The following is a 271,218-nucleotide window of genomic DNA, read 5'->3' as shown; positions in this document are numbered from 1 at the left end:
CCAAATCCTTTCCAAATCTAAACAAACACCTTAAACCAAGTTTGAACTACATCCAGAGCTGAACAAGTTTGCTTAAAGGAGTTTTGAAAGTTTAGTTGAAAAATCTGGAGAAGGGAGCTCCCAAAGCCGGTCAAGCTTGCTGCCCGAAGTGACCTCGACGCCCGCGCGCCGGGGCATGTTCGCACGAAGTAATTGTTAGTAGTACTATTTAATTAATGATATGTAATTAAAAAATATGCTCACCTGCCTTGACGTACTACAAGAGCTGGACACAGTAGCATGGTGCAGCTTTGCAAAAGCAGTCTGTATGGTCACATGCAAACGATTCTTGCGAGGATTGTTGCACTAGTGAAGCACTACAATATGATTGCACGGCAATGACAAGTATATGAACCAATGCCCTTGCTAGCTACAACTTGCCTGCCTCCATCTAGTGGCCAAGCACCATGGACAACTTCACTTCCTCGTGTTTTACCAACGCCATAGGCTACCCAGGCTCCTTCGCAAGGTACTGGATGATGGAGGAGGAAGACGATGATACTCATTTCTTGGTTGATGATGATGAAGCGGAGGCCGCGACATACAACCACCTAGTGCAAGCAGAGAGCTCTAGCATGCGTCGTCAGTTTGATGCGCCACGAAAGGTCATTCGGCTGAGGGACCTTCGTTCTGGTGACAAGAGGATCAAAGCCAACTACTTTGCTCCAAACCCTGTTTACAGTGATAAGCAGTTCCGTAGAAGGTAAAGTTGAGCATATTTCAAAGATCGATCAGCCCATGTCTCTAGTACCTCATATCAGAAGTGTTCTTGCAGGTTTCGGATGCGTCGGCATTTATTCAAGCACATTAAAGAGGCTGTTAAAAATCAAGATAACTACTTCAAAAAGAAGTATGATGCCACTGGCAAGGAAGGACTATCGGCTCTTCAGAAGTGCGTCGCCGCTATGCCCATTCTCGCTTATGGTGTCCCAGCGGATGCCATTGACGAGTACGTGCGTATTGATGAGTCAACTGCTCGAAAAGCTTTGCATCATTTCTGTCGGGCTATCATTGATGTTTTTGGTGAGTATTACCTACGGGCACCCAATGCTGCCGATGTAGCTAGGCTTCTTCAAGAGGGTGAGGATCGTGGGTTCCCGAGGATGCTAGGTAGCATTGACTGCATGCACTGGGAGTGGAGGAACTTCCCTACATCATGGAAGGGTCAGTTCACGGGCAGAGGGAAGCATCCCTCTATGATCTTAGAGGCGGTTGCATCGCATGATCTATGGATATGGCATTCTTACTTCGGCATGCCTGGAAGTAATAATGACATTAACGTGCCTCATAGATCCCCAATATTCTCTGCTTACCTCAGGGGTCATTCAACCCCCGTGTCATTTGCGGTCAATGGAAGGACCTATAACATGGGGTACTACCTCGCCGATGGGATTTACCCCGAGTGGGCAGCCTTTGTAAAGACTATTCATTACCCCATGGAGCAAAAGACCCAGCACTTTGCCACTGCACAGGAAAGTGCACGCAAGGATATAGAGCGTGCATTTGGTGTCCTGCAAACTCGGTTTGCGGTGATCCGAGGACCCGCGTATGGTTGGGACCGTAACCAGATTAATGATATAATGGTGACTTGCATTATTTTGCATAACATGATAGTGGAGGATGAACAAGACAATGCTCGTGATACTGATTTCTTGAACATTGGAGAACTAGCAGTTCGGTACCGCAACAATCCGGATAGGGAGGCATTTGTTGCCGCACACCATAGGCTTCATGATCAAAACACGCACTTTCAGCTACAATATGATCTCATCGAGCACCAGTGGATGAGGTTGGGATATCATCATCAGTAGATGAATTAGTGGTCATGTAATATTTTTTAAGACTTGTAATATTCGGTGATCATATAATATTTATTAAGACTTGTAGTATTCGGTGGTCATATAATATTTTTTAAGACTTGTAATATTCGGTGATCATGTAATATTTATTAAGACTTGTAGTATTCGGTGGTCATGTAATGTTTATTAAGACTTGTAATATTTAGTGATCATCACACACAACATCTAATTCAGCAAATATTCACTAAACATAGGGCAACACTAGATAAATAACAGTTCCAATTAATTCTGCATGAGCTCAACATCAGATAAAATTGTGTCATGATGATAGAACAAATAACAGTTACAATTAGTTCCCTGAAATGAAATCAAGAAAACATAAATAAGGTTGCCTCTCCCATCCATGGTTCAAGGCCCCTGTCTCTTCCCGCGCCTAGCTGCAATCTTCTCAAAAATTTCTTCCTGAAGAGCTTCATAATACATTCGCTGAGCTGGTGTGCAGGCATTAAGATCAATCCCAAGGATCCTTTCATCCTCTTGCTTCTCCTTCTCTTGCTTGTCCATGTCATGCTTCTCACGCATGATCCGAATCTTCTCTTGCTCAATGTCTAACAGTGATTGATTATGGCTTCGCATTTCCTCAAACCGCTTCTCATCTATGCAGGCAAGCTGCTGGAAACGATCAGTTTTACGCATGGATTCTTCTTGTAGGATAGAAATTTTTTGCAATGATAGATCTTGCATCCTTGAAGCATACTCCAAAGATGATGTTGAACCCGCAGAGGAATTTGCTTTCTTCTTGGCTGCTTTAGCTGAATCCCTGCCCATGGGCCTCCTCCTAGCTGATCCAGTAGGGCTAGAATTGTCATCTCCAAGGTCATTGGTGTCAGGTTCATGGCTACTGTCCTCTCCAAAACCATCACCTCCAGTTGATTTTCCAAATCCTCTAGGCTTTGGATCCTGCCATTTGGGCTCATCCTTCATAATCTCCCAACAATGCATGTAAGCAAAGTTGTGTTTGAGGATACCAGCAAAATTAGCTGCTCATGAGTGGTCTGCAAAAGGAAATAATTGTTGTTAAATTTACAACAAAATGCATAGAAAATAAAATGGGTCAACAAACCGCAAACCTTATCAGCATCCGACATCCCGCTAGGATTCTCTCGAATGGCATCAGCATAGAAGGATGAAAACTTCCCCACTTCAGCCTTGATTATGTCCCAACGGCTCTGTAAAGACCTCAAACTCCTTTCTGGGTAGGATCCCCTCCTCAAATTGTACCGCTGCATAATAATATCCCACATGCGATCTTTTTTTTTTGTGCAGTACTTGTAATTGGGTCACAGCTTATTTTAAGCCATGACTTCACAATGTTTACATCTTCGTCTGGGTTGAAGTTGCCTAACTTGGTCCTATTGACCATCTTTTTCCTCCTTCCTTTTCCTGTAGGATCTGGCGCTGGTGGGATAGGCACTTCCTCCACATCTACCTCATCATTTTGCACAGATGCATCTGCCATTTTAGCTGGATGAAACACTTGTGGATCATCAGTACTTGGATGCATCATTGGGATATTGGGTGGAAGCTGCTGGAATCCTTGGGGGAACCAGGATGGAGGACCTTGGAAGCCATACATGTATGGGTTCCGGGCAGCTTAGTAGGAAGAACTGTTGCCACTAGGAAAAACTCCCTGGGATCCATCATGAACTTTGGACTGGTTAGGATCCATCCTGAAATCACAGGCAAACAAGATATCGATGGTTATATCTAAGCATGATTTAAGCATGATATGTGAGTATGCAAAGTTCTCATGAGCCACCAAATTTAGATTAAATGTAGGGCACAATTTACTTTTTTCAAGTAACTGGTTATATCTAAAAAGATGCATTGTGAACATAATAATGATAGGTTACTTTTGAAACAGCAAGCTTTCAATCAGAACAAACTAGTTCCAGGAATTTTTTCAGATACTGCAGGTATGCTGAAATTGAGAACGATTAATAAAAACCCTTTGAATTTTTTTTCCAGGTCAAAGCTATGCTCAAATCCAGGCTTTGGAACAGCAAGCAAAACCTAAGCACTAACTGTGAAATGCATAAACTTAATTCAAGTCATAGCAAACAGTCAGAGCCAAGCTTGCACTTACTAAAATGTAATGAGAGAAAAGGTACCAGCTTTCTGCTAGTTATAAATCCACACTGCCAGCCTCGTTAGATTGCCATCAAAACTTCATGAAGACAGGTCACCATACTTCGCCATATTCTGAACGAATTTTCAGTTTCCCCTTAAAAAAGGAAGAGACAACCTAAGCTATTTTGTTTCCCCTTAAAACGATTTGCTAGGAACGCAGCCCCCAGGTTCGCCGGCGGGTGCTTCCTGGAGGAACCGTATTCGCGCGCGGCTGCGTGGGCATCTACATCTAGATCTTGGAAGGGTGCTTCCTGGAGGAACTGTAGTCGCGCGCTGCTGCTGTGGGCATCTGCAGCTAGATCTTGGACAAATGTAGGGGGTACCAATGGAGGACATACCTGAGTTGGGCAGGACGCCGGCTGGAGTGCTCGGTGGAGCTCTCCTCGGATGTGCCCGCCCGAATCGGTGAATCTCGCCGCCGCCGCTTGCGCGGACGTCCACCCTCTCGCCGAACCTCTCTGCGCCTGTTTCCACCTGCCACGCTACTCCGGCCGCCGGAACGGGCCTCCTCCTTTGCTCCCCCACCTCTGAGGCCCTCGGATCTAGGGGGAGAACCTCCCTTCTCCAGGATGGCGCCCTTCTCTCGCGCCGAACAAATCGGCCGGAGCAGCCGCACTCGGCCTCTTCACTGCGACGCCGCTCGTCAGCACCCTCCTTCGGCAAGCGACGACACAGCCTCTCGGTTCCGAGCACGGGCGCGAGGGTGGGGTGGTTGGGGCTGGCGGCGGCGGGAGGCCGAGATGGCGTATACTGGGAGTCCGCTGGAAATAGAGGGAGGGGACCGTTCCTCTTCTTTAGCGTGACCCTCCCAGTACCGTGGTGTGGTCCATTTTACGCTACCGCGGTACTGAAAGAACGCGTAGCGTTCACCGGTGCGGGCAGCCTAAGGACGACGGACGGGGTTGGGCTTATGTTCGATACTTGGTGGATTACCCCGTCTGTCTAAATGAAACTGATCTAAGGTCGAAATGTGTCGGCGTTCGTGATCAAGTGTCTGAAAGTACTAATCTCATACCTAGTATGGGATGGGGAAGCCTAGTACCTGATTGAACTGGGGCGTGGCATACTCCCCCAGCTGTCCTTGGAATGTCGTTCCCATGGTGCATCATGTGGGTGCAAGTGTGGTCATAGTACGGCAGAGGCCGGGATTATGGAGCATTGCAAGCCAAAGGCAGTTGGCCCTGGATCGATGGGGACGGCTGACAAATGAAGCGACCCTTCGTGGTGCGTGGATGTCGTGAGATTAGGTTCGCATGCATGGTTAATAAATTCGAATCAATTCGTCTGCCTCTCACAGTTTGGGACTACTTGATCGCTATTCTGCACTGAGTAACGATGGAACATGATGCTGATATTAATTTGATGCTTGTTCTTTAATTGCTTGGAAACTATGCTTGCTTAGTATAAGTTGCTAATCTAGACTCGATAAAGAACATAGAACTTGAGTAAAATATTGAAAGTAAGGACCTACTTTAGACGCTTTTGGCAAAGCAAACCCAGAGCCAGAAACGCCTTGCATGTCTAGGTCTTGGTAAAGATAGTTTACCCGACGGGTCAGTTTTGCTAAGTATTAGTTGCTCAGCCTTGTCGTGGCTTAATCTTTTCAGGTCATGTTAATAGTTTGGCTGCTGGCACCACTTGGCCTACCAAGCTCCCTCGGGCTGGACAATCGAGTGTGATCCCTCCTCGGACGGCGAGGGCAGGGATTTTTGATGTCATGATCGGCTTCGTCATGGTATCATGTATCGACATTTAGCTTCCGCTTGTTTTATTCGACTTTTCGAACCTTGCAAACTTGGTTCAATTTCAGAAACTCTGATGTAATAAATTGTGGAATTAAGCTATTATGATGGGAATGTTGTAATCTCTGTGCTACTCACCTTCGTGTGAGCGATGCTTCTCGATCCTGTATAAGTGGTTCATCGGATGAAATCCAACGGTCGACCAGGTTGACTTGCTTAAAGTGCATAATCACGTGTCATGCGACTTAAATGCATTTTAGTCAGGTTAATTTGGGCGGTTCCGCCACAGATATGGCTCGGTCCGATCATTCCGCTAAACGTGGGCAAACTGTGCCAACAGCTCCTCACGCCAGCTAACTCGCACGTCCACCATGCCAACGGCCCACCTGGCACAAGGAAGCCCAAGTAGGAGGGAGACGTCCTCGAGTGTCAGGGCCATCTCACCCACTGTGAGGTGGAAAGTGTGAACCTCGGGCCGTCAACGGTCTAGAAGAGCTGCTAGCAGTGACATGTCGAAGTGGAACCGTGTCGACTTCTCTGCCCCTCATGCGTCGACGTCTCCCTCAACCAACCTTGCTAGAGGGAGGAGGCCCGCAGTGCGTAACCTGTAGCATGCATACCATTTATTAGTTCAAACACCACAATATTAGAACTTTCCATTTATTTAACTAAGTACGACATACCTCAGAATCCAACGGGCGTCGATCGGCATCGTCGAAAGCGAGAGATGTGCCCGAATCGTGCCCAGCCTCGCAACCCATACGGCTAACATGAACGACCTGTGAAGGCCGTCCAAGGTAGGGTCGAGCAACTCAGGGTCTAATACCCCACTGGAACCTGCTGCGCCATACCTGGAACACAAAAAATATAAGTACGCGCCAAAAATATTAACAGAGGCAATACGTAAATGAAATGAAATGCACTAGACATGTGATATTGCAAAGGCAGCATAAATGAAATAGTACACGATATGCAAATATTACAATGTCTTACTACTAAAACTTAGGTTACATTCCACAATCTAAGAAATACAGGAGTCTCTCAACATACAACAAACGTCACGAATGATATTACATATGACAATGTTCGCCTAAGTTACGAGTTCAGAAACATACAACACAATGACTTCACAAACATAAAACACAACGAGTTCACAAACATCCAAGACATGAATCACAGAAGCCCGTCATTGTTGCTACATGCACGATGACCCCGACCATGCGCTGCAGCATTTGCATCACTGCTTGAAGGTCCAGCTTGGCTACTCCTGCCTCCATATGTCATTGCAGGGCAGTTCTTGTAGGTGTGACCGACTTCATGGCACTTGGAGCAGAGGCGGACATCAGGACCGGCTTCAGATTGATCCATGTTGTTCCGGATGCGTCTTTTGTTGCGTCGGCTGACCCCTTGGAACATTTCTGGATCAGGATCAGGAATGTTGCTTGCGGCATTACCAGGATTGTTGATGAAGTTTCCTAATAAACGAAATCCATAAATCTCGTTCCTCCAAGTGTGCCATATAGTTTCTTTCAGGAAGTAATGCGGCACGAACCGACGAGGCTGAAGTCCCCCTGCCTCAATGCATGCAGCAATGACATGGGTGCAAGGCCTGTGCAACAACCTTGGCTTCTGGCAAGAGCAAACACACCCTTCATTGTTGATGATGCACTCCTATGTGTGCTTCTCGTGCCTTCCCTCCAATCGACTTTTGTCCCTGCAAACAACCCCAAACCGTCGTTCCACAGCTCCCACTTCATTAACACGATGCTTCTGAGCCTTCTTAATCGTCTCCTTATGTACTCTGTCATCTTGTACCCATAAATTTTGTGATTGTCGCGCATTGAGTTATCAGCGATATGGTACCTTTCCTTGAAGTACTTCATGGTGCGGTACAGGAATAATTCTATGATACCAACAAGGGGCAGTCCCTGAACACCGTGCAGGACCCAGTTGTAAACCTCAGTTAGGTTTGTAGTCATTATTCCCCATCGAGCACCTCCCTCATCATAGAGTAATGCCCACTTTTCCTTCAGCTCATGCTCAATCCACTATGAGAAGCTCTTGATGGACCTTCCCCATCTTCGCCTGACATTCAGACTATTTCTTTATAAGCTCATCAAGTTTCTTCCACAGTAGGTTGAATTTCCTCTCCTGATTCTGGCTGCATAGCCGCTTGAACATTTTAATAAGGGACTTGTTCTTGAATTTACTATAGAAGTTTGCATCCATATGCCTCATGCACCACCTACTCTTCAAGCTCGGCCATATCGGCACCCTGAAACGCTGCACACTTCCATTCTATAGGTCTTCGATTGCTTGTACGGTGCCTTTGTTCCAATCATGAATTAAACAAACACCCTCCACGTCCTTCACAATCATCTGCTTCACACTCTCTAGGAACCAATACCAGCTACCTTCAGACTCCTTCTCCACAAAGGCGATCCCCAGCGGCAACACCTGATTAAAATCGTAGGACCCAATAGCTATCAAGATTGTGCATTTATACCTTCCAGTCAAAAATGTGCCATTAGTGCAAATGACTGGGCGACATCGCTGAAAAGCCTTAATGCAAGGACCCAAGGCAAGGAATGACCGCTGCAAGACCTATTTGCCTAGAAACTGAGCACATGGATAGGCTTTCAGGTCGTAGTAGCTTCCAGAGTTCCTCTAGCATATGGTGTGAAATAAGAGAGGGAGGTTGTCATACGATGCTTCATACGTAACCCACTTCATCTCCAGCGTCTTCTGCTTGGCTCGATAGGCTTTGTTGTAGTTAATCTTGTACTTGAACTTCTCCTCTATGACACAAATAATCAACTTGGGCTCGAAGCTGGGATTCTCCACTATCTGAGGATACATGTATTGAGCAACAAAATCAGCAGTGAGGTTGCAGTGTGTTCCTTCCAATTTATCCAGCAAGCATTGTTGCTCAACCACTCTAGTCACCTCCCATTAATCCTTCCACTTCCCCTTGTATGCGTGCACCCTAAACGGGCAATTGCTTCTCATACAACACACATCATACACCGTCGGGTTGCTCTTTACCACCCTGAACTGACGCTGCAAAGATAAAGTGGACCATCGCTTCACGGCTGCCTTCACCTCATCTCCACTGGGGTACATAGCACCTACGCAAACCTCATTCTCCCTGTACTCCCAAGGGAAATTTTCCTCTACATTGACTTGTAGGGCGAAATGGTCATAAGTTGACCAGTTCCGCGAGATAGGGTAAGTATCTTCCTCATCCGATGTGTCATCATCCATGACACCATTGGCCTCTTCTCCTTCCCTCTCCACCTGCTCAACTAATTCAGACATGTCTTCTCTCTCATCAGCCTCCCCATTTGGCTAACAGGTTGCAACATCATCCTCTGCATCTCCCTCTTCTGTCCCCTCTATATGAACTTCTTCATTTTGCCCATCAATACTCTATACACCTTCCTCTGCTTCAACTTCAGCACCTTCCACGTCTTCTTCCATCTGACTGACTGCTAGACCCAACCTTCGTGAACACTTGAACATACAATATGAGCGGTAAACCGCGCTTCGTGCAACCATTTGCATAAGTCCGGTAGTTCTAGGTTTCTTCAAGTGGGATCAGCTCCCAAAATTTTATATTAGGCCATCTCCTCACTACAGCCCTAATAGACACATCCACTTGATCTCTATCAAGATCGAAATCCTTACAAAGCCAGCTGCATATGCCTCCCCAAATCCTCTCTCTTGCTCTTGGTAAATAGTTGCAAAAAGACTGAAATCCACTCAAATCTACCCCTTCTGGACCATATCTAACCTCCCCCGGACCATAGAACACTTGGAATTATAATCTTTCCGACATGCCTGCCAATACACACGACACGAACAGTCCAAGTTACTCTCAGTAACTTAAATTAGTTAACTCGAACGACACCTATATTTCAATATACGGTCCAACCTTATGAACCAATTCATTTCATTTTACCAAGTCAATATACATGATATTATCATAGACCATTACAAAATATTTCTACATTAATATAAGGGTCAAATACGCGACAAGAACAAAAGTTCTAACTAAATCTAATAATTCCAACTATCCCTGAAACAACTACATCCTGAATACCTATACATAATATAACCCTAGCATTGCAAATAATATTCATCTAAAATTAATCTACATAAATCAACAAACTAATTTTACTGTCAACTAAATATCTAGCTAAATCCACTAATCTAACTAAGCTAACTACACTGTGAACGGGATTAGAAAAAATAACTAAACTACACTAACTAAACTAACTAGATCTGCTAACTACACTAACTATACCTATCTACTACACTAACTAAACTAGGGGATTAGAAAAAATACCTCTAAGAAAGCGACGAACGGACTCTCAAGCTCCCCTTCCCCTCCCTCCCTTCCTTCCTTTCCCTTCTTTCCCTTCTCCTCCCTCCCTTCCTTCTCCTCTCTCTCCCTCCCTCCCTCTTCTTTCGGTCTTGCTCTAGCTCTCGGTCTGGGAAAGAACTCAGCGAGAGCCTGGGGCGGCCTCGCGCCTCCTATAAGGGAAGACCCGTCGGCTCATTTGGCGAAATTGCCCCCTCTTCCGCCAATTCAAACGGCAACCTGCCAGTTCCGCCGAATCACACGGCGGAAGAGCCTCGACCCCCGTGCCACTACATCCCGTGGGTGGCCTACCGAGGGGGGGTGGTAAGCTGTGCCGGGAGGGGGGCGGTAAGCTGTATACGGGGACCTACCGCCATTTCACCCGACGGTAGGTCACCTTACCACCGTTTCAACCAGCGATGCTCCTTTACCGCCGTTTCGTATGGCGGCATAGATCTATTTCTGCAAATTTTTCATTCGAACTATTTATTTCTTCAAAATCGTAAAAAAGATATATAAAAATAAAAAACCTTCTCTTATTAAACAAAGCCGTGCGGCGTAGGCCCAAATGAAAGATGTGTGTGTTAAACAGAAAAGGGCCGGCAAAGTGGCAAATTCTATATAATAGAGCCCAAGAAGAGGTCCATCCACTCGTGGCCTATAACTGGACATAGCAGCCCACGGTGTTCTCCACATTCGGGCCGGCCGTTCCAGTCTTCCACTGACAACATGTTGAGCGAACGAACACACTTTTTTTTTCGAGTGAGAACGAGCACACTTTAAATGCATAAACTACCTAAAAAAGAAGCTGATTGAACCCTTTAAAAAAATCTTTTAGTAACACAATCTCGCCGACAAAATAGGATGATCGAAGTTTGTCTACAGCTCCGATCTCCGCGCTATAGATATAGATCCAAGCTGAACTCAGTGAGAGATCAAAACCGACAGTGTAACGCAACATCCATGCCTTTTCCGCGCGGGTTCCACGGCAAGCCGACGCGCACACATGCATCCCGATTCAAGGAGCGGCAGCAGGCCTAGTACGCAAAGGTGCATCCGTTGCCAGCCTCCCTTCAACCTGGCCCTTATGATTACGGCAAGCACGCCTCGTACGCAAAGCGGCAATGGGCCGGTGCACTTCGTGGAAGAAGCAGCTCTGCTTCTGTTGCGAACCCTTAGCTTCACCTGTTACCTCAATGCACGGTGAGCTTATCTCCGCCATGTATTTATAAGCTTAGCCTCGAGTGAATCTCTTGCCACACTGCACATTTGTGCATATACGTGTGTGCTCACACAGCCACATCTCAAATCGATGTCACCAAAAATGAGTCCTTGTAGTAGTGATGTCATTAGCCTCGTTCTGGCCTTGGGTTTCGCAGCGTTCGTAGCGGCCTCGGCGGCGGCCGCCTCCCACGGCGACGTGTTCTACGTCGGCGACAAGGACGGCTGGGTCGGCAAGCCGGCGGAGAGCTACGGCCGCTGGGCCGCCCGCCACCAATTCAAGGTCACTGACACCCTTGGTAAGCGTAAAGCCATAAACATGCTTACATGCTAATTAATCGAGTGCCAAGTATTTGATCGCAGGAATTGTTGATGTGTGTGTATTTTGTGATTCTTTCTAGTGTTCAGGTACAAGAAGGGCGTGGACTCCGTGCTGGTCGTGGACAAGCGCCACTACGACACGTGCGACGTGAAGGATCCCGTAGACGAGCTGCGCGACGGCGACTCAGCGTACGTGTTGGCCAGAACCGGGCCGTTCTACTTCATCAGCGGGGACGCAGGCCGATGCAAGCAGGGCCAGAAGCTGACGGTGGTCGTGACGGCTGAGACGGCGGAACCGCCGGCAGGATTACAGGCTCCCTCCCTGTCACCGGCCCCTACACCGTCCATTTCCATCGCGGCATCTCCAGACTATTACATAGCAAAGCCTCCTCTAGTAGCCTCACCTCTCAAGGGGTCATCGGTACCACCTTTGCTGTCGCCAGCGAATTCGTCCCAGCCACATTCACATGCGCCACCTCCGAATGCTCCTTCGTTAGCGCCGGTTCCATCAAACCATATATCTCTCACCCCATCACCGACTTATAAGTTATCAGAACCACCTTTACCATCACATTTGCCACATGAACATTCGTTGCCAGCACCAATATCTCCATCGTTGTCTCCAAAGCCACAACCTCGCACACCTTCACGTTCACCATTGCCAACTAGCACAATGCCTTCTTCCCCGACATCTAAATCTAGAACAGAAACTTCTTCCTTGTCTCCTTCTCCATCCCTATCTCCAAATCCTCAACCACGTGCTCCACCTCCAACTATTTCCCCATGGCAAAACTCTAGCACTAGTTCTTCTGTAGCACCATTCCCTAAAGTGCAACCTCCTAGTATAACACCTAACCATTCAGTGTCAAATCCTCCACAATCATCTCAAGAAAAAACTCCTAAAGTAGCACCAGCACATTTGCCACTCTACAACCACCCGCCATTACCATCTCCAAAGAAAACTCCTAAAGTAGCACCAACACATTCACCATCCGACTCCCACCCTCCATTAGCATCTTCGGATATAATTCTTAAATTAGCGCCAACACATTCGCCAAGCTACTCACATGCCCCATCACTATCTCTGGAACCACAAACCCCTTGGATAGCTCCACCACCTGACCTATCACATACCCATCCACCATTACTATCTCCAAAACAACCCTCTGCGGTATCACCAAAACTTTCAATGTCCCATTCACACCCACCATCACTACCCCCAAAACCACAGCGTCCTACAGCATCACCAACACAATTACCATCCTCCCATGACCGTCCATCACAAGCACTTGAGCCAAAAATCTCTGTTGTAGCTCCAGCACTTGCACCGTTACGTACCCACCCACCATTACCGCCTCAAGAACCACAACCCCCTATAGTAGCACCAACACCTTCATTGTCCTACTCCAACCCACTACCATCACATCCAAAGGTGCAACCTCCTAACATAGAACAAATAAATTCACCACTCTTTTCCCCCTCTCCATCAATAGCTCCAAAACAAAATTCCTCTATGGTAGCCCCACCACATCCATCTTCCTCCTCCATCCCTCCATCACCACCATCAAAAACAAAAGACCCTAGGGTAGCTCCAACACCAACACCAACAGTAGCAACATCACCAACACCAAGACCATCACACACACACACACCATCATCGACTCTAGAACCAAAGTCAGTTGTGGCAGCACCAACACCTTCACCATATTCATCCCTTCCTCCAACATCGTATACAAAACCTCTAATCCCAAGGGTAGCTTCAGCACCCGCACCATCGCGTACCCACCCACCATCAGTGGCTCCAAACTTGAAATCCCATGCGATGACACCAACACTTTCGCCATCCTCTTTCCTACGTCCATCGCCAACTCCAAACCGACAAACCCATAGGATTGCTCCAGCACCAGCATCATCACAAACCTACCCACCATCAATGTCTCGAAAACCAAAGTACACTATGATGGTGCCAACACATTCACCATCACCCTCCCCATCTCCATCACCACCTCCAAAATCACAAACACTTAGGGTAGCTCCCACACCATCACAATCGCACCTGCCATCACTGGCTCCAGGACCACACCCGCACATGGTAGCACCAACACGTTCATTGCACCCACCATCACCCTCTCCAAACCCACAACCTCCTAATGTTGCACTAGCACAATCACCCTCATCCTCCCTCGCTCCATCATTGGCTCCAAAACCACAAAATCCTAGGATTGCTCTACCACCTACACCATCACGCACCCACCCACCACCACCATCTCTAGAGATGCAACCAAAACCATCTCCTGCACCCTCTTCATCTTCGCATGCACCTTTGCCATCTCGCACAAACGCTAAAGTTGTGCCAATTTATAGCCCTACTTTTCCACCATCTTCATCTCACGTTTCACCTTTGTTGTCTCCTCATAGTTCCAAGAATTCACCACCATCTGTTCATGCCCATCCACCGTCTTTACCCCATATTTCCCCTTCTCCATCACCATTGATCACTAAGCCATCCCCTATGCATAGCCCTTCTCAAGCCCCAATACATCTTCTTCACCCACCTTCACCTTCTCCTTCCATGATACTTTCACACTCACCTTCTCCGCAACCATCTTTGGCACCATCCCCGACAAACACCCAGTATCCATCTATTCCTGGTCTAGTTGCCGATTCACCTACCTCGCTATCACCTGATCAAGAATTGCCTCCTTTCTTAGTGCCAGCCCTAGCACCAAGACCCTCACGTGATCATCCTGTCTCAGCATCATCTATGCATACTAGCATGTCAATAGTAGCACCCACTCTACTAGTTGTGATGCTGACTTGTCTAATTTTCTAGTAGCATGACCTGTTATGTTTTGTTTATTCGCAGTTAGGATACAGAATAAATGTCTCTATCTTTATTTTGTGATCCCTTAGTTCTTTGTTCATGAACGACTGCAACAATAAGATATAGTTCTTATATTTGAAGGTAGACATGGCACAATTGCATCTTATATGGTTGCAACGATAATGCACAATCCTTATATTTGAAGGTGGACATTGCAAAATTGTGTCATTATGGACATAACTAAGTATTTATTTCTTTGAATAGAAATGACTTAATCTTTGCTAGGGCTTATTAAGTACATAACCATTATCGTAACTACTGCCTTACCTATTGTGAAAATTGGTACATCCGAATTTGCACTTAGCATGTATAGTGAATTTTTAGAATCTCCATGGGATATAGCAGGAGTAAATATTGGCTAGTGGAGGAGGTTGTTACACAACTAACTGATGTTTGATTCTCACCTCCTTCTGCTACATATTGATGCTATATATGGGATACATTTTATTTGTTTCCGATCTAACACAGTTCTAGTCTACTTCCTTTTGCCAGTTGATCGTGTGCATTTGCCTCGCAAGATTACAATGTGCTCGTTTCGGTACTACACCTGGGATGGCAGGCTGAAACAACCAAAGAGTGGCTGTGCTTGGTCACGGTCCATCGTTACAGATCTTTTATTCGGCACAAACTCACAATGTTGCGGAGGTGTTTCATAAATCTTAGACAATGATGGTTGGATCTTACGGAGTAGGCCCAAATTGAACGCATAAACGTCCATAAAACGGTAGTCAATCTGCGCCCAGAACTCCAGCTATGAACGTGGAACTGGGGCACTGGGCCTGTTTTCAGTTGAAGACATCCTTGTGCGATAAAGAAGTGGATGCTACAGTGGTGCAGGCCATCAAATCGTCGGCTAAAGTTACATTGATCACTGATGACATTCAGGCTAAAATCCAAATCGGAAGCACTTGCGATAACGCATCTTCCCGTCCAGTGTACTGTCACGTGTGCAGTATGATGAATTGATGAACCGGCCTGCTGGTCCACTGCGACCGACACGTACAAGCGTTCGAATTCAAAAGAAAAGACGGAGAGAGTCCACAGTGTCATGCAGGCAAGGCAGTGCATACGTGGAGACTACTGTACGTACATGCTCCACACAATTATTCGGCGTTGCACGCACTGGCAGGACGCCATGTGCCTACAGCGCAGCGCACCACGAAGCTAAGCTAGTCCAAGTGCCCAGCGTTTATGGTCGATCGAGCGAGTAGTGATTGCTCGCTGCCTAGCCAGTAGCCACCATGAGGCCATGGCATGGCACCCATGACTCCATGAGGAGGTGGTCTGGCCAGTGGCCACCTCAAGACGCACGCAGGATAGACGATAGGTCGCGTCAGCTGCAGTCCTCGCGTCGCGTCAGTCACAGGAGCAGCGGCCGTCCGAGAGAGAGAACCAGTGCTCGCCTGCTCGGCTTGCCTTGCACTGCTGCTACTGCTGCGGCCCAGTGACCCCGAGGAGTCGTCTTTCTCTTCCCTGTACGCTTGCACTAGACCTAGGCGAGCAGTAGCGTGTACTAGCCGTGTAGCCTCTAGTAAAGCAGGCAGAGCCATCTGCCAGCCACACCGTGCTCATGCTGCTGCGAGGAGTAGCTCATAGCTGAGCTGCCGGCTGCGACCGCTGGCTGCCACTTGCCGTCCTCGGCCCCGTCCGACCCGAATCCTACAAAATCCCATGGAAAGACGGTCCCAGGTGTGCTTCAACACTCCCCGCCCACCCACCGGCCACGGGCGTTTTGCCGTTCCGGGATGGCGTTGCCGTTCTTGCCGCCGGCGGCCGGCCTGTCCTATTCGCGGCCTCACAGTCATGTGGAGCTGCCCGCGATAAACTTGTGCTCTAGCTCAAACGGGAAGCTGCTGGAGCCTGGAGACTTCCATGATTGACGAGCAGCTCAGTGGTTAGCACAAGATCGAGAGAGAACGGGCGGGAATGGAGGCGGCCAGGGAGGGAAGGACAGGACAAAAGGTAAAAGGTTGCCCTGCGGGCACACAGAGCTAACAGTATAGCAATAGCAACCGTGTACAATGGGGGTCGACCAACTGCAGCTCAAGCGGATCTCGGTCGGATCGGCGCGGGGATGGTCGTGGACTAATGGGGAAATCACTCCGTCAACAACAACACCGACTTTTTGTTCTGTCAGGTGATGATATGCAAGCTGGAAAAGAGAACATGCCGCGTGCATGCCTTCGAAAAAGCCTTTTCTATGGAGTGAAATATAGCGTCACAATTTTATATGGAGTGTTTGATTCGATTGCTGTAGAAATACAAATAAGTATATTGAAAATGATATATGTTGAGACGCAAATATAGAGGGGAGACGGAGTTTGATTTTTTTTTAGAGAAGATAAGGCAACCAATCGTATGGGTTCTAAGTCTAATCCCAGTGGACAGTATGAGACATCTAATAAGAATCCCGTAGATTTATTTTGACGTGGCATGGGATTTAAGAAAAGAAAACGAAGTCTCTTTGTTGATATATAGATTGAGCTCAATATCCAATATACAGAAACCACCTCATATTTTGTGTCCAATCTCATGGCACAAGCATGTTGGGCAATTTATTTTGCGAAGAAATAGTACAGATATTGTAGACGCTCTACAGATACCTCCCTGTCAATGAAAATATCACTTACCACTGGAAAAATGGAGTCGTTAATTCTTAAATAAATTTGTGATATTATTTTTTTAGAATTAATCTAGAAATATTTGTGTCTGAGACGAAGACGTGAACTCGAATGGTGATTGGCAAGCTCCACCATAACTAACCTAAACCAATTGAACTAAGATAACTCGCAAATGTATGGATTGTCTTGGTAGCCTAGGAAACAACAGTAGAACCCACATCTTTCTAGAAGTTCCTTTCACGCATCAAATAATGTTTTAAAAGTGGCATGATAATCTTAGGTAGAACAATTGTGTTGTGATACCAAGTATTGAAATTAGCCAAAGAATAAAAAGTAGTTACCATGAGTTCTATCCTAATTTTCCTTTACCAGAAAAGCAGCCAAGGCCAAACTTCCAAAGAAATGCTATCCACAAAACAATCTCTAATTCCAAAGAAATGCCAAGTACTGCATTGGCAGGTAGCCGCTGAAATTTCCTCCTAGGCATATGTAGGCGTACTCCCTATCCTGTTGGCAGTGCAAAATTTACAGCGCCACATGGCACATGCACGCATTGGGAGAAGGACCAAAGCAAAGCAAACACCGCAAAGAAAAGGCCAGAGGTCACGTCTACTGCTCGATCGTACGCGCTTACTTGTCGTCGTACCCAGAAGCCACTACTCTACGTCGCGCCGCAGTACTGGTACAACGTAGGATGCAGCAGCGGCAGCTGCTACGCTGATGGATCGACGGATGGATGGATCCACTGCCCCTGTCCTCGACACGTCTCCGTCGCTTCACGCACGTCGCCGTGCCAGTGCTCCACCAGCCGTGCTCCCTCCTCCCCCTGCATCCGGCAAGGCTGCAGCAGCTGCGACGCGAAGCGAGCGACCAACCAACCGCGGGCAGCCACGCACCGGCTGACACAAAGACGGAGCTACCTAGAGCGTAGAGGAGGTAGGCTATCATGTCTCGCTACTCCGAGCAGGCGAGCACTTGCCCTCTCCCTCTCGCCCCCACCCTCTTTAAAGCAAGCAAGGAAGCACGCACGGTCTCGCTCCCCTCGCCACACCTTCCCCTCCCAAACTGTTACATCCCGCGAGCTGCTCGCAGTAGTAGCGCCGGCCGGGCCGATCGAGGTAGCAGCTCGGCAGCACTAGCTCCCGCGGGGTTTCCATATTCTCGCAACGCCGCGGCGGCGGGAGTTTGGGAAGGAGTCAAGGCGGGAGCGAGAGAGGATGGGGAGGGGCCGCAGCGAGATCAAGCGGATCGAGAACCCCACGCAGCGGCAGTCCACCTTCTACAAGCGCAGGGACGGGCTGTTCAAGAAGGCCAGGGAGCTCTCCGTCCTCTGCGACGTCGACCTGCTGCTTCTCCTCTTCTCCACCTCCGGCAAGCTCTACCACTACCTCTCGCCCACCGTGCCCTCGTAAGCAACCCCCCTCTCTCTTCCTCGCCATGCTTACCATACCAGTACATGCATGTTTGCTCTATGCTTAGAAGCGTGTCTCTTTCTCGATCTCGCAGCGTTAAGGATCTGGTCGAGAGGTACGAGGCCGCGACGCACACCAAGGTTTGGACAGACATCCGCCAGGTGAGTACTTGTACACAAGTGGTACAGCTAGCTAATGCATGAGATGAGTTAGTTTATTGATTCTGCTCGATGGAGAGGAGGAGAGGTAAATGATGACGACGGATGGTTTGGCATGCAGGAGCGTCGCGCGGAGCTGGAGAAGGTGGAGCAGATGTGCGAGCTCATGGAGAAGGAGCTGCGGTTCATGACGGTGGACGACGGGGAGAAGTACACGGTGCCGTCGCTGGAGCTGCTGGAGCACAACCTCGAGGCTGCCATGCACAAGGTGCGCTCCGAGAAGGACCGCAAGATCGGGGGCGAGATCACCTACCTCGAGAACATCGTACGTGCACGCATGGCCTTGAGACCTTCAAGCGTTGCTCCTGCCGCAGCTCTGCGATTTTCTGATGATGACTGTTCCATTCTTCTTTCATGCAGATCAGGGGGCGGCAGGAGGAGCGCTACGGATTGTGCGACAAGGTAAACAACACGTAATCGTTTATGTGCCTCCTCTGTCGTCATTTTCTTGTTCAATTACTAGTACTTTCTAGTCCGGTAGGAGTAGTTTCCTAGTATTTCATTTTCACTGTGTTTCCTTAAATACAATACTTGCAAATGAAGAGTTCTCACTCGACGCAGGAGTTTCTCCGCACAGAATATACCTTACCGAATCTTTGAGTCAGACGCACTGATTCTCTTTCTCTGAACTACTCAGCACTGCACCAGTGCTGGATGGCTGGGCAGTCAGAAGTAACTTTGAATCACTGCTCGATAATGACCAACACCTGCTGTTTGCTGGTACTTGGGTTAATGTGCGGCTTCCTCCTAAGATCCAGGCTAACTTTTTCAAGCAGCAATGTTATTGATTAATTCCATGATGAGTACTGTTTTACCTACTCCTGCAAAACGACTGCCAGAACCAACAAATCAATTACGAAAAGGGTAAATCTGCCTACCCAAAGAGAGTTTAGCGTATAAGCAAACAAACCCTCACAGCTTGTTTGAGGACTTTATTCAACAACACTCTGAGTTCAGTCTCATCATTTTCAAGAGAGTAGCGCTGATGCTTCTCCCATTTCCTTTTGAGATGCAGTAGAGAGTAGGACTTCCTTAGGCCTCCTCCAATGGTATGGACTTGTAACTAGCTCTAAGTACTTAAAAACAAATAGCTCATAATATTAATATGAATGATCCTATATTATCCCTACGTAATCTTGAAGTGCGTGTACGAGAATATCTTTTTACGAAGAGATAACTCTTCTCTTCCCTATTAAAATATAAGAAAATATTTAGGAGCTATAATCTTTGGAGGAGGCTTTATGGTCTGATACAGTCTACAAAGGTACTATGTACTGTATACAAGCCGTAGCAAGAATAGGCATTTCTTCCATGCCTCTCCCCTCAGTATAATAGGATGATTCCCTACGAAAATAGACAGGGAAATAGCGGTCCATCCATTCAGAGGAACCGGGCATGCGCTACTCAATGCCTAGTGTCACGATGGCTGCTCCATTACAAGGCCGAAAGTGACGCAACGGCAGCCAGGCTACGACATGTAGACCCATCCATACAATCCCTTCAAGCTGAAGGTGGCATAGCTTTCGCTTTACTACAGTGTCACAAGCAGCTGCATCATGCTATGTACAGGGAGCTGACGGAGCCTCGATGAGATGAACTGGCTGCTAGCGTTCCCTTTGAGAGCACATCGCTTTTGCTTGCTTTGTGAGCTTTAATTTCGGCATTGTGTCCGCTTCCTTGTTTTCCAAGGAGTTCTTAATCTTCGTATGTGGTTGCAATTCAGAGCCTAATCTTCACATGTTATTGTAACAATTGTCTGCAGCTTGCTCATTCTCAGGCCCTGAACAACGAGGAAGGAGGGTCGACCTCGCTAAGCAACGGCCTGGAACTCAAGCTGGGTGCGTCCTGATTCATAGCTCGTCAGAAATTGCATTTTTCAGGCTGTGAGCTTCGATTCAGACTTAAACTATTTTCAGTACATAACCTGAAACTTTCTGCTAACACATGCAGGGTTCAACTAGCAATGGATGGAAGCTCGAGGGTGGAGTGGATGGATCCGAAGACTACGCTCTGTTTCTTAGTTCTGTTGAGTCCCAGAGTCATGTTAGGTTAACAGAGTCTGTTGTCTTTCGAGACTATGACTATGAGAATGCTAATATCAGAGTATCTGAAGGCTGTGGCAAGATAGTTGAATTCTTCTGTAGTTGTCCTAGATCTAGTCTCAGCATGTCATCATGTATTAATCAGACAATTGGGGAAATTATCTCTACTGCTGATATATTATCCCTCTTACCTGTTATTGGCGAAAAAGAAACAATTACTTTTAAAAAAAAATGGCGAAAGACAAACGACATCAGGGGGATAGATCGAACTGACGGCACAAGAAGTCTAGAAAAGATTTTGTCCCCTGTTTTCGAATACTCCAAGTAACACCAGATTAAGCCCTAAACCCTGAATCGGCGCTCAAGGCGCTAGGAGCTCAGCAAGAACGTAGCAATGTAGAGATTGATAATCACATCTCAAAGATCATACTCGCATGGTCTCATCACTGCTCCAAAGATTAAACAACGATAGGCAACAAAGAAGACAAATCACAACGAGAAAACAACTTGAACAAAGCAAGCTAACAAAAACGAGGAGGAATCGAGAACCAGGGGAGATAAGGGTATCAAGGAGTCCGCCGCAGAATGCCTCCGCCGGTTTTGCTTCATGTGCCAGGAAGCCGGGCCTTTTAACGGCGGCTATGCTATGAATGGAGAGAAAACCCTAGGATCTGTGAAACAGAACCGTCAGATCAAGAGGCGATGGTTCAGATCTTGTTTCGGGCGAGAACGCAATCAATGGGCCAAGCCCATGAGGTATTGGTCGGCCAGTTACAATTTTAGGCCTCTTCAGAATTTTAGCCCATCAATCACAGCCGAAAGTGGGCTGTATCGACAGCTTGTCTTTTTTAATTTGAAAACTAGATCCATATCTACAGCCCAGTCATCACAGAAAAATTGTCTCAAATATTGGAAACGATAAAAATTAATTAAAAAACATACCAACTGCTTTTCAAAAATTTGAAAACACTACAAAGATGTAGAAGCGTACATGTCACGCATACACCCAGAATATCATGTCTAAATTCGTTGGCATAAAAAAAGGTAAGAAAAAGGACGAATTTTTTACGTCGCGCTATTGCCATATGCAATTGACAAAACAAATTGACGCGTACTCCCTCCCGCAAGAAATACGATCCTAAAAATTTCTAGATCATATAAACGGTGAAGGAAAAGGAATTAGTTATCACTAATTATTAGAAAAGAGTTCCATGCACTTTTGGATGGCGTTTATATAAGGCTATTTTCAGTGGGAGTTTCATTCTCATTAATTAAACTGACACGTCAATATTTTTGATGATGTGGCAAAGAATTAATGAAAGAAGATGTGAAATGAGTTTCATAACCATGAAACCCGTATACATTATTTCCAAGATACCTTGGGTCTTGCATGTAGACTTAGAAACAATAACAATGAAACTTACATTGTATGGAGCTATTTCAACTATGAATTAAATACCAATTTACTTGTGTGGCATTCTTGGAAACATAAATATGAAATTTCCATTGAGATGGTCTAACTAATTTGGAATGTAAGATTTTGCATGTACGTAGAATATGGATGTATTACCATTTACGCAAAATTTCAAAATTGGAAACTTGTTTGGTATGTTTTTGAATGAATTTGCATAGTTTTCAATATTGGGGACATTTTCACCACAGATGGACTCATTTAATTATCACATCCCTTATTTTTCTAGTCTAGTGTAAACGTACTCACGAATCACAGTGCGTTTCAGTTCAAAAAGACAAAAAAAAAAAGGAATCAGAGTGTCTTTGTTTGTAGGGTACACACAAAATATAGCAAAACCTGCTTCTTGAGAAGTTGAGCTAGATATGCATTCACATTTTTGTGCGGAGACAAGTGTTCAATTTAGATTGCACACATGCGTGTTTTGACTTTTGACATGCCAGAGATAGTCATTCCGCGGCAGCCCTCTTTTATTTACTTTGTTTATTATCTGAATAATATGTTGTTCCACCGATCCGATCTCTGGGGAATTTGACTAGCTCTAAGCCACCGCCGATGTGTCATGTGTGGTGCAGGCATTCCAGCAGAACTACGAGATGCCCTGATCCGCAATTCTGCGGTGTGCAAGGGGCACCAAGTACTAACGGGATGGCGAGTTGATGCGTATTCATATTATGAACCTATTTGACAGAGTTGCTCGCGTCAAAATAGTTCTGGCTTTAGTTCGGAATGGGGAAGCAGGTTTTTTCGATTCTAGCTTATCGTGATGAAATTTCATAATACCCTTATAGAAAAATCTTTTTTCTTTTCTTTTTTCTCCTTCTCGTATTTCCATTCCACCTTATTTTTCTCCATCGCCACTTTTTTCCCTATGTAGTCCAAGCTACAGTCCGGTGCGCATACACCGGCACTCCCCTGTGCTTTGGTTTGTAGCCTTGCTCCACCTAGACCGCACGCCCTTCCTGGTGACTGAGATGGCACATTTCATCTCCATAGTCACCACCCATATTAGCTAAGCCACGGCCTGCAGGATGCCATCTCATCGTTGGTCCACTTTCCCGGTGCCTGCGATACATCTCCGATGACTGCGTCTGCATTCCTAGCATCCCATCCGTTTTTACTGGCTCTTTCTTGTTTGAGTGACCGTTGTTCTTCCTCACTGTCCATTTGGTGTTCGTAAGGCCTCCTTCAATAATGCCAACTCAGCTAGCTTATAGGAATGGACAAACGTGCATTGGCTTGGGACAGTTCTGAGCTTCTCGTAACCAGTGGTAATAGTTTTGTTTACTGAAATACAAGGGAGACACAATCAGGCGTGTCCACCACTAATAGTACCGACTGAAGCTTTTTTTTTTAAGTACTGGTAGTGATCACTGAGCACTGCAAGTGTGTTTGGATACCCCTGCTAAACTTTAGCACATGTCACATTGGATGTTTGGATACTAATTAGGGGTATTAAATATAGTCTAATTATAAAATTAATTGCACAGATAGAGTCTAATTCGCGAGACAAGTCTATTAAGCCTAATTAGTCTATGATTTGACAATATGATGCTACAGTAACCATTTGCTTATGATGGATTAATTAGCCTTAATAGATTTATCTCACGAATTAGACTCCATATGTGCAATTAGTTTTGTAATTAGCTCATGTTTAGTTCTTCTAATTAGCATCCGAATATCTGATATGATATGCTAAAGTTGAGTATCTCGTCACTGTTGCAGACTTGTAGTGCGCGGAACATCTCTGCTACGCAAGCAAGACCACCTCCTCTTCCTCGGCGTCAGAGCATAGCGCCACTTGTATTTCCACTGGTGAAAGTGAAACGGTCAGCGTCGCGATCGATGAGTTTACGTGTGGGATCGCCGTGCACCAGCTAGCACCTGACACCAGCATCTGACGGAGCAAATTGCACATAAAGTAGCGACCGCATTTATTGCCGCGCGGAGCTGCTGCCGGGACGACGAGGTGTGCCAACCATCATTAGGGTGGAGTCAAACCAGGTCTCGGCTCTGCGCGAACCCAGGCGAGCCTCGCGCATCCTCACGAACGGATCGATTTCTTTCGGTGCACACCGGAAAGCGCAGTCCATTCACGATCAGGGCAGTTCTCGATGCCTTCTACTATTTAACCCGAAACGAGCAACTCCGAGGGGAGGAACGAGGCGAGGAAGAACGTTGCGCTCATGGTTAAGGGTCTGTTTGGATACGTCCTCGTAAACTTTAGGACACTCATAAAGTTTAGGAGCTAGAAATTGATAGTCCTAAAATTTATGAGTGAGCTGTTTGGATGGAATCATAATCTTTAGGATGTTAGAGGGGAAATAACTTTTGTACCCCTAATTACTCCACCCTTGCTCTGTTTCTAGCGCCGTGGAGAGAGAAGGGGAGGGGCAACAGGGGTAAAGGATGGGTTGGGGACCACTTTTAGGAGAAAAATGACCCATTATGATGGTTTGGTCCTCCTAATGAAAATAGCACTCCTAAACATTATGAATGCACTTTTATGACATATGTTTGGATGCACAAGTCCTAAAAGTGAACTAAAAGTGAAGTCCTAAAGATTATGAGAGTGTATCCAAACAGGCCCTAAAGCTTGTTTGGTTCCGGCTCCTAAAAATTTTAGGAGCTAAAAAGTGACTAAAACCTACCTAAAGAACCAAACACATCTATTAAAAGCTCCAAAAAAAAAACCAAACACATCTATTAAAAGCTCCAAAAAAGTTTTAGGAGAGTCCAATTTCTTTAAAAACTCCACCCCCTCCTACATCCTGGATCCCAATACCCCCGTCCCAACCACACGCGTTCCTCCTCCCTACGCCTTACTTGTTCGCCCCTGCGCACCCTGTTTGCGTCCACCCCCGCCACCCCCATCCCCGTCGCCGTTAGATCCGCCCACCTCGCCGGCATCCGAGGCCAAGCAGCGCTGTCCGCGCCCTCCCCATCCGGTCCGCCGCCGGATCTGCCGTCGTCACCGTTTTCCGAGCCCAAAAACCGGCGGACGGGCGCAACATCGACGCCGGCTTTCGCCTCCTGCAACGTCGCCCGTGCTCATCCCCCCGCTGCCGCCACCCGCCGGGATCTCCTCATCCCACAAGCCCGCCACCACCGGGGGAGTCTGGCTGCTCCCTCACGCCATCCTGGGTCCGCGACGAACTCTCGGTCCTGCCGGGTAAGTTTCTTCCCTCTCCTTCTCCATGTAGTGTTATGAGGTTCCCCTTGCTGAACGATTTTTGTGCGCAGGTGGATTGTTAGCCATTTCTTCCTTCCTCGTGCCATCCCCCACCGTCGGCAGTGCCTTCCCCCAATCCGGCCGCGCGCGCGCCCAAGCACATCACTCTGCCCATTGACAAGTACAATTATAGGGACTTTCTATCCCAAGGATCTTCCTCCGGTGCAGGTAGTTTCCGCTCAGCTCCAGAAGATGTTGACGAAGATGACTTCAGCCCGTTCTTTTCGCAGACGACTCCCTCCCTATCCGCTCCCCGCCGTCACATGGAGCATTTGGATCTCAATTTTCAGGCGGACGTCTTCCCCAATATTGAGCTATACCAATACTTTCTACAGGGTAGTGAGCATCCACTACCTCCTCGGACCCCTGGAGGCAGGGTGCGAGCACCTGATGGCGGAGGTCGTGGTAGATGCAAAGGTTTGCTCGGAGGGAAAGTTGGTTTTGGACATGGACGAGGCAAAGGTTTGCTTTGAGGGAGTATTGACAGTCGTGGTGTAGAAATTTTGGGAGCAGGAAGTGCTGCAATTTCCTCTGCAGGCCATGGCTTTCACAATCCAGTGGATGTTGATGCCGGTGACGAAGAAGACGACGTGCCCTCTGAAACATAGTCTCAGGTAATTGCCTATACATCGTCAATGCTTGCCTTCTCATGTATGAAATGTATGGTTACCTTGTCATGTCTGAAATGTTGTCTCTGATTAGGTAGTGAAATGTATGCTAGGTACTTGTGATATGGCTAGTGAGTTGTGCTAATTTGTTAGTGTGATAATTTGTTTAGTGTGATATGTTGTCTCTGACATTGCAATGCTTAGTGTGATAATTTATTTTTTGCTATAGAATACTCATGGCAGGGCTGATTGGTCCAAGGAAAACACACATTATTACTTTGAACTTGCTGTTGAGGAAATAAGGTAGGGAACTGTGTTAGAGGAACAATGGCACGTAGAGGTTGGAATAACATTCAAAAATGATTTCAATTAAAGACTGGAATCAATCTTTCTATCAGGCAATTAAAGAACAGATGGCCACAGTGCAAGGCTTTGTACGCTTTTTGGAATAAGTTGCAAACTGATAGCAGTCTAGGGTGAAGATCTGATGGAACTATCATAGCATTAGCCACATGGTGGAAAAAGGAGTTAAAGGTAATTTCCTTGTAATGTTAGCACATCAAGCTATGTCTACATTCATCAGTAGTTGGTCCTGATAATTTGGTTGTTGTTTTGCAGGGAAAAACTGAATGTAAGAAATTTATGTATGGTGTGCCTACATATGTTGGATATCTTGAAAAGATGTTTAAAGTAACTTTAGTGGACGGTCAAGCTGCTGTCATACCAGGATCATCAACTCAAGACAAGAGAGATGAGGAGGGAGCTTGGGTGATCAGGAGGGTGATGAAGAAGAGGAAGAAGAGGTCCTAGCAAGTCCTTTGAGCAGTAGTAGTCGCAAGAGAACAAATACCACTACAAGGACAGACACAAGCCCAAGTAAGAAGAGTAAGAGCCCAATGGTCAAGGTGTTCCAGGGGTTGCTTGTTGAGTTGAAAGAATATAGAAGTAGGGAAGAAGCAGCACTAGCTGAAATGGTAAAGCAAAGGGAAGAGGAGTTGGAAAAGAGGCACCAATTTAGGTAGATGGAGTTAGAAAAGAGGCACCATTTGAGGGAGATGGAGAAAGAGATGTAGAAACAAAAGGAGTTGGAGAAGAAGCAGAAGGAAAAGGATGACATATAGAGGTATCTGTTATTGGTAAAGCAAGCTGGAGCTGAACCTACTTCTGATGAATTTGGCATAGCAACTAGATTATTTTAGCATGAGTAGTACAGGGATGTCTTCGACATGATCGATACTAATGAGGAGAAACTGATTTGGTTGAGGAAGACATGGAATGACATGGAACTTTAGTAATGATCTGATTGTCTTGTTATGCCAGGATCTTTTATTATGTTAAGAACTTTAATTGTCCTGTTATTTCAGGACCTTTCATTATGACATGAATTGTGTTATTTCATTTGAGGAAGACATTTATTGAGTTGTTTTATGAATTGATGCTGTGGGTAAAGACCTTTTATTGCTGATTTATCCCAGGTGTCTAAAAGACCTTTGATTACTGATTTATCTCATGCTTTATGCTTTATGATAGTCAAATGTACTGATATGTTTCTTTTGCTTATGACAGGATGAAAATGAGTCTCAGGATGAGTAATGGGATGAAGAGGATGATGTAATGGGATGAATTTGATGAAAGAGTACAATCCTATATAATGCAGCGTAGGAAGAAGAGGAGGAGAATCTTAAGTATTGTTGTTGCCATGATGGGTATGTATCACTTTGACATCTATATGAACAAAGTAGAATATAGATTACCAACGGAGAGTGGATATGAATGGGTCATGAAGACACTAGAAAATAGCACTTCTTGTTACAATATGTTTAGAATGAGTCAAGATTTGTTTCTGAGGCTGCATAGTTTGCTAGTTGAATTATATGGGCTAAAATCAACTAGGATGATGTCATCTATAGAGGCTTTAGGGTTGTTTCTGTGGATATGTGGTGCGCCACAATCTCTTAGACAAGTAGAAGATCGTTTCACAAGATCACTAGAAACAATGTGTAGAAAGTTTGATAAAGTTCTAAAGAGTGTGAACAAGCTAGTAGTCAACATCATTAAGCCAAAAGACCCTGAGTTTAAGAATGTGCATCCTAGGTTGTGAAGCCCTCGCTTCACACCATTCTTTGATAATTGCATTGGTGCTATAGACAGTACTCATATTCCTATAGTAGTGCCAAGTAACAGGGTAGTTCAACATATGGGAAGACATGGATATACAAGTCAGAATATCATGCCCATATGTGATTTCAATATGAGGTTTACTTTTGTGGTGGCTGGTTGGCTTGGGTCAGTTCATGATATGCGGGTGTTCAAAGATGCAATTGACAAGTTTGGAGACAAGTTTCAGCATCCACCTGAAGATAATGACAACTGTATGTATGCATATTCGCATTATTACAACACTTGTTGTATGACTTAAATAATCCATGGTTTTATAATTGTGCAGGCAAGTACTATCTTGTTGACTCGGGTTACCCGAATCGATCGGGATATCTTGCACCGTACAAAGGAATCAAGTACCATCTGCCGGAGTTTAGACAAGGAGTAATGCCAAGAGTTAAAAAAGAACTGTTTAATTACTCACATTCTTCACTTCGAAATGTCATTGAACGGTCGTTTGGAGTTTTAAAGATGAAGTGGAGGATTTTGCTTGACCTTCCTAGCTATCCAATGCAAAAGCAAAGTCATATAATTATTGCGTGCATGGCACTGCATAATTTTATTAGAGAAAGTTTTTTGAGAGATGTGGACTTTGATTTGGTTGATCATGATGAGAACTATGTTCCATTCGCCGAAGGATCCTCTTCTGACGGTAATGTGTCAAATGTACGTCATGGAGATGAAGATGTAAACATGAACGAATTCTGTGATTGGATAGCTGATGGGTTGTTTAGTAGATCGTAGATGTCAACTTGTAATGGTGATTTTATTGATGTATTGAATTGGTTGTATATATGATTTATGGACACTTCTTTCCAATTGTATGAATGTAAATATTTGTATGGACTTTTTTTATTGAATGGAATAAACATATTTTGCCGCCAGCAACAAAAAAAATCGGTGCCAGCAAGAAGAGGTGGCACACCAGCAATAGAAGGAAGAGGTGACCAGGGGCGCGCCATGCAGAGAAGTACCAGGTGCATGCAGAGGAGGAGGGGTAAGGAGGAGGGCTGCATGGTCTGTTTACCAGTGCATTTATTACTTTTAGTCAATTTTAAGAGGTGGAACCAAACACTCTTTTAGGAGGTTCTTGGAACCAAACTGGACCTAAACATCCCATGGAACGGAACTTTTTACTGTGCTCGCCTGTTCCGGAGAGCAGAGATGACAAGCGGCAAGCTAAGCTGCTTCTCGAGAGCACTGTGCTCCTCGTCCTGCATTAACCCACCCTGCTCTCGCAAGACAACAAAGTCATTAACTGTGAACGGAATCTGATTTGATTTGAACTTCCGCGCTGTCCCGTCTGGTCAAACGGCAGCGAGCCATGTGGAATGAGATCGATCGAGTTGCCCCCGAGATCGCCCTATAAATCACCCCGTGCCCGAGCACACCTCATCACTCACTTCCCACTGCACTGCAAGATCAGTTCAGCTAGTGCTTCACACAAGAGCTAGTGAGAACTGAGCTGCAAATCGCTAGTCAAACAGCGTGCCAAGCCAAGATGGCATCCTCGCTGAGTAGCCGGGCCTTGCTAGCCGGGGTGGTGCTCGTCGCCGCCGCGCTGCTGCTCCCAGCCCGCCACGCGATGGCCACCAACGACGACAAGGCCAGGGCACCCACGTCGGCCAACGATAAGGCCGCGCCGGCTCCGGGCTACGGCAGCGCCAAGCCGCCGACGCCGTCGCCCGCGGACAAGGGTGCGCCGGCACCGTCCTACGACAACGCCAAGCCGCCGCCGTCGTCGCCGCCGCCGGGCGACATGGCCGTGCCGCCTTCGGCCTACAACACCACCATCCCGCCGCTGCTGCCCCTCGTGCCGCCGCCGAAGCCGCTGCCCTTCGTCATCGTGGAGGGCGTCATCTACTGCAAGTCCTGCAAGGGCAAGGGCTACAACACCGGCATCGACGCGTCGCCTCTGCCAGGTTCGCATTTCTCAAGTATACATGCATTGTCTCTTGCGATGCGACAAACCATTGTTGCTGATCTCCGAGTCGTCGATCTATGCATGCAGGCGCGACGGCGATGATGGTGTGCTACGGGCGGAAGGTGGTGAACGCGACGGGGACGGTGACGGACGGCAACGGCTACTTCCTCATCATGTTCTACGACATGCAGAACTTCAACGCCAGGACGTGCAAGATGTACCTGGTCTCGTCGCCGACGCCGCAGTGCAACAAGCCCTACTACCCTCCCAACCAGTGGATCGGCCTCTCCCTCGTCAGGGAGACGAGGACCATCCCGCCGGCGGGGCTGCAGGGCATCTACACCCCAACCAGCGTTCTCTTCTACGCACCCGGAGCCAAAGGCCAGTGCCCCTACTGATCGACGATGGTGGCGACCTGTTAATTCGATCATCCCGTTGGACACGTTAAGATCGATCTTGGTCGATCATCAAGGCAGTAAGTAATAAGTAGCTAGGCATTGCGTTCTTAGCTTAATCAATTACTCCGTAGCTTCTACTACTACTATATATGTGAGTTCAGGTCTAGTTCGATCGGAGCATATGAGTAATGGCGATGCTTTGATGGTGGATTGGTGTCGATGTAAGATTATATTGCATTGTGTTGCCATTGGCTAGCTGATCAGTTCATTAATTTATCTTCATCAAACTTGTGACTGTCCATTCGTACTTCTTTTTTATCTATTGACATCTGAGACTCTGCGTTGCTCAGCTAGTCAGCTGCATGCTTGATCTGAACACACTAGATCAGGCATCTCAGTAGGAGCGAGTCTTAATTGGAACTCGGAAGCTGTCTGGGGATCTGTGCATGCATGATGGCGATGGTTAATCAGCAAGATGGACCATACTAGTTTAATCCACAGATCTTCTAGAAGAACGAACTGCTTCCAATAAACTATGTAAGGTCTCACGTGCAAGCGATCTCGTTAACCATGCCGAGCCGTGGCTCTTCATGCCACCAAAAGTCATTCAGATGTTACTATACCGTATCATTGGAAAATTTTATCATTCTGAGGTTCTTTGCGCTTTGGTCTTGGTCTCACAGTAAATCATTTCTCTCTTCCATTCACAAAGAATATATTTAGTTTGCAAACTGAAACTCCCGGTCTTTGCTTCTCTGCAAGCATCGCACCATTCACTTACCACAGAGGATTCACTCATTCACAGCAACACCGAGAACATAACACATCCACAATAAATAGGGAAAATAAACAAATCCTACATTGTTAATTACCACCGACATTGTTAACAACAAATTGATGCCATTTGTAAGACTTTCCTCAACGACCAAGGAAAAATCTACAATGAACATCCAACCAACCTTTCAGTTAGCAAAATAAATTATGTAAATAGAAACAATAGAAGCTAATTTGAAACTTCGACCAGGTAAACCGAAACAAATTTGCAAAAACGCTAGAAGCACAGTTGCTTCTGACAGAAGTCAAAGGCTCATAGCCTACCTTAAGTTAAGAAACAATTGCTTATCAAGCCTGGGCATGCACGTTTCACAAACGGATACCAAAAACTTAAAGTACCACTTTTAGTGACAGTTTTACAATTACCACAATATGTATTTCTTTTCTCTTGAAACATGCGCTCATGCAGGGGCAGATCTAGGACCCGGGCTGGGGGCTCTGCAGCCCGGGTCCAGCTCATGTCCTCCCTTGTATGTGTACAGTGGCGTTTGGTTCTCTTTGCTTATTTTTAGCACGTGTCACATTGAATGTTTAGATACTAATTAGGAGTATTAAACGTAGACTATTTACAAAACCCATTACATAAATGAAGGCTAAACGGCGAGACGAATCTATTAAGCCTAATTAATCCATCATTAGCAAATGTTTACTGTAGCAACACATTTCAAATCATGGATTAATTAGGCTTAATAGATTCGTCTCGCCGTTTAGCCTCCACTTATGTAATGGGTTTTGTAAATAGTCTAAGTTTAATACTTCTAATTAGTATCTAAACATTTGATGTGACGGGTGCTAAAAATAAGCACGTGGAACCAAACCAGGCCTATGTGATGTTCGATAGTCATATCAAAAGATATGACCTCAGCTCAAGCAGAAAAAGGGCCAGAGACCAGCGTTAGCTCATGCTTTAACGTCAAGTTGTTCCACAATTCATTGGCTTCACTGCCCTGTTCGATCATTTGAGTGTATAGGCTCATGTTCAGCCCGGGTCATACATTATTTCTGAGGAATGGATCTGGTGCAAACCAGATACACCGTGTAACCTTGGAAACTCTAAATCAAGACCACAATATACTAATTCAATAGATAGGGTTAGATATACCGGCCAGAAATGCAAAATTGTTTTTTTTTGCGAATCCCCCTACCCCTTCCATCCAAACCCCCCTTGGACCCATCCAGGGACGCCACCGTCGCCCCAAGAGGCGATTCGCTACTGCCCGTGGCCCTCCGCCGGCCTGGTGACGGCGTTGCCGCCCCTTTGCCGCCGCCCGTGGCCCTCCGCCGCCCGTAGAGGAGGTGAAGTTGGCCGGCGCGGCGGCGTAGAAGGTGACGCCGAGGGCAAGGTAGGCGAGCTGGAAGAGGAAGGCGTGCGGCACGATGGCCAGGCACTTGGGTGGCAATGGCGGCGGGGGTCTCAAGCGCTGCGGTGCTGAGTGGCGCAATGGCCGGCGCGGTGCGGGAGCGGTGGAGGTTTGTGCGGCTGCCGGTGGAGACGGTGATGAACTCGAAGAGCGAGGGCGCATTGCCGGCGGCGGCGGCGGGGTAATCCGGGTCTGGCAGCGGTGAGGGCGGGGACGAGGAGCATGATGGCAGGTCGAGGTCATGGCGGCCGTTGATGGAGCCGCGGCGGAGGTGGGTGACGTGCGGCGGCGGCGGCGGCGAAGGGGCCACAGGCGGTGGTGAAGGGGCAGCGACACGCTCACCAGGCCGGCGGAGGGCCACGGGCGGTGGAGGGTCATGGCAGGGGTTTGGATGGAAGGGGCAGGGAGGATTCAGAAAAAAACCAATTTTGCATTGCTGGCCGGCGGGCGGTTAAGTGCAAAATAATCCCATCTCTAACTCTATCCATTGGATTAGCATCTTGTGGTCTTGATTCAGAGTTTCCAAGGTTGCACGGGGTATCTGGTTTCCACCAGATACATTCCCTTATTTCTAGGTCCGCCACTGCGCTCATTGTCGTACATACATCTATAGGACCACCAGAAGGTTTGGACAGTCCTAGGTACAGGGCTGGACACCGAGACATGTCTGATATGGAGGCTACGGTGCAGGATGGAGTAGTCTATGTGGCAAGACAAGAACTAGTTGAGGATTAGCAAAACTACTTATAGCAATTAGAGTAGGACTCGCCTAGTCAAATCCGACTAGTATTCTTGTAAAACAACCGACTTGTAACCCTGCCTCCAGAAATATAAGGAAAGGCAAGGACCCCCTCCAAAGTAATTAAATCCAACCAACACATAGGATGTAGGGTATTAAGCAATCTAGCGGCCCGAACCTGTCTAAATTATGTGTCTGAGTTCACCTTCGAGTTCCTGATCTTGGTGAGCCCCACAAACCAAACACTACCTCGAGCACCCCCCTCGGTAGGGTGCCGAGTCTAAACACCAATAGCTGGTGCGCCAGGTAGGGGATCTTGCCGAGAATCCACTGGCGAACTCGATGGCACAAATCATCATCAAGCCAACTGTCGCGTTCGAAACGGGCGTGATGTTCATGTTTGGCTCTTGGATTTGCATTGCAAACGGCACTAGAAATTTCCACCGCCACATTGCGTCCGCCTTGGAGAAGAAGCAGCAACCCATCAAGCTCCAATGCCGAGCTCTGGAGGATCTCGTTTAGAAATTCGATGAATTTTCAATTTCTGACCTAGTCAGAGGCTAGGGGGACGAGTCCGAGTACAACTCGACTTCTTCCACCAGTCGGGCTGACTTTCACAAATCGGCATTTAAGCCATCGTGCGAGTTGGACTACTACTCGAGTCAATTCTCATTCGGACTCTGCAGCGCGACCACTACTTATCAAGCAGTCCTGTCCAGATCACAATCCAAAACGGATACGATCGAAGACCTTGACTACTACTCGGACCCGGATGAGTAGACTCCTTTATCAATTCTGCAGCAGGGCCTGGCAATCACATCAACTCCACAAGGCAGATTCGTCTATGGGCCTAATATGAAGCCACCTGCTCTTGCCAAGGACAATGATTCACGCCTCATCACGTACCTCGACACCCTCCCATACCAGGAAGGAGATCCTCTGTTGCCCATCTACGAAGAAGGTGGCTCTATGAAGGTCATCACGTCAAGCTCGAGAAGCTACTCTCCGAAATGAGAACTCTTCGCTCTCATTGTTGGGCAAGAGGGTGAAGAAGAAGAGCAACCAGAAAGAAATCCATGACACGAACGTCACCCAGATAATGTCTCATAGGATGAACTCACTGCCAACATTGCTGGAGAGGAGACTGAAGCTCAAAAAACTCGACAGCGGGCAAGGAACACCGCAAGAGCAAAGCGTCACCGCCGCCTTGCAACAAACCTGCCAATCATGAACCTGGATAACGTGTTTGAAGCAATTCAATCGCATCAACATCGCACTTCCCTTGCCACCACCATGTCCATTGATCTTATTACCCGCACAATGCCAAAGGACAAGTACACTAGATAATTGGCTGAACTCGAAGAGCGCGCGTATGAACAACTCGATCGTCAAAACCTGATACATTCAGTTCAACACACCCCATCCCAACATAGTCAACATGGCAAGCTAGAGAACAAATTTTTCGGTCTGGAGTTCCATCACATAGCTCGTGACAACAACGTTGCCACGAATATCCTATCCAAGCTTGGATCTACTCGTGCCCAAGTTTCAGCTGGGGTCTTTGCCCATGAGCTACACAAGCCATCCATAACAGAGACAGCACCGTCAACAACCACTGATCGAGGTCTCGACGCACCAGATCGGGAGGTTATGATGATTGACGTAGACTGGAGAAATCCTTTCATCGACGACATCAAAGAACACAAGTTACCTCTAGACAAGATAGAAGCAGAGCAAGTCTCATGACGCGGCAAGAACTACGTTCTAGTCGGAGACAAGCTTTACAGAAGAGGAGCATCATCGGGAGTACTCATGAAGTGCGTCTCAAGGCAAGACGGCAAGGACATACTAGAGGAAATTCACAAAGGCATTTGCGACAACCACACATCCTCACGAACAATGTATGGTAAAGCTTTCAGAGCAGAGTTCTATTGGCCTACAGCTCTCGCTGACGCCGAGGATCTAGTACACTGATGCTAAGGTTGTCAATTCTTTGCCAAACAACAACATGTTCCTGCCTACAAGCTGATCACCATACCACCCTCTTAGCCCTTCGCATGCTGGGGGCTATACCAGATTGGCCCACTGCCTACGGTGCCTGGAGGATTCAACTGAGTACTGGTGGTGATTGACAAGTTTACCAAGTGGATCGAGGTGAAGCCAGTAACTTGCCCCAAGGCAGACAGAGTACTCGACTTCCTCGACGAAATCATCCACCGCTACGACTTTCCCAATCGCATTATAATAGACCTGGGTTCTAACTTCAACAACCATGAGTTTTAGGAATATTACGAGAATAGCGGGATTGACGTCCGGTATGTCTCCGTCGCTCATCCGCAGGCCAACGGCCAGGTTGAGCGCGCCAACGGGATGCTACTAGAAGCTCTCAAGAAGAGGTTGCATGAATCAGAAACACTAAAGGGGGCAAGTGGCTCAAAGAACTACCCAATGTCCTCTGGGGGTTTCGTACCCAGCCGTGCAAGCCTATAGGGAAATCGCCCTACTTCCTGGTCTACGGATCAGAAGCTGTCTTCTACGCCGATGTCATGTTAAAATCTCTAGTAGTTGAGCAATACGACGAGGGCGCAGTAGAAGAAACAAGGCTTCTAGACTTAGACGGCCTCAAAGAAGCTCACTGTGCAGCACTTGTCGGGGATATATCCCCAGTACTCGCAAGGAGGAAAGAAGATAGACTCCCACTAAGATTCCCCTATAATCCAACTAGAACTCATACCATGTAATTCTACTAGGACTACTCCTTGTAGTCGACTAGTAATCCTGCCCCCTGCAGTATATAAAGGAGGGCAGGGGTACCTAGATCGGCAGAATCCTCAGAACCATCATCAATAGCCAACAATCAGGCTACGCAACACCCAAGCGCAAGGCGCAATATACAACTCCCCAAACAGGATGTAGGGTATTACGCTACTCTGACGGCCCGAACCTGTATAAATCCATGACTTGTGTCCTCGCTTTTACCTTCGAGTGCAGGTCCGGCGATTCCCCACCAACCAATCTACTACCTCCGGTACTCCCATGGTACGTTGCCGGTGTAAAATACCGACATTTGGCGCTCCAGGTAGGGGTGATTGTTGAGATCATCAGGCGAGCTTGAAGGACCGCATCTTCAAAATCAATTTACTCAACAAGAAGCAAGTCGCCGATTTCCAATTCGAAGCAGAGTCGAGAAGCTTGGGAAAACAATTGGATCAAAGGCGATTCCATCCATGGTAGGTTGGTGGTATAAAATACCGACAACACTCGTCCAGTCTGCAAGGTGTCTTGAAGGAATCCGCTGCTATCATGATCACAATGTCAAAGAACATTTGTTCAATATAGGTGATATGGTCCTCAAGCGTATCCAAGACACCAAAGGGTTGCACAAGCTAAATTCACCATGGGAAGGACCATTCATCATCTCCAAGGTCATCGGACCTGGGTCGTACAGGCTCCAACATCTCTCTGGTGAAGACGTCGACAACTCATGGAACATTGAGCAACTTTGTTGATTTTATCCTTAGTTTACATATTCATGTAATTTAGCCATCAACCTTCGTTGTAGAACTACAATTCAATAAAGCAAACTTATTTTTTTAATACGACTACTTATTTCTGCTTGATTATGGCTTGCACAAGTAAGTTCGTAGAGCTATTTAGCTCCCTAGGCAATATTGCCCAATTCGCAGCTTGTAATAACAAGTCTGCACAAAGCTATTCAGCTTCTGGGGTAAAATTGCCCACATGCCCCTCGTAAGAACAAGTCAGCAAAAATTTTCGAGTTATTCAATTCACTGGACGAAATTGTCCAAACACGGCTTGCAAAGACAAGTTTGTAGCAAAAATCATGAGTTATTCAACTCATTGGACAAGTCTATCCCCTGGCGATTTGCAGAGTTGTCAACACTATGGGAGTTGAGATACTTTCTACTGGATAAGTCTGTCTAGTCCTAGCTTGTACTAACAAGTTTGCAGTTTCTGATTTTCAAGAGCGCAACATCAATACAACCCAGAGAGGTTTTAAAGATAGGCTCTAGTCGAAGAAATCCTGAAGGGACTACTCGCCTAAGAGGTCTAACTACCCAGATGCTTTGAGTACTCGTACTCTGCAGAAAGGAGTCGCATCCTAAAGTACTCTACATCATGTATCTGAAGAGGCTCATCAGAGTAGCCTTGTGCGCAGACACTTACTTCTACTGTATGAGCAATTATCAGGGTAGTTCGTAAGATGCACTAAAACAACAAGTCGAAAGCAATAAAAATTGCAACAAGACTTAGAATTATTAACATTTCATAACATTCACATCATGTTTTACATTACAAAGAACTAATGTTCACTTTTTATAAGACTACTCAAGGTCTAAATGATTAGCTACTTACTCCACGATAGGGTCCATCTCCTCCAGGTACTGCTGGAAGAGATCATCTGAGCAGTCCTCCGCTATTCCTTTAGCGACAGGAGCAAGATCAGCCTGCAGATAGAAGGACTTCACGAAGCCCAGCAACTGCTTGGAGATAGACTTCGCTATCTTCTGGACGTAGCTAGTGAACTTCGCCAGCACTTCCTTGAGTATTTCAGAAAGAGGGCGGGGCTCCACACCTTCAACTGGGGACTCCAACATGTTCGCAATCAGCTGGGCTGCTTCGGACAATTCCTTTGGAGCAAGTTTCGCAGCCTCCAGCTCGGCCTCGCGCTCCCGAAGGGTCTTCATGGCGTTGACCAAGTCAACCTCCTTGTCCTAGTGCATCTTCTTCTTCTTCTGCAGATGATGGCCCAGGTTCTCATACAACGCAGTCAGGTTGTCATTTTGGTCCATATCCGGTAGTAGGAGTTCTTCCAGTTAACAACTTGGCCCTGGAGATCTTCTTTTGTTTTCTCGAGCACTGCAGGAATAATTCAACAGAAGTTCAGCATCGCAAAGTGGAATCAGTACTCGGAGATCAAGGAAGAAGATCAATTACCTCTCAGTTGCTGCTTCAGAGACTTGTTGCGCTTCCTGAGATGGTCCTTCTACTCCTCAAACTGCTGGACACTATTCCAGTACTTAGCGGCTTGTCCGTCGTACTTCATCAGCAGCTGGGAGGAGTGCTCCCTCTCCTTGGCAAGCTCCTCGGCCAGGGCTTGAGCACGGAGTACTGTGTCCCTGTAGCCTTGCAGCATCTGTGATTTCCACTGGGAGCATCCAATGACATCCTGTACCACAAAATACGTACTCATGTAAGGGTACGGCTACTAATTTCAAGTTATGAAAGAAGCAGGATGGGACATACCTCTACATATACACCAACACGGTGGTACATCTCCATCATCCCGACCACCATCTCCATGTCTAGCAGAGGGTCGTCGATCAACTGAATGTCTTCAAGGTTAATCCCTTCAGCTGCTAGTGGCTCCCCGTGCGCTTCAGCATCTACCGCGCCGAGCGGAAACATGGCACAACTTGTCGACGGACCTAGCTTAGAGGATGGGATGGCTTCCACGACTTCCAGCACTTCCATTGTTTCAGTTTATGCCTCTGGCTCAGGGGCTACGAGAGTAGCCACGATGCTAGAGGTAGTCGCCACTAGAGCTTCGGGTACTGGTTGCTTGGGGGCTGGCACTACAGCGTCAGTCAAGGAACCTATTGCATCCTGCATCAATACAGCTACAAGAGATATGGCACCTTGGTTGATTATTGGCGCAAGATTTTCTTCTAGTGGCGGACTTGTCAGCGTCGAGGCAACATCTTGGACCGAGTGGCTACTGCTATCTGTCACGGGCTTTAAGCTTGGCCCTCCAAGTTTCATGCTAGTGGATTTCCTACAAAAGACAAGTTGTCAGAGGCGTATAACAAGTCGATCAGAAACTGCAATTGATACTCAAAAGGAGTAGCAGGACCTACTTCGAAGAATGCCTCAGCTTCAGTGCAGGCTCCCTTGATAGGCGTGGTGGCTTGATGCTCAGGGACGGCTTCTTGGTCACGGCTTGTTGAGTCGTAGTCTGATCACGCCAGCCTCCGACGCTGCCTCTGTTTCTTGAGTAGTCCTCGCGCCAATAGGGTTCACTACAACAGCAGGGGGTTCTAGATCATAATCGACCTCAATTACCTCCTCGATTGCTGGCAGCTGGTATTTTGCGATTTCAGTAGTCGCCTTTTCCGCCTCGGACACCTCCTCGACTACATGAAAACCACCAATGCTATATTGAGTAGATATGGTGGTATTGAATTTACTTACTGAGAGAACTTGATTCTCAGGATCTTGCCCTTCCTCGTAAGTTATTACTGTTGGGGGTATGCCTTTTACGGTGAGAGGCTTCCTCACGGCATGCTTCCCAGCGACAATCCACTTCTTCCTTGGCGGTGGAGCCAGCACAGCCTCAAAATCATCTTCAGCTAAGCGTTTCGGTGAACCAGAGGATGACCTAGCCTTATTAGATGGCCGAGCCTTGAGCTTGAAGTCCTCCGCAGCTTCGAAATCAGAGCTGCTGAAGGATTCCACTTCTTCTTCCTCCTCCTCCTCGGCTTCACTCCCCACGCTTGCTACCTTATGGACACGAGGAACAGTTTCAATGTCTTCTGAACCGGGAGGAGGAGGAGCAGAGCAGTACATATGAACATCTTCCTGCACAAACAGACAAGTCAGTTCATCCAATTATCACCAATATGAGTACTTGGCGGCTGCGGCCACGGGTACTTACAGCTTTTGGCGGGTTGGCGGTGTAGAACTCTCACACAATTGTGGGGATTTCACCCACATTCTTGAACATCCACCGCAGCCGCGCCATGACCTCATCTATATTGAGTTCCTCTGGAGACAACCTGGATGGGTCGTTGACACCCGAGTAGTCGAAGCCCCAGCAGCATCAAAGTTGCAGAGGATGAACTCATCGCTTCATGAAGCTAAAAGCTACTCCGACTCCTATCAATCATTCTTGCTTGAGTTTGGCTATCCTGTCCAGGAGTTCGGGTAGCTGCAGGCAGTCCCCATGGCTTGGCTCGTCCAGCCATCATTGTTCCAGGTAGGGTGATGCCCTATCAACTTGGGGAGTTTGGAGTCATGGTTGCCGATGTAGCACCATCTCTCTTTTCCATCCATAATGTGAGTCCATCAGCTCATAATCCAAATACAGGCCCTTGAGTTTCTCCCTCATTTGAATTTTGGCACCCCCGACTACCTCAGTGTGCACCCTCTTGAGCTGTGGCTTCACTCGGAAGAACTTGCGGAAGAGTTGGAAGTAGGGCTGGATCCCCAAGGAGGCTTCGCACAAATGCACAAAAATTATGGTTTGCAGAATGCTATTGGGGTTCAAGTGAACTAACTCCAATTTGTAGTAGTCCAAGAGACCCCAGAAGAAGTCGACGGCAGGTAATGCAAGACCGCGCTCAATAAAATGTGAAAAGATTACCGTCTCCTCTGGGTACCCTTCCAGCGGCCATGGGTTGCCATAGGCAGATCTCCAATTGATGATATCTTTCTCTTGGAGGAGGTTGGCGGCTACCAGCGCCTTGATGTCTTCCTCCTGCAGTGACGATTGTTTCAAGGCACATGCAGGGGTCGACGACGCAGTTTGATTCGTCTTCCCATACTTGGGTGCCGGTAGTTGAACCACCTTCTTCTTCCTGCCTTCCACCGCCTTGGCTATAGCTGCTTTCTTCCCCATCCTTGTTGCCACGAGTGTCTTCCTTCGCATATGCTCGGTGGCTGAGTGGTGGGGGATGGCGGCGCTAGTGCTCGAGGATCGAGCAACGGCGACGCTAGGGCTACAGTGCGGAAGTTGAAAGAGCAGATGGCAAAGGTAAAATGGATGGAATGTTTTCCTCTGTTATTTATAACTGTAGTGCAGTAACAACAACAGGAATAAAGAAATATTCAGGTTTAATGGACCGGAAGATTACGCACCTAATTGGCAGTTATTTTCGGAAGAGATAAGGTTACTGTTCAGAGACGGTCACATTGACCAAAGGTTGACCCTTATACCCACCAAACTAGTCGTGTAACGGCTCGGGGGCTGTATGCCACGTGCCTATCAACAAAAAGTTTTTTCTCTAGGTTTTGATGGGAAAATGGTGCAAATTATAGATTGACTCTCAACCTGATTCTTCGATTCAACCTAAGGCTCAGGGGCTACTCCATATAGAGTGCGACTTTCGTGGCACTTCCATATAAAAATTTAATATTGAAGGATTCAAGACCAAGTTAAATGAGGCTTGAGTATATTCTAGCCGCATGCCAGTGTTCGTGTACGTTTGAAGACTCAACCTGATGAAGTACTCAAAGAGAACCAAAACTAGACGATGAGGTCTACAAAAGTACTCGGAACTACTACAATTTGACTAAAAAGTACTCGGAGGCTTTTCATACATACATCTATGGATCCACCAAAAAGTTTGGACAGTCCTAGGTACAGTGCTGGACATCGAGACGTGTCTGACATGGAGGCTACGGTGCAGGACAGCGTAGTCTATGTGGCAGGACAGTAACTAGTCAAGGATAAGAAAAACTACCCGTAGTAATTAGAGTAAGCCTCGCCTAGTCGAATCCGATTAGTATTTTTATAAATCAACCGACCTGTAACCCTACCCCCCGAAATATAAGGATAGGCAGAGACCCCTGCAAAGCAATTTAATCCAACCAACACACTGGACGTAGGGTATTGTGCAATCTAGCGGCCCGAACCTATCTAAATCGTGTGTCTAAGTTCACCTTCAAGTTCTTAATCTCGACAAACCCCACAAACCAATCTCTACTTCGGGCACCCCCGTCGGTAGGTTGCCAGGTCTAAACACCAACACTCATGCACGCACCCCCTATCTCTAGTCAACTATAAATCTGAATGCCCATGTCGAGTTGGTCAGAGCAACTTAAACCCAGAGAAACAGGTTTCTACATAACAAACCTAATTAGTTACACTCAATTCACTGCATCATGTTTTCCGACCTTATCTGTTAATCACTTCATGTTGGACATCACATCTATAAAATGTTGCTCATCATGGTCTCTTCTTAGAGACTCTCTAGCTGATGAGGCATGATAATTAAAGCAAATCAAGATAGGGCCCATAAGCTAGGCTTCATACTATTTGTAATAAAAAAAACTGGACCGGGTCACCGATTAGATCAGAAAAACCACGAACTACTAACCTTATCGGTTTGGTTTTAGCAAAAGATCGGTTTAGTAAAAAATCGGAACTAAAACGGCATATTCTAGGGCTTCCACAGGCTTCCACAAGCCAGATAGTTATACAACTTAGGTCCAGTAAAAGTCCATCAACCTCCTCTTCTTCTCCCTCCTAGAATTTCAACATTTTATAGAAATAGATTCAACATTTTTCAAACAATAGTTCAAAATTTTAAAATAGTGAATTCAATATTTTTTAAACAATACTACATTCAACATTTTTCAATGCTTATTTCAACATCTTAGCAAAATGAATTCAACATTTTTCAACATAAAGATCAACATTTCGAGAGAGAAATCTTCAACAACAACAATGGAGCTAGCGGCGCATGGGGGTAGGTCGCCAGCGTGCGGTGGCGATGGGAGAGGCTGCCAAGACGCACGTAGGGGCGGCGGCGGTGCCCAGGGGCAGTGGCGAGGCCGAGGCGTGTCGGCTAAGCCGCGCACAGGGGTGGCGGCGGTGCCCAGCGACGTGCCGGTCGAGCCACGGGGATGGCGACAGCGGCAAAGCCTTACAGTGCGGGGAGGCGGCGTGTGTGGTGGAGGCAGTGGTGGGGAAGAAAAATTAAGGTTAGAGTTAATGATTGTTGTACGAATCTCAAGTCACCAGAAGCCGTATAAGTAACTGGCTTCTGGAAGCCAGATAGGATTGTTGGGCTGAAAGTTGGCCCAATGAAACTGCTACGAGGCCCGCACTGAAAAACTCAACGAAAATGAGAAGCATCAGTTGGAGCAATCGGTCCAAAGACATTTCAACTTTTGAAAGAGTCAGGACGGTACCATTTTCTGAACTTTGAGCTCGCAACGATTGCTCTCAGAAGGAAAACTGTACAAGAAGAAACAGTGAAGCTGCGGCCAAGAGAATATTATGCGACGAGAAGCTGTGGCTGAGACCTGATTTTTTGGTTGACCTGCGCCTGCGTCGTGGGGCGGCGACTATGCGAATGAAGGGAACCGACTGATAAGCTAGGGACCATCCGTGTGAAGGATCTAAAATAGGACATCCCTTTGCATGCAAACCCAAGCATCGCCGCCTCCTTTGCTGGTGGCAAGAGCAACAGCTAACGAAATCCATGCGTGCATGCATTCAGCCAACGGCCGTCATGCATCACCACATTCCATGGGAGAGGCTGACTTTTGGGCACCTTTGATTTTGGAATAGCTAGCTAGATGCGCTAGCTCTTGGACCTACAGTCAAGGAACTGCAACATTATCCACATTCAGGTGTGCCGGCTTGCAATGCACACCCAATCCACATGCCTGCTGGGTGTGCAGCGTGTGAGCCCAGCTTCCCCAACCAAGCAAGCCGTGATGCATGCATCTTCCATGCAAGACCGAAATCATTTGTGCCAGGAACGGAATCTACCTGACAGCGATTTGCCCCTGCCCACCTATAAAATCGCGGCATCTTCTGATCCAGGCCTTACCATACTTTGTAAAGGTGCCCATGCTTACGATGGCTTGTCTGGCGAGAAGCCTTGCGGTCTGCCTGCCCCTCGTGGTCCTCGCCGCCGTGGTCTGCCTGCCATCACGCGGTGACGCCATGGGCCTGCCCCAGCCTCCGCCGGACCTCAACTTCACCATCGCCGTCGAGGGCGTCGTCTGGTGCAAGACCTGCCGGTACGCCGGCTACGTCCGCTCCATGGACGCGTCGCCCCTCCCGAGTACGTTGCTGTCATCATTCCTCGTGCGCTCAGATCATCTGCCTGCCAGCTGCCACTGCCACAGCTGACCGTTTTATGCATAAATCAATAATCTATAATGCAGATGCCACGGCGCTGCTGCGGTGCCGGCGCGACGGCGACCCGCGGGCGCTGTCCGTGTCGAACACCACGGACGCCGACGGCTGCTTCCTGATCCAGGCGGACTGGCAGTCGGCGCCCTTCAAGAGCAAGGACTGCAAGGTGTACGTGCAGCGGTCGCCGGCGGCAGGGTGCGCCGTGCCCGTCAAGCCCGCTGCCAAGAAGGGGGCGCCGCTCAAGTTCCGCAGGTTCGTGCCGCTCCCCGACGAGCTGCAGGCGCGCTACACGGCGGGCAACTTCACGTTCGCGCCGGAGGAACCCGCCAAGTGCTAGCTACTGCTACCTGATCGAGTAGCTGACTCTGGACGTCCAACTGTCGGAATAAATCAAATACTATGTGTTTGCAGGGAATGATTGACAATGTAACACCAATCCGGCCAAGCGAAAACTTTCATATGTATATTTTTGACAGCCCTATATGGGTCTCCTTTTTTCTAACAAAAAGGATGAACAGAACGAACGTTGGCCGCACAGGGTTTACAAGTTTTGCAAGCTCTAGCTCTTAAATTTTTTTTTCTTGCATCTAGGGTGCAAGCTGCTGATCCTAGCATTCTGGCTAGATCCATGGTGCAGCTGTAATATATGCGTCGTGCTGTGTTCTGTGTTCACTGGCTCTTTGTTTGAGTTGAGTGGTGTATTGGAGTTGTGCGAGAAATGTTGATATCATAGTTCAACTGGTCGGTATTTCCTTCTTATTGGTCGTATTGCCCAATCCAGACTTCATTTTTACAATAAATTCTCCTGCCTGATTTCTTAAGAGAAAAATGGACATCGGACAGACTGATGAGCAAGGTTATCAGGATTCTGATCCAAATCTTAGGATTTTACGATGCTACGATCCTGCCAAAGTAAAATGATCCTTTCCAACCTAATATCTTAATTGTACCCTGTAATTATCTTGGTAGCGATCCTACGATTCCATGGAATGCTATATTTAATTTCATAAATATGAACTATTAGCTCCAGAGTGTGGTTTTTTTACTTCTATCACTTCATGACATTATTATTGCACTATTTTTTTTACAGAATGACAACATATAATTGGCAAATATATTTTTATATAATATAAACTTTAAATGAAAAATTTTAAAAATCCACGATCCCATACAACGATCCGATCATATTTGGAGAAAAACAATCCTACCTGGTGAAAACCTTGGCGATGAGTCATACTCCCCCGCCATTCAAAAAGTACAATAATTTAATTTTGTTCTAAATCAAACTATATTAACTTTTACTAGAGAAAAATATCAACACTTATCATGATAAATCTACTAATACTTATCCGATCTCATAAGTTGCTGTACTTTTTTATATAAATTTAACCAAACTTTAAATAATTTAACTTAAGATAAAAGTAAAATAATATATTTTTTTATGACGAAGAGAGTAAATTCTAAGAAGGTATATATCCACACGCACTCGATTGTTTTGCATACCACATTAGGGTCACATGAGCCAGGTCATGGGCACACGAATTTACATAAAGAAGGGCTAAAAATACCAAACTATCATTTACCTGTACATCAAATCCACTTGGGCCATATGTTGCTGGGCTCATGGGCTGTTACGGTCCTTGAAATCATTTGACATGTCCTTGTATTTCAAGGATCATATCGCTTGGGACCGTAATCACTGGAAAATTTATGTTTCTCGCCTGTCTTAAAAAGTTGAGCTCCACCCTTCGCTGAAGGATCTGGATTTATCCAGGCTGTGCGATAGGAGCACTAAGCAAGATTGGCATGCAGGTGTTAACAACTAAGCTAACAAAGGTTCCAAGGGATTGAGTGCATCAGTATGCATATGTGTATGTGACGACTCCTCATCTTTTTTCTTTCCGGATGCGACGACTGAGTTGTGGCTGAAATTTGATTTCTGGGTTTGACTTGCGCGCCTGCGTCGTGGGGCGGCGATTGTGTGATCAAGGCAGCTAGGTCATCATGAGCTAGCGATCCTCAATGCAACAAGACATCCTTTTGCATGCAAATCGAAGGAAGCATCGCCGCCCCTTTGCTGCTAGCACGAGCAAGAGCTGAATCCATGCGTGCATCGCCGAGCGTACGGCCACAGGTAGAAGAGAGACCTTCCATCCAGCGTTTTAGTTCCGGTTGTTTATTTTTGACTTGGGACTAAAGGACCTTTAGTCCTGGATCAAATTCCCACCACCAACGGCCACCTCTGGCTGACTCTTTAATCCCGTTTGTAACGGCTAGTGGAACGAGAAAATCTGGTAGGGCATTTTGTCCTGGTTGGAAAACACCAACCGGGACTAAAAGCCCCCCCTTTAGTCCTGGTTGTTAATTCCAACTGGGACTAAAGGAGGGGATCTTTAGTCCCGGTTGGTGGCTCCAACTGAGGCTAAAATGCCCCTTTCCACGTGGCCCCCTCTCTCCCCACCTTATCTTCTCCTCTTCTCCCTTATCTCGCGCAGGCAGTGCTCTTCTCCTCATCTCCCTTTCTTCTAGGTGGGCGGGCGGGCTGTCGGATTTATTAGCCCAACATTCCAATAGGGGATTACCAAGTGGTTGATTTGTAGGCAGGAAGGATTGCGAAACTAAGAACTCGAAGGTAATCACAAGAACACGAGGGTTTAGATAGGTTTGGACCTCCGGAGAGTAATAACTTACATCTTGTATTCTGGTGGTTTGTATTGCTTTACAGATTGGATTGAGATGCCCTCAGGAGGCGCCCTAGGCCGCCTTATATAGGCTGACGACCTAGGGTGACAAGTCGGATTGAATCTGATCTACTTGGTTGTTGCATGGAAGGTAATCTGAATCGAATTACCATACGCATCCCATAATATCCGGGCTGATTTGAATTGCCTGACTTTCTTAACTTGTGCTCCAAGAAACTTCACGTCCTTGGCCCGCACGTTTTGGTCGGGTGAGCCCACCTATCAGGACCGGCCATTATCCTAGTCGGTGAGGACCCATGGTGTACCCATATCCCTCACAGGACTCTGGCTCGGGCGGCCGGGTGGCCGGCGCGGGGCTGGCGCGGGTGGTGCGGCACGAGCCAACGCGGGTGGCTGGCACTTTTTTTTATTTTTTTAATTGGTTTTACCAACCATGACTAAAAGGGGTCTCTAGTTCCGGTAAAGGACCCATGACTAAAGAGTTAGTCCCAAGTAGTTAGTCCCAGTTGGTTTTCGGGAGCTATAAGACTTGCCAACCAGAACTAAAGATCAGTTGGGCACGTTTCAGGCCAGATTGCCATTTTGGTTCTCAGGGAGCTAACAAAACTTGTAGAAGAATTCAAAGTCTCTTGCTGTGGATGCCTTTTTTTTTTATCAGCTAGAGTTAAGCAAGTACGGCATTACCGCATTATCCACTTGGTAGCTAGTATAAAGTGCACGAGGAGCAATCACGGATATGCATTTCGCTTGCAACGCACCCCCAAGCATCTGACTGACTGTATCTGAGTCCGAGCCAGCCGGAATCTGCTCTCTGACTCAAAGTGCTCCTAGGCTACAAATTGCGCGGCCTGATCTGGGGCTTGCTACGATCGCTACAATACCATAGCATTCTCTTAAGACATCAGTTATAGTAATGGCGCCTATAAGCCTCGTCCTAGGCTGCGGCCTCGCCCTTGTGATCTTCGCCGTGGGGTGCCTGCCGTCCCGCGTGTCGGCCATGGGCCTGCCCCGGCCGCAACCGAACCTCAACTTCACCATCGGCGTCGAGGGCGTCGTCTGGTGCAAGGGCTGCCGGTACCGCGGCTACATCCAGTCCAGGGACGCCTCGCCTCTCCGGAGTACGTCCCTTCCTTCCTTCCTTCTCCGATCGTCGCCCGCGCCGCGCTCATCAATTTCCAGCCATTTTCCGCGCTCTTACTGAGAACGAGTATAATGCATGCAGACGCGTCGGCGCTGCTGCGGTGCCGGCACGGCCGCCGCCGAGCGCTGTCGGTGTGGGGCGCCACGAACTCGCGCGGCTACTTCCTGATCGAGACGGGGGCGCAGGCGGCGCCCTTCACCAGCAAGGACTGCAGGGTGTACGTGCCGCGGTCACCGGCGCGCGGGTGCCGGGTGGACGTCAGCCCCGGCCGGAACAGGGGGTTGCCGCTCAGGTTCCGCCGGTTCGTGACGCGACCCGACGGGCTGCAGGGGCGCTACGTCGCCGGCAGCTTCACGTTCGCGCCGCAGGACCGGTCCAAGTGCTGACCCGGTCAACTGGACCCTCGCACACTACTTCGACTCGTGGGGCTGTAAATTAATAAGGCCGTGAAGCCGAACCCACCGTATCTGTGTGCTTCGTTCGTGTTGTTGCAATGTTGCTCCATGTTCGATCAGCTCGGCGCTGTTCAGGAAAGCACCGGACCGTACTGCATCAGTGCATCACACAACACACGTCTGCCGGGGGTGGAATACTACAACTCTATTGGTCAGCGTGGAAGCCCAGTTTTCAATGGGCCGCTTCTACCTCTTTGTGCGCCATCTCGGTCCAAACGGAGGCGCGGCCGAACGGGGTCAACTTGCCGCGGCGCCTATTCCGGGCGGGGGATGCCGCACACACCACAACAACTTTCTCTCCTCTCTGGGCCGCGTCGTACCGTACGCCACCCAGCCCACGGGCTGGCAAGCCGCGCAGCTCGGGCCCGCGTGTTCGTCCCTCACCTACCACACCCACACCACACCACCCACTCCTCGTGGGTCCAAGCCAGGAATTCCTATCCATCTCCGGGAAGAACTTTATTCAACACATCTTCTAATGTTTAAGATTCGTGCGAAGTACAATCAACTGACGACATTGAAGTGGGTGGGAGCATAAAAGCAGTTTGGATCTTTCGGATGCAGATGTGGACAAGTGTCAGCATGCATGGGTGGTTCTTGTGCGTAGTGGTGGATGTGTGAGAGTCCTTTTAGATTCAAAACTTTAATCTCATTTATCTCTCGACCGTAAATGAGTTTTAAATTTTGTTTGAACCATGATGCTATTTAGAATTTATGCAACAAAATAAGATCCAACATGAATATATTTTATTTTAAAAAAAATCAATATTTCAAATGCACTCTTCAACATTTGAATATAGATGCTCAACATTTTGAATATACAGTTTCAATATTTTTTTGCATAAAATGTTGAACTACTTTGTGAAAGGGCCTCTAGTCCATATTCTCCTTATGACGGTCCCACTCATCGTTGACTTGATTAATCACCACTAGTGAGTCGTCGTAGACCAGCAATCGCTTTATTCCTAGCAAGACTGCCAGGCGGAGCTCGTGTAGAAGCGCCTCGTATTCAGCTTCGTTGTTGGACACTTTCCAGAAGATTTGCAGGATGTACTTGAGTTGTTCGCCCTTGGGAGATATAAAGAGTACGCCTGCACCGGCACCCTCGAGCTTGAGTGATCCATCGAAATACATAACCCAGTGCTTTGGACGCTTTGCTGGCGTTGATAGTTGATTCTCCCACCACTCTGCCATGAAATCGACTAGGGCCTGGGACTTGATTGCAGTCCTTGATTTGAATTTCAGGGATAATGCTCTGAGTTCTACCACCCACTTAGATATTCTTCCTGTTGCATCCCGATTGTGGAGAATTTCTCCTAGGGGGAAGTCGGTGATAACAGAGATCTTGTTCTCCTGGAAGTAATGTTGTAACTTGCGCGAGGTGAGCAGTATCGCGTACAGCAGCTTTTGGACCGGTGGATATCTAGTCTTGTGAAAGCATCTTGGCCCCTAACTTGTGTTTTGATAATTAATGACGACCTTTGTAGACTAACAATTTCATTGAGAATATGAGTATATGTTAGTCCTAGAATTGAATTGCGCTTCAAAGGATGCTATAGTGATAGTTTGGATGGTTTGTACCTTGGAAAGCTCAAGGCAAAGGTATATGGTAGGGTTTTCTATTTTTACCGGTCAAGAGATGCTTAGCGGATGTAAATTGACCGGATTAATAGGCTAGATAGTCATACTATCAAGAGGGGTCAATTTCATTTGCTTGACGGTTCTATAGTGCCACTTTGCTCAAACAATTGCATTGCATGCATATGGACTAATATAGTTTGAGAAAGTGAAAAAGTTGAGAAGAAAAAGATGATCTAGAAGAGTGCTGACTGCATAAAGGCGGGCGGGCCGTGCCTTAGAGGCAGACGATCATGCTAACTTAGATAGAGACATATTTTCAGGCTTATGGGCATTTCTTTAGAGGCGGACTGTTCGCAGGTGTTTGAGTGGAGTGTCCGCAGTTTAAAAGCTCAAACTGACCGTGCTAAAATATATACCGCGGATGGTCCGACCCTATAAGGGCAGACGGTCCGTCACCTCTGTAACGGTACAGTCTGACACGCATTAAATGTTGTAGTAGCCGTTGGACTTGAACGGCGGACGGTCCGGCCCCTGTGAGGCAGACGGTCCGCCAGTCCCCAATTTTCACGAGTTTATAATCCAACATCTAGTTTTGGAAGAGGGGGCCATATATACTTCACCCCCGGGCATGGGTGAGGCCTCTTGGCACTTTGAAAAGCTTTGTTGACATTCTTGAGCCTTCTTCCACCTCTCACTCACTCAATTTGCTTAGAGATTGCATTCTTGTGAGATTGAAAGCATTCTAGTGCATTGCATTAAGAGTTTGAGCTTTGTGGCACTAGGGAGTATTTAAGCAAGCGTCATTGGCTTGTTACTCCTGGAGGTTGCCGCCTCCTAGACGGCTTGGAGGCTGTGGAGCCGTTGAGCCCTTCAAGGAAGATTGTGAAGGAGCCCCGGCTATTCTTGTGAGGGGTTTGTGCTCACCTCGCCAGAGCAGTGAAGAGCAACATTAGTGGAACTGAGGTTTGGAGAGGTTCTTTGATTCAAGCCGGCTCAAACATCAAGCGGTGTCTTGATAGAGGAGCGGTTGAAGCATTGAATCCACCTCAACATGGATTAGGAGTGACCGGCAAGTCATCAACACCACGGAAAAAATTTATCTCTTGTGTTCGGTTTTCTCTTTGCTCAATCTCTTTATTGCAATTTACTTTGAGCAAATACATTCATAGAGTTTGAATTGTACCTTGTCACCCTAGGTTGCAAACCCTCACCTAGTTATAGAGTAGCTAGAAATAGTTTTCCTCTTGTATTACTAATTAAATTCTTTAGTGTTGTGATTTTAGTTGAAACCGCCAATACACCCCCCTTTAGTCGGTATCCTAGATCCTACAAGTGGCATCAGAACCATGGTCTCCGTATTTTAAGGATTTAACCATCCTGGAGTAGGATAAATGGCTAATGACAACAATGTTCATGTGGGAAAATCACCATTCTTTGATGGGAACAACTATGATTATTGGAAGACAAGAATGATGGTTCATCTTAAGGCAATGGGCAAGAAGATATGGGAAGTTGTAAATGAGGGATTTGTCATTCTTGATGAGAAAAATAAGAGTGAAATCGATGAAGCAAATGAGCTGCTCGATGATCAAGCCATGAATGTGCTATATGGTGCTCTTGATATTAGTGAGTTCAATCGAGTCAAAAGTATCACAACCGCATTTGAGATTTGGAACAAGCTTATGAAGATTCACGAGGGAACATCTACCGTGAAGGAAACTAAACTATATGTATACAAAGGCAAGTTTAGTGAATTCTCAATGAAGAAGGATGAAGATGTCTCCTCTATGTTCAACTGGTTGAATGATATAGTGAACGAGCTCAAGAGTCTTGGCTTCAATGTTCCTGATGAAGATTTCTCTCACAAATTCCTTAGGTGTCTTCCGATAAAATATGATACTATTGTGACATTGCTAGTAAGATCAAACTTGAAGACTATGACACCTATACAAGTGTTAGGAGAAGTGCTCACTCATGATATCTTCAAGCAATCACAAGCACATGGTCTAGCAAATGAAGAAGAAAAGAAAACCATTGCTCTCAAGGCTCAATCTTCAAAAGAGAAGAATAATGATGAGAGTGACAATGATGATGATTCTGATGAAGAAATAGCTCTTTTTATAAAAAGTCTCAAAAGAATCATGAAGAACAAGAACTTCAAGAAGGACCCATCATCAAAGAAAAATCCTTTTGAAGACAAGAAATGCTTTGAGTATTGTGAGTTTGGACACATTGCAGTAAATTGCCCAAACAAGAAAAATAAGAGCAAGAAAAGTGATGATAAGAAGAAGAAGAATGGACAAGCCTACTACGTTGAGTGGGATTCCGATGCTAGCTCCGATTCGGTTGATGATGATGATGAGAAGTCCTCAAAGGGAATTGCCGGCATCGCCATCAAGGAAGTTCCACGGCTGGGTACCCTCGCTATTATACCGATGGGAGGTAACCTTAGCCGGTCCAAAAAATGGCGTGAAGGCCCACTCAGCCTCCCGCCTTCCCTCCATGTACGTGAAAAGGCACCCACACGAGCCTGCACCACGTGAAACGGCCGAAATTAACGTTCCACGCGGTGCAGTCCGACGGGCCTGGCCCGTGACCCCCTCCAGCCTACCAAACAAGGCCCCCCGCCGCGTGTTTTCGTGACCGGCGAGGTCCCGTGATCCTGCTAGGACTCACGTTCTACGTTCCGAACAGCCCCCATTGGTCCCCGGACGACACGAGTGCAGGGCAATCACGACGGGTCCTGTTCAAAGGCAAGCAACCACGGAGCGATCAAACTCACGACGCGGCTGAGACAAGTATGCCGCACAGGTCGCTCACTTGGGCGTGTTGCGTCTTCTCGCTCTGCACAGCGCCTCATGTGACTCAACAAACAATTGCAGAAGGGTTAAAAGAATCCACATGCGTAGCAAGTAGCAACAGTTACCTGATCGAACAGACACAGCATGCTTTGCACCCAAGCACTGTTATCAATCGATAACATACAAGGGAAAGGACAAGTAATCAGGCAAATGTTGATCTCTGGTTGAACAGATGTAATCCATTTTGTACTTTTGCATCTCAAGAGCAGAACCCTGATGCGGGTAGGTAAAAACTTGGATTGATTTGCCTGTACAAGTATACCTCGAACCAATGATGTACAAAACCTTTCTTTGTGGGACCACCCGGCACCTCAATTTCGTCTCCTATTTATGCTACTTTTGCTACCACGCTAATCTGTAATCCTATCAATCCGCTAAATCTGTGACCGCTACTCCTACCTCCAAACTTTGCAACTCGGTTTAAGTTACATTTTGCGAATTCGTTGGCTTCTCCGAATTCAAGTGCCGCAAACCTTGAAGCCAACCAGACACACACACCCTGGGTAAGAAGTCAGTACATTTCTAGATGCACAACCCAATCGTACAGAGTCAGTCCATTTCTAAGATCTTGATGTTGCCGCTGGAGTTAGCGGAAAGAAGAGTTGTAGACTGCCCTCTCCAACAGACACATGAAATGAACTGTGTCGGATCATCAATCTCCTGGCCTGATATAGGGTCTGTCACGCTAAACTTATATGCCAACACTGGCATGGGAAATTCTTTGTGGTAGACAAAAACCTGTGGTAAAGTAATACGGGGGGTAAGATGAACATTTCAGTTGATATGAACAGGCAAAGGAGAAGTATACCAATCTAATTAAAGAACACTAAGTTCCGGTGCGACATTTCTCTATGCAATGATCCATAAGCTACAACAGAAAATTCAATCGTGTTTGCATTGCATCTTAGTAATTTCATTTACTTCCTTCTATATGAAGTGAGAACTTGAAAAGTTCACTTACATACGTTGCCCTGACTTATAAACCAACATGCAAGGAGTTATAGTATGAAAGCTCCTCCTGCCTCACCGTAAGCATATACACATGGCATAGCAAATGTAGACTACTGACTTACTGAGCAACATGAACTACACTATATCCATCAACAAAAAAAAAATCAGCTTCCTTGCAACAAATACAATGTTTACTTGAGTACTCTGACTTTGCATAAAGGTTGATAAAACTACATTGGCCACCAGTCAGATATCCAGACAAATTTGTGGAAGCTTAGTGATTGGATGCATACCTCATTTGTTTCGGAGCCAGTAGCAATGTAGCCATCAGATATAGAAAGGCCAACAAAGTTCTGGTCAAAAGGTTTAACAGTTAAGTAAATTGGTCACTAAACAACAACATTGTTTTCTTCAGCGCAGAAAGCAACTCAGCATACAAAGGGCATGCTGGAATTAATGAAGGGTAACCTCTGTTTACACGAGAGAGAATTAATTATGATCTCAAGTCAGGTGCTAAATTATTTCGTGAAAACAATGGACTGATAGAGCCACAAACCACTCTAATATGCTACAGGGACAAACTGGTACAGGAAGCACATGAAGTGAGCAACATTTTAAGGTTGTTGAGCAATCTAAATATCCAAAAACAACTAGCGCAGTGGGATTTAAAGCACCTCCTTCACACAGTGATCCATAAAAAGGACAGGTCTTACAAATTCTCTCATTTTTCAAGAGAGACAGAAAAGAGCATATAAATCACTAATGTGGTGGGTGTAGTTTATACATAATGGATCAATCATATAACAGTTACAATAACGCACTATGTAATAGTTTGTATATAGCACAGCACAGATAATTGTTACAGTAGAGTACTCCACATATATTAGAGTTTCATAGCAAATAAACTTTCGAGATTTAACTAGTTATCCTTAGGGCCTGTTTGGTTACCCAGGAATAAAGTTTAGTCCACTCATTTTTGACACTTTTAGTCCCTAAAGTGCCAAACAAGTGGACTAAAATGTTTAGTCCTTTAGTCCATATGGGGTGAACTAAAGTGGACTAAAGGGTCTTGGGGACACCCTGCCCCTCATTTATTGCCCTTCCTCCCGCCCGGCTCCCTCCGCCGGCCTCCCTCCCGCCGGCCCCCGCCACCCTCCCACCCGCTGCTATTGCTGCCGGCCTCCTTCCCGCTACCCTCCTGCCTGGCACCGCAACGCGCCGTGCTCGCCGTCCCCGTCCTCCAGGACGTCCGCGGCGCGGCGCCCACGTCCCCCGCGCGGTCGAAGGCGGTGCCGAGGAGTTCTTGTGCCCGATCTCCGGCGCGCTTAAGGTGGACCCCGTGATACTGCGGGCCTGCCTCCATGCCTGCGCGGAGCTTGAGTTCCTGCCCCCCAACGTGGAGCCTGGGGGCGCGGAGACGGTGATTCCGAACTCGACGCTTAAGGCGCCCATCGGCACCTGGTGCGCATGCACCAACTGGGCGGTGCCGGCGCCGCCGTCGCGCCGGCCTAGGCGGCGCAGGAGCCGTGCTGCGCGCGATGCTTCCTAGGCGCGCCCCAGGCGCTCCTCGCCGTGGCCTTCGGCGCCCCCGAGCTGGGCCCTATCTGCCGGCTGGCGCTCATGGTGATCTGCAACGCGATCGCCTGCTCCGAGGGCCGCACCGCGCTGATGGACATCCTCGATGACACCGGCAGTGGTGGCAGCACCGCAGACCTGGAGGAGTGGTGCGTGTCGGCGATGTACGCCATGAGCCGCGGCAGCCTCCGGTATGTATGTGCAGGAGCATGAATCCAAAACCAGATCTGGCGCCAAAACAGGGGTACCAGGTGGTGGGTAGCAGGGGTGAAAGAATCTTTGTTCAACTGCATTAATGGACTTTAGTCCATGGAACCAAACAGGGTAGGGACTATAGTCCATGGACTAAACTTTAGTCCATGGAATAAAGGAACCAAACACCCACTTACAAAAGACAAAACTAGACACTACTAATCACTTGTAGAGCAATATTATGAAAAGAGAACAAGTACATGCAAATGTCTTCTAACCTTTGTATTTGTATGCCCTGTAAATGTTTGGATTGGACTGTCAATTACCCTTCCTGGGCTCATCGACAAGTCCCAGAGCCTCAATGAGTTGTCAGTAGACGCAGATACTATTGTTGATGCGTCTAGATACTTAACATAGCTTACTGTTTTTGTGTGCCCAACCAGTGTACAATAAGGAGCTCGTATGTTACGGAGATCATAGCAGTAAATTTTGTGATCTGCTGAGCCAATGGCAATGGAGCGAGCAGTATCAGGTTGGAATTGTACAGAGCACACATTTGCCCTTGTTCTAATAGTGCCAATACTCCCAGCCTGCAAAGTTCATCGAAATGTGTTATAACATTGTAGAGAAATAATTCCACATTCGCATATACAAGTTCGATAACCATGTTATCGGCAGTTCAAAAGCTGACATACAGTAGGTGCAAGAATAAAATTGCCTGATTCATATCCCACAGCTTCACAGATCCATCATCACTCCCACTGACCAATTTTGTTGGGTCCACAATTGAGAAGTCCACCGACCACACTCGCCTCTCATGCTCCCTCATGTCAACGAAAACTTGACTCCTAGTAACATCCCAAACCTGAAATACCGACATATTATGGTACTTGCATCAAATACAATTATTTTTAAAAAAGCATGCCATGAGGAGCTTACCTGCACTATACCCTCAAAATCACTAGATGCTATATGGCTCTTCATATAACTGTTCCAGCAAATACAACTTAATTTTGATCTATTGGACATCTCTACCACAGGATAGTGAATGTCCCGATGCTCATTTACAATCATATTATACTCAAACACTTTTATCTTCTTATTTACACCAGCTGTTGCAAAAAACTCTTTATCCCGGTCAAACCCTACGGAGCATACTAAGTTCGATGAGTTCAGCAGATCACACTGTTTCAGTTCTGCCTGTACTTTCAACTTACTGAATGACAAGTACTTGCACAATCCCTCAAGAAAAGAGTTCACCCAACATTGCCTACTGCCATATTGCCTTTCCAAAGGAAAATTATCTATTGAACTTCCCTCGGTCCCAACAGCTGAACCAGTAGCCCTCTTAACAACTTGATGACAGCTATTTATTTGGTTACCAACTTGCTTCACCAACTTGGACCTTGTAAGAAAGTAGGCTGTTTCAAGTTTTTTGAAGTTCTTCATCAACCTGGAGCTTTTGGACAAAACACTTTCCTGGATTAGCTCAGAGGACGGCACTGTTCTGGAACATTCTTCCACGCTATGATTCTGTTCCTCCATGTCAATACCTTGCAGCTCAGGTCTGAAACGCTTCCTGGATCCACAATCACTCTGATCTTCAACAGTTCCAGAGCACACCTCTTTATCCAAATCAGGTGAGAAGTTCACAAATTGCCCCCCTAGTGCAGATTGCTGGTGGAGGACCTCGTTGATGTCAGAAGAGAGAAAGGCAACAGTATCCTGCAAATTGTCTGCTATATCCTGCTTTCTTTTCTGCAACTGCTGAAGAAAATCCAGCAGTAATTCCTGTTCTTCTATCTCTTCACGTAACCTAAGTGCTGCTTCACGCTCTTCCAGGCTATTCCGAGACTGATTAAGGAACTCACTCTGTAGCACCTCACTGTCAAAAAAAGGAGAAAAAAGGTCAATGAGGTACAACTTCACTGAATACCACAAAGTTTATATGCAGATACATATCTTTAATTATTTAATTTTCTAAAAATTAATTATGTCAAGGGCAGGCATATGACCAACTAGCACATTGCAGTAGAGAGAAGACAATAAAGAAAAAAAAATGTTAACCTGAACTTAAATCCAGCAATGGTCTATTGTCCAAATAGAAGTCTTTATTGCCATACCTAAAGATCCACTGAGAAACTCCTAAAATGCAAGGAAGTGTGCTGGCACTTTCATCAGTTGCAATACAGCCACATTTTCTAATTGAAGCATTAACTACAGATACTATCAAATTGGAAATAGTATAGGACAATGATATGTCTGAGTTTTCGCAAATTGGCAGAATTCTCCTGCAAGTGCATGGTCTGATGGTTACTGGTTAGTTGTTATGCCTTTTCGATAGTTTGCTGCATTTTTTTTATTATAAATCGAGGCTTGAACAAGAATGTCAAATCTAGAATACATGGTGAATTGTTCATAAATTCCAATATTTTAAATTGTTGATAATAATTCCATGGTTGCTACTGCCTCATGAATATTAGTTTTTCTTTCTTGTTGCCTAATTTAGCCAACTTGATCTTCGAAAAACTCCATGTTCATGTTTAACAAACCCATGTTTTCTATCCTATAAAGTGTACCGCCACAGCACATGTACTAGGAAACAAATGCAGTTTGCAGCTTTGAGGAGAAGCACTACTACTATATAGTAGTAAATTACTTCCTGTTACCTAACGTGAAACAAGCAACCCTTAACACAACCCGTCTCCAGCCATAACATATTCAAAACATAGTACATGACACACAACGCACCTCATCTTCGGTCTGGTCTCAGGCACAGGGTGCATGAGCAACTGGCAGAAGGACGCCTCCTTGGGCCATCTGAGCAGAAGCTGCGGCGGCAACACCCGATGCCGCAGATTAGCCATTGCCCGCATCTTATCCTCCAAGGTTTCGAACGTACAGAACAGCTGCAATTCGAGTGGCCAACTAAGTGTCATAAGCTATGTGATGACGCGCCCGCAGAACAGAAGCATATTCATGTGATGAAGCAAAACTCACCTCGAACAAGAGCACGCCCAGTCTGTAGACGTCCGAGGAGAAGGTAGAGCCGCCTCCGCCGCTGTCTTCCGCCTCCTCGGGGCTGGTGTACCAGCTGAGCTCCATCGCCAGCACGCTCTTGAGCGGGAACGTCTTCCCGGTGCGCTCCTCGCCGCGGGCGGCGCCGTCGCGTCGCCGCGGAGGCGAGGCGTCCGGGTCGGCGTCCTCGGAGGCGTCGGAGCCCGAGCAGGAGCCCGAGGCGTCGGAGCCTGAGGCGGACTCGATGAAGGCGACGCGCGCGAAGGGCGGCGACACGACGAAGCACGAGGGGCGCGCGCTGCCCACGGCCACCCCCTGCGCGTGCGCGACGGCCACCGCCTCCGCGACCTGCCTGAACACGTGCACGCACTCCGCCGCCTCCACCGCGCGGCCCGGGCGGTCCAGCCACTCCCGCAGGCTCACCTCTCCCCCCTCCTCCGGCCGCCTCACTTCCTCCACCTCCGCCTCCGCGTCCCCCCACCGCCGCCCGCCGCCAACGGCGCCACGGGACGGCTCCATGCCACGCACACCCCCTCCACTCTACCCCATGGCCCGGGATCACCACCGATTCGCCGCGCCCCGCACCTCCACCCGCTGCTCCGCCAACCCCATCCAAGCTCCGCACGGCCTCGTCACGGCAGCGGGGATCAGGTAAGGATCTGAGCCCAGCGGCGAGGCGGCGGCCACCTGAGCACACCCGCGGCCGGCGAAGAAACGCGAGGTGGGAGGAGAAGTGACTAGGTGAGAGGAGTGGAACGGAGGCGAGCAGCGAGCCACACAAAGGCGCTTTAAATCGGGGCTCTCTCGTCTACTGCTTTATTTCCGTCGCCTCGGTAGCCGGCTCCCAGCCGCACAACGCCCGCGACCCTTACCCTCGAACACCTCGCCCCAGTTCGGGGCGGCAGCCAGCGGCCGCACAGCGACCAGCCCAGTCCATCTCCCTCCCAGCCTCACCTGCTACAGCAGCACAGTGCCACCGCACTAGACACCAAACCTGACCGCGGAGATGGAAACGCCGACGCGGCCTTGACTTGACGCCACAAAAAGCCCCCCACCACTGGCTCGCCACGCCGCCGCCGAGGAGGAAGAAAACGGAGCCGGAGAAGCCCACCACCAACTGGGCGCGCCCTAGGCCTCCCCTACCCTACTCCTCGAGCCCTCCCCTGGTCTTCCGATACTCCTACTTCCCAGGCGATTCCCAACGAGATTTGCCTTCCGAGCACGAGATCAAAATCAGAAGCAGCATTTAAAAATTCCCAAAAGCAGCCGCTCGTGACGTGGCGCTTCTAATAACGGAAACCGCCCGGACCACACGAGAGCCGGAAACCCGTCGCCCCACGTGGCCTGTCCAGTCGCCGTCCCATGACACCCGGGGCCGGTGACCCCGGCGTGGCCCAGCGGCCGGTGGCTCGCGGCCGGCGCGGCTGGCGTGAGGAACCCGCCGCCACGACGGAAGTGGATCAAAAGGGCGCTGGATTTCCAAAAGCGCGCACCTGGCTGGGGTTGATAATTAAAAAGCGTCACCCGAGCCGTACCTCCGGGCCCACCCGTCGGCCTGCTTCCCCGGGCAGCAGTGCATGGGCCGCCCGACCGGGGACTGACGCGCGGACGCAACCGGCTGACCCACTGGGTGGCCGGTCGCTGTCAGTGGGTCCAGATTTTTATACTCCGCTGCGGAGCCCAGCAGTCAGAGGGCGAGGGGGCCGGGGCCAGGTGCGGCCGCGCGCGGCAGCGGACGTGGCGCGACGGCGGCCGCACGCCCCCGCGGTGCGGGGGGGAGTTGAGAACTTGGCTCGAGGCGCCCCGTGCACGGGCCACGTCGCCGCGCCACCGGCTTCGCGATCTGGGGCGGGAGGGCCGGAGCGCGGAGGGGAACGGTGGCTCGGGGCTCGAAACGTTAGCGGGAGCACGTTTTGTTTCCGTTTTGATCCGTTCCCAGTCCCAGCTGATGAGCGGGCGGCACGGGTTCTGTTGTACTCTCTCACGCCGCCACGCCGGGGACGGGGAGGGAGGCGGAGGCCGGGCCTCGTGACTCGTGTGTTCGCGACAGGCCGGGCCGGCTCCCGACGTGAAGCGCACGGGGGTGACACCGCTCCGGCCGCGCAGGTCAAAGGAACGGATGACTCGCCCGCAAACTAGCGGTGGAGACGGTGCTCGCCCTGCTCCTCTGTTTGGATGGAGTATTTTGGATGCGCCATGCCCATGCGCCTTTTCGTGGAGCGGATTAGCTGAAGCGTAGCGTGGGGTGTTCCGGTCTGACCATCAGGACCTGATCCTCGTTTTGAAGCCAATCCACTTGTCTCACTGACTCATCCACCACAAACACATTTTTTTTGGGGTGAAAATCCAACGGAAACACATAAATAAAATAAATCAGGACCATTACGAGTTGGATGGCGTTGAAGGCTACTCGTTAGTCAATACCTCAGCCTTGTGCAATTGCAGCCGGGCAGGCTTGATCAGCGTCGTCCTGCCCCCTGGCCCGCAACGTCTACCGTACACAGCAGCCACTGCATACAAACATGCCATGTCTGTCTCACCTACCTGATGACGTGCTGCACCCATTTGGGCTGCGATCGCGCTCGCGATCGCGCCGCCTAAATGCCAGCACTTTCTGTGGCTCATCCACCGTCGAAGGCTGCCTACGCGTGCTCTGCTGCATCATCGCCACATCTCGCCATCGGCTGTCTGCCCCTTCCTTCTCCTAGCCGGAAACGCAAGAGCATCTACTTCTGCACTGCGGCCATGCCAGGGCCACCTGGGCTGCACTGGGAGCTCTTGCCCCATCCAAAGCATCCATGATCTTAAGCTGCTCTGGACAGCCAAATAATCAGCTCTTGCCATTTGGGACTCTTGGAGCTCTTGCCATCCTGAATATTGAACATAAAAATTGCAGATTCACAACTGCAAATTAGCTCTCCTGAATATTGAACATAAAAATTGCAGATCCACAATTGCAAATCTCAACACTTTAACCATATGATCTTGCTCGTCTACATCAATCCATAGCGAGACCCTTTACAGATGATTCAATTTATGCAGGATGCATTTATCATATAAAGGACATCATAAACAACATATGTGTAACGCGTTTACATGTCAATCAGCTGTTTTAGTCTAATGGTCGACCAGGTGATGATCTTGATGCCAGGATAGATTTAGTGCCTCGCTATATATACACGAAGAAACAGACGAAACAGTGGGTTAGTATAAACAGGGCTTATTGCAATTCTGATGACACCAAATGTGGTGATACTGTAGTAACTTGCAGTTTTGTAAGTATAGCCATACAATTCACTGATCTTGAGGGGTTTGCCTCCCTGCTGAGAGTGAGATAATGCATTGTTGGACCATCTCTTGGACTCTTCGCTTCAGAAGCTTGTCTTTCACGCCAGAAAGCATGCTGCGGTAGAAGATCTCCAAACGATTGAGTTCATCAGTGTCTGCTGCATCCAATATATTCTCAAATTCCTTTCTGATATCAAATACGGGAGATTCCTGAAGTGAACGCGGTAGCGTACGTTCATCAAGCGGCTTACGGAAGATTGAGATGTGGAGTATGTTGGCATATCTCTCCATGAGTGTCAGTTTTGACCTTAGGAACTGTAACTCCTCTGTGGCAGCAGATAGCTTCTGCTCCAACTCAGTGCTAGTGCGATCAGTCACTCTTGACGTTGATGCCTCTGTTCGGTCCTCATGAATCTCCTGGAAGTTCTCGCCAAGAGGAGGCCACATCACAACACATGGTATGTAGCTGTCAGCAGTCTGGCCTCTCCCAAGCACACCACTGCGGCCTCTGCCCCATGCCCACATCCTATACCCATCACCAGCAACAAGAACAGTGTGGGCAGCTCCACAGGCGATCTGCACTGGACCAAGAAAATTAAACCCATTTGTTTCAGGAGACTGAACTCTTATCGGAGATAGAGCATCCCCTGCATCAACCCCTGAGTAGCTAGCATCTGGGCACAGCCCAAGACCTCTCTCCATTCCCCAGCACCATACCTCTCCATCAGAGGAGACTACAGTTGTGTGGAACAATCCACAATCAAGAGATATAAGGAAGGATCCGGTTGGTAAGCCATCAACAGGTTGTGGCGAGCAAATGGTGGCTGTGGTTCCATGGCCAAGCTGCCCCTTGTCACCAAGGCCAAACGTCCAGCACCGAGATTCTATCTGGTCAAACGACTTCTTATTGGTGAGGACGGCAGTGTGGGAAGCTCCACATGCAATTTCATACACCTCCCAAGAAGATTCTTCACTAAATGCTGAGATAAGCACAGGACGAGATCTACTTTCCTTGTCACCTAGACCCAACTGACCATGGTTGTTATTTCCCCAAGCATAACAAACAAGGTCACCTCCTGTATAGGTCTCCCCAGCACTAACTGCAGCTACTACATGCTCATTACCACAGGCAACCTTAACAACGGTGTGTCCATGGAAATCCCACACAGGTAGTGGAATAGAGCTACTTGCGATACAAAACTCTCCAGCATCAGTCTGCTGTGGGCAATTTCCCCACATCCAAAGGCCCCCCAAACTGTCTATGGCAAAAGACATCATGCCACCAGCTTTGACAGAAGACAGCTGTAATAAAACATACATCAGGATTATCAAAAAAAGAAAGCCAAGCTTTCAGGAACAATCTTAAAACATATAATTTGGGCATTGTAGAAACTTGACACTGATGATATGCTCATACCTTCAAAGAAGTCGGATCATGTGTGCTCTGGGCTTCATCATCCAGTGTTTCAGGAGGATCCAGATCCTGAAATTGCTCAACCAAACATGGAAAAAGGGAATTCTGATCCCCGTAGCCAAGCTGACCATCTGTTCAATAGTCAAGGAAGTGACACGCCTGACAATGACAGGTATAGCAACTAAGAGATTTGCAGCTAACAAAGTTCAAAAATATGCCAAGAGGTGTAAAGGATACAGAGATTGTAGCCCCATGACCAGAGTGAACCTTCATCTGCCATACAAAACATTATTCAGTGATCAGTATCAATATTTGATGCCCATTGCATATGTATATTGATCGATCAGGCTTAATTGCTTTTGGCAACAAAAAAAGAAAATGCAGCAATGAACACTTTGCACTTACGGGAATTATAAATTTTACGGATATGCAACACATAAGTCACATGCATACAAAACGCTGCATAAACTACGAGCATTTTGTATAGTGACCATTTTACAACATCGTCAATTCAGTCACTAATGCTGAGCTAGGTCAGATTATGTCCTAAGTAAGCCTTAAACAGGTGCAGAAAAATTCAGGGTAAAGATATTAAATGTCATGTGCAGATTTTGCAGGAGGAGCCATGCTGGGCCTCACTTACAGGCTGTAGCACCCGAAAATCAAAGTGCCAGTCGGCAGTAGGCTAGTACAAGCAAACTCACGATTTGGGACACAGTAACAGAACCCCCATTTCTCTGCCGCTGGTCAATTACCCGATTCCACCACCCTCCACAAACCGCAGAGGCGTCAGAATGCTGAAACTACTCCAGTGATTCTAACTACAATCGCTTGATTCGCACGATAATCAGAGAACGGATGAGGTAACTGAGCACGAACCGTCCAGCGCGAGGCTGTGGTAGGCCCCGGCGGCGACGGCCACGAACCTGGGCCTCGGCCTCCCACCGCTGACGCAGACCGCCGGCGCCACGGCGGTGGGGACGAGCTCGTCGTCTTCGCGGCCGGTCCCGAGGCGGCCGAACGGGCCCCTGCCCCACGAGTACACCTCCCCGTCACCTGCAGTTACAAGCCACGGAACCTCCCATCAGACCCCCGAGGCGGCCCGGCGCGGGGAGCAGGAAAATTCGAGCGAGCATAGTCGAGAGAGTCCTCACCCGTGAGGGCGAGCGTGTGGACCTCGCCCGCGGCGATGGCGACCACCTTGGGCGGCATCTGCGGACGGCGGTGGGAGTGGACGATGCGGTAGATGAGGAGGAGGGGGAGGCAGAGGACGACGCGGGCAGCACATGTGGAGGCATCACCGCGAGCGGGGAGGCGGCGGGTTAAAAGGTTGCGGCGGCGGTTGAAGTGGAAGGAGAGGTGAAGACGACTCCACACAGTGAGTTGGATGGACAGCACGGCAACGGCCAGTCACCGGTGAGCGAGACACGATCACTCCATCACTTGAGTAATGCACCGATTTTTTCGAGGTCGCCGACGTTGCCTCTTCTCACCTTTCCTCCCTGACCGGGTTTGTGCGTGTCACGCGATGCGCCGCTGGGGCCGGCTAAACACGATTTAAGTAGCGGTAGGTGGTGTGATGATTGGGACAGTGGAGTGTTCGAACAGGACTCAAACTGAATCTTCAGACAGCAACACCGCGAGTCAACATCACGATCATTCTAAATAGTAGAAACGAGCATCGGGCAGCATTGAGTAGAGTATATTACATCGCCTAAAACAGTTGAGTTCATCCGACGACTATCTAACAGGTACACGTACATCACTCGATCACTCATCTCAGTCAACTTGGTAAACATGGATCGGTGGGCATCAAGTGACGCTGCACCTCACCATCCAGGTGAGCATGGAGACCGAGGAGGCGAGGACATTGACAGGCACAAGCACAGAACTTTGGATTTTCTACAACTAGTACCATCGTTCATCTCACGGGCTTGACAACCAGATAACGTCGATTACGGCGGAAGTCGCGAGGAAGACGCAGCTGAGGAAGGCGCAAGCGATGGAGGCCGCCGAGAGGTCGCAGAAACGTGGCAGCGGCTTGCAGAAGTTGGGCAGCGCCGTGTGCCGGATGCCGGTGCGGTTCAGATTGGACACCGCTGCCGCTGCTGATCCCGCGCTCATCATCGCAAGAGAAAACACCTGTCATGTTGGCAACACCGCAACAGATTAGCAGTTATTCTTTTACTCCATGGAAATGCCGAGCATTCATGGGGCTCCATATGTTCAGACTCTATTGGCCGAGCTAAAGAACGTTATCGTTTTGTTATGATATAAAAGTATACAACTAACGAGGTTAGATTATGCTACTAGCTTGGAAGATAAGTTAGCCTGGAGTCGCTTTGGTCAAAAAGGATAGGATGAGCCGATGAAGAACGCTTTGGACGCAAACGAAAGCTAAGGACAAACATCATAAGCAAAACTCAAATCAAGTCGATACGGATGATGATTGGCTACATGACTCTTTAAGTTTTTTTTTGCGAGTTATGTGGAGTACTCTCAGATATCCAAAACCACTTTAATGTGATTTTGGCAAATGGTCCAGCAATTATATGTCCGTGCTCTGTTCAAAGGGCTGTCCACAAATATGTAGCACGCTATTAAGGCCTTTTAGTCATTGGACATGGTCAAATGGAAGCATATTTTCATATCGTATTCTTTGTGTTGGAAAGGTCCTCCTGAGTCCTGATGAATCTTATAAGGTGTTCTTCGGCTCATCATACTATGGAAAGTACTGAAGTGCCAATAAAAGCGTAGCGATACAATCTAGCTACATTTGTTCGTGTAAATAATGTCAGTAATTCAGTATGACACAGAAAACATAAAGTACGTACAAGAAAAGAAAGTGCAAGTTATGCACCTAAGAGCAGGTGTTCTTACGAAGTTAGTAATATTTGCAGATATGCAAAACCAAGTTCACAGGACGCCTTGGGTTGAGCTATTCGCTGTCAGCCTCCCAGGCCCAAGTGTCAAACAGTATTCTTATGCATCGTAGTAGTGAGTAATGATTCCCTTATATGTACTGTATTGTTACACACATGAGGGGAATTTCCAATGATCCGCTCGATAAGAAATGAATAGAATGCTCTACAGCAGCTCGCAATCATATGTACAAGGATCGGAGTTTCTAATGATTCGCTGGATGACAATACAGGGGTTTTTAGGCCTTGCAGGATATAGTCATATCCTTGGTCACACTGAGAAATGGGCTATCGGATAGCACATCAACCATATGGAGTGCCATTTACTCAAATTTCCAGACAAAAAAAATATAACTTATGTGTGGTGACTACTATTTCTATGTAGCCAACATATGGTCAGGTAAAGTTGGCAGCAAGAATAACTTATGTAAATGAATTGTTCTTTCCACTTGGTATCAAGATCTTGGCCTGATCCAGTCCTAACATCGAAGTTGAACTAACTCAACCAATGCTACCTAAACTGGTATTGGCTGCTAACCTGTCCATCAATTATTTAGAGAAAGTTCAAAGTAGTACACTGATGCAGCCAACAAAATGAAAAGTAGTATAAAACAGCACACACTAGAATAATCACGACGCAAAAACAAAGATAATCATATTGACACCTCATAATCACATCAAAATGACCAAGAACCAGCAAACCTGATCACCAGCAAACAGCAGCCATGTTTGTCGCCGGGAAGGAACCATGGGAACCTTCTTCACGGCCTTGTGTGCAATCAAGAGGAGATGAGCCAACGAGTAGGCAGCTGAGGCTGCAGACATCCCAACCAAGAATCTGAAGATACGAACAGAACATACAAGCAAATCAGCATTTTCTCTGAGCATAACCGCACATTTCAAACTAAAATAGTTCAAAAACTTACTGCAGGGAATAAGAAAAGGACCAATTAGCATGGAGCGGGATCTCAATGCCAAATATGGTGAGAATGCCCCGCTGCTTGGAGGAGACCATTAGAGACACCGAAAGCAGCGCCATCACCAAGGCTGCAACTCGGGTTGCCAACATAATTACGCCCAGCCGTGGCCACCTTGGCACTGGAGATGTTGTCACTGGAAGTGATACTGGCTCCAGCACCGTCTTGCTACCCTCCGGTGGCATCTGGATGCCAACCGCTGAGACACTTCGACCATTACCAATGGAACCCATCAGTGTTGCTCCTTGTTGTGGTTTGGTGTTACTGGTAGACGGTTTTCTCTAGGCTATCCTTTTTCCTTTTAGCATGTTGTGGCAACAGAAAGGGAAGTTGGAATCTGATGAAGTTAAAGATGTATGGCTGAGGACCCATCCTAGCCGCATATGTGATGCACCCGTGACTGCTTTCTGCACTTGCTTTTTGACAGTATTGACTATGCAGAGACAAAAACAGCACAGCTTTCGAGCGCTATCTTGCAAAGGATTTTAGCAGATTGCTGCAGTAATCGCCAAGTGTCATGTGGATGAACGCACAAAGAAGACTACTAACTACGTACTGTCTACTAGGAGAATCTTATTAAAAAACCAATCATGTAGAACCCCGTGTACACTTGCTACTTACTACTAGTCACTAGTGTATTTTCATGACACATTGTTAGTACCAAAGTAAGATATCTAGGCTGAATTTCTGCAGTCATCTAACACTAATTCTCTGAGATGTCATGGCCGCCAATACCAACCTCATGACTAGGATGAACGACTCAACAAGCACAAACAATGTTCAAGATGGACCTGTCGTTAAAATTTAGCATATCTCCTGGAGTCATGCTCAACACGTGCACAAGTACTAGAATTTGATGGGAACTTATCTCTGAGCTGGATAAAATAGCAGATGCTAACCTAACTCCAGCAAATAAGTACTTGGAAGACATGAAAGTGTAACAATGGCATAGTATGGACAACGATCATTTGACGCTAGAAGACAAATGCTGTTGGATCAACTACTTTATATTTAACTCTCGATCTAAAAGAGAACATAGCACCGAATTGATGGATCTTACCATACCTCAAGATTATGCTGTCCAAATTCCGCTTAATTAGACATATATGATTAGAAGACAAAAAAGATGAATTTGCTTCTTTCTCAAAAAGATATCGATTTATAATGTATTGCAAAAGAATACAGAGAAAAGAACAACAGCGCAGAGAGTAAACCTTCAATGCTGATCACTTTGTGAACTACAGGCTGCAGCCAGGAGACTTCACGACATTCCTCTCCGACATAATCTTCCTCACCCTCTCGACCTCACCCCACATCCCAGCAGCAGCATAAATGTTGGACAACACCACATAAACCCCGTCGTTCCATGGTTCAGCCTCTACAAGCCTTTCTGCTGCCCACTCCCCAACACTCACATTCCCGTGCTTCTCGCATGCACCGAGCAATGTTCCCCATATCACCACATTTCCCTCCATGGGCATCCTCTGCTCCACCAAAGCACGTGCCTCATCCACACGGCCAACTCTACCAAGCATATCAACCACACACCCGTAGTGTTCAATAGTTGGCACTACCTTGATTTCCCCATCTTCCATTTGCTTCAGCAAACCCAGCCCTCTATCCACCAGCCCTCCATGAGCACAAGCAGAGAGCACTGCCAACATTGTCACCCTATTTGGTGGTACTGGTTCTCTCAGCATATTATCAAACATATCCAACGCACCCTGCTCCTCGCCATGCGTTGCAAGCCCTGTAATCATGGTTGTCCATGAGGACACATCCCTGACAGGCATTCTATCAAACACCCTTCTTGCAAGGTCCGTGCGACCACACTTGGCATACATGTCAACCAACGCATTGGACAGCGTCACATCAAGCCGGCCGGAGCGCTGGCATTGTAAGATGCACTTGTGCAGCTGCTCCGCCAAGCCAATATCGCCAAGCACACAGCACGCCGACGCAACACTCACCATGGTGAGATCATCCGGTACCATGCCACCCCTCCTCAGCTCATGAAACAATGCCAGTGCCTCCATGGGCTCGCCGGCTTGCGAGAGTCCGCTTATGATGGCGTTCCACGAGCCGAGTTCCCGGTTCGGGTTTTCGTCGAACACCCTGCGGGCGGCGCCCAGGTCGCCAGCCTTCGCGTAGCCGCTGATGAGCGCGCTCTCGGTGAACGGGTGGCGCGCGAGGCCGCGCTTGACGGCGGCGGCGTGAAGCTGCAGGCGCAGGCTGGACCCGGGGGGCTCGGCCTGGGCTGCGGTCTTGAGGGCGAGCGGGAACGTGTAGTGGTCGGGCGCGGCGCCGTGGGCCAGCATGCACGCGGCGGCGCGGAGAGCGGAGCGGGGCGAGCCGAGGTGGAGGTAGGCGCGGGTGAGGGCGTTCCAGTGGAAGGGCAGCAGGAGGAGGCCGCGGCGCAGGAGGCGCGCGTGGATCCGCGGCGGGAGGCGCCCGTCGGCGCAGGACTCGAGCCGGGCCGCGGCGAGGTCGGCGGCGTGGTGGTGAGGCGGGAGGGGATCGCGATACGCGGCGGGGGCGTGAGCGGCGGGCATACCGGTGAGTCGGTGAGACGGGATGGCAGTGGCACCATCAGCGTATTTGAATTCTGGCGGAAGGATCTCTGACTCTCTGTTTTGTTGCCTTGGCCTGATGCTCATTGCTGGTTTGCAGAGTAAGGGCGTGTTGAATGTAGAATTTCAAAGAAACATTGGCGTTCCATTTCACCAAGAATTCAGAATTTTTTTTTTTTGCCATGCTGTAAACTGAGGTAAAACGTACAGTGCTGTCTGCTGTCCTAGCATGGTAAAAGAAGCCGTGAGACAATCTGGTACCATGCTGATTCAGAGGTCACCATGCCAAACCTACAGAGAATGGCAATCCCATCACAAAACTCTCTGATTCTCTGAAAACATTAGAACGCACACGGCCACAAAAACCAATTAATCTGAACTACACGCCATCGCCCTCGACTACATTGATCTCCTCCTCGAGCCGCCGGGCGACGCCACGCGCGAGCTTGTCCAGGAACCCCAAGAACCCCTCCTGCGTCCACCCTTCTACTGGGTCGGCCTCGAACGACCACGCGACGGCGCACCCGGCCGGGTCGTGCTCCACCCGCAGGGTGGCGCGGTACCTACCGATCCCCTTGTTGCTCTCCACCACCTCGTAGCTGTACCACCGCCCGGCGTTGTCCGCCTCCAGCAGCCGCTCCTTGGACCACCCCACGGCGGCGGCCTCCCCCTCCCCCGCCGGCGCCGCCGCGGCCGCGGCCATGTTCACGGGGCCCTCGCAGTAGCGCACGCACCCGGGCAGCCCCTCCACGCGCCGGCACGTCCGCACGGTGGACACCCACCGGTCCAGCGAGAAGAAGTCGCGGAGCAGCGCCCACGCCGCGTCGGGCGAAGGCCCCGACGCCACGGCGCGCACCGAGCCGCGCCACACTGCCGGCGCCGCCGCCCCGTCCGTGCCGTGATCCATGGATTGATGGACGATGGAGCTTTGCGGTTCCGTGGGAGTTGTGCGTGTGATGGCGAGGGGTGGAGTACTGGAGTGAGCTGGTCCGGTTGTTAACCGGTTTTATAGATACGAGTTGGCGAGGGGTGGCGATGGTTGGTACAAAAGTTAGTTTATCGACTGTTCAGCACTGGTCAAGAAAGACAGAAAGGCCAGCGTTTCTGAGGTGTCTAATAAAGTGGCCCGTGTGTCCCATGGCAGAGCTGGCAGCGTCGTGGAGAACTGGAGAAGGTTGCGCTCGATGTTCTTGCGCGGGCTTGACGTGAACCATAAAAATTGTGTATACTGTCGAGATAGCATGTCCTTTCGTGCCGCGTTGATCTCCTTATCGCAGTCGCAGAGGACGCACCCTCTGCAGTTTGGAAGGCTCAAGCTTTGCTTGCTTTTTATGATGTGGCGTGAAGTGTAAATGTCTTGTTGCTTGGTGGGTGCATATGGCTACTGGCTATGGGTTATTCACGTGTTAAAAAGATTCTCCCTCGTTCTTCCAATCGCACTGTGCTTGTGCATACACATTTACAAAGCAATATCTTAAGAAGAACTACACGCTCGTTGGAGCTCGGCCTCGGAGTTTCAAGAAAGAGATACACAACCATACGCACGCATTCGAGGATGATTTTAGGCCTTTTGTGGGTTCACACTGTCATCCTTCTTCTGCAAAACAAAATGCACAGACCTCGAACGAAACACGTACAGCTACAGCCCTCTCAAAGAGAGAGCAAAGTACAACAAAATGAAAAAACAATGCGCCCACCGTGGGGCTCGAACCCACGACCACAAGGTTAAGAGCCTTGCGCTCTACCGACTGAGCTAGACGGGCTTCTGATAGTGACTGTTTTCAACTCTTTCTAATTGTTAGAATGTTGATTCACTGAAAGTCTAGAAACTGAAATGAACCAGTTACTGTTTGTTTCATACAAAAATCTTGGAAGGCTACATCCACACAACATAGTTCTAAGGCTTTGTGATCCAAATATAAGATATACAAAACTATTATGCCCAACATTCTTCATAAAGACGGCATGCAAGAACATGAAAGCAGGAATAGCAGTAAATTCAACAAATTAAAAAAAAACGCCCACCGTGGGGCTCGAACCCACGACCACAAGGTTAAGAGCCTTGCGCTCTACCGACTGAGCTAGACGGGCCTGTGACAGTGGTCGCTTCCTTGTATAAGTAGACCTTGCCAACTCATTCTGCACGGCCCTATGAACATCAAAATTTATGTAGTCTGTCTTGTGGTTCCTTGCATCAGCCTGCCATATAACTTGGCAGTGGTGCAGCCTGCCAGACCTAGCACTTACAAGTAAACGGTGATAAACATCTCTCAGTGTACACGTCAGACTGAGGCTTACAGTTCTATCTCTGTTGGAAATTAAATCTCTTTATGCAGTAAACATATGTAAAAGCGAAGAGAAGAGTAAAGCCAGCCAGCACTGCCGCTACTACACCAATGAAGTCTGGGTCATAGCCGAAGAAGTCCTTGATGAAAGCCTTGACTTGCTTATCGGGCTGGCCAGGCACCTTGATAAAATCCTCCACATCACCATATTGTGACACAATCAGACCATAAACCGTCCATGCCACTGGACAAATCCAATAGTACCAGATCCACCATTTCGGGATTTTCTGAACAAGACATTATTTAAGTTAATTTACATAGAGGGCAGTGCATGCGGTTTGGTGTCCTTGAAAGTGACTTTAAGAAAGGAAAACAGTGACTCACCGATCTTGGAATGATGAATCCTGAGAAGAGATTAAAGAGAGAGTAGAAGGCAGCAGCAAATATGGAAGCAACCTGAGGGTTCGGTGTTATGGCAACACTCATCATACCATAGTATGTGAAATAGAGGAAGGTAAGGAATGAAATGTAGAAGAACCAGAAGAATTTTGCTGGTGTCCACTGGAAAGACATCATTGAGTACACAATAAGAGTGTAGATGACAGTCTCGACGAACACATATGGTATCTCCACAACAACCTGAACAGAGAAAAGAAACTATCAGACTTGAACATCATTTCAAATTATTTTGTTTCTCCTTTATGCCACATTTTAACTATGTACATCATACTTGGCATGACCTTATATGCATTTATTGAGTTCAGTTCAATTGCTAGTTAATATAACTGACCTGTGAGAGAGCAAAGGGTATAGCTGAGTACATTCCGGCTGCACGCTCTCTGTAAAAGACAGTCCTTTCCACAGCAATAACAGATTGAGCAGTTATACAATTTTCAAAACCAACAAACGCAACAGCAAAATACATTGATCCGATGATGATCAGAAGATCTGTTGAACTCTTCCTGCACCAAATAAATAACAGTTAAGGATCCTGTAATACACATTCACGATAAGATAAAGATGACTGCAAAGCAAAAGTTAACAACTTAGGATGGTAAGAACATACATCTTACGACCAACCCTCCAAAATATAATCCCCAGCAATAAGGCAGTAAATAATGCAAAGACCATTCTGACAAGGTTGTAGTCAGGGCTTCTCCAGTAAGTCAACCATTGCTTCCAGAGGCAGAATTTGAACTGATCAAAGGCGTTCCGCGAGTATTGAGTGGGGAAGTAGAGGTCACTAGAACCAGGAGGCGGCTTGCTCAGCTCTTTGACTAACGCTTTGGTCCGCCTGAAAATAGTCAACCATACAACAAAGTGGACATCTAAAACACCTGGATACTCAAAACGACAGGAAGAGGCAGGTCCATTCAAGCATAAATTGCAGTATAGTTAAAGGCAGAGTGGTGTCCGAATCTCTAAGGATCACATGTTCATGATGCAATGCTGCCTGCACTACTGCAATACAGGACACCAATGAAGCTAGTGGACGCGCATAAGGTTTTGGTGGTTTTAAGTCACAGGTCAAGTCCCAATGTCCATAAAATCAATCATCTATAATTTGCCCTACATGTTCTTGTTTTTAACATTTAAGAGTGGGCCAAATATATTTACACTAAGAAGCTGAAGGGGTCCTGCACTTACTGATACACAACTGATGACTTGTAATGTTCCGCAAAATCAATCTTCAACTGAACCTCTGTAGCAGTTGAGCTTACATCCAGCATCCATGTAGCAGGGTTGCACCCCTCTTTGATCTTTGGGACTCCATGAATTGCCTGGTTTGGTACAAGGATAAACAGACTTTAAAGACTATACCAACGAAAGAGTTTTAATTAGAGAATGATCAAATATATCCACAATATTGCAAAACCTGTTGCAGGTAAGACAAGGTGACAGGAAACTAAAAGCTATGTGGTAATTGGAAGAAGTTTGAATATAAGATTACACACCTCAAAGTATTCAACAACTTTGTGTGAGTTCCTACCCAATGGCCCAGAGAATATGATCTGGCCTCCTCTTTTCATTAAAAGCAGCTGCATGATGACAAACAAATATTAAATCACAAGAAATATACATACATACACGAGAAGAATGTCTCCACAAGTCGCAATTGCACTACCTCGTCGAAAGCTTCAAAAATGTCAATACTTGGTTGATGGATAGTGCAGACAACGGTTCTTCCAGTATTTACAGTGTTCCGAACAGTTCTCATAACAATTGCAGCAGCCCTTGCATCAAGACCTGAAGTAGGTTCATCCATGAAAATAATTGAGGGGTTTGCCACAAGCTCTACGGCAATCGTCAATCTCTTTCTTTGTTCTGTTGAGAGCCCGTTCACACCAGGGAGACCCACAATAGCATCCTTGAGACCATTAAGCTCAACCAGTTCCATAACTTCATCCACGAATATCTACACATATGTAAACCCACTTTATTTGACATAATTCACCTAAAAAACCTATCAAGAACATAATCAGCAAACAGCCAAACACTGCAGTAGAACAAGAATGTACCTTCTTTTCTTGATTGGTGACCTCCTTAGGAAGACGCATGAAAGCAGAAAAGAGTAGGGACTCCCTTACAGTGATCTGTGGAGAGTGGATGTCATTTTGCTCACAGTAACCTGATATTCTTGCAAATGTTGCTTGGTTCTTAGGGTAACCAGATATATAGATTTCTCCTTCAATATATCCGCCAGTTTTCCTTCCAGACAGAACATCCATGAGAGTAGTCTTTCCAGACCCACTCACACCCATAAGGGCAGTAAGAACACCAGGCCGAAAAGCCCCAGATATCCCTGACAGTAGCTGAAGCTTATCAGCAGCTACTCCTTGACTCTTCATCTCCTGCCATATACACAGCTTGCAAATGAGATTACAGGTAATGGGATAGCCACCACAATGCACCCAAAAAATGCATCCTAACTCCTTACATATCATGTTTGGGATGATATGCATCAGCATAATCGAGAATCTAACGGAATACGTCCGTTGCAAGTTTTCGAAAAATAATCAAGAGCTTTTGTAGAAAATATGTTAACTCACATAGTCACAATACAAAGTCTCCACTCTCCACACACCAATGCAAAATGGTTATTCTTCAAAAACAACATCGATATTCATACTCCGATCATTTTTCCAGATTAAATGTGGTCTACCTAATTATCTAACACATATCCTAAAACGAGTTGCTTTTGCAATTGGAGGGGGTATTTGATTATATGGAAGACTATTGGTCAATGATGACATGGGAATGCAGCTTGGAAAAAAATATATATGGACAGGGAACATACTGCAGGCATGTCAACATAGTAATTTATGTCACTGAAGGACATGGAGAGGGGTTCGAATGGAAGAATCATCCCTCTTCCTGGAGCAGTTCTGACAGAAGCATTTATGTGTGATCTATCAGAAGTATTAGAGGATTGGCCACGTAATCGTTCAAGCACTTTATCCACTAGAAACAATGAAAAAACATCATTAGAATTGGGACTCAAAGTAAAGTAACATACCCTTTTCCCAAACACGAGGGTAGAATGCAAGTGAAACAAACAGAAACAAGCTTACATGTGATCATTGAGTTTGGGGATAAAGGTTCTGGTGTTGGGACTTTAGTTCTCTGTGTTATATCTGACATCTTCTTTCCTTCCTGAGTGCTCTCTAGACTTAAAGTTGTATCAGTTTCTTCAGGCAAGATTGCCTGTGGTTTTCCGACAGCTAATTAATTCAAGGAGCAAAACAATCGCTTAGTAAGATGTCAATATCAAAGAACCACTTTAGTACACAATGAATATATTTGTTTAGCATAGACAAGAAAATGCTGTATTAAGAAAATAAAGGAGTTGCCTGATGCATGTCATAACATATCTTTATGTAGTAGATACTTACGATTTAAGTACATAAGTGACAGTGTGAATAACACATTGAACAGAACAGTGAACCCTAGAAGTGCACCCGTTGCAATCCAGTACCATTCCTTATTGGTGAAGATACCTGCGTTTTCAAGAACTGCCACTCCCAATCTCCTACCATCAGGTGTCTATTGATTCACAAAAAGAAAGTCAAGAAAAATTATTCTTATAAGAACACAGCAAGGATATTTGAGATTTTTTGTTTGTATAAGTTTTTTTTAATATTGCCATGTTGGGATTTTTTTTTCTCAAATACGCAGGAGAACTACGTATCATTGTATTAATAGAAGAGAAATGAACTGTACAGAGACCCAAGCGCGCGCGCGCACACCCACTCACTGACTGAAACTAATCACCTATTACTGAGAGGAAAGACCTGACCAAAAACCCACTACCCAACACCTCAAGCTGTGAGCCAGGGCAGTCCCCTAGCTCCAGCCATAGACCATAAAAGAGCTTCCTCCCTAGCAAGATTCAAAGCCGTGGACAATCTAGGGGTGGCTCCATTAAAGACACAGTTATTACAATGCTTCCAGATGGTCCAGGCGCATTGCCATGTTGGGATTTGTTACTAGTTCCAAATTTGATACAATTTTTTTTGGGAACTTGTTGGAATGTATTTCTATTTATTACAGGCTTTTGGTTTACACGGCCAATTGCAGCGAGCGCTTGCCAAAAAAAAATTTATTACTAATCGTGTAGAGGAATTTTAGCTTTTGAATTGTTTTTTGTACATATTTCTAGATATATGTCCTATATGCAATTGGGACATAATTTTTTAATGATATCTAGAAATAGAAACAAACTAATATATAGATAATCAAAATTGAAGAGAACTGTCTTTTTCTGTATGCTTTCCCCGTTCTATTGCTACCACAATCAATCGGATCATATAGATATCCCTTCAAGACAACATAGGTCATCGAAAGGATCTCGGATGACTCATCAAAGCAGAAAATGGGTTCCTATTTGAAGAGTGCCTAAATGCATGGATAATCTTACATTAACCCGTCAATTTTGGATCCCATTCAGGATTTTTCTTGGGAAGTTTCAGGAAGAAATTGGAAAAATGGAATAATATCGATTCATACAGAGGAAATGATGACGAGTTAACTTACAAATTTGTCCATCCACCTTGGAGAATGCATCTCATTAGCGGCAAGAGCAATGTATCCATATGTTAGAGGTGAACAATAATAACCCCATATCAACCATTTTGAAATTACATCTATAACAATGAGCAGCAGTTATGTCAGCTTCCAAATAAGACTCAACACTGAAGTGTTGAACACAAAAGATTTATTTATGAAGAAATCAAGTCTTTGAGCCATATGGTACTTTGCTAACAGAAATAAAAACTCATTTACTGATTTTAGGACTACTCAGTTCCCATTGTTTATGCTGAATTTTTTTTTGAGCCCTTAACTGTGTATGTACTCCCTCCATCCCAAATTATAGGAGGTTTTGGCTTTTCTAGATTCATAGATATTATTATGCATCTAGACATAGGGTATATCTAAGTGCATAATAAAATCTATGAATCTTAAAAAGCCAAAACGACCTATAATTTGGGATGGAGGGAGTAGATAATAAAAAATTTCTCGAATCGTATGATCATGACACCAAGACAATCAAACAATGTCCAGTATACAGCCAGGGACAATGGAAACAAGAAATTATGGATGTTTACCTTTCGGTAGAATGAATCCTCCTAGTACAAACATGAAAAGGACTGCAAGTGATCCTACTGTATTAGTTATGACCACTGTTCTGCACATGCCAGAGACGAATCTGAAGAGTGCTGCAGACATCTGCTGGATAAAGAAGACGGCAATCAAATGTTTGAAGAACCTGCAGCAAGATGAATATGTAACTAGTATGGTCAGAGAAGCAAATGTAAAATTTTAAACTACATATAATTTTTATTGGAGAGAGTGTGCACCTGCTGGCTTCAGGGGCAAAACCGATGGTGTAATAAGTTATAGCTGCCCAAACTATCGACTCAAACAGGGAGGCAGGGACTCTCAATAGAACATTCGGAAGTGTAAAAGTCCATGGTCGATGGAACAAGAAGTCCCTGTGTTTGTAAAGAACAGCGAGCCTTGCCAAAATAAGAGATGACTCAGCAAAACCATTGAACATGTTAACTATCATGACATAAACAAGTGCTCCTATGTAAAGTTGTCCGTCTTCCTCATTTCTTGTATGCATTTGTGTTCGCAGGAAAACTGTTGATGCTACTAAGGCAATCAGGATTCCCTTCAAAAGAAAAGAAATAGGATCACATAAACAATTATAACTCTGTTAAGCACTCTACCATGGTTACACAAAGATGTTAAGATTGCATTGAAGGAGACGAGCAAGGTATGACCTGGCTATTTAGGTACCTGAACTATTTTAAAAACATAGACAAATGAGTTTCTCTTCATAAGAAGCCATTCCTTGGACCATGAGGTCTTGAGAAGCTCCAAAGTAGGAACAGACTGCTCAGAGAAGACCAAAGCGGATTTGTGTATTTTTCTCTTGTGGAAAGGAACTGAAAGTTGCTTTTTGAGGCTCTTCCCCATATGAAACTTCTTGAACTTAGCCACAAAGTCAGGCACTGATACATAGTGATATGGTTTTTCGTTCTGTATCCAGTACTGTTCCTGATCTTTCTTTGATGTAACCTGTTCGAAGAAAGCACCCATCAGAACAGTATGTTAAGTGCTTTGTGCCTACTGCACCCTCTATTAAGTAATATATATGGCATTTGGATAACGACACAGTCTCCAACTTTATATTTTTTTTATACAAAAATATGTTAATCAAAAGAATGAAAAAAAAAACTCATACCATGAAGTTATTTTTTTCAGTAAAACTAGCAATACCATTTTCACATGACCAATCCAGATGTTTCTTTTCTATTAGCAATTAAGTGGTCGAATTTTCTAGAAGTTTGACTACAGACTTTCCGAAACATGTTACATTTCTTAAGGGAGGGAGTGCCATTTATATTGGTTGGCCAAAAGGTAAAAAACTAGATGTATCAAGAAGCGTTACAAACTCTAAGAAGTTGTCTTCCTGCTAACTCTAAAGAGTAAACCAAATGTGTTAAACCTCCTGGCTAATAGCAAACAACACTAGAGGCCCATGACAGTTGTAGTTAATTCATAACAAAATCATGTCATGCTTGCCCAAGAATGTTCGGAAAAATCTAATAGGAATTGAAGTCTTATGCGCCGAAGTGACGAACCTCCTGCAAGAAATCAGCGACGCCTTTCCTCTCCGGGCAGCGGAACCCACACCGCTCGAAGAACTCGAGCACGTACTCCCGGGGCCCCTGGTAGACGATTTGACCCTCGGACAGCAGCATGACGTCGTCGAAGAGCTCGAAGACCTCCGGCGCGGGCTGGAGCAGCGACACCAGGACGGTGGCCTCGCCCAGGTGGACGATCTGCTGGATGCACTTGACGATCTGGAAGGTGGTGGAGCTGTCGAGGCCCGTGGAGATCTCGTCCATGAACAGCACCTTGGTCGGGCCGACCAGCATCTCCCCTGAAATCAAACACGCGCAGCGGAGGCGATCAGGCAACGCGATCAGAAGCGCAACGGAATTCAGGAGGATGACGGGAGGCAGGTACCTGTGGTGAGGCGCTTCTTCTGGCCGCCGGAGATGCCGCGCATCAGCTCGTTGCCGACGATGACGTCCGCGCACATGTCCAGCCCGAGGATCTGCACTCAACAGCGGCGGCATCACAACCGCGGACATCGCCGAATGCGTCGAAATTTTTGCGAGGGAAGCGAGGAACGCGATGCGATCCCCCGCCTTCTCGGTGTGGCACACAAGCGAACGCCTGGCCTGCGACTGCAACTGCAACTGGAACTAACCGCTCTTCCTAGTCTACTCGTTTGTCAACGGACGAGGAGCCGACGCTAATGCTGGGCTGGCGGCTTTGGCGGACGCTTGAGGAGGAAGGGCTTTCCGGGCCGAATAAAGTGCTGTTGCAAGGCCCAAATAAAGTCTACGGGCTTTTGGTTTTTCCCCTAGAATTTTTCTTGTTCCTTTTTATTTCCTCTACTCTACTAAAACAATATTGCTTATATTTTTAAAGCTAAGTTTTTTCATTATAATTTATTCCTCGCTGAATGGGCATCGATGCATTTGACCGTAAAAAAAGCTTACGCTAAGATTTGCTTTAGGGGCTTTACCCTGAGAATGTAGTCCGTCTGCAGAGTGGCTCCATGAACTGAAGTGGCCTGCAAATCATCATTGCAACACAACGTTAATGAGTACGCCACCTAAGCAACATGTTCATGTGGTAGATGGAGGAATGGAGTGAACGTGTCCACACCTTCATGAACAGGTCGACCTCCGGGTCGGGATATATCCCCTGCTGCCTCTCCTTCTTCGCGAGCTCCTTGAGCAGCTCTGCCCGCGGGAACGGCACGCGAATGTTAAAACGTTGACGATGGAGAGTGAAGCGGCAAGAAGAAAGCAGAGACAGCGTTGACTCTCACCGTATCTCTGGCCGACACCCTGGCACCTCGCGGAGAAGTCGAGGACCTCCTTGACGGTCATCTCGCCGTCGTGGACGTCGTTCTGGCTGATGTACGCCGCCGTCTTCTGCGGCACGAACTCGTCCAGCCCGTACCCGTTGTAGGTCATCTCCCCGCTCACCTTAAGACCGGGGTCCAGCTTGCCGGCCAGTGCCAGCAGGAGCGTCGTCTTGCCGGACGCCGGCGGGCCGAGCAGGAGCGTCATCCTGGACGGCCTGACGACGCCGGAGACGTCCTTGAGGATGCTGAGCGGCCTCCTCTTGCCGAGGTTGACCCCGGCGAGCCCCAGCAGCGAGTCGGCCGCGTCCAGCGCCGCGTTCGCCAGCGTCGGCAGCGCGCGGGTCCCGACGTGGCACTCCGCCTCCACGCTCAGGCCCCGGAACCGCACCTCGACGGTGGGGATCTGGATCCCGGCGCGGTCGATGCGCGCGCGGAGCTTCCTGAGGAAGCGCTCGTTGTCCTCATCGGCGACGCGGAACACGCGGTCCACGAACGCCTGGCGCTGCGCGAGCCCCATCGCGCGCACGTCCACCTCTTCGTGCGGGAAGCGCCGCCGGCTGTCGTCGTCCGCCGCCCGCACGAGGCCCGTGCGCAGGCGCTCGAAGGACGGGAGGCGCTCCATGGCGGCCCACTGCAGGGCCTCCTCGTCGTCCACCTCGTCGGCGCCGCTGCGGCGCCGCGACGACGCGCCCGAGAAGTAGGGCGTCGCGTCCGGGCTCGCCATGCCGTGCAGGCTGCGGCTCAGCATCTCCATGGTGGCGGCGGCGCCGTACCGTGCATGCACGTACACGGCGGCGCGCGCCTCGGTTGGTTTGCTTACGTTGTACGAGCTGGTTGATCCGGCGTGCAGTAGTCTGTCACGTTCCAGCGAGATGCTTTGGATGCGGTGCCATTTATACGCGAGGGAGTGACGCGACAAGGCTCGCGCTTAGAAGATGCCGGCTTCGATTGGCCGGAGCCGTTGTCAGCGTCGATGTTGAAGGGCCACTTGTCAGCTGGCTCAGAGCTCACAAAAGCATCTGCTGGCGTCTACTAGCTCATCTGCATGAAGAGTGTGCCTCTGAACAGATCGAACTGCCCACGGAAGCAGCAAAGGATGGGTGCAAGTTGTGAAGTGGCGTTGGCTCCTGGGCTCGTGGCCTAACATGCGAGTGCGCCAACGACGTCCCGCTCGAGCTCGGCGCAGCGGCTGACGCCCCAAAGCTCGGCCATGGCGCGCTCTGGTGAACCAAGAAAGCTCGACCGGAGCTCATGACAGTTACGCCAATCACCAAATAGATCGGACCAGGTAAATGCAGCACACACTAGCACCTAATAAAACTGAACTGATCAGTGATCATGGCAGCAACAAAAAGGACAGGCACGCACGAGTGCTGGACCGGAACTGCTCGCGGAAGCAGCAATAACGACACGCACGAGTGGCGTACGGGCTAGGCACGACGGCTACTGACGCTCCAAAGGTTGCTAAAGCACGAAGCCCAGGACTGTTGCACCAATGGCCAATTAGCCGCCAAGGAGATCAGGTGAACGCTGACAGCCTGAACACAGTGCATAGCTTTCCACGGAATCATTGGATTGTACGTCAACACTCGACAGTGGACAGGGCATGTTATTTTGCCTATCACACAACACTGTGAGTCTGTCTCGACGCAGCAGATTAATCATTGGATTGTACGTCGACACCTCTTCTAGATCTGCCGACTCGGACTTTATAAAATACGCCAAGAGATGCATTCAGGGCAGTTTTTTTAGACAGCGCCCAAGTACCCTTATGGCTATACATCCCTACGAAGTCAAGACTCAAGAAGAGCTCCAGAACTGTGGTGTGATCCTCCTGCGGGGGGTTACGCAGGAAAGCCAAATGGCCATCTGAGGCATCTCATGCGTCGAATATTCCAAGCTTGTCGTTTGTAGAAAAGAAAAATGTCCAGGCTACAAGCTCATTGGAGCATTCTTCTCTGACGGATTCAATGGGTCCGATAGGTTACGTTGGCTATCTATATATGCGCCTAACCACATAGCTAATTAAGCGACAAAAGAGCATCGGGTGGAGCAACCTGAGACGATATTCCCCGCGTGATGGAGATTGGAGGCTAAGTGGTGGTTGTGAGCTGTTTGCATACCTGCATTGGATACTGCATCACTGATGACGAGTGGTTAACGGTCGGCAGACGGGTGCATTTGGAAAGGGGAAATGGTGGATCGAAGCTGTGGCGATCAGACGTCAGTACAGATGATGCGGTCGTGCGGAGCTGGAGCGCTCGAGAGCGAGTGACGTCAAGGAATTCTTCTGCCCGAGCGGAAAAGACGAGAAAAGCGATGGTGCTCTTGCTATGCTAATCTGGCGACCCTGTCCTCTCAGTCTACTGCGACTTCGTTAACACGCTGGTGGCACGTTCCGACTTCTGGTTCCACGGCTCCGGCTCCGCACGAGGAGCCCCCTCGCGAGGGGCCCTGCCAAACTGGCCCTATAGCATCGAGCGGTGATGGTGTGCAATACATTACCATTTTGACAAATGTTGGAACCGTAATTGTTTCAGCAACAGAAGAAACACATTGCAACGCAAAATTGCAAAACAGAAACAATGCGGTGAGCGTGGATCGAACACGCGACCTTCAGATCTTCAGTCTGACGCTCTCCCAACTGAGCTATCCCCGCTTGTGTGGAAGGTCAGCGGAAGAAAATTAATAAATTCACATGACCTCTTGTTATCAGGCCCTCATATGAACTCAGGCCTTGGCCCAAGTGAACTCGGCCTCCAGTTTTCGGCCCACCCACACGCTAGGCCCGGTTTTGCTGCGAACTCCTCTTCCGTCCGTCCGCAGCAAGCAAACTCGCAAAGCGAAACGCAAACGCTCGCCCTTCCCTTCCCCGCCCGGCGGCCGCCCGACGCGAGACGACGCTCCGCCGACGAACGAGAGCGCGGCCGCCGCCCGCCCGCTGCTGGCCATGCCCTTGTTTCGTGCCGCCCTTGAAGACCCGTCCCAGTGCCCCTGACCCGTCCACATCGCGGTGAGCCATGTGGGGAGACGAATGCGGCCCGGCCTCTAGGCGACTAGGCTCCAGTCTGACCTCGCCGCTTTGCTTTTGCACGCTGAAGAGCGGCAGCCGCGCGCGCCCCGCCCAACAGCATGTCCGGCGGCCGGGGGTGAGACGGCCACGCGTGCAGCAGGCATCGACGGCGACTGCTCGGATTGTCAAGACGCGACCTCTAATTCTTCTCTACTTTTAATTCCACCTTTTACGGTCCGGCATACATCTTGCCGTGTACGTCTTCTATTCTACCTTTTACCTTTTATTACGGTCCCTTTAGCCCGTAAAATTTTCATAAAAGAAAAAAAAGACTACAATATATAAGGGAAGAATTTTAGATTAATGAGCAATGCGAAAGCGTGCTGGGGTCATTAGGTGGAGACTGCAGCCTGCAGGTTGTTTCGGCAATGGAACTCCTGATAAAACCAAGATAAAGCTGCCACACCGTACAGAAGGATCATACGGAGTTTGGTACAGGTGGTGAGAGCCCTTGCATAATATATCCATTGCCAGATCTCTCTGCTGCTGCTGCTGGAACTTTTCCAAAAAATTAAAAAAGATCTCTTTGCATGATCCTGTTCAATATAGGAATCCCAGGATATATAGGATCCAATATTTTTCCCTTCTAAATTCCAAGTTGTTGCCGGCAGGCAGTGTCTGGTGTGGCCATGCTAGCAAATAAGTACTCCAGAGTACCGCACATATGGGATCAGTCCAGGTACAAAGTGATGCAGCCAGCACCCAGCATGCTAACAAGATCCATTTGCTTGGATGATCCCTTTAATTTAAACAATCTTTGCTTTTGTTTGTACATAAATTATTCCTAGAGCACTAGTACAAGCCATGCGTGCATGCATGAACAAATTAAATTCAATCAGCATCTGTACATATTCATCGCCTCAAGAAATATTCAGATACCCATCGGCCTTGCTTGCCACTTTCAGCTGTTCTCTTAACCAATACAGGCCGTTCCCCGTCCTTGTTTTCGCCCCGATTTTGCTTAAGCAGACAATCAAGTTGTTGGCCAAGTGGCGTTTCGCTTTGTTGCGCCATAAAGCACAACCACTTGGATTGCAGATATGTGCAAAATAATTGTATAGATAACTAGATATCAACACAGTTTGTAATCGGATTTTCTCTCCAACTAGCTGCAATCATACACACGCACGGGCGACACAGTAGAACATCACTACAGCGCAACAGGGACTTTGGATGCCGATGTCTTCCCTGCTGCGTGTTTCCGGTGGCCTTCGTCGGATAAAGGAACTCGATTCATGCATGCATCATGCATTATACACACACAGTTCACAAATCCCATCTCACTCTTTTGCTTTCTCCGGAGCAAAAGACCGCTGCAGTCGGCTGGAATTGGACAGGGATTGCTTTTAATTTGCAGCAAAGGGAAAAAGCAGGAATCTTCGGGCTTTAGGACCATACCATACCAATCGCAGTGTACGAACTACGTAGAAACCAACGCATCATGCACGGAAATCATGTTTTCTTGGAGAGAAATGTCGTCCAGTTTTTGGAAGGGGATCGGAGGTGAGAGGGGAAAAGGACTGATGAAAGCATTACGTGCCCACCCACGATACTTCGTACCGAAAAAGAAAGCTGATATCTACACGAGAACTACACCCTTCTTTACAGCTTATACTTTGATGAACAACATTGTACCCCTTTTTCTCAAGAATTTTTATACACCATCCAGGTTCACCCAACCTAAACATTTCTCCAGTAACTTTTTTTTGGGAAAAAAAAACTAAACGGTTTTAACCACTGTTACACATTCGGAACTGCATTTTCTTTTGGTAAAATTGATTAAATCTGTCACAAGCAAGACATATATGTAGCAAAACCGTATCATCATCCAAACATTGGCAGATATATGAAGCATAGATGAAGTGCAGAATCAAAATGCTAGGGTAGTGAGGCAAGAGAGGTGCAAAAGCCTCCTAGCAGGTTCGATCCTGCTGAGGCCAAGGTGAAGAGACCATTTGTGTAAAAACCAATCTTTTTCTTAAAAAACTAGTTTTCCCAACTAACTTGTGTTGCCCCAAGTAGGTAATCTTATAGATTTATGATGATGTATATCAATCGTAATAAAAAGAAATCGATATACGAAAATCATATTTATTTGAGAAAAAATGAAATTGATTTTTTGGAAGACAGAAAGGAAAAGGACATCAAAGTGAGGAGATAGATCGAGATATTTGTGTGCCCACTCATGCACCAACGAACAGGTCGAGATAGTTCGTTCCGACGCGAAAGCTGATATTACACAGGAACGAACTAAGGCGTTTATTGACCCCTCATACTTTTAACATGTTTGTTTGGGAAAAAATGAATTGATTTTTCGAAGAAATGTGAAAGGAAAAGGCCTAATCAAAGCGAGAAGATGGGCTATCTCAAAGCGTGAGTGCCCACTCACGCACGTAGGAACAAGGTGACATACATCGTTTCAAAAAAAAAAAGGACGACATTGACACAACGTTGTACTGATTTTTCAAGAAATTTAATTTAAACAGTTCAACTTCACCCGATCCTAAACAGTGTTAACCTTTGCCACATGATTCTCAAGCTGCATTTCCTTTGGCAAAATATCATTAGTTTGGCACGATCAAATAAAGAAAAGAGACAAACAAATCCATTACCTTTACCATGAAGCGCAAGCAAATTAAGTGGAGAATAACATTTCCTAGGTTCGATTGTAAAAAACATAAAAATATCAATATTTCCCCTTACACTTCGATCCAAACACTACTGGGAAAGGACCTTTCGTCAAGGACCTTAGTATCGGTTGGAATTGAGCCCGGTACTAATGTGAGCATTAGTACCGGGCCTAACGGCTAGTTCCCCAAGGCTGCCTGGTGAGCCCTTTTAGTATCGGTTGGGGGAACCAATCGGTACTAAAGGGTGCACATTAAACTTTCAGAATTGGAAAAGCCCTAAAATAAGTGACCACATTGCTTCCACAAGCACGGTCCCCATAAGCGGTCCCTGAGCGAGAGAAGGAAATGATAAGCGTGGTCCCTGAGAGAAAGAAAACTTCACGTTCGAAGGTGTAGATGAAGCAAAAGTGAAAGATTGGAGCTTCAAGAAGGGTGCAATTGCTTTTCAGACGTACAAGAAGAAACTTAACAAAGACTACATAAAGAAGGGGCTTACACCTGATTTCACAAAGCACCCGAAGTTAAGAGATCACTGGGATTCGTTTGTACAGTTCAAGCAGTCAAAAAAGAGTGCTAAGGCAACTCAAACTAACACCGACAATGCTCAGAAGAAGAAATACTTTCATCATCTTGGGCCAGGAGGTTACAAGAAGGGGATCATGAAATGGCAGAGGATGGAAGATGACATAATTGCTAGGGGAATAATACCGCAAACTCTTGAATGGCCGGAGCGAGCAAAGAATTGGTATTATGCTCATGGCGGCACGCTCAATCCTGAACATGGATCATTTGTGTTCGGCCAAGAATTAAGAGAAGTGGTTACGAGACTTGTTGACTTAATAAAGGTAATGGTTGAAGGATCTTTCATGCCTGATCGAGAGAAGGACAAGCTGACAATGGCACTGGATAACCTAGAACACCCTGGACGTTGCCACGGTAAAGGAGTAATTCCATGGAAGTTTGTCTTTTGTGAGCACATTGATTCATACGGAAGTCGCCAAAGAAGTAAGGCCGAACACGCACAGCAGCTGCAAGAGTTGCAAGAACATGTACCTTTGATAGAGGCAAGAATGGAGAAAGCAATCGACCAGCATGTGGCTCTAGCTCTTAGCAAACAAACCAGTAAACAAGCAGGTGCAACATCAGGGTCTAATGTCGACGTAAGCCCCTATCGGCGTCGCTTCCACGCAAGCCCCAGCTGAAAGATCTTCTGACATATTTGAGGACAACCAACGTCATCCCGTGGACGACATCACTAGGAGAGCCCCTTGTGAGTTTGTTACTCCCATGAAAAATAAGCTCATCATGGTGGCTAAGCAACCGACACAAGGCCAAATACTTCATGGCCTGGAGATTTCAGCTTGTAGTTACGCCAAAGTTGGGGTGGACCGAGTGGACGACGGTTGGGATGACCTGGAACTGGAGATCCCTGGAGGTGGCAGGGAAAAGAATCTAGGAGAAGCCATCCATGGTTGGATTCTATAGCCCAAGCACTACATAGGATTACGCAGTTGAATCCCCCGACCTTGGGATGATCTCCTCAGGGCAAGATCACCTACGCCATTTGCCAGGGTACCCTCTCCACTACTAGACAGGGATCCTAGCATGATTCCACCTCCCCTGTTATGAGCATGGCTACACGGCGAAAGACGCATTCAGTTCTGCCTACTGCGGCTACGAAAAAGCAGAATGTGCTGAAGAGAAGCAACCAGAGCCCAAGAACCCATGTGATGCTGAGGTTAAACCTGACTTCGCAAAAAAGCCTCCCGCAAAGAAAGATCCACCACTTGATAAGGGTAAATTTCGAACTTTCATTAGAAGCATGGAGTTGGAGCACAAAAAAAAATAGCCATAGAAATCACCGCTATCTGACTACGACCAACAAATAACAAAGACTTTTCAGAAGAACAAGAAAAGTTGGTTAACTATTTCGCAGCTCGAAATCCAATCGAACCAATCGATTGCCCCGATCAAGGTGCTTTCGAAGTTTGATCAGAACCTGCTTCAATTCGCTAAAGATACAAATCTCACCCCAGCTCAACTTCGAGGTGAGGATCACGTCCCAAAGCACCCTAGGGCTGCTAAATGGAAATATGAGTATGGGAAATCACTTGTGTGGCCGCAGTTGGTGGACCGTGTTCCAATGAAGATGTACAAATTGCACCAATGGTACATGGAGGCTTCAACCAATGGTTTATTCGTGCTCGAAGTTCGGATTGGAGATCAACATTATTTCCGTGGGGAAGACATTATAAATGTGCCGTTGGAGGAACTCTATTACTTTTATAATCAAGATGCACTTGATAAGTCACTCATCAATTCCTGGGTTCCGTAAGTCTTTAATATGCTCTAACTTCAAAATCCCCGCTCTAGTCATTGTGCTATGTCTTAACTTCTATTCGATTGTCGGAGGAAAGGATACTATGACGTAGGCTTCATGGACCCCCGATGTTGTAAATGAGTCAATTCTAAGAGATAGACCAAATCAGACCTTGAAGAATATATATAAGTTTCTCGACAAGCAACATTACAAGAAGTACATACTTCTACCATACAACTTCAAGTGAGCGTGTTTCCCATCTCTTTTTTTAACTAGCAGTTAAACATAAGACTAACTTCCACTGGATACTCCTTGTTGTCGTGCCTGATCTAAGCATGATCTATGTCATGGACTCTTTGAGAAAACCAAGAGATGGATACAAAAACCTCATAAACATTCTAAACAACACATGGGCTCGATTCTGTCGACATCTAGCAGGTCAATTCAAGGAGGAACTTGATTTGAAGACTGAATTCCCGGTATGTGTTGAATTTTCACATCTCGTGGCACTTTCTTGAGCACAACAAATATTTCATAACTTTTTTTGCAATATATATAGTGTTTGAGATAGGAGTCAGGGAATAATTTATGCGGATACTACGTATGTGAGTTCATCCATGGCTTTGTAGGTCCGAAGCGTATGACTGACCACGATTTCAGTGTACGTATACAAAATTCTTAACAATAAATTAGTTCTAATTATGTCGACCCATTGATCTACTATATAATAACCTTTGTCGATGACACAGATGATGTACATGAAGGAAAGACTCCTCGACATAGAAAAAATCAAGGCAATTCAAAAACAACTCTCTGGATTTTTCTGGATGAGGTAGTAAATCCAGCAGGGGAGTTTCGTAATGATGGATCAAATCTACATCACTGTCAGGACTCAGGTTCAAAATAGTTGATCCGAAATGTTGAATTTGGAAAGTTGATGCAATGTAATATTATTCATATATGTGTATGCACAATAGGTGTGTGTATAATAGTATCTCAAATGCAATATTATAGATAAATACAACTTTATATATATTAGCATATTAGAAATTAGAAATGGTATACGTAAAGGAAACAAATATGAAATACTAATATAGAATAAAGAAACAGAAAAGAAAATAAGAAAAGAAATAGAAAAAAATTTAGTACCGGTTGGGGAGACCAACCGGTACCAAAGGGCCCCTTTTAGTACCGGTTGTTTCAATCGGTACTAAAGCTCCCTAGTACCGAACTAGCAATACTGATTGCGAAACTGGTACTAAAGGGGTTCCCAACCGGTATTGATGGAGTTTTTCCTAGCAGCGAAAGCAATGGTCCATAATATATCAATGATCATATCTTTAAAAGATAATGTTAGTAATCAGGTTACTGTATACTTTATGAGCGTCACATTGGCAATATTAGTAGGAACCACCTCTCTTATACGACTGATTAGACAGAAAGCCGATACCTTTTTTTTATTTATATGCATATTTTGATTTAGATCATTGGAGTTTACTCAATCCTAAATGGTTCTAATAACCACTGACACAAAAATTGGCACAATCAATAAAAAAAGAAAGCAAACCATAATATTATTATGTGAAGAATCACAATGCTTAGGTGGTGAGGCAATAGAGGCGTGCTGCAAATACCTTCGCTTAGGTCTGATCCTAGCAAGGCCCCATAGTGGAAAGGTCGCTGCAAAATGTAAAACATAAAAAAATTGTAATATTTTCTGCAACACTAAATTGTGTCAACTCAAGTAAGCAGTGATGGATAATGTACAATACCAGTGCACATATCTAAACAAGGCTAATCACTTTTATGCTGATTTGACCGCTAGTACGCTATTTTTTTTTGTTCATATGCACACCATGCGTTAATGGAACAAATGAGAGCGCCTAATCTCGCACACAAAATTGAAAGAACAACAAAATCGCCTCCCCTTTTCATTTTGTTTGCTCACGTACTAATAATTTTTAAATGTTTACAGCATTACCAGGAGCATAAGTAAGTGAAGTGATGCGCCAACCGCAAACAAAAATTTGAGACCCACAAAAATAAAATTGTAAATTAGGCCAAAAGATCCTTCCATAGTGGTCTTGCTTTTGTACCTTTTGGATCGTGCTGACCTTGCTATTGGCTATATCAAATAGTGAAAGCAAGCAAACACAAACTAATGGAGGACCCTGCCTGTAAAGACCAGAAACAAAGCACAGATTCTCTCCCTTGCCTGACTAAAACTGCGACCAAATCTAGCTGCAACTCCGCCTGAAACAACATTTATAGTGGCAAGATTTCACTGGGCCGGGCAAATCTTGCTGCTCCTGATATACTAATCATATTGTACTTTGACGGCGAGCAAGAGACTACCAAAGGACCAATTATCATTGACCCTGGTGGCCGGTGGGCAGGCTTTAGATTCTTACTTTTTTGCCTTTCATTTGCTACAGTTGCCTTATCATATAGCTTCGATTCTACAATGTAGCATAGTACCGGCCACCTCTTAGGAAGCATTTCGAAAGTTATAGATTGAAAGAGTGAAGATCATGTTTGTTGGTCTACAATATGGGCTAGCTATGGCACCGGATAACTTCGTTCGGATGTTCCTGGTCCCATGTTATGGATGGCTTCTTCTCGTACAATGATCAATGGTAATGATCAGATACATGGAAAAGAACTGTTCAAATGTCTGCCCCTAAGAAAAGAGATCAGCCGGTGCTCAATCACAATTGGAACCAAAGGGTGGTTCGCCAAGACCTTGATGGCGTATCATGCTCCCATCTTCCAAAAGCTCATCCGTTCTTGCTTTCCTGCACATCCTTCACGCCTTCTTTTCCTTTAGTTTGAGAAATATTTCCTGCTTCATCAACCTTTATGTAGTCCTATGGCGTTGTGGCAACACAGCATCGAATTCAGAAGTAGCTCGTTTGCTTTTCAAAACCATGAATACCGCCCAACCTTCAAAGCAAATCGAGAGCGATGTACAACTACCTGGCACTCTATTGCTGACCAACATCGCTTAACCAGAGGAGGATTTGTATGATCTAGTCATCTGAAAAGCATGGAGTTTGGCAGTTGACTCTTTGTGCTGTTCTGTGAATGTCTATGCAGTTTCTTCCTAGCCTCGAGTTACACGTCACCTACGTGGTTTTTGAATGCCTTACAGGTAACGGATTTGGTAATACACTAGTTTTTAGTTTTTTTTTCCAAGTTACTAAACTATTTTATTAATCCATGCATCTGCACAGACTAGCAGCAATTTTAGAGTATACAAAACTTCATAAAAGATTTGGATCACGAATTATAAATTTTAAGTACTACCTCCATATCAAAATATTTATCGTTGTTGACTTTTGATCACGACGTTTTACCATTCGTCTTATTCAAAAAATTATGTAAGTATTGCTTATTTTGTTTGTAAGTTACTTTATCATCAAAGGTATTTGAGACATGACTTATCTTTTCGTATATTTGCAACAAAATTTTAAATAAGATGAATGGCCAAATATTGCAAGAAAAAGTCAAGAATGACAGGTATTTCGATATGGAGGAAGTATATATAAGAGTTAAACTAATGAAGGTGAAAATAAGCGTGTGGAACGATGCAACGCATCGACACTTTGGCCGGGTTTATTTTGTAATGGCACATCGGATAATTTACAAGAAAGTATATGAGTTTTTGAATTTTTTTATAATGGTAGATGTTGGTAATTTATAAGTAGGTATATATATGCTGACCTTTTCATATGATTTAGGTGGGTGATTTTTGAAGTGGATTAGATCTGACGACTCTTGCTGTGAATGATGATGTTTTTTTTAAGAATTTTTTGGAGTTCTTGCTTTTTCTAGTACATTTAGCATGGGTATAATTAACGCTGAGTAAGATAGACAAACATCTAGAAACGTGAGCATGTGAAGCACGACCTTACTAGTTTTATTCCAGACAAGTGCTAGTAGTTAGTTGCGAATTAAATAAAATTTTAACCACATCCGGTCGGTCTGGTCATGATTGAATATTTGATTTTGACAGTCTCCCTTTTCTCGCTAACTTTTGAAGTGCCCTCCAAAGCAGCTAATGGTAAATACTAGGAGAGCTTTACTGTCCCTTTCAGGAAATCAAAATTAAACATGGAAAAAGGAGAAGCAAAAGCTAAAGCAACATTAATTGCGGAAAAAAGGATGTGGACATGTATCCGGAACGGTGGTCACACACTCACCGTGCCGTGCGTGACAGTGCCACTGACACTGTGACACAGCAGTTACGAAGATCTCTAATCAAGTCAAGCAAAAGTCTACTCTCTCACTGAATGGTTCCTCTGACTGCAGCAGGTGCTTAATTAAGTTCTTGTGTGATTTGACACACAAGGTCGTTTTTCCAACGTCTAACTGTGTTCAACATATTTCTCAACAAAGGTTATTATTTTCACAAAATTGCAGCCTGAACATTACTAAGGAACATACAAATGGTCATCGAGTTCTCCACTAGTTATGGAAGAAATAATAGCTTGCCCGTCAAACAGTTAGCCGCCTGGTTGATACACGGCCCACTAGGTTCTGGGCATGCATGGAAAATGTGAATGATTTTTCTAACAAAATAAAGCATCCACGAACGAGAGATTGTGTCAACTAGGACAGGCCATCATCCTACAGATGCAGCACTAATTATTGCTTAGCATACGAGAGCGCCACCTGCAGAAACATACTGATGAGTGGTGAGTAATTTGGTAAAGCAGATCCACTTTAATTAGCATAAGTGTTTCTACTATGTCCATTCGTAGAATTTGGTATTTTGGACATTGATATGGTCACCGAGACTCCGATATACAATTTTGAACACCATTACTTTTTTGTGTTAGAAATGCTAATAAAAATTTCTAATTACTACATTTTGAAGAAAAAAAAACTCTTCTCACGACAATCCGGTGTAGTACCGTGTGCACATGATCAATACAAACATTATTTGTCTCTTCTGCTGAAGCTGAGAAGTGAATCAACGTTCTAGCATGTGGAAATCGAAACCTGAGAAGCACCTGTTCCGTCGTCGATCAGTGGTAGCAAGTTTAGCAGTGCATGCTCATCGCCGAAATGAGAGCAACAAACCCCTGACCCGGTCTACACTCTACCCCTGAATATATTGTACTTACAGTACAATCCTAGGCCATAATAAGTGATTAAAAACATAATACGCGGTTACTGACTTGGTCATCGACCAAGAATAATGCATACACACCGTTTTTCACATTGTTGGAGCATCCATCCCAAGACCTGACCGTCCTAGAATATCCTTTAAAAAAATTTCAGCAAAGTGGTTCAGTAGACACTTAAAATGTGTTAGATCTTCACTAATAAAATCCTCAAAGCAACTAGGTACTACATCCGTACGTATTTTCCGGCGGGTCAATGCATGTGAGCAAGAACAGTGTAGTGCAATATTCTACTATATACAACACTGAATCCGAGCGTGCAAAACGGTAAAGAAAGGAGGTTTGTGATGGGTGAGTTTTAATATTACCGACTTGTCTACCACTTCACTCGATAATAATCTAACTTCTTTCAATCAAAAAAAAAATTCCAGCTCCGTCCAAAAAAGGCTAAACAAACACTAGCTGATGTCCTAGCAGAAGGGCAAAAGGGGCTAAGCTAGCGGTTGCTTTCGACGTATACATCATGTGTTGAAACTTGGAGCTATAGTACGAGCTGCTACCAGACAAGTGACCGGTCAGTGGGTTGGTTAAAGATGCAAATTATGGTTGTTTAAAGTAAATTTTGTCAGGTGAACGTAAAGCGCTTCCATTAGGATCGTCCTGCGGTAGCTTTTTTGCGTGCCAGGGCCAGGCTCTTGCGATTATCCTACTAGATCGGCAGCATCGATATGATCATTACGCTGCAATTTGCAAATGATGACAAGGCTAGGCTAGCTGCTCATCTATCACCTTTCAGTCTTTCATGCCTCCTGGATGCATGCGCAGCTTGCAAAGTCTTACAGCTGCCGTATGCATGCATTTTAGCCGTGTATATATATGCAGCTAGCCTCGTCCTTTTAATTCTTTCTTCTCTCTTTTTTGGAAACCATAGCAGAAACAGCTAGGCAATTTAGTCACGGTGTATTCAGAGAATGAGACACCAACATAATAGCAGTATGTAGAAAAACAATGCATGGACTCCTGGTTGTTGGATATGAGACCGTCACCGTACCACAAGGAAAGAGAGAGCTCTCAAGTTTGGCCAGAATTAATTGACTTGATGATGAACTGATGATGGACAAGCTCTCCTAACTGGTAATTCAAACCTAGGACGGTAATTATACGTAGCGCCAACAAGTGTTAAGTAGGGTTGAAAGGATGCCTTCTTCAACTGTCTTGTTAACTTTACCACCCAAATTAAAAATCATTTTTACTTGAGTAAGCTAAAAAAAGAAACTTCCTTGCTTTTGCGGCTTTAATTTATGGCCGGCTGGACTTATAAGCCGGCTGAAAAGCTGAAACGGCTGATTTGTTGTAAGAGAAAAATACTGTTTGGTGGTAGTACCGTAGTATAAATATATAGGTCCAATTGGCCTGAAAAAGGCTATTTGCATGATTTTAAGATAAGGGAAAAATAAAGCATAGCCGGCACGGTAAAATCAAACGGAAAGGAAAAACACTTGCAATAATATTAATATAAATCCGCACACAACCACCCCAGGGACCAATAGCATCTAGAATTTTTTATCATTTATTTTTTAAAAAAACGAAAAGATAATGAGGAAGAGGCGCCAATGTGCGTGTAAGTTGCCGCCAACTTTTCTCCTGCACACATGCTGAATTCCAACTCATTTTAATCTGATGTGCTATGTGACGTATGCATGCCTCCTCATCATGCAACCCCGAATAATAAAATGTGAGAATAAAATCACTAAAAAAACACACGCGTGTGTTGGTGTACACTAAGCTCACCACAGCTATATAAAGCCCCTTGGTGCCAACGCCATGCTAGAGCGCAATAAGACGGGCTGTGGCAGCAGCTACCTTGTGGGGGAGCAAGCTTCCTTTGATGGCGAAGAAGAAGGCGAGTGCCCCGGCGGGCACCGGCGGCGGCGGCGAGCGGCCGATGAGCATCCGCGGCATGTTCCGGTTCGCGGACCGGGTGGACGTCCTGCTCATGGTGCTGGGCACTCTGGGGGCCATCGGCGACGGGTGCTCCACCAACCTGCTGCTCATCTTCGCCAGCGACGTGATGAACGCTCTCGGGTACGGGCGCGGCGGCGGCGGCGGCGGCGGCGCGACCGTGGATTTCATGCACGAGGTGGAGAAGGTTCGTCGCGCCGTGCATTATTACCACCTGTGCTAGCGACAAGTGTCCATTCTTCCGCGCTCTTCGAGCTCACCATTTTGTTACCTCTTTGGCCGTCTTTTGCAGTCGTGCCTGAATTTCGTGTACCTGGCGTTCGCGGTCTTGGCGGTGGCGTTCATGGGTAACTTCAGCTCGCCCCACTCATTATTTGTCCACCGTACACAAGTTTTTTTAATTAATGATGAAATTTTAATGGCAATTTTGCGTCAAGAACTAGCCTCATGTATATCTGTGAGCACAGTTCCCTTTTCCATGTCTTAATCTATGTTAACTACTCGATCGGACATGTGTGTGAGAACCAAAAGAAGACACCTTTTTGTGCTAGTGCATATCATTACAGGAACTGCCCGGAGAGTTCCCTACTGGAAAGCAGGATTTCTGTTCCCTGAACCCCTGAACCTTACTGCTAGAATTGAACTGCCTCCTACGAATCAAACTTTTTTTTTTGGCAAATTTCTCGCAAAATTCTTACATTCCAAATGAGCCTGTCTGCTAATTGTTTTTTCACGTCTGTCTGGCGAATAATTCCTGGGTGCAGAAGGATACTGCTGGAGCCGGACGAGCGAGCGGCAGGTGCTGCGGATCCGGTACCTGTACCTGCAGGCCATCCTGCGGCAGGAGGTGGGCTTCTTCGACTCGCAGGAGGCCACAACCTCAGAGATCATCAACAGCATCTCCAAGGATGCGTCCCTCATCCAGGAGGTCCTCAGCGAGAAGGTACGGTGCCCATCAGTTCACCCGTCAGAATCCAGTATAAAAAAACTCTCAAAAAATCCGGTAAAAAACCTTCAGGCGTCAGAAACACAAGTAGAAAAGAATGACGACGAGATACGCTGCATCGTATTCACGATCAGGCTAGCACGCGGCGGTCAAACCAAACCATCCATCCCGTTTGTCAGTGACCGACCCGATCTCCAGTAAACATCTTGGAGGTTTCTTGCTCGCTGGCTGATGGAAGCCTAGCATTTGTTTAGGACGATTTAGGGCATGCATGCGACGACCCTGTTCTAGACCCAGGCCCGTACATTACGTGGTGCAAGTGGCGTGACCGTACCGAGCCACCAATTTTGAGGAGCCACCGTAAGCAACAATTAGCTCATTAAATCATGTTACAATCCAGTCTTTTTTACATCAAGCCCAATAGCTTATGAAAAAAGAGTCTGCGGTCATGATGTCTCACCTTCCATCGACAACTACAGCATGAGATTGACGTGGATGCAGATGCAATCGGCATTTAGCAAAATTACGACTTAGTGCAAGCCCGCGAGGTATTAATGGTTAGGGTAATTACGTTATAAAGTATAACTTTGCATCTTGAAAATATATAGGGTCACCCGTTTTTATTTGCACCAGGGCCTTGTAAACAAACTTAGGTAGGGGCCTGTCTAGACCGTCACCGAATCAATGGTGAATCAGATAGTCTGACCAGGAATCACCGGCCCGGCCATGATAATGACACCGACATCCAGAATCTAGGCTCCGGGCGTCGTATTTTAATCAGCCAGGCCGCATCATGAAGCAATGTGGCAAACCATGAAAACGCTAGGACTGACCATGTTCGTTTGATTTGATTTGGTTTGGTCATGGACCTGCTGCAAGGCAGGCAGGAGCAGGAATATGCTGATGTGTGCACATGAGGTGTTGCTCACATATGGCAGAAATCACACGATGCAACTGTGTCAAGGTAGCCTGAAAGTACTAAAGAATGCATTAACGATGCTAAGGGTTTGCAGTTTAAAAACGTGATCACATACCATAGTTCTGATGTGAGCTGGATGCATCAACAAACTGGCAGAGTATAATGGCTTGAAAAAAATTATAGAAATTGAAATTATTCAGGTTCCTTAAGAAAATAAATAAGCTACGGTAGAAAAAAGTGGGGCAAAACTCAGGAAGTTAGAATCCAACATTAGTTCATCATTCGGGAAATAACGGCACAGCTGGTTGCTTTTGTTTTCTTTCATTTGGAGCAGGTCCCTCTATTTCTGATGCACTCTACTGTCTTCGTCTCCGGACTGGCCTTCGCCACTTATTTCTGCTGGAGGCTGGCTCTGATCTCTTTTCCTCTGGTCCTGCTTCTCATAATCCCGGGGTTGATCTACGGCAAGTACCTTCTCTACCTCTCCCGCCAGTCGCGCCATGAGTATGCCAATGCCAATTCCCTGGTTGAGCAAGCGCTGGGCTCGATCAAGACTGTCTACTCATTCACAGCCGAGAAGAGGATCATCCAGAAGTACACGGCGATCCTTGACAAGACGATCGAGCTGGGGATAAAGCAGGGCATTGCGAAGGGTCTCGCTGTTGGATTCACCGGCCTTTCTTTCGCCATTTGGGCCTTCCTTGCATGGTATGGCGGCAGGTTGGTGATGCACCATCAGGCAAGTGGTGGGAGGATATATGCTGCTGGGATTTCCTTCGTCTTGGGTGGCCTGTACGTTTCCTCTACCTTTTGTACTGTACTGACTTCATGACTTCGTTTCATCGTGTAGAATAGAAGCTTAACTGAACAAACTTACTGTGAATGTTGCAGGTCCCTTGGAATGGCACTCCCTGAGCTGAAACATTTCACTGAGGCATCTGTTGCTGCCACGAGAATTCTCGATCGGATAAACCGTGTACCCCAGATCAACGCTGACGACCCGAAGGGCCTTGTTTTGGATCAAATCCGGGGAGAGCTTCAGTTTGAATCTGTCCGTTTTGTGTACCCGTCAAGGCCAAATATGCCAGTCCTCAAAGACTTCAACCTCCAGATTCCTGCTGGGCAAACCATCGCTCTGGTTGGGTCTAGTGGCAGCGGCAAGTCAACCGCAATAGCGCTAGTGCAGCGCTTTTATGATGCCAGTGAAGGAACTGTCAAGATTGATGGTTTCGACATTAAGGAACTCCAACTCAAGTGGATCAGGAGCAAAATGGGGCTTGTCAGCCAAGATCATGCATTGTTTGGTACTTCAATAAAAGAGAACATCCTGTTTGGCAAACCAGACGCGACCATGGATGAAGTGTATGCAGCAGCCATGACCGCAAATGCTCACAACTTCATAAGGGGGCTTCCCGAAGAATACGAGACTAAGGTATGTGCATCAAAGTAAAGAAACAGTCAACCACCTCAAAAGATCCTCTCATACTTTATGGTCTATCCTTGCAGATTGGCGAGCGTGGGGCATTGTTATCAGGTGGACAAAAGCAGCGTATTGCCATTGCAAGGGCAATTATCAAGAATCCTGCTATACTTTTGCTTGACGAAGCCACGAGTGCACTTGATTCAGAATCAGAGAAGTTGGTGCAGCATGCGCTTGATCAAGCATCTATGGGACGGACAACTCTGGTAAATTCTCGCTTCCTCCACTCTTAGTTCATAACCCTAAGATCAAATTTTCTAGAATTATTTGGCATTGTATTTTTCTAAAGCGAAAATTATTTGGCATTGTGGTGCTGATAATCCATTAACACTAACCAGGTAGTAGCTCATAAGCTTTCAACCGTGAAGAATGCTGATCAAATTGCTGTAGTTGATGGCGGTGCAATAGCTGAAATTGGTACACATGATGAATTGATCAACAAAGGGGGCACATACTCAAGACTTGTGAAGTTGCAGAAGATGGTGAGTTACATCGATCAAGAAAATGAACAATTTAGGGCTTCATCAGTGGCCAGGACCAGCACCAGCCGTCACAGCGTGTCCAGAGCAAGTCCAATGCCACTTACACCAGCTGTCTTAAAGGAAATTAGTTCTGATGTTTCCCCACCTGCACCATCTTTCTCCAGGCTTCTTGCAATGAATGCACCAGAGTGGAGGCAGGCAGTCATAGGCAGTCTGTCTGCATTGGTATATGGTTCCTTGCAGCCCATCTATGCCATAACCATCGGAGGAATGATTGCTGCATTCTTTGTTCAGGACCACAATGAGATGAATGCAATAATCAGACGGTATGCCTTGATCTTCTGTTCACTGTCCATGGTATCCATTGTCGTAAATCTATTGCAACACTACAATTTTGCATACATGGGGGAGCATCTTGTTAGGCGAATCCGAGTCCAAGTACTTGAAAAGATCTTAACCTTTGAGGCAGCATGGTTTGATGAAGAAACAAATTCAAGTGGTGCGTTGTGCTCTCGGCTAAGCAATGAAGCTTCTCTTGTCAAAACCCTTGTTGCAGACAGAATGTCCTTACTGCTTCAAACAGCTTCTGGAATTATAATTGCGGTGACAATGGGCCTGATAGTAGCTTGGAAGCTTGCTCTTGTCATGATAGCTGTACAACCAACTACAATGATATGCTACTATGCCAAAAAGATAGTACTCTCAAATGTTTCAAGGGACCTGGCAAAGGCTCAGTACCAAAGTACTCAGATTGCCATAGAAGCTGTTTACAACCACAGGATGGTAACCTCCTTTGGTTGCTCGTCAAAGGTTCTTCAGCTCTTCGAGCATGCACAAGAGGAACCATTGAAAAGAGCAAGGAAGAAGTCATGGGTAGCAGGGCTGACCACAGGATTGTCACCTTGCCTCTCATTCTTATCATGGGCACTGGACTTTTGGTATGGTGGGAAGCTGGCACAGTCCGGGGAGATCTCAGCGGGTGATGTTTTCAAAACTTTTTTCGTCCTGGTGAGCACAGGAAAGCTGATTGCTGATGCTGGTAGCATGACATCAGACCTGGCAAAGGGAGCAAATGCAGTTGCTTCTGTATTTGAGGTGCTAGATAGGAAATCTATCTCTCCACAAAATTCACAGGTAGCATACTCGTATAACTAGCTTCTTAAGCATCATACAAAATATTAATCAGCAGCTTTGTAAGCAAAATATGACTTTGTAATGCTACTTTGCAGGTGGAAAAGGAAGACCAGAAGAAGAAAATACAAGGAAGAATAGAGTTCAAAAAGGTAGACTTTTCGTATCCAACAAGACCAGAATGCCTTATCCTACAGGATTTTAGCTTGGATGTGAAAGCGGGAACAAGTGTTGGCCTGGTTGGGAGAAGTGGTTGTGGTAAATCTACTATCATAGGTTTGATCCAAAGATTCTATGATGTTGATAGAGGGGCCGTAAGGATTGATGGCATGGATGTGAGGGAGATGAATATTCTTTGGTTTCGAGGATTTACAGCTCTTGTTAGTCAGGAGCCAGCAATGTTTTCAGGTAGTGTCAGGGATAACATTGCTTTTGGTAAACCAGAAGCTGATGAAGATGAGATTGTGGAGGCCGCAAAAGCTGCAAATGCACATGAGTTCATATCGTAAGTCTTATACATGTTCTATTCCAAATACGTATTATATATATTGCATAACATGCCTTTGTTTTAACTCAAAGCCTATTATTTTTCAGATCATTGAAGGATGGATATGATACTGATTGTGGAGAGCACGGTATACAACTCTCAGGAGGACAGAAGCAAAGAATTGCAATTGCAAGGGCAATAATCCGGAATCCAGCAATACTACTGCTTGATGAAGCAACAAGTGCACTTGATGCACAGTCAGAGCAAGTGGTGCAGGAAGCTCTTGATCGAATAATGTCAGGGAGGACCACAATCGTGGTGGCACATCGACTAAACACAATCAAGAATGTAGACTCAATTGCTTTCCTGGGCGAGGGTAAGGTGGTGGAGCGTGGCTCTTACCCACAGCTCATGAACAAGAAAGGGGCTTTCTACAACCTCGCGACTCTTCAGAAGTAACTGACTATGCAATGAAACTACCACTCTAATGAAACTCCTGCAGTGAGTGATATGATAGCTAAGTTATTGTAGTACAGAATCAGCACCCCTTAGATAGTTTTCAAGCAACTCCTTCAATAATCAGTTAATATATATCTGACTTGCCTTTCAAACTTTCTGATGGTTTAAGATTGGCAAAAATATAAATAAATATATAACCTGCATCTGAATTAGCTAATACAGCCCAGACTTATGAAAAAAGTATTACAAGGAAAAGCAAGCATTACGATGCATGAATCACCACTCTTATCTCCTTCCTGATAACATATATGGGCTTTAGGAGAATGGAGATGAATTTTCCATGAGAGGAGTTACCGTGAATAGACCATAGGCAGAAAGTAAATAATTGTAAGCAGACGCTACACCTTCTTTACTCTTTCTCGAAGTTGATGTTTAGAAGAATTCCCTTGGAAAGCTGAATCTCCGTACTCATATTATCCATCTCTACCTTAACCAATGCATCTACATCAACGAACCCAGGTTCAGTGGAGGCGAGCTGCTCTTTTACATCACCAAGAGTCTTCTGATAGCTATTCAGAGCCGTCTTAACCCTTACCTTTTCCAATAAAGACTTCTGACATATAGTCTCATGCTCAGCGACTTTATGTGCCAACTTTTGAATTTCATCCTCCCTAATCATCAAAGCCTGCTGTGAGTCCTTCATACCATCCTTAATGGCATGCAACTTTTTCCTGTGTTCTTCCAATGTAGAGAAGGAAATGGTAGAATCAGTTGTTGCTTTCTTGTAATCTGATTCCAAGGAAGTGTATGTAGTTTCTAGCTCTTTAAGCTGCCACTTTAAGAGATCCTGTAGCTTTGCAGAGAACTCTTCCTTCCTCATTTCAATACTGAAATTATGTTTTTCCCTAACCTTTTTAGCATACTCCAACAATGCATTCACTATCTTTCGGGCATTCCTATCCTGAAGGCATAAATCACATTTCAGCAATCCTATCTGCACAACAGCTCCAATTACATCTGCACTCAGCACATTCGAAGGATCATCCTGGATGACTTTCTGGATATGTGTGATGGTGTTCACAAAGTTGCCCCTTTGAATGTCAAGTAAAATTTTCTCGATGGGATTGGCATGTTGTGAGTGCTTCCACGTAAATGATAGCTCATTTATTCTTGAATATGCTGTCAACCCAGAGTTATTTGGTGATGACTCTATGCAATCTGTACTCATGAACAACTCAGAAGTCCCCACGCCATTTATTTCCATTTGTTCTTCACTGTTCTTTCTATCATTGCTGTGATCCAAAAATTTTCTAGTTTCTCCTTGATCATGTTCATTCTCTTTACTTAAGCCAACCTCACACTGTGGGGGATCCAGTTTCCTGAGGTCCTGAGATAAGGAACCTGGAAAGGCAAAAGTTGATATAACCTAAGTTTGAGACGTTAGAAAGGAAGATCTAAGAGCAACCAAAGAATCACCTGTTGTTTCCTCACGAACTGCTTTCAAGGAATTATCTGGTTTCTCATGAAGCGAGTGTGCTTTATGTACCCTATCCTTGACCTGATCTTTTGCAGCTTGTGGTGGTTTGAGCCCTTCAGCTCTTTCTTTCAACACTTCATTTGTGTTGTTGCAAGTATTGTTCAGGTGTGCCAATCGTGGTGATCTTCTTGGTGTTTGAGGTTGGGGTGAGCCTCGCTGCAACTTAACTGTTTTCCTCTTATGTTGGTGAGACAAATCACAAGATTTATGTTCATCAACTAGCCTTCGCTTCACTGGTGCCACAGTCAGGTCACACTGTAGTGGTTGGTTAGACAAGTTAGGCCCCTCAAGATTGTTCTTCTTGATTCTCTCAGAATCAACATCTGGAGGGAAGAAGTGTCGTAGTTGACTCTTTACAAAGTCAACTGGAGACAAAAAGGATATTAGCTCTGTTGCTGATGCAAAAAATGAAAGAACATAAGATGATTAAAAAAACTTACACTGCAAAACAAGTTTCTGCTTTAGAGATTGCTCCAGAATTTGTGGTTTGCCCCTACAAATATTTATATCTTCTGCAGCCGCCTCAACTTTCCATTTATACAAACAGAGTGTAGCACAGAATAATTCAACTGTCAATTTGTCAACATGTAAAGTTCTCATTACTTCAACAATTGCTTTAGCTTTATCATCCTCCATTGGCTCCTTCTGTGACAAGGATGTCTCCAACTCATCTTTGGAACAGCCTACTTCATGTGGGTCAAGGAAACAAATTGTGTCCTGGGCTGAAATATGTTCATCCCCTTGAGTGCTTCTTTGTGTGGTAACTGTCTAGGAGTTATATACAAAACTATCAGTTAAGGAGACAACATTACAAGGTACTAATCAAAATTTTAAAATGCATGCTCCTTAGTGAACGAAAAAGGTACTCATTTTGTTTCATTCTATAAGGCATAATTGGCTATTTGATGAGATCATAAAACATGCAGGTAGATACCATACTTGTTTCTATGTTTTTCATAATTTATTCATTTCTCTTGCCTAAAAAGTTATGCATGCCCACATACAAAACCTGTCATATCTCTCTTTCCAAATCACTTAATGAAAGGTATTAGTCATCCTTTTTGTTAACTTTCTCAATCTTTTCTCGATACTTGTCAATGGTCGAATTATGCCTTACGAAAAACAAATATGGAGTATGATGAAAAATTGAAGCTAGGGGATTTTGAAGTGATGTGAAGAAATAATTCTTGTGGGCAATAATATTCTCTAGCAACAACAATTTCCTGTAGATCATACGTAATATGATTCTAAACTTAAAGTTAGACTTGTAAACTTGCAAAACAAAGTTATCTAAGACCATTACAATATCAAGCTGACTCCATGTGCACTAGAGAGTAGGCAAAATGCACACACCTAAATGACCAGTATGAATTGATCTAATTATTTCCTTAAGACTAGACTATTTTCATTCCTACATCAGACTGATCCAGTATATCAACCTGTGCGTGACTACGCATGAGACTCTTAACTGTCTCTGTTAATTCATCGCCACTATGTCTCCTCTTACTAGAAGGGGAGATATCACATGGTTGTTCTCCTCCTCCCAAATTCCCAGTAGGTGGGGCACCACTTGCTGAAGGCCAAACTGCTTTCTCAACAGCATTCGCACCAAAAACCGAGACCCTGAAATGTATGTTCCCATCGTATTCGAAGACAAGGAATTCGCCCTGCCCTAAACAGTTGCCCTCCACAAACTTTGACCACCCACTGGTCAGAAACACGCGGCCATCAATTTCCTCCAGCTCAACAAGCCAGGTCTTCCCTTCAGCATTCTTAAGTATGACTGTAGCAGATGACGCCACTGTAGCACCAGGTGCTCTGCGCCTCTCCTCTGGAACATGGCAGAGGAAGCCTCGAGGGATCTCCTACATTCAGAAGCAAGGTTAGGGACGAACTGTAAGCTATTTCCACTTTGAGTTACTTGACTGAAAATGGCACTCATGAAGTCATGATGTGAAAGAATGGTCATTGCTCATAGACTGAAATGCAGATCGTTTTGCCAGAGGATTTAGTATCTAATGAAGCATATATGTCTACATTGAGAATAGAGATGTCACTGAACAACATAAAAAATTGCACTGAAGTTTTTATTCCAGTTTTAGGACGGCATTCAATGCACGCAATAAACAACATTGAGATGTAGCCTTTTTTTTATTTGTTCATGGAAAATTTGCGTAGCAATCTTCCACCTGGACTGCATGCCTGGATGCTGAAATCCAATCTAGCAGAAGGAATATCACCTCTATTCATCCAAATGCCGCAGCTCTGCAAAAGCACAAGGCACGGACCTTCGCTGCCTGCCCTCACCGCACAATGCCCGGGACCAGGCCCGCGAATGCAGACAACGAGACCGAGGGTAACGCACGTACAGGATGACAGCAGCAGCAGCCAGCAGGAGGAAGACTACTCACCATGCGGCGCGTGAAGTCGCCGACGATGACCTTGAAGAAGCGAGGCCTCCTCTGGTCTTCCATGGGCAGGAGGCGAACACCGCCGCGACAGTTGTTGGAGAGGGGAGAGGAGAAGAGAGGAGGCGATAGCGATAGCGATAGCGATGGAACCGAGCCGAGCCGAGCAGAGCGGCTGGGTAGGTTTGGGCTGCTGCCTTGCTGGACGCTGCTGGTTTAACGCCGGAGACGGGGAGTGAATGAGCGAATTGATGGGAGCGGACGCGGCAACCTTGGCGCGTGCACCGAAGCGTAGCGGCAGGCGCAGAATCTTCGCTGGCTTGGCTTGGCTCCGCGCTTTTCTCGTCGGTAAGCTTCTTTATCGGCACGACTTGTCACTCGAATCGCACCTGTGGCTGTGGGTGGCGGACCACAGTACCACACCACACACGCGTCCGTCCCACGGTGTTCCAATTTTCAGGCGAGGAATTGAGAGGCTTTAATCTCGTTCAAACCTCAGTGCCAGGCTGCCAGCAGCAACACGCCAGATTTGCACTGGGGATAGGTAGACCTGCTACAGAGACAGGAGCAGGCACAACAGGCCACATCTGAACGGAACAAGCACACATACCATTACCATACAAAATGAGTAGAAAATGCAAGGAGGGAGCTCACTGGCACTTTATTTGAGAGTTTTTATTTATATAACATAGATAGACACCTGGCTTGCTCAGCCAAATTATTGAACAGACTACCCTACGAATGTCTCGATGAATGCACCCTGCTGTTGAGGGTCTACCATGCTGATGGTTTTCTCTAGTAAATACATTAGCAAAATGCCTTCTAGTTGGAGAAAGGAGAAACATAAAGATCCTAAAAAAAAAATGAAAAAGAAGAAGAATGAACTGAACAGAACACGCAACACCATCCCAAGGGACCAAGCAGACCAAACTTTGCTAGATCTGAAGAGCAGAAGCAATAGGTCCAGCCAGGCTTAGAATTTCAAATGGCCGCCTGTCCTTCACCGCCTTGACAGTTTGAGGGCATGAATCGGTAAGCCAAAAGTGGCTCAGGCCATGCTCTGGACCCTCTGGAAAGAATCACAGGAAGAATAAATGTTTGCATTATAAATCCAGAAGATAAATAGCAAAGTATTATTCAGCACAAAATAGGTTCTGTAGTACTGAAACATCCAAAAATGCCTTGGCACAAGCACAACTGTGTCCCCCCCCCCCCCCCCCCCCCCCCCCCGCGAAAAAAAACATTTTCACCTCTTATTTGAGAGTTATTAGTCAGTGGTCTCTCTTTGATATCTTAAAGGATTCCATTCCATGCAAGTCAGTAAAAGATGGAGAAGCTGTCTTAATAAGAAAGGTCAGCTATGGTTTGGCCCTTCTGTTTCTGTGGGGTAAAAAAAGTCAGTTGCCTAGTCAAAAAAAATTGTTAGGTGGGTGAACCATGAACAAATAAAACGTTACTCCCTGACCAAAAAAAAAAAGAAAAGAGGAAAAAAGAAACAGTGAAACAAAAGTGCAACCAGCCAGTCTACCACACATCCCTTTGTTGATTGTACAAAATTAAAAAGGTGCTAGCTGTGAGAAACTCAACTACTAAAGTGCTTGTTTAACTTCTTTTCTACTCAATATCGAAAATAATAGCAATGTGGGAAGTTTATTAGCATGCTAATAGCCTAATAATATCATAAAGGTAATGAAGCATATATACCTCCATTATCATGCTGAAATTTCTCCCATGAGTTATTGGGGAAAATGCCATGTGTCACATATGCACTGACCTTTGCTGCTCCATGAGCTGCCAGTACTTTCTGTACAGGAAAAACAAATGTTAGTTATATGGTAGAAATACATAATTCGATGCCATTAAAATTTGTTTCCAGAAAAAGTTTAAGGACATAACATAAATTTGCACACCCACAAAACCAGAAAATATTGAAGATCATTGATAGTCACTACCATAAATATAAACAAAATTAAGTCACAGTTTTTTTTTACCTGGCACTCAATCAGAGTACCACCAGACTGCACCAAGTCATCGACTATAACAACATGACGGCCACTAGGATCTCCCTCTTTTATCCGTACAATTCTCTGATCCCCTTCTCTAACTTTGTTACATACAACCTACAAGAAGGCAATTTATGAAAAAAATTTGTTAAGAAAAGAGGGCTAACTTTTTTGTTTGTAAATTGGAACCTGGAAGTACTCGACAAAAACATTTACCATGGGAAAATGTTGAAGTTGCTTATAGAAGCGCTTCCATGCACCATCATCTGGAAATGCTATGGTTATCTGACAAAGATATAAAGGGTCATATCAGATCAGACTAACATCAACAAAAATTAAACTTTCGGTTCACTTAGTCAGTTGTACTCACGTTATGGGAATCCGGCAGCTCCTGAAGCCTACTTTTTAGCAAGGGGATACCACTCTCAAAACATGGTAAGACTGAGTCTCCAAAGTAGAATCTCTCCTGATGTATTAAGCACAAGGTTATTTTCACACTGATATTGAATTTTTTAAAAAAGAACAGGACAGGGAGTTCAATGGGTTACATGTAATAATTTTACTTGCCTGCAAAGCATGGATATCAAAAATCACTAAACTCGAAGGTCCACCTCGTGATATTGGTATATGTGACAAAATTCTGGCAAGTGTGAACGCGGTTGCAACATCTCCTTCATCTTCCATTCTCTCAGAAGTCCCGGTTGGAAAAAACGGGAGTATAAGAGTAAACGAAGAAATAAACAGCTTTGGCAGAGCATATATGATAGATAGTTGCTCAAATATGACATTGGGCGAGCTAAATGATGCTAAAAAAGCAACATGCCGCCCACGAATGCTATGGGCATTCGAGATGAACAAATTTGGGAATCCATCAGCAAATGTCCTGAAAATGGTACCAAAGTTTGAATGTGAGGGAAGCTTGGTTTAATTTTCTAAAACAAAATATTGCTGTTGAGCCAGGACATTCAAAATCATCCAAAAGAACAAATCCAATTTTTACTCTACAAGTTCCTAAGCTATGAACATTTGAATGATTCACTTTAAAATATAAGAACAAATCCGATTTTTACTCTACAAGAATGATTCACTTTAAAATATAGGTCTGTTGATGAAACAATCATCTAAGTACAAGTAATCATAAATCGGACCTTATGGTAGTTTTCTGTTAGCTGTGAAAGACTTAAAGGTTCCACGCACATAGTCCACATCACTGGGTTTACTGTAGCGAGCTTTTGTTATCCCAATCTAACATAACATGCATCTTAGATCTGTGTACGGCTTCGCTTTCAATAGCCATCTTTTCTTGTTCCATTAACCTCAAAGGTACAGATTTGAGTACTGGCAAGCTAATTGTGAATCCTGCCAGGATTGACTCAGCACTGCCCACCAACTGGTGACGTATATATTTAAACTATTTTCCCACTGACTGCGAGAATTTCCTCCATGTTTCCCCCAAACATCATTCGTGAGTCTGGAGGGTAAAATGTCATATTGTGCTATTTTGTCTGTGTGTAATTCTAGTCTTGACAAACTTCCCATTCGGGCCCCAATTGTGAACCCAACGAAAAATTCCTATGCCAAAGCTATACTGAAGAAAAAACAACACTATGCTAGGAGAGAAGGGACGGGGAAGGCTGTTTGACCTCCAGGAGATGGAGCGCAGCTCGATGTCGTCGTTCCGCGCGACCACCTGCTTGGCGAGGTCCCGCATCTCCTCGCAGTAGAAGAGCAGGATGCTCTTGTGGGTCCCCCTGGCGCCGGTCATCTTGGGCAGGGCGAGCGGCGCGATCGCGGGGGGCGCGTGGAGGCCGCTGCCGTTGGCGGCGGAGGCGGCGGACGCGGCGCTGCTGCTGAGGGCCGCGCCGGCGCCGCCGAGGTGGAGGCTGGCGCGGAGCCTGCCGGAGGCGCGCCGGGAGGAGGAGGGCCTCGCGAATGGGCCCGGCTTGGTCGGGCTCGGCCCCCGCGCGGGGGTCTTGGCGCCCAGCGCGCCGGGGGAGGCGGAGGCGGCCGTTGCCATCCGCCGCGCGCGGCAGCGGAGGTTGCTGCCTTGTTGGGATGTGGCCGCAGTGGTGGTGGGCAGGTCAGTAACCGAGGTGGCTCGCCGAGTCGCGGGCGGGCGCACGAGCCGGGCCGGAGGGCGATGGGTTTTTTTTTTCGACGTGCGAGATCGCGTGGTTTTATAGCGGTCGGATCTGACGAAGCGCCAGCGCCAGCGGCGTAGTCGAGCCGGCGCCCGGTGGTGGACCGTGGTGGTGCAGCGCGCGCGCGGCGGGCGAGCGCGGGCGTCGCCATGTGGGGCAGGCAGCAGATACCGGATCGCCGGCACGTCGTGTTCGGGGCCGTGTCCACCATGTGATGTATAACGTGGTGTGTGTTTTGTATGTGTACAAAGCCAAGTATTTGGACTGGATTCCACGAGAGAATATTAACTCGGTAAGTTAGTTGCAGAGAATTCGAATAATAGCATAGCACTCCGTCTAAGCTTCCCGGGAACGAAAAGTTCGCCAGCTGCGGCGGTCTCACGGCGTTCGAATTGGGGTTGGTAGGGACTAGAACGGAGGAGGTAGGTAGAGACCGCACTGACGAGTCCACGTCGTCTTCAGTTCTCGTCCCGTGCTGGCTGCCGAGGCCCCACGTGCCGGCCAGTACCTATCGGCGTTTTCCACGCGGAGAATTATGCAAGAGGAGATTACGCAGAAGGCGAAGGTTGCATCGTTCGCAGTTCTGCGCTGCACGCTGAGAGAAACAGATCCGCCACGACATTAGCAGCAGAAAAACGAGGCAACCATCGAGACAGTTCTTGGAATTGCATCTTGACCCGCAGCCCTTGGAATTGATCGGGTCGATCGATGACGGTCCGATGCGCGCGTCATCGGTTGCAAACTAGACGTGCAGCGCCGCGGTGCTCCTCGTACCAGGCGTTGCGCTCAGGCGAGTCGCTCCCGGAGCCTGACCGCCGGCACGGGCGGCTCGGCGACGCGGAAGACGTGGACGCGGAACTCGGCGGCGCCGACGAGCTCGAAGACGCAGTAGTCCCCTTCCTCCAGGCAGTTGCCGCGCGCGAAGGCGCACCACCCGCGCGACAGCCGGTCCCTCGTGTTGGGGATGTAGAGCACCACCCACGCCTTGCCGCCCGGGTCCCGGAGCACCACGTCCGTGCGCTCCCGCGGCAGGTGCTGCCGCGAGAACCCCGTCGGGAACCTCTGCACGCGCACACGGATATGATCGTCATGTCACGGCACGTCTCACGCACACACGAACCACGTGCACCACCTGCTTGCATTGCTCACCATCATGAAGGAGTAGTAGACGTGCATGGTGCTCATGCGGACGACGCAGTACGGCAGCGACGACCGGAACGCGTACGCGAGCTCCATGGCGCGCTGCCGCTCGGCGCCCGTCACGGGGCGGCGCCGGGAGACGTACCCCTTGTAGCGCCGGACGGACGCCGGGATGTTCTCGGCGGCGGCCGCGAGCGCCGCCGCCGCCGCCTGCGGGTGCTCGTGGATGCTCCGCGTCTTCACCGCGCCGCCGTCTTCCTGTGGCTGGGGCCCCCGGCGGCGCGTCGGCGCGGGGTCGTCCTGCTGCGGCTGCGGCGGCGGAGTTGGCGCGGGGATCACCACGCACAGCGCCAGCTCGTCGGCGTCCTCTACCTCGGTCTTGACCGCGCCAGCTGCTGCAACCGCAACACGGTGGATGTAAGAACAGATTTGGCAACGTGAGAGACAGATGATTCAATCAATCATGAAAAGCAGCAGTGTGTATTAAGCTGCTTGAGCCATTGATTTGGCGATGCTCTGCTGTCACTCGCGACCACACGGGCCATGGCTGGGCTTGAACGAGAAAGGTTGGGTTAGGCCTTTGGTATAAGTTGGGCTTCTTTGTCCTCCTGTTGGCGGTTTCGACCATTTCAAAAACGAATTGGGCCCTCCCAAAATTCAAAACTGGGTCTCCCTCAAATTACGATCAGGCCGATTGCAGCTTACACGATTTTTTTTTTCCATTCAGGCAGGATTCGCTTACCCGGTTCCGGCGTCCAATTGGAGCATGCAACCTGCAGCTGTCGATCACCTGGCGTCGCACGGTATGGCACCATCTCCTTCCCAACAGAGGAATCCTTGCGCGTGCGCTTGGCATCACGCGAAGGGCCCTTCGCCGCGTGGCCCCGCTTCTTGCTCTCCCGGCGGCGGCGTGGGTCGCCGCCGAGCAGCAGGTCCTCCCGCTCGCAGGCCGTGGTGTCGAACACCATGGCGGTGAAGTGCGTGTCGCCGTCGTAGCGGAAGACGAGGAACTCGAGCTCCCGCAGCGCCTGGTCCCGCACGAACTTGGGCCAGCCCGAGGTGAAGAAGGTGCCCTCGGCGGACCGGCGGATGACCACCAGCCACGTCTGCCCGCTGGGCCCCTCCAGGGTCGCCGCCATGGACGCCTCCTTCAGGGTCCTCGCCTTCCTCGACGCCTCCCAGGGGATGTGCTTGCAGAAGTCCGGCGGGATCTTCTGCAGCGCATGCAAATCTCATTCTTCTAAATTAATCCATGCATGTGTGTACACACATGTAAATCGTTCAGTGCATGCACGATGCATGATGATGAGTGACATTTTCAGTGGTCTGATGATTATATTCATAGTCACAGTGGCAATGCAGATAAAAGAATATAGCTAGTGATCTCTGTGTAAAGTAGTATTGTGTTCGAGCAGATGCAAGGCACGAACTCCACAAATTAGTTACAGTGTCTCAGTCACTCACCAGGCGCTTCTTGAAGTCGCCCATGAGCACCTTGAAGAAGTGCGGCCGCCTCTCACCCGCCGCCAACGGCGACCGCCTCTCCGCGGCCGGCATCCTTAGCCCTCCTCCTCCTAACGTGAACACTCTCGACACGACAGCTACACGCGCCAGTAGGCGACGGATCGAACAGCAGGCAGCAGCAACAGCAGGTAGACGCCTGCTGCGGCGGAGCGAAGCCGGCAGCTCGGCGAAGGAAGCGACGTCGGCGAATTAACCGCCGCCCAACCCAACGGCAACGGGGGAAAGAAGACGCGAGAGCGCAGCTTTTGATGGGTGAGATGGGGCAAATTTAACTACGCCCAAAAGCCCCCGGGATATCAGGGCGCGAGCACCCTCTCGCCCGTCCACTACAACCCCCAAAATGCTTGCGCCACTCGCGTAGCCGACGAGCGCAAGGCCTTCACGTCACTGCCATGTGGGACTAACCTTGGGAGTTTGGGCCCGCACGGCAGTGAAACACTGGTTGTTTGCATCAGAGAACGACTCCACGCATCATTGCCAGATGAGGAGTACGGATATTGCTGGATACACACGAAAGCAAGCACCTGCTCATGCTTTGTATGCAGTTGTAGTAGAATGCATCCCAACCCTGCTCCTCTTCTACAAATTAAAATGGCTTGTAGATGGCTGCTTCACTACAGATATCTCGTTGCCGTGACTTTTTAGATTTTGTGTTAAGAATATTGTGTAATGCTGCTACGGAGAGCATATGAGTAACACAATAATGACAGAGGACTTGACATTTGAAAATATATATAAGTCACGCCGTACACTCCATCCACAGGAAGGCATGCATGAGATATCGTGGCATCACTGTTTAAGAGGCTCGCCTTTTATGATCGCTGAGTAGATTTCGAATTGTTGTCACATCAAGGAGCCACCCCTTATCATTGGTGGCAAAAAAAAAGAATTTGAGAAGATCCAATAATGGAGGTTACGAGGTGGTTTATGAGTAGTTGGCAGGGAGCATTTTCTGCTGTATGAGTGTGGGTTATTGGAGCATTTCTTGCCGCCAGCAGATTAACTGAATTTATATTTATGCCCCGAGAGGCGAGAGCTCAAATTTTTGTCCAACTGATTTCGTTTTAGTGCGTGCAAATTGGATTTCCAGATGTGGGTTATACACTTATGAGTGGCTTGGCACAACACGACAAATGGTTATCTGTTGAGGAATCGTTGCAGATGTCGCCGTACCAATATGTACCTACCTTTATTTCACCTTGGTTGGCAGTGGTACAATATTTGTAGGCCCAGCCGAAAGTGTAACAGTTTCACTTTGGCCGCTCTAGATTTGTAGCTATAGGCTGGTATATGTTCCCGTTCAATCAAATGAACACCGGCAACATCTTACCACATGATAATCGTCAGGAGCTTTAGGACTACACACATACATTGAAAAATTGGGAACAAGCTTGGACAGGCTGACTCGGACGGATGTAATTTAGCACCAGAAAAAAGAGAGCCTGGGCAGCCCCTATCACATTGGACCTCTGCTTTTGGAAACATGCAACAACCAGAGCCATTTCAAGCCATGCTACCCTCCTGTGACTGCCGCACAATTTCTGCCAATGGGTTCTGTCTGGGCAGCGTACTCTGCCCCCAGAAGAATCTGTCCTCGTCTCAAAAGACGAATCTTTCCTGGTGTTACCACCAAACAGGCATACGGCCAAGTACTTGCTGAAAACAATAGCAAATGTCAAGCAAGACTGCAAGAGCATCGAGGTGAAGGTAGACGCAGTACCGCGGGAGAAACTGTCGATCCAACTTTATTATTCCATGACTAGGATACACAAGCCTCACCGGAAGCATTTTACATTGCATCACAAAGAAAAACACTGCAGAACACATAGGGGGAGAACAGGACATAAACTGCTCTGGTAGAGAGAGCCTCATTACATCATGGAGGATTTTAATCAAGTACTGGTGTTCTTAGGAAATTTGGCGGTTGCTGCAACATGGCTAATGGTTGTACATAACTGGAATTGGTTTTAATTCAGCGGTAGTTGCGGTAAACGGGGCTGTACATGCAGCTCTCTGCATATTTCACCAGGTCCTTGGGCCGAGGGCGCCTACTTGCCAAACCTACACGTGAGAAGAATTGGGTGATGAACCGATCATTTTTAATAAGAACACACATATATTTGTTAAGAAACAGGCGAGTATGATGCTAACCAAGTTCATAAGCCTTAGCTGCAACGTTGGCTGCAATGTGGGCAGAGATCTTCCTGATGTTTGAGAAGGGAGGATAGATGAGCCCCTTTTCAAAGTTCTCTTCTGAGACCTGCTGAGCAAGAGCCTCCGCTGTTGCAGGATGTATGATAAAAGTAAATCAGTTGATCCGGCATATATTTCAAAGAAGGCCTAAAGTGTGCGTTGACCCGCAAAATTCTTAGTGCTTGCCCATTATTTCACATGCAAGTGACCTAGGGAATTCAAGTTGAAACCCAATTTGAGAGAACTCCACAATTTGAAATTGTAAAAGGGATCTTCAAGCTAGAGGGAGGAACATAGCACAAGGAAAAATGCTACACAGGAAGCTTCTCTATTTTATACCACATCTTCTTTGGCTGATTTGAGTTCAGAAAGATATACCCATGTAGAAATGAACACAATTATGGTAAATATAGTGGTGGCTGGCAGTTTTAGTGTCAGAAATACTTACAGGCTGCCAAAAGCATGTCATCGTGAACACGAATTGCCCCAGACATCACCACACCAAGGCCAAACCCTGGGAAGATATAGGCATTGTTTGCCTGCAGAAGCAATATTATACATATAGTTCAGGCCATTTAAAGCAGATAAAATCTCTGCAATAATCTGATCAGTGCTCATCATTCAAACCTGTCCGGGAACATGTATCTTGCCATCGTACTCCACTGGATCAAAAGGACTCCCAGTTGCAAACACTGCCCGACCCTGTGAAACCAGACTGTCAGTCCAGAACCATGGCTACAGACAACGTTACATAGCTCCATGCCTCCATCAATAATAATTTGGAGAAAAAGGTGATGTGACTGCTGAATGCTGATATTGATAATTACCTTACTCCATGTGTAAGCTTGTTCAGCAGTGCATTCAGACTGCGACGTTGGGTTGGACAGGGCAAGAATGATTGGTCTCTGCAGCGTTTTACAAAATGATGTAAGCTTCTACTTATGTCAGACCAATAGACTCAAAAGCAACAAGTTGCAATAGTGAAAATCACCTCATTAAATGAGGAGATGGCTTCAATAACGTCCTGTGTGAACGTTTGCCCCTTTCCAGATGTGCCAATAAGCACTGTTGGTTTGATAGCCTAGGACCATAGAAGACATATTTTGGTTAGAGGACAAGATTGTAAAGATTTAGGTGACTCAGAATATGAAAGTATATTATCTTTTTGAGGACACAGTCATACATTGACAGCATCTAAGAGGTTGCCAACTGTTTCATGCTCATGAGCCCATGGTTTCTTGAAGTGTTGAAGGGACTCCTTTCTTGAACTGACAATTAAGCCCTGTCAAATTCATCATCTAAAGTTAGCAAGAAGGAATAAATTGATGTCTAAAGATAATGAAAAAAAGGGGGAGGATGCCATTCATAAAATTTACCTTTGAATCAACAAGCCAGATTTTCTTGCGACATTCCTCCAGAGGAGCTTTTGTCTGCACAAGTAAAACTTGTTAGGCAGTCTAAACGTGTAATACAATCTACAAGTGGCAGAAAAACAACAGAAAATGATGGACCACCTGTCTCGATATCTCAAGGGCTATAAGTTCTGCAATACCTGTCCCAGCCTGCAAGAAACAGAGCACAAATATTGATTTTGGGAAGAAACACACCAAACAAAACACATTGGATCTGAGAAAAATGCAATCTTGAATAAATTGAGTTAAAGAAAATATTTACGAATATAAAATCGTAGGCATGGAAGTGCTGCTAATAAAATGAGGATAACACACTTTTTTTACTATGAAACTGCAAACAGTTGGTACTTGGTACAGATATAAAATGATGCATACGGAATAAAGAAGGGCACACTACAGTTCTCTACATCTAAGATTTATGGGTAGTAAAAGGCTTGTTTTATTTGATAGTGCCTTGTTAAAGACTACTACTTTTGACTTCCTTTTTCTTACTCTTATTTCATCCTCCTTACCAGAAACACTATAAAAAGGTCCAAATAAAGGCTATAGTAACTAAATGTTCAAACAAAGAAGCACAAAGAAAGTGACCTCTCCAGCACCCAGGAATAGGAAAGTATGATCTGCCAATGTTCCACCAAGCAACTTTTGTGCTGCAATAAGCCCAGCAAGAACCACAGAAGCGGTTCCCTGCAATAGAAAAAACAATATAAATTTAAGATGGCACTTCAGACTAAGACGGCTTACATTTTATCATATTTTGCCTATATTACACAGTAAATCACAATTTAAGCACCAAATTTACCTGGATATCATCATTGAATACAAGGTGAGTTGTGCCATATCTTGCAAGGAGCTCAAAAGCATTATGGTTGGCAAAATCCTCAAACTGCATGATAGAAAAAACATGTAATATGATATCAGATTTTTCAAATCAGAGATTAATCATTTACCATTTGCACAGATTTCTATTTACAAATTTAGTCCTGAAATACTGCTTTTCTCAGTATGTGTCTTGCCTGAATGAGTACTTTCTCCCCATAGTTTTGCTTCACAGCAGTCATAAATTCTTGAAGAAAATCAGCATACTCCTGAGTACAAAAACGATCAATTGAGCACTTCAGTTTGCAGGTTAGAACAAGAAAGGAAATCATGCAGAAATAAATGTTGATGTCCAACCTGACCCGTGGCCCTTCTTTGCCTCAGGCCAATGTAAAACTCGTCATTAAGCAGCTGCTCATTATTTGTGCCGACGTCCAGTGTGATAGGCAAGCACTTCAAGATTATCGATAACATGTTAATTTATGCTATCAGCAAAGGTACTCTGAACAACAATGTAAAGGTGGACATGAAAAGCTTACAGCGGATGGACGAACTCCTCCCAGGGCAGTGTAAAGGGCAAGCTTGCCAACAGGTATCCCCATTCCCTAAATAAATGCTATCACAATCAGTGGAAAGCATTGGATATGGCCTGTCATCTTCAATACACCTATAGTAGAAGGAGATACTACCTGACATCCAAGATCTCCAAGTCCCAAAATCCGTTCACCGTCAGTAACAACAATAACTTGAATGCTCCTCTCTGGCCAGTTCTTGAGAACCTCAAGGATCTTTCCCCTGCACGTATAAGTAAAACACCTCATGAGCATGAACAAGCAAGAGATCCTAGAGACCACACAAATCCATGAAGTGAAACTTACTTCTCCTTCAAGCTGATATAAAGACCCTGAGAACGACTAAATATGGAACCATACTTTTGGCAAGCTTCGCCAACAGTTGGCGTGTACACTACAGGAAGTAATTCCTCAACATTGTCAATGAGGAGCTTGTAGAAAAGCCTCTCATTCCTCTCCTGAAATACAGATTAAAAAGAAGAGAATAACCAAAGTGTACTACCATATCAGCCAGTGTGAACAAGGAAACTCAGTGATCAGTTACCTGGAGGTCCATCATAGCCATGTAACGCTGCAAAGGCACCTGGTATTGTCTGATATTATTCATGATCTTCCTCTCCTGATGATGTCATCAGATGGGAGTACGTTGGGGTCAGATAGGCGCACAAATTTAAGATGGTTCATAGCACACGAGTATTGAGGATTATCAAACCTGGAGCTCCTGGGATACGATTGCTGGTGGCAGAAGGCCACGGAGGTAGTGTGTCTCCCGCTCCCTCTCTGTGAAAGCAAGGCCCTTGTTGTAGCGGGGATCCCTCATCAAATTGTAACCACTGCAACGAACCATGAAGTCAAAATTTTCACATGCCAGATTATGCTCCCAAACAAACAAAGCTGTTTCTGACCAAGCATCTATAGTGACTAATTTCCCCCTTTCTACCGAAGATCACACGTTCTATGAGTAGATGACTCAATCCTACCATAACCCCTTATAAGTAAGCAAAGCATAAGCGGGATAAATTTTGTGAAACCCTGGAATAACAAAATTTAAAACGTTACATAGTTTGATATGATCCAAATCTTCATCGTCATAACAGTAAGTTCTACTTTCCACTTCCAGAGTAAACGAGGATGAATATTGATAGGCATCAAACACTGCCTACAACCGACCAGGTTCCACAAAAATCCAAACAAATTTGTGAACCAAAACCCCCGGGTCCCTAACACGACATAAAGGTTGGTTTCAACACACACACGAGAGCGCACGTTTGTCTCCAGCGGGAGAAACAATAGGGCCCAGAGCATCGCCGGTGGATCAGAACTCAGAAAAGGTTATCATCCATCCGTGCAAAGTCATATGAACGAATCAGGGGAACCAGGGTGATCTAGCATCGCACGCAGACCTGGCGACGGAGACGGTCCAGGGCGTGACGAGCTGGTCCTCGGTGGCGCAGTCCTCGCCGTAGGTGTCCCCGACGCCGCCGGCCACGGTGGCAGCGTCGTCCATGTCCAGCACGGAGGGCGCGTCGCAGCCCCGTATCCCCTTGAGCGTGCTCTCCATCTCCGCGGCCGAGAACCACCTCCTACCGCCGGCGCACCACCACCACCACCACAGCGACCTCGCCGCTGCCTCTACTACTCCTCGCTCCTCCGGCGCTCGACGTGGTCCTCCCTCCTCCCACTGCCACTGCCGCCGCGGTAGCCAACGCTAAGAGTATTTAAACAGGAAGGCAAAGGCGATGCGGGGTCAGTGCGGGAGCGGGGGCGAGATGTTATTTAACGGCGCGGAGGAGTGGGGAGGGGAGGGGAGGGGAGGGGGAGACTGCTGCAGCCAGTATGCTAAAACTTTCGTCGGTGTGGAGGTGGCGGCCATGGGGTGGGGGAGGTTGACCGCGAAGTTACCGGGAGGAAGCGGGCGCGAAGGGCGCGCATGGCCGCCTGACGAGCGGGGCCCTCGCCCCCTGCCCGCGGGCTGAGGGCGACGGGGAGCCGACGCGCGGCGGCTCGCCCGGCGGCGGGAGGGGAGTGGAGCAAGTGGAGGCTGCTGGAACGTGGTTGGTGGTGGCTCTTTGCCTCTTTGCGCTTCCCGATTGGTTCTATACGCTACCCTGTTCGTTGTCGTCTGGTGGTGGGGCAGGTCAAAGGCTCCCTGACTCGGTGTGATCAGTGGGACGGATTGGTTAAAGTGATTGCTGTTAATCTAATCCCTGCTTGTGCCGATCCCCGAGTTGTTTATCGTTGAGATGCCCTATCAACGGGGTAACAAAATGGGTAATCTCGAGGGCCTTTAGATGACACCGACAGAAACGTGCAAAATGATATGCAATCCTACTATATATATGTATCCTGTCACAAAAGTCTCAGATTACATTTATCTGAGCTAACCGAGATAACCCCTTGGCATTTTCCAAACCAGTTCCTGCAGTGGCATCCAATGATCACCCCTTCACCCGGAAGAGTTACTACATACTTAATAATTTGGAACGGAGGAAATTTCAGGGCACTCCCTACGGTTCCCATCAACGTTGTTACTAGCTCGAAAACGATGTTCAACCTTTGCGTGGGCCGCTCAGCCGCCACGGCCAGTGGATCATCATCTGAGCACGGACGTTAACGTGAAACTAACCTCTACACGGGATGATTCCACTTAGCAGAGGAATAATTCAGTTGCCTATCTTTCAGGGCTTCAAGGCTGGATCTGGACGGTTGCTCTGAAACGTCGAGCAGTTTATTATGCAGTGACGAGACTTTTCTTTGCTGACGCCTTGGAAGATTGGCGTTACCGCGATCAGTTCTACGTACCAGTCAAACTACCCGAAAAAACCTTGCTGGGCTGCTGGCTTTGAAAAGATCGGCAGCCTGAGACCTCGAAGCGTTCGCGACGGGAGCGGCGAACATCGCTGTCAGGTGTGTGTGAAGTATGAACTGACGTCTAAGAGAAAAGATGCGACTGTGGAGTTGGATAGACTTCCTCCGATCAGTCATTTTACGGAGTAATCATCCGCGAGAGAGTCCGAATCAATTGGACAAGTGTTGTACTACGAAGCTCGAGATATTAAGAAATTTGTTGAGGACTTGAGGTTGCATTCAGATGGCTGTCGACCCCTGCTCCGGTTAGTTGTGTCAGTTTGCTCGTTTTTTCCTCCCATCGGCCATCATCCTCAAGCCCCTGGATACTTTTGGTCTCATTGCCACCATTCTCTCAGAGCATTAGTGCACATTAACTAGAACATGTAGACTCGGCAAAAATGTAGACTGAGAGTCCAACCAAAGTCACTTAAATTTCCACTATAATTTGGAAATCCGTTTTTTTTTAAATATCATTATTGGTCCCGAAATAAAGAAAAAAAATTCAAATTCATGGCTCCACCCTGATGATGAACGGAACCATTAACCGCGTTGGTCTAATTACTAGTACTGTTCGTGGATTCAAGCTTAACATATGCTGGATTTTTAGTGCTAGGCAAAGCTAGAGATCTGTGCAGTCGCACATCCAGATTACGATAAGAAACTAGTAGAACGCACGCAAGCTTATCGCCAAGTGGTCCTCTCATGAAGTGGCGATTACGATGTCACAAGCTCATGCATGCATTTTCTTTTCTAAACACAGTCGTTCTTCTGTCGGTGAGAGAGGAATCACACTGCAGTACTACGCACTAGTGTAGTAGTGTATCGACGAGGGCCTCTTCGGGCGGGCCTAATTTCCGGCCCACTCAAACAAGGCCTGGGGCGCCTGTAAAAACTCCCGGTCAGTCCAACCGAGCGAGAGTAGAAACGAACCTGGCGACGGTGAGGGTCCACGGCGTGACGAGCTGCTCCTCGGTGGCGCGGTCCTCGCCGTAGGCATCCTCAATTCCGCCGCCGCCCACCGCGGCCGCGGCGTCCACGTCCGGTTTGCACGGCGGCCCGCCTACTGGTACCTCCTTCATCCCGGTTCCGGCATCCGGCGCCGCCGCCGGGGCCTCATCAGGCCCACTCCCACGGCCGCGGCGCCACCATAAACACCACGAGGACCTCGCCGCCAGCTTTGCTTTTCTCTCTCGAGCTAGCTGCTGCCAGTGCCAGCCTTTCCGCGCGCTACCGGCCTACCACTACGTGCGCCTCCCCTCTCACCGCGTTCGCCCGCCGCCGCTATTTAACCGACGCTGTTTGTGCCGGAGGCCCAGAGCCCTCGTGATCGATGGCCCAGGCTTCCTGACCTGGCGATGGATGGAATGGAGCGTTTGTTTAGGTTCGCGACGGTGTATTGTATCATTGTATGAGTTGTAAACTTGTAACCAAAAAGAAGTGAAAGAATCTCGGTGACGTGACACCGAAGCTGGTGTATTTCGCTTTCGCCGACGCCGACGTTAACGTGCGCTGCATGACAACTGTCGGATCTTTGAGCGACTTTGCAGTGTTACAGACGCTTTAGTAAAACTGCCATTTTGGGGAACTTTCTGATTGGTTTCAGGATCGACGGAGCCCGGCTCGTATGGTCGTATCAGGCATGCAGGTTGCCGGCAGCCAGACTCTCCCCATGCAACTGGTATCTTATTGGTTGAAGTTTCTATCGAGCCAGGCTAGCTAAAGAACTTGATTGCACTACTAGAGAACGGACCTTCCATCCAACTCGAACTTGATTGCACTACTAGAGAACTGACCTTCCATCCAACCCTTTTTATCCCGAATAGCTTTGGATCCGGGACTTAAAAAATGAGACACTGAAAGGACACCGGGAGGTACTTTAGTCCCGGTTGGAAAGATCTAGCAGCGATGCCCCCCCTTTTATCCCGGTTGAAAATTCCAACCAGGACGAAAGCCCCCCCCTTTTGTCCCGGCTGGAAATTTCAACCAGGACGAAAGCCCCCCTTTTTGTCCCGATTGGAAAGATTTAGTCCCAGCTGGTATTTCCAACCGGGACAAAAGCGCTTTTGTCCCGGTTGAAAATACCAACCGGGACAAAACATAGGGCGCGCACAGGTCTCCACGCGCAAGTCCTTATCTTCTCCACGCGCCTAAGTCTTTCTTTCACGTGCACAAGTCTGCTCCTCTCCCTGCTTTCTTCTAGCACGGGTGGCCACCCTCCTCCTCCTCTCCTTCCTCCTCTTTCTCTCCCTCCAGCGCAGGTGGCCGCCCCCTCTCCCTGCTGTCCCTCCCCTTCCCCCTGCACTGGGAGTGAGGAGCGGCAGCTGGGTGAGGACAGGGCTGGCGCGCAGGGGAGCCAAGTGGCGGGCGGCGGCGTGGGGCGGAGCATAGCGGCGCCGAGGCGGGCGGGCTTGGCGGGGCGGGGCGGAGCGAAGTCGGTGGTGCGGGGTCTGCAAGAAGGCAGTGGAAGTGGTTGTGGCCGTGTGGGAGGATTCACTTGAATTGAATCTCCAATCAAGGCAACCGAGAATTGAATGTCCACAACTTTGATCGATTTTTTCCTACAAGACCTTTGAATGAATTGAATGTCGAGCGGCGGTGGGCGCCGATGGCGCCACGGAGTGGAGCGAGGCGGAGCCGAGGCGGGCGGAGTGGGTGGGCGGCGGAGCGGGCGGGCGGGGTCGAGGCGGGCGTGGGCCGCTTTTTTTATTTCTTTTCAAAAAAATTTAGTCACGGTTGGTAACACAAACTGGGACTCAAGATAAAGAACCCCACCTTTTATTTCAAAAATTTATCCCGGATAGTTTTTAGAGAGATTTGAGGCCTACCAACCGGGACTAAACCCAAGATTTCCAGTACTGTTGGTTGATTGGTTAACTAGTGCCCAACTGCTTTTCTTGTGTCTATGCACACCTCCCAAGGACTCACCGCTGCATCGTCCAAGCCTGGCTCCGAGGAAACGAGAACTTTTATTGCATCTCGGGAGCTAGGCTTGAGGGGTCCTTTTGCATCCCGTGGGACACGCTCAATAGCTAGTGCAGGCAACCAATCAACGTAAAACTGCATCCCGAGAGCCTGGTTCGCCTGTCATGCGGGGAACCAATCACCCCCTTCCCCGCAGCCGACTGGCATCCCGAAAACGGCGATGCTCGATCGCGCTAGCACTACCATCCTTCGCATTAGAATTGCACACAGAGAAACACTGTCGAGAAACTCAAGCTGTTACACGCAACGACAAAAACTTTTCTGCTCCTTGAAGTGAAAGGTTGGAGATAGAAGAAACCACGCGATACTTGTTATCGCCAGCTAATTAATCATAGCTTATTAGTGCCTTCTTTTAGCAAATCGTAGCTTAGTGCTTAAGTAATAAACAGAGGTAGACATATCACATGTGTAGACAGGCAAACGAATGGGTCCAGTTTATGATTAGCAAAGTAGAAAACAGCGCACAAAAGCCCTTCCTTTAGGGTTAGTTCGTAAAATAGATATTCTTTGTGTGTTCCAACAGTAAGGCATCCGTATTTAAATGGTGTTCATTGCGTGACTAACAGGAACCAAAAGACATTCTTAGAGTGTTGTTAGAAAAAATCTATGAGCACGACTTGGCAAAAAAAAAAAGAGAGTTCCTGTGCTGTTCTCTCTGTATAAAAGCCAACATAAAGCGTAACCCTATTTCTTTAACATAGTATAAACGGAAACGCTCACATACAGAAATACGCATTTAGCACTACGAACTTATGCACACAACCTAACCCTACGTGCACTTTTGAGTGAAGAGCATGCCTCACTAAAGAGAATAGCATCACTAATTTTAGATTAGATTTAGAAAAATATGAGTACTTGTATTAACTACATGACTCGAACATGGGTGGACACGTTCCATAAGAAATGTAACCAATTGAGTTATATTGAGTTAACAGTTATGTAGCTTTTTTGTGATTAACTGGAAAAATGATGAGATTAAAGCAATGCAGATACTTTTTGTGATTAAAGTGGATCTATATTACATTTTTAATTAATGTATTTTGAATACACATATAAAAAATAGTGGGCCTGTTCGCTTCAGCTTATAAGCCGGCTGAAAAGCTGAAACGGCTGATTTGTTGTGAGAGGAAAACACTGTTTGATGGCTGATAAGCTGAAGCGAACAGGCCCAGTATCCGCTTTTGTTAAATCTCAAAAAATAGGAGCTTGTCAGTATTTATATTTTTTAAGCTTAATTAAAAAAATATTTGAGTGTCTTCAAATATACTATATTAAAAAACCTTTGTATTTTTTAGAGGGAAATGTTTCATCTGCTGAAGAGAGCACTGTGAAGAGAAGAGAGTGTTTAATCCGCTGAAGAGAGCACTGTGAAAAGAGGAAAATCGAGTGATCAACCCGTATATTGGGCTGTCAGCCAGAGAAACATACCCTGCTAGACCGCAAGTGTGGCCCATTTAAAAAATGGCCCATCTAGTTCGGACCAGCACCCGCACCTCTAAGCCCACCGTATAAATATCCACCGCTCCATCGCCTAGGGTTTTCCGTGCCGCCAGCCAGCCCTTAACCCTCGCTCCTCTCGCGCAACCAACTCCCCCTCTCTTCCCGGCGGCGGCGCGTCCACCTCCATCTCCCAACCATGGCGGACTCCAAGGCCAGCACGGCGGTCACCCTCCGCACCCGCAAGTTCATGACCAATCGCCTCCTCTCCCGCAAGCAATTCGTAAGCACCATACATCTCCCCGCCGCTCTCGGTATCCATCTGTTTATCTCCCTCCAGCATTAAATCGTCCCTTTTCTCACTCTACCTTGCAGGTGCTCGAGGTGATCCACCCCGGCCGGGCCAACGTCTCCAAGGTGAGATCTCGACACCCCATCCTGTACGCGCTGCTGTTGTATCGTGTGATTTTGTCCTGGATCTCAGGGTTTCTGTGTGCTCTCTCTGTGTAGGCTGAGCTGAAGGAGAGGCTAGCCAAGGTTTACGAGGTGAAGGACCCTAACACCATCTTCGTCTTCAAGTTCCGCACCCACTTCGGAGGAGGCAAGTCCACTGGCTTCGGCCTCATCTACGACAACCTCGAGGCCGCCAAGAAGTTCGAGCCCAAGTACCGCCTCATCAGGGTATGTTGCCATCCGGCCTCTGCTTCTATGGCACTGAGACAGGAACCTTATCTTAAGTGAAAGTGTGATTACTGATTATATCTCTGGCTTGTATGTGTCACCACTAATTTGTGTTGTTAGTACATTTTTAAGTATAAATCGTGCTGCAATGTTTCGATTTGTTTCTGTGGGAACATCCTGAAGAGAAGTACACATGTTAAAGTAGAGGCTAGTTGTGGCTATTTTTTTATTTTCTGTAAGTGGTGATTCACATTAATTTATGCAAGCTCTTTGTTTGCAAAAGCATATTGATTGAAAGATGCTGGTGCTTATGTGATTGAGTCCATAGTATTAGAAATTGAGGGCCAGCGCATTTTCTGTACACAGAAACTCCATTGTTTTATAGTGTGTTTTTTATCCTGCTCGCTACTTTTGAGCTGGGAAAATTTATTGTTGTGACAAAAAATTTTCATGGTAATATTTAATTTGCATGTAGTGTGATGCACGATTCATGTACTATTTATTTTGCATGTAGTGTGACGCAAGAATCACAAAAGATTCTCATGTGCTATGAATATGTTTCTTGATGCAAGCAACATTCAACATTGCTCAAGAATTCTAGATGCAAATGTATCATTTTCTCAGTCATTTTCATTGTTGATCTATGGTGTTAAGATTCATGCATGATCAAAGTGTATGTCAACTGAGTTTTGATTAACTTGAAATTGATGGATGCCTCAACAACCTGAGTTGTGTAGCTATGTAAATTTCAATTGCTGCACTCTGCTTAATCCATCTTTCTTTTGGCAGAATGGTCTTGCTACCAAGGTTGAGAAGTCCCGTAAGCAAATGAAAGAGCGGAAGAACAGGGCCAAGAAGATCCGTGGTGTCAAGAAGGTGAGTTAGCTACTTATCATGACACTTATGGCCTTCAATTCCTTATGCATTTGTTTTATCATGCCTCTTCTGCTTTACTGATTCAACCTCTGCTTACTGTTGGTGATACTTTTACAGACCAAGGCTGGTGATGCGAAGAAGAAGTAAACACTTATTTACATCTGTATTACTGTTCTGGACTCTGGGTGGTCTAGTTGCAATGTCATAATTATGGTCGTTAGGTTTTGTTCTACCCTAAGCACTGAAGTGAAGTTTTGTTATTCCTGGATGTGAACTTGGCCAGTTTGGCTATAGCATGTTATGAGAAGGCTATGTTAACTTGCAAGCCAATGCAGTTGTGTGATTTACTTATCTTTCTGATGCCTGTCAGCTACTCAGCTTTGTGTGTGATGCTTTTGGATACTTGCTTGTCCCTCAATCTGACCATGCGCCACTTTCAGTGTTGGGGCATGCTTGGTTCTGATCCACCAAAAGCCACGACACAGGCTGTGGCAGCTGTGGCTCTCAGAATCGGCGCTGCCACAGGTCGTGGTGTGTCGCAGCAAGGCCGGGAACCAAGCACGCCCCATCTTTCATGCTCATGTGAGCCATGTCAGGCTGAACTGGACATGGTACATGCATAGCATCTCATAATGTTAGTTATCCGTAACATAATTGCTCGGTCCCTGCTCGGCTGCTCCAGCCTTTTCATTTACGTGTTGATTGCAGATTGGTTACCCTTGTCAATAATTTGTTTTTGATGTGAGTATTCAGTTGCAGAACATGTCACTGGGATATCACGTTATTATTTCGAGGGCAGAAACATTTGTCATAGTTAATGTTTGTGACATTTCGTGGTACACCCTGATTTCGTGGTCACAGTTAAACGCGGAAGTTGCATTTCATCGTCAGGGCATGATCACCCAGAACAGCACTACACCGTGTTTCTGCAGCAGTGTGCTGCACTGCTGCTGGATGCTAATCCGTCGTCATCACTTCCTGTTCCTGACGGCGCTCTTGACCATGTTCCCGGGCAGCGAAGACGACGGCGTGACGGCCTTCCGTATCTTGAACAGGTTCCACGCCGTCCCGACGGCGTGTCCGGCCGTCGCGAACGCGTCTTCAGTTGCCTCGCCTGCGCTCTCGCCGTACCTGGGAAAGGCGGCCGTGTCTCAGGCTCGAAACGAAATTTCCTTTTTTAAGCGAGATTCGAGTGCGTTCTTACCTCCTGGACACTGCGCCGGCGACGACGTTGGAGGTCGCAGCAAGTGACCTCCTCTCAGCATCCTCTACCGCATCCATAACTTTATCTGTCACAGAAAGGTGAACACGATTAAAAGGTTTGAACATATCCTGTTTCGCTATCTAACTGTGAGCATCTGATGCGTTGGCAGCAAGAACACTCACTGATAGCATCGAGAGATGCCAGGACGACCTCGCCGGGAACGGTGGCGAGGAAGGCCCTCCCTTGCTTGGAGCGGAGCAGCGGCGCCGCCATGGACCCGGTCACCGAGATGACCGTGTCGAGCAAGGACTGGCTCATCTGCTCGGTCATCTCCGACAGCTTCCTGACCCTGAAGAACAACAGAGACCAGCACTATCATCAGGAAGCACTAGCAGTGGTTGTGATTCAGACCGGCAGGCAAGCATGGGCGCTAGTTCAGTAACCTCTTGAGGCTCTTGTTGACTGCTCCACGCTTCGTGCTCGCCTGGCTGCTGCTCCGGCCAGCTCCGCCGAATCGGCTGCTCGCGCCGCCGGCTGCCTGTGGACGGAACAGATCAGCTCCCCTCTGGACCTGCAAGAAGCCAAGAAACACAAGTGTCATCACCCACGCGTAGCGATTCTCCAGTCACTTCCGAGCTTGCCAGAATGGACTGGACGGGCACCTGGCTGGCGTAGGCCTCGCTGCACATGAAGATGCCCTTGACGAGCTGGCCGGTGCCGGCGGCGATCGCCTTGGCGAGCACGCCGTTGTACCCTTCCATCCTCGGCGCGAAGTCGTTCCAGTACGCGTCCGACGACGCAGCCGACTGCTGCTGCTGCTGCGTCGGCCTCGCCCTGGAGCTCTTGGACGGAACGACCGCCGCGGAGGAGGACGGCGCGGAGAAGCAGGCGTTGGACCGGAGGAAGCCGTCGAGCGACGCGAGCGCGGCGGCGTCGGCGTTGGCGGCGGCGTCGAAGGAGACGCCGTAGTTGAGGAACGTGCCGTCCCGGTCGGGCAGCGTGAAGAGGTAGTGCAGGCGGTCGAGCCTGACGACGGGCTCGTCCCGCGCCAGCGGCCAGCCCAGGTCGTGGCCGACGCGCACCGCGGTGGCCACGGCCACGCCGTCCTTGGCGATGCGGACGACGGAGAGATCCCCGCGCGCGAGCTCGACGGGGCCGTCGGAGCCGGCCATGAGGTGCACGGACGCGCCCGGGACGCGGAGCAGCGTCTCCTCCCGGACGCCCCGCGGCCTGGCGGACATGGCGCCGCCGCAGCAGGCCATGCTGCTAGTGCAGTGAGCGCAAGCCGTTCAGACGGTTGACGCTTTGACAGCTGAGGTTGTGATGAGCTGAAGAAGGACTGTTAATATAGGCAGACTGCGGATGATGTAACTGTCAGGAACACAGTATAATATCAGTCAGGCAGGGTAATTCGTTTCAGAGAATGATTCCATTGCAGGCAGGCCATGCTTTCTCATTCCTTTCCGGCGACGGCGAGCGCCTTTATTCCAACCTTCAGGGCTAATACATTCGCTTCACGCCCCAGCGGATGACGATGGAATAATAACAGCCGTCCAAACATTCGGCCATGTAATTTAGGCGGGGGTTCGTTCGCCGCCGCAGCGTTCCGCCGGCACATGGCGTAAGGGCCACAGTGTAGAGCTCCACCTAAAATGGCTCCAACTCCGACTTCTTTTATGGAATGATTTTTTAGTGAAGCTGAAGCCGTTTTGAAAAATATTTGGTAAAACGGCTTTTCAATGGCAGTATGGATAATTTTATGGTCAATTAATACTTGGGAAGGAGGAGAAGTCGGTGAAGCCAATTTTTTTTAGCTCCTCATCTTTAGTGTAAGTCGTTTTGTGGCTTCTCCCCAATTTCGACGGTGGAACCGTTTTGAATTTGCCCCTTTGATAGTACTTCACCAAAAACCGGTGGAGAATCCCTACCAAAGGAGCCCTAAAATTCATAGCGCATCACTAAACTAGTACCAAATTCTCACATGAATCGCTTAACTTGCAAATGCTACAGGATGCATCATCAAACTTGCATCTTTGTTCTACGGATGTCCTTTCTCAACATGTAAGCATTAATCCTTCTATATAAGCAGATTTAATCCATGGTGGCATGAGAATGCAATGTACAACAGTCACATGCATCACACAAATTTGCATGAATTATTTTTCACAAAACCCCTTGAAAGATTTAGCTAGTGTAGATTTATCTGTTTCTTCCTTCTTGTGCTGAAGATGCCAAGGAAAAACAAAGTACGACCCAGGTGGCGACAGGGTAGGACCAGCGGCATGCTACGGCTAGTAATCAAAATGTGACACTAGTTGAGGAATGTGTCATGCATGTTAAGGCCCCTCCCAAGGTGTATTGTGAAGTCATTTGTCTTTGCCAGAGCACCCATGTGGCTTCTGCCTCCTCGAGCACCAGCAACGAAGCAATCTATGCCGCTGCCTTCCAGAACAATGGGCTCCCCACACCATCCATGGCTAGGCGCAACACCTCATAGCACTGGTATATCTGTGCCCACTCACCTTGACCAATAAAAAGAACCGCGGAAGAGTGGGGAGAAGGGTCGACAAGCAAGAGCAAGTGGCAAGCCGACAATCAGATGCTGAGGATTTTGCCGCCAACCCTATTGATTTGGGGCATTAAGCTAATGTCTCGAGAAGAAGAGTAAGCAAGGGTTTTGTGCAAGTTGCTATGTAACTTTGGCGAAAACATCTAGTTCAGCATCGTTTGTCCTCGCTGTTAAATTATTCTACTACTCGTTCAATCCCTACAAAATACCTTTTCCTCGATCGGTTTTCAGATAGAAAGCACCTGTTACAAAACAAGAAGAATGGTCGTGGATGTCTGCGAGGTTGTTGCCACGCGTGGCGCACGGCTTGCTGCTGCTGGGGTCTACGGCATCCTCAAAAAGCTCGGGCGAGACGCTGTCAGCCCCGGCGAACAAAGGACGGTGATTGCTGAGGACGGCGGAGTCTACAAGTACTACACATTCTTTGCCCAGTGCATGGAGAGCACTCTGAGGGACTTGCTGGGCGAAGAAGTGGCATCCTCTGTCGTGATTAAACAGGCAGAAGATGGGTCAGGCACTGGCGCTGCTCTCTTGGCAGCCTCCTATTCTCAGTGCCTCCAGGTAGATTGATTCAGCTCGTAGTTCCTTCAGAAATTGATGGATGGCAGGACATGTTTAAGTTGACGGATTTGTTTATACTCAGCAAAAGGAACAATAAATCTAAATTGAGAGCAATAAGAAGGTGAGATGAGCAAAAGCATTTCACACCAGACATATTTCATTACGGCTTTAGATCCCGTGTCGAATATTGTTTTGAGTTTGGTGTTAAGCACCTGAGAAGTCCGACGTGGTTATTGTTCCGATATAGATCCCGTGTCTCCTGCTACATTACATGATGGCCCGATACGGATAGCCATTTGGGCCAGGCCAGTGGGCCAATAATTATGGTAGACTTTAGTCTCGATAATGCTACAGAACGTAGGTTTGGAATCTTAAAAAAATCGGACGCTTGACATACGTTGCAAGTTAAGCATTGATGTTGCAACTATTGTTTCTGCATATTTCATAGTGAATGTTGCATGAAACATATTGTTCATGTTGCGGTGGAAATTTTCTATCCCCAAGTCGAACGACATAGTCATTTTTAAACATTATTTTTCATGTTGCAAATAGTGACCACTAATGTTGCTCTAGGTAATTTTTAATGTTTCCTCGGAGCGTCCGATGAAAATTTTCCCATCGGACATCCGAACGCTAGTAGCGCCGAACTTAAATAGCCGACTCTGGGAGGCATTGCAACATTGGTTAACCCTTTTACATGAAGTAAGGATGAAAGCGTAAGCAAATTGTCGTGTATGTGTAGTCCACTCATCGTGTAGAATGGGCATGAGCCGTTTTCCGGGTTCATCTAGAGTTTTGTAGAGAAATTTTTACTAATAGATTTATAATCATTAGTTTTTGTCAGCTGCTCAGGTAACATTCGCCTATTTTTTTATTGGGTCTTGGAGGTGTCAGCCGATTTTCTTAATGCAGTGGTTGGAGCCGATCAGTCAAAAAATGACGAGGGACAAACAAAAAATGACTGAAAATCAAGTACTGAAGCAGAGTATCGATCAACGACAATTGCAGCACAAGAGAGCACCTAGCTCAAGCAATTGATGGAGGATCTCCATCAGCCAACAGAATACCAAGTAAGGATTCTATGTGATAATCTATCATCTATTCGTTTGGTATAAAATCAAATTTTCCATGCAAGGACAAGCACATAGAAGTTCACTACTATTGCATAAGAGAAAAGGTCCTTGCCTATGAAAATTGATTAGCATATTGCTAACATCCTCACAAAAGAACCGAACAAGGCAAAATTCGAGAAGTTTTGAGAGGCACTCGGCATGGTGTGCGAGACTACCCTGGAAAAAAGTTTGTATTGAGGGGGAGTGTTGAAGAAAGAGCAATCCAATCTTTTAGAAACTTCCCCACAACTCATGATACATAATATTTTCTATGAAGGTACTAGATGTTATTGCCATGAAGAAATTACAATAATGTAGAACATAGATATCTATCTAGTGAAAAATCTAAAAGGGGGAGACATGTCATCACCTCATGAACCCCCTTGGCCTATAAATAGAGGCCCCCTCCCTTGCCATGCCATCCATCCATGAGCATGATGGATGAGAGAGTATGGTAGACGAGAGCAAGGTACTGATGCTACATAGAAGAAAGAGTGAGAATGTGAATATCAGGCTAGCCACCTAAAAGTGTTTGAGTGTTCCGCTGTAATACAATTGTTGTTGCAATAAAGAGAGTATTTGTTAAATCCCAATCCTCACATTAGTAGTAATTAGTAGTAATGAGCCCACCCATTCTCAGTAATGAGCCCACCCATTCTCAGTACAAGACATAGATGCACAGAGGACCATCACAAAAGAACGTATACATACGTGACATGGACAAGAATAGGTACCGGGATGTAAATGCGCTCACGGTGATATAACAGAATGTAAACAAGAGTCCATAGGCTCATTGCTGCATTAGGCACAAAACTAAAAAGCAACCCAAGTACATGAACTTTCCTAATTCCGTTCTTCTACAGAAAAAAAACAAATATACCAATTGGAACCAAATATGTCAACTAGAAGTACACGCACTTATATTTTTACAATTCAAGATTGACAGCTAGTTCATTACCATTTGAATAATGAGCTCAACACCAATGCAACTTAGAATTGAAAAAATACCTCCTACACCAAATATAGCTTCTAAAAGTTTAGCCTTCTCTAAATCCAGTAGGACTAAGATGAAAATGGTTCCAAATACTACTGCAGTGAATGCGATCAGCAAATTTGCCTGTAGAAAGATACAGAATTAACAAAGCCCCCACGAGGATGATTATAAGTAGAATTTTGACTGCTCCGAATATACTAACTTTGATTTTGAGTTCCGAAAAATTGAGAGCAGGTAGGCAAATCCAGAAATATAGCTGACTACATTTGTAATTACCATGTCCATGCACTTGTCCCTTTTCAACATAGCAACACTATAGAGCAACCAAACAACGCTACTGGATTTGCTCTGCTTCAGGAATCTAGTTTACATTAAGGCCTATCTCTACACAAAGAATCTGGTCAGCCACATTCTGGATTTGCTCTGCTTCAGGAATCTGGTTTACATTAAGGCCTGTCTCTTCATCTGCATGTACATTTGATATTTTTTTTATCATTATTAAGGGACATTCAACAGACAACAATTATGCTAAGCTGAACAGATACAGAAGTACCTCTAGGACTCATGCGGCGAATTCCTCTCATGAACTGCAGTCCTTCCAAGAAATAATCTCCTAGTCCTTGGTTACCAACTAGTACCTGCATCTGCATGTTTGTACCATGTTCAATAACAGGAAGAGGCACGGTTGGTGCTGCCAACTCATGATCACCAACTATGCAGAGTCTTGATGGAGCACTGTTTACACGCCTGATAGACAAAACACTATCTTCTTCCTTTCTTCTGATTTTCTCTGATTCTGCAACTAAAAAACCATTTAAAAAATCATAAACAATGCGAGGTGTATCTGTCAAAATTGATAGGATCAGGCTGCCTTTGAGCAGCAAGTGCCTCCTCCTTTGATGGTATATCATTTCAAGAGAACAAAACTTCTAAATAGAGTGCCCCTATCTTATCTGGTTGTCGTTATGATTAAGTTTAGTCTACAATTTATGAGACAGTGTCTCATTTCATCTATCATGATAGATGGTTTATGATAGAAAAAGATGTAATGAAGTTAGGTACACAACTTTGGGGCTCATCATGTGCTTTTTCCTAATGTGTGTGCATAATTCGGAAACATCAGATGAGAAGGAATGGTGGGGTACCTCTGGGCTCTGGTTTGAACCTCACAGTGATCACATTAACCATATGCCTTAAGAAAACAGCAACAACTTTATGATATGCTACAATTAGCACAAGAAGGTCCAACACTTGGAATGTGCAATTGATCAGTGATGACACCTAGAGCACAGAGGATCATTAGAAAAGAAGTACAAGACATAGATGCACAGAGGACCATCACAAAAGAATGTATACATACGTGACATGGACAAGAATAGGTACCGGGATGTAAATGCGCTCACGGTGATATAACAGAGTGTAAACAAGAGTCCATAGGCTCATTGCTGCATTAGGCACCACACTAAAAAGCAACCCAAGTACATGAACTTACCTAATTCCGTTCTTCTACAGAAAAAAAACAAATATACCAATTCGAACAAAATATGTCAACTAGAAGTACACGCACTTATATTTTTACAATTCAAGATTGACAGCTAGTTCATTACCATTTGAATAATGAGCTGAACACCAATGCAACTTAGAATTGAAAAAATACGTCCTACACCAAATATAACTTCTAAAAGTTTAGCCTTCTCGAAATCCAGTAGGACTAAGATGAAAATGGTTCCAAATACTATTGCAGTGAATGCGATCAGCAAATTTACCTGTAGAAAGATACAGAACTAACAAAGCCCCCACGAGGATTATTATAAGTAGAATTTTGACTGCTCTAAATATACTAACTTTGATTGTTGATTTTGAGTTCCAAAAAATTGAGAGCAGGTAGGCAAATCCAGAAATATAGCCAACTACATTTGTAATTACCATGTCCATGCACTTGTCCCTTTTCAGCATCGCAACACTATAGAGCAACCAAACAACACTACTGGATTTGCTCTGCTTCAGGAATCTGGTTTACATTAAGGCATGTCTCTACATCAAGAATCTGGTCAGCCACATTCTGGATTTGCTCTGCTTCAGGAATCTGGTTCACATTAAGGCCTGTCTCTTCATCTGCATGTACATTCGATATTTTTTTATCATTATTAAGGAAGATTCAACAGATAACAATTATGCTAAGCTGAACAGATAGAGAAGTACCTCTAGGACTCATGCGACGAATTCCTCTCATGAACTGTTACCAACTAGCACCTGCATCTGCATGTTTGTACCATGTTCAATAACAGGACGAGGCACGGTTGGTGCTGCCAACTCATGATCACCAACTATGCAGAGTCTTGATGGAGCACTGTTTACACGCCTGATAGACAAAACAGTATCTTCTTCCTTTCTTCTGATTTTCTCTGATTCTGCCACTAAAAAACCATTTAAAAAAATCATAAACAATGCGAGGTGTATCTGTCAAAATTCATAGGATCAGGCTGCCTTTGAGTAGCAAGTGCCTCCTCGTTTGATGAGATAGCATTTCAAGAGAACAAAACTTCTAAATAGAGTGCCCCTATCTTATCTGGTGGTCGTTATGATTAAGTTTTGTCTACAATTTATGAGACAGTGTCTCATTTCATCTATCATGATAGATGGTTTATGATAGAAAAAGATGTAATGAAGTTAGGTACACAACTTTGGAGCTCATCATGTGCTTTTTCCTAATGTGTGTGCATAATTCTGAAACATCAGATGAGAAGGAATTGTGGGGTACCTCTGGGCTCTGGTTTGAACCTCACAGTGATCACATTAACCATATGCCTTAAGAAAACAGCAACAACTTTATGATATGCTACAATTAGCACAAGAAGGTCCAACACTTGGAATGTGCAATTGATCAGTGATGACACCTAGAGCACAGAGGATCATTAGAAAAGAAGTACAAGACATAGATGCACAGAGGACCATCACAAAAGAATGTATACATACGTGACATGGACAAGAATAGGTACCGGGATGTAAATGCGCTCACGGTGATATAACAGAGTGTAAACAAGAGTCCATAGGCTCATTGCTGCATTAGGCACCACACTAAAAAGCAACCCAAGTACATGAACTTTCCTAATTCCGTTCTTCTACAGAAAAGAAAACAAATATACCAATTGGAAACAAATATGTCAACTAGAAGTACACGCACTTATATTTTTATAATTCAAGATTGACAGCTAGTTCATTACCATTTGAATAATGAGCTGAACACCAATGCAACTTAGAATTGAAAAAATACGTCCTACACCAAATATAACTTCTAAAAGTTTAGCCTTCTCGAAATCCAGTAGGACTAAGATGAAAATGGTTCCAAATACTATTGCAGTGAATGCGATCAGCAAATTTACCTGTAGAAAGATACAGAACTAACAAAGCCCCCACGAGGATTATTATAAGTAGAATTTTGACTGCTCTAAATATACTAACTTTGATTGTTGATTTTGAGTTCCGAAAAATTGAGAGCAGGTAGGCAAATCCAGAAATATAGCCGACTACATTTGTAATTACGATGTCCATGCACTTGTCCCTTTTCAGCATCGCAACACTATAGAGCAACCAAACAACACTACTGGATTTGCTATGCTTCAGGAATCTGATTTATATTAAGGCATGTCTCTACATCAAGAATCTGGTCAGCCACATTCTGGATTTGCTCTGCTTCAAGAATCTGGTTCACATTAAGGCCTGTCTCTTCATCTGCATGTACATTCGATATTTTTTTATCATTACTAAGGAACATTCAACAGATAACAATTATGCTAAGCTGAACAGATAGAGAAGTACCTCTAGGACTCATGCGACGAATTCCTCTCATGAACTGTTACCAACTAGCACCTGCATCTGCATGTTTGTACCATGTTCAATAACAGGACGAGGCACGGTTGGTGCTGCCAACTCATGATCACCAACTATGCAGAGTCTCTATGGAGCACTGTTTACACGCCTGATAGACAAAACAGTATCTTCTTCCTTTCTTCTGATTTTCTCTGATTCTGCCACTAAAAAACCATTTAAAAAAATCATAAACAATGCGAGGTGTATCTGTCAACATTCATAGGATCAGGCTGCCTTTGAGCAGCAAGTGCCTCCTCCTTTGATGAGATAGCATTTCAAGAGAACAAAACTTCTAAATAGAGTGCCCCTATCTTATCTGGTGGTCGTTATGATTAAGTTTTGTCTACAATTTATGAGACAGTGTCTCATTTCATCTATCATGATAGATGGTTTATGATAGAAAAAGATGTAATGAAGTTAGGTACACGACTTTAGGGCTCATCATGTGCTTTTTCCTAATGTGTGTGCATAATTCCGAAACATCAGATGAGAAGGAATGGTGGGGTACCTCTGGGCTCTGGTTTGAACCTCACAGTGATCACATTAACCATATGCCTTAAGAAAACAGCAACAACTTTATGATATGCTACAATTAGCACAAGAAGGTCCAACACTTGGAATGTGCAATTGATCAGTGATGACACCTAGAGCACAGAGGATCATTAGAAAAGAAGTACAAGACATAGATGCACAGAGGACCATCACAAAAGAATGTATACATACGTGACATGGACAAGAATAGGTACCAGGATGTAAATGCGCTCACGGTGATATAACAGAGTGTAAACAAGAGTCCATAGGCTCATTGCTGCATTAGGCACCACACTAAAAAGCAACCCAAGTACATGAACTTTCCTAATTCCGTTCTTCTACAGAAAAAAAAACAAATATACCAATTCGAACCAAATATGTCAACTAGAAGTACACGCACTTATATTTTTACAATTCAAGATTGACAGCTAGTTCATTACCATTTGAATAATGAGCTGAACACCAATGCAACTTAGAATTGAAAAAATACGTCCTACACCAAATATAACTTCTAAAAGTTTAGCCTTCTCGAAATCCAGTAGGACTAAGATGAAAATGGTTCCAAATACTATTGCAGTGAATGCGATCAGCAAATTTACCTGTAGAAAGATACAGAACTAACAAAGCCCCCACGAGGATTATTATAAGTAGAATTTTGACTGCTCTAAATATACTAACTTTGATTGTTGATTTTGAGTTCCGAAAAATTGAGAGCAGGTAGGCAAATCCAGAAATATAGCCGACTACATTTGTAATTACGATGTCCATGCACTTGTCCCTTTTCAGCATCGCAACACTATAGAGCAACCAAACAACACTACTGGATTTGCTCTGCTTCAGGAATCTGGTTTACATTAAGGCATGTCTCTACATCAAGAATCTGGTCAGCCACATTCTGGATTTGCTCTGCTTCAGGAATCTGGTTCACATTAAGGCCTGTCTCTTCATCTGCATGTACATTCGATATTTTTTTATCATTATTAAGGAAGATTCAACAGATAACAATTATGCTAAGCTGAACAGATAGAGAAGTACCTCTAGGACTCATGCGACGAATTCCTCTCATGAACTGTTACCAACTAGCACCTGCATCTGCATGTTTGTACCATGTTCAATAACAGGACGAGGCACGGTTGGTGCTGCCAACTCATGATCACCAACTATGCAGAGTCTTGATGGAGCACTGTTTACACGCCTGATAGACAAAACAGTATCTTCTTCCTTTCTTCTGATTTTCTCTGATTCTGCCACTAAAAAACCATTTAAAAAAATCATAAACAATGCGAGGTGTATCTGTCAAAATTCATAGGATCAGGCTGCCTTTGAGTAGCAAGTGCCTCCTCGTTTGATGAGATAGCATTTCAAGAGAACAAAACTTCTAAATAGAGTGCCCCTATCTTATCTGGTGGTCGTTATGATTAAGTTTTGTCTACAATTTATGAGACAGTGTCTCATTTCATCTATCATGATAGATGGTTTATGATAGAAAAAGATGTAATGAAGTTAGGTACACAACTTTGGAGCTCATCATGTGCTTTTTCCTAATGTGTGTGCATAATTCTGAAACATCAGATGAGAAGGAATTGTGGGGTACCTCTGGGCCCTGGTTTGAACCTCTCAGTGATCACATTAACCATATGCCTTAAGAAAATAGCAACAGCTTTACGAGATATTTTTCGTATAAGTGCGCCCCACTAGCCTCCAAAACCACGCGCGCAAGCCCGCGCCCGCACCCTCTCGCCGCCACCGCGGCCGTACCCGTAGCCCCTCAGCGACGCCGCGCGCGCTGAGCGCTCGCGTGCTAATACTCGAGGACCAGCCCCGACGGAGAACAGAGGGAGGAAATCAGCTGAGATTGGTACCTGTGGCCTCGATGGTGCTGGACCCGGTGGCTGATCTCGTAGAATCTGGCTTGCCTCCGGCGTGGGCGCCCGGGCAAGCCCTCCGGTGGTAGTCGGCGGCGGTGGGTGACGAGTCGCCATTGCTGTACGGGGGCGATAGCGAGCGGGGTGGCTCCTCGTTTCGCCGCGCCCCGAAAAGGTGACCCGAACTCTGTTTTATAGCCGGGCGCTAGCAGCCACCAGGCAGCAGCATGATCGCCGTGATGGTAATTGGGGAAAGGTTTTCGAAGGAGGATACAGAGATTATTTTAAAATTGAAGTGGTGAATGGGGAAGTGGGGGTGTTTGGCTGGAGAGACTGAACTTTACTACCCAATGTTTGTTACTAATTAGAAGTATTAAATATAAATTAATTATAAAACTAATTGCATAGAGGCTAATTCACGAGATGAATCTATTAAACCTAATTAGTCCACGATTTGACAATGTGGTGCTACAGTAACCATTTGCTAACGATGAGTTAATTAGATTTAATAGATTCGTCTCGCGAATTAGCCCAGAGCTTATGCAGTTAGTTTTATAATTAACTCATGTTTAGTCCTTATAATTAGCATCCGAATTCGATGTGACAAGGGTTAAAGTTTAGCCCCTAATATCCAATGATAACTTTTTTGTGCAAACGGCAGTGAATTTTTGTTTGAAAATAGTGAAGATTCAGTGAGAGAAATACTGCATATTATGCTTCCTCCCACCTGCTCTCCTGGCCACAAGCTTAATTATCGATTCTCTTCTTTTAAGAAAAAAAATGGTGGACTAAGAACTTATCCGGCAACGGAGATATCTCTTTCATTGCTATTGGAAGAGTTACTTTTGCAGTTCTTAATAATCTCATCCCAATCCAACTTTTATATTGGGAGAGTCACAACTTCTCATTTATTTAGAGAAAGTTGGGATGAATTATTGTGTTGCTCCAATAATTATTTATTGAAAAAAAAAGTAAAGAGAGTTTGCTGGAGCACTATTTTTCACCAACTCTCCTAATACAACAGTTAGATACTTAGACCGGAGAATTGGGTTCTGCTGGAGATGCTCTAAGTACCGCTACCACCGAGCATTCTAAAAAAAATTGAAGTCAGGCAATAGCTTTGAGCCTTCAACGAGAATAAACAAAAAATGCCACTCCCATTGGATCATAGCCCAAAGCTATTAATCTTAATTTTACTTAGATCTTATTTGGATGAGCTAAAAGCGCGAGGGACTAAAAGTTAGTCGTAGTTACGATAATACACTAAACATGAATTAATTGTGGGCTAATAAATCACAAATTAGCCCATAATTAATTCTCCTTTTTGACTTCCAAATTATAGGACTAAAATTTAGATATGGGATCCAAACGGATCCTCACTCACTAAATATGAGCTATTTACTTAGGTGGGTATGATCCACTAGGTATTTAGCTTTGCGAAAGGACCTCTAGAGTCTAGAATAGTGGTTAGAGCATCTAGGTAGCACCTACGCTCGGGTTCGACTCCTCGTGGTAGTGAATTAAATTGATCTGGAATAAAAAATTATAAAAAAATAGGTAGGAGCTTCCCTGCTGACTTCGGTAAAAATAATCTTGAATTTAGCTTTACTCTAGGGCTGCTCGACAACGTGTTCAACCAGTTTTAGAGACATACAATTGCAATATTTTTCTGACTGAACACTATAAATTTAAGAAGATTAAGGCGATTACTCTTAACTTCTTTATCATATAGAAGAGTGGTGCGTCCATCCTTTTGGGCATGTTAAGCTGGTGAAAACTTGTGGCAAGGACTGAACCGAGTCGAGCGTCAAAGAAGCTGATCGAGCTGCTAGTCCGATAAATTCCTAGCTCTTGATCCAGCATGATTAAAAAACTGTGTCTACGTGTAATTTTATAAAAAGTTTTATTTAGTTAATTTTAGGAGTGTCCCGTCATCTAAAGTGCTTTGAGTTGACGAATGAAACACCCTCCTGAATACACCATAGGGTCATCATGTAAAATAAACGTTTGCCCCTAATATCACTTTGTAATATTTTTCAAGTTCTACAACTATTGTACGCCTATCATCTCTATCCATAACTCACGTGTCGTGTAGTCAAACTTGCTTATATCGTATTTAATTTTGATGAAACTCATATTGGGACCGATCTTATAATAATAATAATGCTCCTCTATTTTGATGGCAGGAAGGAAATATGTTAACAGACGGGCCTCGAGACACAGCTAAACACGAAATTATAGACTCCTCTTCTCTTCTATTATACTCTAAAAAAACAAGAGGTGAAAAAATACGTCGGGGGTCTTCCGCCCGATGAATCTGCCATCGATCCTTCTGCTTCTGTCCGATTTCCTTCCACCCAACCAAGCCGTCGTCCCTCCGCTCCTACATCGGAAAAAACCCCGATCCGTGTCCCTCCGATCCACGCAGACACGCCTCCCCAAATAACCGCCTCCCCAGATCACACGCTTCCACATCGACGCCGCCGTCGCCTCCGCCTCGCCAGAACCAGGCGCCGCCGTTGCCCCCAACCAGCCGCCATCGTCTCCTCCAGCCTGGTCGGTGCCGCCATCATCTCCTCGAAACCGACGGCGCATTCCATCGCATGCATGCTACAGCCCAGTCCAATTCCAACGTCTTTTTATGTACGTGATCTACGATTCCACAGCTCCATCTCTATGATTGTTTCCGGCGGATTCCCTTCTAGGCAAGGCAGGGCCATGTCGTCGAGGTCTGCTCCAGCAAGTCCTATTGAATTTTTAATGCAGCTGCTTGCAAATCTTGTGACGTTGGATGTGTAATAAGACGTGATGGCCTCTGCATATTAGGATGAAAGAGATTTTTTTTATCAATGTTTGTTGTCATATCTATCAATCATCGTGATGATAGTCAGAGGCCTATGCTTTAGGGGGTGTTTGATACCCCATGCTAAAGTTTAGCACATGTCACATCGGATATTTGGATGCTAATTAGGAGTATTAAACATAGGCTAATTACAAAACTAATTGCACAGATGGAGTCTAATTCGCGAGACGAATCTATTAAGCCTAATTAGTCCATAATTTGACAATGTAGTGCTACAGTAACTATTTGCTAATGATGGATTAATTAGGCTTAATAGATTCATCTCGCGAAATAGCATAGGGGTTCTGCAATTAGTTTTATAATTAGATCATGTTTAGTCCTCCTAATTAGCATCCGAACATCCGATGTGACACTGCTAAAGTTTAGCACCTAGTATCACACACCCCCTCGCTCTCTTAATTGTACCTTACTGCAGAAGGCCACGTGACGTTGGGAGATGACACATTTAGAGCAGGGGCATGCGGAGGAGCGGCGGCAGAGCAGTCCAATCTCCAGTCCATCATTCCTGCATGATTATTTGATAGTATCAATTTTGCAATTTTTGAGTGCCAGCCTACAAGGTTTCTTGTGCGTGGAGCCATACCTGGAGATCAACATGGACATCCTCCGTGATCATTGCGATGTTGGTGATGCATATGCATCCTCTCGGCAAAGTAACAGTACTTTTGCTTATCATTTGTTCTATTTTCCTAATTTGAAATTTAAGCTTTCTTACTAGCCTTCTATTCATCAGAGTCAAAAGAGTTGTAATCTAGACGGAACGGTATGCTATGCTGTGCCCATTCCGATGCTAGACATGTGACAACTAAAAAATAGCTTTCATTATGTAAACTGCAAGAACACATTTGAATAAGGTAGGTACGTGACAACATATTGAATAAATCTATGTATCGCAATGTCTTATGAACGGTGAAGACAATAGTTTTTACAATAAGCCTATGTATTCTGTTGAATCCAATGTATATTGTAATATGAATGTTTTGTTGCCCATAGTAATGCACGGGCACGATCCTAGTTAAATAGAAAAACACGAATAGCAGAACAGAAAAACAACGAATAGTATAAATCATAGACATCGCAACTGGGCACCGAGAGAGACATGCCGCAGCAGAGGAGAAAAACACCGTGGCATGGTCGCATTGATACATTTGGTCATGGGCTCATAGCACGTGCTTTGACCTGTACGGTCAAGTTCGGCTACCAAATGTGTGCTCGGAGATGAGTACCCAGTGACCCCACCGTGCAGCGGCAAGGAGAGTCGGAGCCTCGGAGGGCCCACTTGCATACTCCCTGAGTCCCTGTCCCGAAGAAACAGGCTTTTCCTCCTCACATTCCCCCGGTCTACTCGCCTTCTTCGTTTCTTCCTCCCCGAGCACGAGCAGCCAGCCAGTCCCGTCCCAAACCCTACAGCGCCGACGACGACGAGGCCATGAAGGGGAAGAAGCCGCTCAAGGAGCTCAAGCTCTCCGTGCCGGCGCAGGAGATCCCCGTCGACAAGTTCCTGTCAGTCTCCTCGATTCCTTACCCTCAACTGCCCCATCCCCTCTCTCTTTGGAGCAATCCCTGATATCCGTGTGATTTTAGTTGCTAGGGTGGTGTTTGTAAGCGCGATCTTCATTTCCCCTCTCCGTGTATAGTCGTTTTAAGTGCTCTCGATGTTACTTGCAGTTCCATGTCCAGATCGCGCTTAATTTTGTGTTTTTGTTCATCCGTCGGCTTGACCGTGAATTCGACTGTTCATATTCACGAGTTCATGCACGGAGTGAATTGATGTCTGTGATTTTGATGGATGATGCCTCCTTGTAGGACGGCGAGTGGTACATTCAAGGATGGCGAACTGCGCCTTAATCAGAGCGGCTTGCGGCTTACCTCCGAGGAAAATGGGGATGAAGATGTGAGTTCCAGATCGGCAAGGATTACTTCTGTTCTCCGTTGATCCGTGCACTAGTATTGTTTCAGAATGTACTTCCCATGGTGACATTGTAGGTCTGTACATAATAGAAGCACGCATACCATTTCAACTCCAAGCCGTTTCTTCTGTTATCTTTTTTTTTTGAAAGGAATTCTGTTATCTTTTAGAAAAACTTAGTTGATTGAATGATGGAATCCGTGCAACAGAGCACACCTGGGAGGAGTCCTTTTATCTACATTCTGTTTCAGGTTTATCTTGATGTACAGATGTTGATTCATGCATAGGGTTTAAATTCCACACTTTTTGTTTGAAGTGGAATAGAATGGAGGGCCCCTAATTGTTATATGTCAATTATTAGGTGGTAAGATTTCTGCAAATTGTTTCTTTGTATTAGTTATATTAGGCGTCTGCTGTTAGCTACTGTTGATTGTGCTGTTTATTTTCCTGTACGAGCCTGGATGCTTTCTATCATGTTTCCAAGCTGTTTTAGTCAGATCTTTACCTTGACCCTAAACTTAGGTCTGACTTCTTTCCATAAGACTTTGTATCTTCTGAACCTCCTCTTCCAGGGATGGTTTCTGTAAAGACTTTTATCTCATTTCTGAGAATAGAAGCGTTTCTCTGAATAAAAGCACATATATCCCAGTTTCTATTTTTTTGGCATTCCTAGAATTACGTCTAGTTGGTCGAACGATATGCGGTCCCCCAATGGCTTCCATTTTTAATTCAACCCCGGTGAGGGTTCTTGTTTTCCCCCCTTTTGCTTGTACTGCTATAATTGGTTTGTTGTCAAGCAGTTTCTGAAGTGGATCATATAATTTTTTCCAGGAATCAACAAAGCTGAAAGTGGAAGATGTGCAATTATCAATGGATGATCTTGAGATGATTCAAGTCATTGGTAAAGGAAGTGGTGGTGTTGTCCAGCTAGTGAGGCACAAATGGGTGGGGACATTGTATGCCTTAAAGGTAATTTCCTGTTAACTAAATTTATATGGTGGGCTTCATAGCTGGCACACTGTCTAGATGTAGAATATGCACCTTGCATAATTTAGAACACTCCTAGACAGCTCGGATTATTCTATTTTTCTGACAACCAGCATTGTCTGTGTCTTATCATGTGGTTGTTTTGTTTAGTCGTCTCTGCAATGATATCACCACATTCATTTCATTTTACACCATATATTCTAGTAAATGAGGTGAGCAATGCTAAATGAATAGGATAGCCATATCTTCTAGTGCCAATTTATGTTTACGCAAATCTGTGGATAAGCTAATTGTCAGTGAATTCTGATGCTAACAAATGATAGTACATCAGCAAATATTATAAGCAAGTGAAAAGTTCTGGGATTCTCTGCTGACTGGATTGTGGTGTCATTTCAACCATAAGTCTTATCAATTGATGGATTGACCAGAATTACAATTTCCTCTGTAGGGTATTCAAATGAACATTCAGGAGTCAGTTCGCAAACAAATAGTACAAGAGCTCAAAATAAACCAGGCAACACAGAGCCCTCATATAGTTTTGTGCCATCAATCTTTTTACCACAATGGTGTAATATATCTTGTTCTTGAGTACATGGATCGTGGATCTCTTGCAGACATCATTAAGCAAGTGAAGACAGTTCTGGAGCCATACCTTGCGGTACTTTGTAAGCAGGTTTGTACTTAGTTGGCCTTTGTTTTTTCTTTTAAGCTCAAATTTATGTTGTTAACATATTTTGAAACTTGAAACTATCTCATACAGTGCTATGTTAATTCAGGTATTGGAGGGTTTATTATATCTTCATCATGAAAGGCACGTGATTCACAGGGACATAAAGCCTTCTAACTTGTTAGTCAACCGTAAAGGGGAAGTCAAGATTACTGACTTCGGGGTAAGTGCCGTGCTAGCAAGCTCAGTGGGTCAGCGAGATACTTTTGTTGGAACCTACAACTATATGGCGGTATGTTGTATTCATCATGTTCTGTGCCATGTGATTGCTAAGTTTATGTTCATGGATGAATGCCTTAATGTGTGGTGACAATTCTTTTCTTCTTCAGCCTGAACGCATTAGTGGGAGCTCGTATGACTACAAGAGTGACATATGGAGTTTGGGCTTAGTAATACTTGAGTGTGCAATTGGGCGATTCCCCTATATACCTTCAGAAGGAGAAGGTTGGTCAAGCTTTTATGAACTACTGGAGGCTATTGTCGATCAGCCACCACCTTCTGCACCTGCAGATCAGTTCTCTCCAGAATTCTGCTCATTTATCTCCTCTTGGTACGCTAAACATTCTTTTCTGAAGTTACACATGGAAATTTAGTTAATACCTTTATGCTTGTGAACAGAAATATTTGAAGTTGTTAGTAAAGCTGATTGATGCCACTTGGTTAATGATGTAAATGCAATATTTCTGGTGATTCCATTGATCGTCACAGATAGAGGACTATCTGATAATTTATTGCATACCTGTTGGATGAACATATTTTTCAGACAATAGCAGTAGTGTGTGCATTTGAGCTTCACGAGTTAATGGAACACAATCCTCATTGATTTGCAAATAATTTTTCAGATAATTAGAAACCCACTTAAGCCCATATTTTATCATGGGGCCTTTTGTTACAAACTTCATGTTAGAGTCGATTATATGCTGAAAACATTGTAATTGACCCACAAGTTTGCATATCAAGTTGATGTGAGATTAACTTCGCAAGCAATGCCTCAGTGGGTAAAACTCTTACAAAAAGGCATTCTGTTGCAATTTATAATATATTTTTTTTAACATTTACTTCACTCTGGAGCTGTAGTCAGTGGGCATTACTCAGGGAGCTTAGGATTCTATGCTAGCTAGCATGTTAATGTCATACATATATGGTATAACAAATCCTATCTTACCCTTGATACATCAGACTGTAGTAGTACATTTGCTAAAACCTGAAATTTGATTTATCAACACTTTGTTTGAGGCACACACACATTTGATAGTCATGACCTTACTTGACAATGTTTTCTAGATTGATCAACCTGGGCTGAGGTTGTGACTGTATCTACGCTAGGAAACTTTCTTTGTAATACAGTGTACTAATGTATTTCTCTTCTGTTCACTGACATCTTAAATATCATGATAAATTTCGTATAAAAGAAAAATACACATCTTGAGCTCAACTAATGTTATTTCTTACTAAATTATCATTGTTGATTTACATTATCAGTGTGCAATGTACTGAAGATTTATATTTTTTTTACTATATTGGTTTGCAGCATACAAAAGGATCCAGCTCAGCGGATGTCTGCTGCAGAACTCTTGGTCAGCATTGCCTTTTGACTGATTTAAGTTTCCAGTGAATCTGACTGTTGGTTGCTTATTGAGTAAATTGTGCTGAATTGTCATTTATGTTCTCGCAGAATCACCCTTTCCTGAAGAAGTTCGAGGATAAGGATTTAGACCTACGGATTCTTGTGGAGAGCCTCGAACCTCCAATGAATATACCCGAGTAATCATGTCGTCAGCCTTCAGGGGTATTGAGTCTTTGTTGTTTCAGGGTCGAGGCGGCTCTTGGCATCAGGCATCTGGCATCAGCACATATTCTCATGAACTGCAACCTCCACATGAACGTGCCAGAACATCATTGTATGGTCAAGTCCCTTTTGACTGTTTGAGCATAAGAATAGAGGGAATCATGCAGCATTCCTTCTGGTCGCCTTATTGTAGCTATTGTTGCGACGGGCCTTGTGATTGTGAAGCTGTGTTTTACCTTTTTCTTATTAGCAAGGGATGAATCAAACTGAATATTCAAATCATGCTTGCCAGTGTTCTGCGAGGAGGATACAGACGTTTTGAGGTCAAATATGACGCATTTCGAGTAATCTTAAACGTCAATTTCGACTTCTGAGATAAACAAGACTCAACTTTGAGTTCCAATGCGGGGTTGCAAACCAAAAGCATCCTGACAACAAAGCCTGGTTTATATTCACTAATAAAGCGACAGGGATCAACAGAAGACATTCAGACCCCAGATACTCAAACGTACTCCTGCATCGACGCTTCTATCTTATTGGATATAGTCCTTGTGATCGTGATTCGTATGGTGACCTTGGTACTCGAGGATCCTACAATAATAATTTCTAAAGAGACTTATCACATATTTGACAATACGCTACGTCACAGAAAATAGCACTGTCTCCAGTTTTGTAAGAACGCTATTTCATTTCAAAACGATCAGGATTCAAAACAGTAAAGCTCACATGGCCGAAATTTCAACTTTACAATTTGGACTTGGGAGATCAAGATTGATTTCCGATTCTGAATTACAATCGAGATCCCAAACAATTAACCTCCTGACAACAAAGCGTAGTTTATTCACCGAAGCAACACATATTCACATCCCAAAAAACACATCCAGATTCAGACTCACTCCAGAGACGCAAAAAGCTTCACATCGATCTCCCTACTCTTCCTGCTGGCAATGCGGCCACGCCCACCGGCGCAACCTAACGACAGAAGTAGAACTCCTGCATCGCATCGAAGAAGGCGTCGTCGGCGCCCTGGACCTCGTCCTCGAGGTAGTACATCTTGACCTCGTCGTGCTTGAACTTGCTCCTGCCCCTTCCGGATCCGGCCTCCCCCTTGCCGATGAGGCCCTTGTACGCGCGGCCGACGGTGGGCTTGGAGTGGTTGGTGGGCTTGCGCGGCGCCTTGACGAACCCGCCGTTGGCCGCCGCGGCGCCCTCGACCTGCACGGCGCGCGTGCGGGACTTGCCCTCCGGGTCCACCAGGCTGCGGTCGACGGCGAACACCCACCCGTGCTGGCGACCCTCGCGACGCATCGTGCTGGTTTGCCTTGGTTGCTGTGGGGGATTGTGTGCGGCGGCATTGGGGGGCCGCCTGTGAGATTTATATGCCGGGAGACGTGAGGCGCAGTGCGCGACTGCGCGTGCGCGGCCGGTTCCTTGGCGGTCACGGGTTCGTGTTCGTGTCAGGGTCAGCAACTTGGCGTCCAAGTCTCTGACGGCTGTACCCAGAACCGACGCTGGCGAACGAGAGAGGCGGCTAAAGCTGGGCCTACTATATGAAATTTTACTGGGCCAGGCCGAGGTGTGGATGTTGGGCCTCCATAATAGGTACTTTCTGGTGTCAGCCTCAGTTCGGACCAAGCTCCATTAAACTTTTTTTTTTACTTTACCCAAATACGCTATGCTACAGGAAGGAATTCCAAAATCTACACCTAATCTATACATAACCTATACCTAACTAATATTATATACATAACCTATATACCTAACTAAGTGCGTTGTTTCTTCTAACCGTACTAGTTGTTTTGCAAAAAAGTCCCTCAACTTTTTCGTAATCAACAATCACTCGTTCTTAAAACCAGCATTCTTAAATTCCCACAATCCTTAAAATATGTCTCGATAATTTTGCAAAAAGGTCCCCAAACTATACTGCAATTGTGGAGGTGGAGGCGCCCGCGCCAGCCGGCCTCGACGCTGGGGTCGAGCTGCCCGCGCTGGACGCTAGCCGCCTCCACCGCCGGGGCCAGGGCCGGGGTGGCTGTCGCGCCTGCCGCCTCCGCTGCCTGGGTCGGGCCGAGGTGGCCGCGCCGGCTGCCGGGGCTCCTCCGTGGGGGCGCGTCGGAGAGGTGGGAGAGAACACAGAGAGGAGATAGGGCTAGGAGAGAGAGGAGAGGTGGAAGAGAAGAGAGAGAAGGAGGAGATAAGGTTGGCTGGTTGAGCGCCTCGCCTCCTCCCCACGGCCGCGCCTTCCCCCGTCCCCCGTCCGCCGCCTCCGTGCGCAGACAGATCGAGCCGCGTCCAAACGCCATCGCAGACCCTGACTGGCGCGGACCCTGCCCGACCTTCCCTCCACACCAGAGCAATAGGATGACTCTGCTGTGCCGGCCGCGCCGCCACTGCCGCCGCTGCGGACGACGGATCCACAGAGGAGCCATATGCGCCCACGTGCGGCCCCAAGGAGCGGTGGCGGAGGTGGGCAGCGCGCGATCCGGCCGGCGGCGACGGTGGGCAGCGTGCGATTCGGTCGGCGGCGGCGACCGTGGACGTCCTGGTCGACCTCCCAATCCACTCTTTGCAGACCTGCACTCGAGCCAAGCCATCGCCAACGTTTGGATCTGGGCGGCGTGATGTGGATCCGACGGACGTGTGAGTGTGGGGGCGGCCATGGCGTCCTCGCCGGTCAAGTTCTTCTTGGTGCTACTGGGAAGCTAAAGCAGCCGGCGTCGTCGTGAAGTAGCCGTCGTGGCGGGATAGGCGCTCCCTCTCCGGCTCGTCGCACCTTGCCCTGGACGGGAGCTTTGCAAACAGGGCGTGTGGGGAGCAGGTCATCGCCTAGTGGCCTGCCTAAATCTCCTCCATCGCCGGTGAGGCCATCGATGGCAGTGATGGAAGGCCCGCCCAGGCACCGGCGGTCATCTGCCCCGCATCGATCTGGCCACGCTCGCCGCGCCTGAGGGTATCCGCTACACCACCATGGAGCTCGCTAAGGCATCAGTGCCAGCAGGGAAGCAGGACGTCGTCGCCTGTGTTTGCTGCTCTGTGCTTGCCACCTATCGAAATAGCCACGCTCACCACGACGAGGCAATTTTGCTGCCTGTCAATCTGATCATTCTCGAGACACCCAAGGTGATTTGCTGTCGCTTGATGTTGTCCTTCTAATGCTTGCACTTTAAGTGTTCGATGAAATGTCACTTCAAGCTGATAAATCATTCTTTCAGTCTATACTATTGCCTTTGTTACCATATTTCTATGTTGTTGCCTTCTCCACTAGAATAAGTGATGAGGCATTTCAAAGAATTCGTATATGCTTCAAAGACAACCTTTCAGGTTTCATCTAATAGTGGTTAGAGGTCCTAACAGATTTTGACTTGTGCAACCTATCTGACTAGCTTCTTAAATTTCTCTCTAGAGTGTTTATTTTTTTACAAGGATCAATTTCCTGCTAACTAGTCAAATTGGTTGAGCTTATCTATTTTGTTTAAGTATAATATCAAAGTATAAGGTTTGTAATCTTGTGATCCCTGTTCAGACCTTTCAGTATTTCTTCTAAAGTCATACTTGATGCACATTCTATTACCATGGTTATAGGGGGAATTAGGACTGATAATGCTTAGCATGATTAATTCTAAAAAAACATTAATTGTATCGGTACAACTGATATGCACTTCTATGGTGTTGGGCTTGCTTTACTGTGTTGATCATATGTGATTAGATCTTGAGTTTATCCTGCACAAAGACTAGGCTAAACATATATACAAGGTGAATGGAACTTTGAATGGTACGGTTTTCTCAATCCTTGCTATATATTTCTAGGTGTTATGTATATGTATATATCTATCTCTGTTGATGATGATAGACTAGCCTTTTATATTTGTAGTTGACTATTGAAATCTACGGTGCATTGCATACTAGCATTCAACCTGCTTTGGTTATTTCTGTGCAGATTCATCAGGCGCTCAACCTTACTCTTTTTTAGCCTAGCAATACTCTTAGATATAATGCTTGCATCTTTGTCTGAAACAGGTTGTGCTCCAGTCTTTGATCTAAAGTTTTTTTTATTTACCTACCTAAATATATCCTTTTATTTACAATCTCATTATTTTTTATATAGTCCCTTCTCTTCTATTCTACTATCTTTCGTAGCAAATGTGTTTCTTCTCTGAACTTATAGCATATTTTGGACTACTAAACGATCTCGAATGAAAAAGTTATCAACTACAAAGTTTAAAATCTCATCGAGCTCTACAATTTTTATATAAAGTTTGTATTCATCTGAGATCATATGCAAAGTTTGTATTAAAAAATACAGCCTTCAAATTTTTATATAAAGTTTGTATTCATCCGAGATCATATGCGAAAGTTTATATTAAAAAATACAGCCTTCAAACTTAATCATTCCCATCCTTAGATTTGCTTCTATTTACAGAGTCCAATAACGGTTGCGCCATCATCGTCGTCATACATCTTAACGCCGCTCCCATCATAGGTCGCCTTCTACCACGGCAATGGGATTCAGAATGACGGTACGCCACTCAGAGCTGTGCCCGCCCCCGCTTCCCTCGGAACACACGAGTTCCATGTATGGGTCCCATGTAATAAACAGATGACATCAAACCACCCACAATTGTCTTCTACTAATATATATGTAAAGAGAGGACTATTAGGGACAACACACCAACATATTGTGAAGTGAAACCAACATATTGTGAAGTGAAACCAACATATTAGGAACAAGTGAATAATAACGTGAGAGTAAGGACCCGTAGCAATGCATGGACATTTCTGCTAGTAATAATAATATTAAAATATGGTTGTTTCTTCCAACTATCGTAGTTGTTTTGAAAAAAAATCCCTCAACTTTTTGTTAATCGTGAAAAAAAATCCCTCAACTTTTCCACAATCAACCATTTCGTAATTGACCAGCAGTCCTTCCGTGACCTCCTCTTCCAGTCCACCGCTGTCTCCTCACCATCCTCCGGTCGCCCGCGCCATCACCCCCCGGATCGAGCGTGAAATAGGGGCACCTGTGTTTCTCGGCGCCGCTCGCTCGGTTGCCGTGCGCGTCCCCTTCTGGTCGTCGTGTCGTCCGACGGCGCCGCCGCTAGCCTTCCTCCATGCCATCCGCAGCTGCACTGCTGGCCCTCGACCACGCCGTCCGGCAGCTGCACCACTCGCCTGCACGCCCGCCTCCACGTCGTCCGTCCACTAATCTGCCCGACGCCCGCCAACCACCACGCCACGCGCACCTTCCCTCCAAGATCTGCCGGTCACAGGCCAGCAGAGATAGACGAGAAAGACTGAGAGAACCTTCCCTCCAAGATCTGCCGGTCACAGGCCAGCAGAGATAGACGAGAAAGACTGAGGCCTTGTTTAGTTGCCCAACTTTGGACAACCAAAATTACTGTAGCGCAACTGTAGCATTTCGTTTGTATTTGTGAATTATTGTCCAAATATTGACTAATTAGGCTCAAAAGATTCGTCTCGCAAAGTACAACAAAACTGTGCAATTAGTTTTTAATTTCATCTACATTCAGTACTCCATGCATGTACCGCAAGTTTGATGTGATGGGGAATCTTGTTTTTGCATAGTGCCAAAGTTGGGATTTTGGGAGAAGCTAAACAGGCCTGAGAGAGAAAGAGGATTTGAGAGGACCAGTCATGAGATATTTAGGCAGCCATTTTTGCATTTGGGTCCATGCACTTTTACAATACATCACTTGTGAAAGATATTAATATCAGCAAAGTCCTTTAGGCAGGAATGACATGAAATAAAATTAACAGTTAAGTAACAGTCCTAAGAAGTTTATTCTCTCTGACGGTAAGCATCATATATGTATCATTTCAAACAAACAAAATAGCACACAAGCATCAAGCTATACTTAATCAACCCACAGTCCTAGAAGTTAAACTGTCGTAGTCTCTTGATGATTTGCAAAAAAGTTCCTCAGCTTTTTTATAATGGCCGCTGGCGTGAGGGCGGGGATGGAGCAGCAGTCGAGCGCCTGGCGGAGCAGCGCGACCAGCGCGGGCATGGTCGGTGCCGGGCTCGAGGGGTGGTCCTGGCGCAGCTACGCCACCGCACGTGGGGGATGGGGGTACGGCGGTTTCCAATGAGGGCGGACTAGCGGCTTTCCGGATGGTGGCACTGGGACACCCCGCAGTGGTGGTGCGTCACATTGCCATCACCCTTTGCTGGAACCTAAAGCTAATCCCAGTAGGGGAGGCGTTACAGGCATAGCATAGTGGTGGAGGAGCTCCCCCATGACGTGCAGCAGATCTCGCATGGCATAGTGATGTATGCCACCACCCACCAGTGTGGATTCGCTTGCATGCCCAGCAATAGTCCTCAACCAGAGGCAACGCTAGCTGTTGTCATCTTCGTCAGCAACACTCACCGCCACATGGGCTGCCGCTTTGGCCTTAGCAAGAAGCTCCACTGCCCAATGCTGCATCACCAGTAGGGCAATCCACAACTGGGAACCATATGCATAGGATGACGAGGAAAAATCCACTGGAGCACTTCGCTGCTGATCTGCACGGGTACTTTTTAAGTCACAAGAATTAATGATAAGAGAGGTAAATTAATGATAAGAGGGATCTTTTTGCTCCACTTATTTTGTAATATGATTGAGGAGCTTATCGTGGGTCACTCGGATACTGTGGTACTTCTTGGGGGCACACTTTATGGTCACTCAGGTGCAATGCCTTCTCTTCTACAATTTGTGTTCATCTTAGTACAACACCCTCTCTCAGATACCTAACAATAATCATGGTTTTTTGACGAAGGATTTTAGCCTAACTGATGGACAATCAAATTTTAAATATGATTTGTCCTTATATTTTGAAATTTTCAGCCGCAAGATAGTAGGTCGACTGCTATGCCTTTACTATCTTAATCTGAAAATTAATTTGTAGGTAGAACATTTGTTCATCATTGACTATATTATGAGGAGCAAATTGTAGAAAGATACTTGGATTGGTTGATTGCTCATGTTTCTTAGAGCAACTAGGCCATGATATCAGGATGTCAGGGTGTATACACTCAGGCATGAATTGTTGAGCATATTATAATCAAGGACTGAGCATTTATTTTAGCCTTGTAGTTTTTTTTCTTTTTATAGGCTAAAAGTTTTATGGACAATCTCTTATGTTCATAATAACTTGCATATTTTATACATGAGTTGTATTAGTACTGAATCTTACCAGAAGTTTTAATGCATGTTTGAACTAGATGCAGGACATATTACATATGTATAAAAATTGAGATTCCACCTTTCAAATAGGTCATGCAGAATTCAAAGGAGTTGTCCGCTTATTATTATCAGAGATGTATACAAATATTATGAAACATCCTAAACCAGATTAGGAAGTGAAGTAAGCGAACTAGGAGCTAGCGGATAATAACTTGGGAGCAGGTAAGAAACCGTAGCAACGCATTTATGCTAGTTTTACTAAAATGAAGAATGATTCAAACATTCAGAAGAAAGTTATGAATAAAATGTTTAGAAAATCATAGAATATTAAAAAATAGCCAATCATAGGTGGTGATGCCAAATAAAGTGGCTTCACGTTGGACATTTTCCGTCTTTGTTGGTGCTCTGATTGCGCATGAGAAGGTGGATTGAACAAAAAAAATCATTACGGAGGTTGTTGTGTCATTGTGTGCTGGGTCGGGTAATTGTTATATGTGATGTTCTGTAATCTTTTTCTAAGGCTATCATATACTCTATCTCGATTACTAATTGTCTTCCACAAGTGTAGTAAGAACTTGTGGGCTCTGAAAATTGTAGCCCGGTGATGTCATTTGTTAATGTATTGGAATAATCATCATGCATGGGTAGTCATTACCGCTTTTCATCAGAAATATTATTGTTCCTGTGGGCATGAAGTTGTTAACTTTTTTTTATTGTGTCACACGTTGATCCAGGTGTAAAACGACATCACCTCGTCGTCAGGTTCAGACAGCAAGCGTCACTAATAATCAGCGTCTCGACTATCAACACATTGTCAAATCATGGACTAATTAGGCTTAATAGATTCGTCTCGCCATTTAGCCTCCGCTTATGTAATGGATTTTGTAAATAGTCTACGTTTAATACTCCTAATTAGTATCTAAACATTGATGTGACACTTGCTTAAAAATAAGCAAATGGAACCAAACCAGGCCTAAGCGGCAGGCAGGTAGGTTTGTGACATTATGAAACATCTATCCGGAGTTCAACTGCTTGTAAATCAGTAAGATCCACATCTATAGTAGAAATAGACCACACACAGCCCAATGAGAAGGGGCCAAGAAATCAATAACCGGGATCAAACAGACGGCGGGACCGCAGTTGGATGGCGCCGGTACGACGGCTGACATGCCAACATGCCATCTACAAGTCGCGGTGGAGGTGCAACCAGGAGGATTCGGCGGCAAGGGCTCCGCCATGCCGCCTCTGCCGCTTAGCTCCGTTGTCGCCTTGCAGTTGCAGGCTTCGTGGCGCCGGCTGTTGCCCCACTGGAAACTAAAGCAGGCAGCAGCCCACTCGTGGCGCATCCACCAAACAGGCCACAGCAAAATGGGGTACGGGAAGAAATTTTAACATTTAAAAACATTGAGGTCTGAATATTTGAAATACAATCCATGCACACGTTAATCTCTTGATAAAAATCCGATCCGGCCACCGCTCCTCTTCCAGGAAACGCAGCCGCGTTCACGCGTCCACGTCGCACACATCGTCGGCGCCCTCGGCCTCGAGGTAGTACATCTTCACCTCGTCGTGCTTGAACTTGCTCCTGCCCCTGCCGGAGCCGGCGGCCTCCCCCTTGCCGACCAGGCCCTTGTACGCGCGGCCGACGGCGGCCTTGGAGTGGTTGGTGGGCTTGCGCGGCGCCCTGACGAACCCGCCGTTGGCCGCCGCGGCGCCCTCGACCTGCACGGCGCGCGTGCGGGACTTGCCCTCCGGGTCCACCAGGCTGTGGTCGACGGCGAACACCCACCCGTGCTGACGGCCCTCGCGGCGCATATCGCTGCTCGTTTCTTGGTTCGCCCGTTTGGTTTTTATTTGGTGATGATTGGAGAAGTGAGAAGTCGAACGATGAGGTATTTGTAGGCCGGGTCGGGAGTTGCATTGCAGCAGCGCTCGGCGCGGGCACGTTTCCGTGGCGGCTACGGAGTTCGCGTCGCCGTCCGCAACTTGAGGCCCAAGCCTCTGACGGTTTGACCGACCGACCTCAGCTGGAAATGTGGGGTCAGTAAGCGCTTGCCGCGTACACGCGTCTGAAGGCCGCGTTTGGGAATTGGGACATGTTGGACTTTTCTTGGGCTAGAGGAGGAGTTTGAGTTTTGGGCCTGGCCTCAAAGAAAAGCGAAGCATTCACGGCCCAAAAACGTTCAGGCTGCTGCTGCGGCCTGTGCGTACGACTGTCGACGCGATCATCAGGAGGGTTGCGCGGTCTCTCAGATAGTCAGATAAGTACTGTTTTTTTCTTTTTTCAAAACGATCAGATAGTCAGAGACTCAGATGCATGCGCTTGAGAGTTGAGACCTTGGCCGCCATGAATGGGAGCGTCAAATGTCCGTAGGTCAGACCGCCAGGGCGGCACTGCTGGTTTTCTTGCATGTTTCATGATGCTCAAGCCCTCCTCTCTGACTGCTCTGCGCGTCCATCTCTTTCTATTACCACTTCCACGCATCCGTGGCCACCCTCGATCACTTTCGTACACGACACGGCCGTCGACTCGTTCCTCCGTACAGTACGTCAGTACGTGCCCACGGCGGCACGACGCGAGCATGGCGTCGTGAGTTGCAACTGCACTCTGCTCTGTGCGATCTGACGCGCGCGTCGTCGGTGACGACCGCTGTATAGTACTCGTTCACCGGCCGAGGTCCGGGTCAGCTAGGGTACCATTTCTCTAGTGCCTGGACGCTATCATTCAGACGTCACGAATCTTAAAGTAAGCCCGAATTGGTACATCGATAATGCTTTGTCGTCGGATGTGTTGATTATCTCTACAACACAGAAGCGGGGCCCACCGTAAACTGCTCGTTGACATGTTGCTTTTGTGCAGATTATGTGCAATGTTCCAACATAAGGGAAAAAAAATTTATCTGCGGTAAAATAAAATGTTCCAATAATTATCCCATGTTTTCTAGCTATAATAGAACAATGAATCTGAACTACTGGATTTCAATCCGATGGTTAATTTGTTGACACATAAATAGACAGTCCATAATATAATATATGCGCGAACGATCATCGTGACGTCCTCTTCTCACCATCATCTATCTATCATCTAATCGCGTACTGCCTGCTAGCCCAAAGCCCCAACTACTGGTGGCACTGGCACACGACACCAAGTTGACCAAGCCATCCCGATGCATCAGTAGTACTGTAACTCCTGCGTCACCGCGGTAATCTCGTCGTAAGACGCGGCCAGGAGGTCTTGGAAGGAGTAAACGGCTCCGAACGCGTCACCAGCACCGTAAGCGTCGAACAGGCTGCTGCTGGACTCGGACAGCAGTGTTGTGTCGTGCACGTCCATGCTGGGCGCCCACACGGTGGTGCCGGTGCAGCTACCTGAACTGCTTGCCGTCGGACTACTTGTTCCCGACGAGGACGACGGTGTCGTCGCGGCTGACGACGACGACTGCTGCTCGATGAGACCCACGAGCTCGGCGTACAGCTGCTCCGACTTGAGGAGGAGCGCGTCGTCGTCGACGGCGCCGCCGCCTGTGTACTCCGTATCGTCGAGATTGGCGAGGGGTGGTGGAGTCGGCGGAGGGGGTTCGTCGTGCCGGGACTGGCTGTCGTCGTCGCTAGCAGGAGGTGGTGGTGGTGGTGGTGGTGATGGCGGCCTTCCTTCTCCTGTGGACGCCAAGTACCTCTTCTTGAGCTTGGTGTTCCAGTAGTTCTTGACGTCGTTGTCCGTGCGTCCGGGGAGCCTGGACGCGATCACCGACCATCTATCCAAAATAAAGCATATGATCGATCAGTATGAAGCATATGATGTGCTTCGTGCTTTGTTGGTCATGCAACAATGTATATAGATGCACGCGTCGTCGTACTTGCTTCCGATGTCGCCGTAGAGGGAGAGGATGAGGCTGTCTTCCTCGTCGGTGAAGCCGCCGTGCCGGAGCTCTGGGCGGAGGTAGTTGAGCCACCGCAGGCGGCAGCTCTTGCCGCATCGTTTCAGCCCTGACGTACGTACGGGGCAATCAAAAATTATTAACCGATTATAGCTTAACTTAATTGCATACGCTAGCTAGCGTCAATTATATTAAACTACGTCAACCTAGCTATCCCGACAGAGACAGTTACTACAATAATTCACAGAAAAAACTTAAGTGGACCATCATATCGGAACCCTTTGACCACTGTGCACCACCAAGCCACCAATCACACGGATGTTACGCTCACACCGAAAGCGATGGTGCTCGGTGAAAAAGTACTGGAAAAAAAAAACGGAAGCAGTAAGCTTCTGAAGCAGCAGTCACCTGCTTTCTGTGGCAGGGCGATCCAGTTGCCGGCATTGCCGAACCTCTCGACGAAGCTCCGGAGGACGGCGTCCTCCTCCTGCGACCACGGCCCCCGCTTCACCTTCGTCTTGTCGCAGCACGGTGACCGCCCCATCGTTCCCTCGCCTGATCGATCGTCGGTGCCCAAGCTGAGCGGCGCGCCGCCGTAGCTTCTTCACCAGCACCGGCCGGCGGGCACGAGCTAATATCTACTGGAGTAGCTAGCACGAAGGTGATCGAGTGTGTTTATGAGGATTCCCTGAAGCTATATAGAGGAAGAGGAAGAGAGGGAGCGGAAGGCGACAGAGAATGCAGAGGAAAGGAGAGGAGGTCGAGGGAGCAGGCAGCGGGATTGCCGGGGTTTGGGTCGCGTCTCCCGGCCCGGCCTTATATGTTGCCAAGAGGCGCTAGCGAGCGGCAGCTACAAAGCCTACAACGCTCCGAACGAGTTGACCAAGCATGCATGTAAACTGCGTCTCGTCGAGTCGTCGTCTCGCCATCGTCGACGCCATCTACAAGCCAAAAGAAAACTAGATCGACGGGAAGAGTCCAACGACCAAGCTTGTCGCCGAGCGTTTCGTGGGTCTAGGAGGAGGATCAATTAATAATGCCAAGACAATCCCCGCACATCAATCGTTGTTTGGCGCTCAACATGTGTCACCCTGAATTTTTAACAGGGACGAATTAAGGCACGACCCTATGTGTGAACTGTTCAAGCTACCCCCTCGCTTGACTGAATTTTATATGAACTGATGAAGAGAGTTTTACGGTGATTAAAAAACACGGTTGCAAGAGACATAAACACATGTATGTATGCTTGGCCAAGGCTCCGAGCGACAAACAATGTCCACAAGCGCTTGCTTGTGTGATCTGATAAGCGCCAAGGCATGTACAAGAATATTCTTAGACTCCGCAGACCTACTCGATGCCTACCATGCAACAACCGGTATCTAGATGGGGATCAGAGATCCATTCTTGGCTTGGTTTTCGTTAACAATCCCCGTACCAACAAGGACTTCTCAATGATACATCGATACTTTCTCCATTCCAAATTATAAATCATTCCAACTTTCTTAGAGAGTCAAATCATTTTATGTTTGATCAAAATTATAAAAAGGATCACAAAGATTTACAGCACCGAATAGGTACACTATGAAGATATATTTAATGAACAAATATTATGAATATTAAGTACTCTTTAAATGTTTTGACTCTCCATAAAAATTAAAATAACTTATAATTTGAAACGGAGGGGTACTAAACATAATTTCGTTCCCCACATATCCAAGCAACAATCACCAGTATACTCACGTTGCCGTTGATGAATATATCGGTTTTTAGATTAGAGGTACAGTAATCTTTAATATACGAAAGCTGGTCAGGGCATCGGATGTTTCTCGCACCTGTATTGAGCCACGTCATAGGGAAATTCGCTGCCGTCCGATTCCCATGGTACTTTAGATCGAACCATTGAACCACGGGACACAGCAGGTTGCGTTGGCAGGCCCAGCCGCCCAGAGCTCGGTCGAACTTTCCAGCATCTGTCCCTAGCGTGTCCCTACGCCAGCTGCGTTCACGTACTTCGACCGGCGGCCACGGGGCTCCGCGCCTACGCTTGCTGCGATTCTCTTCTCGCGCGACGCTGCTCTCGGCGGCGGCGGAGACCCCGGCGAGGAGTCACGGCCGATCTGACGTCAATGAGCCCCGACGGCGACGAGCGGCAGAGCGATACAATCATAGTCAAGAAAGCATATGTTGACCAAAAGGTAAACGATTATTTCAATTGTTTACTATTGAACTATTACTGATTGCTTTCCATTATTTGTAAAACAAAGATTTCATAAGAAGTTTCTTCAACTTTTAATTATGCTATCTTTCTCAGACTTAATACTACTCTTTGACACATGAGTACCTGGGAAGTATCTGATACCTGTTGTTTCAATGTTGATCTGTATTGTGTTTCAAAAAAAATGTTGATCTCACTGACTAAAGCCTGTTGCCAAATTAATGGAATTGCCTTCTGTAGACTGAAACCAATCCTGTAATTGCACTCTACTGTAATTGGTTTTTGCAAATTGATAGGGAAACTTTTGAGCTTAGTAGGCCGTTCAACTTTTGAGCACTCTTGAGAGGTTGAACCTCACCTTTTACTTGCATGGTGATTCTATGCCTTCAGATATGCCTCCATTGTCGATTCTTACATTCTGCTTCGGTTTTCCAGACAAACCTCTTTCTGAAACTGAAAAGGCTAGGATCCAACTATCTCCAAAACCATTTTTGGTCAAGCCAACCTGCAGAGTTCACCAGACATTAACTGTTAAACAGGCTTAAAAGTATAGCTTTTCCCATCTCTCGTTGCTTTATTTTCATCACAGTCAATTTTGTTTTTTACAATATTTTTTAGGCTTGGCTCATATTCTGCTGCCGCAGGTTCTACAATGAGGATTTCGAAGCTCTAACAGACACATGATTTTATAGATATCAGATACACCATTATTTGTTAGATTCATCTCTCACGGCCTCTGTTCACGTAATGATAAATCTGTGGCCAGAGTACAAGTATGCAAAACAATTTGCTATACAAAAATACAGAATTGATACCCTATGATAGAAGACCCCATGATAAATCTTGACATTCAATTCTGCGGATTAGAAACGACTTTCTGTGCTCAATGTAGTTTCTTACTAGTTCATAATATCAACATTGCTCGCATTCTAAGCTCAGCCCTGCATTAGTTTCTTTGAAGAATTTATTTATTTATATCTTCCAAAACTGATGTGCTAAGTTGTTCATATATACTGATGTATTGCATTCAGCCTTTGCATTGGCCACTCATATGCATTGTCAACTCCATATCAGTCAGAAGGTTGCAAGTGCATAACCAGTGCTTAATACGCTTTATGTTCCATCAGAAGGTGGGTAAACACTGGCCCAGCTTGCCAGAGTTTCTAGTGTAACCGAGTTATTAATTAGTTCAAGCAAACAATTCTCCCCGGTAGCTGCCATTATTAGCCATGAATGAATACATATTCAGGATGCATTGTGTTGGATATTTAGAGGAATGAGCGCCAAAGGTTCTACTGAAATTGGACAAAACTCCCAAACTAGAGACCACATTGTTAGCATGGTTGTTCTTGATTCTCTTCCCTAATTTATCAATTAATCCGTGCCCATGCAAACGTGAGTACTCTGGTAATTTTAAGAGGCAACTATTTTTTAGGATATGTGAGTATTATTAGACTTTAATTTGGTGAATAAATTTGGACCCACAGCTAATCGAAATTCCTCATCTTTACTCTTGTTCGTTTTCTGAAACAATACTCATATATAGATATTCTGTAATCGTTATCCATATATACGTTGTGGTAGATTTTAGTTACCATTTACGAAATATGTGTTTAGTTAAAATCTCAACTTTGTCACAACACAACTTCTTCTTTTTTGACTGCCACTTCAAGAGAGTTACTGACCTACCTGTACTTCTGCGTAGAAAAAAAGAGACGAAATTCTTGAGATTAACATCCGCTGTGACTGTGAGAAACGGTACGTCAGTTTCAGATCCAAGATTGAACCAGTCTTTCACTTTTCGTTGCACTTAAAAGGCATCAAGATTCAAGACAGCTCATCTATGCAGTCATCACTCATCAGTAAAATTGGGTCCACAATGATCGGAGTATAGATACGTAAACGTAAGTGGTAGATTTAGTAATGGTAACGTCGCAAACAAATTGGTAGGTAACAACCTTAAAGACCGTAAACAATTATGCTGAATCGCTGACCCATTGGTCCTGTGCATATACAAACATTACTGCTGACCTAAGACTAGCTGCAATGGTGTACATTCATCTGTAAATATCACTGTGCGAGTTGGCTATCAATCTGTTCTAGCTAACTTCTAACTTTTGTACTAATCCTCATGGGTTTGTTCAAACCATCTTCTAGATATGGTCATATTAACTTTGTTAATCTTGTAGAATTGCGTTTCAAGCTTTTTCCTTTTGCACAATTAGTGATGTAACTAGTCCATCAACCTGTGCGCGCGCACGGGCGAATGTTTTAAAATTTATTGTATTTGAAAATTATTTAAAAATTAAACTCCTATCTAATAATCAAAATTGTTTACTTACTGCTCACTAATTTTTCAATACTTCAACATAATACTCATACGGATGTGTACTCATCTTTGTCCAGTTGTATTTGATTTTTAACTTTTTCATCCATATTCATACTTTTTTCATTTTGTATCGCACCTCCATACATTGTGTTTAGCATAAAACTTAATATTTATCATCACTTCCTCACGTACATGTATAGATGGTCTACATGGTGACACTTATCATGCGTATATACCTTAACTTAGTACTATCGTATTTCTATATTAATAACGACATAAATAAGTAGAATCATATATTAGTTTAATTTTGGATATTTCTATAAGATGCACATGAAGATAATTAGATTAATATTTAGTATTTACTTTAGGTTACTTTTAATAACCGCATAGGGGGCAAGTTAGATACAAATTTAGAATGTCATTTTAAGTCATGCTTTATAATGATATTTATGGGTAAATTGGATGAATCTATGAAGTTATTTTAGACTATTTTTTATTTTTTATAATGGAAGAACTCGATAATTTAGATATAGGTTTAGAGTTTATTTTAGAATATTTTCACAATGATAGTCGTAGGTAAATTTTTAGAAAACATAATAGATCAATGACTATAGTGATTAGAGTTTACATGATTGATGTTTGATGTTTCTGATTTTTATGAGCATTTCTAGGATTTGAATTTTTTCTAGCGTGTCTTGTGAGAACTAATGCGGAGTCTCCAATAGAAAAAAATAAGACTTAATTGCTCAAAAAACTAGTACCTTGACATTACTCTATAACGTCTTCATCCGCATTTAGAATCTTTAACTTTTCACTTTGCTTCACAGGTATACACTTGAATTTGTTTAATGAACCGTAAGTTTGAGTTATAATTTTAATATAAAAACACATATTCTCATCTGTTCCTCTTTATCTTTATAAATGATGACACACATCATGCATATATACTTAATTATTATATCATATGTTAATAGTGTAAGAAACAGAAAATTTAGAATTATATATTGGTGTATATTTGTCACATCGTGAATTTTTTGGATTTCACGATGTGATTAAAAATACTAATTAAACAATAATTTTCTCATAAGTTAAAATTTTTCAAACAGTATACGGAAAACAATTGAGTGTTTTCTAAATTAAATATAATGGTTCGGTGTATGTGCTGCATTCATACCGATGCATTTTGGGTGTATTATGAGTGCAAATATTTTAAAAATGCGTCTAGATAATAATTAGGTTGTTTCGAGATTTTCCAGAATTTTAAGAAATTTATTCTCATTTTTTAAGAGGTAAATCCATTTTTTAGAAGGTTCTAGAATCTTTTTCATGAGCTCCAAATATTATATTTGAACTCCTCGTGTCCCAAACTATCTCTAAGAATTTTTCAGAAATTTTTGGGATTTTTAGAATATTTTTATAACTTAAATGAATTATCTAGCTTTATCTGGATTTTTCTTTGCACAGGAAATAATTTCTTAAAATAAAACAAGGAAACCTATGCTATCAATTTGGGCTGAACCCATGGGCTCAACCCACTCTAGCCCAGCAACCAGCCCGCTAAAGCCCATCTGGGCCCAAGTGCCGTCGTTCCCCCATCGAGCGCTGGTGAGCGCGCCTATAAAAGCGTTGCCAAAGTCCCCACTCCTGCCGTTAGCCTCCTCGCCTCGCGCCCTCGCCTACGCAGCACCCGTCGACCTTCCTCGCCCGCGCCGCCGGCGGCCTTGGTCGCTCCGATTCGCCGCATGTGATGCTCGCCGGACGAAGCCGACAACTCCTGGAGCCTCATGTCGTCGAGCTGCGTCCAGACAACCCATCCCCAATGCCAGCTTCGACCGAAGCGCCGCAAATCATTAGAGCCGAGCCGCCCTCCATCCTTCATCATCGGTCGCTGGCCAATTTCCTGCCGTCCTGTGATCCTCTGCCATCGGTAAGCCCTTCTGCGAGTTCCCTTTGCTCTCCTCTCTCGTTTCCCCTCCTTGCCTTGGTCCCCAGCTCGCCGAAGCGTCGGCAAGCCGGTCGGCCAGAGCCGCTCTCATGCGGGAGGAAGAAGGAGCCCCGGCTCTTTTGCGCTTATACCCCTGAGAAACCCTTTAATCTTTTGTCCATTCCTTCTGTCTTGTTTCTCTTTCATATAACCTCCTAGGAGTTCTCAATGTTCAGAACTAGATCCAAATTGAGCCCTTTTATAGATCTAACCCTAACCTTGGACCTTTTTACGAGCACTGTTTCTTGTGTCTTGTGAATCTTCTCTACTAGCCCCTGATATCTAGTTAATTTTGTTCAGGTCCTTAGAACCTTGTCTAATCCATAGATTACATGTTTTAGCTCTGTTTCTATCCGTTCAAGTTGCGTTAGATTCATAAAAATATAAATTACACGATAGTGGTGATGTTTTCCATCATTGCATGTTTTTGAAAATAAATTTAATGCTAATTTGCTAATACCTATTAAACATGTTGTCTTTAATTAAAAGCTATTTAGTGTTATACACCACTTTTCATAACAAGTGTTAATTTTATTAATGCTTACTCTTAAATGTTTTTCCAATTAAAAGCTAATTAGAGACATACCTCAGCTTTTCATCAATTAAACTCAACTTGATTAATGTATATTTAATTTGTTTTATAAATAAAAGCTACATATGTTATATCTCGAGTTTTCATAATTAAATATTAATTTCAATAATATAAATATAAATGTGCTTTTGAATTATATTTGGTTAGTTCAACCCGAATCATAAAGCTATGGGCTTAGATGTTTACATATACTTTATTTTCAAATTAAATATTTAATTTGCATAAATTGTACTTGAATGTTTATAAATAAAAATTGGACTAAGCTCTACATCATCTTTTCATATGTAAATATGACTTGATTAATTTCTACTAAAGGTATTTCTCTAAAATATCTTTAATTATTTTTCTCAATTAAAATATATGAAGCAGGTAGGCTTTTCTCTTTCTTTTATAATTCAAATCTCTCGATAGCTTTGTATCTTCAACCATAGTTTCGTTCCCATCATTTCTTGCATTTGCGTGATCCTAGAATCGAGCCCTATCCTTTACTACCCTCTTTTAAAACTTTTCCTTTTGTTTTGATGTATTATTCTTAGTTGTACTTGTTTGTTTGCTTGTATGTTTGTGCTGGTGATTGCTTCGAGTAGAAAGATTGTTGTTCGAGAGGTTTGAAGATTAAGAGTTTCAAGAGAGTAAGAGCTGAAGAGCAGTAAGAGTAACTTTTCATTGGAGAAAGGCAAGTATTCCTAACCATCCTTCTATCTATGCTTATTTTACAAGAATGCTATGTATTAATTGGAACATGGAGAACTGCCTAGGAAAACAGTGCAGCCACAAGAACTACATGACTCTGATCTTGGCTAATTAATTAGAGACTCTAGTTTGAAGCAGTCTTACCGAAAGGGCAAGAGGGGTGGTGGCAGATCGGGTATAACCCGGCCCTCAGACTGATCTGCTCTATGGTAGCTTTGCAGTCTTGAGAGAGGTTTATGCTCTGCTACTGATTCAGAAACCTTAGTGGGCTCCTTCTTATTAGGGAATCTTTGTAAATGCCTCGTAGCGTCCCTATGCAATCACACCTCGGTAGTGTGATGAGTGCCTTATCAGCACAGCATGGTTGGGTCTAAAGTTCTTCTAAACTTTTACGCGACTTATGGTGAAACTGTACAACCTCTGCAGAGTGCAAAACTGATTTATCAGTTGTGCACACGGTCAAGAGCGGCCTGGACCCTCACATGATAATTGAACTTGAAGATGGACTTAAATCATTATTCTGGTTATTTCTTGTGGCTTTACTAAGTACCAAATATAAGTGTACTCACCCTTGCTTACTACTGCTCAGAAGAGAAAGGTGTGTGAAGTTTTCTGAAGATGATGATGATGCTTAGTTTTAGGTGTACGTAACCCCCAGTCGACTGCATGTGAAGTTTGGAGCCTTCATTTCTAGGAATAAGCTGTATATCTCTGATAGACTCGTAAGTCATTATTTATATTACTTTACGTGATATTGTTACTGTTATTCACTAATGATGTCACTATATGTATGAAACTTGATCCTGGCATACATATAGTTAGCACTTGGTTTTGTTTTAAAACCGGGTGTGACAATATAAGTACTAGTGGTGTTTTTATAATAACAAAACTTGGTAATTTAGATATAGGTTTAGGATTTATTTTAGAATACTTTCGTAATGATAGTAGTTGGTAACTTTTTAGAAAATATAATAGACCAATGGCTATGATTATTATAGTTTATACAGAATTGATGTTTGATATTTTTATTTTTGTTAGAATTTATAGGATTTATCTTTTTTTTCCTGGTGTCTCATGAGAAATAATGTGGAGTGCCCAATGGAAAAAAATGAGACCACATTGCTACAAAATTATTACCTTGAGCTATCTTGCATTTATTAATTATTTGAACACAATACTTATATGGATATATACTTATTATTTTTATCCGATAAATTTTAGTTAGTAATTATTCTATAATGTTTTCATACACATTTATAGTCTTTAATTTTTCATTTTTCATTTTACATCACAGCTATGCGCTTGAATTTATTTAATGGATCCTACAATTTAGCTATAATTTTAACATAGAAATCTATATTCTCATCACTTCCTCTATATCATTATAAATAATGATGACACACATCACGTATGTACCTTAATTATTGTATCATATACCAATTGTGTAAAAAATAGATAATTTAGAATCATATATTGTTGTATATTTTTTATTAAGTGATTTGGATTAAAAAAATTAAACCTCATGTTTTTAATAACGACATACGTGGGTAATATAGATGCAAATTCAAGGAGTTACTCTAAGTTATTTTTGAAGTATTAGTTGTGGGTAATTTAGTTGCAAATCTAGGGGTTTATTTTAAATTATTTTTATAATTGCATAAGTGGGTAATTTTGATGAAGATTAGGAGGTTACTTTTGTTTATTTTATTTAATGTCAGAGGGTAATTTAGGTATAGATTTAGGGGTTACTTTAGGCTATTTTCATAATAGCATAGGTGGGTAATTTTTTAGAAAACATAATAGATTCAATGGTTACGATGATTTGAGACTACCGATTGATGGCCATATCTTTTACTTTTTTGTGAGAATTTATAGGATTTCTCTTATTTTTTATTTTATAGGCTGTCCACCTAGGATCCAAGATGACTTCACCTGAAGGCTTCAAATGGAGCATCCAATTAGTAATAGTAAGGTTGATTCATTCGTGCAACTTGTTTCATCAATAATAAGCAGTACAGGTTGATTATTTTTCATTGTAATTAAGCATAAGGAACTCTGCACTAATTATCAATACTGTGAAAATAATCAACAAGATCAAATGCCTTTTGATTAAACGAGTTGCATCAAGCAAGTACATTCAAAGCACAAATACATCTGAATGCATGAAACTGTAGAGGGTGCAATCCACAGAGCACCGTGCTTTTTGTAGTCCACTTGGTGCACATTATGTCTTATAGTATATTGCTTAGAACTTTGATCTTGATACACTTCTCACCTACCTTGAGTTGCAAAATCTCATGGTACGGGATGTGTGGTGTCTGTCTTGTTATTAATGTTGGCGTTGAAAGAATCGTTGGACTCTAGATAAGGGTTATTTTCTTTTCTGCAACTTTAAAAGGAAATGAAAGTGCGACACTTCAACTGTTCGGGACGACGTAATCTGAAGATAATAGTTTTTCCGTTCCAAATAAATGCGTGTTGCAAGATCAAGTCGCCAATGATGGCCCTAGTGATAAGAACACACACTCACACACACAAGTCAGCATTCTTTTCCTGCGGGGAAAAAAGAGAGAACAAGTTGGGCATATTTAATTTACACAGGTGGAAAACTCACCTTCAGTCCAGGTTGGTAAGCCACATACCTCCTGAAAAATCAACCGGAACTAACTATTTGGGACAAAAGGGGGTCCCGGGTCATTCACCCGGATCCCGGTTGGTGTTACCAACCGGGATTAAAAAGGTTCAAAAAATAATAAAAAAAGGGCCAGCTCACCCGCGCCGGCCGCCCGCTCGACGGCCACCCGCTACTCGCCCGCCTGCCCGCTCGCCGCCCGCTCGCGCCGGCTGCCGGGAGCCCGCCGGAGGCTGGCCCCCACCACTCGTGCCCCCCGCCGCCGCGCCTGGAGAGAGAGCCTGTGCGAGATAAGGGATGTGAAAGGAGGAGAGAAGAGCCTGCGCGAGATAAGGGAGGGGAGAGGAGGAGAGAAGATAAAGTGGAGAGAGAGGGGGGGACTAAATTAAAGGCTCCAGTTGCCCGTTGGTAAGGTGAGGCCTTTAGTCCTGATCTCGGTTGGAATTAACAACCGAAACTAAATAGTCCCGGTTGTTAATTCCAACCGGGACTAAAGTGGGAGGGGAGCTTTTAGTTCCGGTTGGTGTTTTAAACCGGGAGTAAACGCCTCACCAGATTCCCTCATCCCACTAGCCCTTACAACTGGGACTAAAGGGTTTCTTTAGTCCCAGTTGATATTACCAACCGGGACTAAAGAGTCCCACGTCGGTGGTGGATTTTTGACCCGGGACAAACGGCTCTTTAGTCCCGGGTCCAAAAACAACCGGTATAAAAAATTTTGGATGGAAGGTGAGTCCTTTATCAGTGTTATTATGTTGATATTCAAATAGGCAGCAGTAATTAAGGTGCTAATCATGTCCAAAAATATGCTATTTCAGATGTTTTTATCTAGCTAGCATACTCCATTGTTTGTTAGCGGTTCCAAACCACAGCTGCCTCTGTTTGAATTTATACCATAGTGTTCTCATGTTCGGCTGTGTCCATTTGTTTGTTTCTGTAGATTATCGAGCTAACAACCTATAGGCTATATATGACCATGCATGGACATGATCATCGATTAATATGGTTGCTAACTTCCCATAATATTAAATTCCTGACAAGCTTCTAGAAAACTAAGCTGCTAAGAACGTGGTCTCTATTCTCTATCTAATCGACACTAGATAGTTTACTCATTTAGTAAATACATATTGTTAAGAGGAATAGAATACTAACACGTTTACAAGGCGACAAATAGTTAGTCCAGACGATCGGTTGGTTAAGCGCTATCAAAATCTTCATCGATAGCTAATCACACCATGTGTGAATCACGATCGGCCTTAGTGTGCATGCTAATCAATTTAATTTGATGCACGCTATACATGCATCGAAGCAAGTGGACATGACGCATAGCATATTTTGCTTCTCCAATGATGTAATTAGCGGAACATGAAATCATAAATATGTCGAAATACATTGTCGGCATTCGTGTGCATTCGTGCTGCAACATTGTCGGCTCATGTCATGCAAACAATTTGAGACGGCTCAGAAAGAGTTGGTTCAGGACTGAACCCCTGATCGAAGTATTTAATCTTCAGCCAAAAAATAAAGAAAGGAGAGTTGTGAAAGCGGCTGCATTCAGTGGGTACCTTGATCATGACGCGAATGTAGCATCATCTCTGATGCAGGGTTCCCTACTTCTATAGAATGCTGGAGAGTACATCATCTGATCATCTCGTGATGCAAGTACCAAGATAGAAAACACACGTATTTTAGAAACATGCATGCAACGCGCATTCTAAAAAATCAATGTGAACAGGCTCTTGCTTGAACTCAGCAGTGAAGAACAATCCATCCTTGTCAAGACCAAAAGGTTCTTGGCAAATAGGAAGAACCGACAGAATGGAAGAGTATATATAAATCTCAGTTTCATTTCCAGCTGCTATATTAAAATAGAGGAAAGCCTGACGGGCAAAACAAAAGAAAGTTCTCCGACTGAAACGGGAAATAGAGGCGCCGCAGGAGGCAATTAAGGCCGCTGGGCAGCATAAATGAAAAACTCTAAATGTTTAGCTCCTGCTGCAATCCATGTAGTTGCTTGATCTTTGATCTTGGTAATTATGGGACTGAGTGTTTGCTCCTGACGTTGAAAAATCCGTGCCTTTCGCTCTGTCCAAATCTCCCACGGCACAAGGATAATTAGGCTGCGCAACCCTTTCCTGCCGACCACCTGACCAGCCGCTAATGCTGTCCACCAATTGTGGAGTGAGTCATGTAGATCCCAATGACTCGGGTCAATGTTTGCATACCGTGTCTAAGCACTCATCTCTATCCAAATTCTCCTTGCAAAGTTACAGCCGGTAAAGAGGTGAAGTCCCGTCTCTTGTGTTGCATTACAAAGAGCACAACGTGGATTATTTGGCCATCCCCGTCGCACCAGTCGATCTGCTATCCAGACTCTATCGTGGATGGCTAGCTAGCTGAAGAACTTGCACTTGGCCGGCGCCCAAGCTTTCCAAATGATGGTCTCGAAGTTAGTCGTCGTGGATCCAAAAAAATGCGCTCGGTAGGCCATCTGTGAACTGTATTGTCCGTCTGTCGTGGGCTTCCATACAATGGTGTTCGGGACTTCCGGTCTGAGCTGCACCCTGCTTACCTCAACCCATAGGTGGTGGTACTCGATAAAGTAGGTCCCAGAGAAACCGTGATGTTGAAAATTTAAGTCCCGAATCCAGACGTCATTAGTCATAACATCATGCAGCGATCCGTTCTTTCTTCTGGAGATGTTAAACAGGTTTGGTACCATATCCCTTGGCATTTGGCCATTGATCCAACCACTATCCCATAAGGACATTTTCTTACCGTCTCCAAGTGCAATCATGGTGGCCACTGCAAATAGCTTGCAGTCAGCTTGCAAGCAAGGGATACCGCATCCTTCCCAATGCGGACCATTGTTCCTCCATTCCTGCCATAGCCAGCACAGACAGAGTGCTCTGGAGACTTTTCCAAGGTGTAGTTCTGCCAGGCCCCACTTTTCCTATGCCTGGCCGACCGGACCCAGTTAACCTTGCACTTCCCGCCTATGATATTGTCGGTTCCGGCCCATAAGAACCGTTTCCTCTTAGTGTCAATGAGCTTCATGATTTCTTTAGGTGCTTTTAGAGTTGTAAGGAGATAGACGGGTTGAGAGTGAGGGATATGAGTACCCCACGGGTCTCCATCGACCACAATATTAGCCGAACCTGACAAGTGGGTCCGCCCGATCAGGGCGTGCGGGCCGAGGACATGAAGTTACTTGGAGTACACGTCAAGGTAACTAGACAGTCCAAATCTGCCTGGATATCGTGGGACGTGTTTTGTAGTCTGACTTAGATTACCTTCCATATAATTATCGAGTAGATTAAGTCCAAACTGACTTATAACTCTTGGTCATCAGCCTATATAAGGTGGCCAAGGGAGCCTCCCGATGGCATGAGATCAATCCCGTGCAATACAATCCAGCATACAGGATGTAGGGTATTACTCTCCGTAGGTCCAAACCTGTCTAAAACCCTTGTATCCCCTTTGTGCTCTCGCGATCATCTTCGAGTTCTTGATTTCATGATCGCCCTTACCTACAAATCAACCACTTGGGTAACCCCCTGGTGGACTGCCGGGCTTATAAATCCGATAGGGAGGACAAGACTGATTTGACAAGCATTAGCCGCCCAGGTGATGTCATGTTCCTTCCGCTCCAACTACTAAGTTTGCCTATGGCATTGTCCACTATAGGTTGTAATTCCACCGTCTTTAGGCGGGTTTTAGACAATGGTAGACCCAGATGCATGACCGGGAAATTGCCATGCTTTGCCGGAAGATTTCGTAGAACTTCACTCAGTTGTATTCCTTGACAGCAGATAGGGATGGCAGTTGACTTGTGGAAGTTTGTTTTCAGCCCCGTTGTCTCTCCAAACATAGTCAAGATGTTGACCAACGCATCAATCTCCTCTTTTCTTGGTGCAATGAACATCGTTGCATCGTCAGCATACATTGATATACGGTAGCATGGTGCTCATCCACGTAGTTTGCTGAGAATTCCCATCTCAATTGCCAATTCCAGTAGCCTTTGCAGTGGATCAATGGCTATGACGAAGAGGAGCGAGGATAGGGGGTCGCCTTGATGTAGGCCCCTGCTATGTTTCAGCGGCTGATTTGGGACCCCATTGAGGAGAACGCGGAAGGAGGAAGTTGACAGTAAAGCCGCGATCTAGTCGCGCCAATGCGTCGGGAAGCCCATGCGTTGTAGCACGAAGAGTAGATAATCCCATCTAATGAAGAATGGCAGGTACTTTGTTTCGATGATATCGTCTACCTGTACTGCGCACTGTCATGAAGTTATCATGGATGGTCCGCTTCTTGATGAATGCACTCTGCCATTTGGAGACAATGGAGTTCATGTGCGGTTGGAGTCTTAGTGCCAACACTTTGGTGATGATGTTGATGAAAGAATGAATTAGGCTTATGGGCTTGAAGTCCTGAATAGTGTCCGCCCCATCTTTCTTTGGTAATAGAATAATATTGGCTGAGTTGATTAGTTGGAGGTTGTTGCAGCGAAGAGAGTAGAAAGCATTTGCCGCTACCATTACATCGTGCTTGATAATATCCCAACATGATTTGAGAAATGTTTTAGTGTATCCGTCTAGTCCTGGTGCTCTATCACTCGGCATTTTATCAATGGCTCTTTTAATTTCAGCTTCAGAGATAGGGAAGTCTAGCAAGGATAAGTCGTGTTGGTTAATCCCGAGGAGGCCCCAATTAAAGTTCGCTAGACGAGGCTGAGGTTGCTACATGGTCGCTTTGAAGAAGTTTTGGATCTCAGTTGATTTTTCCTCATGTGTGCATGCCCAGCCATTGCCCTTCTTGAGTCTCTGGATGAAATTTTTCCATTGCTTGGAGTTGACTCGTCGGTGGAAGAAGCGTATGTTTGCGTGAAAGAGCATCTAGGCTCCTAGTGGGTTTTGGTATGTTGAATGACAACATGATTAAAGGTCTAATGAACTTGTTAAGTCTATGAGCAGGACAATGCTATTGATGAATAATCTTTGTGGGAAAGATTGTATTAAATGGCTCATACAATGAAAACAACAAGCACAATATATGGCATCATTCACTCAAGCAAGAAATGGTGTAAAAGAGAGTTGAGGCTTGGTTGATGGCCTTATATTGTAAGATTGCTTGAAATTAAAGATGAATGTCACAGTGAGAAATATTATGTGAATCCCATGATGGCTATATATCTTTATATATATATATATATATATATATATATATATATATATATATATTATATGACAAGCAAATCAAAGTAAAGAAAGAGACATGATGGCATTAAGATATTAATTGGTCTCTAAATAAAATGAGAAGTTTGTTGTAAATAAATGGGATATAGAAGTCAAAAGAAGATATGATCTCAAGAGGATTTTATTCATGATGTCAAAACATAGCTAGACCCAAATGCTTCAGTTCTTGGATGAAGAAATCAAGCAAAGTGATTAGCTATGAGATACTAGGCATGGTTTGGTCAAGTAGTGACTTGGGCCATGAACTTTGCTAGGATGAAGTGGCTAGTGCTTAGAGGATTATGAGGTATCAAGTCAAGCCTTACCGAGTATAGAAATAGGATGCATCAAATGTTTATTGATTCATATGAAGAAGTTACTTGTGATCTAAAATTGGGTTTCATTCATATGTGGTTGAATATTGATCCAAGTCAATAGCTCAAGGTTGAAGTGCTCAAACCAAAGAGATAAAGATGGATGTAGCTCTCAAGTAGATATGCTTATCAAGTATGGCATGGTTCATGATAATGAAGCTCAAGAAGATGAACAAGGTATTTATATTTTGATCTTCAGTATAGGTGTGCCGTACTATCAAGAGGGATGCATCACATGGTCATTTGACATAGTCTCAGTGCTCAAGTATCCTATGTGAGGGAAGAGAGACACAAAAGCCACACGTACACACTAATGGTCAGAAAGTTCTGGAAGTTTTCGGAGAAGTTTCGGGAAGTTCCAGAGTTTCTGAAGAAAGTTTCGGAAAGCTCCGGAACTCAACGCCTAACGGCTAGTTGGTTTGAAAAATCGGAGGTTCCGGTTTTGGAAAACTACAAGTTCTGGTTTTGGTCTGGCAACTCTAACGGCTAGTTTTTTGGGAGTGGGGATACCCCACAACCCCCTCAGTGGCTGGTTGCTGTTTTTTGCGGTTACAGTTGTGCTTCTTGCCTGTTCAAAGCTGAGCCAAAGCCAAATAGCTCTCCCCAACCCCTCTTTGTGAGGTAGTGTGATCTTTGCTAAGATCTTGTGAGTTGGGTAGTAGAGAGGAGTTATTTGATAGCACTAGAAGAGCACTCATACGCTTGAGCACTGGTTTGCCTTGTCAAGTTGCAAGTGAAGCATTGTTACTCTTGGAGGTATTCCTCCTAGATGGCTAGACGTTGCCCAAGAGCACCCAAGGTGTGGTGAGCCACTGGACAGTTTGTGTAGGTCAAGCTTCACCTCCGAAAGGGAAGAAGCTAACTAGTGAAGTGGGGAAAGGGTTGAGTGCAACCCGGCTTCTTTGGAAGCACCCTATAGAGATGTAGGATTCGCTTAGGGTGAATATGAACTTCGGTGAAACAAATCTTTGTGTCCCTCACTGGTTTGCTTACATTTTCTTTCCACTTCCACTTCATTGTTGATTTTGTAACATTGGTGAATCACTTGGGTGTTAGTGTCTGTGAAGTGCAGGAGGAGCTTTGTGATCTTGGTAAGATACACCATCTTTGAATATTCTCTAATCTGGTTTGATCTTTACCTCACTTGCATTGCATAAGGTTTAAGGGGTTCTCTCTTCCCGACTCAAAATCAGAGGCTCCGGTTTTGAAACTGGAAGTTCCGGTTTCCAGGCAGATAGATTTCATTCTGCTGCTTAAGGCGTGTGTTTCCTATCTTCGGAGTTTTCGGAGATTCCATAATTTGGAATCTCCGGAAGTATTTCCAGAACAACTCGAAAGTCACTGATAAACTTGTTTTAAGTGGCGATGATTTTCAGGTTACACCTATTCAAACCCCCCCCCAGGCGACATCAAGATCCTTTCATTGCGTTCCCTAACTTTAAATTTAGGTTTCTTATTCTGCTAGCTTGGTTCTTACGCGCTCGTTCAATCACGGCCAGCCCCATGGCCCTTGTCTTGACCCGGCTACGTAGGAGGTGTTTGGCCTCCGAGAGTGTTTGGTGCTCTTGCGCCATGTCCAGCCTGGGGATGACCTCTAGGGCCATGTATAGTTGCATTTTTGCATCTGGTATAAGATGGCTACTCCACTCTCACAGTGCAACGGCCATGTCATGGAGCCTGTGGTGAAGTCTGTGGAAAAGCTCAACATGTGATGATTGCGTATTCCATGTCCGAGCTGCTGTCTCCTTGAATCCCAACAGCATTGTCCAAAAGTTCTCAAATTTGAAGGATTTCGGATGTCTCGGTCCACTTTGGTTGGAGAGCAACAATGGGCAATGGTTATATAATGAGGTGGAGAGGGTGTGCAGGACATGGTTACTGAAAGCATGATCCCATTCCTCATTGGCAAATACTCTGTCAAGACTAACAAGAGTAGGGTTGCGTCTTTCGTTGCTCCAAGTGAATTTTCTGTTTTGGAGGTGAATTTCACGAAGGTCACAATCGTCTAAGGCCTCTCTAAACATATTCATTAGCCTCAGGTTTAGCCTGCTGTTATTTTTGTCGCTCGCTTTGTAGATGAGATTAAATTCACCTAGTACCAGCCATTGAGAATTGCTTTGAGGCTTTTGGCATTGAAGTTCTGTAAGAAAATCGGCTTTCCTGCTAGTTTTGGTTAGGCCATACACCACCAAAAGGGTGAAATTGTTTGTCGTTACTTGCATCATTACTGTTGTCGTGATATGAAACTCTCCTATGACCACATTGGTCAACTTGACATGGTCGTTGTTCCACATTAGAAGAATGCCGCCCCTTGTGCCACTGAGGCCCCCTGCTGGCTTGAAAGTATAATTGTCAAGCATGTGCCCTCCCAGATACGCGGCCGTAAATTGGTCTATCTCGCTTAGCTTCATTTCTTGCAGACAGGTGATGTGACAGAGTGTGGAGGAAATTGTGTCTTGGTCTATCTCGCTTAGCTTCATTTCTTTCTCCGGTTGAGCCCTCTCACATTCCAACATAAGATTTCAAGGTTCATTGCTATAATTAAAGAAAAGTCGTGCATCTCTTGTATCGGTTGAACAGACTGGGCAGGTCAGCAGATGTGGCTTTTCGTAGTAGCAGAGAAATGCACAATCACTCTGAATGGTGCCCGGCTTCATCAATAGGAGCACAACCAGCAGAAGCGCAGTCAACAAATGAAGAAACGTCCATGCAGAGTGAGTTAAGTAGCCATGAATCTATTATGGCTTTAGGATTACAACCCAATTGAATGTTGAGACACTGAATAATTGAAATTTGCTGCAGTGGCGCCTTGCACTGTTTGATAGTTCAGAAGTTGTGCTTAACATGACAAGCTGGAGGATACTGAATTAGCTATTGAGCTGGTAGTTAGGTGGCCGCCCGTAGAGCTTCTTCCTGCAAGCTGTTGGTGGCTTCCTGGATGTCGGCGATGGCTTCTCCTACCACCGCGGCCATAGCTTCGTCGAGCTCCTCAGCATCGATGTCTTCTAAGTTGAATGCCACTGTCAGTGCCGCAATCACATCTTGAGGTAGTGACCCCTAGAACATTGCTAAGAACTCCTGCAGTGCAGCCTCGATGGGCTGCAGATCATCATTTAGAATGCCAAGTTTGCGACATAGATTTTGTTGCGCACGTTTTGGCTGATGGGTAGAAAGTCTCGTGCTGCGATGTATCATAGACATGTTGAAGATGCAGCGTGGACGGCGACATTTAGCCGACTCCATGTGTGCCAGCGGGTTCTGCTCCTCCAGCAGTGGCTCCGCGATGTGGAGGATTGGCTCCAGCCTGGTGAAGAGGGCCCTGACAAGCGTGTTGTCGATCGGGCTGCTATGCTCCACGCTGCCTAGCATCGTGGCGGACGGGTGTCCCTACCGTCCTCCGCTCCGTCGGTGTGGTCGGCGTCGACGCATGCTGTGTCGTTGGTGTCGGTGGTGAGGTCTGGCGACATCTGTGTAGCATTGAACATGTCAGTGAAGTTCTGATCCAGTGCGAAGTCATGCCCAGAGGCCATGATTGGCGAAGTCGGCAAGGTAGCCAACTCTTGGCCATACAGAGCAGCTTCCACCTGAAGCTTCTGCAAGGTTGCATCCATCTCCTGGACGGAGATAGAGGCGCCACCATCATGCTTGTTTCCTGCTACTGGTATGTCGTCCAGGATGCGTGCAAATGCATCTGCCACCCTGATCATCGGCGCCTCCTTGTTATTTGCCTTGTATCCACGACCCTCAGACCAGACTTCAGTCCCCTCATGAGGTAGTTGGAGCTTGTCAGCAAGCACTGCTGCTTTGTCGATGTAGTCCGAGAAGAGCGCGTTAAGAGGCGCTAGCTCACTGTCTACCGTACCCTATTGCCTGCGCAAGAAGTTTTTGGCCGCCTCCTGGATTGTCGAGGCTTGATTAGCGAAGAGGAATTGGAGCTCAATCACCTTCTTATCACGAAGAGCACCAAGTTGGGGCAGTTGCTAAGGCAAGTTGATGATGCCTGTATCATCGTCACCAACGTTCTGGGCAGCATCCTGGTGGTGACACCCCATGCCTACTCCCTCCGCCCCAGGTCCAGCACCTGGGCGAGCGTTCCCGCTCGCGGTAGCTCTCCCCGCCCGTCTGCTTGCGCATGTCATGGGCGCGGCAAGAGCGGTCACCGTGACTGTGCTGGTCACGGTCGTCGTCGTCATCCTTTCATTGGCGCTAGACGTTGCCTCTGCCCGGGTGATCGTTGTTGTAGCCCGGGCGCTAGTGTTCCCGTTCCTCCCTATCTTTGCGCCGCTGCTCGTCGCCTGCCACACTGCTCCGACCAAGGCGCGATTGGTCCGAGTGCGGTGGCGAGTGTGGACGTGCAGCGCGTTCCACTGCACGGCGTGGAGTCGTCTCCCCATCTATGCAGCCGAGGTGCTAGGGCGGGAGCCGGCGGATTGTTGGAGTGCACGAAGTCTTGTCGTCGGGGTTGAGCGACGCGAGCGTGTAGTCTTGGATCTCCTCGAGGCGGACGATGATGCAGCGCTTGACTCCGCGTTGCCAACCGTGTGATGATTTCATACCTTACCGTTTCACAAAGAATAAAAGGTGGCCAGTAAAAAAAGGCAAGCCGAGTCCAGTTATGTTTAATTTTCTTTGCCAGTTGCATTGCTAGTAATATGCATGTACTATATGCAAGTGGCTCATATATAAGCTACGGAGTACTTATTTATTTTGCTCAAAACCAGAGAAACGAGTAGCTGAATGATTTCCATCCCTGGACTTAATAATCTTTATATTGGCAAATAAAGAAAGAGATGGTCGTTTTCATGCAGGTCAGTATCACAATCACCGCTAGCTAGGTCAAATGGAGGAGCTGCTTAATGTGGCAGCAAAGGGTGGGCGCATACATTCATAAGTTGGCGATTTGGCATAAAAACTCTGTCCACCAACCAAAAAGATATTGCTTTTATTTTATCTCCTCTCAATGCGGCATTCTTCCATGGAAGAACAAAGAAGCAAACTATTTTGATATACTATGTTGATGGGACGCCATGGCACTTGGAGCAATGAGATGATAGCTCATAATACTATAATAGTAGAGCTCTGAACATTGAGGAACAGAGAGAAGAATGTATAATGGGGCATTTTGTAGCATGAGATAGTTTATCCTATTTACTGTGATGTTGTTCCTATGAAAAACAAAGAAAAGACGAAACTATATATCAATTTGCTCTCGGGGTAGGACTGTGTGTATCACAAAAGCACAAGAAAAATGAAAAACAGAGCAAAAAAAGGAAGTGCATCACAAAAGCACAAGAAAAAAACGCAAAAAAGAGGAAAATTGTTGCCGCCCAGGATCGAACTGGAGACCTTCAGTGTGTAAGACTGACGTGATAACCACTACACCACGGCAACTGCTTGGGGTAATGTGGTAGATTAGAATTTATAATTGTATACAAGTCGTTTGTCCACCTCTCACTGCAAACTGTTGATTGGAAAAAAAAATGATAGTCAGGGCTTTAGGATCCTTATCCTGGTAAACTATGGAGATTGGTCCTGCAGGCAGAATTGATTCCAATTTCCAAGAGACATATTTGGACGCTGGGCTTCTTGAAATGCTGCTGAAGCGCATGGGAGTTAATCAGTTTGTGAACGTGTTCTAAAACTTGCCAATGCTACGCCTGTCACAAAGGAACACAATGAACAAAATTCGGTCCCGATTAATGGTGATATTATTCAGATCTTGCATATTTGAACCTGGGATAGGCCACCATGTACAGTTTGAACAAAATACATGATTCCCTGTAAACTAGCACACGACTACAAATAGGGCGAAAAAAAATTCATACATCCGGAACAAAATTCTGGCTACAGCAGGCTTCCTGAATGTCCTATACACGGATGTGAAGAACATCTTGTTGATCAACCAGGTTCAACCGGGATTGCCTGGTCCAAATTTTTTTTTTTTTTGACAGGTCCTGGTCCAATATTCAGGGTCTGGGCTATGTGATGTGCCCACGTGTTCAGGTATGATGGACAGCAAAACTGAATATGCACCTGCAGACAGAAAACCAACGGTTCAGTCTTTGCAGCAAAGCTTCACAAGATATACATCACATATTGGCAACCAAGATAGATAGTGAAAACCAAATCGAGTTCCACATAAACTGAATAGCACAAAGTTTTGCAATGACACGGAAAATAATCGTTGATCAGTAGCATTTATTAGTGCATTTTTCAACATGCTCACGTTGTGCTCGATGCCACCCTACCTTGATGATTTTTCCTTGCTCAGAATTTATTAGAAACGGAAAGGTTTGAAAGCACCATGTCACAATTCACGCCACACCAAAAGTTATATTACTGCACAAAATACCTAAGTAATGTCTGACATAACAACCAGACAAGAACTGGCTCACCGCTCACTTATGAACTGTTCGAACTTCTGAATTTGCAAATCCCACGACGTCCTTGATCAAACGACATGCGAATTGATTCCACCATACAGGATACAGCTGGAGATTCTGACAACTCAATTTCCCGCTCCTGGTGATATGGATTTAAATAAATACATGCACACGTGGAGGTACCAACAAAATGATGAGCAAGTATGCTTACCAAATCAGCCAGTCTATCTTCAAAGCTAATCTCACTAGCAATAGTTGGCATAAATACTTTCTGATAAGCTTTCCTTAACCTGCGTACCTAGATTTATGAAGATTCCATGTCAGTATTACAAGACAGCCAAATGTACTTAGTTGCAAACTTCTAGGCCCCTAGTGTTATTAAGGATGTCCTGAAGTTTTTAAACCAGCATTAGAAATTTCGTTTATTGCAAAAGTTATATTATTCCAGATGTCTTTCTAATAAGGCACTACAGCAACTGCGAAGTGCCAACTGGCAGCTCCCTAGTGTGAACAAACATTGAATTTGATAACGTGTTAAAACATCTACTGGTACCAATGAATAGAATATAGAAGACATTTGCATATACCCTCCCTAAAACTCTGATTCAAGTACAAAAGGTAGCGTAGTACTATCATGCTGTGGACACTGCATTTTATCCATAAGGACTCAACATTTCAGTAATATAGGAAAACCTCTTCGTTCGAGAATCCGTTGCGCCTAAGACCTTCAAGATTCAGACCACGAAGCTCTGCTCTATCACCTGCAACCATCGTGTACCTTGGCACATCTTGTGTAACCTGATCCAAATTGAATGAATGAATTTTGGTAACATATGAAGAAACTTGACATTCAAACAATCAAAAGGTTAAACACTGCAAGTGTCAACTCAAGGTGGCTATTTCTGGATAGTGGGAACTACAGTTCCATCAGGCTTCAACAAGCACATAGAGGGGGAAATAAAGAAAATAAATACAATGGAAACAACTATCAAATAAATGATATTAGCAGTGAGAGCCTCCTTGGTGAGAAAACGCAGCATAATTGATAGTCCCTGAACCCCATATAATCATGTAACATCGAATGCATTATGATTCTCCTGGGTTCTGTTTTCCCATCTTCATTTTGTGATAGTGCAATACTTTTCAGAAATTGTTGATAAAACTACATGAAGTATCATTTTTCTTTACCATAAAAACAATGTTCCACTGTAAGTAATGCAGATCAAATTTCAACATACCACAGAGCCTCCACCAAGAAATGAGTATGACCCAATATGACAAAATTGATGGACAACAACAGCCCCTGCAGTGTGAGTAAAGTCCTGAAAAAAAAGAACACTTTTAAAGACACATCAACCCAGTTGATGAGAGAAAGCTACCATAGTAAAATGATTACTCACTTCAACAACTACATGGCCAGCAAATAGAGTATTATTAGCAAAGATGTTATTGTTACCAATCGTGCAATCATGAGCAATATGGCACGAACCCATTATAAGATTTTTGTCACCAATCACCTGCAAAACAGATCCCTCTGAGTCAGATGGAAGATGTAAGCTCGGCGAAAAAAACTTGTAATCGAACAAGAAATCCGAATACCGTGCAGTCACTAGATTTAGAAGAACGATGAATAGAGCAGTACTCTCTGATCTCATTATTTCTACCAATATGTAGAAAGCATTCATCTCCAGTCTAAACAAGACGAAAAGGGCATTAATAGTTTGCACAAAGAATAGCATTTCAAGTAGCCAAAAAACACAATCATTGTCTACGGTGAGAAGTTGTGCATGTGAGCGCCAGCGCCTAAATTTTTCCTTCGCTGGTCCATAAGAGCCATTGGTTTTAAAGTTCATAGTTCATACAGATACTTTATATGAATGGTAAGTAAACTCTATGTCATGTGTCAATTTTACACCTGCAACTTTATGTGACAATAATTAAAGAAAAACTAACCTTATATTTCAAATCTTGGCACTTTGAACCAACAACAGCATAGTGTCCGATGACATTGTTTTCCCCGATAATTGTCTGCCCAGGGATATCTGCACCAAGGATAGCACCACTGCCAGAAAATTATATTCCATAGTATGAATTGGGATAGATCTATGCTGTTCACATATCAAATTGTAAGATATATTACGAGTTTGCGATATAATGTACTATCCTCGAATTTTGCAAATTCAGGCATAGAGTGTTGTTAGCTATGGCTAAGCTGTTACAAAACAAAGTATTTCAGCCAAGTAACTCTATGCTGTGAGTTCAAGATCTTCGATTGTTTTTCATCAAAAAGTTGTCATGAAGGTCTTTGTTCAGTGCTCCAGAGGAGTCTGGAGGTAGTGATGCTCCAACCATGATAGATAAGCAACGACACACGAACCATTTACAATTGCCTATGGAAACATCCCCAAAATCAAAATACTGGACTTGGAGCTCCAACTCATCTACTGTTGTGACGATATTCAGACTATGGTAGCTGCAATTCATGCTAAATTGTACTTCCATTCCACAAAAAATGTTCGATACATCTTTCTTTGCTTCAGTTATATATCAAACTATGGAGTTCCAATGTAGGTCACCGCAAGCATCAACGTAGTTACAAAAGAGTGGAGATCAGGAGGAACAACATAAGAAAAGATGCTATCTCACGTTTGAACAACGCATCCCTCCCCTAGCTCAGTATCTCCCACGACATGGCTCCCAGCATGTAATTGACAAGCATCACCAATCTTAGCCGAAGGCCCAACCGTGCAAAAGGGCCCTATCGACACACCCTGCAAAGTGGTCCAAGGGACACACAAACATTGAGGCTTTCCACTGTAAAAACACAAGTCTACTATAAATACATACTTAACACGTAAGGCACTGTAGATGGAAACAGGAAGCATCATCTTAGATTGTGAGCATTTGTATCAGGCAATTTGCAGAGGAGGCTCATCCGGCAAGCAGAATTAACTAGCAAGCACGCCACCTGCATGAACCTAATAGAACAACCCAGGCAACGGCGGTTCCATCAGAAAAATTCAGAAGTGCAGCGCCGCACATGCTTCGTGCCACCACTACAACGAATCTCAGCTGCGTGCGATCAGTGCGTGGGAGCGCACGCGGGAGGAGGCTTCACCTGGCCGATGGAGGCATCGGGGTGGACGACGGCGGCGGGGTGGATGAAGCTTCCGGACGCCTCCCGCGCCGCTCCCTGGGAAGAAGCACCTGCAGGCCACGGTGGGCGTGAGAATGAGAAAGCGATCTGACGCCGAGCGGCAGATGCCGTGGAGGCTGATGCGACCAGAAGAGGTTAGTGGAAGGAGGGAGGGAGGGAGGGAGCGAGAGGGAGAAGGCGCGTACTCGCATGGAGAAGCCGCGTGGTGGTGCTCTGGAGGCGACACGGGAGTAGCCGCCGCGCGGCGCGGGCGGCGGCGGTGGCGGACATTGTGGGCAGAGAGGGCTTGCGTTTGGGGGAAGGGAAGCGGAACGCCGGGAATGACGTCAGCCGTGCTTGGGGGTTTTTCGGGAAGCTGTCGCTGATGCAGCCTGGCTGTGGCGCGTCCATCAGCATTCCAGCGGCGGGGGCGCGGGGCCGCACGGGCGCACACGGCACACCGCACAGAGAGACAGGTCTCCTGGTTAAGCCAAGGTTTGCCAGTGTATGTTTGGCGCCGGCGCTGATTTGCTTTGCTTCAGCAGTCGCACCAAAAAAAAATATCGTCCCAACATGTACGAGTTATAGATACGACGATACGAGATATTATGGCTATTCGTTTCTTTTTCATTTATAGAACTACATAAGCCTTGTTTTGTTTCATTTTTACAAGCTTTTGGTGTCACTAAATTCGTGTTCAAAAGTATTTTCTTATAACTATACTTTATATGGCGTAGATAAAGAGTATGTCAAAGCTTTGTCTCAACAAAATGGAACACATTTAGTGAGAAAGAAAGGAGAACTACAGCTCAGCAGAAAAAAAAACATAACTCATGGTTCGAGCATAACTTCAATTATTTTGAAAGTGCTCGAGAATTATAAGCACATCTCAAAGTATTATGAAAATACAATTCTTCACCGTCACACATGCTCAAGAAAATTGTTTTATTATTATGTGAGCCTTTCACTTCATCATTAACCACTTTTGTGTGAGCATACTTGCATAAGCTATACTAGTTTAGTTTCACTTGCCCGGATTTTGTTGGTCTCCCATATCTTCTCGTGTGAAAAATCAGTGGCTAACACCACTTGCATACTCATATATGTTTATACTTCACATGTGAGAAATGAGTGGAGTCTCCTAGCGCATTACTTCCCATGCTTCTCTATTTCCCCCTCCTCACCAACTCTTGGAGAATATCAATACTATCGAATCACTTTAAGATCTTTGCAAAAGTATTAGCGACATGATACAATACCTAAGTAATTTCTTTGGAGATTGATTTGGGGAACAACACTTGCTCGTACCCCTACCTCCAAAAAGTTTTACATCCCTTGATGTATGTAGTAGATATTAGATCCAATTTACTAGTTAAGTTTGAAACTAGCCTCTCTCCCTCTTGTGTTATTCACCATCTATTGTGTGTTAGTCCTCCCTCAATTGAGAGGATCATGCTCTGTCGCTGTTGGAGTGTTGGGATAAGTTTAGAGATGCGTGTACATTTTTTGATTAAATTGGTAGAAAATGAGCTAAATATACTTCATTTGTTTAAGGGTCCGTGACCACACGAGAGAACATATATGGGGCTAGGGAGCAAGAAAGTTGTTGTATGGCAAATCAAGATATATCGTTGTTAATGTTTGAAAGAAATGTATCATAATGAAATACTACGTGGTGGAAGGGAAATGGAAAATGACATATCACCATTGCGTTATTAGCCTCCTCGAAGAGATGAGGAGTGCTAGTGACATCAAAATGATAAATATAGGGAATGTTTATAGCAAGTACATCATCTTGATACAGATATAATTAAACGTGACTTTATTAGAATTAAAATGGATTCAATCGTCGTTCTTGAATTGTATAGAAATGGATTAAACCCTCAACCATTGGGCAGTCGATTTGGTTTCACTCCACCTGTCCACCAAACCTCACACTTTCAGCTTTAAAACCCCCACACACTTTTAACCAAACCAGTCCCGACATGACACGCATTTTTCGATCAAAACATATCACAGCCGTCCGGCTCGTAGCGCACGGCTCCAGATGGCCAGATTCCCGAACCCACGAGCGCCTCACTACCCCCGAGGACCACAGACCACCGAAATTCCATGCCTACCCCTCCGTTCGCGTCGGCGCTGCCCAGCGGGCCAAACGCACCAAACCGCTACCAAAGGGTAATTACCACTCAACCCCAAGGCTATTACCGTAATTCGCGAGCTACTGAGCAGAAATGGTAAAAAAAAAACCAGCAGCCCGACACGGAGGCGAAAGGATATGAGCTCGCGTAGGAGTGCGGCTAGGGTTTCTCCTTGTCACACTCTCCCCACCCGTCTCCTGTCTCCAACCCCTCGCCGCGCCGCCGCCGCCGCCCAAAACCCTACCCTCTTCCCCCCGCCCCCCCCCTCCCCAGCTCCCCCTCTTATTCTAATGGCGGCCCAACCCGTCCGGCGAAGCTGCTAGTGCTTGTACCCAGTCTCTTCATCTGGTACCTCGCGACCCCACTGCTGCCTCCTCTCCCGGCGCCGCCGCCGCCGCTGACATGGCCACCCTCAACCCGTTCGACCTCCTCGGCGCCGACGACGGCGATGATCCCTCGCAGCTGATTGCCGCCGCGGCGGCAGCGGCGCAGAAGGCCGAGGCGCAGAAGGCCGCCACGGCGCCTGCTGGGAAGGCGGCCCAGCCTGCGGCTGCTGCCAAGTTCCCGACCAAGCCCGCTCCCCCCTCGCAAGCTGGTGAGTTGTGATTGCTAGGATGCTAGATCTGGTATTCTGGGCATTTAGGATTCTTGCGTCTTCCAGTACGCTTCGATTGGTACGAGCTTTTTAAAGATGTTTAGAGCATGTTTAGCGATAATTTCTGAATTAGTTGTCCATCCTCGACCTCGAGGATGCATCATTCCAGTTGCAAGCTTTGATGATGCGACTTGTAAAGGTGTTAGCTTTCCACTGCTGGAAAGTGGAATTTATACCTTTCTTCAGGCCTGATGTTATGTTGGGGCTTTTAAATAGATTATATTACCTCCATTTCCTGAAAGCACGAATGCTCAGTTTAACTCTTGAACTGTACTTGTTTCAGTGAGAGATGCACGTGGTGGCGGTGCACCAGCTCGTGGTGGCTTTGGCCGCGGTGAACGTGGCCGTGGCAGAGGTGGACGGGGATATGGCCAGAATCGTGACTTCGGTGGTGACAATGCCAATGGCTTCCAGGGAGGTTATGGTGGTGGAGGCTTTGGGGATGGTGCTGTAACTGGTGGAGCTGAAGGGGAAAGGGAGAGAGGCCCTCGCCCCCCTTACCGTGGAGGAGGCAGACGTGGTGGCTACAGGAATGGTGACTTTGGTGATGACTCTGAGAGGCCACCACGGAGGAACTATGAACGCCACAGTGGGACTGGCCGTGGGTATGAGATGAAGCGTGATGGCGCAGGGCGTGGGAACTGGGGTACCGCCACTGATGAAGTTCTTGCCCAGTAAGGAAACTTATACTGTGTTGATTTTGTCTCTCTGCCTTTGTGTAGCATTCTTGTGATGTATTCCTTTGGGAGGTAAAATTTTTATTAATGTAATCCTGTGTGTCTAGGGAAACTGAGGAAGCTCTGAAGGTGGAGGAGGGTGCTCCTATTGCTGAGAAACAGGGCGAGCAGAATGACGCCCCAGCAGCTGATGAGAACAAAGATAACAAGGATGCTGCTGCTGATGAGGAAGAAAAGGAAGAGGACAAGGTAACAACATATTTATTCTATCCATTTTAATTCTATTTGATGTTGAATTGGTAGTTCCTGCACAATTATGATGTGTAATGCAATAATGGTGTTTAAAATTGCATCCATTTGCCATTGCAAACTGTAAGAGAGTTTTATTGTGATGTTTGTCTAATACCCTTTGATTTCTGAGTCCAGGACATTCATATCACTGAGTGTAATTGTTAGGGGGTGTTTGGTTCCACCTTGCTAAACTTTAGTTGCTAAAGTTTAGCAACTTTTAGCTGCTAAACTGCCAAACACCCTTGCTAAAACTTGCTAAAGTTGAGTTGATAAAGTTTAGCACTTTAGCAAGTTTTTGGTTGCTAAAACTTGCTAAAAGGTGGGCTGGACAACCTATTACCCCTCATTTATTGCTTGTCTCCCCCCTCCTGCGCAGATAGGTCTTTTTACAGCTCATTAAATGCCTTTTAGCAAGAGTATCCAAACAGCTTTTGCTAAAGTTTAGCAACTAAAGTTTAGCAAATTTTAGCTGCTAAACTTTAGCAAGAGTAACCAAACAGGGCCTTAATTTTGTTAACTTTGTTGACCAGTTTTACTTCCAAATACAATGACAAAGTAACTTGGTCTTTGTCGCATTAAATCTTCGAGAAGCCAATTTTCTATGGGTGCCTAATTTCTTTGTCCTGTTATTAATCACATTGTCATATCCTGAGGCATCCTGTCACAGAAACAGCTTCTACATGCCAGCTTAACATATATTTTTTTTCCCATACAAGCTAATGCCCCATTCTTCTCTCTTTTTTTGGTATAATAGTATTGGTGCTGATCTGTCTATCTTTTAATATTCAATCACACAGGAGATGACTCTGGAGGAGTTTGAGAAAATAAGGGAGGAGAAGAGGAAAGCACTACTTGCACTGAAGGCTGAAGAGAGGAGGGTTGAAGTTGATAAGGATCTGCAGTCTCTGCAGCCACTTTCAAACAAGAAAGAAAATGATGAAGTTTTCATTAAGCTGGTTAGTTTCCTCTAATATGATACCTTGATACCTAAATTCTACTGAGCTTTGCTTATGTGCTCATGAATATAATTTTTTGTATTCTTAGGGTTCTGACAAGGATAAGAAGAAGGAAAGTGCTGAGCGTGATGAGCGTGCCAAGAAGGTATGCATATCCTATCTAGGCAGTTGGAGATGAAAATAGTTGATGACATGGTTTTACTATAGTTGTACATGTTTGGTTTCTTTGCTGCCATTTTACAATGGAATGATGTGTTAATTCTGTGTTAGATAGATTTTGTTTCAGAATTCTTTAGGTTATCTTGCCCTCTTTTCTTATTGAACGAATTGGGTGGATTTAGAACAATCCTCTTGGGAATTGTTTATGGTCATATGGAATAGAATCTGAAATAACCCTAGAGCTGTAAGCTTGTGATTTGAGAAGAATCAGTATTCTGAACCCTTGATACACTAAATCTGACTAAGGGGGAGATAGAATGGGACAGTCTTGGTACAATGACCCTTATGATTCTGTCTGGCACATGGCGTTTTTACGATTATGTTATGTTTTGTTTTGTGATTAGTGCTTAGTTATGGGAGAAATTGGGTGCTAATGCTGTAATTTCTAAAATTTTTGGTGCAGTCCGTGAGCATCAATGAGTTCCTGAAACCTGCTGAAGGAGAAAGGTACTATGGGGGTCGTGGTCGTGGAAGGGGCCGCGGGGAGCGTGGCGGTAGAGGTGGGTACTTCGGGGGTTACCATCGTGGGCCAGCTGCTGCCCCGGCCATTGAAGATCAAGCTCAGTTCCCAAGCCTTGGTGGGAAGTGAAGGGCACTTAGTGTCATCTCGAGCATTGCATTGTCTACTGGTGTCATCTTTAAATTTTGGCCGACGTTACATTATTGTGCCACGGTTTAACCAGAACAAATAATGGTGTTTCATGTGGCCTTCTTTTCACCGTGTGTTATTTGATGTTGTATACCGGAGTTGTTTGTCAGAATTGGCCTCTAATTTTGTAGGCTAGCTTTACCATTTTGTTGAAGATCGGCAATCCTTGAATGTTTCGTTGCCTCTTGCTTTTCCTTGTTCCATCTTTGTGATTGCTATCTGAATTGTGATTTTTGCTGAGTGAAGACCTTAGGACTTTAGGTTCAGCAGCTAGGTCCCCTGTTCAGCTGCTGGTGAATCTAGATGCTGTTTGAGCTGAAGCACCATCAAGATTTCAGATGGTGGCCACTGGCCATTGCCTGTGAATCTGGTGGCTATGCTGTGTGGACGGGCCTAAGGCTCATCCTGTAACTCTGTAAGCAGATAGCCTGATCGAAACCGTACATGATTTCAGCTTAGCATCTGGACACTACTAGCATTTTATATACAGTAATACGCTTATGTATGCGAATAATCTGATCAAAGCCATACATTACAGGGTTACAGCTAAACTCTGTTAGTGTGTGTATTTGAAGAGTGATATTGCCAGAAAAAGGTAACATCACACCATGGCATGCCGTGGGCGCTTCTTGTTGACCGTAGAGCATCCGGCCGTCTGCGACGCGCAGCTTGCAAAGTAGGTGTAGTAGGGGGGAACGACTGATCTCCATGCCACAACACTGAAATTTCCCTGACGCGTAGAGCGTCCTGATAGAATATCTTGTACGGTTACCTCAGGGACATCGTCCTGGGGAGATGGCTTCTGATACGGGTTGCAGATTACCGTGACTACGTCGCGAGTCCTGGGCATCCTCCAAGTGTACACATACCGCCCTTGCTGCAAGAGCCTGTTAGGATGCTTGCCAAACATGAGCAGGTGCTTCCTTGCGCAGCCTCTCAAGCACTGAAGCATCCTGAGCCAGAACTCGGCGTTCAGATTGGCTCTCATCAAGCTTGCCACTATGTTTCCTGCCAAGAACGCACCGTTCAGCAGCTCCGCGATCTCCATGGCCAGGGATGCGAGCTTTGGTTGGTCATCGGGGTTCGCGCTTCCGAATGCGAGCGCCTTGAAGAAGTACCAGTAAGCTTCTTGCGGCAGACCCTTCAGTCTGAGAGCCTCGGTTGTTCCAAGAGCAACTACCTCCTCTGATCTGCTTGTGATTACAATCTTGCTCCCATGCCCCATGCTGCTTGCTGCCGAGTAGTACAGCCTCCTCCATGCCGCCTCGTCGATGTCCCCAGCTAGCTCGATGACGGCAAGTGACCTCCCATGTGAAGGAGCAGTGACATCTTGGTGCTTGATCACAGCACTGCCTCTGAAAGCACCCAGGTCTTCTCCGGTGAAGAGAACAATGGATGAGAAGTAGCTGCGCACCCTGCCATCAAGGCAGACATGCTCAACAAGCGTGCTCTTACCGATCCTCGCCGCGCCGACGATCGGAAGCACGCCGGGGTTTTCATTGCCAGCGGGGGATTCTGGCCGGAGCAGGAAGTTGATGACCGTCTCCATCTCCATCTGCCGGCCGAACATTACGTTGCCAAGAATCAAGTACGTGCCGTACGGCTGCCGGCATATGCGAGGGTATCCCCGCGAGAACACGGCGAATTCCAGCATGTCGCCCACCAACGTCTCGAGGCCGTCGAGCATCTTCTCCAGATTCTTCAGGCTCTCGGTGTTCTGCCGGTTTCCATTGCTGCTGCTGCTGCCGGGAAAGGAGGGGAGCCGCTTGGCTGAACTGAATCTAGGCAGGGCAACAGGGAGGCCACCACTCACCTCGTCATGGCCTCTGTAATTGACGGTGTCGAGCATGTAGTGACCCCCGTACATGCCTTGCCTGAGCATCTCAAGCTGCCGGATCATCGCCTGATTGGTGATGTGCCGCCCCTCGGCCTCCTCCACCATTGAGTCGACCCGGAGCAGCACGCGCTGCAGCCGCTGGATCTTGTGCTCTGCCTCTTCTGACCTCTTGTACCTCTGGATCACCATGGATAGGGCTCTGCTCAGGAGGTTGCTCATGATCGCAGAAAGAATGGCCTCCATTGCAAGGATTCTCTCAAGGAAAAGGTTTGTGGTGAAATGGAGATCGCGGCAAGGAGAAGGTTCATGGCGCAATGGAGAGAAGTTTCTCCATTGCAAGCATCCTCTCATGTCTCATGTCAGCAGTCCAAGGTTGGTGCACGCTGTTGACTTGACTTCGAAATGGAGGACAGAAAATTTGTGGACATTACAGTATGAATGGACCAAAAAAGAAAATGACTCTCCACGAGGCTCATACTAGGTCATGGTCATGGGTGATGAACTGATGGTAACATCACTGAATTTAGTGTATGGTTCCATCTGGCAGTCCATTTTACGCGTTAGAGAGGGGTTGCTGATCCGCAGATTTGACTCGGCTCCGGAGAACATGCGTAGAAGACAGGGTAAAGAAAAATGCACTTCTTTTGTCCAATAAAGAAAGCTTTAAGATCGTTGCATTAACATGATACAGAGACTTTGAAACACTCCTGGCCTTGGTATTACCATGACACATAACTTCAAATAAAAAAAGATAAATAAAGGATCAAAGCGGGTATAAAGACATTATGACGATTCAGAGGTAAAATGTTAGTAAGACAATGATATGACACACGGGTCACTGATTCCGTTTACCAGTTAGATTTTAGTAGGTAACAATTACTCTATACACATTTTCATCCACATTTCATCCACGTTCATACTTTTCACTTTGCATCACACCTCCTTCATATGTGTTTGACATATGTTTAATTAAACATATAGTTTGAGCATTGTGTTTAGTAGAAAGGGCTTTGCTACGGTACTCCAAAATGACTGTGGACCGTCCGTTTAGCCGGATATGGCCGGCTAATTACCTAGGAGGTAATAAATTAAATATTATTTATATATTTTTAATTTTGAAAATAGGAAAAATATTTCTTCCTGTTAGATCTAACTTCCATGCATAACCCTATTAGATCAAACAATATGTAACACGTGACAATCCATTAGCTGTGACAATGTGCTACAGATGTAACATGTTTTTCCTCGCGTGACATGTCTGTTTAAGCGTGACGATTTATCCTCTAACGTGACATGGATGAGTAGTTAAAGAAAATCTTAACATGATATGGTTATGTTGTAATATGTTTTGTTTTTCATAACGTGATATAGATGAATTGTGACGTATATTTTTCCAGCATGTATCATACACTTGATAGGTTCAATTTTTATAGATAGGTGATAATTACATAAATGTTAGCCTATACTTGGTCACCGTGCTATTTGAAGAGATCACCGTGCTAGTTTACATACAGCTGAGTATTACACATGGGTATAGGACTATCAAACCACCACCTGCCGAGGGCGCTTCTTTCTGGCCGTGGAGCATCCGGCCGTTTGTGACACACAATTGAACACGTAGGTGTAGTAAGGAGGTACGCTGGACCTCCATCCAACTGCTCTGAACTTCCCCTTATGTGTGGCACGCCCTGCTATGATGTCATGTGCTGTGAGCTTCGGGACACCATTCTGGGTAGTACGCTTCTGATAAATTTTGTGGATCACAACGACATTTCGGCTCCTGGCCATACTCCAAGCATACAATGGATATCCATTCTCCAAAAGATCTGTCGGGTCCATACCGAATGTGAGAAGGTGCTTGCTTAAGAAATCTCTCACGCAATGAAGCACCCTGCGCCAGAACTGAACGTTCAGGTTGGCCCTTATCAAACTTCCCACTATGTTTGCTCCCAAGAACGAACCGTTCATCAGCGTTGCAATCTCCATGCCTAGCGAAGCGAGCTTCGGGTGATCGTCAGGGTTTGCGCTCCCGAACGCGAGCACCTTGAAGAAGTACCAGTAAGCTTCTTGAGGTAGAAGCTTCAGTCTGAGAGCTTGCGTTGTGCCAAGAGCTGCTATCTTCTCTGACCGGCTTGTGATTATGATCTTGTCCCCGTTCCCCATGCTTCTTGCAGCAGAGCAGTACAAATTCCTCCATGTCTCCTCTTCCATGGCCCCGGTTAGCTCAATGACAACAAGTGATCTCCCACACGAGGAGGAGGCAGTAAGATCCTGATGCTTGATCACACCACTTCGTCCCAGAGCAGCCATGTTGTCAGCACCAAGATCGTCTCCGGTGAAGAAGACGATGGAGGAGAAATAACCACGCACCCTTTCGTCGAGGCAGACGTGCTCAACGAGGGTGCTCTTGCCGACCCTCGCCGCGCCGACGATTCGAAGCACCCCTGGATTTCCGTCGCCCGTAGCTTCTGGCCGGAGCAGGAAATTGATGACCGTCTCCTTCTCCATCTGCCTTCCGAACATGACCCTGTCGAGGACCAGGTATTCGCTGTACGGCTGCCGGCAGATGCGAGGGTATCCCTCCAAGAACACGGCGAACTCCACCATGTCGCCCATCAGCGTCTCGAGGCCGTCGAGCATCTTCTCCAGGTTCTTCAGGTTTTCAGCGTCAATCACGGTGCTCTGCTCCTTGCTGCTGCTTCCGGGGAAGGAGAGGAAACGCTTGGCTGAACTAAATCGAGACAAGACAACATCGCCGTCGCCACTCACCTCGTCGTCGTCTCCATGTCCATGGACTCTGTACCTGAAGGTATCTAGCATGCAGTGGCCGCCGTACATGCCTTGCCTGAGCATGTCAAGCTGCCGGAGCATCGCCTGGTTGGTGATGTGCCGCTCCTCGGCCTCCTCCACCATGGCATCAACCCGGAGCAGCACGCGCTGCAGCCGCTGGAGCTTGTGCTCTGTCTCTTCTGCCTTGGATCGCCTATACCTCTGTATCAGCATGGATAGTGCTCTGCTCAGGAGATCGCTTATGATCGCGGAGAGAAGGGGCTCCATTGCTAGACACCACGAGAGAAGATTTGGTGGTGGGTACAATGGAGAATAGAACAGAGAACGGGGCAATGAGCGGTTAACTTCATATGCACAAGTCTTTGCTTCTGCTCATGTCTGCCTGCAACGTTGAAAAGAAAAGCAGCGAAATGCAAATGTAACTGGCTGCTGCTGGAGCTTGTGCTGCTGACTCTTCTGCCTAAAACCGTCTGCACCTCTGGATCACGATGGAGACTTTGGAGAGGGCTCTGCCGAGGAGATCAGATGCGACTGCAGAAAGAAGCAACTCCACAGGTTGAAGGTGGAAAGTGGACAGGAGAGGAGAACGGGACAAGGAGTGGTCAACTTCAGGTGCACAAGTCTTTGCTTCTGCGCGTAGTTGATTCGTAGGTCAGTCAAGCGTTTCTGAAATTCCAATCCAAGTGGACTTCATACAACAATTTCTGTTCTTGTTGTCAGACACGTGGTTGTAAAAAGGGTAGATTATTATGATTTAAGGGTCTTTTGATTTGAATTTTCTAGCAAGCTACAGCCACGCCTCAGTACTCAGTAGTTAGTTCCTCTGTTTGGAATTACCCCACAAAAATAAGAGTCTCCTACTTAATGGATTACGGATTACCCCAAGTTGCAATAATTAATCTGCTACAGACGAGCACGCATGATCACAAGGCAAAACACCTCCATGGTGTGCTAATGCTACTTAATGGATAAAACATTGTACAGTGCCAAGTAATACAAATATGAACATAATATTCACATCAAATTGAGTCTTCTACTGCCTACTGCTGCCGGATTTGCTTATTTCGGGCCGGTATGCGTAGTGCAGACGACGATGTTCGCTCCTCGGAGCTCAACATGTAGCTATAGTAGGGTGGTATGTGAGATCTCCATGCCAGGACTTCAAACTTCCCTCGAGGCCTTGCTCTTCCAATTTGAACATCGTTCGCGGTTATCTTAGGCAGACCATGTTTCCGGGGTGAACACACTTGGTAACAACTGTAGACTATGAGGATAGACTGAGTCTTGGGTACTAATCTCCAAAAGTATACTGGCCGATCTTTCGCTAGGAGGTCGGATTGATGCTCACCAAACAGAAGCAGGTGCATGCTTGTGTTATCTCTGTAGCCTTTGAGAACTTTTCGCCAAAACTGAGAACAAGGATTGGCTCTCAGTAAGCCACCAATCAAATTTGCCGCTATGAATGATCTGTTCAACAGGCCCGCGATCTCCATGCATACGGATGCTAACTCCGGCTGATCTCCGGCATCCGTGCTCCCAAACGCGATCGTCTTGAAGAAGTACCAGTAGGCTTCTCGAGGCAATGGTTTCAGCTCCAGAGCTCGTGTTGTCCCAAAACTTGCAATCTTCTCTGACCGGCTTGTAACAAGTATTTTCCTGACAGGTGCGGTGCGTTCTCGCCTCAGTGCGGAGAGAATTCTTCCCAGCGTGCTCTCATCCACGTCGTCGCCATCAAGCTCAATAACAACCAGTGATTTTCCGGCCGACGAATTGAGATGCCGATGCTTGATTATGCCGTTGTCTCCCAGTTGATGAGGCGATGATAGGTTTCCATCCTCGATGTCGCCTTCGCCGAGGAATACGATCAAGGAGAAGTGCTTGCGCACCCTCTCGTCCAAGCAGACGTGCTCGACGAGGGTGCTCTTGCCAACTCTTGCTCGACCGATCACCGGAAGAACGCCCAGATCTTCTGTGCCCACAGGCGGCTCTGTTTCCAGCAAGAAGCTCATGATCCTCTCCTGCTCTGCCTCGCGCCCGAACATGCGGTTCTCCAACCACAGGTGCCCGCTGTAAGGCTCGCGGCGCGTGGGAGGGTAGCAGCTCAAGAACACGACGAGCTCCTTCATGTCGTTGGCCATGCGCTCTAGGCTGGTGAGGACCTCTCGCAGCTCCGCCTCCGCATCCCCCTCGCGTCTGGTGTCGTCAGATGCCACGTTCGCCGTCGTCGTCCTGGCGGAGACAGTACACAGGCGCTTCGCCGGATTGAACTGGGACAAGGCGAACGACGACGATGAGTGACTGACCTCGCGATCTTGTTGGGTCTTGCCTTGCATAGCGCCTTGGCTCTTGAAGGCGCTGAGGAGGTAGTAGCCCCTGTACACGCCTTCCCTCATCAGCTGAAGCTGCCGGAGCATCGCCTGGTTGGTGACCCGCCGCCGGTCGGCCTCCTCGACGACGGCCTGGACTCGTAGAAGCACGCGGCGCAGACGGAGCGGGGAGTCCTCTATGCCGCCCTTGCGCCGCCGGTGGCAGCACCTGTCCACGGCGAAGGATATGGATCGGCTGATGAGGTCACCGAGGACCGCAGAAACGAGGGCCTCCATTGCGAACGCTGGTGAGTGAAACACGCTTGCTGAAACAGCTAGAACGCTGGAGTGGCTTTGAATTTTCAGCGCTCCTTTCAGGTTACCAATGACTTTGAACTTGACGACGGAGGGGCTGCACAGTGATATGTCCTGTTGTCTTTTCTCTGCTTGCTTCGAGAACTTGCAAAAGTTGAAGCATGGACTCGGTGACTTTGAAATTGAAGGCTTGTCTGTATTTTCGTTAGGCAACATCCAAAATGCAACTGGGATTCCAAGCACCAAGTCACATGAACACGTGTCTTGAACTCGGACGTTTGGAAAGTACTTCCTCCGTCTCAAATTATGGATCGTCATGGCTTTTTTAGATTTTAGATGCATAGTTTTTATTATACACCTAAATATAATATATGTGCATACAAATATCTATGAATCTAGAAAACTAAAACGACCTACAATTTGAAACGGAGGGAGTAGCGACTAGCAAGATAATGATGATACAGCCGGAGCCAGTTCAAACGTTCGGTTCAGGAAGAAAAAAGCTCTAGCTGTTGGGGTAAGAAATTCCTTACCCAAACAGTGTGCGGCGCGAGCTCTGTGTGGAGAAGTCAAGCTTGAAGTGGAGGAGCCGTGAGAGTGGGAACTGGGAAGACATGAAAGCGAGATTGTTTGAATGATTGGGGGTCTACCCTTTTATTCATGGTTCATGGGAGGTAGTACATATTTGCCCCTTGATATATTTTTCAGATGTCCCATGGACGATTTACTGAAGGCCACGGTATAAGTATAATTCTATTCATACTTCTATTGTGGATTGTATTTCCATGGTAAGTACTGTAGCAACTTGTTCGCCTTCTAAGAGGCGGGCATACCCAGCGGAAGGAGCGGGCACGGGAGTGAGTGATGTGGTGAGACGGCAGTATGCTGATGGACACTAATGGTGGTGGATCGCTAGCGGATGCTGTTGGTGGCGAGGGAGTGAAAAGATGGACTCATTGCAGATGGTGGGACATCTGTCAGGTACAGGTGCAAGCGGCAGGAATAGGAGCTTCTCAGTTTTCACGGCCATGAACACCATGGAGAAACATATTGGAAGAAGAAGAGAGGAAGAATGATGGATCCAGTAAAGAACGTCCACTTGGAGGATAGCATCTCCAGCTCCTCTGTTTAAGATATATAAGAAAGATTGCTAGCTAGGCTTGTACTGCAACTGCCTCCAGTATATAAAGAGTTCCTGGATTCTAGAATAAAGCTAATCTCTACTTGCAGATACTAGAGTAAATTAGACTACTAGAACAATTCATACCAGATGCAAGCCAATAATGAACAAAATGATGAATAATGGCAGGACTGAGTGCTGAAGCTTTAGGGGGCCTGTTGGCACTCGGTTTATGAGAAGTTCAAAGCGTGGAAGATACATATTAGACAGATTCTGCTGGAAGAAATTAAGGCCGTATTTGGTAACCATGATTTTTTTTCCCAAAACAAGCCTTCAATGCACTTTGTTGGTATTTTTGGAGGTCGAATCATGCATTTGTGCACTGCACTTCAGCGGTCACTTGAATATACTGATCTTCCCCCTATGATCCTTGTTACCTAGATTGCAAACTGTTGTGTACAGAGGGCAAAATGCATGTTTACGCATAGACCCTGAACTATCAAAGGAATAACAGACATCCATGCTATTTGATAGAAAATACAGAAAACAGCTCGCTGTAAGAAAAAGATATATTTGATCACTCTTGGGATATATATTTGCATATCGCCTTTCACACCATTTCATCGCAACGACGCAAGATGCCAATGGATGGAACAACAAGGATGAGTTTTTATCTGGACATGAACAGAATCACACCATGGAGCGAGACCGCTTCTTCTTGCCCATCATGTGTGGGGGTGCCTCCATCTCACAGATCATTGTGCAGCTGTGGTACGGGGGTATGCGTGATTTCCACACCAGCACTTCCAGTCTCCCATAGGATTCTGCGCTTCTAGTTTGGACTTCGTGCAACTTTGTCTTTGGAACTTCGCTCTGAAGACAATTTTTTTGACAATAAAGAACTTTGAGCCTCATGGAAATGTTGGGCAGACTCCAAACATATGCAGCCTGGTTTTTCCGAAGAAGAGTCTGTGGGCGTTCACCAAAGTGGATGATACTCCTTTCTACATGGGTTCTCTCCAATTCAAGGATTCTGCGCCAAAACCGGCTGTCCATGTTACCTCTCAGAAATCCACCATAAAGGTTTGCGCTCAAGAAAGACCTATCTAGCTCTTCTGCGATTTCCATAGCTATTGATGCTAGCTCCGGATGGTCATCAGGGTTTGTGCTTCCAAAAGCTATCACCTTGAAGAAATACCAGTAGGCTTCCTGAGACAAAAAATCCAATCTAATAGCTCCCGTAGTTCCAAGTTTTAAGATATTGTCTGATCTACTTGTGACAATAACTTTACTTCCTGGTGGCATGTGGCTCGCTGAAGAGTATAACTTTCTGCATTCCCTCTCATCTATAACTAACCCATCAGCAAGCTCCATGACAACAAGTGACCTTCCATGTGAACCATGGGTTTGCTTCTTCACTATACCACTCATGCCTTTTGGAGCAGCAGTAGGATCTCCACTGCATAGAATGATCGAAGAGAAGTGGTTGCGCACCCTCTCATCATAACAGACATGCTCAACGAGAGTGCTTTTCCCAACTCTTGGTGGGCCAATAATAGGAAGCACTTGCAAACCCTGAGCTCCTGGAGGCTCTGGCTTTAACAAGAAGCCCATGATCTTGTCCATCTCTGCTTGGCGGCCAAACATGCACTTCTCCATGAACAAGTACTCGCTGTAAGGCTCACGGCTGATGTGAGGATAGGATTTCAAGAATATGATGAACTCTGACATATCATCCATGATGCTATGCAGGCTTCGTAGCATCTCCTGCAGCTCCTCCAACCCATCGCCTTGAAATTCCACTCCCATCCTCCTGGTAGAGGAGCACAAGCGCTTGGCTGGACTATGTATTGACAAGGCGAAGGGGTGGCCACTAACCTGATCATTGTTCCTCTTTTGATGCAGCATCCGGTATGTGAAATTATCAAGAAGATAGCAGCCTTTGTACATGGCTTCTCTTAGCATCTGGAGCTGCCGGAGCATCGCTTGGTTCGTGATGTGCCTGCCCTCGGCTTCCTCCACGGTGGCCTGGATTTGCAGCAGCACCCCGCGCAGCCGTGGTAGGTACTCCTCCACACCCTTCTGACGGTAGCAGGTGTTGACAACGAAGGAGACCGATCGACTGACGAGATCGCCGAGAACAGCGGAAACGAATTTTTCCATTGTGAACCTTTAGGAGGGGAAGATCGAAGAACGGTGATTTGGTTTGAGTTCTTGTCTAGCCCGTCCGTCGCTGGTTTCTAAGCTGAGATTGGCAGACAAGTTGAAGTGCTGCAAGATCAGGGACTCTAAGTTCCCTTTGTTGTTCACTTGTTGCATTTGGTATGCATGGCAGATATCTAGAAGCAACTGTTTCCACGATGGCACTGTCATCTATGAATTTCCAAGCATGTTTCTTTCAGTTGTTGCCGTGTGAATTAATTAGACGATTAGTCAATGAGAAGGCATGTGCTATGCAGTTTCTACTTGAATAAGTTCGGACTAAGAATAGAAAAGGCAGGCACGTACCTCCTCTGATTCTTGTTGTTTTAGCCTTCTTTATTGTCTTTAAAACACTTGTTATTCTACAACTTCTAGAAAACTTTAATCAACTTGTTTTCAGTTTTTTTCTAATTACACCATTAACTAATTATTCTCACATAAATACATACTTTAGATAATATTAATTGAAGATAAGATGGTTATTTTGATTATCTCTTTATAAAATAACAAGTATTCTGAATTGGAGGTAACACAAATATGACTTTATGATATGTGTGAGAACGATTTAGAATTTAAGATATCACGAATAATAATACCACAATTATGTGTTCCTCAAAATAAATTGTTTTTTGGCATAGCAAATATATGAATCACAATTATGTGTTCCTCAAAACAAATTTTTTTTGGCATAACAAATATATGAATCACAATTATGACTTTAACGTTGTTCCTCCTGGTAGAGAAGCGCAAGCGCTTGGCTGGACTCAATGTGGACAGGGAAAAGGTACGATCACTGCTTCTATGTTGCTGCAGCATCCGGTACATAAAAGTACTCTCGTTCTAAGTAATTCTAACTTTCTTGGAAAGTTAAAGCATCTTAAGTTTGACCAAATTTATATACAATAAAGTATTTATTAGAGTTGTTCCAAATTCACTCCAGGATATAGGGCGGGCTTCTGACGGAGTGGAGGTCCGTCGCCGGAGGCTTGGGCCGTAGCGTAGTCTGTGCTCGGGGGGGGGGGGGGGGGTGCGGGGGGCGGAGCCCCCCGCGGTACGGTACGGCATATACACCCTTGCTAGGGTTTCGTGGAGACTTGATTCTCTTGTAAGCCACCATAGGCGTGTAACTCGAAACTTTTGAGATAGTGAGATTGTTGCTGGCTGGTGCCCGTGGTTTTTCCCCTTCACATCGAAGGAGTTTTCCACGTTAAATCGTGTGTCTCCTCTGTGGCTTGATTCTTTACTTCATATTCCTATACGTCGTTCATAACAGTATTAACATTCATGATACCAAATAAGTACCGTAAAGTATATCTATTCAATTCGGTGCTATAAATGTTTAACATAAAATAATTTGACTCTCTGAAAATTGGAATGACTTTCAATTTAGAACGCAACCCAGGAGTATCCAGTAGGTAGCTGCCTTCGCACATCGTCACTCTCAACATCTGAAGTTGCTGCAGCATCGCTTGGTTACTGATGTGCCTCCCCTCGGACTCCTCAACTGTGACCTGTACCCGTTGCAGGACGCGGTTCAGCTGCAGTAGGTTCTCCGCCACATCCTTCTGCCGCCGGTTGCGCCTGTCGATGAAGGATACTGATCTGCTGATGACTTGATGAGATCGCCAAGAACTGCAGAAACGAATGTCTCCATTAGGAAACTTCTGCAACGGAGGATTGAAGGATGTTTGATCGATATGAGTTCTTGATCGAGTTCATTGTTGATCGCTACTTATATGAGCTGAGGCAGTCACACAGGCTGCTTTGCTGCAAGACTAGCTACAAGGCTGTTGACGCACTGCACCCATTTTTCTTAGATGACGGAGTGCGCTTGCCCAGCTGCTATGTAGAGCAGAAATTTCTTCCACTGTGGCACTGTTCTTTTTTTTTTGAAAAAGTCCAAATTACTCGCTTTCAGTACAAACAATGAAAGTCCACCGTGTGGATTATGGCGGGAGCGAAACATCTCTCCGCTCTACTGACGCGATGCTGATTGCGACTGAGTTTATAGTGTTGTTTTATTTTCCTGGCTCAATTTTGCCTCATTTCATTTTTGATCCATTGTATTTATCCAGTCTGGATTCCTTCTTTTTAATATAATCGGCAACTCTCCTGCCAGGTTCGTTTAAAAAAAAACAATGAAAGTCCAGATAACCCCCGAAACTATATTTTGTTCAATTTACTCCCTAAACTATGCTATTTGGTTCAACTTACCCCATAATGCAATTTGTCATTTTTGTTTCTCCATACACAAGTTGAATTTTAATTTGAAACTTTGTAGACTGGTGACATCATAATCTATATTAAAAAATATTTTATGAATTTTCATCATTATTTTTTATATATTTTTGTATCTCAAAGATAAATTTTATTATTAAATATCCTATCCTATCAAAATAGTGATGAAAAAGTTCATGATATATTTTTTTAACATGTATTTTGTTGTCTACTATCATCTTGCAAAATTTGAACTCAAAACTCCACTGGTGCATGGAGAGAAAAAAAGATAAATTATGTTAAGTTGTTTACTGGAATTTTTGTATGAGGGACCAGCGAATGTAACGTGAGAGGATCATTTCTCCTGATCTCCCTTTTAAAGAGAAAACATGATTAATCATGGGAAACGTTACGATGTTTGGCACCATATATCGTTCATATTCCAAAATGAAGCATGATGTATAAGTGCGGATAAAAATGGGAATTGTTGTTTTTCTAGCTGAAAAAAGTGATGGGCGCTCCTATCTCCGGAAGATGGGTAAGCTAATTGTCGCACAGCCCACCACGGCCTAATACTCTGCGTCAAGGACGGCCCTCTACTTTTTTTTTTCGTGGAAAACTAGCGCGAGAACCACCGGAGGCAGTAGCTTGCCACGCGCAGCAAGTATTAAATATGCTGTCCTCACTTTTTTAATCTGTATCTACTACGAAGTACGAATGGACCACTACAACAACATTCTTCCGCTCGTTTTATCCTATTTGTTTTAATCTTTGTGATTATAAGTTACTATTTTGTACTTTCATGCTTTCAACATTTTGAATAATTAGATTCAACGATTCTTGAAACACCGTTCAAAAATTAGAAAAACTACCTCAACATTTGTGAAAAATGTTGAAAAATATCATATTCGATCTAATTCAACATCTTTGCAAAAAACTGTTTCAACATTAAATGTTGAGGTAATATGGAAAAAATGTCGAAACAATATAAAAAGTTAAATGTTGAGGTAATATAAAAAAATGTTGAAATATAAAAATGTTGAAACAATTAGTCTAAATGTTGAAATGGTTCATGCAAACAATATTTATGAAAAATGTTGGAAAATATCATATTCAACATTTCTTAAGATCTAATTCAACAATTTTGAAAAAAAATTCAACATTTTTATGTAATGTTGAGGTGATATAGAAAAAATTGTTGAAACAATATAGAAAACTAAATGTTAAGGTAATATAGAAAAAATATTTAAACAAAATAAAAATGTTGAAACAGTTAGTGTAAATGTTGAAATGGTTCATGCAAATAGCATTTATGAAAAATGCTGGAAAATATCATATTCAACATTTCTTAAGATCAAATTCAACGTTTTTGAAAAAAAAATGTTTCAACATTTTTATGTAAATGCTGAGGTGATATAGAAAAAATGTTGAAACAATATAAAAAATTAAATGTTAAGGTGATATAGAAAAAATGTTTAAACAACATAAAAATGTTGAAACAGTCAATGTAAATGTTGAAATGGTTCATGCAAATGTTGAAATATTTATTTTTCATTAAAAAATATGCAGACCTCATTTTGTTACATTAATTCTAAATAATCTCGTGGTTCAGACTGATTCGACAAATGATAAGCTGTTTAAGAGATAAATAACTAATCTTGAAATTGAAGTAACGCTGCCCACCTGCCACCCATTTGGCAACCAACAGTTGCCCACCACGTGTGTGCACATGCCGTGCCTGTTGCATGAGTACATGCTTGGCGCTTCTCTGCGTGAATCCATCCGACCACACTTGCAACACGAATCTCAAACGCTCGTAGATCCATAAGTTTTTATGTTGCGGAAGATTTTATTTTATTTTTATTTTTTTGAGGGGGCTATGTTGCGGAAGATGCATAGGATTTCCGTGCATGGATGCATTCGGCTGATCGGACCACATCGGCCCATCGAAGGCCCATGTCTCCCGCGACGGTTGCCCTGATTTTCTGACTCGTTGTCTGCTTCCCAGTCAAGCTCCCAACCTATTCCCGATCCGTCATGTCCCGCGGATGCCCACGAGGGCGACGGCATCAGTGGATGCCGCAGCACGCAGAGATCCTGACCGCTGCGCGCGCGCCCTCCCACGGCACGCCTGCCCTCTGCCGCCGATGCCATGGTAAGCTGTTAATCCCATCCTTCTTTGAGCATGTTGTATCTCAGTGCTTCGATGTAGATAGTTAGATTCAGTGTTGCGGCCCAAATGTTGCAGGTTTCGATTAATTCTGGTCGAACGCATATGCTGATTAGGTTGAACGCGTTGTGAGTTGTGACTGAGCGTAGCAGCCATCTGCTGTAGACCTGTAGTGTTGTCGTTGAGACTTTGAAGGTTGGGACGAAGCAATGGGCTTTCTCAAAATTGACTAGACAACAGCAAGCTGTAGATAGTTAGACAGATTCAGTGTTCGGTCTAGAAAAGATGGTTCTTTGGTCTAATGTCATGCAAAGTACATAACCAAAAAAGTCTTAAAGGAAAATGGGAATTGTTATGGAAAACTGCTGGTACGGTACAGAAGATTACGATTCTCCGGTTTTGTGCTTGGTTGGTCATTCTTATTGAATTTTCTTTTTACAAAGATTAAAGGAAATAGTGTTCTTATTTCCCATTGTTGAATTACATATCCAAATTCTAGAGTTTATTGGATGTGCAGATAAGCTAATCCAGTTTCATACCTTTACCTTTGGGATGTTATAATATTTTCTACCAGATACAAACCATAAATAAATAAACCAACGAATGCAGAGTGCTATAGCTTAGTCGCAATTTTACTTGAGATGTGGCAAGTGGTGTGCACATGGATTGGACCATTAGAATTTAGATATGATTCCCCTGGTGAACAGTATGTTGTTTTGTTAAATAGAGGGTGAACAAAATGTAAATAACCAGAGTGACTACCGCAGGTGCATTCCACCTATCTTTTTTATTGTGATTTTTTATGCATATATTAAATAAAACAGTTTTTCCCTTTTTCCATTGTCCAATTAAAGATCCAGAATTCTAGAGTAAATTTAAAAATTTGATATGCGTTAATGAATAAAATGATGAATGAAGGAACGAGTGTTGTAGCTTAGGGGCGATTTGCTCTGAGTTATGACAATGTGAGCAGGGAAGATAGAACATTATATAGTTTCTAGTGGGCCAAATGAAGGCCATGTTTGGAAAGCAGAAATTCTGCAGGCAGTAATACAGACCTTAGTGAATATAAACAATCCCACAATGCCTTTTTTATATATATTTTGAGATCATATCGTACATTTCTACTACCTCCGTCCACAAAATAAGGAGCGGCAAAAAGATATCTAGTCCAATGGTTAGAGCACATGAATAGCATACAGCAGGTTCAGGTTCGAGTTTTTTAAATATGTGTGAATATAATGATATTCTCCACCAGTCAGAGTCTTGTCACCCTGATTACAAACTACTGGGTACAGGAAATATAAAGTATGTCTGCACACAGGCTGAATGATATGTACTAACTACAAAGGAATGTCAGAGCTTGCATTTTACAACAACTCAACAACAAAGCATTTACAAGAGCAGAGCTTGCACTTTAATTTATAGAAAAAATATGGAGAAGAGATCACTGTAAGAAACAGATAGATTTGTTCACTAGTGGTGTATTTGAACGTCACCCTTCACATTTGATATTTGATCTCAACGATGAAAACAGCCAATGAATTCAACATCAAGGAAATGTTCATATTTGCAGATAAGAAGGAGGGCGCTTCTTCTTGACCATCATGTCTTCTGGTGCCTCAATCTCACACTTCATAATGTAGCTGTGATATGGGGGTATGCCCGATTTCCACACCAGGACGTCCAGCTTCCCATGAGCTTTTGCACTTGTGTGGACTTCATGCAACCTTATTTTCGGAACATCATTCAGAGGGGAACGTGTTTGAAAATGAAGAACTTTGACCCTCACGGAAATGTTGGACAGAGTCCAAACATATGCAATCTGGCTCTTCCAAAGAAGAGACTGTGGATGTTCACCAAAGATGAGGATATTCCTCTCTATATTGTTTCTCTGACATTCAAGGATCATGTTCCAAAACCAATTGTGGATATTAGCTCTTAGAAAGCCGCAGATGGCATGTGCACCCAAGAAACCTCCTTGAAGCCCTGCTGCAATTTCCATAGCTATTGATGCTAGCGCTGGGTGGTCATCAGGATTTGTGCTTCCAAAAGCCATCACTTTGAAGAAGTACCAGTAAGCTTCCTGAGATAAAAAATCCAACTTAAGAGCTGCTGTAGTACCAAGTTTCATTATATTCTCTGATCTGCTTGTCACAATAACTTTACTTCCAGGTGACATGTGGTTTCTTGAAGAGTAGAAGTTTCTGCATTGCCTTTCATCTACAACCAAATCATCAGCAAGCTCCATGACAATTAGTGATCTTCCATGTAAACTATGACTTTGCTTCTTGACCACACCACTGCCTTCTGGAGCAGTAGGATCTCTACATAGAATAATTGTGGAAAAGTGATTGCGCACCCTCTCATCATAACATACATGTTCAACAAGGGTGCTTTTACCAACTCTCGGTGGACCAGTTACGGGTAACACTTGCAATCTTTCTGTGCCTGGAGGCTCTGGCTGCAACAAGAAACTGATGATCTTCTCCAGCTCTGTCTGGCGGCCAAACATGCAGTTCTCCAGAAACAAGTGCTTGCTATAAGGCTCACGGCTTATGGGAGGATATGATTTCAAGAAGATGATGAACTCTGCCATATCGCTGATTATGCTATGCAAGCTTCCTAGCATCTTCTGAACCTCCTTCGCCCCATCACCTTGAAATGCAACGATCATCCTCCTGGTAGAGAAGCGCAGGCCCTTTGCTGGATTGAATTTGGACAGGGGAAAGGGGTGGTCGCTAACCTGAACATTGGAACTCTCCTGCTGCAGCATCCGGTATGTGAAATTATCAAGCAGGTAGCAGCCTTTGTTCATGGCTTCTCTCAGCATCTGGAGCTGATGGAGCATGGCCTGGTTGGTGATGTGCCGCCCCTCAGCCTCCTCCGCGGTGGCCTGGATGCGCAGCAACACGCAGCGCAGCGCTTGCAGGTTGTCCTTGACGCCCTTCTGCCGCCGTAGATGGTAATTGTTGAGGACAAAAGATACTGATCTGCTGAAAAGATCACCAAGGATTGCAGAAATGAACGTTTCCATTACGATGTTTGATTTGAGTTCCTGTTTTCAGTTCATCTCTGGCCTCTAACTGCCAGGCGAGCTACCTAAATGCTGTAAGATAAGCTGCAAGGAGTCGTCATGTTCACACATTATCTAGACGCAACATTTTCCACCATGATGTATTAATGGACCAGTCCTTTGTTGCCTCCAATTGTTGACTAATTCTTACACGAGGGCTGGGTAGATTCCTGCGAGTTTCTCTGTGATTACTATATGTTTTCTACTGGGCCAAACTAATGCTGCATTTGGAAAGCAGGAATTTCACAGGAAGTTAAACGAAACGAAACAAGCCATCATAGTCTCTGTATATTCCGAGGTCAGATCATGCATTTCTGCACTGCACATAAGTCACTGAATATGATTGTATTTTCTCATGAGTTGTAGTTTCCTATGAGAGTCTTGTCGCCCAGGTTACAAACTGCTGCGTACAGAGGACAAATGCACATAAACTGAACTACAAACTGCAAAGGATTAGCAGAGTGCGTAACCTATTTGATATAAAATAAGAAAAAAGAGCTCATTGCAAGGAACAGATAGATCCTATTATGCATATCACCATTCAAATTTGATTGCAATAATAAAACCTGCCAATGAAGTGAATAGCAACAAACTGAGGTTGTGTGCTCATTTGCAGATGACCTGAATTACACCATGGAGTGAGGCCGCTTCTTCTTGGACATCATCTCTTGTGCTGCCTCTATCTCACACCTCATAGTGTAGTTATGGTATGGGGGTATGCGAGATCTCCACACCAGGACATCCAGCTTCCTGTATGCTTTTGCACTTATAGTTTGGATTTGGACGTCATGCAACATTGTCTTTGGAACTTCATTTGCAGGAGAATGTGTTTCATATAAAAGAACTTTGACCCAAATGGAGGAAGTGTTGGACAGGCTCCAAACATATGCAATTTGGTTTTTCCGAAGAAGAGTCTGTGGACGTTTGCCAAAAAGGAGGATGTTCTTCTCTAAACAGTTTCTCTCCAATTCGAGGATCTTGCGCCAAAATCTATTGTGCATATTAGCTCTCAGAAAGCCACAGATGACATTTGCGGCCAAGAAAGATCCTTCTAGCCCTGCTGCAATGTCCATTGCTATCGATGCTAACTCTGGGTGCTCATCAGGATCTGTGCTTCCAAAAGCCATCACCTTGAAGAAGTACCAGTAAGCTTCTTGAGACAGAAAATTCAGTGTAATAGCTCCAGTAGTTCCAAGTTTCATGATATTCTCTGATCTGCTTGTGATAATTACTTTACTTCCAGGTGGCATGTGGCTTCTTGAAGAATATAACTTTCTGAATTGCCTCTCCTCTATAGCCAAACCATCAGGAAGCTCCATGACAACAAGTGACCTTCCATTTGATCCATCAGTTTGCTTCTTCACTACACCACTACCTTCTGGAGCAGCAGTAGGATCACCACTGTATAGAATTATCGAAGAGAAGTGATTGTGCACCCTCTCATCGTAACAGACATGCTCAACGAGAGTGCTTTTCCCAACTCTTGGCTGACCAATTATAGGAAGCACTTGCAAACCCTGAGCTCCTGGAGGCTCTGGCTTTAACAAGAAGCCCATGATCTTGTCCATCTCTGCTTGGCGGCCAAACATGCACTTCTCCAGAAACAAGTACTTGTTGTAAGGCTCACGGCTGATGTGAGGATAGCATTTCAAGAAGACGGTGAACTCTGCCATATCGTGGATGATGTTATGCAGGTTTCCTAGCGTCTCCTGAACCTCCTTTACCCCATCACCTTGAAATACCATGTTCATCCTCCTGGCAGAGAAGCACAAGCGCTTGACTGGACAAAATATGGACAAGGGGTGATCACCAACCTGATCGTCGTTGTCCCTCTGTTGCTGAAGCATCCGATACGTGAAAGCATCAAGCAGGTAGAAGCCTTTGTACATCGCTTCTCTCAGCATCTGGAGCTGCCGGAGCATAGCTTCGTTTGTGATATGCCGCCCGTCGGCATCCTCCACAGTGGCCTGGATTCGCAGCAGGACACGGCGCAGCCATGGCAAGTACTCCTCCACACCCATATGTTGCCTGTAGCATCTGTCAATGATGAAGGATACCGTTCGACTGAGGAGATCTCCGAGAACTGCTGAAACAAACGTTTCCATTGTGAACCTTTGTGATGGGATGATGGGTTGTTCAGACGATCTCAGCTTATATGGTTAAATGACCAGTTCAACCATATAAGCTGAGATTGGCAGGCAGCTTACTTACAAGAACAGCTCACGAGAAGTTCCCTTCGTTGTTAACGCGTTGCATTTGCACGGCGGCTATGAAGACGCAAGCATTTCCACGATGGTACTCTCCATTATTGACCGTCCAGTGCCTGTTTCTTCCAGCTGCTGAATAGACAATTAGACCAAGGACCATTGGAAGGTGAGAAGATTTTTGCACTTGCATCCGATGTACTTTACATCAGCAGTAGTCAACTTTCAAAATATGAAGGCACGTGATATGCAGTCTTTGACTTCGTACAGATTCGGACTAAGTGAGTAAAAAAGAAGGAAATGCACAATCCTTTTCTGGAGACGGCGGTTCTGAATTTCTGGTTTTGTACGAAATCAGAATTAGACATCATATGGTATTTACAGTTCTGATCTGCATGTCGTGACACGTTCAAAGCAATTTTGTCAAGCAAAGAGAGGCGTGGGGAATTGAGTTGTGAAGACTCTCTAGTCTCTCGACTACAATGATCTGCAGTATGCAGTTGTACTACGCCACTGAGCATGTCTTCTGTTGTTTTATTCCTCGTTCAGCTCTGTTTGCTGAGTTTATTAAAAAAAAAGAGCATCGAATATAGATGTGGAATATTATACTACACCATTGTGTTACTGATCAGACTGACGCGAACTATCACGAATTCGCGATCAGTAGTTATTTTATTACTGAAATTTTGTTCAGCAATTCTCAGCACACTATATAACTACTGGTGTAGAATAAACGGTTCCTTGTAGAACAGCACATGGGTGACCGCTGAATATATTTTTTTTATGAGCGTCTTGTGACCTACTGTATGTTATAAAATGCTGCGTACAGACTACAGCCAGCAAAATGCAAGATTACACATATATTGATCTGCATAAGTAGGAATAACAGTGTGCATGCTATTTGATAGGAAGTTACGGAAAAAAGACTACTTCAAAAAAGACTAACGTTCATATTTGGCTTTTGATCCCAACAATGAAAGCCACCGATGAATTGAACAGTGAGGTTGTATTCTTATTTGCAGGTGAGCTGAATCACACCGTTGAGTGAGGTCGCTTCTTCTTAGCCATCGTGTCTTGTGATGCCTCCAACTCACACCTCATAGTGTAGCTGTGGTACGGGGGTATGCGAGATTTCCACACCAGGACTTCCAGCTCCCTATGAACTTCTGGATTTCTTGCTTGGAACTCAAACAACGTTGTCTTTGGAACATCAATCAGAGGAGAATGTGTTTGAAAACAAAGAACTTTGAGCCTCAAGGAATTGTTGGACAGACTCCAAACATACGCAGTCTGTTTTTTCTGAAGAAGAGTGTGTGGATGTTCACCAAAGAGGAGGAGATGCCACTGTACATAATCTCTCTGCAACTTAAGGATCTTGCGCCAGAATTGAGCATGCTGATTAGCTCTTAGAATGCCACTGATGACATTTCCGCCCAAGAAAGATCCATCAAGCTCTGCTGCAATTTCCATTGCTATTGATGCTAGCTCCGGGTCCACCTCGGGATCTGTGCTTCCAAAGGCCATTACCTTGAAAAAATACCAGTAAGCTTCTTGAGTCAGATATTTCAGTCTAATAGCTCCCGTTGTACCGAGTTTCGTGATATCCTCTGTTCTGCTTGTGATAATGACCTTACTTCCAAGTGGCATGTGGCTTGAAGAGTACAGCTTTCTCCATTGCCTGTCGCCTAGAACCAAATCCTCAGCAAGCTCCATGACAATAAGTGATCTTCCATGTGAGCCATGACTTTGCTTCTTGACGACATCACTGCCTTCTGGAGCACTAGGGTCTCCACTGCACAGAATTATTGAGGAAAAGTGATTGTGCACCCTCTCATCGTAACAGACATGCTCAACAAGGGTGCTTTTGCCAACTCTCGGTGGACCAATTATCGGAAGTACTTGCAAACTATTTGCGCCTGGAGGCTCTGGCTGCAACAAGAATCTGATGATCTTCTCCATCTCTGCCTGGCGGCCAAACATGCACTTCTCCATAAACAAGTACTTGCTATAGGGCTCGCGAATGATGGGAGGATAGGATTTCAAGAATATAATGAACTCTGCCATATCGTCGATGATGCTATGCATGTTTCCTAGCATCTTCTGAACGTCCTTCACCCCATGACCTTGAAATATCGCGCCTATCCTCCTGTTAGAGAAGCAGAAGCGCTTGGCTGAACTGAATTTGGATAAGGCAAAGGATTGACTACCACACTGATCAATCTCCCCCTGTTCCTGCAGTATCCGGTATGTGAAGGTATCAAGCAGGTAGCAGCCTTTATACATCATTTCTCTCAGTACCTGGAGCTGCCAGAGCATCGCTTGGTTTGTGATGTGCCGTCCCTCAGCCTCTTCCACGGTGGCCTTGATGCGCAGCAGGACATGGCGCAGCTGCAGCAGGTAGACCTCCACACCCTTCTGCTGCCTGTAGCATCTGTCGATGACGAAAGATATTGATCGACTGAGGAGATCGCCAAGAATTGCAGAAACAAATGTTTCCATTCTGAAACCTTTGTGATGGGAAGATGGAAGAATAGTGATTTCTTTGAGTTCTTATTTAGTCCATGACTTCTTGGTCTATTTAAGCGAGGTTAGCAGACAGCTTACTTAAATGACCAGTCATAGGGAATTCCTTTTCTTGTTGATCCATTGCATTTGCAATTGCACGGCGGCGATGAAGACACAAAAGTTTCCACGATGGCACTGTCCATTATTAATGGCCCAGGGCCTGTTGCTTCCACCTGTTGAATAGACAATTAGACCCAGGACCACGGAAAGGTGAGAGGATTGTGGTATGTACTACATTTGCAGCATTTGAAAGTCAGATAATAAGAAACGTTATATGCAGCTTTAAACTTGACACTTTGTACGCATTCAGACTATGAAAAAAGGAGGTCATGCTATTAAATACTTCCAAGGAAGCGTCAAATTGTTAGTGCATGTTAACTTTTGGATGGCTTCTCTTTCTGTGCAGTATTTCTACATAGAGTCAGAGACGCTAGTTTCTTTAGTTCAATATATGCCAAGTGTTTGCCTTTCTTCCTTGTCGACTAGAAATTAGGGTGGAAGATTAGCATATTTCAAGGCACGTGATACAAGGTTCCTTACTAAACCTGCTGCATCAGCCACAAGTCTACAAATTAGCCCTTTCTTATTTTTGAAGTGATGGCATTGATACATATCTATGCCAGTCACATTTGAGAGATTCTAAGGAGGGACTACTCACTTTCTTTCAATAATTAAACTTTTTCTTCTTTGCATTTTTATGGCAGCTGGTGCCAATAAATACTTGATCAGAAAGGTGAGTAGTCGGGTGATTAATTCATTGTCTAGACGAACTATCGTTCATAATAAAAGGAATTTGTCAGAAAATGGCAGCATCAGGTGGGGGCAGGCACGGTATAGTGCTATCTCAGTGGAGCCTGCTTAGATTTTCTAATCAGATTGAACTGCTGAGTAAAAAAATAGAAGATGTCAAGGATAGGCATTTGTGGTACGGTTAAGCTGTCTTGATTATCCTGCCTCTGTTCTGCAATTGTGATCCATCTAGATCAGCCTCAGCCCTCAGGTTCTAGTAAGAATACTTGTGTGGAGAAAGAGAACAGAAGATCAAGTGGCGCTGTTTTAGCCCGACATGCTTAGGGCTGATACGTAATCTGTATGAAACCAGAAGCATATGTGTGCTGAATTAAATTGCACTTCTGGCCCAGACAAAATTTTCTGCTAGAACAAGACATGATGCAGAAAGAATTACCAGCTGCCAGAAGAGGACGGAGCGTGGGTTGGCCGTCGTGAGGTACTTAGGTGTGCCGCCCGTGGAAGGCTGGCAGCGAAGGCGAAGCCCCGTAGTGGAAGAGCAGCGTGGGTCCATCGGCCGCCCCGGCGACATGTAAGGCGGAGGTCAGGTGGGGAGCCGCGGGCCGGCGACGCAAGCGAGATCTGCTCGAAGCCCCGTCGTCGTGATAGCGGCGCCGGCCTCGCGGGCGTGCTCCAGCGCGCGGCCCACGAAACCGAGCGGGAGGAACTCAGGTCGCGGGAGCATGTGCCGCCGCGAACACCAGGCGATCGCGAGCACCTGCAGCCCTCGGCCTCCGACGCCGACGAAGCTCGCGGTCGCGGTCATCGTGGTGGTGGTGAACTGGTGATGGTAGGGAGTGGGACGGAACGGAACTGAACGCGAGACTTGGGGACGGAACTGATGGGGCTTATTTCGGCCCATCAGCCTAAATAAGTCCTATCACGGGCCCAGAATGAGACGTTTTTAGCCCATCAGCCTAAATGGGACGGAGGGAGATCGGTGACTTGGGCCTCTGGCCCGTGATGGGATTTATTTAGGCAGATGGGCATAAGAGGTTTTATTTAGGCACCGCCGCCATGGATCGTGTCCGCGAAGTCCGAAGCCGAAGCCGAAGCCGAAGCCGGTGACATTTGGATTTTGACAAGGGAGGGGCGCCGCCGTGCAGTGCCGAACTGCAGATGCAAGCAAAGCAGTGACGAGAGATGCAAGGCAAGAAAGCAAAGGAGAACTGCTTCCGGCTGAGCCGTGAGCGGACGCAAGCAAAGAACGAAACGAAAGCTGCGTTCCAGCGGGTCCAAGTCCAAGGGCTGCATACCTTCCGCTACTGCAGTTGAGAAAGGGCGAAAGGGGAGCGAGTCGCTTCCACCGCCGATTTCTTCCATTCCCCGTCCCCTCCGGCGACCGGTTCGGTGCGGAAGTGGATGCTGCATTCATCGAACGGTTAACTGCTTCGTGTGCCATTTTTCATGATGTTGTATGAATTTCAGTGTTTATGACTCACAATGATGCTGGGCACTTAGCCAGCTGCGTTTAGGGCGCCTCACAATATGTTTCTTAACATCCATGTAGACAAAATTGCAGCAAAGGTTCACGCAGATATTGGCTCTAGTCACACAGCACATACTGACATGAGCGTAAGGCATAAAGTTAATGCGATACCCTTACTGTCGGTGACTTGAATTCATTGATTTGAAACTCTAGCGAAACAATCTACCTTGAAAATTTACTTGTAAGTTTGCAGCTGCAAAATATAGAAGGGATTTACCTTAAAGAGCGACCAATACACAACCTCATACAGAATAGCCAAAGAGCTAGTTACATAGATGCACACAGCTGACAGGGCTAGGCTACCACTCCTCTTAAAATGGAAACTGAAAGGTAGAAGCAAAATGAAGCAGGACATACATAAATCACCAAACCTCTTCAGACGGATGACCTGCATATGATAGCAGAATTAAAGTTGTCAGAAATCAAAACAGCATTGATTATTGCACCATTCAATAAATAGTGCTAGTTCTGGATGAAACCAGAATTGTGGATTATATTAATGTAATCTCAGAAGCAAATATAGTACTTATTGCATGCATCTTATCGATAACAACGGGAAGAATCATCATAGAGCTAAAGGAACCACGACAAAATGTACAGGAGAGTTCATATAATTCTGTAGTCATCTTTGAGATGTGGTTTCCTAGGCACAATTTTAGTAGTACCGTTTGGTAGTGCAGAGCTGTATAGTCATTGTTAAGTACTTACTATTATACATTTTTCAACGTAGGCAATTTAAAATGGTGACATGTGATTAACGCAAAATCTGTCTTCCTGCAATATTTGCAGAAATGCAGTTTGATGTTGCATGAAAACATTAAAAATAGCTTCCCTGCTACCATGTGGAGGGGCACATGATAGTATTGGAACAATGAACAAAGAGAATGGGGGTAGAAGCAATAATTAAGGGAAGGGACGTCTAACAGTAAAGGTGGTAAAAACAGAATCACTAAACCAAAGAAAAATGTTTGGACCATTAATGTGAAAAAACCTTACATGTACCTTTTGTTTAGGACAGATATGAAGGTCCAAATTCGGTAATAGTTCTTGGATGGTAGAGGTAGAAACATCATCGCAGCCAGAAGGAACATATTCAGAATATTCACTTATCACCTTCAGCAGCTCTTAGTATGTTGGAAGACCTTCCATGTTTGATTGTATGCTACATATGGAAAGACAGGACCCTGTAGAAAAAAAAATAGAACATAATAGCATATCAAAGCTTAGTAATCATATTTCTTCAGGAAAATGCCTGAGCAGGTATTGTATCAGCTCCCAACAGGAGTTCTCAGATCCATTAAGTGCTTACAAATGCTAATATGCACAAGTTAAATATATTTAGATCTCCATTCCAGTTATTAATAGGCACAATGTTGACTTTACTTTTAAAACCTACGCATTGACCTCAGTCCGTGATGGCAAGAAGCAACAATATTATGGTTATATATATTAGCAAATCAAAAAATGGGATATATTCTTTAGACTTAAAAGAATTGCAATTCAACATATGGCAAGGATGTCCTCTAAACTTCATAACCTCAACAGTGCAAAAACATATCGTACCAAAATTTGCCAGATATTGCAAACTAGCTTCAGTAGAAAGGAAATTGTATTCGTACATCCCGCTGGGCTCGCATCGCCCTCCCCGCGAGCGACACGGGCGGCGCCTCTCGCCGCCGTCAGGCCTCCCCCACCGCCCCTCGTGCCCACCTCGCTGCCGCTGGAGGAGTTGCCGGAAGCCCGGACGGCTCCCGAGGACGGTGGTGGCGGGGCAGGCCAGTGACCCTCGAGGACGATGCTGGGGCGGGACGACGCAAGGTGCCGGGTGGCAGCCCGGATCCAGCCCTGCCGTGGGTGGATCTGGCCTCTCCGCCCCGGATCCACCGTCCACAGCGCATCCCGGCACGGCGCGACCAGGCGGCGGCAGAAGGGGAGCAGGCGGCAGCTGCGGCTTGCGGCCATGAAGCTGTTGATGAGCGGCAGTTCGCTGCGGACGTCTTCCTCACGCGCATCGCCGACGAGGTCATCCTCCAGGTGCACCCCAGCTGCCAGCGGATTCTCGGTGGGTGGCGGTCGCGCGCGGATGAAGGTTGGGCATCCGGCGTGGGCAAAGGAAGGAGCGCCGGCCGAGAGAGAAATGCGGCAGCCGGGAGGAGCGCGCGGCGGCCAAGAGGAGCATGGCCGGGAGAGCGCGTGGCGGTCGGGAGGAGCACGGCCAGGAGGAGCGCGTAGCCGGGAGGTGCGCGGCCGGGAAGTGCGCGCAGCCAGGAGGAGCGCGCTGCAAGCCATGTGGTGATGGAATGGCAAGCGGACGCGCGGCGTCGGCAGGGAGGTGCAAGCGATGGAGGGCGGCGATGGAAATGGAGGTGGAGGTACGGTGGCATGGCGAGTGGAGGCGTGGCGGCGGCATTGCCTCGACTGGGTTGCTGTAGCGGTGGTCCGGGAGTACTGAACCATGTACGTGCAGCGAGGGGTTGTATTACTTAAGGCGAAAGCCCTCACCAGCCTTCGTGCTGGTCGACATGACGGCGACGCCCTAGGACGTCGTCTTCCCTGTTGGGGGCGTCATGTTGGAATTACGACCCTATTGCACGGGGTTCTCTGGGTGAAAACTCTGTCCAGATCCTGGACGAGCGATGGCGGCACCATTAGTGTCGTGCCCTCCTTGGAGGCGTCGTCTCTAAAGACCCAACTTGGTTCGTGGCATTGTTGAACCTTTGTCATGGGAGGCCACAGCCGATGGCGGCAACTCCGCCGCGTGGTGAGCTGAATGGGTGTTGCCGATCTCATGTGCAAGCGTTCGAAGTTTTGGTGGTGGCCAGGGGTTGTTGCATGGTTGTCGGATTGGGCTTCTCGCAGCAGACTGCGGCGGCTGACGTTGCTTGGCAGCGGTTAGTGCGGTGTGAGACTATGTCGGAGGACGGCGCTTGCAGCAACGGTAGCGTGGGACGACTAGGCTTGCAGCAGACCACGACAGGTTGCTCAGCTTGGCTGGGCTATCCGGTGTGGTACATCGTCAGAAGACGTCGCAAGCGACTTCTCTGATTTACTAACATGGCGAAGAAGGCTATGTGTGAGGGTGAAGCAACGAGGCGAGGTCGACACACTGCAGCGGCTTGGCTGATCAATGGAGATCTTGGGGAGCGGAGCAACATCACTCAACACTCTGACAGTGACAAAAAAAATGGATCCATGATGTGGAGTACTGCAGCGGGCGTGGCGAGGCCCCTGCGCGCGGTGTCTATTCGAGGTGACGAGAGAGAGGCAGAGTCCCACGACGAATGTGGCGAACCCCTGCGCGTTGCGTTATCGTGGCGGCGACTACAAGGCAGTCTGCGAGAGGTCCGGATTCAGTGCTATCGCCCTGTCAGGGTGGAGAAAGATGTTACAGCGTCACTACGGCAAAAGGTCCTGCACGGCGGTGGCCTTCTCGGTGTGATGCAGTCTGCTTTTCGGTTCAACGTCAACACTAGGTTACGCTGGGAGGTTTCGACGATTTCTTGACCGTGTGTATGGTGGTAGGGTTACGGTAAGGTTTCAGTTCTGTCGTTGAGTTGTTGAGAGGATTTGAATGGTGGTAGGGTTACGGTAAGGCTTCGGTTCTGTCGTTGAGTTGTTGAGAGGAGTTGAGTTCGGTGTGTGTTGATGTCCCAATCCAACCGACCGATGTGTTGTACAGTTGAGTTACGCGTGAGGACATGATGCGGTATACGTTGATGATCCAATCCAACCTGTCGGTGTTTGCATTTTTTTTCGTCTGATCTGAACTTCATCTTCTTTTTAATATAATCTTCTTTCTACCGCAGCTCTCCTACAGTACCTGTCTCGTTCGTTTTAAAAAAAATGTATTTCTACCTGCAGCTGCACCAGCCTCATTGGGAATTGCTTCTCGAGCACACCTGCCTGAGAAATCTGCAGGAAATTGATGTTAACACAAATAGGGCCTTGTTTAGTTGACAAAGTTTGGAGGTGCCAAATTACTGTTACAGCACTGTAGCACACTGTATCGTTTCGTTTGTATTTGTGGATTATTATCCAAATATTGACTAATTAGGCTCAAAAGATTCGTCTCGCAAAGTACAACAAAACTGTGCAATTAGTTTTTAATTTCGTCTACATTTAGTACTCCATGCATGTACCACAAGTTTGATGTGATAGGGAATCTTCTTTTTGCATAGTGCTAAAGTTGGGAGTTGGGGGTGAACTAAACAAGGGCTAGGTAGGGTTAGGATTTCCTGTTCAGTTTGGGGAAAAAAGAGAGCAGGGAAGAATTTCAATCCATTGCCTCACCATTTGAGGAGAGAGGTTGGAGATCCTGGGAAGCGGCATGGCATGTGCCCCCTATTGCCATGGTGTTCCCTACCGGCCGAAATCGCAACGCAGCATGCACATAGGAACCAATAGCCGCCAAGCAATGGAGCAGATTCAGCCAAGAACAAGGGTGACAGCAGAGGAACCAAGATAAATATGAAAGGGGGAAGGTGTGGAGATCAGATAATCGAAGAATAAACCAAGGCTTAGCACGCAAAATCTTGAGAAGGGGAATGGACGCTTGCAGAAGGAGAGGAACGACGACGCCGAGAAAGGCCACCGCCGGAGCTGCCGAGATGCACCGGCATCCCAAGGGCGGATGTGGTGTAGGGGCTCGCAGTGGTCGACCTCGGTGGGCGAAGGACAACGGCTGCGGGTTGGAGTCGGAGCGGCAGGTTGGAGGAGGCCGGCAACAGCGCAAAACGCGAGGTGAGGAGGCGACGTCGGCGAGGAGAACCAGGTAATGAGGCAGCGCCGATTTCTTCCGCGGTGAAGGACGACGTGTAAGCCTTCGTTCCGCACCGCGTGGAGCCGATGCAATCATCCGAGTTACGACGCATGATGATACACGCGCCGCGGCAGTAAAGTCATCAGTAACAGTAGCCTCCATTATCTTCATCGGCGAGTAAAAAAAAGGCAGCCACGGACACGCGGCGCGAGGCAACAGGCAGGAGCTCCGGAGGGTAGCAAATCTTACAGCTATATACCTGTTTGGTTCCACCTTGCTAAACTTTAGTTGCTAAAATTTAGCAACTTTTAGCTGCTAAACTGCCAAACACCCTTACTAAGGCCCTATTTGGCACGGCTCCACTCCTAAACTCCAGCAACTCCATCAAAAAATTCAGCCAAACACCCCAACTCCAAAACTTCATGGAGTTGCCAACTTCATGGAGCTGTAGTGCAAATGGAGGTGGAGTTTTGGAGCACCTCTTTTGCTGCTCCAGAAACCTCTCTTTTGAACCTCCTCGTGGAGTTGGTGGGTAATTACCCACCAATGCCACTGGTTACACAAAAAAACGTTTCATTCTATTCTCTCTTCTATTCTCTCGAGCCCCACTCGCCGCCAGAGCCCCGCCCGTCGCCGCCCCCGTCGCTCGTCGCCGCCCGCCACCCGCTGCCCGTCGCCGCCCGTCGTCGCCCGTCGCCGCACCCACCGCCCGTCGCCGCCCGCCGCCTGTCGTCGCCCGTCGCCGCGCCCGCCGCTCGCCGCCGCCCGTCGCCGCCTGTCGTCGCCCGTCGCCGCCCGCCGCCGCCCGCCGCCTATCGTCGCACATCGCCGCCCGTCGCCGCCCACCCCACCGCCCGTCGCCGCCCGCCGCCTCCCGTCGCAGCACCCGTCGCCCGTCGCCGCCTGTCGCCGCACCCGTCGCCCGTCGCCCGTCGCCGCCCGCCGCCTGTCGTCGCCCGTCGCCGCCCGCCGCCTGTCGTCGAGCCCGCCGCCCACCCCGCCGCCCGTCGCCGCCCAGCCCGCCACCCACCCCGCCGCCCGTGGAGGGTCTCCCGTGTGCAGCACAGTGCAGTGGAAAAAGGGGAAGAAGAAGATGGGATAGAGAGGATGACAAGTGGAGCCTTAATTAGGGGGCAACAATGGCAATCCACACTGAAATCGATCTTTTTTGGAGCTGAGAGCACCATCTAGCCAAATACCCCATTTTTGTTTTGGAGTTTTGGAGCGGAGCTGGCTCCATGTGGAGTTCAGGAGTGGAGCAGCTCCACCCAGAGTTGGAGCCATGCCAAACATGGCCTAAAACTTGTTAAAGTTGAGGTTCTAAAGTTTAGCACTTTAGCAAGTTTTTGGTTGCTAAAACTTGCTAAAAGGTGGGCTGGACAACCTATACCCTCATTTATTGCTTATCTCCCCCCTCCTGCGCACCTTTAATAAGGGTATATAGGTCTTTTTACAGCTCATTAAATGTCTTTTAGCAAGAGTATCCAAACAGCTTTTGCTAAAGTTTAGCAACTAAGGGCCTGTTTGGATCCAAGGGCTAATTTTTAGCTCTGCACTTTTAGCCCAAAAATTAGCTCTTGGGATCCAAACAGGTGGGCTGAAAGTGTAGAATAGCTAAAATTTAGCCCCCCAAAGAGGCCCTAAAAGGAGCTAAAAGTGAACATGGACACTCCATACCCCTCCCCTCGCACACGACCCTAGGCACGCCCCTGCCCGTCGCCCTATCCTCCCCCGCACCTGCCCCTCACCCTCATACGCACCTCTATCCGCCCCCGCACTCTCTCCCTCCCTCCCCGCGTGCTCCTCCCGGCCCCGCCTCCTTCGCCCGCCGCCGCCGGCACCGCGTCGTGGGCCCCGCCACCTCTGCTCTGCCCCACGGCGCCGCCGCCACTTCCTCCGCCTCCGCATCTGCCTGTCGCCCTCATCCGCCACTCTCTCCTCCCCCGCACTCTCTCCCTCCCTCCCCGCGTGCTCCTCCCGTCCCCGCCTCCTTCGCCCGCCGCCGCCGCCTCGCCGGCCCCGCCATCTGTGCTCGGCCCCACGGCGCCGCCGCCATCTCCTCCGCCTCCGCACGTGCCCGTCGCCCTCATCCACATCTCCCTCCTCCGCGCAGGCCGCCGCCAGCTCTCGCACACCCCTCGCTCCGCCCCGCTCGCCAGATCTCCACCGCCTCCGCCCGTCTCGCCCGATTCCCCCCGCCTCCCCTTCTTCTCACATCGCCGCCGCCACCACCCTCTCCCGCATCGCCGCCGCCACCCCTCTCGACGCCACTTTCACCAGATCTACACCGCATCCGCCCCTATCGCCCGACTCCCTTCGCCTCCCCTGCCTCTAACACGCTCCCGCATCGCCGGCGCCACCCCTCTGTGCTGAGTTCACCGCCGATGCACCTCTCACCAGATCTACATCTCGTCCCCTTCCCTTCGCCACACCAGTCGCCGGAGCACCTCAACCGCCTACATCCGCACGCCGCCGATGGACGGATTCGGCGACAACGGCACCAGGGACTTCTTCACCAGCAACTTCGACCTCTTCCCCGGCGACGGCAGCCAGTATCCGAGGTTGGGATCCGTCAGTGGTCCCCGTATTGGCATAGAGGTACTGGACCTCAACTCGCAGGCGAACGACTAGTCGTCGATGGCGGCGTATCAGGGGATCCTGCAATCCGGCGCACTGGCGGCGTCGGAGAGCACAGGGCCTCATCACTCTCAACTGCGCGGTGGCAGAAGAGGTACCTCTCGCACACTCGGTTTACGCAGTGCTCGGAGCTGTGGCGGAGCCGTAGGAGGCCGCGGCGAATGGTCGCCGTCCAGTCGCGGCCGCCGCGGTCGGTTGCCACCGGTTGCCGCCGCCGGTCGTGGTATGCGTGGACCTTCCTCGGCGGCGGCTGGTGCATCAGTAGGCCGTGGCCGTGGTCGACGTGTTGGACGGCAGGGCAACAACGACGACGACATTGAAGACAACGAAGTGGAAGAAGTGTTTCCAAGCCGTCAGGTATGAGTCCTAAACCCTTGATCTCAGAGAAGTGAATGGGTGGCCTATTGTTGTTAGAGTAATATGAAATGCTTGTTCTTGTGATGCATGTTAGCCACCACTTGAAGGTGATTTCGTAGGAGGTTGCCAGCGCCTGTGCATAAGCTGTATGTGTGTGTGTGACAGAGACAGAGAGAGGGGGGGTTACAGAGGAAGAATAAGGGGGTGGTCACCATGCCTCAGCTTGCCTTAGCAGCTTCAGAACACTTGCTATATGCAAATTAGATGCTAACAAGTGATGGATATGGATTTGTAGCTACAATTTTTTGCTAGACTACAGCGACCTTAGTACATTACTTATGAGATAGATTATGCATGTGTATTTGAGTTCTGATGTAATTTCTCTTGTGATGCATATGGTAGAATAAATTGGATAGAGGAAGTTGGTCATCAGAGCAGAATAACAACCTGTTGTGTCAATTACTTGTTGATCAAATTGAAATGGGTAACTACATTAAAGGGACTATGACAGCAAGAGGGTATAAGCTTGTCATAGAAAAGTATTACTGCGGTTCAGGGCTGAGGCATGATAGGAAACAGATATCTAATAGGATTAGGCAGCTCAAGGGAATGTATCAGTTCATAAAAGACATCCATTCCGACAGTGGTTTAGGCCGTGATGAAAATGGGTGGCCTACTGCAACCTTGGAGTGGTGGGAGACTGCAACAAAGGTACTTGTTGATCTATCATATGTGCAGCTAGCAAGGACCCATCTGATTGCAAACTAACTTCAACTACTACATGTGCAGAAACATCCAGAATGGATGAAACTAATGTATGGGCCTCCTGAGTACCTACCACTGCTTGAGCGTATATTTGATGGTGTAGTTGTGGATGGTTCAAGCTCTTTTGTGCCAGGATACACCAATGCAGATGATGAAGAACCTGAAGAGCCAGAGGAGCTTGAGGAGCCTGAAGAGCATGAAGAACCTGAGCAATAGATGCCTGAGCAAGATCTACCTCCAGAGTATGCACACAGTCCTATGAGTACAAGCAGCCGCAAGAGAACCAGTAGTACCAGCACAACAGCTTCAAGTCCAAACAAGAAGACCAAAAGCCCAATGGTCAAAATGATGAAGGATTATATTAGTTTCTCTTCTAAGCAGCAAGCTGAAAGGAATCAGTTCATCAAGGAAGCTGTCTGTAATAGACAAGACAAGAAGATGGCTCTGTTGGACAGCACCATTAAGCAGGCTCAGAAGTTGGCTTTGGAGTGTGGGGTGGATGAAACTAGCTCTGAGTACTATGCTGTGTCTCAGATCTGCTTAAATGACTCCTTGAGGCAGTTCTTCATTAACATATCCACAACTGAAGGAAGGCTGACCTTCTTGAGAAGATATTGCAAGCAACACAACCTAGATTAGGATTATGTCTTTGTGGTGATGCTTTTGTGTTGAAGGAAACTGTCTGTACTAATTCAAGTAACATTTCAAATAAATTTGTGATGCTGTTTGTGATGCAATGTATTTATTTGACCTGTTTGTGCTGATTGAATTATGTCACTGCTTGCAAATTGTATTATGTCACTTTGTGCTGGTTGAATTATGTCACTGTATTGATTTTTTGTATGGTTCACTGATTGATTTTTTTTATTATGTCCAGGATATGGATGTAGACAGTGACTCAAGTGAGGATGAGATCTTGAGGCTTATTGCTGAGGAGGACAGTGAATATGAAAGGCAATTCATAGAGGATCTGCTGCTGTTTGGTATGTATCATGACACCTACTTTAATAAAAGTAAGAAGAGAAAGACAGTTGAAAGTGGTCATGATTGGGTGATGAGAAATCTAGCAGATAGTGTGTAATGCTATAACATGTTTAGAATGAGTAGAGAATTGTTTGATCGTCTGCATGATCTATTGGTGCAATCTTATGGCCTAAAGTCCACATCAAAGAGCTCTTCAGTAGAGGCCTTAGGAATGTTTCTTTGGATGGTTGGTGCACCTCAGTCAGTTAGACAAGCTGAGAACAGATTGAGAGATCATTAGAAACAGTTCATCGTAATTTTGACAAAGTTTTGAATTGTATCATAAAGCTAGCAGCTGACATAATCAAGCCCCTCGACCCTGAATTTAGAACAATGCACTGTAGGTTACAGAATCCTAGATTTTTTTCACACTTCAACAATTGTATAGGTGCAATAGATGGCACTCATATACCAGTTGTCGTGCCAAGTAACAAGGTGGTGCAACATCTTTGTCAAAAGGGCTTCACTACACAGAATGTGCTTGCGGTCTGTGACTTTGACTTGAGGTTCACGTTTGTTCTTGCGGGCTAGCCTGGTTCAGTACATGACATGAGGGTATTCAATGATGCAACAGACAAGTACAAAGACATGTTCCCACATCCCCCTCCTGGTATGTTATGCCTATGTTTGCACATTCAGTAAGTAAACCACTTCGGTTGTAGCTTTTGTTTGTAACAAGAATGTTCGTATTTGCAGGGAAGTTTTACCTAGTGGACTCTGGATACCCCAATCGGCCTGGTTACCTTGCACCTTACAAGGGAACGAAGTACCATCTTCCAGAGTTCAGACAGGGACCGATGCCCAAAGGTATGAAAGAGACCTTTAACTTTGCTCATTCATCTCTTAGGAATTGTGTGGAGAGGTCATTTGGAGTTCTTAAGATGAAGTGGCGGATTTTATTGAAAGTGCCTAGTTATCCAATGCCAAAGCAAAGTTAGATAATTGTTGCATGTATGGCACTTCATAACTTTATTAGAGAGAGTCATATGGAGGATGAGGACTTTGATCGTTGTGACCGTGATGAGAACTATGTTCCTCATGAAGCATCAACCTCTCAACCCCCACAGCAAAATACTCAATCAAGGGACGAAGATACAAATATGAATGCATTCCGTGATCAAATAGCCTCAAGTTTGTATAATAGATCGTAGAGTATTTTATTTCTTGTAGTTGATCGTAGAGTATTTGAATTGTATGTTTCAACGATGATGTAATTGTACGAATAAAAACTATTCAATGTCCAGGAGGAACAACAGCGTATTCCTCCTGGCCGGCGCCTGTTCCTGGCCAGCACCTGTGCATGGCCGGAGGAAGGCCTGGGCGTGCATGTGCCTGTGCATGGCCAGAGGAAGTGGGGTACTGTGCGTGCATGTGCATATGCATGTGCATGTGGATGGAGTCAATAAAAATGAATTTGAGACATGAATGTTGTTTGAATCAATAAATGAGGGCAAATCAATCTTTAGCTAAGGAAGACTACTTTTAGCTCTTGCATCCAAACACCCCATAAGGACTAAAATTTAGGGGCTAAACTTTAGCCCATCAACTTTGGATCTAAACACCACCTAAAGTTTAGATAGTTTTAGTTGCTAAACTTTAGCAAGAGTAACCAAACAGGGCACCCATATTTCTTCCTAATCTTGGTAGATAGTGGATTTGTGGTCACCCGGTGTCTTCCATGGTGAATGCTTCACCTTCGATGGCATCTGCAATGTGAAGAAACTGGGGTTTGTCTTTCCTGACGGCGTGCGTATGGTGGAGACGGCGCTGGCCTTATGGAATAAATTCCTTTGGCCCTTCCTCCACTTCAGCGGCTCGTGCCCCGGTGCCGGTGACGGGCTTTTGAGGTCGGAGGTGTCGGGATATGGAGTACTCGCCAGCAGTGGGTATTCTCTGGGTCCTGGTGGCTCCCGTGTAGGAGACTGCTGCTCGGCGCTTTCGACCAGGTATGGTTGCGGTGCGGGTGGCTCGATACAGGGACCGGTGGCTGGTGGGTTTGAGGTTATGCGGTGGATGGACCTTTGCCTTGCTGCTCGCCGGCGATGGGTGCAGGTCCATGGTCAGGGAAGCATGGGGTGTGTCCCCGGGCGATGCTCCCTCCATGGTTCCTTTCTACTGCGGCTTGAATCAAAGCCTTTGTGCGATGGTGCTTCCTCTGGCTTTTGTGTACTCGCCGTCCTATTCTTGCTCCGGTGGTGGCCTCGGCGACGACGGAGGTGGGCGCGGGACAGCGCTCTTGGCAAGCACATAAGATTCTAAGGACTTGTCTGTTTTTTATTTGTTGTATAGGGTTTTTTGTGTAAGGAGGCTTGGACAGCTATCCTTTCTGTAGCGTCCCAACTCATTGATTATTAGCACGAGTTGTTTTCGGGCATCCTGCCATCGTCGACCGAATCAGTACTCCCTCCTACTAAATTATTATTCGTTTCAGGAATATAAGTACATATCTATGTGCATATGTATTAAAAAAGTTAAAATAAATACTAATTTGATATCGAGGAAGCATATACTAGACTGCTGCTAACATAATAGCAACAGCTATCCATCCTGAAGCTTGCAGTTGCAACCCTGGCATCTGTACTAGTTTAATTCTCCTTCGCGATCCTGTGCCACTCAACAGCTTCTCAGAGAGCCGCAGAGAACAAACATTGCAAGCCAAAGCCATGTTCGCCTCCTTATTCTGCTCCCAGCAAGCAAAAGAATAAGGCCTGGGAGGTCGCCGCGTTGCATCAAGTTGGCAATCCATTGCGACGAGGCGTGCCCTACCTCCAAACCAAGATCCAAGAACCGTAATTAGCTGTTATCACAGAAATAACCGCAATTAGCTCAAGTGGCTCGCCGCGTGTCAACACGCAAGAGATCCCGTTGCGATCCGGCGATCCCCACACGGGAAAGAATATCTAAAACCATGTGCTTCACGAACAGTACTAGGATACAGCTCTGTAACGCGGACGATAAAGACCGCATCAAGGCGTGCAAAAGGATATGCACAGATTAATTTCGTCCAGAAAAAAAAAATATATGAGCCAACGCGTGATATCATCTGCAAGGACTGCGTCATGTAGGAGTAAGTGACAAGACAGGACAGCATCATATCTTTTCGCAGCCGATACCTGAACAGAGCGGAGGGATATGGCTGTTCTTTTCTTTTCTGACTGTCGCCTCGTCCATTCGATTATTGTGGTCGTGTTTTCCGGGTGTTTTCTCGTGCACGGCGTGCGAAGGCCGGACAGGAAATGTTCCCCGTCCCGAGCATGAACATGAACGAGGCCTGACAAGCCGTCCGGATGATGATTTGAGCATAGCTGCAATCATGCAATGGTGGGCAAGTTCAGAAGCTGTCTTTTTTTTTTTTTGCATTTGTACTGGTTGTTCTCTGGAGATGATAACCAAAGCAAACAGTTTTGTCTCGCAAAAAGTAGCATTGCTCATCTGCTTCGAAAATTACAGAGTGAACTTCACCACATCCATCCGGACTCCAGGCCCCAGAGACGAGCAAGACAACACAGGCACACAGACAAAGACAGTGCTATTCTGCACCATTACAAGTTTACAACTAACGCAAGCACACACAGACAACGAAATCACTAGCAAGCAAGACGAGGTCTTCTGCAGCTCGACGGAGGGCTCAACTCAAATGATGTAGTCGGACCACTGCTGTATGAAGGAGGTGTGGTCCATGGACTCCCCGGGCATGACGTCCTCGCCCTTCTTCCCGCCGATCAGCCTCGCTGGGTTCCCCACCGCGGTGCTCCTGGGCGGCACGTCGATGAGCACCACCGACCCGGCGCCGACCTTGGCCCCGGCCCCGATCCTCACGTTGCCCAGGATGGTGGCGCCGGCACCGATGAGCACGCCGTCCCCGATCTTGGGGTGCCGGTCGCCCACCGCCTTCCCCGTCCCGCCCAGCGTCACGTGGTGGAGGATGGAGACGTTGTCGCCCACGATGGCGGTCTCGCCGATGACGACGCCCGTGGCGTGGTCCAGCAGGATGCCCTTCCCGATCGCCGCGGCCGGGTGGATGTCGACGGCGAAGACCTCGGCGACGCGGGACTGGAGCGCGAGCGCCAGCGCGCGGCGGCTCTGAGCCCACAAGACGTGCGCGACGCGGTGCGCCTGCACGGCGAGAAAACCCTTGTAGTTGAGGAGGCAGTGCGCGAAGCCCGCGCAGGCCGGGTCCCTGGACCGCGCGGCGATGAGGTCAGCGACGGCGGCGGCGCGGATGGACGGGTGCGCGGCGAGCGAGGCGACGAAGAGGTCGTACAGGAGCGTGGAGAGCAGCGTGGAGGAGCAGAGCTTGTTGGCGAGGTGGAAGGCGAGGGAGCGGTCGAGGGACGGGTGGGACAGCACGGTGGCGTAGAGGAACGACGCCAGCGCCGGCTCGGCGTCCGCGTCGCGCCGGGCCTCGGCCTTGATCTGGGACCACACCCAGGACTCGTCGCCGTCGGACTCGGGCGGAGGGTGCGACGGCACGACGCCCGCGTCCAGCGCCGCCGGCGGGCCGCCGCTGTGGTGCCGCGCCCGCTGGGGCTGGGGCGGGTCGGTGTGGAGCGGCTGGCCGGCCGTCATCGTCGGCGGCGGCGCGGTGGTGACTGCCTGTGTGGCCGGTGGCGTGCGCGGGAGGTGTGGCTCGGGAGTGCTGCCGTGGAAGTAGCCTGTGGTGCGGGCGTGAGGCTGCTGCTATATAGGGTAGGAACGGTCCAAGGGGAGCCACGTGGACCGTACCAATCTGGTGGGGCCCGTGCAGGCCGGCGGCGAGCACGCAGCCACCGAGCCACGCACCCATGTAGGATAGGGAGGGGAGTTGGAACCATGGTGCCGGCGTCCGCGGGTTTCACACGTGAAATTTTTTAGATCCGACCCGATTTGTATTAAGATGGGTTAGAAGTGGGTGTAAATTTTCACCCGTGGATGCTTAGTAGGATTATTATAAAAAGGTAGATAATATTTCATGACACATGACCCTTTGTACCATGAATTCGATCCAGCTTAACTGGAACCTTAGACTACACAATCACTCATTCGGTCACTCCCCTCCCCTCAGTCCCTCTCCCTTCCCTTGTCCATGTCGCCATAAATTCCCAACCTCCTAGGCATGTCGCGTAGGCCACGTGCATCAGCTCCTAGCCTCCTGTACACGGAGGTGATTATCATGTGATGTATTGTATTTAAAGATGAAAGTTTAGTTTCCTGAACTATTCTTATTGTTTTTATTGAGATGATATATATTGCTTGATATCGTATGATCATATTGATATATATTGTATGTCGCACCCACAGGCGATCCGAAACCTGAGGGTGACCCACAGGTGTAGGTGCGGGTATGACATTTTACCTGTGGATCTATCCGAGGGGGTGACCAATTGTTGCGGATCTTGTTGAGGGCGGATTTTTACTCCACCCGCACCTCATCCCACCCATTGCCATTCCTAACCACCAACCACCTAGTCGTGTATGGTTCGCTGGTTGGTTCCGCTGCCATGGTGCGCCTGCGCGAGGACTCGAGCTGGATCAAGTGATCAACCATACCAAGGCGCAGGAATGAAGCCGACTGGAGTGTGGTTAGCTGTTTAGGCACCACCACTGGCACGCTTGTCACTCCGGCTCTCCGCGCAGCCGCAAGCGGTGGTCCAAAGTGACCAAGTACGATGCATTCCCTAGCAACCTAGCAGTGGTCACACTTGTTCTTGAGCTGTGATGGGTCTTGCCTGATGATCTCGTGGCTGCGGCCACGAGACCACGACGACAGTGGCACAGTGCTCACCTGATGGGTCTTCTTCGGATGATCCGTTCTTTTTGCAAGGCAAAAACGGTTTTTTTTTTTTGTCGTTGGGCCGGCAAGTAGCGCTGGGTCCTGGCTCGGCCCAGCATTACTCGAAAATAGGCCCAAGGAGGGATATACAAGCAGCACTATTACCGTTTCCAGCATTATTACCTTCTGTAGACTGTAGAGTATACACGCCTCAAAACTGAGGACAAGATCAAGCATGATTGAGGTGCAGTTTTCTGCTGAAATCTAGTTGCCATGGGATGTAATATAAAGCATGCAATTTTCACAAATGATTTGCGCAGTCAATATCTATGGTTGATTCCTTGATGGGGTGATTTGCAGAGAATTGGGCATGGCATGGCATGGCCGCGTCTGGCATCAATGTTTACAAGTGGTTACAAGTGATACTTATATGCTTTTAATATTTTTTATCCAATTGCAGCCTAAAAAAACATTTTATCCAATTGAGAATTGGTCCGTGTTTCCCCCAGTGTTGATTCGCTCTGTCTCTGTGTGCTAGTCCTTTTTACTCGCCTTAATACTGTCACAAGCGCTGCTATGACGATTCCCAAGCCAAAGTTCATGTTCATGAGACTAGAAACAGTTATGGGAAACAAAAAAAAAACAGAGGCAAACAGAGGTGAGAGATACGCATCAACATTGTTTCATGAATGAATCAAACAACCACATGACACAATTTTTTTTTTGAACGAATTGGCACGGGATAGTGCCTATTTTATTGATAAAGTAGGTAGTACAGATTTTTACGTTAGAGATACAAGGTTTCTTTTTCCAGTCACGATTACTCTCTGGATAAGAACTGCGCTAGTGGTCTCGCCCCTGCTAAAATCCATGTGTCTGCTTCCGCCTTGATTTGCGCCTGCAGGGAGGGTGCGGCCATCCCTCGATGTTCAAAAATTCTTCGATTTCGTTCCTTCCAAATTTCCCAGATTACCAGTAGGCCCATCGAGCAGGTTACTTTCCGAGGAGCTTCTGTCCTTGTAGTCATATTGATCCACCACTCAAGAGCAGTGGCAGACGGTGGCCATTCCGAAGGGTGCAAGCTGGGTTGCGAGGCCCAATTGGTAACAAAACTCCATATTCGTTTGGTGTATCTGCATTGTGTCTATGTACGAAGAAATATTACAGGGTGCGCGCACAGATCTCGTCTGACACGCACAGCATGCTGTTTCTTTGCCTCTTGGCAAACAATCTGAAGCGAGGAATTCAACTGTTCAATGGCGTTCGCCGCCGGGAGTTGCCTCAAAATCCTCAGGGAATCCATCACTTGCCGGGGACAAAGTTGGCGGCGTACGCCCAGACGTTGTTGCTAACGGGATCGGCGATGTGGTCCGCGAGGTTCTCCAGGGGCCCCTTGCCGGTGACGATGGCCTGGACGAAGAACCCGAACATGGAGAACGTGGCGAGCCGGCCGTTCTTGATCTCCTTCACCTTCAGCTCCGCGAACTTCTCGGGGTCGTCGGCGAGCCCCAGGGGGTCGAAGCTCCCTCCGGGGTGCAACGGGTCCACCACCTCGCCGAGCGGCCCGCCGGCCACTCTGTACCCCTCAACGGCCCCCATCAAGACAACCTGATCGAGCGATGGCAAATGTTCATTCACATTGTAAAAATCAGGGCAGAAGTATTTTTCCTTAGCTGAATTGGGGACCGAAACTGATGGGTTGTGATACTGTACCTGGCATGCCCAGATGGCGAGGATGCTCTACGCGTGCACGAGGCTGGGGTTGCCGAGGTAGTCCAGGCCGCCCTCGATGAAGATCTGGGCGCCGGCCTTGAACCAGACGGCCTCGCCGAACTTCATACCGTTGCGGGCGAGGAGCTCGGGGAAGACGCAGCCGAGCGCGCCGAGCATGGCCCACCGGCAGTGGATCACCTCGAGCTCCCTGTTCTTGGCGAATGTCTCGGGGTCGGCCGAGAGCCCCGCTGTGTCCCAGCCGTAGTCTCCCGGGAACTCGCCGGTGAGGTAGGACGGCGGCTCGCCGGACAGTGGGCCGAGGTAGAGGACGCGTCCGGGCCGTACCACGGGCTCCCGGACGCCGCGGCGGGCTTGGCCTTGGCGGCCGTCTTGCGCATCGTGACGCGGCCCTCGCCGAAGACGCTGGAGGGGACGATCTTTGCCGCCGCCTTGCCGGCAAGAGCGGGGGAGGAGGAGAGCGACATGGTGGAAGCGGCCATTGATGAGCGCCGAGTTTCTCCTGCTACTTGGCTTAGAGCTCGAGAGCTGTTCTGTTGCTGGCTGGCTGCGGTGAGGAAGTAGGCAGCCGGAGTGGAGTTTAAATAATGGCGGGAAACGCTGAGAGCCACCCGCTAGGCCGTTGCATGGATGGGCATATCTCTTGCGATCTATGGTTGTGCGTGTGCTTTGCATCGTGTAAAGTGAGCTGAAACCTGAAAGGCAAAATTATTAATAAAAGTTGAGGCACAGCCAGTCAGGAGACGACGGGTGGACGTTTTCTGATGTGGCTGGATTGAGTGGCAACAATTATTTGGGTGCTAAACATAACCGAGTATCCTGTACTATGCTCACTTCTTATGTTCTGCGCCTACGCGCCATACCCAAAGTGATAGAGGGGACATGAAGAGATAGATACAAAGAAATATTACCAGCCTACCAGGGCTCAAGAAACGTATTGTATCGAATATCGATTACGCCTTCCTAAACGAAAAACGAACGTCACAAAGCATATCAATACAAGAATTTGTATCCTTGTGCTGCCAACAAAAACTTCACTAGCTTAGTCAAGGACTAAGCTGGCCCTAGACTTCAGACCGAGAAGCCCTTGCCACGCCAAACTGCGCAAATGCAAAGATGGAAAAATTGAGCATATTTTTTTGATGGAGCATAAATGTGGGGCCAGGCCGGCCATCTGTCAGTGACACCTATTTTCAAACCTCGTGATATCAGTACTAAGCAACATTGCCGGGAAAAAAAAGGGGGGACAAATCACTGGGTGTGGCCAAACTCATTCAAATGGCCAGATCAGACTAGAAGTCTCTCCTGGAATTGGAAAAGCATGCTGATTTGTGCTGCACCCACTATCCCTTTGGAGAGATGCCGGCCACCAAGCAATTCCATACAGTCAGCAACAGGCGTCGAAGCAAACTGTATCCGCATAACAACTTAGGTAGAGTTTAGAAAAAAGGGTTACAAAGCAGGCCGGGGCATATGATCTCAGAACTCAGATCGATCTAGATTTTCCCACAACTTTTTTTTTTAATTTGCTCCTGTTGCTACTGAGACAAGGCATCTGCAACGTCTCCGATGCATCTCCGGCTCCAACCCGTCATGGCGGCAGTATCCCAGTGATTGGCCATGGGCGCATATTAAAGAGGAAACGATCGAACTGAGATGTTCAGGAGGGTCTGCTGATAGAAGAACAAAAAGGCATCCAATTCGCCATGGGAGCACAAGCAATCGTGGTTTCGCGGCCGGATCGAGCCAACAACGCCTCGTGCATGACGTGGTGCTTGTGACTCGAGCTCGCCGGACGCCGGCGAGGCAGCGCCGCGGCATCACGCCTTGACGAGAGAGAGGCTATGTTCGCTTCGCTAGAACCCGTATCGGGTGCATCCTGGTCGTCGGTTGCGGATTGGACGGCCCTCAGATGCCCAGGTGGTGGACGGTAAATGAAATACCGTCCACCCCCTGATCGCTGTGTCCGGCGGCAAGGCCACCCGCCGGCGAGCCGCGAGCCGGCGAGCGAGGCCAGGAAGTGAAAATTGCTCTGAAGTAAATGCTAAGAGCGCCGGCGAGGCACCCGCCGTCGCCGCCTGCGTCGGCACCAAGCACCGCTGCCTCTGCCTGCCCCGTTGCGCGCACGCAGTGCCGCTCCGCACTCCGTAGTGCGCCAGGCGCGCCTGCAGGTGGCCGGCCTCCATGGCGTTCCGTCGCACGGTGCGTGTGCTCTGAGTAGAACGCCACACTCGGGAACGCGGCCATGTCCATGCCGAACGTGGGGCCATTGTGGATGCACAAGTTGGGCGGGGCGGACGTTGCCAGGCAGCCGCCTGCAAGTTGCCGGCAGCTTGCTGGTGTCAGGTTGGGCGGCCAGCGAAACGGGCCGTCGCCGGCCGTGTCCGTGCTGTGATGAGGTGCGACGCGACGGAGAGCGCGGCGACGATGAGCCGCCGGAGCTTCATCTTGGGCGGAATGGCGCTTTCTTGCTCTATCCCCTCTGCTTCAGGGTAAAGCTGCTGAGCCATTGCAACTTCATGCGTAAGCCAAGACAGAGGGTATCAAATCTCGGAAACTATATGGTTGATTGTTGTGATTCTCTTCCGGTCATCCATGGATGAATGTGTGCCTCGTGCATGGGTAGAAGCCTGTGAGGTTGACACCTGCTGAATTTCAGTTGACATGCCCCTTGGCCAGTGAGGTTGTGCAACGGTAACAGTAAAAATTCAGACATGGATTACTCAGGTGTGATATGTATTCTGAAGAATCCCCTCAGGAAATTCAGGAAAAAAAAAAGAACACCCTGCCGCATACCGCACCTTCTTTTTCCCTGTTTTTATCTTAAAGCGAATGAACGAACTAGGTGAGTTTTAGAGGCAACTGAATGAAATGTAGCACTGAAATCAACCGCATTTTGATGTCGCTTGGGTACGAATTCAAAGAACTGCTTAGGCTGATGAAAAATGGTAGAATACCCTAAAATGCCATTATAAATGCCTAACCGAGTTAAAAGTCTGCAAAGAGCCTTCTCGAAAAAAAGAGTCTGCAAACAGCCCATCAACCAGTTGGAGCTCCATCTGATGTTCTGTGGTCTTTAACAATGAACATCTAAACAGTTAAAACATTTTCCACTCCAACATTAGTACTTGTAAACGTTCTGAAACCCTGAACGAATGATGTGCAGTAAATCTCAGTTTATCTGTTCAGGACCCATTATCTTACAAGAAATCTATGTTAGGAACCTGCAATCATGCAAAAGCAAAAGTTTGTGCAGACACCGGTTTCAGAAAAGGCTGCCTGTTCCTGAACGTTCTCGTTGCTTTTCTTCCTATAGGAGTGCGACTCCACATGATTCATGAAAATTGGAAACTCATCGGTCCCATATCAATATTTCGATATAAACTAACATACTATATTTTCCACATACACGAACACCCGTAATGTACGTATATTCTATCTTTATTATAATTGTCTGAAACTAAACAGATTACGAAGTCATCATGTACACCATATTTTTAATTATAAATACCACCGAGAGATGAATTGGGCATACAGATTTTTAAATTGACGATGACGCATTTTTCTGGATTTATTCCTGGATTTAACCGATGATATTATTTCAGTGGTACGCAATGTGCCTGTCGATAGTGCGACGCTGGTGATGACTTCGTCCATATCGAGAATTTGCTGGCTCAATCTTTCCGAGATGGGTAGTATTGCGTGCGTGTATTCGTAGGGGTGAGGATGCGTGCGTGTATATGAACGTTTGCGTCTGTACTGAGAATCGAAAAAAAAATCACACATACACCTCGCTAGCTAAAAAAAATGAGTGCGCGTGCCAATTCAAAAACTCAAAACATATTTAGACAAGTTGCACACAATCTACATAATTACTCAACTCGCATACCACACGTTTAGCAGCGGCTTAAAACACTGTATACTTGGGCCAGTACGCGATCTTTTCTTCTATAAAATTGATGCGCAAAGTTCTTACACGTCGCAACAAAATTTCGCATAGCTACCACTTTCGCGTTGTTCGTGCCATTGCAGCAAACGAAAACAAATCTTTTTCCAAATAAATCTTCACACAATTCTTGTAAACTTTGGTACAAGAGGCTAGAAACTGAACCGTGATTCTCGTTACGCCGAACCATTCGTTCAAACCACGATTGATTCGAACGCCCCATATTTGCTCCATAAATCAAATATGTCTGCGGATTTGCTAATCTCTGCCCTTATGGCAGCATAATGCCGGATTTGTATGTCCAGCACCGCGCCGTGACAAATCTGCTAGCTAGCGGATTCGCGGCAGTGACAGGAGGCCGCGAATCTTGCCACGACAGTGTGTGTGTGTCATCTCGCCTGATTGCCTGAAGTTCAGTGGACGCATCAGGCTCCCAACCCTCGCCCACATGAAAGGCATCTGATCTCATCTCTGATCACGGACACGGAGATGTGTCTGCTAGCAGAGCACAAACTGCAGGGTAGCTTCCCGTCCATGCGAATGAAACTTCGCATCTGATGCCGTGAATCCTGGGTCATTTGGCTGAGCGGGGCCTTGTCGAGACACGCACGTCGTCGATCGGTGGCTGACTGCGATCCTTTTGGTTTTGGCATGTGAGGCCGTCGATACCCCCGTGAATCTGTGCGTTTGGCAGCCACTATAGCAAATTATGGTTTTGCGCAATGCATGCAAGAAATTTTCTAATCTGAGAAAAATTCAGCATGTGATGACTTCAAAATTAACACGCGCTTGAAAAAGCAAGCAAATGCATTCTTCTTTTCCATAGAGTAATACCGGCATTATTCTATTTTTAGATACTGCTACCACTCATGCATTGTGATTTGTGCATATGCCACTAACTGAAAAGACGAGTAAATGGAATATGTTTTGCTAGGAACAATAAGAATTAGAATTTGTTCTTTCTTTACCGTGTCGGCGATAAGGTGGAATAAAGAAGCAACCAGGAGCTTTCCTTAGCCGACTAAGCGTGATGCTTTCTCCACACGATCAATTCCATATAGTACAAACTTTATATACAGGCACATACACGAATTCACTAGAAGAATGTTTAGAAAAACAAAACGGGAAAAAGATTGGTGCAAGAACACCTCGATCAAATCACAATGATAAAAGCGTACGTGAGGGGGCTTTGACATCCACTGAAATTTCATCCATGTTCAAAGTAGTAATCCGTAGGCGTGAGACAGAACTTGTTTAGAAGATAGGACGTAGAGAAAGCATGCGGCGAAAAAACAGAGGCCACCATGTTCTAGCGGTTCAAAAGAGTCGGGCAGGAGCACCACCTAATCGACCTTTGGCAGTCCCTGGCCAGTAGCCGTCCCGTGGGAGATTCTCCGCATCCGCCGAATATCCCCTAGGAGACACCGCAGGAAACGTGACAAAATCGTGGCATATGTAGGCTACATTTGTTAGAATTTATCTTGACTTCGGCTTCACCTGTTTGCGTAAAATGAGGCACTATAGCGTGAAACTGATTTGTAAGCCGAAATTAAAATGAATTAGAAGCTAGATGAAGCTACTATTTTTTACTTCACCGATTTTAACTTCACTAGTGAAACTATTTTGGAAGAAACCCCTAAGAGGGTGTTTGGTTCCTCCCCTAAACTTTAGCCCCCGTCACATCAAATGTTTAGATACTAATTAGAAGTATTAAACGTAGACTATTTACAAAACCCATTACATAAGTGGAGGCTAAACGGCGAAACGAATCTATTAAGCCTAATTAGTTCATGATTTGACAATGTGTTGCTACAGTAAACATTTGCTAATAATGGATTAATTATGCTTAATAGATTCGTCTCGTCGTTTAGCCTCTATATGAGCAATTAGTTTTATAATTAATTTATATAGTTCTCCTAATTAGTCTTCAAATATACGATGTGATACGGATTAAATTTTAGCTCGAGAAACCAAACACCCTCTAAATAAAGTTTAGTACTGGCAGGAATACGTATTATCTATATCATGACCTCTGTCTGGAGCTGGAACTCGTGCCACAAGCATGACAGCACTTTCCTACCTGAGGCTGAGCGAAACACAATTTCCCCACGTCGCAGATTAGCTGGCTGACTGCAGTACATGCAGAGTACAAACATTAGTTTTGTGCGTGCATGCTGTTTGGATCATAAAAAAAAAGGCTTCAAAATTTTACTTAGTTGACGCAGCACGAGACCACTATTTTTGGTAAATAGAGAACTTTCTTTATTTCAATCTCAAGGAAAAACGGCCGGCACGTAAAATCTTTGCGTTGCGTTCGGGCCGCGAACTGGGAAAGCAGCAGATACGGCGAAAGCGACTCCACCACGGCTCCCGAGACGGAGCGGAGAGTGGATATTCGCCAATAGGCAGGAGCCGAGAGCATATCCGGATCCTTGCCAGACGACACCCCACCCCTCAGTCCAGAAGCAGCCGCCGACTCGCGCCTTCCCTTCCTTTCCCTCCCCTTCCCGCGGCGGCCAGCACCCGAGTGTTTCCGCCGGCGGCCACCACGGCTCTACGGTCTACGATCACACGCACGTACGGAACCCACCACGAACCAAACCAGAAGCCCGGCTCGTAGCCGCGTGGTTTCGCGAGGAAGCCGCGGATCGCATCGCATCGGCCCGCCGAATGTACCCCCACCGCGCCAACCCTGACGCGGGCCGATCAACCGAACCACACCGAGACCGGCTTGCTATTCTTAGGCACCTCCTCGTAATATTCCCTCGGCATCTTCCCGCGCGCGGTGCCCCTGCCCCGCGGTATAAAACGCCGCGCCTCCAAGCCACCGATGCATCGCAAACAACTTCAGGTTCTCCACAACCTACGACAAAGCAAACTACTTGCCTCGCCTCGAAACCCAGCAGCAGGCAATGGCCGGGATCATCGTGGTGTTCGACTTCGACAAGACCATCATCGACGTCGACAGCGACAACTGGGTCGTCGACAGCCTCGGCTTCACGGAGGAGTTCGAGCGCCTCCTCCCCACCATGCCGTGGAACGACCTCATGGACGCCATGATGGGGAAGATCCACGCTGCGGGGAGGACCCTGGACGACGTCGCGGCGGCGCTGCGCGCGGTGCCCATCGACCCGCGCGTCCCCGCCGCGATCCGTGCGGCGTGCGCGCTCGGGTGCGACCTGCGCGTCCTCAGCGACGCCAACGCCTTCTTCATCGACACAGTCCTCGACCACCACGGCCTCCGGGGCTGCTTCACCGAGGTCAACACCAACCCGAGCCGTGTCGACGCCGACGGCCGCCTCCGCATCGGGCCATACCACGCCGCCCCGCACGGCTGCGGCGTCGGCACCTGCCCGCCCAACATGTGCAAGGGCCAGGTGCTCGACCGCATCCTCCGCGAGGCGGCAGCGGGTGGGGGGAGGAAGCGCGTCATCTACCTCGGCGACGGCCGCGGCGACTACTGCCCGTCGCTGCGGCTGGCGCGGGAGGACTTCGTGATGCCGCGCAGGGGGTTCCCCGTGTGGGACCTCATCTGCGAGGACCCCGCGCGGGTGCAGGCCGAGGTGCACCCCTGGGCCGACGGCGCCGAGATGGAGGCCACGCTGCTGGGGCTCGTCAGGAGGGTGCTCGTCGAGGACGCCGCGGCGCTGCTGCCGCTCGACTGCAAGCTCGAGTCCAGCATGCCCGTCGCCGCTGCGCAGGACGGCATGCCCATCATGCCGCTCGGCGTCAAGAATTGATCGAGCACTCGAGAATGGTCGGAAGAGATTGCACGGACGATTATCAGTAGTGTTTAACAGGAGTATTGACTAATTTTTGTGTGCGGCGTGGCGTGTTGTATCCCTGGTGATCGAGCCTGCCACTGCTGAATTGGCTGCGGCTCATTGTATCTTACCTACCGACAAAAGATAAAATTAATTAATGGATGAAATCCATGACGACAAAAAGCGAAATTTCACTACGATTTTTAGCCACAATTAGCGATACGAAATTCATCGATCGCATCGATCATGTCTGCCTTACATTTTGGATGGGTATCAAATTTCAACTTGTTTCGAATCGCACTGTACACTTTGGAATACTCAGGGGTATTTGGTTTCAGGGACTAAAGTTTAGTCCCTATCACATCAAATATTTAGATACTAATTAGGAGTATTAAATATAGGTTAATTACAAAATCAATTGCATAAATGAAGGTTAATTCGTGAGACGAATCTATTAAGTCTAATTAGTCCATGATTTGATCATATGATGCTAGAGTAAATGCGCTAATCATGAATTAATTAGACCTAATAGATTCATCTCGCAAATTAGCTACGGTTTATACAATTAGTTTTATAATTCATTTACGTTTAGTCATTAGTATCAGTATCTAAACATCTGATATGATCCGAATAAAAAAATTAGCCCTTGTTTACTTCCCTCCAAACTCCCAACTTTGACACTATGCAAAAAGAAGATTCCCCATCACATCAAACTTGCGGTACATGCATGGAGTACTAAATGTAGACGAAATCAAAAACTAATTGCACAGTTTTGTTGTACTTTGCGAGATGAATCTTTTAAGCCTAATTAGTCAATATTTGGACAATAATTCACAAATACAAACGAAATGCTACAGTTGCGCATTTATGGCAAAATGCCAATTTTGCCTATCCCAAATTGGCAAGGAAACAAGGCCTTAGTTCATTTATCCGAACATCCCCTGTCAGCGCCGATTTACGAGCTTGCTGCGCGCCACAGAAGGCAGGTACCTGTCACGCATCACGGTTCATGGAGCGCCCGTGGAACTGAAAGAGATATTCGCCGGCAGGTTCGCCGCGGATCCGAGCTCTCACCAAATTTTCAGGTACATATTCGTGGGATATGCTCTGACATATCCTCGATCCGCGGGAAAGCAATTGGACTGGAGCCACGGACTCCCACCTCGTCGGGTACACGCACACCCACGTGAAGCTTCGTGGTGTTTGGCTGTTTGCACACACGCACCGATCTTGACTGACGGCGTCCAGTGGTGGACCGCGCGCTACTAGTCAATTTTACTTGGGTGTACATGAGCTTGCCTTGCTTGCCGCCAGGATTTCGCAAATGAGAATGCATTATACAACTTCCAAGTGTTAAAATTTTCCTTCACCTTTGAGCCTCTGATGAACTTCATTGCGACGGAAAGCCTAGCAACTCTTGGAGTCACGCATGGGGATTTAATCTACCTCTTCTTTGGTAGTTGTTACTTCTTTTGAAAAGATTCAAGAGCATTTGTCAAGAGTTCAGTAAGGCATTACAATCATCAAACGGGATTTGCTTAATGCAAATAAGGACTTCAGCTACCGACTCATCTTCTTTATCTTCGTATTTTGACGAAAACAACTCATCATTGCTTACAGGAAGATAAGGTCAATTTGAAAAACAGTTTGTCTTAGGTATCTTCCATGTGTGACATTGCAGCTGGGCTTTCTCTTTAACCGAGGCAATTTACGCCCATTAGCGATCAGCTCGAAGGACTGACTAGCCTCAGAAAAATGTTTGGGACTTGGGCCTGGGCCGCTATATACAAGACACCACAAAAGTTGGGCCAGTCACACTCCACCCAGCACGCACCCAACACGCGCCCGGACCTCACCACGGCCGCGAGACAGCCACCTCTCCGACCTCTCCGTGCCGAGAGCTTCGAGAAGCCATCCCCCAAATTCGCCTACGCTTCCACCTCCTCCTCCACGAGGTGAGGAAACCCTAGCGACCGGCCATGGCGCTGCTCCCGCGCACGGCGCGGCTCGCGCTCCTCTCCACCCCGCGGGCGTACTCCGCCGCCGCCGCGGCGGGCGCCTCGCCGGCGTCCCCGGCGCCGTACGGGGGCGCCCCCCCGCCGGCGATGTCCAAGACGGCCGAGTTCGTGGTCTCCAAGGTGGACGACCTGATGAACTGGGCGCGCAAGGGCTCGATCTGGCCCATGACCTTCGGGCTCGCCTGCTGCGCCGTGGAGATGATGCACGCCGGCGCGTCCCGCTACGACTTCGACCGCTTCGGCGTCATCTTCCGCCCCTCGCCGCGCCAGTCCGACTGCATGATCGTCGCCGGAACACTCACCAACAAGATGGCGCCGGCCCTCCGCAAGTCAGTAACCCATTCCTCATCTCGGTTTGTTCAGCCCGATTTAAGATTTCGATTCGGGGGTGGGTAGATCTCACAAAGGATCTGGGTAGGGGAGTATGAATTAATAGGTTCCCATCTCTGCACTGAGGAAATGGGTCCGTAGAATAAGATTTTGATTATTATTGATTGGCCACGCTGTTTGTAGGAACCAGGTTGTGCTTACATCATTAGCAGGGTGAATTTTCAGTGTGCATCATGAACACCATCTCAATATTGTTGTTGAATATGATGTGGCAATTTCATCTGAAAACCAGCAACATAGACTTGATTATATCCACAAGTCTTCTAGAAAATGATTACAGCTTATATGCCCAACCTTTCAACATAATTATAATTGATTAGTTTCCTTTATACCGCTGCTATATGATGATTTCTTTTATTCTATTTGTATAGGGATTTTAATTTCACACCCACCATTTTTCTTGTTTGTGTAGTCTTCTGGAGTTATTATTATAGTATGTGAGTTATGACCTTGGTTTGCATATTGTCCAAACCAGCATGGGTAATTTCTTGGTATAAATTTGCATACGGTTCCTGTTGTTTGAGTTGTGCCTTTCTAAGATGAGTGGTGTTACTGTTCTGTTCCATCTGTTTAGCAGGTTGACAGTAACTTGTTGAAGTTCCAAGAGAAACTTAGTTCATTTTATTGTCTTGCCTGCTGGTTTGTGCATTACAAAGTTTTGGAGAATTAAATTCTAATCCTGTACCAGAACTATTCCTTGGAATGTTCGATACTACTAATTAGTGACTGTAGATGTTGAAATATAAGAATTCTCTATCGATTCCAGTATCACTTTTGGATGCAGTCCCTCTGTTGCATTCATAAGTCAAAACATTTTAAATTTCGATTGCTGATCTATGCATATGTACTTAGGACTGTATTATAACATTTAGACTTGTCGCTATACGTGCTTGTACATTGCCAATTCTTTAAACAAACTTAATTACTAAATAACATATCGTTGCAAAATTCATAGTCTCAATGGGTAGGAGAAGACATGCTCTTGTGTTTGCTTACCATGATACAAAAACAAGCATGTACCCTCTGTCTGACTGCTGGAACAGAGAGCTAACATATATAGGAACAAGGGAAGGGGAGGAGTTGTTTGGTGTGTCCTTCAAAATCGAGCTTATTGCCATCCCTCCTCCCTTCTCATTTTTCTTTTGAGATGTATGTGTGGCCTGTGGGCTTGAGAGGATTTCATTAGCAATTTCTGGTTGACTGTTATAGTTTGTGGATAATTTTAAAATTTATGCATTACCAACTCATTAGTTTCGTAATGCTCCTCATTGATGCTAACTTCATTTATTATCCGCAGGGTTTATGACCAAATGCCTGAGCCTCGATGGGTTATTTCGATGGGCAGCTGTGCTAACGGTGGTGGATACTACCACTACTCCTACTCTGTTGTCCGTGGGTGCGACCGTATTGTTCCTGTTGACATCTACGTCCCTGGATGCCCACCAACAGCCGAGGCACTACTGTACGGTGTCCTCCAGCTCCAAAAGAAGATCAACAGGCGCAAGGACTTCCATCACTGGTGGACCAAGTGAAGCATTGTCCGTTCTTGTTATTGTTCGCTTGCTGTATTTCTTCGCATTTGACCTGCTTGTCATCTGAAATAAGCACAGCCTTGCGCTCGGATTTGCAAATTTGTTGTTGTACCTGGAAGGATGTATGTCCAGGTTGTTTGATGAGCATGGAACTCGTGTACCAAATCAGTTCAACAGTAATGGACAGACCAGCTGTGGATCTGTACTTTTCCTATCCCATTGTAATGCAGGAATACGCCGTGTCTTGTTTGTGAATGGTTATCTTTTTTTTTTGGGCAATCAAGCGCTACTCTTTACCCCGCCCCTTGGGATCGGTTGGGCTTCACAAGTTTCTCTTGTACGAGATGCAGCCATGCATGAAGTCAGGAACTGTTGAGGTAAAACAATTGCATGACTGCTGATTGCTACTCTTAATTCCTGTTCGTCCAAACTCAAATACTGTTTACTGCACGCCTTACAGAGGGAGGTTTTCTTCGGTAGCACGGTGAATTTTCTTTTCAAAAAATGTACTATCTCCGTACTTAAATATATAATGTTGTCCTAAACATCGTATATTTAAGAACGGAGGGAGTATAATTGGAGTGCCTAAATGTGAGATAACAAGTGGTGCTGAGGCCACATGTCCGTGACACATTTGTGCAATTTTGTTTGGAAAAAAAATGAGGGGATTAGCTTGGACTTACCAATGGAAATCATACGCATAATGGAGTCCGCTTGGACAAAGCAAGCAGCCCTAACCTCCCGTCCAAGACGACCGCCGCTAATAGACCTGCGCCTCCTCTCCTCTCCTCCGCCCCCCATAGCCGCCTCTCCCAACTCGCGCGCCTTCAACTCGGATCTCTCCTTCCGTCCTCTTCCTCGAACTCCCCGGCCACAATCAAAAGGTAAATCCACGTGAAGCATAAAAGGAGCCTCGAATCTGCTTTCGAACCGGCGGATTGGGGATTTCCTCTCCCCTCCTCGCGATTTTCTTCTTCCTCTGACCCGCATTGGCCCGTCTCGAACCGTGAGCAGATCCCATGGCGGCGCTGGGGTCGAAGCTGGCGCAGCTGCAGTCCAAGGCGTGCGAGGCGACGAGGTTCGCGGCCAAGCACGGCTGCGCGTACCACAAGACGCTCATGGAGAAGAACAAGCACTACGTCGTCGACCCGCCCACCATCCAGAAGTGCCAGGAGCTCTCCAAGCAGCTCTTCTACACCCGCCTCGCGAGGTCAGTGCTTGTTCCCCCTGTCCTGTTCGCCCCCAGCCCTAGGCGTCGATTGGTATCTGGAATGCTAGATTGTGGGCCTGTTTTGGATACACCCTTCTAAAAATTAGGATTTCTCCTAAAAGTGGTCCTCAAGTCCCCCTTTACCCCTATTGCCCTCGCATGCATTAATGACGTGAACAGTGCAGGGTAGTTTAGAGGAGTAATTGGAGGGTAAAAATGACATTTTCCCTCTAAGGTCCTAAAGATTAGTAGTCCATCCAAACAGCCATGTACTAAACTTTAGGACTAGCAATTTGAGGGTCCTAAACTTTACTTTAGTACACTACTAAACTTTAGGAGTTTGTACCAAACTGGGCCTGTTTCCTGATGTTTGCGAAGTTGCACCAAGGCAAGTGGTAGTCGATCATCATGCGAGTTTGCCCAATTTAACGAGTAATTAGAACAGCTTGGAGCTGTTGGTGGATATGCATCTAGAGGTTCCTGTGGGGTGTTAGTAGATCATCGTATTGCCAAATCCGTCTGAATTTGGCCAATTTAACGAGTCATTAGAACAACTTGGAACTGTAGGTGGATAGCCTTTAATCTTTAAAGTTTCATGTGGCGCTTATGTTAGTCTCTCTGCATTAATTTTTGAGCTTGTATACCCATGGGAAGCGCATTGGTGACTTTTCTTGCATAGTGATCATTTGGGGATGTGTTGGGTTCATATGGGAAATTCTTACGTTCTTAGGGAATTCAACGGAGGAGGATATGGATTGATCCAAAGAGCCTCCGGTTACATCCATTGCCTCTTTGTTCATAAGGGCCTAAATTGTTCCTTGTTAACCTTGAAGTTTTCTAGGTTGATACAACTGAAGCACAGGGGGTGCAAGTACTGTGATCAAACTCTATGATTGCCTCTTGTTGCGGTATGCACAAAGGTTGGGCTGCCTGAACACAAATAGAACATAGAAAATTTCACATAAATCGTATGGATGGGCTGATCTATTAGCACCCCTATTTAGGATTAGACCCTTTTAACCATTGCAAATTGTAGTTTCCTTTGGGTCACAATTTGCAGATGGCTATCAAACTAATTGTTGACGCGAAAATCGGGCGGTGACCTTCGCGTACTAACACACGAAACCTGAGAGATCTGCTTCGTTCAAGTACAAGTTGTAACCCTCTCGATCCAAGGCGTGCTAGTCAATTTGACCTGCTAATTGACAAGGGCAAAGAAGACGTTAAGTTCGAGAGTGAATCGACTGATGTTCCGATTAGCTCCAGGAGATCGTAATGGCCGGGTAGCCGGGTAGCCGATACAGAAAAAGACGATCGGCTAGGTTAGCCGATGTATGCGTAATCAATGCAAAGGAACTGTTGAAACGCAACCTAAACAATGCTACGCGGACAACACTTGAAACAGATCTAATTGGCTATAAAACAGTTCTTGATTGAAAAACAGGATAAGAAGCCGATTGGAACCTATTCCAAGCTGGATAGTGGTGATAAAAGCTAAAGCAACAAGATTTAAACAAATAAACTTGCAGATCTAGCAAATATCAATAACTTGATGAATAAATCTAGACGAAACAACAACGATGCACCGGAAGTTAAAGCCTAGAAATTACTCGATAAATGTGGAACTTACAATCCAGCCGGAGATCAAGATGATGCAGCCTTGCTAGCTTGGAAGAACTCGTGAAGAAAAAGAGAACTTTGGCGAAGTCGCCAACTTGAAAGTAAATTATGAATAAAGTAGATTTGTTTGTTTATGTGTACATGTTTTTCAGACCTCGCAGGATCTCTATTTATATCCTAAACTCAAGACTCCTAGTCCTAGTCGATTACGACGCAATACAATATCTGTAACTAAAGAAACAAACTTGTCTAAATAAAACGACTCGTACAAGAGTCGAAAACAAATTTGGCCTCCCTCGACCAATTCTACATGCATTGTCTTGCAATATCTTCGCCGATCAAGACTCTCTTGCCTTTTAACGGTCGAACCCCAATATCTCCGATCGGTTGGAATTCTCTTGCTCGCATCGGCTGGGTCCCCGTCACCCTTCATCGGCTGGCACCTCCCGTCCTCATCGTCTGGGTCTCCATCACCTTTCATCGGCTGAACCTCTGTGACTCTATCGGCCGTTTTCACTAGCCGTTGCCCTTCTGTCATGCATCAGCATCCTTGCTTCTTTTTGACGCCAGTTTTGACACATGTCAAGAACGGTGTCAACACTAATCATAGTGGTACTCTTAAGGCTCTAGATATTTTTTTCTCATATGAATCATGTGTCTTCCACCGCATTGATATTTACCAATTATGTCTGTTGCTTGGATGTTGAATTATATCTACTCGGATGTTGAGTTATATCTGCTTATGTTTACAGAAGTTTGTGTAATTTGTTTATTAAGAGAAATGTTTATGATGACTTGTCTATATAGGACATAGGAAATTACTTGTGCTCGAACTGCCTTTCCATTAAACCTTTATGGTCAGTAAGGATTCTTGACTTTATTCTTGTCTCCTAAAGTCCTAGTCCCCAAGAGGTACTAGGTGTCCTGATGCGGTTTTTGATATCAGCCATATTTTAATGTCAGGATGTTGTAATAGTTCTGAATTTTTTTTTCTAAAAAAATCGTGCATGTGGTAACTTATAGCATCAGATTTCAAGTATTGGATAAAGAATACTCAGATATCACAGATGTCCACGAACTCCACCTAAATAATCTCTCTGGCAGCCTCCAGTTCAATATATTGGAATATTTTATAACAGATGATTTTGAGAAATATGCATTGTATATACTGTGCTGTCATCAAAATTCCAATATAGTTACCTGTGGGTATGTGCTTCTTGCAGCCTTCCTGCCCGTTACGAGTCATTCTGGAAGGAGCTTGACAGCGCGAAGCTCTTGTGGAAAAACAGAAGCAGTCTGAAGGTTGAGGATGCTGGCGTCGCGGCGTTGTTTGGCATCGAGTTGTATGCTTGGTCCTGCCTTGGTGAGATCGTCGGTAGAGGGTTTACTCTCACGGGCTACCATGTCTGAAGCCTTACCTCTAGCATGAGCAACGACATTAGGACATTTGCCGACGAATACTGTGTTGGTGGTCAGTTTTGCTCTGACATGAATGTGATGCAAAGTTTTGTTATTCTCGAATGCTCTTGAACCTTGATGATGTGGAATTACATTGATCTCGGTGGAACGATAAATGATGAGCTAATAATTTTACTGTATTCTGCCCTGTTGTGCGTCAGGTCTATGAAATGCTTGTGCAACTGGGCATGAGATTGGTATGTCGTATGCTTATGACTATCTGATATATGCGGTGCTACACATCAGAGGCCTGAGAGCTGTCGTACTGTGCTTGTCTTGTAATTCTGGTTCCAGTATGAACATGTTACTGTGTGTGAGCTGCTTGCAGCGTTTGTGATTCATGGCTGATCGGTGATGGCCGCACGAGCTCGGCGGGTGCCCCTGCCACGTCACGGGCTGCACACATGCAGTATTGTCCACATTCCAGGAAAGATGCGGAGCAGTTATGGGGAGTTTGGCAGGTAAAACTGGCGAATGAATTGCGTGGCAAGAACAGGCGAACAGCCTGGAAGTGCCGACGGGAGTTCAGATACACAGACCAGCAGCCATCTTGTTAGCTGAATGACGAGTCCTTCAAAGGAAACTGCTGGTTATTAAGGCAACTGAAGCCTGCCTGAAGGGGTGTTTCGAGTTAAAGCAACGAGCCAGTAGCATTCATGGCTGAAAACTTGCACGCCTAATGTAATTGGTAAAATTGATTTTAAACGCATCATGCTTCACGAGAAGTTCAACTCCGTCGAAACGTCATTCTTACGCATGCCTCTTCATACGTGTACACTTCCCGCCGGCGTGCCCTCATGGCGTTGCCCAACCTACTGCTCCGCCGCCTCCTCTTCCTCGTCTCCTTCAGCGCCCACGCCACTCAACCACCAAGAAGAACGCTCCACGTCCCCATCGTCCACCGCGACGCCGTCTTCCCCCCCGCTCCCGGCGCCACGCCGGGCAGCCTCCTCCTCCTCCGCCTCCACGTGGCCGACGCCGCCCATTACACCGTGCAGCAGCTGGCCCCGTCGTCCCTACACTCGACCACCGACGACCACGGCGGTGGTCACCGGCTCCGCTCCCACGTCCTCTCGGGCCTCCCCTTCGACAGCGGCGAGTACTTCGCGACCGTCGGCGTCGGCGACCCGCCCGCGCGCGCGCTCGTTGTCATCGACACAGGCAGCGACCTCATCTGGCTCCAGTGCGCGCCCTGCCGCCGCTGCTACCGCCAGCTGACCCCGCTCTACGACCCGCGGGGCTCCAGCACGCACAGGCCGATCCCCTGCGCCTCGCAGCGGTGCCGCGGCGTCCTCCGCTACCCCGGCTGCGACGCCCGCACCGGGGGATGCGTCTACATGGTGGTGTACGGCGACGGCTCCGCCTCCAGCGGCCACCTCGCCACCGACAGGCTCGTCTTCCCCGGCGACGACGCGCGCGCCCACAACGTCACGCTCGGGTGCGGCCACGACAACGGCGGGCTGCTGGAGTCGGCGGCGGGGCTGCTTGGCGTCGGCCGGGGCGAGCTGTCCTTCCCGACGCAGGCGGCGGCGACCTACGGGCGCGTCTTCTCCTACTGCCTCGGCGACCGCATGTCCCGCGCGCGGGAGAACGGCTCCGCGTACCTCGTGTTCGGCCGTACGCCGGAGCCGCCGTCCACGGCGTTCACCCTGCTGCGGACGAACCCGCGGCGGCCGAGCCTCTACTACGTGGACATGGTCGGCTTCAGCGTCGGCGGCGAGCGCGTGGCCGGGTTCTCCGGCGCCAGCCTCGCTCTGGACGCGGCCACCGGGCACGGCGGCGTCGTGGTGGACTCGGGCACCGCCATCTCGCGGTTCGCCGGGGACGCGTACACGGCGGTGCGCGACGCCTTCGACGCAGGCGCGGCGGCGGGCGGGATGCGGAAGGTGGCCGACAACTTCTCGGTGTTCGACGCGTGCTACGACCTCCGCGGCGGGAGGGGACACGCGACGGTCCGCGTGCCCAGCGTCGTGCTGCACTTCGCCGGCGGCGCGAACATGGCGCTGCCTCCGGCGAACTACCTCGTGCCCGTGGAGGGCGGGGATCGCCGGACGTACTTCTGCCTGGGGCTCCAGGCGGCGGACGACGGCCTCAACGTGCTCGGCAACGTCCAGCAACAGGGGTTTCGGGTTGTGTTTGATGTGGAGAGGGGGAGGATCGGTTTCGGGCCAAACGGATGTTCAGTCTGAGTGATCAGATGCCAGTGAATTTTCTTGAATTTAACCTGAAACACTTGTGCGTGTTGGCTTGTAGTTATAAACTGTTTCCTCAGTTATTTTTGAAAGAGTAAAATGTATTGGAGATCCATCAACTTGCATTTCTGAGTCCATAAACTTTTTAAAGTCGTTCCTAGTAGGTCCATAACCCTCCACTCTCTCATATCTCTTCATCTATTCCCATGTTCTTTGGCTGGGGCATTTCGTCAAGCATGTTTTGGGCAAGATGAGCTCCTGCATGAGCGAATGCACAGTTCGGCAGCCTTGCCGGCTTCTTGCCGCCCTTCCCTGCGCCGCATGTCCCTCCATGGCACACGGCGTCCGAGGGCAACCAGCTGGTGCTCGCTGACGTTACTGGTCAGTCCCTCCTTCACCGTCGATTCGTGGGTCCGGCCGGTTCTCCGCGCGGCTCCTCGAGGTCCTCCTCCACCGAGCTGGGCCAGGGGCTCCAGACGCGACGCTGGTGAAGGCAGGTGAGGGCAGCAGGCAGCCCATGCGGCAACGGGAGGAGTCGCAAGCAGCGGGCAAGGCAAGGGAGCAGGTGCGGGCGGCCGGAACAGCAAGGGAGAAAGGAGCGGGCGGCGACCGGCAGGCATGGCGAGGGAGCAGGCGCACTCGAGCATTGAGGCATGCGCTCTCCTCCAGCTCGGCATTGAGGCAGAAGGCACGCTCGAGATTGACCTCCGCCACTGCCCGGAGCCGCAGGACATCTGGTGGGTACGCGCAGCCGTACGACGCTGACTGTGTCGAACCGCCAGGATGGACGCAGCTTGGAAGGAGGATTGGTAGCTCCTATCCTAGCTCCTCAAGGAACGGAAGCGCCCAGCATCACCAGAGTCGTTGATGCGAGACGAGCACACTCGCCGACCTCCTGAACGCGCCATGGGGAAGGTACCCACAACCTGCTCGATAAAATATGTAAGACCGAAGGAAAGAGGGTTTGAGAGAGGAGATGCACAGTCAGCATGACACGTCATCAGTAGCTGCCTATATGGATGTGTACGGACTCACTAGCTGCCTACATGGATGTGTATAGACCTGCAGTGAACGATTGGAAAAGTTTATGAACTACTTTTGAAGTTTATGGACCTAAATGACAAGTGCGTATAAGTTGATCGACTTACTGTGCGTTTTACTCTTTTTGAAAGATATGAAACATGTCCTGCATGTTTTCTCAGGTTTCAAATGTACAGAAGTTATGGGAAGTATGACACAGGGCCACCCATGATTACGGATTACCCATGTGATCCACAAGCATTGGCCAATGTCGCATGACGTCATGCATATGGATGAATTGCTGTTGTACTCCCGTAGTTACATTTTACAAACTCAGGCGGAATCAATTAATCTTCTGCTGAGCTGCCTCAACGTACTGCAGCGCAAGCTTTTTCACCTTGTCACCCTCCTTGATCAAAAAGCTCGCATTTTTCGCGTCATGGTGGAAGCTCATTACCTTGTCTGTTGTTTTCGTCACAGCCCACCTATACTGCTCAACGGTGATCACACCACTCTTGCAGAGTGGCCTGATGTGTTCTTTCACGAACATTTCAACCTACATACATTGAAAGGGAAACATGTATGAAGAGGCGAGAACGGTGAGAGCTACAAGAAAAATACCACCAATCGAGTAAGTGGGATACCTTCTTATATGTAGAGCTTGAGGCATCTGGTGTGCTTTTACCGGCTTGATCAGGTGCTTGCTTCTTCGGATCATCTCCACCTTCAGCTATATGGCTTGGTTTGTCTCCTTTTGGGTGTTTGCTGTTTAGTGATGGTTTGTCACTGGAAGATTTCTCTTTAGCTGGCTCCAAATTCTTTGGTTTGCTGATCACTTCACCATCTCTTGCCAAGCCATCCTTGTGAGATTGACTAGGCAAAATGCTAGCAGCTTTTTCCATATCTCTCGAGGTCTCCACATTCCCAGTAACTTTATCAGGCATATTGCTATCAATAGAAATTTCTTTACCTGGTCCACTTGATTTTTCACATTGCTCGCTGCACCTATCATCTTCAGCCAAGTTTGTTGCATTTGTTTCGTTTGCTATCACGTCCTCAGTTTCTCCCCGGGCTGTCAACTTCTGTTGCTCTTCAGAATTAGGTTTTTGTTGCTGACACAACACGGTATTGAGGTTTTGACAGTTTGCAGCATCATGATCATTAGGTAGTGGTGATTTGTCATCTTTCACTGAGGATACATCCTTCACCCTATAATCGTGATTTGACTCTAAGTTTTTGCTCTGTTCCTCTAGTCTGCATTCTCCTGCATTAACCAACAGAGTATCTTTCACAATTAATAATTCCTTTGTGAAAACTTTGGACAATTAAAACTGTCAGGGAATTGGAATTACCTTCAACTGATGTGATCTCTCTCTCAGGACTGTTAGGAGGGGAATCAAAGAGGCCCGCTTTTCTTAGTGCTTCTTCTGCGTTGCTGAAGCTAACAATGTGCTTCTGCACAGTTTGCTCTGATGTAATAGCATCCCCTATTTCACTCTTTAGATCAGAGACGACTGCTCTGTGTAGAGCATCTTCCATATCACTGCCACTAACATTGTTCTCAGATGCAACTTTCTGTGATATCAGATCACTGCCTAATTCAGTCTTTTTGGTAAGAGTTGAAGTGTCCTTATCAGATTTCTCCTTGGCAGGCTGGCGACTAGCCTGAGAGCAAAGGTTCACATATATGGATTTGCTGCTTGACCTTTCGTAAATGTCCTTTTCAACATTGACAGCATCAGCAATGGCCAATTCAGTATCTGCACATCTGCGGATGACATCCAAATTTGCTTTCTGCAAATAATGCTCCGCGATGCGGTGAAGTTGTACCTGTGATACATACCATAAGTCCGATTAATAACTTGACAGCTGGATTTCAAAGAAAATGCAAGCACAGTTATGCCTAGGACACTTATGCCTAGAATTATGTTGTGATAAAGTCAGCATCATGTTTGGCAAATCAGGTATCAGTTCAGAAAAATGTATCATTCGATGGTCAATTAGCTAAACCATTTTTCTGCAGTTTGAAAAGCAAAAAAAAAAATCTAATTCTACACCACGGTGTATACAAGAGCAGCTAACAAGCATTAGAAACTATTTAACAGCTGGTCGACCAAACGAGATTCTTGAAATCTATAGAAATGCCCAACATATGGTTACCTGTCTAACTGATACGGGAACTTTGTTATTGCGGCCAGCCGCAAGCTTTGGCCTCATATCCACCGGAAGTTGTGCCTAAGAAAACCAAGTAAATGAGTATTTTGTGGAGTTGTTAATGTACTTCTTTAAAACGTTTTAGAAAAACAGGCACATACTAGTAGAGGGAATTTTCCCTTGAGAGCATCATCGTCTCCAGTTTGATCTTTGCTTGTAACAGAGCTGCCATTCTTTCTTGCCAGGATCTCAAGTGCCCATTTTCTCTTGTCCTCCTTGATATCACCAGAAGAATGATTTTTTTGATCCAGGGAGGGCTGATTGTTTCTATTTTCTCTTCTGCTTGATGCTTCTTTATTCAGAGTTGAAGCACTTGATATTTTTCCAGTGTTGCTGGGTGAACTGATTTTAGTTGCATCAGTCCCTGCTACAGGTATGTTAGGAGATTTGCTATTATTAGCTTTGATTTGGCTACTTTTATCTAATGGTGCACATCCTGCAAGGGCAGAGAGAGGTTTTATATCATCCTTCCTCGGGACAACTGACGCATCAGCTAAATACAACCTGGACAAAATAGAATTGTTATTCTCTGTCCTTTTCCCCTGAGCACTTTCCTTGTCCATTTCAGAGGATCTCTTGAGTAGCTGGAGTACTGATTGCAGTGTCTCAATCTTTTCCGGATTTGTTCCTGGGGAGCAACGGTATTTCCAGAATTCAACTTCCCAATCACGATGCCAATCACTTCTTCTTCTTCCTGTGGATGTTCCATACAACTTTTTGGTCAGATTCTCACGTTTCTTGCCCTTATGAAGCAATGACCTCCTTGTTCTTATTAATTGGTTAGTACTTTTGGCTGTTCCATCCACTGACTTTCCTATAGCTGCACGGAATGCAGTCAACAGTTGTTCATCAAAAGATCCATCCTTCTCAAGTATATTAGTGCCTGTATCTCTAACCACTTCCCTTATCTCTTTCTGTAGCTTTTGAACCATAGCAGTTGATTGTTTTCCCTCTTCCTTTCGGAAGATCTTTTTCACTCTAAGGCCAGGCTTATCTCCTGCTCTTCGTCCTACGGGTTTTGCCAGAGCTCTACCAGGATCCCTTATGTAGGCCTCACCTTCAACAATACTCATTATATCGGGAATAGATTCATGTTGTGGAAGAAACTCTGACATATCATCAACGGTATCTTTTGCAGAATTAGTAGTATGACCGCACGTTGAAGAAAAAACAGAATTTCCGATTACATTTGTATCTTGTTCATGCACTTCCAATTTTGCTTTCTTCGCGGGATGGCTCACTTCACTTCCTGATTCCATGTCTTTCTCATCTTTCATGCCATTGCTCTCATGTCCATCATGCCTAAAAAATCATAAAAAAGTTACTAAATGAAATGGTTGGACCAACATGAAACAAATGAGTTCTAAGTTCCCGAGGATTTTCACCTGAGTGGCGACTGCATGTTCTGAGCACTTTTCATCTGCTGAACTGCATCTGTATCAATCACATGCATGTTAGTCAATCTTACAGTCTTACTAGCAGCATTTATAGAAGAGAATACGCCATGTTGGATGCAAAAATTTGGTGCTAGAATAAAATGCAGCTTAACAGAATAGGATTGTAATAGTCATGGTATATCCATATGAAATATCATAGCTGTTGTCTGCTGAGGTAGCCTAGCATAATAAATGGTAAAAAAACACAGTGATCAATATATGAATACTTTTCACAGTTGCACTTAGTGTCATTGCCATGCCATATCCAAATAAACAAGCTATAAATATGACACATCTGCAAATGGCCACAGCATACCTGGTGAGAAAGGTTGTGGAGATTTGATCACAGGAGATCTTTCATTATTGCTTTTTTGAACTGCATTATCCTCTCCAGTATTTTTAGCCTCCTTACTGTTGTCTATTACTGGACAAGATGACACGAGCTTTGGTACTTCCAATTGTTCATTTGACATATTACCCCGCTCTGAGCTAAATATGGTTGCTGCTGGCTCACGTATAGGTGAAAACTGAAATGACATTTCTGTTGGTTCAGAGTAAAGAGTGCGAACAATATTCATTTCAGAAGATTTATTCTGGGATCTACTGAAACTATCTGTGCTCCTCAGGGTACTAGCATCTGCAATAGAATCATGTTTAAAAGCATCTTTGGAATGGCTTGGATATGGATTGTAGTTAAATGCTTCATGTGCTGTCTTCAAGTCTAGTGAAGCTTCTGATAGATCACTCCTAGTTTCAGACTGTACACCCACCATTGATACAACAAGGGCAGTTTCTCCCTCATCAGCAACAGAGACAGATACCCTCCCAGAAAATGATGCATCGGCACTTGTCCTATCAGAATCAATTACACATTCTCCACCTAGGTTTTGCTTCAAGATAACATCTGCCGCGTGTTTCACTTCAGTAGACACGCACCTAGAAATGGAAGTGATGATCCAATTATCACAACAGCAGAGCAAATTCAACATAATTAATTACTACTCCTGTTCTGTTACAAGCAAAGGGTGATTGAAGAAATAGTCAGAAGATATCACATTACCTTGGGCACAGCCATGTATTTTCAGAAGTCATTTCTGGATTGAACCCCACGCATATAGCATGATACCTGGCTTAGAGTTAAGGATAAACAAGATTAGAGAAGGAATATGGTTCCCAAGTCTCAATTAATAATCTCAGAAAGGATAACAAAATTAAGTACCATTTATCACAGGAGTCACAAGCAATTGATGTATCTAAAGTTGAATCATCTTCAGCTGTCACAAGTCCACTCCGAATCTTGCAATCACCATCATCCAAACAAACCACTGCCTGCAGAACGGGATAAACAGATCAAGATACACAATCAACTTCATGGGACAGAGAAGTATATGACAAAAGGAGATTGTGAGTGTTATCTGAATATTGTTACTTCTGCATCAATATAGTACGATGGGAAGGAAAGTGTGCTGCTTTCCTCTTGCACGTACCAATCATCATCACAGCTGCACAATGAGAAGCGTAGATAGAAGTCATGAAATGGCCTTAATTTTATTTCTTTGAGCATTGGTAGGAAAGGGGTTAACATAAGATTGGATAAATCATAAAATAAGAAATGCACAATCATGTCATTCAGGGAAAAATGATATGGCACAAATTCATATGCAAATGATGCAGCTATGCACAAGCTTCCAGCTATTCCATTACCATTTCCTACTTCACAAGATCAGGTAAGTCAATATCACCTTTTCGTTTCTTCGCTTGAGAAGAAACCGAGGCCAAGCTTTCACTGGCACAGAGATTCAGAGACTAAAAGTATTCCTCTACTTCGTTGATAATGAAAACATAACATTCTGAGATAAAAAAGACTAAAGCATATTATAGAAATAATCTACCTTGGGACTTAGGAGAAAACAGGGGACCACAGAATATATAACATAAGCAATTACAGATAGCAGTGCTAAACTAACATGTGTACATACTGGAAGCACAAGGAGTTGCTGCTATACCTTGTTAAAGAGTATTCATCTTCATCAATAGATCCAATCGTGCCATATACCTTCACCAGTAAAAGCAATATAAACAATTATATTCCAATAAAGTTCTACCATCCAAGGTGAGAAGTTAGAGATAAACGTTTTCAATCAAATTTCCTCCACACGTATTGTCAGAATTCAGCCAAGGAAAGATTAAAAAAAAAGATATCTGATACTTACTGGAGCGCATGCTATATGTTGAAATTCACTTTTGCAAAGGGGGCAGCGATTTGTGATGGCAGCCCAGTTGTCAATGCATGTATAGCAGAACCTGGTATTTGAAAATTCCAATATCTATGCATCACATTACAGTTTAAAGGAATCTTCATATCAATCTTTGGAAAATAATAACTATATTGGTACTTATGCTAAGCTGTAGGTCCTTTTCTAAAATCCTTGTGGTACATAAATTAAATGCTGAGAGAACAGAATGAATGGTTACTAATCCAAAATAATAGGATACCACTCTAGCATATAATAGGAACATCAATTTAAAACTAGAGCATTTGACTTCAAATGTAACAGGCAAGACAAAGAATTGAAATGGACAAGTAATACTGGATGGTGGATTATAACCAGAGAGTGTAGGATCAAATAAGAATGACCTGGATGGTGAAAACGAACTGTGTGTAATGAATTCTTAGCTTGGATACAAATTATCAAATATACAGATTTCGCTATCTCATTACTATCCGCCCAATAATATATATTCCAAGGAAATTCCCAAGTAGCTAAACAATGTTGATCCTCCAAATCTTGGTCGAATATGCATGAGAGGTGATGAATCAAATCCTATAAAACTAAGAATCTACTCCCTCCGTTCCAAATTATAGGTCGTTATCCTAGATGCATAATAATATCTATGAACCTAGAAAAGCCAAAACGACCTATAATTTGGAACAGAGGGAGTACGACTGAAGCCCTACCAGTGTTGGCAACAATCCAAGACTCCTCTATCAATGACGATGTCTCTACAAATGCCGCAACTTTCGTTCTCGAATGCATAATTTTCCTGCAAAACAGTTTGACAGATCATATTATAGCACAAACATGATTATGTGAGGGAACATGGACTCAAGGTACAGAGAATAGACAACTCCTACAGAAGCAAACACCCAGATCATATAAGTTAGAAACAGGATATTTCTTTTACTTTTGAACAATCTATTCAACAACCTACATCTATTGAAACATTATCACACCACGCACTTTCATCCCATTAGATTACCAAGTATGGATAGCAGCATCTAAGCTATACACCATACTATAAAGCACAAAAGTGGGAAGATGTGCAGAAAACATAAATTCCCATGGATACAAACAACGTTCATTATTAGTTTGGATTTTCATCACTCCAAAACAAATCCCCATAAGAAAGGTGGCACTGTTTGAATTAATTCAGATTAGAGAAAAAACTCTAAAGTTTGATTCATTGCTTTTTCAAGCTATAGCAATGAAGCCAGTAGCCACTATTGTGAACTTACACCATTCCATACCCTGTGAGCAACCATAGCTTACTCTAAGACCATTGAAGCATGATAGCATGATCCAACTGGAAAACTAACAAAATCAGCTACAAACAAACTAAGAACGACAGCATAGTAGTTACTGGGAACTACTATATGCATAACATTAGTTCATTCTCCGTTGTACAACTCGACTGGCAAATGGCAATACCACAACTTAACAGCAAAACAACGAAACAGTAAATTCAGCAGCAGCAAAGCAACTTTCACTTCGCCAAGCACAAGTAAAAGCCTAAAGGGACACAGTACCATATCATCCACCTTCCCCGGAGCTCCACTCGATTCTCCATCAACCTCCATTTCCCACGGGAACATCGTGATTGAGCTTCAGCACGCAGAAGGCGGCTACGCGCGCGGCCTGTGCACAAACCACAGTATCCGCAGCCCAAAATAAGCGATTAATCAAGCGCCGGGGCGTAAAAGAGCTGGGGAATCTCGCGGTCCGATCGCTCGCCACTCGAATTGGGGAAACGCGGAAGGGCGCAGGGTATCACCGGCTCCGGCGAGGGGCAACTGGGGCAGCCCTAGCAACGGGGATTTAGTTGGGTGGCTGGAGACCAAGGAGTCTAGTTAGATGTCCTATACACAGCGCCGGCGGGTGGTGCGACGGAGGAGGAGATGCCGCCGCGGCGGTGTTGGTCCGGCTCCGGCTGGAGGAGAGAGGAAAGGGAGGAGATGTGCGCCGTGCGCGGGCCGTTTGTGCTACTGCATTGATTGATTGAGAGAGAGGCCCAAGGAGTCTAGTTTGATGGGCTCGGGTAGCCCCGCGTAGCCCAAATAGGTACGCGCAGCCTATTAGACCTCTCAATATTCGATTTATTAAAGTTTTTTTAGAATTTCCCTACAAATCTAAGTTTCCATCTTTCCCTCTTCGTAAGAAGTAAACAATGTAAAATTTTAAGCTAAAAATTAAATAAACCATCATAAATAAGAAAGATAGAAGTTTGATTTTTGTTGGGGTTAGAACAGCTCCAGCATGTGTTTCAAGGGGATGACCAGCACATGGACTATACACTGGAGCGAGAGCTTGGCAGTCCAAGGGCCTGTTTTCTTCCACCTTGCTAAACTTTAGATGCTAAAATTTAGCAACTTTGAGCTGCTAAATTGGAAAACACTCTTGCTAAAACTTGCTAAAGTTGAGTTGCTAAAGTTTAGATCTTTAGCAAGTTTTGGGTTGCTAAAACTTGCTAAAAGGTGGGCTGGACACCTTCTACCTCTCATTATTGTCTGGCAATCCCGTACTCCCGCACGCACCCCACCCGCATACCCCTCCCGCACTCGCCAGCGCACGCCCGCCTCCTCTGCTCTTCGCATCCACCCCCGTCCTGCCCCGCATCGACCGCCGCCGCCGCAACCGCATCCACCCCCGCCGCCACCACGCATTTGCCGCCGCCGCCACGCATCGACCGCCGCCGGCTCCTGGGGTCCAGCCCCACCGCCACCCTAGTCGCGACGCATCCACCGCCGCCGCCGCAACGCATCCACCGCCGTCGCCCATACAATCGCCCGCCGCCGGCTCCTGGAGTCTAGCCCCGCCGCCGCCGGCTCCTGGAGTCCAGTACCGCCGCCACCCCCCCGGAGTCCAGGCCCGCCGCCGTCCCCGGAGTCCAGGGCCGCCGCCGGCGGCTCCTGGAGGCCGCCCTATCTTCCCCCTCCCCCCACTCCAACTCCAGATCCGCAATCCCATCGTCCCCCTCCCCCCACTCCCACCCCGGATCCGCCATCCTCGCCGCCGCAACTCCCGGATCCGCCATACTCGCCGCCCCTGCTCCATCCCCATCCTCACCGCAACCGCCAACTCCCCTTACCCCATCCCCACCGCAACAGCTCCGAGCAATGGCCGGATACCGTGATTGGGTATCGCAGGGTGCTTCATCCTCGGCGGCCCCTTCGTTCCCTAATCCTGCTTCCATTCCCGATCCAGAGGAGTTGGAGTTCCTGTCCCAAGGCCCGTCGTGCGCTCGGGCGGCTCCATCTCTCTCGGTTGGGAGGGTTAACATGCAGGATCTTGATCTGAACTCCCAGGACGAGTCTTTCCCCTTCCTCGATGAGTACACTGACATTCTGGAGTCTGGAAGAGGACGCGGCGATGGTGTTCGGCTCGGCTCGTTTCAACCTCCCCGTCAGACCGATGGTAGTGTGCCAATCGGCCGGGGAAGGGGTGCCACCGCACGTGGTGGCCGCCGTGGCCGGGGAAGGCGAGGTACTGCTTCACCTTCGCCGCCTTCAGGTACGACCTACTGAATTGGTGGTAGTTGTTGATGATTTGCAAGCTTGGTGGTTCTGATTGTTGGTGATCTTACATTTTCAGATGCAAGTCCTCCTATCCGGCAACATCTTCAGGGGAGATTGGGACGAGGCGCAGCCCCTGCCGCCTTTTCTTCATCCATTAACACAGAGGATGTTGAACAATTGGACGAGGAAACTGGGGACGATCGTCATGTAAGCGTCCTGTCCTCACTGTGTAGTGTGCATCTCCATGTTTTGTGAATTCTATTTATGTTTTTGATTTTCTGGTAGAACAAATGTCATAGAGCAAACTGGAGTGAATTAAACACAGGAATTTTTTGTGAATTAGCTGTGGAACAAATCCGTATAGGCAATGCAACAGGTGGGGTGGTGAATTCTAGAGGTTTCAAGGAAATAGCTGCCAAATTCGCGGAGAGGACTAACATCAGGCATGAACCGAAGCAATTGAGAAATAGGTGGGATCAATGCAAGAAATTATATGAATTTTACGTTTTCGCGATGAAACAATCAGGTTTAGGTAGGAAAAGTAATGGAGCCATTTCAGCTGGTAAAGACTGGTGGGATAAATACTGCAAGGTAGATTTTTTTTTGTTTGTGATATTTTCTTTTTGTTTTATGCCTGGAGTACATATAGTTTCTGAATTCCTGTGTCATTCGATTGCAGTATCCAGAATGCCGTAAATTTAGCAAGTACCTACCTCACTATCTTGAGCTGCTGTATGAGATGTACCACAAAAATGTAGTTGATGGATCAACAACGACCATACCAGGAGATGTGGATGAAGATAAGCAGGAGGTACCTGAAGAAGATGACTTCCAAGTGGATGAGGAGTACCCTGAAGAGAGCCCTATGAGTAATGGCAGCAAAAAAAGGAGTACCAGTACAAATGATACAGCAACAAGCCCTCCAAAGAAGAGTAAAAGTCCTTTTTTTCCGCATGTTCAAGGGCCTCATAGACACTATGCAAGATGGGATCTCTGAAGATAACACTACCATGAGGGTAAAGATGGAGTTGCAGTTGAAGCAGAGGGAAATGGAACTGCAACAACAACTGAAGCAGAAGGAGCTGGAGTTGGAATTTAGAAGGCATTCTCATGACAAAGAAGAAGATGAGTTCAGAGCAAGCCTTCTATTGGCATAGGAGTGTGGAGCATCAGAAGAGTCAGAAGAGCACTTTTTTGCTATGGAGTTGTTTAGGGGTAGACTTAATAGGGTAGCTTTTGGCACACTGAAGACAAAGGAAGCAAGGTTCAAATGGTTGCAAACTAAGTGTGGGAAGACCTTTGGCCGGCCATGAATTGTAGGCAACAAGTACCTGTCATGTTGTGTTGGTAGTACTGTTAGAACTTTTAATAAATTTGTGTGAACTATGATTCTGTCATGTGTGGAGAATTTGTTGAGAACTATGGTTCTGTCATGTTGTGTTGCTAGTCATGTTAGAACTTTTAATAAATTTGTCGTGTGATTTGTGGCTGTTTAGTTGAGAACAATTTCATGGCTGCCTTGTTGAGAACTTTTAATCCTGCCTTGTTGAGAACTATTTCATGGCTGATTTGTGGACTATTTCATTCTATCTACAGGTTGACTTATTTGACTATGTTGATGACTGGTTTCTGAAGAGGAAAAGGATAAGAAGAGAATTTGTTACCGTTGGTGCTTTTCTCGGTATGTACTATTATGCCACACACTTGAACAGATCACAATATAGGATCCCTACAGAATCAGGATATGAATGGGTTATCAAAACTTTAGGAAATAGATCATCTTGTTACAACATGTTTAGGATGAATAGGGATGTATTTGATAGGCTTCATAATCTCCTTGTACAGTCTTATGGATTAAAGTCTACTAGGAGAATGACATCAGTAGAGTCTTTAGCTTTATTCCTGTGGATGTGTGGTGCCCCCCAAAGCATGAGGCAAGCCGAAGACCGTTTTGTTAGGTCTACTTGCACAGTTAGTAGGAAGTTCGACAAAGTATTACACAGTATTTGCAAGCTAGCAGGGGATATCATTAGACCAGTTGACACAACATTTAGTACTGTGCATCCGAAGTTGAGATCACCACGGTTCTCTCCATACTTTGACAATTGCATTGGGGCTATAGATGGGACACACGTGCCTGTTGTTGTGCCAGCAGATAAGGCTGTCCAACATACGGGACGACATGGGTACACTAGCCAGAATGTGTTAGCCATATGTGACTTCGACATGAGATTTACCTTTGTCGTCGCGGGATGGCCTGGATCGGTTCATGATATGAGAGTCTTCAAAGATGCATTGGACAAGTATGGCGATAAATTTCCACACCCCCCTGAAGGTACTTACTTCCTCTATGCCCTATCTGCACGTTGTACGAATGTTTCTGGATATATGTAACACGAGTACTTTTGATGTGCAGGGAAGTTTTATCTTGTCGACTCTGGATACGCAAACCGTACTGGGTATCTTGCCCCGTACAAGGGTACGAAATATCATCTACCAGAATTTCGAGCCGGACAAATTCCAAGAGGTAAAAAGGAGTATTTCAATTATGCACATTCATCATTAAGAAATGTCATCGAGAGGTCATTTGGAGTGTTGAAGAACAAATGGCGTATTCTACGCGATTTACCAGCTTATCCAATGGCAAAGCAAAGTCAAATAATTATTGCTTGCATGGCAATTCATAATTTCATTAGAGAGAGTGCTATTGGTGATGTTGATTTTGAGAGTGCGGATCATGAGGAAAACGATGCTACACCTTCTGAAGGAGCATCATCTCAAGCAAATGAAGGTGCTACCCAACATGGAGATGAAGATCAAAGCATGAACCAGTTTCGGGATTGGATAGCCGATGAATTGTTCAATAGGTCATAGGATCCTTTATTTTTGTTTGTAATAATGTAATTTTTGGGCTGCACAACAAATTTTTACTTCAATAAAAAAAATGGCTGCCAGCATCGTGGCATTCCATTTTATTGCTTGGCGCAAGGTAGAAATGGCGCCTAGCGCCAGGAGCGAATGCGCAGGGAAAAATGGCGCATGGCGCCAGGAAGAAATGGCGCCAACGTCCTGGCGCCAAGAGCCGGCGGTTCAACCAGGAAGGAGGAAGGGGGGATCCAGGGAGGAGGGAGAAAAAGTGGGATGGGAGAGAGAAGGGTATCAATCATTAGGGGCAAAAATGTCTTTATTCTTCTCATTCAATGCCTTTTAGCAAGTGGAAGAAAACAGGTTTGGCTAAACTTTAGATGCTAAAGTTTAGCAGCTTTTAGTTGCTAAACTTTAGCAAGTGGAAGAAAACAGGCCCCAATTCGCTTAGCACGGGTGCGAAAGTAAGCTCCTAGTGCCAGCGAAATTACTTCGTCCTCACAAACCATGAAGTAGTGGTGGGACCCAGCAATTATTACATCACCTCGGTGAGGAAGCTACACGTTGGAGAGATCTCTGAAGGTCTGCACCTACCTGTCCTGTTCGCTTCAGCTTATTCAACCGGCTTATTAGCCACCAAACAGTATTTTCCTCTCACAACAAATCAGCCGTTTCAGCTTTCAGCCGGCTTATAAGCTGAAGTGAACATACGCTGCTGCTGCTCTTGCAGCTCTTGCGTGGGTGACTTGGTGCAGCGTAATATGGTTTTTATTAAGAAAAACTTGATTTATCTCATTTTATGCAAACTGTGTTTAAAGGAGGGTACCAGTTGTGGTTTTGATCCCTATTACACCACGAGGACATAAGAGGGATTGTCTGTTCAACAAATAAGATGTTGGAGGTTATTGTCTTGGGCATTTTTGCCAAGAATAGATCAAATAGTATATTTTACTTTTGATTTCTTCAAGTCGTTTGTTACTTGTCGTATGCTACGGTAGAGATCGGAAAGTTATCCTTTTTTCCAAAAAGAAAATCGAAACTAGACTCGTAGTTGGGGATCATTACCTGTGTGGACATTTCGAGAGACCTAGCAACTAGCACAATATTTTTGTGAGACTTAATCCAGTTACTTTTGCAGAGACATATGTACATCCCTAGGGCGAGCATTAATCCATTTACTTAATCCAAGATATATTCAATATAAATAATATAATTTTAGAATTAATTTTGAGGAACATCATTTTACCAATAAGCGAGCATTTCAAACGGGCACATAGTTATTAGTTCATCAGAAATGTACTTCGGGTTTTAAAATTAATCCTGATTTAACATTCACCCTCGTTCACGACATTTCTTTTTTATGCTAAAACGTGTTCCCAGTTTCCCACGCTCACCGTCGAACGATCACACGGATGAGTGTAAAGATTTGAAATTTGATCAATGCAAACATTGCAATTCCATGGAGTACCAATTAGGGCTCTCCTACCAATTAACTCTCTCGGTTTCTGTTTCAGTTAAACAGTCCGATAGATAGACTACGCAGGATCTCCAACTCTAAACGCTCGTCATGATCATCAATCAAGTGTAGTAATGCACGGTGCACTCGAGCGCCAGATCGGGCCGCCACCACTGGTGGATCCCGTGCGCCGTCTTGAAGTCCGGCGACGGCCCGCGGTTCACCGTCAGCACGGCCGACGGGAACAGGTGCAGCGGCTCGCACCCGCCGCCTCCCTTGCCAATGCCGAGCAGCAGGTCCTTGACCGAGTTCCTCGTCGCCAGCCTCCCCACGGCGCCGGCCCCGATGGCCTCCATCTTCCTCCTGTGGTCGAAGTACCCCACGTACTCCGCGCTGATGGGGTCCGCCGGGTTCACGAACAGGTTCGGCACCCACACCGCCAGCGCCGCGAACGACGCGTCGTGCACGCCGCCGCCGCCGCCCCTTTGCAGGACGGCTGCCACGCCCGCCGTGACGAAGCTGCTGGCGATGCGGATGCCCTGCCTCACCCGCCGGTCCCCGATCCGCTCCACCGGCGCCGACACGAACGGCGCGTTGAAGAGGAACGTGGGCAGCACGGCGGCGCCCGCCCTGGCCAGGGTCTTGGCGGCCAGCGTCGCAATGGCCGACCCCAGCGAGTGGCCCGCCAGCCAGACGCGGCAGTGCTGCCCCAGCCCGGCCGCCGCCGCGGCCGCCATCGTGCCGTGGACTGCCTGCATGGCGGCGCGGAAGCGGGACTTGCCTTCCAGCCCGTTGCGGACCAGCTGGAGGTCCAGCTCCAGGTCCCGCTTCGCCGAGCCTTTCTTGGTGATGGTGCCGCGGAAGGCGATGACGTAGAGCGGGGCGCCGGCGGCGGCCGTGGGGTCCGGGATGTGGAACGGCGGCTGGAACGCGTAGACGGCGCCGAAGATGGAGCCGTCGGCGGCGTCGACGAGCACCTGCTGCAGCTCGAAGTGGAAGAACCTCCACCACGCCGGCGCGCGGGCGTCGGGGCCCTGCCGGTTCCACTGCCGGTCGCGCTCGAGGACGTACACGCCCTGGACAAGGCTCGCCATGACGGAGCGCTGGTGGTGCGGGCAGTTCCTGGCCGGAGCAAAGCATCGGATCAACATAGCCGATCAAAACAGGCGCCTTTCGCCAAATTATGCAGGTTAGCATCCATCACACAATCACATTTCTAGTTCACTAGGACCGTTGTGTCTAGTTCAATGCAAAAGGTCGATCGAGATTCAGTCATCCAGAAATAACCAGTAAAAAACAACTCACCAATTCACATATGTCAAGTACGTAGGCCCTGAGGCATCAAAGAGGTCCTTCAGTGACGGCATTTCGCTTGCCTCTGCTTCTGGTCCTGCACAAACAATGAAAACGGATGCTTGCAAAACACGATGGGCTAGGAATCCTCTCAGCAAAGTAAACTGGTAGTACTTACTAAAGAAGAAATCCATCGTTCGATCAACCTAAATTCTTTTTCCTACAGGGATACTCCGGGGTTTGTCAAGAACAAGGTGCAAATTTTGAAATCTCGGTGGTCAAGGATTTCAGACAGAAGCAGAGGCTCAAGGCCTCCAAGGTAAAATCTTCAGAGCTCTCTTTTCAGAAACACAGATGGATGAACAGAGTCCCTTACGCTACGCCCACAAGTTTCTGACTCAAAACGCCTCTCCTCTCTTTCCCCTTGATACCACTCCTGCATTGGACCTAGTACATATGTAGCCTTTTCTGGCTGGAGCTTTCTTCTCCATGGATAAACCCCCACATTCTCCATGACACCTTTATTCCCCCAACCTCTTTCTTCTCTCATTAGATGTTCTCAATAATCCACGATCCGCACCGGATCCGGGCCTTGAGAAAGCGAATCGTGGAATTCAAGATGCCAGCAATCACATCCCTGAAGACCCAACAAAGAGAAGGGAAAAAGAGGAAAGAAAGAAAAGTCGCTAGGAAATTACCAGAGGAAGATGTCTCCTTCATTCCACTACGGACTCTCCAATTGAATCTCGTACACTGTCTTTAGTGCTGCAGCTGAATATATGGGCACACGACGTCCTGGGTCAATGAAAGAAGGGCAATAATTTAAGAAGATCGACTGGCACGGCAGACCAGGGCACCGTACCAACAGGGAGAATAGGAGATGCAGCTGCAGGAGTTGGGCAATATTTTTGCTTGGGCTGACTCAGACCGGAGGTGTTAAGAAATGGCACTGGAGTTTGAGTTGAGGGAAGAACTCGCCGCGGAGAGAAGACTTGTGAGCAAGAAGTGGCCAAGCCTCCCCATTTACAAAGCTGGGAGGATCACAAGTGGGATAGAGATGACAGGAAACGCATACCAAGATACTATCATTTGCATTGCCCAGCATTATTTCTGGTGTATCTTGTTTCCCTGAATCGGCAAGTATAGATGTCATCAATTAATGGAAGGAATAGTGCTTAGACTGCTGGAGCTAGGCTGTATTAATCCTCCTTTGGACTGGTTATTTAGATGTTCTTTTTTTTTTTTAAAAAAAAGACGCAGTGCAGGCCTGGAGGGATATTTTGCTGAAAAAAGCAGGCTATGAGGCAAATTGCTTACAGGTTGGTGACAGCATCTTTCTGAAGAATCTGAATGTGTCGATGGACGTGAGAATTATGGAGCTTCGTCGTTCTATATTCCAATGCGGTTGGCAGAACATCAATGAGGACGCCAAAAAAATGCTTTACATGGTGGTGTCAAATTCTTTGAACAATCTATGTGTGGACGATAACTACTATGAGCTACGGCATCGTTATATTTTGTGACGCCACCAGGTAAATGGAAGGGGACGAATTACTTCACAATTTTATATTGAAGTTATTGCTAAAAGAAAAGGTTCAGGTCAAGAAAGTCTGTTGCACGTCGTTTTAGGTTGGAAGATATGTGGCCTGCGGATACAAATCTTCTCTATCACTATTTGACTATTTTTTCTCTACGTCTTTGTACGTCGTCCGCTCCTCCTGTTCCCTTTTTTTCCCCGTTCTGTCCGTTCCTCTCCTGTTTTCCGTTCCAACCCGCGCCCCCACACCGCCCCATTCTGCACGTACGAATGGATTTTCTGGATATTTTCATAGTATAAAAGTATAATGGATTTCCGATTCCTCGTGTGTTTCTGTAATCGTTTCCTCGTCCCTTTTCTTTGCTTTTTCTTTCCTGAAACCTTACCCATTTCGGTTGGCTTCAGGATATGTGACGCATCAGCACTATCATGCGTCATTTGGTAGGACTATTCAGTAGCTTGAAATGGATTAGGGAGTTCATAATACTGCCACTGTGCCAGATGGGTTTGGAAGCGCTGAAGCTGTAAAATCCTAATGGCTACGCCTGTGACCACGGTGAAATAACGAAAGGGGAAAACAAATAGATGTCGGCTTAAAGGATTCTGTTGCACCATCGTTTTCAGATCACACCTGTCGGCTGAAAACTGAAAGTAAGAAGAAGGACGCTGTCTCTTATTTCAATAAATAATTTAATCGTACTGGTTCTACAACGTGACCAGCATTCAAAATTCACTGTAGACCTATGTATGTGAGAAGCTAGTTGCAACGAAAGCCTGTTTTTCTTGTCCCCTGAGAACTGAACACGGCTTCCACTGTATCATGAGGCCACTGCAGGTGTTGCTGCACGAGGAGCATCCACTAACCGCTCAAGCATTTCCAATTGGTCGTAAGGTGCTATCTGCAAAGCATCAGACGCATATGCATTTTAGATCTATGCATCCATTTTTCAGATGCTTCCATATGCTCCAAATATGACAATACTTAAGATGAAGTAAATCCATTTTGTCATGTTACCTGACTAAATCCATCGGGCCAAGTTATAGAAACAGCGTAGTTTCCCATCGGCCTAATCTCTTCAGGCTCAATGTCGTCTGGTACGTCGTCGTACTGAATTTTCTGCTCTCCTGTCCACTCATCCTGTAGAAAAGGACTTTGTAGTTTGTAAACAAGAAAAGCAAAGTTGCAGCAAATCTGTTTCTGAAATATAAATCCATGCATAACTTCATATTTGAAAAACAAATTAGAAGAAAGAAACTTGATCCTGGGTGAAAGACATCCCCCGAGGCATCGCATTAAGAGGGGATCCTCGATCTGCAGGGTGAGAAAAAGGCCAGAAAGCTGGCTGAACAGGACGTCGAGGGGCCTTTGTTTGTTTTTTTTGTGTGTGTGTGTGTGACCCAGTACCCAACCACCGCACTCCATGTACATTCTCATATTTGAAAAATATAAGTACCATGCATTTGGAACTCGACGGTGGCCTCTGATCAAACTTAGAAGTAACTTATGATCTGAATATGTCAAGACGCTTTTAATTGGAAGGCTTAAGAACTATTGTTAGAGTCATATATATCCCACATATCGAATGATGGAAAGCAGATACATACCACGCTTTGAGCAGATCGGTCATTCCGTCTGACTGTTGCTGGATGCAACAAGAACTCTTCATCTGAATCTGGCACTTTCACTCTGATTGCTCTAATTGATCTATCATAGGACACTGCTGTTGAGACTGAAAACAGAAAAAATAACAATTTTAACACAGCATTAAATAATAAGTATGTCTCTTTTCTTCATATGCATGCGGAAAAAGATTTGCACCATTAATTTGGTATCTTTTTTTGTGTGACAATTTTGCAACTTTCTACTTCCCTGAACTACTTTTCCAACTCCTAGATTGCAAGCTTTTAACTTACCTTGTTGCCTAATTTTAGCACATTGTTGAACAACACAAACTCCAAGATTTTGAAATGTCTTAGCAACATCTCCTTGGGGATCAGCCACTACTTCAGGAATTCCAGTATCTCCAGAAGCTGAAAGCTGTAAACATCACCAAAACTGTGATTTCTACTCTCTTATCTAGTCAACTGTAAGTAGCTAGGATTGAACTTACAGTTGGCCGTATTGGCAAATCGAAGAGGTTAGGTATTCCAAACTGCTGCACAACCTGAAACAGTGTTTGCATTTTAAAAGCAATCCAACGACTATTCAAGTGAATTATGCTATGAAATAACTCATATGTTCTTGTCTTGCCTGAGTTCCAGAGCCTTGTCCGAATGGGTAATACCGCTTTCCATCAGCATCAAAGTAGCACATGTTCTCAACAACTGCAACACAAGGAACCTTGGAACAAAAAAGGAGACAGAAACAAGTCAATACAAGATTAAGCACCTCTGGGTTTTAATGCATCACATTGTGCAAACTTATACACCTTCAGCTTAGAGAACATCCTTACTCCCTTTGCAACATCAATGAAAGCTAGCTTCTGAGGCGTGGTAACAATAACAGCTGCAGTCAATGGAGCTACCTGACATTTACAGATATGTTATATTTCACAATGCTTTGAAGGATCGTTCATATTACTGCATATGGTTTACACAACATATAGGCTGTAGGTACCACCTGACAGAGTGTTAAGTGTATGTCGCCTGTTCCAGGAGGCATGTCAATGACAAGGTAGTCAAGCTCGCCCCTTCACAAAATCAAAACATAGCCAACTTATTTATTACCAGGAAATCAAGAACATTCTTGAGAATATTACTGAACTAGTGAAGGCTATGCCTGGTGAGAATGCCCTATCTTTTATGTGCATGTTATGCCTTTAGACAGGTAATTCATATCAGCATTGCACGTTTGCATACCAGTCAGTAGTGGTCAGCAACTGATTAATGACTCCTGAAACCATTGGACCTCGCATGATTGCTCTTCCTTGTCCAGCAAATCCAAAAGACACCATTTTGACGCCCAGATACTCAGTCGGAAGGATAGCTCTGCTTTCTGGGTTCTAAAGGTAAGTCTGTTTACCATTATTAGTGCAAGTACTAAATTCCATGCTAACATAGGAGTTCAACCAGGAGGTTTACCATCACTAGCAATCGGTTCTCAGGAGAAACCATAGTTGGTAAGCTTGGACCGAAGACATCAGCATCAAAGATTCCAACCCTGGCCCCCATTCCAGCTAGTGTATATGCTAGATTTACAGCAACAGTAGATTTTCCAACTCCTCCCTGGAAATAAAAATTCTTTACTGAAAGGAATGGTGAGATTTTCTGATGTGCACAAAGTTACAAAGGTTTGCCTTGCAGCTTGATACTGCTATGATGTTTGAAATCTTCTGTAGTCCTTCTGGAAGCTCCCCTCCATATACCGGCTGTGCAGGTTGTGCAGACATTGTGACGTCTACCTTCTTGACCCATGGAAGTGCTGCAACAACCTCGTTTGCCTTTTGTTCAAACTGTACAGCACAAACCAGTAGGGTTTACTTAAAATGGCTAGCTGGAACTCAGAAGTCGGAAGTGATAATGTAATGTGGTCACAAGAAGTATTTATTACTTTACTTATATTGCTGAATGCTTTTGACTAGCAGATTTATACAAATCAAGTTTTCACATCCATATATCCATGCACAATAAGCATAACATACAGCTAATATGTCGCCAGCAATTATTCTAAAACAAAGACTTAGCAAATAGTTCTTTAGAGAAGTAGATACG

The 271,218-nt window shown here is 46.3% G+C and overlaps 41 protein-coding genes, 1 long non-coding RNA gene, 4 other non-coding genes and 2 pseudogenes across 58 annotated transcripts in view; 18 read left to right on the top strand and 30 right to left on the bottom strand.

Moving 5' to 3' along the window:
- Window positions 1–593: 593 nt before the first annotated feature.
- LOC117856488 (protein ALP1-like) lies at window positions 594–1,850 on the top strand. Its single transcript, XM_072294016.1, has 2 exons — window positions 594–742; window positions 815–1,850. Exons 1-2 carry the CDS (start codon window positions 615–617, stop codon window positions 1,848–1,850), a joined length of 1,164 nt encoding a protein of 387 aa, XP_072150117.1. The 5' UTR covers window positions 594–614.
- A 9,407-nt stretch (window positions 1,851–11,257) lies between these two features.
- On the top strand, window positions 11,258–14,711 carry LOC117858230 (uncharacterized). Its single transcript, XM_034741260.2, has 3 exons — window positions 11,258–11,336; window positions 11,513–11,653; window positions 11,756–14,711. The coding sequence occupies exons 1-3, from the start codon at window positions 11,258–11,260 to the stop codon at window positions 14,506–14,508; spliced, it is 2,973 nt and encodes a 990-aa protein (XP_034597151.2). The 3' UTR covers window positions 14,509–14,711.
- Window positions 14,712–18,188: 3,477 nt separating this feature from the next.
- Window positions 18,189–21,042, top strand: LOC117854529 (MADS-box transcription factor 32). Its single transcript, XM_034736749.2, has 6 exons — window positions 18,189–18,588; window positions 18,687–18,753; window positions 18,872–19,075; window positions 19,171–19,212; window positions 20,573–20,648; window positions 20,761–21,042. Exons 1-6 carry the CDS (start codon window positions 18,398–18,400, stop codon window positions 20,769–20,771), a joined length of 591 nt encoding a protein of 196 aa, XP_034592640.1. The 5' UTR covers window positions 18,189–18,397; the 3' UTR covers window positions 20,772–21,042.
- Window positions 21,043–29,709: 8,667 nt separating this feature from the next.
- Window positions 29,710–30,932, top strand: LOC117858200 (uncharacterized). Its single transcript, XM_034741219.2, has 2 exons — window positions 29,710–30,245; window positions 30,335–30,932. The coding sequence occupies exons 1-2, from the start codon at window positions 29,825–29,827 to the stop codon at window positions 30,643–30,645; spliced, it is 732 nt and encodes a 243-aa protein (XP_034597110.1). The 5' UTR covers window positions 29,710–29,824; the 3' UTR covers window positions 30,646–30,932.
- Window positions 30,933–44,013: 13,081 nt separating this feature from the next.
- Window positions 44,014–45,249, top strand: LOC117858762 (non-classical arabinogalactan protein 30). Its single transcript, XM_034741889.2, has 2 exons — window positions 44,014–44,399; window positions 44,503–45,249. Exons 1-2 carry the CDS (start codon window positions 44,051–44,053, stop codon window positions 44,808–44,810), a joined length of 657 nt encoding a protein of 218 aa, XP_034597780.1. The 5' UTR covers window positions 44,014–44,050; the 3' UTR covers window positions 44,811–45,249.
- A 2,684-nt stretch (window positions 45,250–47,933) lies between these two features.
- Window positions 47,934–49,433, top strand: LOC117858837 (non-classical arabinogalactan protein 31). Its single transcript, XM_034741975.2, has 2 exons — window positions 47,934–48,293; window positions 48,398–49,433. The coding sequence occupies exons 1-2, from the start codon at window positions 48,089–48,091 to the stop codon at window positions 48,700–48,702; spliced, it is 510 nt and encodes a 169-aa protein (XP_034597866.1). The 5' UTR covers window positions 47,934–48,088; the 3' UTR covers window positions 48,703–49,433.
- A 3,979-nt stretch (window positions 49,434–53,412) lies between these two features.
- Window positions 53,413–60,120, bottom strand: LOC117857052 (protein SPA1-RELATED 4). 3 transcript variants are annotated; one of them, XM_034739523.2, is made up of 7 exons: window positions 58,932–60,114; window positions 58,683–58,840; window positions 56,871–57,816; window positions 56,650–56,796; window positions 56,210–56,521; window positions 54,458–54,517; window positions 53,413–53,951 (listed from the first exon to the last, which is right to left on the bottom strand). In XM_034739523.2, exons 1-7 carry the CDS (start codon window positions 59,466–59,468, stop codon window positions 53,763–53,765), a joined length of 2,349 nt encoding a protein of 782 aa, XP_034595414.1. In that variant the 5' UTR covers window positions 59,469–60,114; the 3' UTR covers window positions 53,413–53,762. The 3 variants fall into 3 exon arrangements, with proteins under 3 accessions (XP_034595414.1, XP_072149782.1, XP_034595416.1); XM_072293681.1 differs by lacking the exon at window positions 53,413–53,951 and having other exon boundaries at window positions 54,497–54,634; window positions 58,932–60,119; XM_034739525.2 differs by lacking the exons at window positions 53,413–53,951; window positions 54,458–54,517 and having other exon boundaries at window positions 56,216–56,521; window positions 56,627–56,796; window positions 58,932–60,120.
- Window positions 60,121–61,903: 1,783 nt separating this feature from the next.
- Window positions 61,904–64,998, bottom strand: LOC117857254 (ultraviolet-B receptor UVR8). 2 transcript variants are annotated; one of them, XM_034739838.2, is made up of 5 exons: window positions 64,806–64,998; window positions 64,531–64,707; window positions 63,889–63,924; window positions 63,655–63,782; window positions 61,904–63,539 (listed from the first exon to the last, which is right to left on the bottom strand). In XM_034739838.2, exons 1-5 carry the CDS (start codon window positions 64,861–64,863, stop codon window positions 62,244–62,246), a joined length of 1,695 nt encoding a protein of 564 aa, XP_034595729.1. In that variant the 5' UTR covers window positions 64,864–64,998; the 3' UTR covers window positions 61,904–62,243. The 2 variants fall into 2 exon arrangements, with proteins under 2 accessions (XP_034595729.1, XP_072149783.1); XM_072293682.1 differs by lacking the exons at window positions 64,531–64,707; window positions 64,806–64,998 and adding an exon at window positions 64,295–64,524.
- A 450-nt stretch (window positions 64,999–65,448) lies between these two features.
- Window positions 65,449–65,861, top strand: LOC140222893 (uncharacterized). The gene is made up of 2 exons (XM_072294015.1): window positions 65,449–65,491; window positions 65,597–65,861. The coding sequence occupies exons 1-2, from the start codon at window positions 65,449–65,451 to the stop codon at window positions 65,761–65,763; spliced, it is 210 nt and encodes a 69-aa protein (XP_072150116.1). The 3' UTR covers window positions 65,764–65,861.
- Window positions 65,862–67,274: 1,413 nt separating this feature from the next.
- On the bottom strand, window positions 67,275–70,206 carry LOC117857255 (pentatricopeptide repeat-containing protein At1g77170, mitochondrial). The gene is made up of 2 exons (XM_034739839.2): window positions 68,764–70,206; window positions 67,275–67,410 (listed from the first exon to the last, which is right to left on the bottom strand). Exon 1 carries the CDS (start codon window positions 70,204–70,206, stop codon window positions 68,788–68,790), a length of 1,419 nt encoding a protein of 472 aa, XP_034595730.1. The 3' UTR covers window positions 67,275–67,410; window positions 68,764–68,787.
- Window positions 70,207–70,364: 158 nt separating this feature from the next.
- On the bottom strand, window positions 70,365–71,089 carry LOC117857257 (lachrymatory-factor synthase). Its single transcript, XM_034739842.2, has one exon. It carries the CDS (start codon window positions 71,024–71,026, stop codon window positions 70,499–70,501), a length of 528 nt encoding a protein of 175 aa, XP_034595733.1. The 5' UTR covers window positions 71,027–71,089; the 3' UTR covers window positions 70,365–70,498.
- Window positions 71,090–71,809: 720 nt separating this feature from the next.
- On the bottom strand, window positions 71,810–71,882 carry TRNAK-CUU (transfer RNA lysine (anticodon CUU)). Its single transcript has one exon. It is a non-coding gene; the product is annotated as a tRNA-Lys (tRNA).
- A 67-nt stretch (window positions 71,883–71,949) lies between these two features.
- LOC117857956 (ABC transporter G family member 38) lies at window positions 71,950–81,628 on the bottom strand. Its single transcript, XM_034740892.2, has 20 exons — window positions 80,821–81,628; window positions 80,655–80,731; window positions 80,512–80,559; window positions 79,944–80,034; window positions 79,556–79,857; window positions 78,708–78,989; window positions 78,263–78,579; window positions 78,011–78,171; window positions 77,439–77,548; window positions 76,298–76,448; window positions 75,977–76,126; window positions 75,703–75,866; window positions 74,924–75,256; window positions 74,530–74,820; window positions 74,360–74,443; window positions 74,052–74,185; window positions 73,471–73,698; window positions 73,195–73,366; window positions 72,789–73,043; window positions 71,950–72,691 (listed from the first exon to the last, which is right to left on the bottom strand). Exons 1-20 carry the CDS (start codon window positions 81,611–81,613, stop codon window positions 72,422–72,424), a joined length of 4,413 nt encoding a protein of 1,470 aa, XP_034596783.1. The 5' UTR covers window positions 81,614–81,628; the 3' UTR covers window positions 71,950–72,421.
- TRNAK-CUU (transfer RNA lysine (anticodon CUU)) lies at window positions 72,138–72,210 on the bottom strand. The gene has a single exon. It is a non-coding gene; the product is annotated as a tRNA-Lys (tRNA).
- A 1,817-nt stretch (window positions 81,629–83,445) lies between the features above and the next one.
- Window positions 83,446–83,518, bottom strand: TRNAF-GAA (transfer RNA phenylalanine (anticodon GAA)). The gene has a single exon. It is a non-coding gene; the product is annotated as a tRNA-Phe (tRNA).
- Window positions 83,519–95,832: 12,314 nt separating this feature from the next.
- On the top strand, window positions 95,833–102,029 carry LOC117855719 (putative ABC transporter B family member 8). The gene is made up of 9 exons (XM_034738097.2): window positions 95,833–96,160; window positions 96,266–96,320; window positions 96,738–96,916; window positions 98,173–98,630; window positions 98,730–99,270; window positions 99,345–99,524; window positions 99,657–100,934; window positions 101,030–101,436; window positions 101,526–102,029. Exons 1-9 carry the CDS (start codon window positions 95,900–95,902, stop codon window positions 101,875–101,877), a joined length of 3,711 nt encoding a protein of 1,236 aa, XP_034593988.1. The 5' UTR covers window positions 95,833–95,899; the 3' UTR covers window positions 101,878–102,029.
- An 11-nt stretch (window positions 102,030–102,040) lies between these two features.
- LOC117855720 (B3 domain-containing protein Os03g0120900) lies at window positions 102,041–106,297 on the bottom strand. The gene is made up of 5 exons (XM_034738098.2): window positions 105,826–106,297; window positions 104,854–105,279; window positions 103,855–104,182; window positions 103,354–103,779; window positions 102,041–103,278 (listed from the first exon to the last, which is right to left on the bottom strand). Exons 1-5 carry the CDS (start codon window positions 105,886–105,888, stop codon window positions 102,287–102,289), a joined length of 2,235 nt encoding a protein of 744 aa, XP_034593989.1. The 5' UTR covers window positions 105,889–106,297; the 3' UTR covers window positions 102,041–102,286.
- A 150-nt stretch (window positions 106,298–106,447) lies between these two features.
- LOC117855721 (ribose-phosphate pyrophosphokinase 3, chloroplastic) lies at window positions 106,448–109,983 on the bottom strand. Its single transcript, XM_034738099.2, has 7 exons — window positions 109,469–109,983; window positions 108,393–108,708; window positions 108,196–108,291; window positions 108,042–108,110; window positions 107,814–107,942; window positions 107,527–107,626; window positions 106,448–106,891 (listed from the first exon to the last, which is right to left on the bottom strand). The coding sequence occupies exons 1-7, from the start codon at window positions 109,840–109,842 to the stop codon at window positions 106,758–106,760; spliced, it is 1,218 nt and encodes a 405-aa protein (XP_034593990.1). The 5' UTR covers window positions 109,843–109,983; the 3' UTR covers window positions 106,448–106,757.
- A 617-nt stretch (window positions 109,984–110,600) lies between these two features.
- On the bottom strand, window positions 110,601–114,210 carry LOC117855856 (B3 domain-containing protein Os01g0723500). Of its 3 annotated transcripts, none has more exons than XM_034738254.2 (4): window positions 112,571–114,210; window positions 111,849–112,320; window positions 111,116–111,501; window positions 110,601–111,028 (listed from the first exon to the last, which is right to left on the bottom strand). In XM_034738254.2, the coding sequence occupies exons 1-4, from the start codon at window positions 112,661–112,663 to the stop codon at window positions 110,753–110,755; spliced, it is 1,227 nt and encodes a 408-aa protein (XP_034594145.1). In that variant the 5' UTR covers window positions 112,664–114,210; the 3' UTR covers window positions 110,601–110,752. The 3 variants fall into 3 exon arrangements, with proteins under 3 accessions (XP_034594145.1, XP_034594146.1, XP_034594147.1); XM_034738255.2 differs by having other exon boundaries at window positions 111,116–111,498; XM_034738256.2 differs by having other exon boundaries at window positions 111,849–112,317.
- A 144-nt stretch (window positions 114,211–114,354) lies between these two features.
- Window positions 114,355–119,445, bottom strand: LOC117857858 (NADP-dependent malic enzyme). The gene is made up of 19 exons (XM_034740750.2): window positions 119,030–119,445; window positions 118,339–118,459; window positions 118,171–118,245; window positions 117,933–118,084; window positions 117,744–117,849; window positions 117,594–117,659; window positions 117,412–117,507; window positions 117,252–117,323; window positions 117,038–117,121; window positions 116,824–116,922; window positions 116,338–116,385; window positions 116,200–116,253; window positions 116,007–116,105; window positions 115,815–115,904; window positions 115,651–115,728; window positions 115,451–115,525; window positions 115,272–115,362; window positions 114,782–114,910; window positions 114,355–114,691 (listed from the first exon to the last, which is right to left on the bottom strand). Exons 1-19 carry the CDS (start codon window positions 119,185–119,187, stop codon window positions 114,603–114,605), a joined length of 1,782 nt encoding a protein of 593 aa, XP_034596641.2. The 5' UTR covers window positions 119,188–119,445; the 3' UTR covers window positions 114,355–114,602.
- A 5,545-nt stretch (window positions 119,446–124,990) lies between these two features.
- On the top strand, window positions 124,991–126,803 carry LOC117858314 (small ribosomal subunit protein eS24z). Its single transcript, XM_034741361.2, has 5 exons — window positions 124,991–125,178; window positions 125,271–125,312; window positions 125,406–125,576; window positions 126,366–126,452; window positions 126,570–126,803. The coding sequence occupies exons 1-5, from the start codon at window positions 125,095–125,097 to the stop codon at window positions 126,597–126,599; spliced, it is 414 nt and encodes a 137-aa protein (XP_034597252.1). The 5' UTR covers window positions 124,991–125,094; the 3' UTR covers window positions 126,600–126,803.
- A 402-nt stretch (window positions 126,804–127,205) lies between these two features.
- LOC117858313 (senescence/dehydration-associated protein At4g35985, chloroplastic) lies at window positions 127,206–129,058 on the bottom strand. The gene is made up of 5 exons (XM_034741360.2): window positions 128,319–129,058; window positions 128,100–128,227; window positions 127,839–128,005; window positions 127,657–127,741; window positions 127,206–127,583 (listed from the first exon to the last, which is right to left on the bottom strand). Exons 1-5 carry the CDS (start codon window positions 128,916–128,918, stop codon window positions 127,424–127,426), a joined length of 1,140 nt encoding a protein of 379 aa, XP_034597251.1. The 5' UTR covers window positions 128,919–129,058; the 3' UTR covers window positions 127,206–127,423.
- Window positions 129,059–143,339: 14,281 nt separating this feature from the next.
- LOC117857006 (mitogen-activated protein kinase kinase 1) lies at window positions 143,340–147,715 on the top strand. Its single transcript, XM_034739476.2, has 8 exons — window positions 143,340–143,524; window positions 143,828–143,915; window positions 144,762–144,899; window positions 145,366–145,590; window positions 145,694–145,876; window positions 145,974–146,194; window positions 147,176–147,221; window positions 147,320–147,715. The coding sequence occupies exons 1-8, from the start codon at window positions 143,451–143,453 to the stop codon at window positions 147,410–147,412; spliced, it is 1,068 nt and encodes a 355-aa protein (XP_034595367.1). The 5' UTR covers window positions 143,340–143,450; the 3' UTR covers window positions 147,413–147,715.
- Window positions 147,716–148,101: 386 nt separating this feature from the next.
- On the bottom strand, window positions 148,102–148,788 carry LOC117857007 (uncharacterized). Its single transcript, XM_034739477.2, has one exon. It carries the CDS (start codon window positions 148,739–148,741, stop codon window positions 148,406–148,408), a length of 336 nt encoding a protein of 111 aa, XP_034595368.1. The 5' UTR covers window positions 148,742–148,788; the 3' UTR covers window positions 148,102–148,405.
- Window positions 148,789–148,822: 34 nt separating this feature from the next.
- LOC117857009 (uncharacterized) lies at window positions 148,823–152,137 on the top strand. Of its 2 annotated transcripts, none has more exons than XR_011898188.1 (2): window positions 148,823–150,553; window positions 151,854–152,137. It is a non-coding gene; the product is annotated as an uncharacterized lncRNA (long non-coding RNA). The 2 variants fall into 2 exon arrangements; XR_004640701.2 differs by having other exon boundaries at window positions 148,823–151,450.
- Window positions 152,138–155,994: 3,857 nt separating this feature from the next.
- On the bottom strand, window positions 155,995–156,484 carry LOC117857008 (uncharacterized). The gene has a single exon (XM_034739478.2). It carries the CDS (start codon window positions 156,433–156,435, stop codon window positions 156,124–156,126), a length of 312 nt encoding a protein of 103 aa, XP_034595369.1. The 5' UTR covers window positions 156,436–156,484; the 3' UTR covers window positions 155,995–156,123.
- A 1,022-nt stretch (window positions 156,485–157,506) lies between these two features.
- Window positions 157,507–159,366, bottom strand: LOC117858300 (uncharacterized). The gene is made up of 3 exons (XM_034741346.2): window positions 158,907–159,366; window positions 158,478–158,607; window positions 157,507–158,375 (listed from the first exon to the last, which is right to left on the bottom strand). The coding sequence occupies exons 1-3, from the start codon at window positions 159,040–159,042 to the stop codon at window positions 157,793–157,795; spliced, it is 849 nt and encodes a 282-aa protein (XP_034597237.1). The 5' UTR covers window positions 159,043–159,366; the 3' UTR covers window positions 157,507–157,792.
- A 20,503-nt stretch (window positions 159,367–179,869) lies between these two features.
- Window positions 179,870–179,942, bottom strand: TRNAV-UAC (transfer RNA valine (anticodon UAC)). Its single transcript has one exon. It is a non-coding gene; the product is annotated as a tRNA-Val (tRNA).
- A 285-nt stretch (window positions 179,943–180,227) lies between these two features.
- Window positions 180,228–184,441, bottom strand: LOC117854474 (probable acyl-[acyl-carrier-protein]--UDP-N-acetylglucosamine O-acyltransferase, mitochondrial). Of its 2 annotated transcripts, XM_034736678.2 has the most exons (11): window positions 184,277–184,441; window positions 184,053–184,141; window positions 183,581–183,705; window positions 182,888–182,996; window positions 182,534–182,626; window positions 182,335–182,451; window positions 182,173–182,256; window positions 181,628–181,732; window positions 181,146–181,232; window positions 180,947–181,073; window positions 180,228–180,584 (listed from the first exon to the last, which is right to left on the bottom strand). In XM_034736678.2, the coding sequence occupies exons 1-10, from the start codon at window positions 184,359–184,361 to the stop codon at window positions 180,954–180,956; spliced, it is 1,014 nt and encodes a 337-aa protein (XP_034592569.1). In that variant the 5' UTR covers window positions 184,362–184,441; the 3' UTR covers window positions 180,228–180,584; window positions 180,947–180,953. The 2 variants fall into 2 exon arrangements, with proteins under 2 accessions (XP_034592569.1, XP_034592568.1); XM_034736677.2 differs by lacking the exon at window positions 184,277–184,441 and having other exon boundaries at window positions 183,581–183,912; window positions 184,053–184,131.
- Window positions 184,442–186,468: 2,027 nt separating this feature from the next.
- LOC117857678 (RGG repeats nuclear RNA binding protein C) lies at window positions 186,469–189,834 on the top strand. The gene is made up of 6 exons (XM_034740478.2): window positions 186,469–186,806; window positions 187,150–187,540; window positions 187,651–187,792; window positions 188,632–188,790; window positions 188,879–188,935; window positions 189,413–189,834. Exons 1-6 carry the CDS (start codon window positions 186,614–186,616, stop codon window positions 189,596–189,598), a joined length of 1,128 nt encoding a protein of 375 aa, XP_034596369.1. The 5' UTR covers window positions 186,469–186,613; the 3' UTR covers window positions 189,599–189,834.
- A 425-nt stretch (window positions 189,835–190,259) lies between these two features.
- On the bottom strand, window positions 190,260–191,738 carry LOC117857677 (putative disease resistance RPP13-like protein 1). Its single transcript, XM_034740477.2, has one exon. The coding sequence runs from the start codon at window positions 191,736–191,738 to the stop codon at window positions 190,260–190,262; it is 1,479 nt and encodes a 492-aa protein (XP_034596368.2).
- Window positions 191,739–192,901: 1,163 nt separating this feature from the next.
- LOC117855068 (disease resistance protein RGA2) lies at window positions 192,902–195,022 on the bottom strand. The gene has a single exon (XM_034737343.2). The coding sequence runs from the start codon at window positions 194,550–194,552 to the stop codon at window positions 193,038–193,040; it is 1,515 nt and encodes a 504-aa protein (XP_034593234.1). The 5' UTR covers window positions 194,553–195,022; the 3' UTR covers window positions 192,902–193,037.
- Window positions 195,023–195,232: 210 nt separating this feature from the next.
- LOC117856486 (uncharacterized) lies at window positions 195,233–197,298 on the bottom strand. Its single transcript, XM_034738840.2, has one exon. The coding sequence runs from the start codon at window positions 197,246–197,248 to the stop codon at window positions 195,326–195,328; it is 1,923 nt and encodes a 640-aa protein (XP_034594731.2). The 5' UTR covers window positions 197,249–197,298; the 3' UTR covers window positions 195,233–195,325.
- A 1,138-nt stretch (window positions 197,299–198,436) lies between these two features.
- LOC140222733 (disease resistance protein RGA2-like) lies at window positions 198,437–200,400 on the bottom strand. Its single transcript, XM_072293680.1, has one exon. It carries the CDS (start codon window positions 200,187–200,189, stop codon window positions 198,717–198,719), a length of 1,473 nt encoding a protein of 490 aa, XP_072149781.1. The 5' UTR covers window positions 200,190–200,400; the 3' UTR covers window positions 198,437–198,716.
- A 5,779-nt stretch (window positions 200,401–206,179) lies between these two features.
- On the bottom strand, window positions 206,180–207,652 carry LOC117856484 (disease resistance protein RGA2). Its single transcript, XM_034738839.1, has one exon. It carries the CDS (start codon window positions 207,650–207,652, stop codon window positions 206,180–206,182), a length of 1,473 nt encoding a protein of 490 aa, XP_034594730.1.
- Window positions 207,653–208,317: 665 nt separating this feature from the next.
- Window positions 208,318–209,712, bottom strand: LOC117856483 (disease resistance protein RGA2-like). Its single transcript, XM_034738838.1, has one exon. The coding sequence runs from the start codon at window positions 209,710–209,712 to the stop codon at window positions 208,318–208,320; it is 1,395 nt and encodes a 464-aa protein (XP_034594729.1).
- A 1,024-nt stretch (window positions 209,713–210,736) lies between these two features.
- Window positions 210,737–214,034, bottom strand: LOC117856690 (putative disease resistance protein RGA3). 3 transcript variants are annotated; one of them, XM_034739062.2, is made up of 4 exons: window positions 213,647–213,781; window positions 213,390–213,548; window positions 212,500–212,633; window positions 210,737–212,326 (listed from the first exon to the last, which is right to left on the bottom strand). In XM_034739062.2, exons 3-4 carry the CDS (start codon window positions 212,601–212,603, stop codon window positions 210,928–210,930), a joined length of 1,503 nt encoding a protein of 500 aa, XP_034594953.1. In that variant the 5' UTR covers window positions 212,604–212,633; window positions 213,390–213,548; window positions 213,647–213,781; the 3' UTR covers window positions 210,737–210,927. The 3 variants fall into 3 exon arrangements, with proteins under 3 accessions (XP_034594953.1, XP_034594950.1, XP_034594951.1); XM_034739059.2 differs by lacking the exon at window positions 213,390–213,548 and having other exon boundaries at window positions 213,647–214,034; XM_034739060.2 differs by lacking the exons at window positions 213,390–213,548; window positions 213,647–213,781 and having other exon boundaries at window positions 210,737–212,402.
- Window positions 214,035–221,972: 7,938 nt separating this feature from the next.
- LOC117859233 (uncharacterized) lies at window positions 221,973–223,472 on the top strand. Its single transcript, XM_034742438.2, has 3 exons — window positions 221,973–222,095; window positions 222,894–223,202; window positions 223,281–223,472. The coding sequence occupies exons 1-3, from the start codon at window positions 221,973–221,975 to the stop codon at window positions 223,470–223,472; spliced, it is 624 nt and encodes a 207-aa protein (XP_034598329.2).
- Window positions 223,473–223,592: 120 nt separating this feature from the next.
- On the top strand, window positions 223,593–225,217 carry LOC140222892 (uncharacterized; annotated as a pseudogene).
- A 2,464-nt stretch (window positions 225,218–227,681) lies between these two features.
- LOC117854913 (probable serine acetyltransferase 1) lies at window positions 227,682–228,918 on the bottom strand. Its single transcript, XM_034737174.2, has one exon. It carries the CDS (start codon window positions 228,846–228,848, stop codon window positions 227,913–227,915), a length of 936 nt encoding a protein of 311 aa, XP_034593065.1. The 5' UTR covers window positions 228,849–228,918; the 3' UTR covers window positions 227,682–227,912.
- A 1,929-nt stretch (window positions 228,919–230,847) lies between these two features.
- On the bottom strand, window positions 230,848–232,371 carry LOC117858194 (chlorophyll a-b binding protein 2, chloroplastic-like; annotated as a pseudogene).
- Window positions 232,372–238,524: 6,153 nt separating this feature from the next.
- Window positions 238,525–239,669, top strand: LOC117856988 (inorganic pyrophosphatase 1). Its single transcript, XM_034739451.2, has one exon. The coding sequence runs from the start codon at window positions 238,621–238,623 to the stop codon at window positions 239,446–239,448; it is 828 nt and encodes a 275-aa protein (XP_034595342.1). The 5' UTR covers window positions 238,525–238,620; the 3' UTR covers window positions 239,449–239,669.
- Window positions 239,670–241,313: 1,644 nt separating this feature from the next.
- LOC117856990 (uncharacterized) lies at window positions 241,314–243,667 on the top strand. Its single transcript, XM_034739453.2, has 2 exons — window positions 241,314–241,819; window positions 243,178–243,667. Exons 1-2 carry the CDS (start codon window positions 241,452–241,454, stop codon window positions 243,410–243,412), a joined length of 603 nt encoding a protein of 200 aa, XP_034595344.1. The 5' UTR covers window positions 241,314–241,451; the 3' UTR covers window positions 243,413–243,667.
- A 433-nt stretch (window positions 243,668–244,100) lies between these two features.
- Window positions 244,101–247,840, top strand: LOC117856989 (uncharacterized). Its single transcript, XM_034739452.2, has 3 exons — window positions 244,101–244,296; window positions 244,427–244,622; window positions 247,466–247,840. The coding sequence occupies exons 1-3, from the start codon at window positions 244,116–244,118 to the stop codon at window positions 247,650–247,652; spliced, it is 564 nt and encodes a 187-aa protein (XP_034595343.1). The 5' UTR covers window positions 244,101–244,115; the 3' UTR covers window positions 247,653–247,840.
- Window positions 247,841–247,985: 145 nt separating this feature from the next.
- On the top strand, window positions 247,986–251,352 carry LOC117856482 (aspartyl protease family protein 2). The gene has a single exon (XM_034738837.2). It carries the CDS (start codon window positions 248,498–248,500, stop codon window positions 249,887–249,889), a length of 1,392 nt encoding a protein of 463 aa, XP_034594728.1. The 5' UTR covers window positions 247,986–248,497; the 3' UTR covers window positions 249,890–251,352.
- LOC117856805 (uncharacterized protein At4g10930) lies at window positions 251,024–258,834 on the bottom strand. The gene is made up of 14 exons (XM_034739208.2): window positions 258,371–258,834; window positions 257,522–257,607; window positions 256,776–256,866; window positions 256,569–256,618; window positions 255,992–256,064; window positions 255,782–255,891; window positions 255,623–255,688; window positions 254,879–255,498; window positions 254,512–254,560; window positions 253,228–254,428; window positions 253,073–253,147; window positions 252,265–252,742; window positions 251,557–252,176; window positions 251,024–251,468 (listed from the first exon to the last, which is right to left on the bottom strand). The coding sequence occupies exons 1-14, from the start codon at window positions 258,434–258,436 to the stop codon at window positions 251,256–251,258; spliced, it is 3,798 nt and encodes a 1,265-aa protein (XP_034595099.1). The 5' UTR covers window positions 258,437–258,834; the 3' UTR covers window positions 251,024–251,255.
- Window positions 258,835–264,634: 5,800 nt separating this feature from the next.
- On the bottom strand, window positions 264,635–267,067 carry LOC117855616 (GDSL esterase/lipase At4g10955). Of its 3 annotated transcripts, none has more exons than XM_034738001.1 (3): window positions 266,669–267,067; window positions 265,983–266,067; window positions 264,635–265,799 (listed from the first exon to the last, which is right to left on the bottom strand). In XM_034738001.1, the coding sequence occupies exons 1-3, from the start codon at window positions 266,688–266,690 to the stop codon at window positions 264,800–264,802; spliced, it is 1,107 nt and encodes a 368-aa protein (XP_034593892.1). In that variant the 5' UTR covers window positions 266,691–267,067; the 3' UTR covers window positions 264,635–264,799. The 3 variants fall into 3 exon arrangements, with proteins under 3 accessions (XP_034593892.1, XP_034593895.1, XP_034593891.1); XM_034738004.2 differs by having other exon boundaries at window positions 266,149–267,059; XM_034738000.2 differs by having other exon boundaries at window positions 265,983–267,057.
- A 1,092-nt stretch (window positions 267,068–268,159) lies between these two features.
- The window catches only part of LOC117858724 (fe-S cluster assembly factor HCF101, chloroplastic), a 4,086-nt gene continuing 1,027 nt past the window's right edge, over window positions 268,160–271,218 (bottom strand). For both annotated transcript variants that reach the window (XM_034741853.2, XM_072293679.1), the window contains exons 5-15: window positions 270,804–270,959; window positions 270,589–270,732; window positions 270,367–270,509; window positions 270,128–270,197; window positions 269,937–270,032; window positions 269,759–269,848; window positions 269,619–269,672; window positions 269,422–269,545; window positions 269,113–269,237; window positions 268,523–268,645; window positions 268,160–268,406 (exon numbers count right to left, since the gene is read on the bottom strand). In XM_034741853.2, the coding sequence (XP_034597744.1) occupies window positions 268,326–268,406; window positions 268,523–268,645; window positions 269,113–269,237; window positions 269,422–269,545; window positions 269,619–269,672; window positions 269,759–269,848; window positions 269,937–270,032; window positions 270,128–270,197; window positions 270,367–270,509; window positions 270,589–270,732; window positions 270,804–270,959 (1,206 nt within the window). In that variant the 3' untranslated portion in view covers window positions 268,160–268,325. The remainder of the gene's footprint in view (window positions 268,407–268,522; window positions 268,646–269,112; window positions 269,238–269,421; window positions 269,546–269,618; window positions 269,673–269,758; window positions 269,849–269,936; window positions 270,033–270,127; window positions 270,198–270,366; window positions 270,510–270,588; window positions 270,733–270,803; window positions 270,960–271,218) is intronic.

The sequence above is a fragment of the Setaria viridis genome, chromosome 5 (genome assembly GCF_005286985.2).
Source record: "Setaria viridis chromosome 5, Setaria_viridis_v4.0, whole genome shotgun sequence".
Taxonomy (NCBI): domain Eukaryota; kingdom Viridiplantae; phylum Streptophyta; class Magnoliopsida; order Poales; family Poaceae; genus Setaria; species Setaria viridis.
This window is presented reverse-complemented; position numbering and strand designations above follow the sequence as displayed.

Excerpts from the sequence above, each read along its gene's own strand:
- LOC117856488 (XM_072294016.1), top strand. The coding sequence starts at position 615 with ATGCGTCGTCAGTTTGATGCGCCACGAAAGGTCATTCGGCTGAGGGAC. Across the intron at positions 743-814 it reads GATAAGCAGTTCCGTAGAAG|GTTTCGGATGCGTCGGCATT; the intron begins GTAAAGTTGAGC and ends GTGTTCTTGCAG.
- LOC117858230 (XM_034741260.2), top strand. The coding sequence starts at position 11,258 with ATGGGCCGGTGCACTTCGTGGAAGAAGCAGCTCTGCTTCTGTTGCGAA. Across the intron at positions 11,337-11,512 it reads ACCTGTTACCTCAATGCACG|CGTTCGTAGCGGCCTCGGCG; the intron begins GTGAGCTTATCT and ends TGGGTTTCGCAG. Across the intron at positions 11,654-11,755 it reads CAAGGTCACTGACACCCTTG|TGTTCAGGTACAAGAAGGGC; the intron begins GTAAGCGTAAAG and ends GATTCTTTCTAG.
- LOC117854529 (XM_034736749.2), top strand. The coding sequence starts at position 18,398 with ATGGGGAGGGGCCGCAGCGAGATCAAGCGGATCGAGAACCCCACGCAG. Across the intron at positions 18,754-18,871 it reads TTTGGACAGACATCCGCCAG|GAGCGTCGCGCGGAGCTGGA; the intron begins GTGAGTACTTGT and ends TTTGGCATGCAG. Across the intron at positions 19,076-19,170 it reads TCACCTACCTCGAGAACATC|ATCAGGGGGCGGCAGGAGGA; the intron begins GTACGTGCACGC and ends TCTTTCATGCAG.
- LOC117858200 (XM_034741219.2), top strand. The coding sequence starts at position 29,825 with ATGGCATCCTCGCTGAGTAGCCGGGCCTTGCTAGCCGGGGTGGTGCTC. Across the intron at positions 30,246-30,334 it reads CGACGCGTCGCCTCTGCCAG|GCGCGACGGCGATGATGGTG; the intron begins GTTCGCATTTCT and ends CTATGCATGCAG.
- LOC117858762 (XM_034741889.2), top strand. The coding sequence starts at position 44,051 with ATGCATCTTCCATGCAAGACCGAAATCATTTGTGCCAGGAACGGAATC. Across the intron at positions 44,400-44,502 it reads GGACGCGTCGCCCCTCCCGA|ATGCCACGGCGCTGCTGCGG; the intron begins GTACGTTGCTGT and ends TCTATAATGCAG.
- LOC117858837 (XM_034741975.2), top strand. The coding sequence starts at position 48,089 with ATGGCGCCTATAAGCCTCGTCCTAGGCTGCGGCCTCGCCCTTGTGATC. Across the intron at positions 48,294-48,397 it reads GGACGCCTCGCCTCTCCGGA|ACGCGTCGGCGCTGCTGCGG; the intron begins GTACGTCCCTTC and ends TAATGCATGCAG.
- LOC117857052 (XM_034739523.2), bottom strand. The coding sequence starts at position 59,468 with ATGGAGCCGTCCCGTGGCGCCGTTGGCGGCGGGCGGCGGTGGGGGGAC. Across the intron at positions 56,797-56,870 it reads ATTTTGAGGGTATAGTGCAG|GTTTGGGATGTTACTAGGAG; the intron begins GTAAGCTCCTCA and ends TCGGTATTTCAG. Across the intron at positions 54,518-56,209 it reads CAGGGCATACAAATACAAAG|AACTTTGTTGGCCTTTCTAT; the intron begins GTTAGAAGACAT and ends CCTTTTGACCAG.
- LOC117857254 (XM_034739838.2), bottom strand. The coding sequence starts at position 64,863 with ATGCCGCCCAAGGTGGTCGCCATCGCCGCGGGCGAGGTCCACACGCTC. Across the intron at positions 63,925-64,530 it reads CCACAGCCTCGCGCTGGACG|ATGAAGGTTCACTCTGGTCA; the intron begins GTTCGTGCTCAG and ends TTTGTATGGCAG. Across the intron at positions 63,540-63,654 it reads ATGATCCGACTTCTTTGAAG|CTGTCTTCTGTCAAAGCTGG; the intron begins GTATGAGCATAT and ends GTTTTATTACAG.
- LOC140222893 (XM_072294015.1), top strand. The coding sequence starts at position 65,449 with ATGGATCGGTGGGCATCAAGTGACGCTGCACCTCACCATCCAG. Across the intron at positions 65,492-65,596 it reads CGCTGCACCTCACCATCCAG|ATAACGTCGATTACGGCGGA; the intron begins GTGAGCATGGAG and ends CTTGACAACCAG.
- LOC117857255 (XM_034739839.2), bottom strand. The coding sequence starts at position 70,206 with ATGAGCATCAGGCCAAGGCAACAAAACAGAGAGTCAGAGATCCTTCCG.
- LOC117857257 (XM_034739842.2), bottom strand. The coding sequence starts at position 71,026 with ATGGATCACGGCACGGACGGGGCGGCGGCGCCGGCAGTGTGGCGCGGC.
- LOC117857956 (XM_034740892.2), bottom strand. The coding sequence starts at position 81,613 with ATGGAGATGCTGAGCCGCAGCCTGCACGGCATGGCGAGCCCGGACGCG. Across the intron at positions 80,732-80,820 it reads GGGTGTCGGCCAGAGATACG|AGCTGCTCAAGGAGCTCGCG; the intron begins GTGAGAGTCAAC and ends TCCCGCGGGCAG. Across the intron at positions 73,044-73,194 it reads TACCCTTTGCTCTCTCACAG|GTTGTTGTGGAGATACCATA; the intron begins GTCAGTTATATT and ends TTCTCTGTTCAG.
- LOC117855719 (XM_034738097.2), top strand. The coding sequence starts at position 95,900 with ATGGCGAAGAAGAAGGCGAGTGCCCCGGCGGGCACCGGCGGCGGCGGC. Across the intron at positions 100,935-101,029 it reads TCTCTCCACAAAATTCACAG|GTGGAAAAGGAAGACCAGAA; the intron begins GTAGCATACTCG and ends GCTACTTTGCAG. Across the intron at positions 101,437-101,525 it reads AATGCACATGAGTTCATATC|ATCATTGAAGGATGGATATG; the intron begins GTAAGTCTTATA and ends ATTATTTTTCAG.
- LOC117855720 (XM_034738098.2), bottom strand. The coding sequence starts at position 105,888 with ATGGAAGACCAGAGGAGGCCTCGCTTCTTCAAGGTCATCGTCGGCGAC. Across the intron at positions 104,183-104,853 it reads TCATGCGTAGTCACGCACAG|ACAGTTACCACACAAAGAAG; the intron begins GTTGATATACTG and ends TATAACTCCTAG. Across the intron at positions 103,279-103,353 it reads AGTTCGTGAGGAAACAACAG|GTTCCTTATCTCAGGACCTC; the intron begins GTGATTCTTTGG and ends TTGCCTTTCCAG.
- LOC117855721 (XM_034738099.2), bottom strand. The coding sequence starts at position 109,842 with ATGGCAACGGCCGCCTCCGCCTCCCCCGGCGCGCTGGGCGCCAAGACC. Across the intron at positions 108,709-109,468 it reads CTGCGCTCCATCTCCTGGAG|GACATTTGCTGATGGATTCC; the intron begins GTCAAACAGCCT and ends TACCATTTTCAG. Across the intron at positions 107,627-107,813 it reads GTACTCTGATTGAGTGCCAG|AAAGTACTGGCAGCTCATGG; the intron begins GTAAAAAAAAAC and ends TTTCCTGTACAG.
- LOC117855856 (XM_034738254.2), bottom strand. The coding sequence starts at position 112,663 with ATGCCGGCCGCGGAGAGGCGGTCGCCGTTGGCGGCGGGTGAGAGGCGG. Across the intron at positions 112,321-112,570 it reads GCGACTTCAAGAAGCGCCTG|AAGATCCCGCCGGACTTCTG; the intron begins GTGAGTGACTGA and ends CATGCGCTGCAG. Across the intron at positions 111,502-111,848 it reads CAATTGGACGCCGGAACCGG|CAGCTGGCGCGGTCAAGACC; the intron begins GTAAGCGAATCC and ends TTGCGGTTGCAG.
- LOC117857858 (XM_034740750.2), bottom strand. The coding sequence starts at position 119,187 with ATGGAGAGCACGCTCAAGGGGATACGGGGCTGCGACGCGCCCTCCGTG. Across the intron at positions 117,850-117,932 it reads TATATCAGCTTGAAGGAGAA|GGGAAAGATCCTTGAGGTTC; the intron begins GTAAGTTTCACT and ends TTATACGTGCAG. Across the intron at positions 117,508-117,593 it reads GAGGAGTTCGTCCATCCGCT|TGCTTGCCTATCACACTGGA; the intron begins GTAAGCTTTTCA and ends ATAATCTTGAAG.
- LOC117858314 (XM_034741361.2), top strand. The coding sequence starts at position 125,095 with ATGGCGGACTCCAAGGCCAGCACGGCGGTCACCCTCCGCACCCGCAAG. Across the intron at positions 125,179-125,270 it reads TCCTCTCCCGCAAGCAATTC|GTGCTCGAGGTGATCCACCC; the intron begins GTAAGCACCATA and ends TCTACCTTGCAG. Across the intron at positions 125,577-126,365 it reads CCAAGTACCGCCTCATCAGG|AATGGTCTTGCTACCAAGGT; the intron begins GTATGTTGCCAT and ends TTCTTTTGGCAG.
- LOC117858313 (XM_034741360.2), bottom strand. The coding sequence starts at position 128,918 with ATGGCCTGCTGCGGCGGCGCCATGTCCGCCAGGCCGCGGGGCGTCCGG. Across the intron at positions 128,006-128,099 it reads GTCAACAAGAGCCTCAAGAG|GGTCAGGAAGCTGTCGGAGA; the intron begins GTTACTGAACTA and ends GTTGTTCTTCAG. Across the intron at positions 127,742-127,838 it reads GGCATCTCTCGATGCTATCA|ATAAAGTTATGGATGCGGTA; the intron begins GTGAGTGTTCTT and ends TTTCTGTGACAG.
- LOC117857006 (XM_034739476.2), top strand. The coding sequence starts at position 143,451 with ATGAAGGGGAAGAAGCCGCTCAAGGAGCTCAAGCTCTCCGTGCCGGCG. Across the intron at positions 145,591-145,693 it reads TTGCGGTACTTTGTAAGCAG|GTATTGGAGGGTTTATTATA; the intron begins GTTTGTACTTAG and ends ATGTTAATTCAG. Across the intron at positions 147,222-147,319 it reads TGTCTGCTGCAGAACTCTTG|AATCACCCTTTCCTGAAGAA; the intron begins GTCAGCATTGCC and ends ATGTTCTCGCAG.
- LOC117857007 (XM_034739477.2), bottom strand. The coding sequence starts at position 148,741 with ATGCGTCGCGAGGGTCGCCAGCACGGGTGGGTGTTCGCCGTCGACCGC.
- LOC117857008 (XM_034739478.2), bottom strand. The coding sequence starts at position 156,435 with ATGCGCCGCGAGGGCCGTCAGCACGGGTGGGTGTTCGCCGTCGACCAC.
- LOC117858300 (XM_034741346.2), bottom strand. The coding sequence starts at position 159,042 with ATGGGGCGGTCACCGTGCTGCGACAAGACGAAGGTGAAGCGGGGGCCG. Across the intron at positions 158,608-158,906 it reads CGCCCTGCCACAGAAAGCAG|GGCTGAAACGATGCGGCAAG; the intron begins GTGACTGCTGCT and ends TACGTACGTCAG. Across the intron at positions 158,376-158,477 it reads TACGGCGACATCGGAAGCAA|ATGGTCGGTGATCGCGTCCA; the intron begins GTACGACGACGC and ends TATTTTGGATAG.
- LOC117854474 (XM_034736678.2), bottom strand. The coding sequence starts at position 184,361 with ATGTCCGCCACCGCCGCCGCCCGCGCCGCGCGGCGGCTACTCCCGTGT. Across the intron at positions 182,627-182,887 it reads GCCAAGATTTGAAATATAAG|ACTGGAGATGAATGCTTTCT; the intron begins GTTAGTTTTTCT and ends CGTCTTGTTTAG. Across the intron at positions 181,074-181,145 it reads AAGATAGACTGGCTGATTTG|GAGCGGGAAATTGAGTTGTC; the intron begins GTAAGCATACTT and ends CCATATCACCAG.
- LOC117857678 (XM_034740478.2), top strand. The coding sequence starts at position 186,614 with ATGGCCACCCTCAACCCGTTCGACCTCCTCGGCGCCGACGACGGCGAT. Across the intron at positions 186,807-187,149 it reads CGCTCCCCCCTCGCAAGCTG|TGAGAGATGCACGTGGTGGC; the intron begins GTGAGTTGTGAT and ends TACTTGTTTCAG. Across the intron at positions 188,791-188,878 it reads ATGAAGTTTTCATTAAGCTG|GGTTCTGACAAGGATAAGAA; the intron begins GTTAGTTTCCTC and ends TTGTATTCTTAG.
- LOC117857677 (XM_034740477.2), bottom strand. The coding sequence starts at position 191,738 with ATGGAGGCCATTCTTTCTGCGATCATGAGCAACCTCCTGAGCAGAGCC.
- LOC117855068 (XM_034737343.2), bottom strand. The coding sequence starts at position 194,552 with ATGGAGCCCCTTCTCTCCGCGATCATAAGCGATCTCCTGAGCAGAGCA.
- LOC117856486 (XM_034738840.2), bottom strand. The coding sequence starts at position 197,248 with ATGCATCTAAAATCTAAAAAAGCCATGACGATCCATAATTTGAGACGG.
- LOC140222733 (XM_072293680.1), bottom strand. The coding sequence starts at position 200,189 with ATGGAAAAATTCGTTTCCGCTGTTCTCGGCGATCTCGTCAGTCGATCG.
- LOC117856484 (XM_034738839.1), bottom strand. The coding sequence starts at position 207,652 with ATGGAAACGTTCATTTCTGCAATCCTTGGTGATCTTTTCAGCAGATCA.
- LOC117856483 (XM_034738838.1), bottom strand. The coding sequence starts at position 209,712 with ATGGGTGTGGAGGAGTACTTGCCATGGCTGCGCCGTGTCCTGCTGCGA.
- LOC117856690 (XM_034739059.2), bottom strand. The coding sequence starts at position 213,781 with ATGTCGCCGGGGCGGCCGATGGACCCACGCTGCTCTTCCACTACGGGG. Across the intron at positions 212,634-213,646 it reads CCGTCCTCTTCTGGCAGCTG|GTGGAAGCAACAGGCCCTGG; the intron begins GTAATTCTTTCT and ends TCTATTCAACAG. Across the intron at positions 212,327-212,499 it reads CCCTATGACTGGTCATTTAA|ATGCTACAGGCAGCAGAAGG; the intron begins GTAAGCTGTCTG and ends CGTCATCGACAG.
- LOC117859233 (XM_034742438.2), top strand. The coding sequence starts at position 221,973 with ATGGACGGATTCGGCGACAACGGCACCAGGGACTTCTTCACCAGCAAC. Across the intron at positions 222,096-222,893 it reads GTCCCCGTATTGGCATAGAG|AATAAATTGGATAGAGGAAG; the intron begins GTACTGGACCTC and ends TGCATATGGTAG. Across the intron at positions 223,203-223,280 it reads GGTGGGAGACTGCAACAAAG|AAACATCCAGAATGGATGAA; the intron begins GTACTTGTTGAT and ends CTACATGTGCAG.
- LOC117854913 (XM_034737174.2), bottom strand. The coding sequence starts at position 228,848 with ATGACGGCCGGCCAGCCGCTCCACACCGACCCGCCCCAGCCCCAGCGG.
- LOC117856988 (XM_034739451.2), top strand. The coding sequence starts at position 238,621 with ATGGCCGGGATCATCGTGGTGTTCGACTTCGACAAGACCATCATCGAC.
- LOC117856990 (XM_034739453.2), top strand. The coding sequence starts at position 241,452 with ATGGCGCTGCTCCCGCGCACGGCGCGGCTCGCGCTCCTCTCCACCCCG. Across the intron at positions 241,820-243,177 it reads ATGGCGCCGGCCCTCCGCAA|GGTTTATGACCAAATGCCTG; the intron begins GTCAGTAACCCA and ends TATTATCCGCAG.
- LOC117856989 (XM_034739452.2), top strand. The coding sequence starts at position 244,116 with ATGGAGTCCGCTTGGACAAAGCAAGCAGCCCTAACCTCCCGTCCAAGA. Across the intron at positions 244,297-244,426 it reads TCCCCGGCCACAATCAAAAG|ATCCCATGGCGGCGCTGGGG; the intron begins GTAAATCCACGT and ends AACCGTGAGCAG. Across the intron at positions 244,623-247,465 it reads TTCTACACCCGCCTCGCGAG|CCTTCCTGCCCGTTACGAGT; the intron begins GTCAGTGCTTGT and ends TGCTTCTTGCAG.
- LOC117856482 (XM_034738837.2), top strand. The coding sequence starts at position 248,498 with ATGGCGTTGCCCAACCTACTGCTCCGCCGCCTCCTCTTCCTCGTCTCC.
- LOC117856805 (XM_034739208.2), bottom strand. The coding sequence starts at position 258,436 with ATGTTCCCGTGGGAAATGGAGGTTGATGGAGAATCGAGTGGAGCTCCG. Across the intron at positions 256,619-256,775 it reads AACATATAGCATGCGCTCCA|GTATATGGCACGATTGGATC; the intron begins GTAAGTATCAGA and ends TTACTGGTGAAG. Across the intron at positions 254,561-254,878 it reads TCCACAACCTTTCTCACCAG|ATGCAGTTCAGCAGATGAAA; the intron begins GTATGCTGTGGC and ends TGATTGATACAG.
- LOC117855616 (XM_034738000.2), bottom strand. The coding sequence starts at position 266,164 with ATGGATTTCTTCTTTAGTAAGTACTACCAGTTTACTTTGCTGAGAGGA. Across the intron at positions 265,800-265,982 it reads TACTTGACATATGTGAATTG|GAACTGCCCGCACCACCAGC; the intron begins GTGAGTTGTTTT and ends TGCTCCGGCCAG.